The sequence below is a fragment of the Diabrotica undecimpunctata genome, chromosome 8 (assembly GCF_040954645.1).
Source record: "Diabrotica undecimpunctata isolate CICGRU chromosome 8, icDiaUnde3, whole genome shotgun sequence".
Classification (NCBI taxonomy): domain Eukaryota; kingdom Metazoa; phylum Arthropoda; class Insecta; order Coleoptera; family Chrysomelidae; genus Diabrotica; species Diabrotica undecimpunctata.
In genome coordinates this window covers 129,680,054-129,968,411 of record NC_092810.1, presented here as the reverse complement: position 1 = coordinate 129,968,411, position 288,358 = coordinate 129,680,054, and the positions used below count along the sequence as shown (strand labels likewise).

Genomic DNA, 288,358 nt, shown 5'->3' with positions numbered 1-288,358 from the left:
TTATGGCAACAAAACCGAAAAGGGTAAGTTAAAAGATAAGAAAAAGTAAATTTTGGTAAGCAAAGTATTCCCTGTTTCGCTTAGACTCTGCGAACAATTGCTTAACGTTATTCTGTCGCACTGCCTAAAAAAAACACAAAAAGGGAATAAGTAAGCTAAAAAGGTAAGTAAACAAAAAACTTACAATGATTTAATTTTCATCATTATCGTCATCTGTGCATTCCGTGCATGTATAACTTGTTCTCTGCGTGTGTTCTTTACAAATTGGGCTTGTGCAAATATTGCAACGATGTTGGGTAAAGCGGTTTTTTCTTACTGGGCAGTAAAGGCATCTTGGTTTTTCATTATTTACTGTTGACGGTGCCGGGAGGTTTGATTCCAGCTACGTTATGTATTTTTTGACGAAGACTTGTAGATAACCTTGGTATAGATGCTCGACGAGTTACATGGGGTAGTGCAAGTTGTTTTGCTAAATCAGTAATGAAAGCTCTTTGTTTTAAAATTACATTAGTATTGCTTCTAAAAATTATCTGGCTATTTACAGTGGCAATATTGAGCAGAGTACAAAAGACAGTAAGGGGCCAACGGTTAATTATTCTGCTCACAGAATACTCTGATTTTAGCCGATCAACGACATCTACACATCCCTTCGTACTGTTGTAAAAGGTAATGACCTCAGGTTTCAGATCTTGGGATGAAGGATCTATGGAATCATCGTCATGCAATGTTGATAACATTAGTACGTTTTTGTTCTTTTTTGGTACGTAAGAAGCTGATATACAATGGTTTTTCGTATTTCCTTCTTTGTCACCATACAAAAATATGGAACTTTTTATTGGCCGATTTTTAACATCCAGTAGCATTGGAGGAATTTGGGCTTTATTTTTTCGTATTGTACCTATTATAGTTAATCTGTGGTCTAATATAAGAAAATATCTCATCGGGGAAAAACAATTTCCAACAATCTAGAGCTGTTTTATATCGTTTCGCTACATTTTTTACGCCTGGCAACTTCGTAATTATATTTTGCCGGGAAGTTTTATTTCTGAGATCAGTTCTTTTGTGATGAAGCCACTCTGTTTTGTCTTTTCCTCTAGAGATTGGCACATCAATTGGCAAAATAGTTATATTTGAAGCACTTGTGGATGGAACCGGCTCACTTTCAATTATTTCCTCACTCTCACTCAACCCAGATTGTTCTGTATCGGAACAGTGTTCACTATGCCCAGATGGAGCATCTGAATCCGAGTTATTATCCATTTCCACATCACTCTCACACTCCTCGAACCATTTTATCAATTGTTCTTGTGTTTTCTCATCCATTTTAGATAATAAGTGGAAAAGACGAGCGTAAATAATCTCGACAGACTACACGAAATAAACAACAACCTTACTCGACAGCGAGTACGCGATCACTGTCGTGTTAGATTTTATCCAACGTGCACCGCGCAGTCCGCACCTCCCACTCCAACCCATTGTTTCGCTTTAAAATGAGATATATCCAAAGCATCACCAGGCATATCTAGAAGCTTTAAATCATAACTACCCGAAAATAAAAAATATAAGGGTAAATTCGAATTTGTTAGATTTTTTCTAACATCGACAGTGATCGCGGGTTAATATTTATAAAATTATGTTAACATGGCCAATCACTATAGCATGTCCAACGACTGTATCATTTACCCTATATTTACTTGAAAAAAAAATATCAACTTCAACAAATAATTTTTACGATTTTGCTTGTTAGTGTATTGAACTTATATGTTTGATATATTAGTTATGTTGTCACCGACTGATTAACACCTAGTCTATTCCATTAAAAAAAAACTTTGCCACCAATCACGTTCTTAATATCTTAATTTGTCTCAGAATACCAAATAGGGACAAAAGTCTTGTCAAATTAAAAAACAAAAGTTTCCATTATAAAAAATGCCAACTTGTAGTGCAGTGAATTGTATTATTTATAGTATTTGTCGCTTATTTATGTCAAAATAAATTTTTATAACTACTTAAATTGATTGTGTGATTTATATGAAACACCCTGTATGTGAAATAAAGTGCCAACTTGCAGTTGGCAACAAAATACGTAAATATTGTTTTCTACGAATTTCAACACCGATTAAAAATATATATAGAAACAACTAGAATTACAAAATTATTCGAACGGAGTGTGTGAAAATGTACCCAGAGTTTATTATTTGTTTTCCCGAAAAGTAATTAAAACTTGTTTTGTGTGTTATTTAACTGGCATTGTCTCCCATTTTTTATTTAATCTGCTTTCATGTCACGAAACGAGAAAACTTTAAATCCTTCATCATTTATAATGTGCCCTATAAAAATCCTACAGAAGCAGATGAAAAGCCTCTCTTGACGTTCCATGTTAAAGTTTTAATTTTGTTTTTAATGACGTAAGAAATTGTGACAAAGAAATAATCCGCAAGAGTTCTATTCTCTACTTACTTACCTTTTAATCTGTTTACGCTTATTAAATAAAATATATAATAGGCATAGTTCATAATTCTTTTAATAACAGAACAATTTAAAAATATTAAAATTATTACAAAAATTATTATTTATTACATTAACCACCTACATAGTAGGAAATAGTACAAAGAATAGATAAAAATTATTTGGTGTGGTAAGTACTGGTTTTATAAACAAATTTTTAGTATAATAATCTTATTATTAGACTATACAAAATATTTTACAAAATATGCATACAAATAAATAAAAAAATCGTAAAATAGTAACAATTTTATTTAAAAAAAAGTGTACATAACTAAATATTTCCTACTATTCATTAAGATTTACATTTATTTTAAGTAACTACATCATTTTTAAGTATGAATAAACTTATTTAGAATTATGGTAACAATAAAGGACCAAGTGGTGTTCAAAATTTTCTAACAAAAACTTGTGACTTCTGTCTGAGTACATATATTTATATATGGAAAAACTTCGTTCAACATCAACTGATGTAACGGGAGCATTTTTCAAACTAACCAAAACATTTGGTTCTAAATTAATTGTTTACGAATTATTTCCAGCTAGAACACTGACTACTTCAGAAAGAATATGGTAACCTTTATTTTTTTCCATAGTATCTTCAAATTTTTTTAAAATATCTTTTCCAATATTACCTCTAACGTTCCGACAACATGACGCAAATTCTTTTATTAATGCTGTACTTTCGAACAATGACAGTTTTGGTGATTCTAACTGAGTAATTGTTTTTTGAACAAAACTAAAATTTGATTTTATAAATGAAAGTTCTTGTTGAAGCAAGTTACTCTGAAAAGTTTGTTTAGAATCCAAAAGAGATTGGGAACTTTCATCTGTTAACGTATCAATTATGTTCTTTATTTTAACAAAATGATCTGCATAAAAATTAGCTGCTTCTAACCATGTTCCCCATCGCGTTAAAATAGGTTGTGGTGGAAGAGGAATGTTAGGTAGCATTTCTTTATAAAGTTGAATTCTTATAGGAGATTTAAGAAATACTTTTTTGACACTGGATATCATGGTATTTACAAGAGGAAACTTTTTTCGTATTTCCTCTGCAACTCTGTTTAATCCATGCGCTACACAAGTAACATGTATTAAATCTGGGAAAAATATTTTTAAATTTTGTCCTGCTTTCACCATATAAGGAGCAGCATCCGATAAAATAAGCAGTAATTTATTAGAAGGAATAGTTGTCGAAGAAAAAAAGTTGCTAATGTTTCTTGTATAAAACGCGAAATTGTTAAAGCATTTGTTTTCTCAAGTTGCTGGCATGAAATAAGATGAGATTTTGGTAAGGTATCTTCTTTAAGAACACCAATCAATAAATGAGCAATATACTTTCCTGAGGAATCAGTGGTTTCGTCTACAGATATGTAAAAATAATTATCTGCAATTTCTTCCTTAATATTAATTAACACCGACGAGTATAGCCCGTTCACATTATTTCTTCTTAGAGACCGATCACTTGGAACATTAAGTTTGCAATATTTTTTTAGAAACGAACTAAAATTTACATTTGCTAATTTTGAAAGCGGTATGTTTGCAGACACTAATGCGCGACACAAGTCTTCATTAAAAGTTTCTTGCTCATCTAATTTTTTTGAAGTAGATTGGAAACATTTAGCCATTGAAGTTTGATGTTTTCCTCTTATTTTTCCTTTTTTTGCAATGTGTGAAGCAGTTCTCACATGTTGGTCTATCTGAAATTTCTTCTCGCATTCTATCTATAAATAAAAATAAAAACCTTTATTTTAACCCAACCTTTAAAATATAACAATATACAAGGTGTTTTTGGTTAATCAAATAACTGGTTTGGAAAAAAAAAACACTCGCTAAGTGTTTTAAATGCAGTATTAATCCACAAATTAGTTTTTGTTACTAACCATTAGTACATCATATAACTTATTTTAAAATTCAACAAAAGTTTTTTTTTTGTTAATTCAATTACAATAAAAATAATTGTGTTTTAGAATAGCTGACTTCATAAAAAAAAGTAAAGGTGAAAAATTTTTCTAAATACACACCATTGTATTGTACCATGGACAATTTTTTCTCACTAAAGGAAGCTATTTTTCATTTAAAAACAACCTACGAGTACTCAATTTCAAGTAAATACGTTTATTGGTTTTAAAGTTATTGTTGTTATTAACTAAAAGAATTTAATTTTTTTTAATTTTAACACCCTGTATCTCGAAAAGTAAATAAGTTTGACCCCTCATTAACTATATCGTTTTGTTCGATTTTTCGAGAAGTATCTACAGTCAAACGTTGTAAGTGTCATTTGGAAACACCCTGTATGTATGAAATATTAGATATTTAATAGAAAATATTAGATACTTACAATTTTGCCACAGACTGAACAGTAGATTTTTCCCATATCCATAGACAGCTCTTTATAAGGTTTAATCCAAGTTGAAGCACTGGTTGTTTTAGGCATTATAAAATCACAATCTTCCTTTTTGTTACGCACAACGAGTGTTTACGCTTTGAATATCAAAACAAAAATGATTTACAAATCTGAGCATCAAATTAGAAATGTTTAGGTACCTAATTCAATAAACTGGGAGATTTTGGAAAATCCCTAAATTAGGAACAAAACTATTAGCCGTTTACCTCCTGTTAAGATACAATAAATTGTAGATAGATTTGGGGATTAGATCATAAAATGCAAATGAGCGAACCCTTAGCGATTATCCAATAACTGAATGCCTCAGTGACCGAGACTTTCTAAGAATGTTGAGGGCTACTTAAATTGATCTTCTTTGAAATTGTAAATGTTTTGTACCTGTAGAGATTACGTACTTAGATCATTTCTTGATTAAAATGACTACAAAATTTTATACAAGAATTGAAATAAATTGGTATGTTTAAAAATTTTCAAATACAGTATAAAAATCTGAACTTTTATGCACTTTATGCAAACTTTTATACAAATATGCCAAAATATGAAATATTTGCATAAAATATGTCTATCAAATCGAAGTCTACTTATTATACACTGACCGGCAAAAAAAGTGGCCACCCTATAAATTTCCGAAAATAAAAATTCATTGCAAGTTGTCTGCACTGGTTCATATTGTATACAGTCCATCTAATTTACTTACCGTTGCACGTCATTATTATTGACAGAGATCATAGTTGACATAGGAGCCAAAGTATAAAAAAATCCTGAATCCATTTTAAATCAAATAGGTCACATAATTATTGCAAAAGTGGATTATACAACAAAACAAATTAATATTTAATGTAAATAAATAGAATCAAAACAAGAGTTAAAAAATAATCTTGTTACAAACAATTTGAGTCGCTTGTATGCGTCGTACAAAGATGTAAAATGAAATACTTAAACAAAAACAACACTTTTTTCATTACTTATTTACTTTGAAATGTTTTGTTACAACTAAATTTTCAAGTACTTTTTGTTCTTCAGATTTATTTAAATTTCGGTTTTCTGATCGATAGTGATTAGCTAGACATCGATTATTCGATTTCGTTTCCTTCCAAACATGCGCGTTTGGTAGTTTTTGGTCTTGGTCTTGGTGTGTTTGTTTGTCTTTGTTCCATCACATGTACCGTAAGAAGTTGGAAATATTGTTATTTTAAATTGTTTGAAGAGTAAATAGGGCCCTTTGGTTATAAACATTTATTGTCTACAATTGTATGATTTGCTGTTCGTGCATTTTTGAGGTAAGAATAATGAGATTAAGATATTATTATATCTTTTTTTAATAATATACATCTCTTTACAACGACTATTTAAATTCTTACGCGACATTTTTGAAATAAAACACACTAATTTGGTTCTAAAGAGAACAGATTTTATTAAATAGGATTAAACTTTATTAAACAGATTTTATTAAACTCTAAGGTTGACGTTCTGGAAATTTTAAATATAAGTGACGCCACTTTATATAAATTGTGACGTGCACGCATTTTTATATGAAAAATACTATACTCAACATCTTTCATTTTTAAAACAAAAAATGGCCATTACTGCTAGATTCCTAAGCATAATTTTTTTTAGTTAGAAGGTTACAAAAGAAAATAGTGTAATATCGAAACGACCTACAAACAACAAAAATTACGAGTGAACTTGGACAAAATTGTCTAATAACGGGTATTATATCCTGAAACATATAATAACCATTTGCATACGATTTGAAAGGAACAAAAAACTAATTTTGAATAAAAACTTAAGGAATACGTTTATGTAGTTCCTAAAGCATGTTTTGAAGTTCTTCAAGACTTTCTGGCTGGCATGGTTGACTGCTAACGCTACGATGAAGTTCATCCCAAAGATGTTTGATGATATTCAGATCAGGGCTAGAGAGTGTGGCCATTCTAGAGTATATATGTATATACCGGTGATCATTCAGGGGGCCATTGATGAAAATAAATTTAGTTCGAGCTTTAGATGAGATTCCAGCCCAAGCCATGATACCAAAACCGCCAAACTTTCTTCCCTGAGACATAAAAGCTTGGGTATATCTTATATTTCTTTGTCTCTAAACCCTCTCTCGGCCATCGCCAGACTTTAAACAGTTATACAAAGTAGTAGGTACTTTACAACCATCATTTTCGCAGGTAGTCTAGAATGACTGCAGACACTTATTGCAAGATTAACAGAAGAAATTGGGTGATTTGGTTTAGATTTGAATGTTAAAAAAACTAGATATATGGTTATATCACAGTAAAATCAAAATTACAACCTGGGTAATTGTTAGTCAACTAATAACCAATAGAACGGTTTACCAATTACTGTTATCTGGGCACACTTTTGAATGTTTGTATGGGAACACTTACGAAGAAACAAGTAAAAACTGAAAAGGCAAGATCAGCGTTCATCACAAATATTTTATGTAGTCTATATTTAATAGTCCCAATTATTAAGGTCCGTTTGCTGAGATGTTGTTTTCTTCTTCCTTTGGAAAGGGGTAGAATCGTGGACCTTTCCCAATGCATTATGAAGCTCTTTGTGCAAAATGAAATGAAATGTGCAAAAATGTGTGCTTAATGCAAAAATCGGATGATAAAGAAAAAGAAAAAGTAGCTAATTTTACTGGAAAAAATGGATTAAGCACATATAATGACAGTGGTGATCGTTTGATACAGTTTTAAACCCCTGGTTTAAACTACCTCCTGGGCCAATATATCCATGGAAATCACCTCAAGACAATAATCAAAATATTGTAAGGAATTAAATTGATTTTGCTTTAAATAATCATAGATTTACATCAAGTATCCACAGCACAAACACTAACCTAGGAATGGGCATAGGATCGGACCACAATTCAGTCGTTATCAATCTCAAACAACTGAAAACAATACGCCAAAGCAAACCAAAGAGGTGAGCAATATTAAAATACTCGAAATGAAGCTAATAAAAAAAGTAGCAAACAAACCTAATGAAGACCTGAGAGAAAAACAATCATAACAGAAGACAAAGAAATGAAAAAAATATGAAAAACTTTTTCTCTTCTTCTTCTTCTTTGATGTAAAAATGACTTTGTCTATTTTTCAATGTGCCATCAGTAAGTTGTTGTGTCATCGTTTTCGTGGTCTTCCTACTGATTGTCTTCCTATTGGGGAACCATCTCTTGCCGTCTTTACTACTCTATTCATTGTCGTTCGGCTTATATGATCGTTCCATTCTGCTCTTCTATTTCTACCTCAGTTTTTATGTTCCCCACCTTGCATCTACGTGGTATATCTGTACTTCTAGCTCTGTCCCATAGTGTCTTATCATCAAGTTTTTAAGTATCTCTATCCCTGCTGTTTCTAACATCCTTTTTGTCCTCTCTGTGTCAGGTCGTGTTTATGCAGCGTATGTCATTATTGGTCTGATGATTGTTTTGTAAATTTAGTCTTTCATTTCTTTCCCGATATTTTTATTTCTCCATATTTTTTTATTCAAGCAGCCTGCGGCTCTGTTTGCTCTATTCACTGGATCTTCCACTTCAGTTTTGAGCTTTCCTTATCGATAAAATATGATGCCTAGATATTTCAACTCATCACTTGTTATATTATCTGATATAGTAAGTTGAGGAGTATAATTTTTATTCCACAGCTCCAAACCAATGATATCAATAACCTCATTGACCAGAAGGTTTGTAAATAGATTAATATCAAGAGAAATCATGATGTTTTCTGGTGACAATTCCACTTTTAGAATCTTATTACAAGAGCTACACTAATTTCTATTACATGTTCTAATTTATTATTGTAAATGGTTTTAAGAGAATCATTCAAATATTTGGCTAATTCGTAAGTGGGTGGTTTAATATAAGAAACCACTGGTCTTATAGGTACTTCTTTAAATATGTCTGTTTTATGTATTTTAAGTAAGCCATAAAGTTTATGGGTGAATATTCTTGTAGGAAGTACCTTATTTTTAGTTTTTTATTTGAAATAACTTTTGGATCTCTGAGAATTTTCTTCACTTTGTTTAATTTTTCACATGCGAAAAACCATGTCATATTTTTCGCTATATTAATTACTATCATTCTTTACCTTAAATTTAAAATCATTACCCGACTCCAACCTTTAGTATAGATTCCTACCCCCACTTCAACCCCACTCCTTCAGAAATACAGTCAGTTTTAAAATTCCAAACGAAAAAACCTATCTCTTGACTGTTGACTACCGCTAGCAACAGACGCACTCTCTTGACTGTTGACTACCGCTAGCAACATACGCACTCTTTCTCGACTGTTGACTGTCGCTACTAGCAGAAATCCTTTTTCTCTCTCTCTCTCTCTCTCTCTCTCTCTCTCTCTCTCTCTCTCTCTCTCTCTCTCTTCGAATCGTATAGACAACAGAAGCAAATGTGCTGTAGTTCTTGATCATAATGTAAGTACCGCGAGACACGTTTGTAGAAACCGTTGTAAAGACAACTCCCCCGTACGAGAAACAACCGCGAGCGAAAGTCTATAAATACCGTGAGTGTATGTAACAGTAATATTGGTAAGACCCTTTATAAACTTGATTTGGCTATTATCTGTATAACCCTTTACTACCTCTGCTAATTATTCTGAACCGTATAAACTGTAACTTTATTACAGTTCTCATACACTGAACATATGTACACCCTTTTGGAACACTTTGTAAAAGTGTTTACGTTAATTCTTTGTGTTATAGAACCATTATTGGATATAAAAGATAATACTTTTGATCTAAAATCTTCTGTTTTTGGGATTGTCACCGTACTGCCTTTATCTGCTATTGTACTGGTGATTAGCAAAACCGATAAAAAATTTTGCATTGGCCTAAATAACACTCAATTAGAGCAAGTCTACAAATGCAGATACTTAAAAATAGTACTAATTGACAAGTGGGATTTAGATATACAAATGAAAACAGGTATTGAACAGACTTGGAACATTTACGATAACTCGAAACAAATTACCTATAACCGAAAACTAAGCTTGAATATCCAAATTAGAGTTATTAATTGCTACTTTTGGTCAGTCCTTCTGTATGGAGATAAAGCCTGGATAATAAAATTAAATACCATGAGACAGCTAGAAGCCTTTGAAATGTGGCTTTATGGCAGAATGCTCAAAATATCATGGAGACAATACATTACGAACCAAACATTATTAAACACCATAGATAGAGAGTTAGAACTGATAATAACGATTAATAAAAAAGAATATAATATATAATGAGAAACGACAAAAGTATGACCTGCTATAATTAAAAATGCAAAGGAAGATAGAGGGCCGCAGAGGAGTATGCAGAAGAGCAATGTCATGGCTACGCAATATCAGAACTTGGAGATGCATGAACGTTCAACAATTACTAAGAGTAAGTGATCGCAAACCTCCAATAATCGAGTACACCACAAGAAGAAGATTTAATCAAGTTTCTCTTTGTTAATTAGGTATTATTGTATTAATTATAATATTTTTAATTTGATTTTTAATTTCTTTCCCCTCAAGAACCATTGCCTGCGTTTTTACACATGTTCAAATAAATGGAATATACAATATTTCAGTTCTTGGTTTTTGTTAAATATGAAATAAAATTTATAAAAGCTGCGTTATAAATATTTTTATTATTGTGTTGAAAACTCGTAAAAATTTATTAATATAAGGTAGGTTTATAGGAAATACTAAAATTAGTTCCACTAAGCACAAAAAGCTTTTTTATTATTTCGCTGTTGAGTTTTATAGTAAATCATAAATAACTGCAGCGTAAATGTTTTATATCTTCAAGAGAAATGATCGCAATGGTGACGATTGTATTTGTCTATTGTACGTGTAAGAGTTACGGTAAGTGAATTGGAAATACAAAAATCGTCTGTGAAAAGTCAAATTATAAAGAATTAAGGTTAAATAAAAGTGAATTATACTTAAATAAATTGAGCTAAATATTTATTTTTTTATATGCTACCATAATATATATATATATATATATATATATATATATATATATATTATATAATAAATACACTTATTACACTGGAAATGTAAAAGATAAGGTAAGATAAAGGTAAGGTAAAATTTTAAAAATAAGTTTATTATTGACTGTTGGCTTTATATAGGTTGAAAATTTTATAATTCTGATTCCTTTCCACTATTTACCAATCCCTTTTTAAGTTTTATCATATCCTCTTAATATTATTATAATAATATATGCTTGTTCAACTAAAAGCATCTTTGGTCAGATTGGCCTGTGAAACAATTGGAATCGCTCAACAGATTTTCTGCAATTTTAGTTATGTTTGTCCACGTCACACTCATTAGTTCCTATAATTTGTATTTGACTGGTATTTTAAGTATTATGACTTAAGAATGGTGTTTGTTTTTAAAAATCTTCTAAATACAATTAGCCTGCAATTATTTAAGTTTTGTGTGCTGAAGATTTGCCAATTCATACCCGAATTCAAGCAGTTTATGGAAACGCATGGTTTGTGTATGCAACTGTCAAGGAATGGTGTCCAAAATACAGACATGAATGTGGCATGTGTGGAAGCATTTTTTTTTTATTAACAATAGACCCGCTTCAACCTAATAATGTTTTTAAGCGGAACGGTATTAAAGTAAATTAAAGTTTTTTAAAAACAAAAAAATTAATATTTTATTTATCTTATTTGCATTTGAGTGTAGTATCGCTTGGTAAATTGCATAGAGTTCTCCGTTTAATATAGGTGCAGTATTTGGAATTCTATGTATGAGAATTTCTGTGCTATTAATTATTGCTACTCCAACTCCATTTTCAGTTTTAGACACGTCTGTATAGTATACTGTGTAATCAGAATGGGAATTAATTAGATCTCTGAAGAGTATGAGAAGATTGGGGTTGGTGCTAATGTTTTGGAATTGTAATAGAATGCAATTGGGTTTCCTCCATTCTGCTTATGTGGTTATTCCATTCTTTTTTTTTATTTTGTGTCCATTTATTTATACACTATACGTTACATTTTCTTCCAATGTCTTCACTTATCTTTCGATCTCTCAGCGTATTTTCTGTAATTCTTCTCAGTACTCTCGTCTCTGCCGTTTCCAGTAGCCTTTGCGTTGTGGCTGTGTCGGGTCTTGTTTCTGAGACGTATGTCATTACTGGTCTTAGACTGGCTTTATAATTTCTTGACGTCATCTCAGTGTCAATGTGTCTGTTTCGCCATAAAGTGTTATTAAGGCATCCTACCAGTCTATTTGTTTTTGTACTCTCACTTCTTTGTCCAGGTCTCCATAGCTAGACAGTGTAATTCCCAGGTATTTTATTTTCATTACTTGGTCAATACTGATGCCATCAATTTCTATTTTACATCTGGTTGGGTCTTTGCTGACTACTATTGTTTTAGTTTTCTGAGATGAGATTATCATATTAAATTCTTCTGCTCTTCAGTTAAATCTGTGGACCAGTCTTTGTAGACTATCTTCATCTTGGGCTATCAATATTGCGTCGTCTGCGTAACAGAGTATTTTAATTTTTTTGTTTCCTATTCTGTATCCTGTTCCTTTGTTAACGGTTTTGATGATTTCATCCATGATCAAATTGAAGAGCATGGGGCTCAATGAATCTCCTTATCTTATTCCGCTGCCTATTTCTATAGGTTCTGTAAGTTGTCCATCTATTCTAACTTCCATTTTGTTGTTTTGGTAGATGTTATCGACAGTTTTTATAATATTTAGGGGAACTTCTCTATTATACAGAAGATGGATTATATCTTTGAGTCTTACTCTGTCAAACGCTTTCTTTAGGTCCATCAGACACAGAAATGCTGGTCTATTATACTCTAGTGATTTCTCAATAATTTGCTTTGATTTATTAGCACTTGTCAAATTTTAGTTGTAAGTTTTAGCGTAGCATTTTACCTCTGTAGTTTTTTGGCTGTTTTTTATCTCCTTTTTTGAATAGTAAAATTAGTTCGCTCGTTCTCCATTTTTCCGGAAATATTCTTAGAGTTAAAAAATTGTTTATGTAGGCCAAAATATTTTCTTGATATCAAATTTTTTTTTAAATATTTAATATACGGTGTTTTCATACTGTATCAAATGCTTTAGTTATGTCAAAGCAAATTTTTGATTATTTTTAAAAGCTTCGTGAATAGCGTTTTCTAGATCTATAATGTTGTAGTTTGTAGATTTGCCTGGTCTAAATCCATCTTGTTCGATGGTAAGTTGATCATTATGTTCTAGGTTCCACATTAATCATTTGTTGGCCATTTTTTCAAGTTTGCATGAAGAACATGTTAATGATATAGGAAGATATGATTCTGGTTTTAATTTGATCTTTATTTGTTTTAATAATAGGAATAGTAATGACATTTTTCTAGATTTTTTTAAATGATTTTTGTGACCTAATAATATTAAAAATTTAGAGTAGAAATTCTTTTGCTTCTATGGGAAGTTTCTTAATAAATTATATTGGTTTGTTGTCTGGATCTACTAAAGTATCTTTCATGTTATTAAGTGCTTCTTAAAACTCCCCATAATTAAGATGTGTATTGATAGGATTAAATTCGTCGGAAATTGTAATAGGTACTACCTTCTCCTGTTGTTTGTAAGTTAAGAACTCGTTACTGTAATTTTGGCTGGATGAGAATTTTTGATAGTTATCAGCTAGTCATTTACTGTATCCTGTGGATCAGTTTGTAACGTCCCTTTTTTTAGACTTACGATTTGTTGTTAAGTATGCTGTCCTGTTATTTTTTTAACTTTTTTTCCAAACGGATGATATATTTGTGTTGCTGTTAATGCTAGATATGTATTTCTGCCAGGATTCTTGTTTGCTTTTTTTATGATTCTCAATGCATCAACTCTACGTTTTTTGTACTCTGTTAGTAAATTGTCGAATTTCAATCAAAGCAAATTCTAAAAATGCTAGTATGAGTGTAGGATCTGTCCATAATATTGTACATAAACTAGGTTACATCAAAGTTTGTGCATAATGGGATCCTTGCCTTTTGTCAGAGGACCAAAAAAGCTTGGGAATGACTTTATTTTGTCAATAATTACTAGCGACGTCAATATTTGTCATTTGACTAGTGACTGTATATATTTTTTTACCCTAAATAACCCTTGCTCTTAGAGTTTACAAAACCTAGAGTGCATATCCTCGCAAACTTGTATAATAAAACTTTGATAAAGCTCCATCAAGCAGTAAGACTATTTTCGGTATTTGTGAATTTTATAATAACGCCAAATTTTATATTTTTCTTTAACCTGATTATGGAAATTTTAACTTCAAAAACAAGTCTGAATTTATTGGAACGATTTAATTATTTTTTAAGGGACTTTACACGAAAATATATCAATGTTTATGATTAGTGTTGAAGATAACACTAGAAATAGTTTGTTGGTATCACATAAATGTTTAAAAATATTACTTGGAAAAAATAGTACATTGTGCGTCATTTTGTTATTATATCTGCATAGAAACTAAATAAATTTAATAATCATGGTTCCAACGAAACGTTTCCAATTAGCACAGCGCCATATTGTGCGAATTTTTATTTTGTTGATAAAATTTGTTCTTTTTTTTAGTATTCTTATTGACTTAATTTTGAGTACGGAACTAATCTACTAAATATACACTTTTGGTTAATTAACAAAAGAAATCATGTATTAAAATATTATACTATTACTGAAACCCAGTCTCGGTCTAAAAATAATATATACTTTTTAATTTTGGCAATAAGAATTTACTATTGTAAACAAAGCAAAAAAGAAAATAATGACAAAATAATACTAAATAAACTTATTAACAAAAAATAAATAGATATGTTATAACCGTAGATAATCAAACACAGGCATTAAATGGAATACCATCTGAACTCAATCTGGTACATAGGGTACGGTGGTACCCCAAGTAAAATCGGCCTAAAAATATTTATATATGTATATTTAGGAACGTATGACAAAACAATATTAAGATAACATGCGGTAACATAACAAGAGTTCATTTTATATTTTTGGGTGCTGCAAACAAATGAATTTTATACATATGGTAAAGCTAACTCTGGATTTTCGATCGCCGCTTCTGGGACAAAATGTGCATTGACCTGTGGTAGCAATCGGTCTTGTTGGTACTTCTACTGGATTGGATATTTTCAGTACATTGCAAATGTAAAAAAAAATAAAGATGAACATTCCAAACGACTTCCATTTGAGGTTCACTAAATCAAGTGCCAGTTTTTTTGGGTAAGCTCTTCTGTTGACAATAATTTCCTATTCCGGTGCATCAGAACCACGTAAAAGGATCATCGAGTTATATCTCACAATATTAAGCAGGTTATAATAAATGCAGAATGACCAACGACGCATCGTTCTATTTGTAGAATGTGTGTGACATAGTTGATTTAAGGTCTTCACTCCTCCCTGGTATTAAGGAATGTAAGCGGAATTTTAAAATCGAATGATCCCTGGTACATCAGTGGTATCTGATTCTTTACCTTTTTCATGCATTGTTGGAAGCATACGAAAACGTTCAATTTTACCAGTTCCTCTCCTACAAAGTGATCCATTGCCAATAAGCCTTCTTTTTAAAAGTTTTATGTCTGTTTTGTCCTTTTAATTGTGTTCTGTTTGTCCCTAATTGTCCTTAATAGTTTTATAATTTTAACATATATGACATTACAATTTTCTGCCAAAACAGAAATCAAATGCTTTTCATCAAAAATTTGATAATTACAAATCAAAGAAATTGCACACCCACAAAATAGTATACCTAATTTCATTCATAGTCATACATCTGTCCTCTTACTGTAAAAAATTTTAATAAATTAACACACATTTCTAAAATATGTCTCTTGAATAAATATAAATAATTTTTAATAATTTAAATAATATAAAACATCACTTTCATTTAACAAACAATCACATATGCCTTACTCCTATTTCATTTGTTAACATCTCTCCCCTCAAGAAACTTTCTCGTTAATTGTCAGACAGTTATAATATTAAACAAAGATCACCCATCATCAGCAATACAGGATAGTTTGAACTATGTGTCACGAATCATTAACTAAAAATTCTTGTACCGGCATCATTTAATTTACTTTGTACCGTTTGACCTGAGATGCTTTGCAAAGTGTAGAAAGCGAAACCGGTCGTCTTGGTAGTAAAATTAAATTGATTGTGAGTAAGTCTTATTTTATTTCTTTTACCTATATATATATATATATATATATATATATATATATATATATATATATATATATAATATGGGTCTATTGTATTCTAATGCTTTTTCTGTAATATTTTTTATAACAAATATTGCATATATACACCGCCTTCCTACTCAGACACCATCTGCAGATTTAAACAAAATCACGCTACAAAGGGAGACTTGGGGGTCGTCGGACAATTTTGCCTTAGAGAGTTAAACCAGACTTAGCTAAACACATAATTGACATGGAAACGAGATTCTTTCTATTTACTAATAAAGACTTACAGAAGCTAGTTTACGAAATAGCAGAAAAAATATCCCTAAACATAATTTATCCCACCAGTTTTTATTTTCTCCAGAAAGAGATCCAAGATTGAACTTATAGACAATGCACCACCTGTGAGCAAAGCATTTTGTCCAGAAAAGGGATGGATGACGTATGAATTATTTTTAAATTGGCTTGAGCACTTCGCACATTATACCAGACCGTCTCTTGAAAATCCAGTTTTGTTGCTATTAGATGGCCATGAGAGTCACAAAAGGTTTTGGAATTTACCACAATCGGGATTGTATTATTTTGTTTTTCCGATCGTTGTTTACATCGTGGACAACCATAAGACGTAGTGGTCTTTGGACTCCTACAAACATATTATATGCAAGAAATCCAGTTAAAGCTAAAGCAAAATCCAGGCAGAATCGTGACCGATTTTGAAATAGCTGGTCTTTTTAAGAATGCGTTTTTAAAAAGTGTTACACCATCTAATGCTATTAACTGGTTTGCCAGAACAGGAATAGTGCAGTACAATCCAGAGGTTTTCTCAGTGAATGTTTGCTCCATTATTAACCACAGAGAGAATTTTGGCTCAACAGAAACCTGATAAAAAGGTAAATGAAAATGCAGCAGAAATGCGCTAAGAAGCATCCATTATTTACTCCGAAAATACTAATGATGAAATCTCTTAGAAATCTGAAACTAAAATGCTAGAAGCTAATGTGCCTGGACCGTCATTTGTACAAAAATAAGGACCAGTATTGTAGCATTGTCTTTGCTTCCAATCGGCTCCTGTAAACTAAAAAATAAAAACAAACGGGTGTGGCAGTCCAGTGGGACTTCCGGTGTAAGTCACACTTCTATACACCCATTCGCCGTTACAAATTTATTTGGGAGTCAATCTGCACAATCATTACATATGTAATGCTATAGGTAAGACATAGCAGCAAGAGAAACGGAATTAATAACAACTTATTAACAATTAATAAACAACTTTTGACCTGTAATAAGGGTATAGTATATGAAGGATTGAATCAATATTTTGATGAAAATGTATATTTTTATTTTCATATATGTATGAAAGGAGTTGAGCGCAAAAAATTTTTTACACATACTCTGGAGTAAAATTCATTGTTTATTTTGTTATTAATATAATAATTCAATACAAATTAAAATGCAATATTCATAAGTATTTAAAAATGACAATAATACACATAAAAAAAATACACTACAATACAGTGCAGCATAATTCAATATAATAATACAATACAAATTAAAATGCAATATTCATAAGTATTTAAAAATGACAATAATATACATAACTTTTCTACTTACGCATATATGTTTAATTTACCATGTAAAGATATTAATAAAAAAGTCCTCCCCGTCTGGGAATCGAACCCCGGTCTCCCGCGTGGCAGTCGGGGATACTGACTACTATACTACCTAGGACATGACACAGACGGATATATATATATATATATATATATATATATATATATATATATATATATATATATATATATATATATATATAATAAACATTTTATTATATATATAATATTATATGTATATATATCTTTATATAATATATATAATATTAAATTATATTTACAAAAGGAACATTTTTATATTCGAGAGGGGAAGATACTCATTATCTTACATATGTAATGATTTCACATATTCACTTCCATACAAATTTCCAACGTGGAGCGCGCGTATAGAAGTATAACTTCAAAAAATCGGAAATGTGAGAAGACCGGTGTGCTCAATTCCAATACGGACCTTATGGGGCTCAGAGAGAAGAAAGAAGAAAAAGTAATTAACGAAAGAAAAAAACTGCCAAAACAGTCAAGAAGAAAGTTTTATTGTAAAAAAATAGCTGTGACGAAAAATAAGAAGAGGAATTCTGTAATTATCTTAAAGATAACAACGCGGATATTTTCATAATCTTGATAATTAAAAAACTAAATTAATTAACGTTTTCCAAGACATGTTGGTGCTATTGAATAAATAATAGCAGAATAACATTCCAAAATGGATAATATACACATAGTACCTAGGTTTTCAGATTCTTTTAATAATTATAAAATAGATATAAGGTTGAATTAAGGATTAAAAACATTTTAAACTCTATTGAAATTTTTAACTTTCCCCCAATAAATTTAGCAAAAGTAAACACGCCACGTCCGTGGTTAATACCTTTGCCTACTTTAAATTTATAACTATCATCATATCATAAATCTGATACTAATCCACAAATATTTATAAGCAATTATAATAGAATACTTTCTTCTTTCCCTGAATATATCCAAGTTTACACAAATGCAGCTAAAACAACTTCTGGTGTAGGATCATCATTTGTTATAAGAGACATAATAAAAGTTTAAAATTGCCCACAGAATTCAATGTGATAACTCTGCAATATACAGAGCTCCAAATCACATACAAACAGTCAAACCAGATAAATTCCTTATTATTACTGACTCAATCAATTCCCTCCATATACTGTCAAAAATGTACATCTGCAACCCGATTGCTAAGTTAATTAAAAACAAGATTCAGCAGCTGGAAAACAAAACATTAGTCTTCGTGTGGGTACTATCACATATAGGCATTAAATGAAACTAACTAGCTGATAGAAATGCTCGAGAAATAGCAAATTCCCCAAATATCAGACCGATAATAAAACCATTAGCAGAAGATCTCAAACCGTACTTTAAACAAAAGCTGATATGTAATTGAACCAAATGTTGGGAAGAAAAATCCTCAAAGTTAAAAGAAATTAAACAAAATTTTGGACGATGGAGTAACAACGTCCCTAGCCGTTTCCTTCAGGTTGTATTAACCAGACTCCGATTAGGGCACAGCAAACTCACACATGAATATCTCATGAAGAAGGAACCTCAACCAAAATGTACGAGTTGTGACGTATCGTTAACAAGTGAAACACGTATTAAGGGAGTGTCACAAATATAGTGCTGAAAGACTAACTAATAAAATTCCATCAGTTATAAGAGATATTTTTAGTGAGTGTACCGGTAAAACTATTGTGAAATTTTTAAGAGACTAACATATTGAACCACATATAAGTATGTTATTTATTTGTTATTTGCAATCATTATAGTTTACATTAAATCCATCCGCTAATAACCAATATGGTTGATGCGGCTGCCTTTAAAAAAAATTCTCCAAGAGTGACTTATTTGTTATGAAAGTTATTCAACAGACTAAAATATCATTTTGTTATTCATAAATAGAAGTAATTCAGAAAAAATTGGGTGGAGTGACTATAGATAGCAATTGATTGGATCCCCCATCGCATGATAACGACGGGCAAAATCACTAGCTTAGTATATTTCTCAGATTCAAAAACAGTAGCATACAGAAATCATATTTGAAATTATTTTTTTCACTCGAAGCATTCATCAAAATGCAATTTTATCTAGCTTTTTCTATTTTCTTATTTGTCGAAATGATGATTTTATAAATTTTTTTTTGTCCTTTGGTGGCTCTTCAAAGGAAATGACCATTTTGCTGCCATCTGTTGATGGTTTTCTTAAGTGGTATTATTATATTTATATAAAAGTGCAATCGATATGTAGATATGACTTGCTGCTTGATAAATAAATACGTTTAAAATATCTAACCATAAAAAAACTTGAAATTCATTAAGATGATTTGTATGAAAGATAAAATTTAATACAACAATTTTATTTTATGGAAAAACAAGAAATTACAAGTCAGACGAAACATAAAACCATGTTTTATTCTTTTATAGTATAAAGTTTATCTTTTTGTTAATCATCATAAACAATAATAGCAGTTTTAAACTCAATTCGCAAGACAAACTTAAAGGAAATATATCCAAAGTCTGGCAACGTTCGGTGCAGTGCCTTTTGTGAGATAACCGACGATAAATTTAAACCCATAAAATCCGTTATTTACATACTATTATGGGGAAGGCGACGGTATCACATTAGAGCGCAACTTGCGGGAAGTCTCTTCGAGAAGAGTTAACCAGATTAAGTCGTGCTGCTATCAAAATATAGCTTAATTGCGGCGAAATGCTATTTCATTTAAATTAGATAAGAAAGCTTACAACAGCTCTTCCTTGTTTACATATCACGGTCCATTTGGAAAAAGTTACTACTGTAGATTAAAAGTGCTTACTTTGTTCTTACAATACTGCAGTTAGTATTTGAAATTTTATTTATTTACACAATTTTATTCATTGTTTAAATAGCTATGAAATTATTTTTATTTATTTAATAAAAATATATTAATAATATAAGAAAGATATAAAATCTGTCATATAGGGAGTTAAAATATTACATGTATATTCAAAAAATAAACCAACAATTACTCTTTTTTCTAAACCTTTTAGTTCCTGTTCATTTATATACCTCGAACCAAATGTATAGTGTTGTGTGACTGTAAACCTAACATTGGTACTTGATCCTCCTCCTTCTCAGTCCTAATCCCTTTTGGGATGTGGTGACACCATCAGTCCTTTACAGTTTTTTCGCGATTTCAATCCATCCTTCTCTGTCCTGGGCTAGTTGTTCGGCTTCATGTAACCCTTGGTTAATCAATATTTTTGTTTGATCTACTCAACGGCTTGGAGATCTTCCTCTAGGTCTCTTTCCTTCAACTCTACCCTCGACTATCAGTTTTTCCATTGTACCTTCTAGCAATGTGTTTATTGTTGTTTATTGTGTTAATTTTTACTGTGCACTTATTATTTTCATATATACTTCTAATTAAATCTAAAAAATAATTTTTACATTACATATTTTACGATTTACGGCCACTTAAAACGTTTTATTTGTTAAAAAGTGATTAATAAAGGTCAATATGTTCCCTTCTAATTTGAGGGCATCAAGTTTTGCGAGAACTACTGATTTATAAATATTATCGAATGCACTTTCTATGTCTGTCTATGTCTTTCTATGTTTAAAAAAAATCTTCATATAGGGCATCAAAATCTCCAACAAATATGAATGGATCTGGGATTTGGTTAATGATATTAGAAACCCTAGCGCTGGAGTAATTACAATTAGGAAGGAGATAAATATTAAATTAAAAAGATTAACATGTTTTTAAGCACACTTATGATAAACAAAAGAATGGAGAAGATAAGTATTTTTAAACTGTGTATAGTATTTAATTCTTAGTTGACTGCTTTCGGCATACAACGCCATCTTTAGAGCTAAATGAAACTATTAGAGAGCTGTTAAAGACTCATTTTCCTATCTAGCTGGCATAGTCTAAAAGTGGTCTCAACAGATTCAGCAGGCATCTAACGGAAAAAAACTTGACAAAAAACAAAATCGAATCGGCTATTAGAAGTTTCAAACCTTTTAAATGTCAGAGTAAGGACATAATATTCCCTGCTTTATTCCAAACTACAAATATAGCTGAAACTACAGCGACTTTTTATAGCAAGCCTTGTGTTAGGTCACATTCCAAAACTTGGAGGGACGCAAATGTGGTATTTATACCAAAGACAAGGAAACGTCCTACGGACGAACCGAAGTCTTATCGCCCCCTTTGCCTTACCTCCTTTCCTTAAAAAAACAATAAAGAAACTAGTAGACTAAAATATAAAAAGCGAAACTCAAACGAAGAAACCACTTCACATACAACAATTTGCCTCAGGACAGGCAAATTCAATGTAAATACTTAGAACTCTGTAGTCAAAAGTATTGAAAAGACAAAAATGGCAACAGAAAAAGCATCAAAACCAAAATCATCACTGCTAGTGTTGGGGAAAAATATGTTGCTATGTCAGCAGTAAAGAAATACCCTCGCGGGTGAGTACTATCACGCCTACTGTGGTCTTTGGTCCTGGATGATCTTCTGACTAAGTTGCATGATTCTGGTTTCTGCGGTACTAAGGCAAAACCCGATATGTCAAAAATTATAGGTTTTTTGTTTTTAATGCCAATATATACATTGAGCGATAAAGAATATGATGGCAAAACCCTACATGGTCTAGACGCATCTACATACAAAGATTTAAACCTCTTTTATTTCTTGATTAGCACACAAATCCACTTCTAAATTATCATTTTTCCGGTTACATCTGTTGGAAGTCCGAATTAGAGAAGGTACACTCGCCTCGTTGCGAAATTTATTATTTAGTACCGCTTGCAGCTTATCTGTGGCATTGAGGTATACCCTGAATGCCATTAGAAAGACACCGTTATTTCTTTTCGAAAGTAATATTCTTAATGCAATACGGCAACATTGTGAAAACTCACCCACAAATAACAATTAAAATCAGGTGCCTGGTAGTATTTCATGAGCGTACCGTCGTCGGGTAACATCATGGCATCAAAACCAACGTGCAGTAAATCTGTTAATAAACAAAATAAAAAAAGGTGGTTATCTGCGAGAGAAAAGCAAGTGATAAAATCGGTTTATGAGGGATTGCGTAGAAGATATCAAGATATGCTTATAGAGGACGTCGCGGCATTATGTGAAGATTTAACGAAATTATCGGCTCGTACGGTTTTTCGAATAATTCAAGGTAACAAACCTTTCCAAAAACCAATCCATAAAGGACGTGCAAAAACTGTATTAGACGACAGTACGAAAAGTATAATCCGAAGAAAAGTTCATGGATTTTATTTTAGGAACGAACTGCCCACGTTAAAGGCTATTCAACAAGAAGTTAATACGGACGCAGATGATACTTTAAATAAAATATCCATGAGAGTATTGCAAAGAACTTTACATGAAATGGACTTTCGGTATGTGAAGAAAAATCGGAAAAGTTTGTTGATCGAGAGAGACGAATTAGTGATATGGCGGAGAAAATATTTGCAAAAAATTCGTGATTTTAGACGACTTGGTAAAAAAATTTATTATACGGTCGAAACGTGGTTGAATGAGGGTCATACGAAATCCAAAGTATGGCAAGACTTGAATATTGAAAGTGGCGACAGGCTTTTATTAAGGGACTTTCAACCGGCTTAAAAGCACCTTCGGGCAAAGGAAGACGTCTCCCTATAACACACATTGGAAGTAATTCAGGTTTTTTACAAGGTGGTTTAAATGTGTTTACCTCAATCAAAACGGACGATTATCATAAGGATATAAATTCGGATGTGTTTGAAAAGTGGTTTTCGACTATACTGACTCTTGTAGATCCTGGTTGGGTAATTATAATGGACAATGCACCTTATCACAGCCTTCGTATGGTAAAAATACCGACTTCTGCATCTCAAAAGGCAGATATAATAGATTGTTTAAGAAGTAAAAATATAGGTTTTGATGAATCCATGATAAATGTTCAATTAGTTGATATAGTGTGCGAACATAGGAGTTCATACATCAGATTTGCAGTAGACGAAATGGCACGTGAGCATGGCATCACCGTATTAAGAACTCCACCGTATCATTGCGAATTGAGTTCCATCGAGCTGATATGGGCACAAATAAAAAATGAGGTAGCGCAAAAGAATACCACCCTTTAAATTAAAAGTTTTCAAATTATTATTAGACCAAGCCATACAAAATATAACCGCTTCCAACTGGCAGTCATGTATTAAACATACACGGAAAGAAGAAGATAAAATGTGGGACGTAGACACGCGTGTTGATGTTCTTATCGAAGAACATTACTCCAGGAGAAGACAGTAGTAATAGTGAATTAACAACAGGAAGTGATTCAGGGTAAAAATATTTCTTTAAAATAATAACTAATAGGTACAATCCTAGAGATTTTTTGTTGCTACATTCGGAGACTACCTGTGAGATCTTTCGTCCTACCTGGTTATAGTTTTCTAAGTAGGTATGTACCTTATAACTTTATTATTATTATTATGGCAAGTTTTTTTTTTTCACAATTGCAGTTTACATTAGGTTGCTGGGTCTAGAGTTATTAGAAGTATAGACTAAGTTATTTCGAAACTACTACCTATTTACAAATTCATTCACATTTACTTAAAACTCTCATGTAGAAATTGATTGTAAATAAAAGTTCAAAAGGAAAAAACAAGGTTGTTTTGGGAATTCTATTATTTCCATTTTAATCGTATTTAATTGGAAATTCCCAGTTATTATATTTGTGTTCTTGGAAATTGCTCAATTTGAATGCTACGTCGTGTTTAATTTAAAACGCATATTATGACTAACGAGGGTTTTTCAAAAGGGTAATCTGACAATTCATCTAAAGTTTGATGTCTTAATGGTGGAAAATTTTATAAAAAGCAGTGTAAGATATTCTATTGGGGAAATGCAAGGCGATACAATAGTTATTAGATATTCTTACGTTTGTTACTAAAAGTTTCGTTCATATTTTTAAGTTATTTTCTTTCTTGTTTGTTATGAATTTAAGATATTTATAAATGATAGGTTTTGTTTATTACAAATTATTACGAACCAGAAGTATATTCATAACATTTCATTATTATAAGGGAAGACAGTTTTGGATTCAAAATATAATAAAATTTAGCAACTCGACAGAGTAAGGTACAAGAGGACGGCTTAAGTAAGTAGGTAAGTAAGTATAATTTAGCATTTGAGATGTTGTAAAATAAACATGTACATATTTCTTAAACTAAAAATAATATAAATGAATGAAAATATTTTGTGTACATCTGGCTTACACAATTAATTGTTAAGACGTAATATTTTGAATATAATAATAATTTATGTGCAAGTTCCCTATTATTGCCCTTATTTTAAAAATATACACGCCACCATTGAACTACACGCGTCTCTCATCTCGGACCCCTCGAGGGTCTATCATTTCTAAGCGATAACCTGACTATCCTATTGAATTGCGACTATAAGATCATTGTTAAAACTAGTCATGTTTTTAAACCGAGACGAGGTATTCACGTTTATACATACAGACAACTATCTTATAATATCATCGCGTTTAAAAAAAACTTCCTCTTCAGTTTCGCAAAATTTCCAAACCTGGGGAATCTTCTTAAAAAAAAACCTTCGTAGCCGCCATCTTGATGATAGACAACTTTAGTAACGTAGAGCCTGAAAGATTTCTTGATCTTGCCATACACTTTGACCACAAAGAAGTCTCCAGGGTTAACGCAAGTGTTCGTTTCTTCATCAGATGACAACACTAGCTCCTTGTCACTGTTTTGGAGAGAGTTTTCTGAAGCACTAGATTCTCGTTTTAGCTTTTTACTGCGACTGGAAATTTTTTTTGAGGGGTTCAGTTCTATGTTCTGAACTTCTAATGGTCCTGCTTCAGGTTCAAACCCTTCTTCTTCTAAATCTGTCGCCACAACACTTTTTCCCGGATAGACACTCACTTTTGTTTTCTTTTTCTTTTGTCTCTGAGTATCAGACTGTCTTAAGTTCTTTAAAAGTGTCATCAATCCCTTCCACGCGAACAGAACCTGACAAGGGCATTTGTGCTCCAAATTATCTGGTATTATCATTATCTGAGTTCGGCAGCATTATTAGAACTTTGGTGCGATCTAAATGCACGATGCCACATTTTTTTATCCCTGATTTTGCATTTTTCTCTTAAAGACTATCAAACAGTTTCTTTAATAGTCTAGGAAACTTGTCTTTAGCTACTGTGGATTCATTCCTGCCTGGTCCTGTTTTCTATTCCTCAACTATTTTGCGCCACATAATCTTCATGGGTCTGAAGAATGCCACATCCAGGGGCTGAGTAAGGTGAGTGGAATTACTTGGTAAAAATATAAACTTAATGTTTATTCTTGGCACAATTGGATTAAATCGATTGACAAGTGACAAGTTATCCCCAATCGAGTTTTTTTCCTTCTAGGTCGTTGACAAAGGAAATTGCAATGAACTGAACCCAGTCACTAAAACAAAAACTATCAAACCAACCTGACTTGGTAAGATTAAAACGAGAGTTTTTCGGACCTACCTCCTTCCAACTATCGTTTAAATTTTTTTAAGCCCTTTTCTCTATTCGGATTGCCGAATATAGGCCTGTCCTAATTCTCGCCATTCATCTCTGTTGTTTGTAAGATGTTTCCACATTGGCCCTGTAGTTCTTTTAATATCGTCGATCCATCGCATTTGCGGTCTTCCTCGTGGTCTTTTGGCTTGATATGGCCGCCAATTCCTGATTTCTTTATTCCATCGGCCATCTGTAAGACGTTCGTTTTGTCCAGCCCATTTCCATTTCAACGTTGTATAAATGTTGAGTCTTATATACAACATAAGGTAGTAATATTTTACCCTCTCCACTAGCTGCAAACATTACGGAATTAAACGCTTTTGATGAGTTGACAACTCGTTCTGGGTAATTGCAGCCAAGTCTAAAAATCATTTTACATTTTCCTAACGTCCTTAAGTTCTCTTTCTAACCCGTCGAAATACTTATTAATCTCAGGGGACACAGCTGCCTTCGACCTATTGATGTTCTGAAACATTCTGTTTGAGAGTGATTGTTTGTGCCGAGTAAGAAACGAATACACCCACACCCGACCAGGGGTGTTGTTCTTAAACTTGGAAACAACTGCCCTGGCGCTCCAAATATTCTCGTACAATTAACCGTAAGGTGAGAGAATCTATTGGGTATCCCCAGTCAGTACAAACTGCTAGTCTGTCAACGAGGACTAACTTTTCATCTTCATCAAGAGAGGTCCTTTTTGCTTTGTATTAACATTTTTTATATATCTGTGTAAGACCGTAGTAGGTATATTATACGAAAGGGAACACTGTCTGTAACTAATACCTTCTTTCATTTCATTCAGGGCTTCTTGTAGGTTTTGTCGTGTATAGCATCTTTTTTCACACTTGTCACAGCTTGATATTTTCGCGGCATATCTAATAAAACACTCATTATAATAAAAAAGTAAATTGAGCAGCCACTGAAAAAACAAATCTTACTCGATGGAGGTATTAGATAAAAAAAGTAATTTCTAATGTGTGGGGTGAATGGGAACACGGTAAATATTATGTTCCTATTCACCCCACATATATCAAATTCATGATGTAAACAATAAACAATGATTTTAACAAAAAACGTTAACATATAAATCAAAATACAATCATGTTAGATTGTTGTAAAGGTTAGAATACATAAAAAAAAAGAATGCTCGTAAATCTATTTTGACAGAGATTTTGTACTTACCGAGAAAGTCTTTATGGTGAGAAATAACCTCAAAATTAATGACTGTGTTTGCACACCGAAAACATAGGAACCAGTGACGCCAACAACATAAACCTAAATTTCCCAAAGCCATATCACATTAGCCAACCTGCAAAACTTAAATAGCCCAACGAAAATAATATATATGTTTGGGAAGATTATTGATATTATTCAGTGAAGTTTTGTTCCTATTCACCCCATTGTTCCTATTCACTCCAATTTACGGTATTTAAGTAATTTCACAACCTACCCAGATACCGATTTTCTGATGACTATAATATAAAAAATGGTATTTTATTCGTATTACCGTAAACTTTTTTAAAACATAAACCAGTTTATAACCCTCTTTGAAATCCAAAGTTAAATTTCACGCAATTTTGTTTAAGTTGTATTTTAACTTCTGTTTATCTTCTACAGTTAACGCCGGTTTTGTTTGTTGAAATATAATGAGATATTTTTTATTGTTAATATTTTTCAACTGTTCCATACCGACGCTACATAAACACACTGTATTTCTTTGTTTCTAGTCCGTATCTATTAAGGCAGTATTTTTTTAAAATGTGATAAATATACGGTTGGTCTAGGGTTTTAAATCGATTTTTATCTTATCCTATTTTTAAAATTGCCGTATTCACTAATTGGTACGTCGAAAAATATGATTTAAGTAAAACTTCGTTACATTGTTGCTGGTTTTAAGCGCCTGTGGGAATTATTTTTCCGCCAAGTAAATATATCTGAGGGATAGTATCAGTCGCATACTGGGAATTAATGATATCGGCTAGAACGTGATTTTACCAGGCACCACGGGGATTATAATAAATCGAACCTATACACTGGATATTTTATTTATCACATATTTATTTAGTAGAGATATTTCATTTCGAGTTTTTATATAGTAAAATATAATCCTGTTTATATTTTGCCCAAAATTTTTTGTAAATCATTCAAATATTATGATATTTTAAACTTTTACGTTTTAGATTTTATTATTGTGTTTTGTATTTTATAAGTAAAACTTAAATAAAAGAACAAGTTTCAAAAAAAGTTTCAAAATAAGAGTGATATAAGAGTTCAGTTTGAGTATTCTGTGAGCACTTTGGCAATGCAGTGGTTATGGAATTTTCCAATCGAGGATATGAATATTTTGTCTAGTTCTCTGAAGTATTTCAAGGCAATTTTTAAGCAGAAATGGGCGGCAGCCCGTAATACTGATGAACGATTTCTAAGATATAATGAAGAATGGCTTAAAACATCATTAGAACTTCCTTCGTGGTCATCACAGTTTAACAGTTCCACGAAGTAAGCGACGTAGAACTGAAGAAATACGGGCTTGCGTACCTGTCGAGGAGGTGACTTTCGCTGCTCGTGTAAGTCTGGATAGTTCCGGAAATAAACATGCTTCAAAGATGATTAAAGAAATAACTTTAACACCGACGAAAGCCAAGAAGATCAGAAAGATAATTTGGTCTAAAAAAGACGACGTGGAGATGAAATATACCCCACAGGAAGCGTTACCGTTATTTGTAGAAGGTAACTTCACAAGAAGCTAGTGGACCTTATTACAAGTCGGACGGAAGTACATCTAACCTTGTTACTCTTTGCTGCAAAAGGCAAAAAAGAGTGCTACCCAGATGAAGACAAAATAACTGTTACGGAGACTAGTTTTAGTGTTGAACTACAAGCTAATATTTAAAAGAAGTCTTAGATACATTAAATGATACTGAACAGCAACACCTACTTTTAATACCACCAAACTCAATTTAAGGAAAAATTTGAAAATGTCGCAGATGTTGATTCAAATATATTTATGAGCTCGATCGTTCCAGTGAGGTTGGTTGTTTCTTTTGATGGCAAAGCAATAAAAATTATTTGACAGAATCCTACTCCTTCTTCGGTGAGATTTTGCAGACGTATCAGAGCTCAATTTTTCCACGAAGCGAAAGATGCCACTAAAGAAGAAATAGAATACATCGAAAATCAGGCAAAATATTTTATAGAGACTAAAGACAGTGCAACATCAGTGAAAATCAGTCACAATATTTTGCTGACAATGGTAGACGGAAAGGTTGGTAACTCCGCAACGGACACTGCATCAACTATGCGATATTATATATGTGGTCAGACATCAAAAGATTTTAATAAATTAGAAAAATGTGCCATTAATAAAGAATCTCTACAGTTTGGGCTCTAGTTACTGAATGCCCGAATACGCTTTTTCGAATTGTTATTATATTTAGCATATAAATAACTCGTACAAAAGTGGCAGGTCCGTACACCAGAAGACAAAAAAATTATTAAGGAAACAAAAGAGAAAATTCAGAAATGTTTTAGAGCTGAAATGTGTCTTGTTAATATTCCTAAAGCAGACTATGGAAATAGTAATGATGGAAATACGTGTAGGAGGTTTTGTCAAAATACAAAATGCTGTTCTAGCATCACAGGCATCAACAGAGAATGAATTAAAAGGTTTAAAGTGATTCTTGAGGTAATATCAAGTGGTCATGAGATTGATCACCAAAAATTTAAAAATTATGCCCAAGATACTGCCAAACTCTATGTCAAATTGTACGGCTGGCATCCGATGTCCCCTACAGTCCATAAAACTCTAATACATGGACCGCAGGTGATCGAACAGGCAATTCTGCCAATAGGGCAATTGTCCGAGGAGGCCGCTGAAGCACGTAATAAGCATTTTCGAAAATATCGGGTAGACTTTTTATGAAAATTTTCAAGAATTGATTGTAACAGAGATGTTTTAAATAGATTACTTCTGACATCTGATTCTTTAATTAGTTGTAGTCGGTCAAAGAATAAGCAGAATGAAGCAAAGGCAATTTTAATTGCAGCAACACCCAATCCAAATAGTTTGGACGACAATACAGTCGAAGATGATGACGATGAAGAGGATTCTGATATTATCATTGAATCAGAGTGCACTGATTCCGAATAAACATTTGTGTGTTTAAATATCTTCATTATTTTCAACTTTAAAACAAATTACTTATTTTTGTAAAATGGTACTCATTATTGTAAAAATACTAAAAAGGTATTTTTTTATGTATTTTTAATAAAAATTGCAAAATGTCAAAGAAATATTGTTTTTAAATATATTTTCTGATAATATAGGCCCCTTAATATTTATGACCGGTTTTTGATTTCAAATACCCCTTAGTGCGACGAAGAAAATCCCTTAACCACTGCATTGTCAAAGTGCTCAAACTGAACCTTTAACGTTTAAAGTCAATTCCAGCTCACGTGGAAGTCCTAAGTTTTGGAAAAATTGGATAATATTTTAACAAAGAGTGATATAAACTATCTAGTCACAAAGACAATCAGTAGATTTATCAAAATAAACTCTTTAAGTTTCATCTTCTATCAAAGGTTGAAAATCATCATGGCTGTGGATCTTGTTGACAGCTACGCTAAATAGTTGTTGCGTCTAAAATTAATCTTTACAAAAAGGTATTACAAAACAAAAGGTTTTAACCGATAAAAATTTGCTGACGAGTAAATTTGACCTCACTATTTTCTAACTGCCATTACTCGTCGCTCCAAAAATGGACTAGTTAATCAGTAAGCGCCAGTGGTAGGTTTTTGAGTGACGCAATGGTATTAAAACTTGTGGATTTTGAAATAAAAGGTACGTAACCAAATTGTAAATGTAGTTTTGTGTCGATTAGGTTAACTAAGTAAGACAATTAAGACTGACCATTTGTGCTGTGAAATGCAACGGTACAGTATCAGAAGAATTCGAAGTAAAAAAAGGTGTTCGCCAATGAGACCCGTTGTCTACATTGCTATTCAATACAGTTCTAGAAAAAATTGTAAGGGTTAGTGGGATAAATAGGTCCGGAACTATTTTATATAAGGAGCACCAATGCTTAGCATACGCTGATAATGTGGTTCTCATCGCAAGAAATAGAAAAGAACTATCAAATACAGTAAATAGACTGATTAGGGTATGCTCTAAATTGGGACTGAAAGTTAATAGTAATAAATCTAAGTACGTGGAGATCCCAAAAAAAGGAATAAACACCAGGGGACCCTTTAAATTGGAGGTGAAGAATGGATTAGTTGTAGAATTCGAGAAGATGGATAAATATATGTACTTAGGTACTCTTATTAATAAGACATGTAAGGAAGACACTGAAATCAACCTGAGTCTGACCAAGAGCAACAGGTGTGCTGGAGCCATGAGCAAAATAATTAAGGCCAAAGATATATCTCGTAATACAAAAATGAGAGTATGTATACAAAGCTATAATTAGACCCACAATGTTATATGCTGCCGAGACATGGATTATGAAAAAAACCATACAGAACACATTGAAAGCATGGGAAAGAAAGATACTTCGCACAAACATTCTGTTTGGTTGAAAAGTAGTAGAGGGAGAATGGAGAAGACGAACTAATTCAGAAGTGTACCATTTGTATGCTAACCCTACAATAACAAAAGTGGTGAAGAAACGTAGACTAGAATGGCTCGGTCATCTAGAAAGAATGCAAGGTAATAGATTAGTCAAGAATATTGCTTGGAGAGTACCTTAGGGCAAAAAAAAGAGGAAGACCAAGAAAGAAATGGAGAGATGTAGTGATGGAAGATGTCAGAGAGATGGGAATCAGAGATTGGAAGCTGATAGCTAAGAACAGAAAACGATGAAAATTATCCATCCAGCAATGGGCCTAAAAGGCCTGTTAACGCTGTACATACATACATCGACCAGTATTTCATTATAATCCAGTATTCTAATAAAAATTATGAAATATATGAAATATATACTTTTGTTTTATAATTAAATGAAAAGTTTACATGTTGTATAACGGACTCTTCTTGTCTAGTAAATTAGCACTTTCAACTATTTCGTTTCGTGATGATCTGCTGTGCGTGTCGTGACGATCTGCATTTGACCATAGAGAAAAATCAATACAACGCCAGTATCAAAGCTTCGCTTCAAAAACAAAAACATATTTCCGTCCGTGTGGAAATGTTTTAACATACCAAGTATATTCGTACTTGCCTTATTAAAGAACAAAGTATTACTTTATTGTTTAATTGGGTTTAGTAGCCACAATAAGTTTCGCTTAGTTTAGAACAATTTAATTGCTCGCAATACTAGAGACTTTTAAGTATAAGTCATTCTAGTTGCTCATCGCAATGAAATGAGTTGAAAAGATGCGCCTGATACCTACTGTTTTGAAACAAACTTTAATAGTGTTTAGAGCAATTCCACATGAGTGTAACGTATAACTGGGATTATTCTCAGGAACTCGATGGCAATTTAACTCAGAAAATACGTTTCGGATGTTGGCACTGAATTGCTTTAAAGTTTATATCTGCACAGCATTCTGGTATATCGCCGATTATCCATAAGTGTACGACCATGCAAGAGTGCAGTTAGAGTGGTTTTATTTACATAGAATAACAGGTAGAGATTAAACAAATTGTTCGAGTTTTACGAAGCATACAAATAATAGCTAAGTTCACAGAAATGTCAAGAAAATTTGATATTAGTTCGTTGTGGTAGAGAGTTTCCGATTCTATGTAAAAAAGTCAGCCAGCTACCTACTAGATACTTTATAAAGTTATAAAATAATATTTAGAATGGTAGAGGTATTTAATATTTTATAAATTTCTAAAAATTTCTTCAGTATTTAGTCTCTGCCACAAAAAATATTTAAGAGTATATATATATATATATATATATATATATATATATATATATAAAAATATATAAGTATACATCGATCGTAACTAAAGTCTATTTGGTGAATTTACGCCGGTTTTAAAATAAGTAAATAAAACAACGAAGGAAGAAGGAAATATTAACCCTAGAAAGGCGGACTATCGTAAATTTGACGTCGCTCAGCGGTTTTCGTCGCAGTTCGGGTGCAATCGCGAACTTATGCTCATACACTCCTTAATAGCTGTTTCTTTAGTCTTTCGCAATAGTAGCGCAAGTGGAATAGGACGGGTGGGGAGAGTGACTTGCATGCATGGGCCCATGGGCCCATCCGTTCGTAATGGCACTACTAGTCACGTTAGGTAGGGGGTATGACATAGCAAAAGACTTATGACGTTGATGCAGGGCCGCCGCTACCATGTGTGCCAAGTGTGCACCGCACACGGGCGGCCAACAATAGGGGCGGCCAAAAGCAGTCCACTGATGATAATACTTTTTTAAAACGAAAATAATTAAATAGTAATGAATCAGATAATTCTGTGAACTCTAATATGCCAAACAATAATAATTATTCAGTACGTGATAATACTTAAATGCGTTTCATTTAATATGCATACTTCTTTTTTTCATCCTAATCTAAAAAAAATGTCAGAAAATATTATTTATTGTATGAACTGCCGCCCTTTTGCAGGTACAGTTATAAAGCAGTTTCGGGAATACTTTTTAATTCAAAGCGGCTGGCGGCTTTCGGACTTCAGTTATTTGAGATTTTACACGTAGATACTTTACAAGAATTTAGGCAAGTGGTTGTAAAGTTTCTTTTATAATATTGTTCCTATGGTTATGTTTATAGATGGGTTATTATGTCTTATGTTCAGTCTTAGTTGAGAATTAGATGAATTTAGATAAGCTTTTGATAAACGATTTTCGTATACGCGTTACGGCTACATATTATTTGGAGAAACATTATTTGGACAACTTATTTGCAGTGTTTTTGGATTTATTTTGTTAAATTCGCCCAGCTTCGTTCTTAAGTGATAATTTCAAAATGTCTGAATGAAAAAGAAAAGGACTCCCAGGTTTTTAATATAGAAAAATAAAAGAGGCAAAAACTGAGGAGAAAAAAAAAGCGGTGCACTGGAATCATTTTTTGATGAAAAACATACATGAAAATATAGAAGACTCGGATATAAATTTAGGACCTTCAACTTCAAGCGAAGTCCAAACCATAGAAAAAAGTACCAAACAATTGAATATTCCTGTGGATAGAGACGGATGATTTGATGACAATAATAGCGATAGTGCGAGTGGTGATGCTGAAACGCCTGAACCTAAAACCACCAACCAAGACAGAATAATTAATGTTCCAGTTAATCTGGATTGCAGTGTAGGAAGCTCCAGCATATACTTGGTTTCAGATGATCCCGGAAAATGGCCTGCAAATATGAATCCAAGTGAAATTCAATTTGTTGTTGAAAATTTTTCTCAGCAAATTACAAAAATTAACTTCCCCAGAGATACAAATAATAGCAAATTTTCAGAAACTTATTATTATCGCACATTACCTAATCAAGACCAAATTCATCGCCCGTGGTTACTTTACTCATTATCACTAAATATTGTTTTTTGTGCACCTTGTAAACTGTTTTGTTTTGATGAAGGCAGCCGACAATTACTTAGTGGAATTAATGGGGTAAGTGACTGGCAACATTTAGCTATTATTTTAAAAAGACATGAATCCGGTGCAGCTCATATAAAATATTCTCAAAAACTGTTTAAACTATCTACAACATTAAAAAAAGGATTAACAGTTGACTCTGCTCATCAAAAATTATATGAAATGGAGAAAAAACATTGGGGCGCCCGTAGAACAAATAACAATTGAAGTAAGATGTGTTTCTGCTTTCTGCAATGTTATCTATAGAACATGAAGTGTGTGTGACATTGGACATTAAAGATATTGTCAAAAAGTTTTCCGAGACGAAAGCCCGAAAAGTGCGTTTTTAGTTTTTTTATGAGTTTATGTTTCTATTCACGGTTTATTTTAATTAAATGGACGTTTAAATTAGGATATTAGGATATACATGTTCTGGACGTTGGATCATGGTTATTAAATTAGGATAATGGACGTTTAAATTAGGATATTAGGATATACATTAGGATAATATATGGACGTTGGATCATGGAGATTAGTCTAAATGTTCAAGTAAGTACTTATCTATTTACAAATTATTATTGTTATATTATGCATCTTCTGCACATTTCTTTAAATAATAGTATGTATGTCTAAAGTGTTGGAAGTGGGCGGCAAATATTAAGTTGCACACGGGCGGCCAATACCTTAGCGGCGGCCCTGCGTTGATGTAAGTACTGTTGCCATGGTTTTACTAGTTTTGCAAATTTTCCCAAATAATGATTATACTATACATTTTTCAAAAAAAAAATAATGTAGCAAATTCTACTAAAATCACCACTTAAATTTACAACAACGTATTTCTAAAGAATTATGACTATCCACCAAAAAAATGTGTTAGTGCCGTTAGTGGCAACATTGTAATCCACACCTTTGCAAGTTGCAAATGGCGTCATAAAACATCATATCCCAAATTTTAGAAAAAGGTGATAAAAACAGTATACATCAATTTTTATATATCTAATAAACACTGCTAAAAGAGAAGAAGGTACACTACCAAAATGGTATAGTATTCCCAATCAAAAGAATATTTTTTGTTGATGGGTGAAAGTTAAAGTTGGACAAATGGCTATTAAACATTCTGAGGATTAGGCGTTTATTTTTACAAGCACCAGGTAAGAACAGCACCTAATTATACCAAACTTTCGTTAGTAAATACAAACTCGATACTATTTTGTACATTTTGTTTTTGTACTTAAATTACCTTTAAATCTTAACCAACATTAATGTTATATTTATATACTATATATATTTTAAAATCATTAAAACTCTTAACTCTTATCATTGCATTCCAAAAATTGGCCTTATTTTATAAAAAAAATCATACATTCTTAATTTTAATAATACTTCATTATTTTAGATTTTCATGGATCTTCTACTTTTGAGCAATAGTTACATGGAGTTGCATGCTAATTTGTGATGGTCCTGAAGAGCAAGATCGCAGAAATACTAGAGTTTACACTTTATTATCTACAGATGGTACTTTAAGGCAGAGTATTTTAGAAGGTATGGAACTTACAACAAACCATTACTAATGAATATAGAGGTATCTATATTTTTATATCAAAAGAAAGATCTCCAACAAAATGGGAAGATTAAATGAAAATTGGTGGAAAAATCCCTTCATGAAGTTGTCCATCTGGTACAGAATTGCAGCCAATGGAGACAGCAAGCTAACAATATTTAGAGTGTCTTTACACACACCTTAACAAGGACTCAAGAAATGAGGAGGATAAGGATATTTGCAGCTAATACTTTACGAAAGAAAATAATACAAATAAACAAGTGTCAGGATATCTGTATTTTATTTTGTTGTTTTTGGGACTTTGGTTTGTTAATGTATTGAAAAACAGATATAATCATAAAATATTAAATAAAAACTGTCCTATACCATAATATATACCCTCTCTGTATCAGATATTATGATATTTGTACATTTATATATAAAAATGTGTATACTATATTTTTGGACAGAGAGAATATATTGTGTGGCATAGAATAAGTTTTTATGATATTATTTACTTTCCATTAAAAGCATACTTTTTGAATTTTGGCGCCTAAAATTCAGAACCTATGTTTTGAATTTGCCGCCAAATAAAATTAGTTTCGGCCCGCCCGTATTTGGCGCTAGAAACTCTCTCCCAAAACTTTCTATGGGAGTTACCTTACTTGGGGGGTATATACTCTGGTCTTGATTTAATAGGTGTGTGTGTTTCATGACTTTTGTAATTATGTATTGGATTTTTTAAGAGCAGTGTACAAAATACAGCGTATAATGAATGGTAAAGTTAATGTGCAGGAACCTTTTGAAAATAGTGGAGTGGAAGTGACTGGAAGTTAGAAGAAGATGCTGGAATCGGACGATTCAGGTGAAAAAGACGACTCTTAAAAATGTGGCAGTTTAGACATTTTTAGGCATCCAGTGTAACCAGTTTAGTAGTAGGAGCATACAGCACATGCTATAACTATAATATTTATAGTATCTTGCCTTCAGTCATGCCCAAATAATCCTTTCTGATACTGGTTCTCATTCTTCTAGAGCCTTTCTTCTCTTTTGGGCTAGCAGTATTGCCACTCTCTTTTCGTGTTTTTCGTGTACGTTTGTATTCCTAGAATATATCAATAGTTGTTTGTCTCCAACTCGGGTTGATCCACTGCCATTTTATTGTGTTTCACTAAGTAACTCAAGCTTCTTACATTCTATTTTCTATGACTATGATCTCTCTTGTGTCAATTTCGGATTTATCTTTCGTTCTCGCTCTTTTTCAATTAAACTTTAGTTTTTTTTATTTAATTTTTATATTTAATTTTTAGTTTTTAGTTTTTTGTGTTTTTCTGGATTTCTTCTAGCTGATTGCTGGATTTATTCCATTTGTTTGTTCTTTCATCTATTAATAAAGTAGTATATTTTATTTTAATGATTTTTCTATTATATATTTCGTCGTTGTCTAATTGTCTTTTTTTGCATTTGTAGATCTTCTTTTACGAGGTCATTATTTATGTACACTTTGTAGTCTTTAATGTGTTTAAATTTAGCTTCATTTTGGATGACCTTTTCTTTTTTAAACTTGTTCTGCAGTTTGACGAAACATGCTTTTTTCTCCCAGTTTAACTGCTTCTTCTATTTGAACATTGATCTTCATTTCTTTCTTAATGAAGTTTCTTATAGCTTCTTTCACTACATTTCTATCTCTTGTATCTACTGGAAACCCTTGTATTATTGCATTGTTGACTTTTCTATCTTTTTCTAGTCCTTCCAAGCGTAATTTCTTCTCGTTTAGCTCTTTTCTCTTTTTTTCCTCCTTCTTGTGTTTCGTTTTATTTTCATGTTTAACTTTCTCTAATACTTCGTTCAGGTCATATAGTTCCTCCCGGTATTCTCTCTGTTCCTTCTTTATCTGTTTTACTTCCGTTGTTAAATTGTTTGTTTCTTTGGTTAAGGCCTGCATTATTTTGATTATTTGGTCGAGCTTTGTATCATGATTTTGGGTTTTATTAGATCTAGCCGTTTTTTACTTTTTCCGAATCATTCCTCCTCTTTTTGTTTCTCTTCCTATTATCTTTTGATTTGTAGTTGTCAGAATCCATTTTGTATTTACAAATTTATTTTTTGTCTTATTTTACGGGACACAAGAAATTTGACAACTTACGTGGAGCAACCAGCGTTTATTATTCATTTCCGTTGCTTTTATAGTCCAACCGTTATTTTGTAACTGTTTGGATTGCGAAAAAATGCCAAGCCCGCCTCAACAGCTCAGATATAGGACACCTTATCAATCCTAATAATTGTACTTACAGAAATTCTACTTACAGATTATTATCCTGGTTTTTTTTTGGCTCACTTTAAGTGCAATTACACTTTCCCACTTTACGATCACTCTGGCTTTCGAAAAACTTTTTAATTAATCATAATGATCACAAAATTTTGATAAAAATTACGAGCACTTGTAGATACGTCTTAGAGTGGAGAAACTTAGGTCAGATATATGTTCATTAGTGAATGAATAAGAATAAAATACTGTTCAATATAAAAGATGCAGACAGGAAGAAAAAATTTAATACTGGGAAAATCAAATTCAATAATCCACAGGTATTAATTATTAAAATTGAAATATCTGATTACAGCCTCTGCACAAGGGAATTTAATATTACGTTAAGTATATGCAGCGCTACCTCCTCTGTAAATAACAACAAGAATCACTGATTTAATACATTGTTATTTAAATCCATCTTGCAAATGGCGGCGTATTATTCTCCAGCAAGGAAAATTATTATCAAAAACAATACCGTCTTATTGAACTGGAAGTGTGCCGGTGACAAATTACAATGAATAATTACGACGGTAAAGAGACGAAAACGTGTTTTTGTGGCGTCACGCTGGCAGACATCCATCCATCATATTTTACTTCTTAGGAGGGTTTACGCGTATATTAAATGAAGCGTTTCGTTATTTCCGTCTATGTTACAAGAATTTGTGAATTAATTTTTAGAAATTTGATCGATATACCTACCACTACCAGATTTGTAGTAAAAATATATCCCAAATACGAATTAGTAATTAATGAAATTATCACAAAATGTCCAAAAATGTTACTAAGTGTGTTTTAACACTCATGTGAGCGGGTGAATAATTTTGAGTAAGACAGCGATCCATGTGGTCAAAGTTTACTACAATTATTTGATTTAACAGGATGACTGCCACAAAAAATGTTTAAAAAAAGTCCATGGTTCCAAGTTGAAAAAAGTGCATCTGGCAACTAACTGAAATACTTTCATTACTAATATTTCACTAATTTCATTTATTAGTCTCAATTTTTGAAAAAATATGACAGCGACAGTGATCTATTTTTGGCATGCATTTACACATGCCAAAAATAGATCACTTGAGAAAGGCAATCAGCCGAAACAGCTGTAATGATAGGAGTTTAAAATAAATTTTGTGGAAGTTTTGAAAACAAAGGTTTCAGTGCTTTATTGTTACATAAAATAAATTTTCATGAAGTAACGGTCGAATCCATCAACTACGTCAAATATTTATAGTGCCTTTAAGAAGACCGGCATCTTCCCATACGATAGAAATATTATACCAACACACACTTTTACCAAGTGAAGTTAATAACAGGCCCAATACTGAAAATAATAAGAGTAACCCAGATGGGCAAATCTTGCAGAAAATCCACTGGTAGTCGGAGCAGAATATAGTAGAAACATGAGTTCTCCGTATTTCATAAACCTACCCATACTGGCGCGACTATACACAATGCATCATCCCATCCCACACAACATAAACCGGCAGCCTATCATAGTATTATACATAGAAATAACAGAAATTCCGATGTCAGAATACAACTTTGAGACAGAATTAAATATCATTAAGCAAACAGCAGTAAACAATGGATACGACAAACAAACAATTAATAAAATTTTAAAATGAAAAACTAGATAAGAATGCCCTGAAATTAGTATTTTCATTACCAGAGAAAAAACCCAGTACCTTCTGCTCGATTATATATACAGGCAAAATACCAACATAAATAGCCAAACACGTCAAAAAGAAAAGAGTAACACCTGCTTTTAGAATAAACAACAACTTAGGCAAATATTTTACAACAAGAGACGAAAAGCACTTACATAGTGGTGTGTATAAACTTAAATATGGCGACTGCTCAAAAACTTACATCGGACAAACTGGTAGAACTTTTAACAAACGTATAGCAGAACATAAATGGGCTTTCAATTATAGAAAAACAGATTCTACGTACGCACTTCACCTTCTAGACCATAATCATTTTTTTAATAACAAATTTCAAATTCTTTGCATCCAAAATAAAGGCCTTCGCATCCAAAATAAAGGCAATTAACAAATTAAAAAATACAGATATACATAATTCTGAAACTCTACCTTGAGGCAAATAGTTCTCCCCTGCTTAATCTATTCAGTTAACGACTATAAAGTGTAACGACATACCAATAGAGAAAGGCACTCTGTTGATACAGCTGGAGTGATAAAAAATGATAATAAATTTTGTGGAAGTTTTGAAAACAATAGTTTTCAGTGTTTTATTGTTATATAAAATGATGTTTCATCAAGTACCGCTCGAATCCATCACATTTATAAAGGTTGGTGTACATGTGTGCTCTTCCTGGTATACAATGTAAAACTCTGATAATCAGTGTTGATAAAAGTTATAATATAAAAGCAGTCTTTCTGGTAATTTTTTTACCACGTAGCACACAATAAATTCTTTGTTTATTTAGTTGTTTACCAATTTATCAGTTAAATAATGACTCTCTATCTTTCTGACTTGAATGAATCTCTGACTTTCTAAAAACTATCGTGTTTTTTAAAATATAATCTATAATTTCCACATTGTTGATTTATACATTCATATGTCAACCAAAAATATATATTATATCGTTACAAAGGAAGCAACGGGGTGTTGACGGCTGCGTGTTATATTTTATCCAAGGCTTATCCCGATTAATTAATGATTCAATCTAGGTGGCTTTGTGTTGTGTGTCTTCCTTGACATTTCATTCATTTGTTCCCGATCGGCTCCAAACTTCCGCAAACCCGATTGAATGTCAACTCTGGAATCTGCTTCGTTTCTAATTCTAATTGGGTTTTTTGTCGAAGGTTTGCGATGCGGAAAGCCGAGCAGGCTACCAGCCGATGCTGATATTGTTGGAAATTACGGAGATTGGAAGTTGTGAGTTTAAAGCAATAACTGCTTGTTTCGGGAATGTTTCCATTTAAGTTACAAAGGACTAGACACCGATAATACCGGGAAAGTCAGGAACCAATCTAAAGAAACTGCCGCTTACTGTTAAATAAAGTTCTTTATACCGCGACGTAAAACTGGTCTGATATAAACTGATTATATTCTTATTTAAACCTTATAATGTTTAGATTATAACTTTTTGATAAAAATATTGTTCATAGATCATATATATATATATATATATATATATATATATATATATATATATATATATATATATATATATATATATATATATATATATAACTTCAATATAATAAATCCTTACTATATTATGTGATGTCTGACATTTTTGGTCGATTATCTATCTGGGAAAAAATCATTAATTTCACGTAAAAATCCTATACATATATTTGAAAGTTCCAACAGTATATGATATATATGGGTATATGATGAAAAATCCATGAAGACCTAAAAATGATTTTGCTTTGTTTCAGATTGATTACACCCTTGTTTTAGATCAAGTGGTGGGCTAACAGTATTCACATCAACTATTTGTGCAATAAATTGTCTTCTATGGTCCCAGTCTGTCTGGATTTTCCAGAAACTGTTAAATATTTGCATTCTAACATTATAGTGTATATTAGTAGTACATTTAAACCTACATAATTTGCAGGAGGGACCTACTTCTTAAGCTTTTTTCAATTTATTTTTAAAACCTACATATTCCTCTCCTAATCATCTCTTCTCCTTTGTTACTTTACGTTTCAGAGTTAAAGGCTTCTGGTTTCTCTTTTTAGTTTTCTTAACAACTGTTTCTGTTTTATCTCCCTCGTTCACTTCAATACTGTTATCCATGATCAGTTTTTTGGAAAGCACCTTTCTCTAATCATATTCTCGAACACAGCTAATGGATGTATTTTCCTCACAATCATCAATAATGCTGTTAGTATCTGGTTCATATGTTATGTCATACACAGAGTTATCAGAATATCTACTTCAAGAAAGTTCATCAACTGTTTTCATTATTAATTTCTTCATCCACGGAGAAAAATTTCGTTGGCAACGTTAGAATATCTACTACATGAAGGTTTAGCAAATATGTTTTCACTCTCAGTTTCTTCATTCATGGAGAAAATTTTCATTGGCAACATCATTAAACATGACAAGCTTTAACTGACAGTAGGGTTTATGGTTCTCATGAACAGAAACATGGTTTTGTTCATTAGATGAATCAGATTCCGGCAAATAAGTAGATGTATAAAAAATAACAATGCTTCAGTTATTACGATACTCCTTTAATAGTATAATTAAAAATTAAGCTCTTGTTATTAATCATGGAAAAGTAAGGTGAACTCTGCAAGATATTACACTTCACAACAATTGAAGACACAAGTGGATAAAGGTGTCATGTACTAAAATCATTATTTCCAGAAAAATAAGTTTAAAGTTTATTAACTAGAACTCTCTTGCGCTGTTTCTGACTTAAAATTATATCAAAATGTTTTTGTATGTATGGTTGTAGTTTTTTGAAGTAACTATAAAATTTTAAAAAGGCATTATAATTTTGATGAAAATAGACTTTGAATGTACATAACACCTTTATCCAGCAAAAATCAAACGCTGGTAGTATAGGTGGGAAATGAAAAAAGAGGCTATGTACCAAAAAATATTGTATTTTTAAAACAGAACATTGTAAAAGAAAATTATATGCTACATTTACTAATTACTATTCTAATACGAAAATATCCTATAATATTTTCGTAAAACCACTTATATTCATCCTTAACAAATGCAAGCTGCTCGCGCAAGTTGTTTCTTTTTTCGGAACTAATACTGCCCCTTTTTTCTTCAATTCGTCTCAGTGTGACGTGATCTTCGTTTGTTACTATCCAGCTTTTTTTTAATAGGTCTACCTTTTGAAAAGGTGAAAATTCATCTACAGAAGTTTTGTACAGGTAGCTACCAATTTCGTCTACTCTTATCCACTTAATGTCGTCCCTAAAATGGACTTTGTCTGCTGTCAGGTTTGTTTTCCTGTTAAACAGATGTAACTTTGCTGGTAACTATTAAAAATTATAAAAGTAATTTTCCGTATTGACAACAATACTATTTTTAGTGCTCGAGGACTTGATAAGATCACTATATTGTTCAGGCACATAGATGTTTTCAACTTTCCGTATTTTTTTTCTATTTGCCCGAAATTTCGGTCTGAATCGAGGTATGAATGACCCACCTCAGGGAATTTATGGTCGATAACCCTAAACATACCCTTTAATACCAAAAACTGATAGAGACTGATAAGCGTAAAGTTTTTGTTTTGTCCTGCGCACGAGTCTGACCAGATAATAAGGTGATCAATATTTTTTTGGCTTTCTTTAAGCAATTGACAAAACCTAAGCAAGCAACTAGCCACTTCAAGACTGCCTCGATTGGCTATATTTTCCGTCCAATTAAAGAAAAATGGTTGTGCTTGCTCAGAAGTTATGCAGTGAATCCCAAAATTATAATACCACATTTGACGCAAATAAAACACCTTATTTGTTGTCAGTTTTGGAAGAGGCATTGTTTGCTGAAGATCCATAGTAATATAGCAGGTGTTAGGTTGGATAGCTGGTTTTCCTCTATCCAGTTTTTGAGAATCAAATGCCGATTTTTACTTCTCTCTGTGAATTACGGTATTTTGTCCCGAGTCACAGACACTACAAGTGTCACTTCTGGGTTGCCCAAAGGACAAGTTCAATTTAGTTGAAAATATTTTTACGTAAGACGAAATGGTTACTCTATATGCCTTATCCAGTTGATTTTGCTCACACTCTTTTAAGTACATCTGTGTAACATTCAAGAGAGGCGATAGATATTTTTTGTGTCCATTTTGTTACGCGAGTAATGGGACTGTTCTGCTGGAAATTTTTTAATGTGTTCTACAATAAACGTCACTAGTTCTTCCTTTAACTTATGAGGCCGATTTGTATGGCGACCCCTGCTATCAGGCGATGGAGCATTTAGTCCCTTTTTTAACGTTTGTTGAAGAAGTTCAATCTTTTTTCTGCCAATTTGGTAAAAGGAACACAATGCATCTCGACAAATTACTTCAGTTTTCTTATTGAAAGTTACTGAGTAAGTAAAAGAGTACGTCTTTGCTTTTTTAATGTTTGTCCTATGTCGCGCAACTGGTTTTATAACTAGGCTTTTAAATAACAAAGCATTTTTTGCATTGCAATCCAGTGAATAATATTTTTGTAAAATAACCTTCCTCGCTTCTGTATCAAATTTAACTTGACAGTTGAGTCGACATTTCTCTTTACATAATAGTCCTGTATTAGCTTCCTTCTTTGCCACAATCTTTCCCGTTTGAGAGCTATATTCTTCTCCCCTCTCTCTAGCAATTGCCGCTTTTTTATTTTTCCATCCGTCAGGATTTCTCGGACGGATTTTTGACGTTTTTCTTTTAATTCATATACTTTCCTTTTAACGATTTCTCTTTTTTGTTCAAAAATGTGGTCTGCAGTCCTTTGTTGAAACGAACTATCTGTAGTAATGTGAATGAAAGTTTCGTTATCTGATTCGTTTGATGATGAGGTTCCACTGCTTTCAGGTACTCACTACCAGAGTTTATGTCTCTATCATATAGAGAGTCGTCAAATACTGCATGCACGTCATCTAAAACAAAATGCAAACGTTTTATCTATGAGAAGAAACCCTATTCCTTATGAACTAGTTTGGAATATTAGTATAGTTTACTTACCGTTTTCGTCAGACGTAACCCCGCCAGTACCGTTTAGATTAGATGTATTTGACCATTCTGCTACAATTTCGTTGCTTGTTTCAGGCTGATCAGCAGTATCTACAAATGTATTTCTAACATTAATAAAATAGAGCAACAGTATCGAGCAGCGCAATAGTAGCCTAACTGCATTCATTTTAAAAGCTATTAAAGAAAATGTTGGTTTTAGCAACAACGTCACAATGTTTTGTTTAATTAGAATCTGCAATATTAAACACAAGTTAACTAGTTACTAGACTAATAATAGAGAAATTTAACTTACTTTAAAACTTAACACTTAAATGTACACTTGTTACTAGTTTTATTGATTTGATTTAATATTATTTCCTTTTTAGTACTGTTGCATAACCTCAACATTCTGCATTTAACTAAAAAACTAATAATATTACCTACCTACCCACCTACGTTTGTCTTGCTTTCTACACAAAGCAAGACAAACTCCTATCACTTTTGTGAAATAAAAATGTAACATAACCTCAAATTAAGGTGTCAAGTTGGGTTGCACCTAAATCAAAAGTAAATTTTTTCTCGTGGATGAAGGTGTCATGTTACCTTGTCACCTTTATTGACTACAGACGGCACCCTAGTATGACACATGACACCGTTATCTTTTAGAAATCTCATTAATTGTTTAAAATACATGCACAAAACCCTTACGGAATAAAAATACAGTATTTAGGGAACATTTTTGAGAAAAAACAATTTTTTCAAAAATTGTTACATGACACCTTTATCCAGTTGTGTCTTCAATTGTGTACCTACTTTAAGTTAGTAATATGTAAACGTGTAGAAAGGATAGGTACAAAATTTTGAAGATTTCACAGTACACAGAAAAAAGTTACGTTATCTTCATTGCTTTCTTGTAAACACATTTTTACTATGTTCATTGTTCTTGATTCAGACATTTCTGGTTGTTCTTTATCACATTAATCTCGATAAAGAAAAAAGTTACTTTTATCTGCAAACCATGCAAAAACATTAGCTTATAACCTCAATTTTTACACTGCTGACAGGCGGTTGTCTATATACGGTATTATTGGCTGTATATATACTACTTATATATATATATACTACTTATATATATATATATATATATATATATATATATATATATATAAATATATATATATATATATATATATATATATATATATATATATATATATATATCTGTCAAAAGTAGTTTGAATTTCGATTTGGAGACGGATGACCAGACACACAACTCAAGCAGATATTAAATTATATAGGATAGTAATGCAATTAATACCATAAAACTGTTCGAGAACAACCAAAACCATTATTTTATAATCGTATCATTTTATTTGCATTTTTATTCCGAGTGTGCTCCTCTTCACAAGCGGACCTTTCCTGAAAGTGTTACTAATTATTCGTTTCCAGAATTGAAATTACTTCATGAAAATATGCATTCCCATTCAACTCGAAGTTTTGAATTCGTACAATGAAATGTCGCGTGAAACAAAGAGGCAGAGAGGACCGTATTTAGGCAATTCAGCTCGCTTTCAACGAATGTTCATGAGTTTTGGACATGAAATGTGACATTTAAATGCATTGGCCGTTCGAACTCGAGTCAACTGCTGAAATTAGCAGACTCACGCGTTCTTAAAAATAGAGATGAACGCTGTTTTTCAGAGATGTACAGATCTTGTACATCTAAAAATGAACACACTTTACAAACATAATGTACCTATTTATTTGAAAATAAATTTAAATATGCCATATGCAATTATTTATATCCAGGTTTAAAATCTGTTTATTTTGCACTGTATTTTTTATTTAAAGTTTTGTCTTCAATATTCATTTTTCATATAACCGTTTATGAAAAAACTAAAAAATCGCATAATATAACATAACGTAAAACAAACATGAAGTCTAATTATCTGGCATAAAGTACATAGGTAAGTCCGTATTAGAATTTTTAAAAATTTTTTTTTATTGCGTTTGAAGATTTCGATTTTATAAATTAGGAAAAAAACTTTTATTTCAGAAATACCAGGGTACGTGAAAAGTTGGGGCAAGTGCTTTTTTTGCCAAACTCAACTTTTGTAATGTCAACAATTCTCTCAACTTGTCCATTTATTTAATACTAGCCTATTTAAAACCTTTATATGCTCTGTGGTAGAGAAGATCGCTAGCCATTAATTTACGGTTTGAATTTGAGGGAGGGGAGAGATTTTTGACAATTGTCTTCGCATGGTAAGTTGTAATACGTGTTTGTTGTCAGTGCATATAATTCCGAAGGGAATTCTAAAATTGTTTAAGTAAATACTCTGTAAGTAAGCACATAATAGAGAGTCGTCCTTTATATTATAAACGTATGGAAAATGCACATTAGTCCACATTAAGTAGGTACTCAGTGCATGGGTTACTATTGCCTTCAACAAAATGGTGGATAGGGCAACCTATTTTAAGTTCCACTTGCTCCAGTTTGTAATTGATAATTTATCTTATTTACTTTAGACAGGGTGCGTACAGACATTCGCAAAAAGTCGCTGCTCCAATACTTCAAAGGGACTCTAAAATTAACCTTTGAAGCTGTGAAAAATCAAGAATTGAATCCTTAACAATTTATAAGATTCCAAAAGCAACCTTATTACATGTTAAAGATCAAAAAGGTTTCAAAAACTCAACTATGGGTGGACCTACTGGTATACTTTACAAAGAAAAAAAAACATATAGCAAAATCTTTTTATTCTTGGCATCAACATGACAATCTGTATTTTGCAAACTGCTGCCCTGAAAAGATTTGTGGTTTTTGTGTTGAACCACAAACATAGACTTTTCATCCAGGAAATCCAGAAAGCTGAATACATCATGCAAATGAAAAAATGAAGGTTTGGCCTCTCCAAGAAAGAAGAATTGTTACTTATAAGTGGTTATTTGAACGAGAACAAGATCGAAACTCCATTCAATGATGGTATACCAGGTAATGATTATTTTATGCGATTTCACGAAGGATCAAAAATTACTATCGCATATTGTATTTAAAGGAAATAATGTGTGAGACTCCCAGCTCGCACAAAAGGGACGAGAAATATGCTGGCATAATATATTCTGCCACAAAAATAGCTAGATGGAAGCAGAAACGTTTTAAAATTATTTTAAAAACAATTCTTATCTTTTATTCTTATCTACGATGATCAAAGCTATTATGTTCGCGTCTCACTTGTTCAAATAGCGAGACAAGAAAACATACACATTTTTAAACTTCCCCTACATCAGTAACATACTTCACCGACAGACCTCAGTGTGTTCGGGCCTTAAAAAATAAAACAGGAGGATAAAATGGAAATAATTAAGTGGCAACGAAATAATTATGGATATAAACTTTCCAGAACCTTTTTTGCTGATATAATGTCCAAAATTTAAGAAAATATAGACGCAGTTATTATTAAACATGGATTTCAAAGGAATTTCTATTAAAACTAATCCAAAAAATAATTAGAACGAAACAGAATTCCTCAAGAATGGCGATCAAGCATCCTAATACCTCTCTTTAAAAAGGGAGACAAATCTGACCCGTAGAGTTAAAGAGGAATTAATTTATAAAATACAACACTAAAATTAACAACCAAAGTGATAACAAATAAATTGAATGAAAGTATAACACTAGCAAGAACAACAAGGTTTTAGGTCGGGAATATCATGCACTGACGCTATATTTATAATGAGACAAGTGCAAGAGAAATCATTAGAATACAATTAACTTGCACATCTAGATTTTATGAACCTTAGGAAGACATTTGATTAGGTCAAATTAAAGGACGTTATCCATTTCTTATACGTAAGAGATATACCTCTAGGAGTAATCAAAATGATCGAAAATATCTACCAAAACAACACAATAAAAGTAAAAGTAGGAGACGAACTAGAAAAATAATGACATATGCGGCAGAAACACGACCTGACACAGACAGGACAAAAAGAAGGCTGGAAAGTGGAGATGAAAACACTTGAAAAAGTATTTTTTCCACTTCCACTGTAAAAAAATAGAAGAGTAGAATGGAACGATCATATAAGCCGAATGGTATCAAATAGTGTAATAAAGACGACAAGAGGTGATTCCCCGATAGGAAGACGATCAGCAGGATAACCGTATAAACGATGGAACGACAACTTACTGGAGGCACATTGAAAAACAGACAGAGCTACATACATTATGTCTACCTAAAAAGAAGTAGAAGATTTTAAAGGACTGAATTTTTCCATTTTACAACGGCTGTTAAAAGTTGAAACACAATCATAAAAACATTGGTGAACTTTTCAAAAACGCCAGACATATATAATGCAGCAAATCAACCTCAAACAGTCGTAGTATCCACAACAACCACAATCGTATGTAAAAATGTGAGTTTGATATACTACATAATGAATGTAATGATCCTGAAGTCTGATCTTGTCCTATTGGTTCTCGTGCACAGTTATCCTGTGTGTGACCAAACATCTAACGCTATGGGATTAGCTTTGACTTTTTAATCGATTTTATTTTAACCTTATTTCCTAAACTAGTGATAACTTTTAGAATAATTTTAATTACACCTATTAGGGCAAATTTTATAAGTATTCATTATTTATTATTATCATATTATTAGACGTACCTCAACAGGATATCGTCAATTTCATTTTATCGATGAACGACAAATTTAGAACTGTAATAAACTAGGGTAGATGCCATACTTTGTATTTTCTTTTTTATTACTACCTAAATTTTTTTTGATTGTACTTAAAGGCATTCTCGTTATTTTTCACATTTCATCAAATTTTGTTTTATATTAAATACTACTAATCACTACAAATCGATTATTATTTATTCAAAACAATTAAACCAGAAATAACGTCTCTTTCTAAAAATATCCCTCCACTTTTTCGGTGTGTGTAAATAAATATAATATTTACTTATATAATGTTAGTATTTAACTGAGAACAGTTTTTCTAAATATTCCAACTCTACGTTCATCCAAAATTATCTGTACCAATTACTAAATGACTTTATATCGCTACTTTTTTCTTTGTGTTTTAGGTTGAATATTGCGAACTCATTTAGACCTTATTTAAATTTAAAGTAGATATCCGCGATGTCGTCTATGTACATCTTGAATATTTGATGTCGGATTTAAAACCCTATTTGCTTTTATGTCTTCGAGTGGTTTCTTATTTGTAACCGCTATGATAATCGTAAATTACATTGGGCTATATTTATTAGAAAAATTACTTTAATGTCAACGGTTATTTTGATTATATTTCTTTATTGTCAATATTTTCTATTCTTGTTTAAGTTTGACTTTGATTTGTAAGTAAGTTATTATTATAATGAAAAAACTTTTTAGCTGGTATCTTTCAGAGCAACTGAAAATGAGAATACTTACATAGGTATTATATTATGTTCTTAGCATTATTATATGTAATGGAAGAATCTTTAATATAGAGGGTGGTCCTTAAGTAACTGTACAAAAAGAAACAATAGATTCTATACTTAAAAATATTACGAGCTCAGCCAACTTGCTTTAATTAAATATTGATATTAAGGAAGATACAGAGTGTTTAAGTTGAAATTTAAAATTATATTTATCGCTATAACGGTATATTTATCTTTTAAGTATAAGAAATTAAAATTTGTTGTATACTTTGATATAGCTGATAGAGGGCACCACATATGTATCATAAATTTGCGCTTAACTTTTTTGCTCTTAAAGTTAGCGCCATTTGCGGCAAAAAATGTTAAAGATACATTATTGTAACAAAAAAAAACGATATACCTGTTAATAACTTTAAAAACTCAACAGTTTTCGAGATAATCGCATTTTACAGATCAACTGCATAATAATTCTTAATATTGTAATATTTTTGTGTGTCAAATCACTGAATACCTATTGATAAGCATAATTAATGGTTTATTCTTCTATAAACAACTCAAAGATAGTTATATATTACCTTCTTCTTCAAGTGCCATCTCCGCGGCGGAGGTCGGCAATCATCATAGGTATTCGGACTTTTGAGACGGCTGCTCTGAAAAGTTCATTTGATGTACATCCGTACCACTCTCTCAGGTTACGCAGCCATGACATCCTACGCCTCTCTATGCTTCTCTTTCCTTGGATCTTTCCCTGCATAATCAGTTGGAGCAAGGTGTATTTCTCTCCACGTGTAATATGTCCGAGATATTCTAATTTTCTTGTTTTTATTGTATTTAAAATTTCCATTTCTTTGTTCATCCTTCCCAGAACCTCTTTGTTTGTGACCTGTGCTGTCTATGATATTTTTAGAATTCTTCTGTACACCCACAGCTCGAATGATTCCAGTTTTTTCATTGATGTCGCATTCAAGGTCCAAAATTCCATTCCTTAAAAAAATAAAGTCGAAAAAACATAGCACCTCGCCAACCTAACTCTTAGTTCCAGTTTTAAATCCCTGGTACATAGCACTCTTCTCATTTTGTTGAAATTTGCTCTAGCCTTTTCTATTCTTTATAATACCACAACATGCTTTTTTACCTCTGCTAAATGTTTTGTTCAATTTTATTTGATGTCATAATTAGACAATTACTCCAGTCGTCAGAAAGGAAAATGCCACTGACCCTCTAAAAATCATACGAACAAGCTCAATTTTATCAATTTATCATATGTGACATAAATTTGCTCTTAACTTTTTTGTTACGAGCAAAGTTAGCGCTATTTGAATAAAAAAATATTAAAGATACATTATTTCACCAAAAAAATATATACCTGTTAATAACTTAACCATGTTCGGGATAATCACATTCGACAAATTAACTGCATAACGCTGATTTAACACAATTACTCCAGACAACCATGAAAAAATAGACATCAATATTTCTGAATTTTGGTATAAAATATCTTTAACTAATGTTAATAGTTTCCTATATATTAGAGAAAAAGTAGTATAAGCTAATATTTTTCTAACCTACTTCAGTAGGATAATTATTAAAGTGTTATAGAATTTGGCATCAAACAATTTACGTTTTATATTAAATTAAAGTCAAAATAAAATACATTTTATTTACAATTCAAATTAAGAAATAGTTAAACTGAGTAACATTAAACTTTTTGTCAAAGTAAGTGTTCGTTGTGTCTATTATTTTCTTCAATGCATTTATCAATACGTTCCATAAAAGATCGACTCATATTAACCCTTTAACAGTTAGTGGCAACAATAGAAGCCACTTACAGTATAGTGCATTAAGCCACGTAAATTCAAGTGATTATGATCTGTAATAGCATTTTATTGAAACAAGATATGCGCTAAGGAAATCCAGTGAATTTCTTAGACTAGTTGTCCTATTTTTGGTTATGTTTTGTGTTATGAGAATTTGTCGTGATTTTATTTTATTTTTGTTGCAGGAAATGACTTCAAATAGAGACAACATCACTATCGAGGAACTAGAATGTTTATCTGCTGATCAACTATATGAGTTTATCGATGGCATTACAGATGATATGGCTGAAATATCTGACATTGGGGGGATATCGACGCCGAAGACAATGTGTTAGTCTCTACATATAGCGGTTTTAGTACACCCCGTTCATCTAATGTTTTAATAGCTAATCCATCTACTTCTTTGACACCTGGCCCATCCCGTCCTTCCAGGCAGAGGGTAAGAAATAAAAGTTTATTAAGTTTTAAGAAATCGGGATCAGATATGGACTATGACTCGGACGACACAATTGGTTACAAAAACTATGTCCCTGAAAAGAAAACTTCAAAAAGACGTTTTGCTTCATCTTCATCTAGTTCGGACGATATCAGTCTCGAAGATTTCGGTTTGCCAGAACTCGAGATCCGACAGATGCACAGCCAAACCATATTTTGAGAAGATCAACCCGTGATTGAAGAAAGCACTACTAATTTAGCAAGTAATTTTTCGATGAAATGCATGAATAACCCACAATTTCAGGACAAATTCAAAAATTTTAATTTTTGTACAAAATTTTGGATAAAATTTTCCTAACATAGAAGAAGCAACATCTGTGAAAATATTTAAAAAATATTTTCAGATGAGTTACTAAACAATATTGTTGAGGAAACCAATATGTATGCAAGGCAAAATGGGCATAATTTTTTAATTGAGATAGACGAACTCCAAGCTTTTTTGGAATCCTAATAATTATGGGATTTCATCAACTTCCTGGGATAAAAATGTATTGGTCTTATGACCAAAATTTTCGGATGGATAGAATCGCAAACATTATGAGCGTAAAGCGTTTTTTAGCGATTATACGTTACATCCATTTGAACGACAATGAAAAATGCCCAAAAAAAGATGACAATAACTTCGATAAACTTTATAAATTGAGACCACTTATCGACCATCTAAATACAGAATTTAAACTTTTATTTTCACCAAGCAATACATGCCCATGAAGCCTATTAAACGAGGTTTCAAAATTTGGGTTATGATCTGTGTACGAACAGGTTATATACTTTCATTTAAAGTATATGAAGAAAAGGAAACCAGTCACATTGAGGGTACATTGGGTGAAAGAACTGTTCTGCATTTGAGCGAGCTATACCATTTCAAAGGTTATGCTTTATACTTTGATAATATTTTTCCAAAATTGACTTGCTGTCCAATTTACTACATAGGAATACATTTGCCTGCGGTACTTTCAAAATAAATAAAAAGCATTATCCCAAGAACCTTTTGCTAAATGATAATCAATTTTGAAACTGGGTGAATCTGATTTTGTAGGAGATGAGTACAGTGGAATATCAATTTGCAAATGGCATGACAGAGGCAAAAAGTGTGTGATCGTAATAAGTTCTCGTCATGATCCTTTATTGAAAGTTGATGTTGTTCGAACAAACAAAGAAGGAAAAAAAGAGAAAGTACCCTGTCCACAATCAATAGTTGAATACAACAAATTCATGGGAGGCGTTGATCTTTTTGATCAATACCTTTCTTCCTACTCCATCTCATGGAAAAGTCGTAAATGGTGGATGAAAATTTTCTTCTACCTTTTAGATTCTGCGATTGTGAACGCATATTTAATGTACAAAACATCAATGGCCGCTTAAAGTAAAAGAGCCATGTCTCATTTACAATTTCTATCGATACTAGTCAATGAACTAATTGGTAATTTTTCCGGCAGAAAACAAAGACGTGCGCCAACTACTACAAGCAAAAACAAAATGCGCTAAATTGGTGGAGGTTCTATTTCTACCAATAATGTTACTAGAAAAACGAATGTTGGGGTGCATTTACCAGTAAATGGGAAGTATAGGCGATGTGCACGATCCTCGATCAAATCAAATGTGAAGAGATCTCAAAAATAGCATGTAGTGAGTATAAGGTTGGTCTGTGTTTAGAATGTTTCGCAGAATTTCATAAAGCTGGGTATATTTTTATTTTCAACAGTCGCTATTTAGAATTTGTAGAAATGTTATGTTTGTGAATTTCCCGTTTTAATTTGTTTCATCTTTAAATAAATATATTTTGAAACATTTTTATGATTTATTTATATAAAAAATAAGTAGCTATATGGCTAGCCACCAAATTTTAGATGTTATTGGGTTTTCAGGACGGTTAGTGGCACATATAGAAGCCACCTCAAAAAATACTTTGTGATAAAAATTTGATTAAAATTTGTTATTTTTTATAAAATAACATTTCATTTAAACAAGATTTTATTTTAAATTCCGAAAAAAATAATTTGCGCGTTAAGGCTTAAATAGCATTAGTGGTTTAATAGAAACTGTTGCAGAATTTATTTCTTTCCAAAATTGGTTGGGAGTGTTTAAGGCAAACTTGTAGACACCCTCTTTTATTTCGTTCTATACACCAAAATCTTACGGACTAAAATCTGGGCTACGTGGTGACCGAGGAAAATGACTACCACGACCAATCCAGCAAAGGGGGGGGGGGGCAGAAAACATCGATTTACCAAGAATCTGTACGCGGTAGAAAAAAATGTTTTAAACAAAAAGTTTAAAACATTTTTTAGTTAATTTTGAACAAAAATTTTTATTAGCACTTTTTCTGTAAAATGAAGCGTTCTCTCGGAAACAATGTTTGAAGCGACCGGTGATATTGAATCTCAGTTACGCAGGAGAAAATTCTTAAATAAAATTTATATCAACTCGTCGGTAAAAATTCGATATCTTTTGATCAGAATGCCCTATCGACAAAAATTTAAATGGTTTTTAAAAGCAAAGAGTGCAGTTTTCGTATTTAAATTTTGCATTTTGCCGCAAATTAAGTCTGTTTCTATAAAGCTTGTAAATAAATAAGAGTTTGGCAACAACTCTCACATTACAAAAGATCTCATGTTACTAGAAAAGCTTCTACAAAGACGCCATTAAGAAAAACTTGTACCTGAAGTGCTTTTGTTTTAAAAAAAGAAGTTGTGAAATCAAAAAGTAGTTTTAAACATTTTAGATGGTTTGTAATGTAAAAGTTTAAATTCAGCGTTTTTAGGCATATTTGAAATTCCTGATATGTATTGCAAGTACTGAAAATCGAAATTTAATGTTATCGGTATTAAAAATAAGGCTCCAGCAATAAAAATTTCATAGTATCCGTCAATGAAAGTAATAAATTATATTGCCTCATAAGAATCGTAAAAAATGGCAAAAATCGCTCAACCTTCATTTATTTAACAGCTTATCTCTCTCTTCATCTCTAAAATGCATTTTGATTTTTGTCGATAGGGCACTGTGGCACTGTGTCGAGTTGATACAAATTTCATTTAAAAGCGTTTCATTTAAGCGTTATTTCCGTTGCTGTATAAACATTTTTGCTTAAAATTAACTTAGCTACATTTCTTTGAAATACATGTACATTTTTTTTCTAAGGTGTACTGATTCTTAGTAACTAAATATTTTACGTTCCCCCACCCCTACGAGGGAGGTTTTATGGGGAAGCCCAGGGGTAGGAATGCTAAACTTTTTTGCATCTTTTTTGGAACCCAAAATTGACATTCTCAACAAAATTCAGCTTGTTCGTTTGATTTTTAGAGGCTCAGTGGCATTTTGGTTTCTGACGACTGGAGTAATTATTTAATGATGACATCAAATAAAATCGAACAAAACATTTAGCAGCGATAAGAAAGCATGTTGTGTCAAATATTTTGGTACATTTTTAGTTAACTAATAGAAAATACAATAATTAAAAAGTAAAACTTCATAATAAAAAAACGTTGGCGGTGTTTTTTATTAAAAAAATGAAAATATCAGTGTTTAATCATTTTGTATACAAATAAAATTTTATATAAATTTACGGACAGTAAATCTAAGAGCCACAAATCTCTCCTAAATATCGAACTTCAATCTAAAAGCAGCAAAGAGGATCATCAGTGGTGTACAACAATGAAAGTTTGTGTCGAAACGACCCATTATACTTGAATCGATAGCCTGGAGACATGCACGCAATGCAGATAATCCCGCCGGCGGCTCTACTCATTCCGTACCATCAATCATGCAAATCTTTCTCCAAGAAATTTCTAAGCTCCTCTTTTCTTTCCGAAGTCCGCTCGCTTGCCTACACAGATAGTTTGAGAGCTTATCAAGAGCTGTAATTATAAGGCTCACTTTCAACGCGAACGGGGCTTCCGTAATCAATCAATCACAACGGCCATGATTGGATGTAATTAGGTAATTACGTTCATTCAGTTTCATACGGTTTATTTTATTTGCAATTGTAAAATTTTAACTTCAAATAATATTTTTACATAAACGTAAGTTTATTAGATATACAGTAGACTCCCTCTATAACGAGAACTGAAATTGCAGACTAATTACCTCGTTATAAGCCGATCTCGTTATATCAGACAACAATAATACTGTGCATACATATGAATAATGTAGTTTTCTAAAACATTAACTTCCTATAGTGAAACCATTTGGAGCAATATAAGATGCTAATAAATATTGTTCGAGTGGCGTTTTTGAAAAAAAGTTGTTTACTCTTATTGTCAATGAAATACATTAAAACAAAAAAAAATGTTTATTTTTATTGTCAATGAAATACAATAAAACAAAAAAGAGTTGTTTATTTTTATTGTCAATGATATACGTTAAAACAAAAAATCTGTACTTACATTTGTTTCCAACTACATAATGTATAAAGCGTATTTTTAAGGATAACATAAAATTGCTTCTGCAATTGGAAGAAGTCTGTCATTTTTGACTGCTTTAAATTGTCCAGTATCATTCTATCTATCATATTTTCTAAAGATGTGAAACAGTTGTATTTATTGTAAAGAAGTTTATTGCGAGCGGCAGTTAAGTTTATTGCTGGGCAGTTAAAAAGGGTATTTATTTATAACCACGGCCGGGTCAAAAGCGTAAAAAAACACGTTTTTCGATCTTATTTTCTCTCGTTATAACCAAATTTGCCTCGCTATAGAGGGTTATAGTTCAGTAGAAATTTCACGGGACATCTAATGTGCCTCGTTATAAGCGAAACCTTGTTACAACCGTGTTCGTTATAGAGAGAGTATACTGTATATTTTATCTTACATGCGATTTTACTAAGAGTATTAGTTTCCAATAACTTAAAATGCAGTGTTTAGTGTTGATGTGACACTAGTTGGCTTGCAGCAGTGAGATAAGATTTTCTAAATTTTTAGTAGTTTTTTTATATATAGGAAGTATCCCAACGTTCCTGCGTTAGAACTGGCTTTTTTAACATTTTGTAAAGTTAACATCTGTCACGGCATAAAGAAATCGTTAAAATGGTCGTTTTGGATGTCGATATGTTAATTTTTTTTTTAATAATTGCAAAGAAAGATCAAAATTCCAAAAAAATTAAGTTTGCAACTTTTATTAAATTGCTTTGACATTTCAACCGTACGTAAGGCTCATGGTACTAAGACAACCTATGGTAAAAATTTTAAGGCATCCACCGCATTTATGCCAGTGCAAAAGCCTATGAAAATTGTAAAAGTTTTTTTTTTATTTGAAAAACCACCTAAGCGGTGCCTTGGTTATTTACAACTAGTCACAAAAAATTAGTCAATTTTTTCTTAAATGGTTTAAGCAAGTACTTAAAACGCCCAAAATTTTTAGACATAACCTATTTGCACCAACTCAAAATATTTTACACTAACTCGAAAGGTTTAATTCTTTTGAGTCTTCTCGCTATTCCATTTTTATCCAGAAGTTAAATAGCATCTACGTTTGTTTGGGTATGAAGTATATTTTCATGCTTGTTTACAAATAGTTTAGTTACATCTGCGACCATTTCCACTCATAGGCCCCTGTGTAGGTCGCTACTTCTTATATACCAGGGAGCATTTACAATCTTCCTCAGTACTTTATTCTAAAAACATTGAATCATTTAGATGTTACTTGCACTGGCACATCCTTAGAGCTGTATACTCTATGACTATACCAGTTTCAGTACTTTTTGTTATATTACAAGCTTAAAATGTACAAACAGCTCAGATTTTCTTCTAAGGAGCTAGTACAGTTTTCTGTATTTCTGTATTTGATGTTAACTTCTATTTTTTTCCACAAGGAAACTGAATTCCTGTAGTTGGCTGTATACCATGAAAAACAAAATTTTTTCGCCAAAATTTAAGAGCCTAGGCGCGAAATTTCGGGCTAATGCTTTTTAAATGCATTAATTGTTTTTCGAATCCTGAGGAAACTAATAAATATTTTTGAAAAATTTAAACCCAGAATGAAAGATTACATTATTACCGAGAGCCGAAAGTCCGTTAGAATAAACCAAAAGTTTCTTTTGAATGAAATATTTAAAATTAAAAATCACACTTAATTTTCTCTTCTTTTTCACACCTGTATCTTACTAAAATAAACATTATATAAGTTTTCAGGGATTTTCGGCCCTCGGTAATAATGTAATCTTCCATTCTGCGTTTAAATTTTTCAAAAATACTTATTAGTTTTCTTAGGATTGGAAAAAAATGAATGCATTTAAAAAGCATTGGCCCGAAATTTTGCGCCTATGCTCTTAAGGTATTAGAGTGAGCTAAATCCACAGAAGGTACGTTAAAACCGTACTCAAAAACCACAAAAACTAAGTGTATGGTCGGGTGTAGTGGATAATCAGTTAATTGGGCCGTTTTTTATAAAAGAAAATTTAACAAGCGATATATATGAAATGCTACTTAGAAACCAAATTGTACCTGCCCTGGAAAACAAGTTTCCAGACAATTTCAATAAGATATGGATTAAGCAAGACAGTGAAGCTCCAGCACATTTTGGTGTAAAGGTTTGGCATTATTTAGGTCAGATATTTCCTGAACGATGGATTGGTAGACTAAGCAGTATTAAATAGACTCCTCGTTTATCCGATTTAAATTCTAAAGGTTATTTTTATTGGGGATACTTGGAAAGTAGAATATATAAAACTAAAGCAGCACGTATTGCAGAGCTAACACGAAGAATTATCGATGAATCCAAGTAAATTTTTATAGAAGCATGGAGAAATGTATTAGACATAGTTTGAGAAAAAAAAATATTGAGACGATTAGGCGTTTCTAGGCTTTTGTTTTATCTATTTAAGGTGTTCCTAACTACATAACATTGAAACTGATACATATACTGTTGAACTGGTATTGAAGTGCAAATTTCAATAAAAATACAATGTACATGGTGTTGTATTTAACCCTTGAGTAGTCTGGTTAGGCCTGTGAGACCAGCGACAATTTATGCTAATGCCTCACTGCTTATTTTATGTCGGAGTGCGCTGCGTTCGTCAGTACCTTTCCGTCCACATGTCGAACAACAGTGAACAACGAGGTTTGCATTAGTGTATAATAGTTCGCTATCTATTTGCACTTTTGGTCTGTCAGACTCTACCCAACTATTAGAGTAACTTTTGTGAGTTCGACCAGTAAATTTATTTTCCTATTTTTTGTGAAGTATAACCTACATAGAGTAAGTATTTTAGTTCCTATGGTTATTTATAAATATAGTAATGTTCCAGCCTTTAATTTTTTTCTCTTGTATTTCAGATTTTAGTGATGGATCCTTTTTCGAAAGAAATTCAAAGATTACAACAGCTCTATGATAAAGTAAAAGAAGAAAGTATTGATTTGGAAAGCCAGTCAAATTCATAAAGACGTGAAAAAAGTGACCTCAACGCAGACACAGAAGAAGAATGGGAGGAAGAATTGGAAATAGAAGTGGGAGGAGGATTGGGGGAAGAACTTGCAACTTCAAAATAATGTGAAACAAATACGGAAAACCGGCGGCTCTTTTATTCTGCAAAAAATAGGGTATCCTGGAGAAAAACAAAATGTTTAGACAAGAAGTTCTAATTTAATTTTAGAAAATAAGAAACAATTATGCAGATGAGAATGAAACCACACCTACAGATACTGTGAAAATAATGGCGTTAATTGGTCTATCACACCTGGCTGTGGTTTTTAAAGCAAGCTGCCGAAATTGCAAAAAATTTTGTGCTACTGGTGGAACAGGCGAAGCGGTGTTTCGAGCTACTATGCTCGCTTATAAGCGAGCAATTTGTATTCTTGCTACGGTGCTTGCGTTTTAATGACGTAAATGCTAGAGAAGAAAGAAGAACCATAGACAAACTCACATTAATAAGAAATGTTGTTGACCAATTTAATCAGAAATGCAAACTTAATTACGTTCCTGGATCTTATTTAACATTAGACGAGATGCTTTTTGCATTCTGCTGACGTTGCGGATTCCACGTGTACATCCCGAATAAGCCAGCCAAATATGGCATAAAATTATTTTCCTTAGTGGACGCCAAATGTTTTTATACGGTAAATATGGAAGTATACGTTGGAGCTCAGCTTCACCGATTGTTGGAAATAATATAAGAACCTGTGTTTGGATCGTCTAGAAATATAACCATGAATAATTGGTTTACAAATTACAAAATTGTAAAACGCATGCTGGAGCAGCACGAAATTACAATTGTTGGAACAATTTAAAAAAATAAAAGGGAGATTCCAAAGGAACTTCTTAATTCCAGCAGACGACAAAACTCGTCTATGTTTTCATTTTCTAAATCCATTACTTTGGCTCGTACATCCCAAAGAAAAAAAGTCGTGACGCTGTAATCATATTTTCACTATGATGTCTCGATTAATGAAGATTCTGGAGATGACTGTAAGCCCAATATTATTACTTTTTATAATATTACAAAATCGGGCGTTTTTTATAATTTACTCAACATTGCAGGCATAAACTCTCACATCATACAAAAATGTAATGCAAATGAAAACGAACTAATTTCGGAACGATTGTTTCTAAAATCAATTGGCTTAGCCTTGAACAATTGACAAGAGAGAACATGCTAACCAGAGCAAGAGACCCTAATTTACAGAAGGATATCAGAAATGTCGCCCAAAAATTAAGCGGAGTACATGCAGATCCAGCGCCTTCTCGTCCAAATATACGAGGTCGTTGCGCCTATACGCGTCCAAATCTTAAACCACGATATTTTGTGTCAAATGCAAAAAATGGTTATGCTTAGAGCATGTTAAACCGATTTGCGACGACTGCAATGAAAATTGAAATTAGGATTAGAATTTTGTTTGTTAAATGTAAGAGAAGTACATTTTTGTTAACTTTTTTTTGCATTTTCTTAAAGATGTTATTTATTTTATCATTGATCCATCAGACTCCACCCGATTGTTCATGTAATTTGCATGTACCCGATTACTCAGGGGTTAAAAAACCAAAGTGGCCAATGATATCAGAAAAAGGGTAAATCTGACAACGTTACAAACGCCAAACTTCAAATCTCTATATTTTAAAATAGGTGTATCTATGTTTTGTATAATCCGAACCATCCAATTAAGAGATAATTAGGTATTTCTAGTCTTCTGGTTCACTCTGTGTATGTAGACGAAATTCGACATAATAAATGCAAAAATTAAGTTCCGTTTTAACTGCCGCTTTGTAGAAACAGTATTCCAAAATATATCTTAGTTACTACATGGAACTACCAGATTGAACTATGGATAATTTAAAATAATCAACCTTCTTGTCTACCACTATATTACAATATGTTGTTTTCGTTTCATTACCTTGAGTAGTTGAATTTTCATTAAAAGCAAGTTGACTACAACTTCGCTGAACTGAATAGTAAACAATCAATAATTTTAAATTAAATTAGCATTGTAACAATGCCTTCGAGGTGTTTGAGCTAGATAAATGAAATTTGTGTAATGTGCGAAGTTTTGAACATTTGGTTCCCATGAGTAAATCTTGCAAGTGTTTAAAACAAAGTTAGAAACTCCCTTCTTATAAACCTTATTGGGTCGGTAATGCGACGATTATAATAGTACAACTGTTTTTATGCTGTTTCTTTTTTAAATTATACTTTGGGGAATACATAAGTGTTTTTAGAAACTAGTGAATAATTATTTTCTTTGAATTTAATTTTTAAAGCAAAGCTTCTATAACACAGACCACTAATAACTAGACGTTTCACGCAGATAGCTCAAGGTCAAACTAAACTAAATGTCACTTGTAGTACCGATACAAATCTTTTGATGTCACTGTACTCTGTAGTTTAGGTTTAGAACAAAACTAAAAATTATAATTGTCAATTGCCAACTGTCAGTAATTGATTAGCATGGTTATTATGCGTCTATAATTATTGTTTGATTTAATGGTTATTATTGCAAATTGCAAAGAAGTCAAATTAATCGTGGTTTAATATCTCTAGGTTATTGTTAGCATTAACCTCAAATCACTTTCTAAATTACAAATCACCTACCTCAGTAGTCTGTGTTTTAAATGTTCTTGGCGTTGAAATAGTGTTTTGCAGATTAATAATAATTACTTAAATATGGTTTTCACAATAAATGTTGTATCGTACAATGTACCAATTCTTCAACAGTTACACATGCCTTTTTAAATCCTGATAAAGATATTATACGATTTAAGAAGTGACTTAGTGTTATAAAAAATCCTAATTTACATATGATAAATTCCACTACAGTTTTTAAAACAAAACGAATATGCCACAGGCACTTTGATGATAGGTTTGCTTCTTCATGGAGTCATCGATTGTATCCAAATGAAGTTCCCGAGAATAAATAACTAACTGATTTTAGATTTCTCTTCTAATGTACATCCCAGAAGTATTTCAATGTTGTGTGCGGAAGCAAATGTAACAGAAAGCAAGTAACCCTGATATGTAATTGTGATCTTCTTCTTCTTAAAGTTCCATCTCCTATCGGAGGTTGGATATCATAACGGCTATGGTCACTTTGTTGGCTGCTGCTCTGAAAAGTTGTAGTGAACTACAGTTAAACCACTCTCTAAGGTTCTTCCTTAATTGTGATAGAGATGCATAATCTACACACATGTTTCAATCATTTGAGATACCCCATTGTAGTAAGTATTGGGAAAATAACAATTAATAATTTTCCAATTGGTTACTATTTTAAGAAACTTTTTAGTTGCAGAACACAATTATGCACAGTTACCAAACGAAGAGATTTTAATTGTACTAACTGATGAGAGTAAAGATTTAAAAGGTAATTGTAGTTAAAATTTTATATTTCGTATTGTCATCAGCAGATTTGTAAACATTCTCTAATATGATTTTTTTAAAAAGTAACAGTTTGATTAACCTTCGGATAGTGATGCTAGACTTTTTTATACGTTTATTTGTTATTATAGTACTACTAGTATAATTGCTGGTATAGTACTAGGATCCAGACTTTGTTCCCGAAAATGAAGATGCTCTGCCTTTTCAAGTATTTTACCAAAAAAACTACTTTAATTAAAACAGAATACATATGGAGCAAAAGTGCTAAACCAAAGAACAAGTACACATCAGCTATTTTTGATGAAGCCTTTGGACCAAATGTCGAAGTAAATGTTAATTCCCCAATGGAAATATTTCTGAAGTTATTTGATGAAAAATTCTATAATACCATTGTTGCAGATTCGACTGATGTTACCCAATGATTACTGATTACGCCCATCGAGCAACATCCATCCCTCGGGCCAAAGGCTTTCTGGCTGGATTATATTGCTCTCCGGGAGTAATCATCTTAATAACACACTTGGTGCATAAATAAATAGTAAACCTTTGTTTTTTAATTGTTAATGAAGCGCTTATTGCAAGGCGGACGCTCATTTGTACAAAGAAAATTTAAGGAAATGATAGAACAATGTTTGAACTTGAATTTAGATTCTTGAATTAGAATTCAAATGTTTTTTACTTGTATTTTTGAGCCTTGAAAATCGTAATTTTACGTTTTTCCCAGATTCACATTATTTATAACTTAAAACCGATCAAGTTTACAGAAAAACTACAAGAGACTTATTTTGTTCAAAATGTGTCAAAAAATTTAAATACTAAAAATTTTCCTGGCGGAAAAAATTGATTGTTACAATTTGTACAAAAAATTAAACAATTTTTTGCCTGAACGACCTCTTGAATCTTATTTTGGGAAATCTCATGAAAATGATTATGAAAAAAATCTCATGGGGATATTTTTCCAAACGAACCCGATCTTTTCGCCTTATCTATACCTGAAATGATTTAAAAATATACTGACTTCAGAACTAATTACTAAATCACTTAAATATTACGTTAAAAATACATTAAGATAACTATCTAATTTATCGCTTCTAAAATAAACGTACTTGTAGGTAAATTGTGATTTACTATGTTTTTATGGTAGGACAAAAAAACAAAAGTTTAGGTCGCAGTTTATTGCTCTCTAAAGATCTAATTTAATAACAATAACAGTTAAGCCAGTATTATTTTGCGAGCTAACGTTAGTAGTTTTAAACTCCACTAAAAACTTTCAGCAAAAGTTTGATAAGTTTTTAGACTAATTACTAAGAAGATATGCTATCTCGGTTGTAAATATAATTGTGCCGCTATCGTTAAATCTGTCAGGAAACTTAACTTTTTATTGCGTACATATTATATATTTATATATATATATATATATATATATATATATAATATGTATATATTTATATATTAATATATACATATTATATATATATTTATATATATATATATATATATATATATATATATATATATATATATATAATATGTATATATTTATATATTAATATATACATATTATATATATATTTATATATATATATATATATATATATATATATATATATATATATATATATATATATATATTGGATTTGGATATTTGGTACATTTAATGGAGGAGATCTGGATTTCCTTAGAAGAGGAAACCTCTTCTAAGAAAATTCATTGTTTTAAATGGTTCATCCTCCTTGTAACTATTTTCATATGAAAACAGTCCAAATTCTTTTTGATATCTAATTCATTATAGCGAGCACATTCGAGGAACTGCAAATTATAATGGGGGAACTAGCAGCCAGCTCCCAATACGTCGGCCTAAAAATGAATATGAAAAAAACAAAAATAATGACAAACTCAAATGACCCCAGATATAAACTATATAACTATAAATGGCAGTGAGATATAACAAATCCAGGAATATATCTACCTAGGACAAATCCTGAGACTTGACAAAGAGAACCAAAGTGCGGAAATTACTAGAAGAGCAAAACTACCATGGACAGGATTTGGAAAACTTAGTTGGATACTTAAGAACCGCAAAATACCCCAATACTTGAGGAGCAAAGTGTTCAACCAATGCATTCTTCCTATCATGACATATGGATGTCAAACCTGGACCCTAACCAAGGCAAACATGAATAAACTAGCCACAACAGAAAGAACAATGAAAAGAGCAATGTTAGGTATACGATAGTCAGATAAAAAGAGAAACGACTGGGTAATATCCAAAACAAAAGTCGAGGACATAACAACAAAAATTGCCGAACTTAAATGGAGCTTCGCGGGCCACACTGCTAGACAAAAAAAAACCAACGTTGGAATACTACAATACAACATTGGAGACCTTACGAAAGTAAACGACCAAGAGGAAGACCATAGATGAGATGGGTTGATGACATTAAAAGAATAGCCGGAACAAATTGGAAATATATTGCTCAGGATAGAGACTGATGGAAGGAGTTGGGAGAGACCCATGTCCAAACATGGACTACAGAAGGCTAAGAAGAAGAAGAAGAAGATCTAATTCATTTAACATCTTTCCGAATAAAGCGGTTACCGTCATTATCTACCTTTTTTACTTGTAATGGAGTCTTTAGTAAACTTGCAAAATCAATAAAATCATTTCTAGTCATTTCTTGAACCTTAAAGGGATATCTTTTACCACACAGTTGAACAAGTTGATACCAGTCTCTTGAATGTTCTTTTTTTTCAATTATCTAATGGTCGCTATCACACTCCATTCTTGTGTGTTCTGGAATTAAAAATTTATGACCCAATGTATCGAGACCAGAATTAACCATTAAGACCATAAACATTGCAATAAGATGCGAGTTTTTATTCCGTCCTCCACAAGTGTCCGAATACAATGTTACTTTTCTTACTTCTGGTGGGATTTCTAAGAGCTCTTTATAAAAACAAGAAGCTATTTGATTGGCTCCACGACCAGAAATGGTTTTATACCACATACAACAAGTAGTTTTGTTATTACCACAATCATGAATTGTAAGGTCGTACGTCCATAGTTGCCTTTTATAAAAAGCTATTGAAGTGTTTAGGCTGGACGTGGGTAAACAACGCTGCAAATCAAAAGCAAAAACTCTTGGATCTTGTCATCTTGACAAATTATTTTATCTTTTCTTTTTGCTGTATATGCAGCTTCTGCTTCTTCTTAATGCCGATTTAGTTATCTTCTTATTTTTTCCTTTTGTTTTTCTTTCTTTTCATTCACTATAGTGCTATGTAACTTGTCACAAGTTTGACATGTATCCTTACTATATTTTTTTATTGAAATGTTCATTGTATGAAAAATAGTCTCATATATCTTTCTACTTACGGAACTTTGAGATTGGATCCAAGCTTTATATTCATCATATATTCTAGTCAATGTATAAAAAGAAGGTAAAAAACGTCTATCTCCAATTTTTTCACGACAATAAAGACTTTTGTATGTAGGTATAAGACCTATATGTTGCTTTATCATGTCAATTCTGTCTGAACTTATTTTATTCGCAGGTATATGGCTTCCTCTTTTATCTTCTTTTGTTATACCGGGAAAGCTAGTTTTTGTAATAACATTTTCTATAAACTTATTCGACAAATCAAATGTTTTTTAAAAGCACTGTTTACAAACTTCAACGAGCTCACTAGCGATTTTGAAGTAATACTGCTACAGGCTCTTGTTTTTGATGAATTATCTTTCATTGTCTTTTTGTCCTGTCTCAAAATAAGACTTGAACAGTAAGCAACCCTTTTATTATAATCTCCTAACTCCCAAAATTCAGTAAATAACTGTTTACGTACGTCGTTATCAACTTTTTTACCGCATCCTTTTCTGCAATCTCCAAGTACCTTGCATTTTTTGCCTTTCATTAACTTATTTTTTAGAGTCACGTATTCTTTACCTGCATTTCTTTTCTTTTTTTTCTTCATTCCTCTAGTATCACCTTTTACCGATTTTCTTCCTCTTTTGTTTTTATTCAATTGATTTGGATCTATTGTATTTCTAAACGAAACCAATGGAATACTATTCGAGTCTTCTGATTTAGGAAGTTCATAATCTGGATCCTCGTCACTGTTGTCGATATCGCTTCCAAAGAACTCAGTAATCCTTTCACTAGGTGCATCTACAAAAATATTTAGAATAAATAATTAATATTTGCTATTTTCTAAATTGTAACAAAACTGACCTCTGCTACAACCAGCTTCAGAAATATCACCTGGTCAGTATTTACTTTGAGCTTGTAACGAAATATTTTGCCTACCACATAGGGTATAATTATGGGGGTTGAAAGTTGGGGACAGAAACTATTGAGGGTAAAGATAGGACAAGCAAAATAAACGAAACTGTGCAAACGGCACTCAGGGTTTGTTTGGAGAGCTGGGTCGTGGATAAGTTGATGGCAAGGGGTCGGATTGGGGCAACTACAAAAAAATGAAACAAAGGGGGTTCTTACATAAGTATCTTAGAATAAAAGGACAAAAAACAACAGGGAGGACCTCTAGCAATTTCTAAAATAAAAAGACAAAATGGTTCAGAGAAATAAATTAAACATGTATTACTGTCTCAACACAAATAGTTATAAAATATTAAATGGTACAAAATATATATGATATAATTAGTTACAAAAATTTATACTAAAAATAACAAAGAAAAACTTACATGTGTCCTATTCGTTTACAAGTGGGAATTGCTACATAACTTACAAATGTTATTGGGCTATAAACTGTGGCAAATAAAAAATTATTAGAAGTAACGAATTATCTTTTTAAATACAACTATTCATAAAGATCAACCTTTTTTAAAACAAAACAAGCAAATGTCACAAAAATATGAATCTACCTGTCAACATTCAATTTAAGAGAGAACAATTAAAATGACAGCATAGCCACACCCTAAGAAAAAAAAATGTCTGTCGTTACTTTAAAACGAACACACAAAAAGTTACCTGATTTCACCAAAAAAAAAAGGCACTAAAGTTTCTGGGGTTTCTGCTATACAAAAAAGGAGTGCTTCAACTGATCTGGAAAGACGACCAGAGACAAATAAAAATGAGGTTGGAACAAAATCACCGCCACATTGGACACACCCTATATGCAGCTTTTTACAACACTGGAAATATTTTCAATACTCTGGTACACGGCACAAATCTCTTATTCTCTTAATAAAATTGTGATTACTCTTTTTAAATCTGCCATATTACAGAGAGTAAATTTCCACTAAATTTCAACAAATTCGCCACTTTTGACCAGCTTAACTGCCACATGTCCGTTCAACACAGACTTGCTACTGACTACGGACTGCTACGGAACTGCACTATTACCTGCCACAATACTACTGAATTTCACTATCTCCGATGACAACAAAAAACTAAGGAAAAACCATTACAAATTAGAAGGAAAATTCGGACTCCAATAAAACTAAACACGCCTTAATTAGTGGCCGGCTTTACCGAGAGTAATCTCATAATCTTTTAAATTCATTTGCTTAACTTAGCATAAACAAAACATATAAACTGGAATATTTATTTGAAACGCAGAATATTTAGCGGTTTCAAAGAAAAATACCAAGGAAATATAAACAACTCTAAAAATGGTTTATTTTACTCGGTGACGCTAAGATGAATTGAAAGAATTCGGTGTTTTAATACGTACGAATGGGAAATGAAATACACTAAAATATTCTTCGATTGCTTTAACAAATACGAGGGGAGTTCAATACATATCCAAAGAATTTTTAAATGCTACAAGCTCAGCTGAAACAATAAGAAACATTGAAATATAATTTATTTTATAAATAAAAATTTCTAAAATTTTATTAACCTCCGACGAAATGAGCTCAACGCCTTATTAGATCTTCATAAATTATAGCTAAAAACCATCTAAATAATTTATTGTGCCGACTTCAAACAAAAAAAAAAACGTATCATAATTTGGTTCATTTATTGAGGAGCTACAATGCGATTACGTTAGCTTAAATCGGTACAATCGTTGAGGAGCTACGATGACATAGACACAGACACACACGCATACACATAAACATAAACATAAACATACACACGCACACATAATAAACGTATAACTGATAAGTGATAACACTTATGTTTTTGCGTCGGAGGTAAAAAATAGTCATTACTAATTATTCAACTTAAATTAGTTTACTTACCTTCTGAATTTAATGCCTGTTCTTTCAGAGCGGCAAGAAATTCTCGTCTTTCTGCAAACATTTTTACTTACGATATTATTCTCTAATAAGAATAGTAGGCAATAATCTCACAATATGTGCACGTCTCACCGGAAAGAACGCAAATGAAAACAAAATACCAATAATAAGCCACTCAATGTTATTCGGCTGCGAGTCGACAACACGTGATGCATCGTGTTTAGTGCAGATTTAGGCAAGCTCCGAAAAATTGGCGCATGGTAGATACAGACCACTCAAAATCAAATAGTCAGAGATGTCCTTAAGATACCAAAGTACGTACCTTTGAGATATGTATATAGAGACTCAGGACAAACAAGAATCCTACGCACGCTAGACGAGAGAGCATATGAAATTTTCAACGGACTAAGAAACCACCCAAGCAGAATGTTAAGAGAGCTGACTAACTACAATGAAAACATAAGGACGGTACACAGAAGACCAAAACAACAGATATCTCGATATAGGGAGAACCCGAACGAATAAATAAAGAATGAGATGGTTGCAAGAAGAACGAACAAAGAAATGCAGTCAATTAGAAAACACACCAAAAAAACTACACTTGGGAATGCACACCCCAACACACGCACACAAATAGGATTAAGGAAAAAAAGGAAAGAATTGATGCCCAGGCATTTTATAGTCCCGAAGCACCAAGGAAGCATCAAGGATGTCCAAAAAAATAGTGTTTTCTGATTAAATAACGTAAATCACATTGATATTTTCATACTTTCATTTAATCGTTTTAACATAAATTTACTTTATATAACCAAATATAGAAGTGGCCCGTCAGGCCTTCTATATACCGCTCTGCGGACTAGGCCCTTAAGGCAGATCGAGTGAAAGATCTACTCGCGAAATCCGAGCACTGAGGTCATGTGCGGCATACATGGGCTTGGTGGCCGGACCCCACTCGGGTACTCAGCCGGCAAGGAGAACAAAATTTATTTTGCCAAATCGGCGGCTGAGTGGCCGAGCACACACTCTTTTCCGAACATAGAGTCATCAGCTGGGGCTGGCGGTTCTGTGGTCGGAACACACGCTCTTTTTTCTTTTTTTTTAGGGACTCAAGTCCCGACATAAAGCTAGAGTAAAACCAACAGAGTCAGTAAAGTAAATAGGGAGAAAAGCCTAGATGTGGCTACCCCTACAGTTAGGTGGCATAACCACATTCACTAAAAACCGAGGGTGTCCTATTACTCAGGGCATCTTAAGTAAATTTCAGATCATAAGCCTCCTCACGTAAGTCACACGATGAGGAGGGGTGGTGGAAAAGCCTGGGGGTAAGATAGGTACCACTTCGACTAGCGAAGTGTCACCGGTTTGATCTTCGGACATGTGGATCCCATTCTTACATTGATATACACATGTTCCTAGGGGCAGGGTTGATCACTGCGTGTGTGTGTGTGTGTGTGTGTGTGTGTGTGTGTGTGTGTGTGTGTGTGTGTGTGTGTGTGGTGCATGGTAATACAAAAAGACTTAACTCCATTGGCACTGACCGACATTATAGTGTCAACAGAGTATCTTCGGTACCACTAATAAGTTTTTCTCGTAAACGAAAACAACAGAGATAAATCCTTTTGCACAATAAAATTTCTATCTAAAACGTGTTCATTTATGAAGTTATTTCCATTTGTATATTTTCAGACTTAACTCCGTTTTTACGCGCAAGAGCGAGTTGTTTTGTATTTGTTTAATTGGGGTTTTTGTGGTTTATAGTACTCAAAATGTGAAAAAAATATATCTGCTGTTAACTTTTATTTTCAAAGCATAAGTTTAAATACAAGTTGTAATAAAGTTGTGTGCAAATGTTTTTTTTGTCGAATCCACAAGTTCTCAGACAGTTTTTCAGAAAATATTTGTTTCTTGGACCTTTTATTTGCGGCCCTATTAGACCCTATATTTGCGGACTGCTAGTTCGTCGTTACATTACCTGCGAAATTCCAAAATCATGGAGGAAATCTAAAGTAATAGCCTTGTTAAAACCAGGAAAGGACCCAGAAAACCCTAGTAGCTACAGACCTATCTCGCTGTTGTGTCACTTTTTTAAACTATACGAGAGACTCATACTCGCCAGAATAGAAAAAAATGTCGACAAGCACCTCATACCACAACAAGGAGGATTCAGACCCGGCAAATCTTGCACCGGCCAAGTCCTCGCACTAACAGAACACATTGAAGAGGGCTTTGAAGAAAAACTTATAACAGGGGCTGCTTTCGTAGATTTGACAGCAGCCTATGACACAGTAAGGCACAAAACATTGCTCCACAAATTATACGACACTCTAAATGACCACCATCTGGGTAAGGTCGTATATTCCTTACTGAAAAAAACAGACGTTTTTTCGTTATACTGGAGGGTAAAGTAAGTAGGTGGAGAGTTCAAAAAAATGGCCTTCCACAGGGAAGTGTTTTAGCACCGATGCTCTTCAATATATATACAAACGACCAACCTACGCCGACCGAAACCAAGCACTTCCTCTATGCTGACGATCTTGCAATATGTGCTCAAGGAAATAGTTTTGAAGAAGTGGAGAAGAAACTCGAAACTGCAATAAAAACAATGACAGCGTACTACCTGCAGAATTCCCTGAGACCCAATCCCTCTAAAACCCAAGTCTGCGCTTTCCACCTTCGCGCAAAGAAAGCCAAGAGAAAACTCCAAATTGTGTGGAATGGTAATACATTAGAACACACAAGCCAACCTATATATCTTGGAGTAACTCTGGACCGGTCCCTCACCTACAGACAACATTGCATAAAAACGAAAGGGAAAGTAACAACTAGGAACAGCATACTCAGAAAGCTAACGGGAAGTAAATGGGGCGCACGTCCTGGCGTTTTAAGAACAACGGCACAGGCACTGTGTTTCTCAACTGCTGAATATGCGTGCCCCGTTTGGGGAAGATCTGCCCACACCAAACAAGTTGATACTGCGCTAAATGAGACATGCAGGATAGTAACGGGGTGCATGAAACCGACGCCACTCTCAAATCTATATAAAGCAGCGGGTTTTGCAGAACCCTCAACACTCAGAGGCGTTGCAGAGCACATAGAGAAAATTAAACAGATCGCGAACGAGCGGCATGCCCTATACAAAGCTCGAACACCACGAAAGCGACTAAAATCTAGGAAAAGCTTCCTTGGAACAGTGCAGGATGAACCGCCTGAGTATTTTCCTCTTCCCCAGGTTCAATGGACCGGCCAGTCCCTAGACTTTAAAACGTGGAAAACTATGAATCGGATAAGAACGGGGGTCGCTCCACTAAAATCAAACATGGCAAAATGGGGAAAAATCGACCAAGATGATGTGAACTGTGACTGTGGAGAAACACAGAATATGGAACATCTTCTTACATGCAGAAACTGTCCTCATCGATATACCCTCGAAGATTTGTGGCTCGCCAACAAAGATGGAACCGACGTAGCCCGATACTGGGCCGAAATTTTATGAATGACATGTCCGGACACGATAAAGTAAAGTAAAGTCGTTACATTTTGTGTACCATCGTCAAAAAGCGGTAAATAGGATAATCTGAATAAACAATAATTTTATGTTTCATCTGTATTGCAGAATTTCAAGTTAAATAAAATAATTTTGGGGTAGTTGATTGCCAATAGCAATAGAGTGAAATTATTTATTAAACTACTGCATTCTATGTAAATTCTATAGGGCCTCATGAATAGATTGTCCCAATACTTAGTAACGTAGTACACGTAGGCAAGTTTAAATGTATACATATATTCCACGCGTCAACCCACATGGTAATTGAAAACAGTGCCAAGTTAATACAATTATTATTTCTTTGTTTGAAGTATCAATAGAGAAAGCCGAGAACCTGTTGTTGGCATTTCCCAACAAACCATTTGACTGCAGCTTGTGGAAACTGAATAGAAAACAATCAATAGCTAATCCCAAGTTTAATTAGCAGGTAAACAAAGTTTCCGAGGCGTGAAAACTAGCATCATTGTTAAACGAAACTCATGTAAAGCTCTATTTTTATTTCTTCTTTATGGGTAGTGGAATTGAAATTGGTAATTTCTTAACAATTTGATTGTACATTGTTGCATAAAATCAAGTAGGTGACATATATTTATCAAAAGCGGAAATAATAAAAATCGATTTATTTAATTTAGTGACAAGAACTCAGTCTCTTAATTCAGAAATCAATCGAAAACAGAAACTAATTCGTGTTATTGTCGGCTCTGCCTTCTAAGACACAACATATAATGTACAATTTTTCATACATGAAAGAATTTTATACATACCTATATACATTATTATGGTAAGCAAAAATATGAATTTTGAATTCATCATCATCCAATGTTCATTTCGCGGGATAGGGTAAGGATATCGTTATTTCGAAAGGAGTACCCGTTTAGGATCCTCGATCATCTTCAGGCTTGAATTTGAATGTATTGAGAATAGCAGAACAAAAGCAAACAGCCCTAGAAACCACTGGGGCATTAGTGTTCGTCTTTTGGTGGAAAGTCTTGGAGGCTGTCGAGATGGAGTCACTATTTGAATCAGAGGTGAAAGGCTTGTCTGGATTATGATGTTCTTTCCAAAGTAAATGTGTGTGAGTTTTGAGCTAGATGCGACAGAGTCGGGTCTCTAGTGACTATTGTTCCTATGTCATTTTCGAGCTTGTACTCGATCCCAAAACCACTGTGTATTGGACTGTAATTTTGTGGTCGAGCGTGCTCGAAAATAAAGGCCCTCAGCTTTCGAGAGTCAACTTGTCGCATTTTGCCCAGTGTGAATGTGTATGTGTGTGTGTGTGTGTGTGTGTGTGTGTGTGTGTGTTGTGTGTGTGTGTGTGTGTGTGTGTGTGTGTGTGTGTGTGTTTAACTTAGCAGTGAAGGACGCTACCATTTCGATGTTACGTTTCCGTCGAATCACCTAGATTTTCCGTAGCAACGGAAGGATAGTAACGGAGGCTGCAGTCGGCCGGGGGTCTCGGTGAGGATGCTTCGGTAGCAGAAAGAGGACCCTATTAGTGTTGGATTAGTGTATCTGATTTGTGTGAATGTGTTATTAGTGTTGAATGTGTGTGAATTCGAACCGGCAGATGCTAAAACCGTGTTCTCTAGTGACCATTGTACCTGCAAGCAGTTTTTGCGATTGCGATCAACTTCAGAACTAGAACTAGAACTATTGCACTATAATTCTATTATTTATCGCTTTCGTTAACGGGCACGCCTCGTCGGTGTTCGATAGATGGTTCCAGCAACTGCCGTAACTCAGGTGAGAAAATAGTTGCGGCTATTTTCTCAGGGACGGACAGGTATCTTTAAGTAATGAGATTGGGAAACCACAAAAAACCAATCTCCCCCTGTCCGGGAGAAGAGGAATTGGAGATTAGAGGTGGGTTCTATAAGCTGGTGGAGTAGCTTCGAGGATGTCAGCGTATTCTCCCTGAAGTTCGTCAATGCATGCCTGCATTAGGATGCACGGGATGTGAAGATTTTTGTTTTTGGGCCTCCGGGATTTTACGTGACCACGGAAAGAGCAGGAGCTTTTTAGGGTGTCTTTGGTGTTGGAGGGGGGGGCGTTGATAGTTCTGAGTGTAAAATTTCTGTTGAGAGATTTTATTCTCTCGATAATTGGAGTGACATTGGCTGTTTGATGGATTTCACGGAATGGGAAATATTAACGTTTTCTGCAGGCACTACGCAGAATTAAGCGCTCCGTAGCGACTAGCTTTTTCTTTTGATCGGATATACTCTATAACGGGTCGAATGAATGTTGTATAAGTGTGGATGAGAGTTTTTCTGTGTGTTTTTCCGAATGTCCCTGTAAGTGGTACTATGAGTCGGGCTCGATTTCTGACCCTGTCTAAAGTTGCCTTTAAATCAGGTTCCCAGTTGAGTATCCTAGTGAATAGGACGCCCAAATAGGAAGCTGTTGGGCTGGTAGCGAGCCTTTGTCCCATCAGATACAGGACAAATTGATCATCGCCGCGGCGAATGACTCTGAACGATGTTTATGGACTGCGGAACACAATTGTTTGTGTTTTTGCAGCGTTTAGAGTAACTCTCCACTTATTGCACCAAATTTTAAATTATAATATATTACTTTAAAAACCTTACCTATAATTCAATGTACCTCAGGCTGTATTATTGTGGCTCAGTATCTCTGTTGTTGTGTTTGTAGGTAAGGAGTACCAAAGGGAATAATAAAAATGCACATAAGTATCAAATAAAATTTCATCAGGAGACGGCCCTGACAGTAGCATGATTATACCACGTTTTAAACCGCTCTGTTATTTTTTAATTTTTAAATGTAAAATACGGAACAAAAATTTGATATCCTTATACTATCAACATACAATAGTGCAGTGTTAATGCCAATCGATTCAACCCGACGTGAGTAACAAAAAACCTTATATATAATATATTACAATAGTAAATATAACCTATACAATTCGAATCAAGTTCAACCTACTGGTTTTATCAACTGGTTTTGGAACCGTTCGGAACTGATCCACGCCGGTTCTTTGGCCGGTGACAGGACCGGACCTGCGACAACAAGGGAAACAAAATAAAAATGACTTCAATTAACAACATGACTACTTCTACTTCAAATACACCAAAAAATACTTATTCCAATGTAGTAAATACGTTCAAGCACCCAACAGAGGACCAAGCATTAGTACTCTCCAGTATCGAAGGCACCAAAATCCACAATTACATCGTAGCAATTGGAGCACTGGTTGGTCCACGTAACGTCTTGTTTGCATCTAGAATTCCAAATAACAGAATATGTATCTACCTCTCTACCAAAAACATAGTCGATATGCTTCTTCATTCCTACAAATATATTAATATAAATGAGTCAGAAATAGAGATAAGAAGGTTAATCACACCAGCATAACGACTTGTAATTTCTAACGCATGTCCTTCAATTCCAAACAATATCATTGAAGCAGAATTACAAAAATTAGGCATCACTGCAGTTTCCAAGATGACTTTCCTAAGAGTTGGTATGGCAGAAACCGAATATAGCCACGTCCTAAGCTTCAGACGGCAAGTATTTATTTCGCCCCTGGATAACACCTCCATTCCTGACTCCTTTAATGTATTCCACAATAAAACTTATCGTTTATTCCTCTCTATTGATGGACTGAACTGCTCTAAGTGCAAGACTATTGGACATAACGATACTGATTGTCCCATCATAACAACTGCTAACTCCTCAACCATACCCTCAGAAACCTCTCCAAATACGACACCTGAAATTGATGATAGAGATCCTGAAACACAACAAAACATGGAAACGAACGCCAGCATAACTGAAACTATAGAAAACGCAAGTCAACCCTCCTTACCAAAAGAAACAATATCATCAAATCTAAATAATATTAATAATCCTGCTGAAACTGTAAGTCTGCAACCTTCAGTTAATATTAATAAACAACTTACTCAAGTATCTATTTAAGTTAAAAGACAAATCTCATCCTCACCTGACATCGAACAAAATAACCCAGAAACGGACTCACAAATCTTTACTCCTCCTATCACACATAAACTAAAAAAACCTAAACAACAAACTAAAAACTCTAACGACGACATTATTTGTTCTCTAGAATTGATAAAAGACAAAATTGAAAACCGATCACCCCCATTCATATTAAATTTTAATAAAATATGCTACTTTCTAGTTAATACTCTTCATGCTAAAGATCCTGAAACTATCTCAAAGAACTACTCAAATGAACCTTCCGAATTAACCAATATCCTTAACTTTATTCATTGTTACTTTCACAACTCTAAATTAAAAAACAAGATTACCAGATTAAAGAAAAAACTTAACCCCACTCACACATCTTCAACGGAAGAGACCGAAAAATCCGATGGATAAATCACTAATCCTTCAATGGAACCCAAATGGGTATTTCGCTCACCTCGAATCGCTCAAACTATTAATTCAACAATATTCTCCACTAATACTGTGTATACAAGAAACTCACTTCAAAGAGAATTCTATAATAAACCTAAAAAATTATACACCTGAACCTGAACAAATTAAAAGATGTCATAGAAATTGTCGGCACCACCTTACCACTCCCACTCAAACGTTGTGAACAAGTGATAATAACTCGACTACGATTAGGACATACTATACCAACCCATATTCAGTTAATAAATAAAGAAGCCATCCCTTTCTGCCACAACTGCAAGACACAAATCACTGTGAAACATATTCTGTTAGAATGCAAAACATACACCCAAGAAAGAAGAAAAAATAACCTCTCTACCAATATGAAGGATCTCCTAAGCTGCCAGTTCAACGAAGTGCTGAAATATTTGAAAGACATTAAATTTTACAATATTTAATAGAATAGATTTAAGTTATATATACATTGTAAGAAATTGAATACTTGTAATTTGTGTTTGTACCCCCTGCTAATAACTCTTAGCAGTTGATGCAGGGTCATTTTTGTTTAAATAAAAAAAAAAATTTCATCAATATATTGTATCCCAAATAAGAAAAAAAAAATAAATGTAAAATACAATAATATACTTTATCAATACAAAATTTATATACCTACCTGCTAAATAAAATGAATAAAATTTTCTCAAAACAGATTAAAATTATGACATCTAAACTGTAAAAATCCAAACATACAGATTATACTAATGTGTTCTTTAATTCTAGAAATACAATACGAATAACTGTTTCTATTCACAAAACCAATAACTTTTTAATACACCTCTATCTCCCGACAACTGTCTTTAAAAAATCTTTAAAATTTTTAAATCGAAATTTAATCTGCAAATTGAAAGGGCTTCCTCTTCTTAAAATTCTGCTTCTCCCAGTTCAAAGTACTCTCCTCCTAGATCGATCTTTGCCTAAAGGAATTCTCTGGTATCGAAATAAAATATTGACAATCAAATGCTGTTTACAACTCTCTAACTTTGGTGGCCTCTCACAAAGATATCGACAACCTACATAAACGTAATATAAACTTACAATTTTTTGAAAATATCTGATTTGCACTGCTTGGCTACTACCACAAAAACTTTACGACTTTTCCCAGTATTTACTTTTTATCCAACCGGCAAACACACCAAAATTTACTTTTTTTTCTAACAATTTTACAAAGAGAATCAAAACAACCGTTCTCTTTCAACAATCAGTCAAACTAGAAAGTATCCGGAAAAAAGAAAGCAGAATTATAGTTTTACGGTATTTGTTTCTATCACTTAAATGAAAATGAAATTTTAAACTGAAAATTTAAATTTCAACAAATAATTCATTTCATTTCCTTATGCAACCTCCATTTAAATCTAAAAACTTAACTTAAACTTCCAGGTACACCCGAAACTAGGCCAAGGCCATAATTTTTGGTAATTGTGCTCCAGGCCTGTAAAACTGACCGAATCAAACCTTGTTTATCTCATGGCGCTGCTCGTTCCACTTCAATCTTCATCAGTCCCCATATGTTTTCAATGGGGCTAAGATCTAGAGATGCTGCTGGCCACGGAATTGTTGCCAATTCGTGTTCTTGCATCCAAGCTTGAGTATAAGCAGAAGTATGGCATCTTGTATTATCTTGCTGAAAACGCCACCCCTCTGGATATAAAACATGAGCCGTTTCAAGAAGAAAACCAATTAGGATGTCACAATATTTCGCACTATCAACAGTACCATTAACTATACAGTGAGGTGTAGTGCCACGCTGAGATATTGCTTCCCCAACCATTATTTCAGTGGGAAATTAGGAAATTTAACGGTAACATTTTCTCTTAATAGGACTTTAAGATGATTTGCTCCAAGCTAGAAATAACGTTCATCGGATATAAAGACATTATAAAAATTATTTTCTCGAAAACGTTGACAAAAATCTATTCTTTTCTTCGTTGCGTTTGCAGAGATGTCATTGTAGCGACTTAAGTATATCTCTATATGTCTTATATCTATGCCATTTTTTATCCTCTTTATTGTCTCATACACTGCACTTTTTCCGAGTTCGGTCAATTGCACTAATTTTTTAACGTTTTGGACACCCTTTCTATACAAATATTCCACCACTTTTCTTTTTTCTACTTGCGACATTATTTCACAAATCTTAAGTCTGTTTACAAACAACAATATACATTTTCTTCGTTAATATATTTAATTTATTTTCTGAAGTCTTTATATATCATTATGATTTTAAATCTGAAGTTTAAAATATTTTCATGATCCCTGTTTTTTTTTATTTTTAGGTATAGTGTGGATTTTTTTTATCTCATAACTTCTTCAATTACGATACGTTTCTGACTCGATATGTGCAAGTGAAAGGTAAAATTTTCTTAATGTGTTCTTATTACTTTATGATGGCTTTGTATATACATTATTGAAAATAAAAACTAACAAATTTTACGATGTAATAACGAAATTTTTAAAGGAAATCAGTAATTTGCACATAAACCTTTTTTATCTTTGCTAAAATTTCTACAATGGTATCGAAAGATTTAAAAAAAGAAAATGGTCTTTAGGTGTAGCCTTTCAAAGTACTTTTTTGTATTTTATTTTTTCTGTCTCAACCTTCTTCCTATTTCTAGTAATCAATTTTATTTTTGTTGTATTTCCTTGGCTCCTATTACAAAGAAAATAATTGCGAGCCTGGAAAGTATGCAGAAATTACAAATCGAAAGCACGAAATCCGAGCTTAATTAAACCTCATTCCAATCTATAGCTGTTGACGCCACCTAATAATAAAATTATAAATGGCGGCATTTTATAATCAACTCTACATCCATTCAAATATTCAGATGATTAATAACCGGCACGTGAATTATTTGCAAATTATGATTTGTCAATAAATATCACATATTCTATTTAAATCAAACAATATTTATAGTATAAATTAAAGTGTCCGTGAGTTATACGTAAATATTTAAAATATACTAGAACATGTTATTTTATTAAAAAGCTGTGTAAAAAAATTTGTTTACTGGAAAACACTTTTCCAAATGTTTTCATCTCTGCTTTCCAACATCCTTTTTCTCCTCTCTGTTTCAGGTCTTGTTTCTGCCGCGTATGTCATTATTGGTCTGATACCTGTTTTGTAAATTCTGCTTTTCGTTTCTTTCTCGATATTTTTATTTTTCTATATCGTTTCATTTAGGCAGCCTGCGGCTCTGTTTGCTCTATTCACTTGATCTTCCACTTCAGTTTCGAGCGTTAGGTGGCTAGATAATGTGATGCCTAGATATTTAAACTCCGTCACTTGTTCTATTATCTGACCTTCCAGCTCCAATTTACATCTTAGTAAGTTTGCTGTTGTAACCATTCATTTTATCTTTTATGGAGAAATAAACATGTTGAATTTTCTGGCGGTTATATTAAATTGGTGCAGCATACGTTGTAAACCATCTTCACTTTGAGAGAGTAGTATTGCGTCGTCTACATAGCAGATTATTTTAAGTGTTTTTCTCCCATTTGGTATCCTTTTTTTCTTCAAATATTGATTGAGAGCCCCACATTTTAGTTGAAGTCTCTTGGAAGTATAAATGGCTGTGGAAGTTGAAATGTAAGGTCTAGGAGCTCTGCTTCTTTTAAAGGATAATTTGGAGAACTATATATGGAGCAGATAAGAAGCTTATTAGGGCAATATATAGTTATGGCAATTGCCTCAATATCTGTTGTTAAAGGTAGCATTGTTTAGAAAATGTCACTGAAAGCAAATATTGATGCACCTCCAGTACCTCTAAAGCAATTCGTGTGATATTAATTAAGTGATATCCTTTAAAGGATTTTGGATAAGAAATAACAGTCCTATTAAAATTAATTTGTTGTAGACAAAGAAAATCTGGATGGTTAATATATGTAAGATATTGTAAGTGTTCAGGGCGTGGATAATATCCGTCGCAGTTCCACTGCAAATAGTAAATTCAAAAACTTGATTAGTTTATAGAAAGAATATATCTTGTAAGAATGATGTAGATGTTTAGAAGAGATCGATAATATTGTTGTTAGAGTCACATGAATTGTTGAACGTAAGGCTGTCAAGTTCGTCAGCGACTGTGGAATTTAATGTGAGTTTTAGCATTTTTGTTATTCTTGTAATGCAATTTTTAAGCGATCTATCGGATACAGTTTCGAATATTTGTGTAAGTTTTTCAAAAACAAAGTTAATGTCATTGGTGAAATTATGAGCTTTTCTCTAAGAGGATATCACTACCACCAAAGAAATTTTCCAGAAAGACAATTATTGAAATATTGTTAACGGAAATTTGTCTGGATTAACAAAAATTAATTTTTTTAATACCTAATTAAGCAGAGGAATTAATTTGTATATATGAATAATTTACAGGAATTATAAAAATACTATAAAACTAGTATAATTTTTTTAGATATTTCTCTATATTAAGAAGAATATTTTTAATATATAAATGTTTTTCTTATAAAAAAATGTTTCCTTTTTTTCTATTATTTCTATGAACTTTATAAACAGCTCGTATATTAGCGCTAGTTTGAGGCTCAATAATTAATGTAATTATAATGTGCACTATGTTATTTACAACGCACGTGTTTAAAATTTTCATTTCAATTGGTTTAGATAAATACTAAATCTACATATTTACTTTTGGTCTAACGAACTGTTAAATAAAATAGATTTTGCTCCCAATGGATTGTAATTTGCACAAAAAAATAGATATACCTACTCCTAAATAAAATATGTTATTACCAAGCAATTCAATAATAAATTTAGAATGTTTGTCATTGCATAATTCTCAAGTGAATTATTGATGGATGTTAATAACAGTCTCAAAATAAATGGTATTTTAGTTCAACTTAGTCTTAAAAATTTGCATTTACTTTTTTGCATAATGTTTCTGTAACAACGAATTATCCCGCAGGCATTAGGAGCTAAAAATGTCCTAATTATGCCAAAATTAAGGAATCCGAACCTGTAAAGACATTAGTTATCTACAATTGACCTTTGATTACCGATTAGAAAAGAGAAGCCTTCATGCAGAGTAAAATTAAATTTTAGGATTAGACTTAATTTTCATTTCTATTGTAGCAGTTCTATTATATATATATATATATATATATATATATATATATATATATATATATACAAGGATTTCCACAGTTTTCACTGTATTCCTTCACTCAACCGTTTTCTCCAATTTTTCCTGTTTAGCCAGTCCCCTTCCTGTAGGTTTCTTCTACTCATTGCTGTACGTCATCAAACAGAAGAGGTTAACCTGGTACGGACATGTCAGAAGAGCAGACCAAAATCGGTGGATAAATAGAATAACAGAGTGGAGCCCGATAGGAAGAAGAAAGAGAGGCAGACCCCGAAGATCTTTCAGCAGTTCTATTATTTGTAAAAATAAATTTTTAAAAAGGTGATTTTTGAAACAAATTATTTAATTCCAATAAAAGAGATAATTGACCCGTTACTTTCAACATGGAGATCTTTCCTCATTCATAATTAAACATTGTTCGCTTTGTCCAATAATCTAGTTCCCGTCATCAAAAATCTTCACGTTAACTCCCACCCACCTGTCATATTACTGAACCACACCACCATTGACGGTTGAAATTAACCTTCACCGACTATAGCCATTACTGATAGTCGCTCTGCGTGCTTACGCTCATCTCGATTGTCCATAACAATTGATGGACACTTGATTCAAACATCTAAAAATCTCAGAGAAGCAGCAGTAAGCATACGGAATATGAAATCTAAATTCATTTTTACCTAGGTTCTTATGTTTTAAAATAAATTTACACTATTTTACACACTATATTAACCTAGAAACCTCATTAGCGCCCCTTTTGCGCTGCCCTTCCTGCCACATGAAGCAAAGGACCCTTAAGCTAGCGGGGACACATGAGCGGAATCCAATTTAACCTACGTAATATTTTTTCACCCATTTTTCACTAATTTATTACCACCCTAATAATTTTTCACCACCAAACCAACCTTAAGGGGAGCGATTCTGCTGGCTTAAGATTCAAGCTAGCAGAATTCAAAAAAGAAACTTTTTGTTGATGGCATATTTTTTCACCCATTTTTCACTAATTTATTACCACCCTAATAATTTTTCACCACCAAACCACCCTTAATGGGAGCGATTCTGCTGGCTTAAGGTTCAAGCTAGCAGAATAATAAAATAAAAAATCTTTTTGTTAATGGCATATTTTTTCACCAATTTTTCACTAATTTATTACCACCCTAATAATTTTTCACCACCAAACCAACCTTAAGGGGAGCGATTCTGCTGGCTTAAGGTTCAAGCTAGCAGAATTCAAAAAAAAAACTTTTTGTTCATGGCATATTTTTTCACCAATTTTTCACTAATTTATTACCATCCTAATAATTTTTCACCACCAAACCCCCCTTAATGGGAGCGATTCTGCTGGCTTAAGGTTCAAGCTAGCAGAATTCAAAAAAAAAACTTTTTGTTGATGACATATTTTTTCACCCATTTTTCACTAATTTATTACCACCCTAATAATTTTTCACCACCAAACCACCCTTAATGGGAGCGATTCTGCTGGCTTAAGGTTTAAGCTAGCAGAATTCAAAAAAAAACTTTTTGTTGATGGCATATTTTTTCACCAATTTTTCACTAATTTATTACCACCCTAATAATTTTTCACCACCAAACCCCCCTTAATGGGAGCGATTCTGCTGGCTTAAGGTTCAAGCTAGCAGAATTCAAAAAAAAAAAACTTTTTGTTGATGACATATAGTTTCACCCATTTTTCACTAATTTATTACCACCCTAATAATTTTTCACCACCAAACCCCCCTTAATGGGAGCGATTCTGCTGGCTTAAGGTTCAAGCTAGCAGAATTCAAAAAAAAAACTTTTTGTTGATGACATATTTTTTCACCCATTTTTCACTAATTTATTACGACCCTAATAATTTTTCACCACCAAACCACCCTTAATGGGAGCGATTCTGCTGGCTTAAGGTTTAAGCTAGCAGAATTAAAAAAAAAAACTGTTTGTTGATGGCATATTTTTTCACCAATTTTTCACTAATTTATTACCACCCTAATAATTTTTCACCACCAAACCCCCCTTAATGGGAGCGATTCTGCTGGCTTAAGGTTCAAGCTAGCAGAATTCAAAAAAAAAAACTTTTTGTTGATGACATATAGTTTCACCCATTTTTCACTAATTTATTACCACCCTAATAATTTTTCACCACCAAACCACCCTTAATGAGAGCGGTTCTTCTGGCTTAAGGTTCAAGATGGCAGAATTCAAAAAAAAAAAATTTTCACCCCTTAACTACCCCTTGTGAGAAGTCAATAATTGTGTTAGATTAAAATTTAAGGAGAAATTTTTTTTCAAATTTACTGTCCACTACTTATAACTGAAATAAAAAAGTGTTTTGTTAAGTTTATACTAAACTTTGACCATCCTGATAATTTTGCTCCCATAAACCTATTCGAAAACTTTTCTACTAGCTGAATATTTGAACCAGCAAAATAAGAAAAAAACGTATTTTTGAAATACATCAGTATTCTGCTAAGTTTTTACTCCCACCCACCTGTCATATTACTGAACCACACCACCATTGACGGTTGAAATTAACCTTCACCGACTATAGCCATTACTGATAGTCGCTCTGCGTGCTTACGCTCATCTCGATTGTCCATAACAATTGATGGACACTTGATTCAAACATCTAAAAATCTCAGAGAAGCAGCAGTAAGCATACGGAATATGAAATCTAAATTCATTTTTACCTAGGTTCTTATGTTTTAAAATAAATTTACACTATTTTACACACTATATTAACCTAGAAACCTCATTAGCGCCCCTTTTGCGCTGCCCTTCCTGCCACATGAAGCAAAGGACCCTTAAGCTAGCGGGGACACATGAGCGGAATCCAATTTAACCTACGTAATATTTTTTCACCCATTTTTCACTAATTTATTACCACCCTAATAATTTTTCACCACCAAACCAACCTTAAGGGGAGCGATTCTGCTGGCTTAAGATTCAAGCTAGCAGAATTCAAAAAAGAAACTTTTTGTTGATGGCATATTTTTTCACCCATTTTTCACTAATTTATTACCACCCTAATAATTTTTCACCACCAAACCACCCTTAATGGGAGCGATTCTGCTGGCTTAAGGTTCAAGCTAGCAGAATAATAAAATAAAAAATCTTTTTGTTAATGGCATATTTTTTCACCAATTTTTCACTAATTTATTACCACCCTAATAATTTTTCACCACCAAACCAACCTTAAGGGGAGCGATTCTGCTGGCTTAAGGTTCAAGCTAGCAGAATTCAAAAAAAAAACTTTTTGTTCATGGCATATTTTTTCACCAATTTTTCACTAATTTATTACCATCCTAATAATTTTTCACCACCAAACCCCCCTTAATGGGAGCGATTCTGCTGGCTTAAGGTTCAAGCTAGCAGAATTCAAAAAAAAAACTTTTTGTTGATGACATATTTTTTCACCCATTTTTCACTAATTTATTACCACCCTAATAATTTTTCACCACCAAACCACCCTTAATGGGAGCGATTCTGCTGGCTTAAGGTTTAAGCTAGCAGAATTCAAAAAAAAACTTTTTGTTGATGGCATATTTTTTCACCAATTTTTCACTAATTTATTACCACCCTAATAATTTTTCACCACCAAACCCCCCTTAATGGGAGCGATTCTGCTGGCTTAAGGTTCAAGCTAGCAGAATTCAAAAAAAAAAAACTTTTTGTTGATGACATATAGTTTCACCCATTTTTCACTAATTTATTACCACCCTAATAATTTTTCACCACCAAACCCCCCTTAATGGGAGCGATTCTGCTGGCTTAAGGTTCAAGCTAGCAGAATTCAAAAAAAAAACTTTTTGTTGATGACATATTTTTTCACCCATTTTTCACTAATTTATTACGACCCTAATAATTTTTCACCACCAAACCACCCTTAATGGGAGCGATTCTGCTGGCTTAAGGTTTAAGCTAGCAGAATTAAAAAAAAAAACTGTTTGTTGATGGCATATTTTTTCACCAATTTTTCACTAATTTATTACCACCCTAATAATTTTTCACCACCAAACCCCCCTTAATGGGAGCGATTCTGCTGGCTTAAGGTTCAAGCTAGCAGAATTCAAAAAAAAAAACTTTTTGTTGATGACATATAGTTTCACCCATTTTTCACTAATTTATTACCACCCTAATAATTTTTCACCACCAAACCACCCTTAATGAGAGCGGTTCTTCTGGCTTAAGGTTCAAGATGGCAGAATTCAAAAAAAAAAAATTTTCACCCCTTAACTACCCCTTGTGAGAAGTCAATAATTGTGTTAGATTAAAATTTAAGGAGAAATTTTTTTTCAAATTTACTGTCCACTACTTATAACTGAAATAAAAAAGTGTTTTGTTAAGTTTATACTAAACTTTGACCATCCTGATAATTTTGCTCCCATAAACCTATTCGAAAACTTTTCTACTAGCTGAATATTTGAACCAGCAAAATAAGAAAAAAACGTATTTTTGAAATACATCAGTATTCTGCTAAGTTTTTACTAATTTATTACCACCCTAGTAATTTTTCACACCTAAACTACCCCTTGTGATAAGTCAATAATTCTGTTAGGTTGAAATTTAACGTGAAAAAAATCTTTTTTTACAATTTCACTATCCTCTACTTATAACTGACATAAAAAAGTATTTTTACCCTGATAAGTTTCCATCTCTAAACCAATCTTATTTGGAAACATTCCTGCTAGCTTAATATTCGAGCCAGCGTAATTAAAAAAAATTATTTATGATATACCACAGTATTTTGCTGTGGTTTTTACGAATTTGTTACCAACTTAGTAATTTTTTATCCCTCGACTAACCCTTAGTAAAAGTCAATAGTTCTGCTATGTTTAAATTAAAGGTGAAAAAGTTTTGTTTTATAATTTTACTAAATACTATTTATAAGTAAAATAAGAAACTCTCTGGTTAGTTTTTACTAAATGTTAACGAACTTCACCAATTCCACCATCTACACATTTACTCTGGTTGAATGCAAAGCAAATCTTTTCGGAAATATGAGATACTACAGTACTATGCTAGATTTGTACTAATACATTACCATCCTAGTAATTTTTCACCCTTCAACTACCCTCTATGAGGAGTCAATAATTCTACTACCTTAAAATTTAAGGTGATAAAAAATCTATTTTTATAATTTTACTGTATTCTACTTGTAACTGAAAATATAAATTGCTTGCGTGGTTTTTACTAAATTTGATCCACCCTTATAATTTTTGACCCCCTAAGCTTCGGATCATGGGAAACATTCAACAAGATACACATTGACGCTAGGTGAATAAAAAATCTTTTTGAAAACACAAGAGTGCTCTGCTATAATTTTACTATATTTTTACCAGCCTAGTCATGTTTTTCTCAACTACCCTAATTGAAAAACATTTTCAAATGTTATTCTATACTAACTAATATTTATTTTTTCAATGTTTAAATATTAAAAATATGAAAACACTTTATTCCAAAAACTATAAATTTTACCCGTTTGAAAAAATTGACTCTGATTCGAGTCGTATTACATGGCTAAGCGAAATCGAATCGTTAGTCCTTTTTATGAATATAAAATAACTGAAATCAAGTTGAGTTTTAGTAAATACAATGGAATTTTTATATTTCACAGAATAAATTACCAGGTAAGAAATATTCAAATTGAAATAATTTTATTACGTCTATTACATTATTTATCTGATTGTAAAGGAGGGTCGTCGGGATCGTGCGCACCTATTGCACCCTATTGTTAAAAGATTTGCATTCATTAGGTAGATAAAAATTTGAAAAATAATTTAGGTATTTAATATTTTAATAATATTTAAATAAGAAGAGTATTAACGATTGGTCAAAACATAATTTTAAGATTAGGTGTATAACATAAAGAATTTATATTGCAAAACATTTTAAGTAGGTATATTCAAATGAGACCGAAATTACCGGTTGGTCAGAACAGCTGATATAGATTATTTGCGTAGTAAAATAAATTTATATTAGCAGCATTTTAAAAATTTAAAGATATTTGTATTTTAATTCTTTGTCGATTTTTCATTCATTGTCAGTTGAATATAGGTAAAAATTAAAGGTTATTACAAAAAAATATTAACTTATTTATTTTGTTTATGAAAATGTTTGAAAGAATCGCCCACGGAGAGATCTGGTTTCTCGGCACAATCCACACACTCATAAATTGGGTTTTTTCTTATTTTTAGGATAGGACATACTCTGCATCTTTTCGTTTTCGTTTCGCGTTTGTCCGATTTATTAGCAATTATTTATAGGTAAATGTTCGCGTGCGATATTCCGTCTTTCGTTGCTTTTTTATAAATTAATTTACGAATTAATTCTAACCTTAATATCATCTTTTATGTCTTTTGTTTAGTATATTGTTTAAAACTAAGTCTAACTTTCCACGGTACCATCGATTCATCTAGCGATAATTATTTTACTGGATAACGCAGAGCACTCATTTTATTATTAAAAAGTCTATAACTGTTCTTATTCTATAAAACCGATCTTCAGGAATAACATTCGGTCCCATTGGATTATGGATGAAGATTAAGCACCTTAAAATTATAAGAAAAAGATCTCTTCCGATGTTCTGCAAAAAAGATTTTAAGCTGAATAGTGGATCTGTTTTCCAATAACCCTCCAATCTTGAAATCCGTATGTGTCAGTGTGGAAGATAATTCCCATAAATACTAGAAATTCAAATAAGGAAAGTAGTTTACATCTTTAAATGCTAGAATTTACACAAACACCAACTTCACCAACTTTTTTATATGCTAAACATTGCAATATTGTTGTTTTGTACACTACCTATTTTTTAACAAAATTTTACAACAAAAAGGGATCATTCCCGTGAGTTGGCTGTATATCATATAGTTAAAAAACTCGAACATTGAAGTAAAACACTGTTGTGATTGGTATATTTAATTAAATTTTAAAAATCCTAAAGGATTAAGTTCAAAACGTTTTCGGACTTATCAGTCCAGTGAAATTTGTAGTACTTTTAGTAAGTAATTAATAAGTAATAGGTAAGTAGTAATTTTTAATTAAATATACCAATTATTACAACAGAAGTGTTTTTCACACACACACACACACACACACTCGCACACACACACACACCGTGTAAATGTATTCAAGTATTTTTGAAAAAACAAATTTATTTAATTTTTGTTAAAGGGGTAGTAAGGGGTGAAAAATTACTAAAGTGTAATAAATTCGTAAAAACCTAGCAGAACACTGTGGTAGATCATAAATATTTTTTTTAATTCTGCTAGCTTGAACCGTAAGCCAGCAGAATCGCTTCCCTTAAGGGTGGTTTGATGGTGAAAAAATATTAGGGTGGTAATAAATTAGTGAAAAATGGGTGAAAAAATATGCCATCAACAAAAAGTTTTTTTTTTAATTCTGCTAGCTTAAACCTTAAGCTAGCAGAATCGCTCCCATTAAGGGTGGTTTGGTGGTGAAAAATTATTAGGGTGGTAATAAATTAGTGAAAAATTAGTGAAAAAATATGCCACCAACAAAAAGTTTTTTTTCTGAATTCTGCTAGCTTGAACCTTAAGCCAGCAGAATCGTTCCCATTAAGGGTGGTTTGGTGGTGAAAAAATATTAGGGTGGTAATAAATTAGTGAAAAATGGGTGAAAAAATATGCCATCAACAAAAAGTTTTTTTTTTGAATTCTGCTAGCTTGAACCTTAAGCCAGCAGAATCGCTCCCATTGAGGGGAGTTTGGTGGTGAAAAATTATTAGGGAGGTAATAAATTAGTGAAAAATTGGTGAAAAAATATGCCATCAACAAAAAGTTTTTTTTTTGAATTCTGCTAGCTTGAACCTTAAGCCAGCAGAATCGCTCCCCTTAAGGTTGGTTTGGTGGTGAAAAATTATTAGGGTGGTAATTAATTAGTGAAAAATTGGTGAAAAAATATTACGTAGGTTAAATTGGATTCCGCTCATGTGTCCCCGCTAGCTTAAGGGACCTATGAAGCAAGTACCTTTTTTATTCACGACAATCAAAACAGTGAAGTTGAATATTGATAGCTTACGTTTATAATAGAGATAATTACCGTGTGGATCATTAAGTATTTTCTGAAAATCGAATGTAGCCGTTAATATTTTTCCCTTGCAATGTTGGTTTAGATTTGTTTTTTTTTTAATGTGATATTTATCACATTCCCTTTTTGGGAACGTAAAAACTCAATTTAAAATGTTAAAATAAGTGGTAAAATAAGTAATCTATAACTTATACATCATTAGGATAATACATTTATTTGTTTTTACTATGTAATTTTATTATTAAACGGCAAAATCAAGTCGCAAAGACCATACTTCAATATTATCACAAAGCTTGTATATTATCTTCCGTTTTGTGTCGGTGGCCTCTTACCAATTATATATCCTATAAGCTAGGTCTTGAGCATTTACCAAAATTAGCCGCCACTTAAAAGTTCTAGTTCCAAGTAGCACTTGGTTTTATCTGTTGTACTCGAACTTTTGTCGTTTCGTTGTTGCTTTGCAAATGAAAACCCGTTTTGTCGACAGAATAACATTTGAGTAGATATTAAAGAAAGATTTTGTCATATACACTCAAAAAACAAAACTCTCATATGTGTATAAACTGTTTCACCAACACTTGCCAATTTAAATTTACATTTATTATAGTACATATTATCTATACATTATATATATATATATATATATATATATATATATATTATATATATATATATATATATATATATATATATATATATATATATATATAAATATAAATATAAAAATTAAGGATCACTCAGAAGAGTGGTGGGTTTTTTCGGTCAAAAGGTGGAGAAAAAAGACAAAGTTGATGGCTACTTCATCTATTTATTGAAGACGTTTCGCTTTCTTAATAAGAAAGCATCATCAGTTCATCTTAAAAAGATATGTATCAGTCAGTGATATTAAAGTTGTACAGACGCTTAAGTAAATGGACATTATACGATTACGATGTATAAACAATAAATTGAACTAAATAAAGTTAACAATTTGTTTAAACTAAGCACAGCAAAAAGAACATGTGGTTTTTTTATATAAGCATGTATAAGTAAAAAAACATTGAAAAAGAGAATGAGAAAGAATTTTTTACTTATACATGTTTATATAAAAAAAACCACATGTTCTTTTTGCTGTGCTTAGTTTGAACTAATTGTTAACTTTATTTAGTTCAATTTATTGTTTATACATCGTAATCGTATAACGTAATTATTTATTTTATGTTTTCATTTTTAGTATGTTTTGAGAAAGAGATGCACACTTTGATGTAGCTGATAGAGGGCGCCCCATATGCCACATATGTGGCATACATTTGCACTTAACTTTTTTGCTATTTGAGTTACCTGTATTTTTGATAAAAATATTAAAGATACATTATTTCAACAAAAAAAAAGGTATACTTCTTAATAACTTCAAAACTTAACAGTTTTCGTGATAATCGCATTTTACAAATCAGCTGCATAATTCTGATTTAAAGCAATTACTCCAGGCAAGGAAGGAAAAATAGACAAAAACATTATTAAATCTAAATTCAATCTAGTCAATAGTATTTGTTCCAATATTTAGTTTATTCTTAATATAGAAGACAATAATTTGACTTTGAATTACTGATGAAATGAAGTGAACTTTTTTCTGTGTATATTTGTTTGGAGTATATTTAATATATATTTTAATAGTGACATCACAACTGTGCATGTGTTGGTATTACGTTAGAATATTAAAAATTTGGAATGTAAAAGCACACTTTTATAATTTTAATAAAACAGGTAATAAACGCCGATGTAAAAATATACTTTATAAAAGAAAGAAAACATTAATGTAATATTAAAAAAAATCATATTTCATTTCATATATCATACTAAGACGACCAATAGTCAGAAATACGTATACACGGTTGCCTTCCATCGATATACCTTTTTTGGTTTTCTGTTTTGCGAGACATGCCGTTACATTTTACTTTCATTATTTACTCGCATTATCGTTTTACATTTGGTTTAAACGTTTCAACGTTTGCATCATCGGTGTGCTACAATAAAGACGAATCTAAAGAAAGAAATAGGAGAATTTTCCTTTTAAAATGTAAGAAATCTGGAATGCTTCCGAAACATTCACATTGTGCTGTCATAAATTTAAAATCTACTATGTTAAACAACTAACTCATTACTCAGGACCCTTGCATAAAAAATATCTTCCAAGTTAAAATTCCGTAAAACGTTATTAAGTTTTTCTCGTTAGGTCCTATGTTTAGCATTGAACCACGGTTATGTATTAATTCTCCTATTAAACCGCTTTTATCAGATGTTGATTTTATATCATCATTTATTCCGGATCCTAATTCTAGGAATATTGCAATTGCCAAATCGATTAACATAATCACTAATAACTCGTTTAAACGTAGTAGTTCCCTTTCTCTCCTCCAAAGTATCTTTGAAAAAACTAAACGTTTTCTTAAATCCAGAGTTAGTAGTGACTAAATCTGATAAAGGTAATGTTACCGTAGTAATGTTGAAAGATGATTACTTTAAACATTCTCAAGAGATTCTTGATCAGGATTCATCCTACATAACCCTCCCGAGTGATCCAACTAGTAATATTCAAAATAAATCTAATGCCCTAATAAACACTTAAAAGAGACTCTCATCCTATAATAGTCCCTAAAGTCCTTCTACACATTCCCTAAAATTCATAAACCTACCTTAACTATGAGACCTATTATAGTTTCCTCCATATAGGCTCACCTACTGAACATTTGCAGGCTTTCTCACTAATATGTTGACTGAAGTTTCTCTCTCTAATGAGAGAGACTCTCTCTCTTGACTAATCTCAATTAGTGTAAGATACAAAATAATAACTCTGCCTGTATTGGTGTGGGGTGAATTGAGTAGCTCTATAACCGATGCAGCTGTTCCCAAGCCCGGAAAAAAGAGGAGAAATAGATAAGTAACACCTCTAAAAGAAACCAGGGTTCAACTGCCCGGCTAATAGTACCCTGTAAGGGCTCCTTGTCTAGGATTACAAACGTAAGGTAGATGATGCTCTTAAGCTGCAATGAAAGCAAATTGTCTAGGAGAAGGAAAACTTCAAAATTAAACCATAGCACTCCAAGTCGGGGGTTGAGGCATCGGGCTAACTCCTGTTACTCAGAAAATAATAAAATGTTAAAAACGCCAGCAAAACGTCTCGGAATGAATCGATCAACAAACGACGACGTACGCTACGAAAAAAGGGTATGAATTTCGGAACTTGGAACGTGCAAGGTTTTAGAGCTAAAATAAATGAAATAATGTATGAAATTAGTAAGCTGAAATTGGACATCACAGTAATCACCGAAACAAAACGAAAATGCCAAGGATCAGAAAACATCGGAGAATATGATCACTTCTATAGTAGGGTACCAAAGGAGAAAAGAGCTCAACAAGGTGTTGCCATATTAATACGTAAGAAGCTAAGGAAATACATAACTACTTGGGAGGCCCTAAAAGAGAGAATGATAAAAATGAACCTTACGATTAGAGGACACAAATGCACAAACTTGGGTGTATATGCAGTAAATTATGAAGCACCAGTAAACATTAAAAACGATTTTTTTGAGTAATTTAATTTAGAGGTTGCCAAATTCGGCACATCTCGAGAAATTATCATCTTGAGAGACTTAAACAGCAGAACTGGAAAAAAAACCCATAACGCAGTTATAGGTCAATTCTGAGATGACAATGATAATGGTACCAGACTAATATCATTATGCGAACAAAATGAAATAAAAATTGCAAATGGATTTTTTCAATACAGAGAGATACACAAATACACATGGACGCAAAATACGAGAGAGTTAAAATCAAATATAGACTACACAATTATAACGACAAAAGACAAATATGATTGTACAAGATGTAAGAGTATTACTTATTAAAAGCTAAGATCACATTTGGACTAAATAAACCTAAAGAAGAAAAAGAAGGAAATGAAAGGGAGAAAGAAATACAGAAGAGGTATAACCTAACCAGCTTAGAACAAGAAAGCGTGAGAAAATTATACAGAAATAGATTAAATCAAAAGTTGGAAAATAAACAATTTAATAGTAATGAAGAACATTACACTCACATAAAAAGGTGTCTCCAGGAGGCAGCAACAGAAGCCATTGGATACCAAATCCAGAATCAAAGAAAACTTCCATGTTGGTTTGACGAAGAAATAGAACAAGAAATAAAGAAGAAAAGCGACCAATATAAAAAAGTCTTAAATACAAAGAATATAACGGATAACATAATCTACAAGGAGTCTAAAGCTAAAGTACGAAAAATGATATGTCGGAAAAAAAATGAAGCATGGTAACAAAAGTGTAACATGATAAATTCACATCTAGGAGTACGAAGAAGCACAGAAAGTTGGAAAGTCTTAAAATCTTTACGACAAGATAAGAAGAGAGACATAATGTCAACCATAACAATGGAAGACTGGGACCAATATTTTGAGAAACTCCTAAGGGAAGATAGAAGATAAAAAGTAGAAAATATTGTAACTTCACCCATACGAATAACAACGAAAGAAGTGAAAGATGTATGTAGATCTCTAAAAAATAACAAAGCACTGGGTCCAGGTAACATCCCTGCAGAGTTAATTAAACACGGTACAACCAAACTATATACAAGTTTAGCCAAACTGTTCCAAAACTGCATTAATGGAATGACAACCCTAAAGGAGTGGAGGACATCATTTATATCCACTATACACAAAAAAGGCAAAAGGGATAAATGTGACAATTACAGAGGCATTGCCGTGACAAACTCGATCAGTAGAGTAGAATATACGGAAATGTGATTAAAAACAGAATAGAAACCGAATATATAGAATATAAAGACGTAGAGGCTGAGGAACAGGCAGGATTTAGGGCAGGTAGATCTACTGTTGACCATTTGTTTTGCATTACACAGATTATTGAAAAGAAAATAGCCGTTAATCAAGAAGTACATTTATTGTATGTAGAACTACGAAAGGCGTACCACATTATACATTATGGGAGGCATTAGAGAAAACAAACATAAGCATAAATTTAATAAATGCCATGAAAGAACTGTACGCTAATGCTAACTCAAAGGTAAAGGTTGGAAATAATCTGTCAAGTGGATTCCAAATGACCGACATTATTTAAAATTTATCTAGAACAAGCTCTAAAACTGTGGAAGCACAAATGTAGAAATATGGGAATGCCGATTAACAACAATAGCATATACACTTTGTCATTTGCAGATGATCAACTAGTGATAGCACAAGATTATGAAGATATTGAGTATAAAAGGAGTATAAAAAATAAGGACTTGAAATCAATATCCAAAAAACCGTGTATATGTGTATCGGCGGGAAACAACAGGACCTCATATTGGAAGATGGAAAAGTTATCAAACATTGCAACACATATAAATATTTAGGTATGATCATCACAAAAGAAGGCAACGTAGACGACACAATTGAGGAGAAAAACAACCAAGCAAGAAAAGCCATTTCCCTTCTCAATAGTATCCTTTGGGTTCAATCAATCTCTAATAATAACAATCACAAGATATATAATACAATCATTCAAAGTATAATTACCTACAGTAGTAAAGTATGGCAAATAAAGGAAAGATACAAGAGAAAACTTGAGGCAACGGAAATGGATTTCTGCAGACGTTCAGCTGGAAAATCTAGACTAGAAAGAGTAACGAACAAGAGAATAAGAGAAATTATGAAAGTAAAACATACAATAGTAGACGATATTGGTACCCAACAACTCAGATGGTACGGTCATATATATAGAATGTCTGAAGAACGTCTCCCAAAACAAGTCTAAAGTGGACCCCTCACGGTAAAAAAAAGAGGAAGACCCCGTCTTAGTTGGAGAGAAGGCATCAATAGAGAAATGAAAGACAGAGACATAGAAGAAGACTTATGGATGAATCGAGAAAAGTGGCAACTCGGTATCGGAAGACGTAGGGGAACGTTTTATAATATATATATATATATATATATATATATATATATATATATATATATATATATATATATATATATATATATATATATGTGTGTGTGTAAAAGATATAATCTTTTAGCGAAAGCCGCTATCGGTTTATTAAATTAAATGGCCAAATATATGGCCTAGGAGGACAAATTCGTTAAACTTCCCGTGCTCGAATCGGTATCAATAAAGTGTTATGATCATTTCGGCCTAGCCCAGCCTCATCAGACACTTTGGGCTGATACAAATTCAAACTCGGAAAGTCCAACGAATGTCTCCCAAAACTTCACTACAACAGTAGTTAGCTACAAAGGCGCCACCTGCTTTGGCGGCCGTGAACGAAAACGATATGATAATATCGTTTTCTGTATCCTCTGCGCTATGCGAAATGTGTAAAAGATATAATCTTTTAGCGAAAGCCGCTATCGCTTTATTAAATTAAAGGGCCAAATATATGGCCTAGGAGGACAAATTCGTTCAACTTCCCGTGCTCGAATCGGTATCAATAAAGTGTTATGATCATTTCGGCCTAGCCCAGCCTCATCAGACAATTTGGGCTGATACAAATTCAAACTCGGAAAGTCCAACGAATGTCTCCCAAAACTTCACTACAACAGTAGTTAGCTACAAAGGCGCCACCTGCTTTGGCGGCCGTGAACGAAAACGATATGATAATATCGTTTTCTGTATCCTCTGCGCTATGCGAAATGTGTAAAAGATATAATCTTTTAGCGAAAGCCGCTATCGCTTTATTAAATTAAATGGCCAAATATATGGCCTAGGATATATTTGATATTGATATATAGGATATATTGATTAGATATTATCATATCGTTTTCGTTCACGGCCGCCAAAGCAGGTGGCGCTTTTGTAGCTAACTACTGTTGTAGTGAAGTTTTGGGAGACATTCGTTGGACTTTCCGAGTTTGAATTTGTATCAGCCCAAAGTGTCTGATGAGGCTGGGCTAGGCCGAAATAATCATAACACTTTATTGATACCGATTCGAGCACGGGAAGTTTAACGAATTTGTCCTCCTAGGCCAATATATATATATATATATATATATATATATATATATATATATATATATATATATATATATAGTATATAAGTATAAAAGTATATAACAGTTATATAGCATTTAAAAGTGTTATATTTTTAGTTCATGTTTTATTTTTTATTGCAGGACAAAATCCTACGCCGCGTCTATGGAATCCGAGAATATAATAGAATATTGTGGCATGTTTTATAAGCTATTGTATCGCTTATTCAATATACTGGTGGTGATTTAGTTTAACTTCTTAATGTGGTTGTATAACTAAACACCTAACTTAACCTCTCTTAACGTCTGTATTGATTATAACACTGTGACTCAATTAATTCCAGTTTGTTGAAAGGCGGGTCGCGTTATGTAAACTTGCACCAACCCTAATAACTTATACGACTGTTTATAGTCGGTAGTTTGTTATTGTTATTATGTCGCAACTCACTGCTGAGAGTTACAGCATCCATAGAATGGCGCCAGGGAAGTAGATGACCGGAAAGTACTGGGTTGTATGTTTCATGTATAGTTGTTTGTGAATGTTGGTTTCTTGCTTAGTTAACTTTGTCAATAAAAAGCGATGTGTTGTATACATGGGCTATTTCAACTATTTTTTAAATATATCCGGTGGCGGTCGGTTTTCGTGCTATATCACTGTGGGACCCAAGAAAAACGTGAGGATTTAGAGATGTATTCACAATCTATTTGGTCAAATATGATTCTAACTTGTAGAAGTTTTAGACATATTTCAGTAAATGAAGAGAGGACAAATGACGAAATGGGAAGCAATATAAAATAAGTTTAAGAAGTATAAAATAATGGTTATTAATAAAGACAGAAATAGATAAAAGTCTAATATCTACCAGATATAAAAGGAAGCAATGGATGACGGAAGAAATTTTAGATTTAATGGAAGAAAGACGTCAATATAAAAACAAAGATAATTAGAAGTACAAAAAAGTGGATAAACAAATAAAATACAGAATTAAGAAAGCGAAAGAAAAATGGTTTAAAGAACAATGCGTAGAAATTGAAGAATACCAGAAAAGACATGATAGTTTTTAACACACATAAAAAAATTAAAGAATTAACTCACAACAATAGAACAAGAAAACCGGGAATACTGAAAGATGCAAATGGGAAAGTTGTGTTGAATACTAACGCCAAATTAAAAAGATGGACAGAATACATCAATGAACTATTCAAAGACAATAGAACAGAACAGATGGAGATACAAGTAGAAGCGGATATGGTTTTAAAGATATTAAAAGAGGAAATTAAAACGGCATTAAAAACAGCAAAAATGGTAAAGCAGTACATACCGAAACAATGGATACTCTCCACCTTTTGTGCTATCCCTAAAAATACAAACGCTTAAGATTGCAGTGAATACAGAACAATATCACTAGTAAGTCACATTCTCAAATTATTCCTGAAAATAATACATGGTCGTAAAAAACTGGAAGAAGGAATATATAATAGTCAGTTTGGGTTCAGAAACGAACTAGGAACCAGAGAAGCGTTATTTGCTTTTAATGTGTTAGCTCAAAGATGCATGGATATGAATGTTGATGTGCATGTTTGTTACGTTGATTTTGAAAAAGCATTTGACAAAGTAAGACATGAAAAATTAGTCCAAATTCTAAAAACAAAAAACATAGACCATAGGGACTTACGAATAATAACAAACCTCTACTGTTATCAAAGAGCCCAAATCGTAATATATAACGAACCCAGTCCAGAAATTGAAATCAGGAGAGGAGTTAGGCAGGGATGTATCATGTCCCCATTACTATTTAATGTATATAGTGAAGCCATTTTTGAAGAAGCATTACTATCTCAAAGTGAAGGAATAATAACGGAAGATCTATTAACAACATAAGATATGCAGATGACACCGTAATTATGGCAAGCTCTGCTGAACAACTCCAATTACTGATAAACAAAACAAACAGTTTCTGTGAAAAATATGGACTAAAAATGAATATAAAAAAGACCAAATACATGATAATAACAAAGAAAACAAATATATCAACAAACATACATTTGAGAAATGTACCGATAGAAAGGGTTGATAAAAGACATTAGATTAGAACTGAGAGTAAGAGCACTGAGATGCTACGTGTTTTCGATACTGCAATATGGGCTTGAAAGCTGGACATTAAAACAAGAACACATAAATAAGTTACAGTCCTTTGAAACGTGGTGTTACAGGAGGATGCTTAGAATAGCATGGACACAGAAGAAAACTAACACAATAGTAAACACAATAAACATAAGAAAGTTACAATATCTGGGACACGTAATGAGGGGAAAGCGATATGAACTGCTAAGGCTGATAATACAGGGAAAGATAAGAGGAGAAAGGAGTATAGAAAGAAGGAGAGTGTCATGGTTGAAGAATTTAAGGGACTGGTTTAAATGCAGTTCTATAGAACTCTTCAGAGCAGCAGTAGATAGAGTAAAGATAGTGATGATGATATCCAACCTCCGATCGGGAGACGTCACTTAAAGAAGAGAAGAAGAAAATTCCTTCAAGAAAATTGACGCTTTCGAAATGTGGTTTTATCTTCCAATCCTGAAGGTATCCTATTCTTACCACGTTACTAACCAGGACGTTTGATTAAGAATGCAGAATGGAAAAGAGATGTTAACCACAATAAAAACATCCAAAATCGAATACCTCGTTCACATAATGAGCAACAGCGGAAGATATGAGTTGCTGCAATTAATTCTACAAGGAAAAGTAAAAGGATAACGAGGACCAGGAAGCCAAAGTACGTGATTTAACACAACAACAACAAATCTTTTCAGAGCAGCAGTTTGCAAAATACAGATTGCCATGATGGTCGCCAACATCCGAAACGGATAGGCAATACAAGAAGAAGATCTTAATGTTGTATGTGTCCAAGTCATATGTAGGTAATAGGGAGATTTTATCTCCACTTATGAATTATGTTCGTAGTTGTTGCCTTTGTCAAGTGTAGTTATTGGAGTAAAGAATTTTGATTATTTAAAAATTAGGACACGACAAAATATACAAAATTCTCCGTGCAATTCCCTGTAAACCAGTAGCACGCCTAATAGATAGCATGCTCAACGACCGAATGTTTCAAGTAGTGATGGGCACAGATATCAGCCTACCAAAGAAACTTAAGAATGGCCTACCACAGGGGTCAGTGCTCTCTCCACTACTATTTAGCTTATACCTAGCAGATATGCCGGAAACACAGTCAAGAAAGTTCGGATACGCCGATGACTGGACCCTTGCTACACGATGCAGAATACTAGAAACGTCTGAAGAAGTTCTGACGGCAGACTTATATACATGGGGCAAATATTTTTGCAAGTGGCGACTTCAACCAAATGCATCCAAAACAGAAGTTAGTTGCTTTCACCTGAACAATAAATTTGCTGGAAAGGAACTCAACATACGGTTTGAAAATACCACACTTACCCACAACAAAACACCGAAGTACCTGGGCGTAACACTAGATAGAACGCTATCATTTAAAGAGCATTTAACAAAAACTGCCCAAAAGTTGAGTACAAGAAATAACATTATACAGAAGCTCTGCGGTACCACCTGGGGAGCATCGGTTTCCACTCTCCGCTCTACTGCCTTAGCCCTTGTTTTCTTGACCGCTGAATATTGTGCTCCAGTCTGGCTACACAGTCCACACGTAAAAAAGGTCGACAATCAGCTGCACAGCACTATGAGGATGATAGCTGGTACAATTAAATCAACTCCTACCCAATGGCTTCCAGTATTAAGTCACATCCCACCTCCACATTTACGACGAGTCGACGCACTTACACGTGAATACAAAAAGATCATGAACAATATAAACCTGCCGATCCACCAAGATACCGAGGATGCACGAAATACCCGTCTCCGTTTTAGAAAACCACCAATGAAAATGGCAAGAATGATACATGAGGAGTTCAACATCATGAATGCATGGTCCCAAGAATGGAACGAATGGCAAAATAACATGCCCTGCATTACCCACAAACCACCAGGTTTTGATCTTCCACGCAAAACATGGTCCACTCTAAATAGGATCCGAACCAGACATGGCAGATGTGCATACATGCTACATAAATGGGGAAAGAACCCGTCTCCTCAATGTGACTGTGGGGAGAACCAAACCATCGACCACATTATTCAAGAGTGTCCCTCAAGATCCTACAATGGTAGCCCTGAAGACTTCCTGTTTGCAACTTCAGAGTCAATTGATTATATAAATACACTTGATGTTTGTTTGTAACTATTTAAAGTTTGTCAAATACCTATATTACTAGTGTTTATGTATTTGTTCTAAATGTGTTGTAATTGCCATACGATAAATAAATAAATAGGACACGACATAAATTGAATAAACAAACTCAATTTTAAAATATCATTTTATCACAAGGAAGTTCTTATGTTACTGTCATTTTTGGAGGTTATGTGGTTAGTTCTCCAGCTATACTATTCTAATGATTAGTATAATAATTGGACGGATTAGTAATGGATGGAGAGGTTTGATGAAGAAGACTAGTGGTCGAATTGGACTGTAGAGACATAGGGTGGATAAATAAATAAAAAAGAAAGATGTTATAAGTAAATTTTAAATTTTCTTCGGCTTTTATAACATTAAAAGTACGCTGTCACTGGTAAGATTTGCATGTCGAATTCAAACGTTTACCCTTCGCATATTCCCCAAGATTAGGCAACAAACAAATTAGTAACCGTTTATCCCTCTTACTCTTAGACCAAAAAGCACACATTGTGTAACAATGTGAACGGCCTCTTTTGTAAGAAACTTGGAGAGGAGATTTCTTACCTTTTCTTAGGATTACTGCTTTCGAGAATATTTTATCTTTGTAAAAGGTAGACTAAATAATCCTTTTATTTAACATTTTCAGAGTTCTTAACATTAAAAGGTAAAATCATAATTAGGTATATTTTAAAAAAGTTTTATTGTTCCTCTAAGATTGCTTCCTAGTGGTATCAACTTTATCAATTAACTTTATAATTATAAGTTAAACAGATAGTAAGTTCTACTACAACTTGAAGGAATATTACTAGTTTTATTATAGACACTGCTATTGAAATATTTAAGCTCAGAAAAGAAGAGACCTGGTGGTTTTTTAATACAGTTGAAGAAATAAAAATACCTGGTGATAATTAATGAAGTTCAAGTAGCAATACTTTTTTTCGGCTTACAAAGAGGCAACTCTCTTATTTTGTTTTATTTGACGTAACTCGAATAGAGCCATCTAAAAAACGTACTACCAACTGTCTTAGAAGCTTTAATTTTGTTATAAATAAATTAATTTATTTATAATCCAGTCGTCAGAGACGAAAATGCCACTGACCTCTAAAAATCATACGAACAAGCTGGGACAATTTTGGGACCTCACAAAATATGCAAAAAAGTTTACTATTCCTACCTCCCAGCTTTCCTCTAAAAGCACCCTCACTTGTAAGGAAAAAAAAGGGGAAAAATTGTTTCTACCAAGAATCTGTGCGTCGTAGAAAAAAATATTTTAAATAAGACATGTAGCTCAGACAATTTTAAACAACAACAATTATTAGTTTTTTTTGTGTAAAATAAACCGTTCTCTCAAAAATATCGCTTTAGGCGAAACAACTATGCGCGTGAAGTCAATTATAAATAATATTTGTATCAATTTGGCGGTAAAAATTTGATATCTTGTGATCAGAGTGTCGTATCAACTAAAATCATAAAGGATTTTAAAGGTGAAGAGTGCAAGTTTCTTAAGCAATTTTGCAATTTGCAGCAATTAAAAGCAGTTTCTATAAAAGTGTTAAATAAATAAACGTCGCGCAATTTTTTGCCATTTTTCACGATTTTCATGAGATTATTATGATGTATCACCTTTCCATTAACCGGTCATTACGGAATTTCCAGTTTTAAATCCCAATCGTCAAAACCTATGGCATGCATTTTCGGTTTTGATTGTTGGCAACAAATGTGAGGCACTTCAAATATGTCTAAAAGACGCTGATTGTAAACTTTTACATCCTTTTGTCAGGAACGTCTTGCCTTAATTTAATTTAAGCTAATATTTACCAAGATATTCTATTTGTTTATAAGCCAAATAATTGTTTATAATTTTCAAACATTCCTGAGACTGTCCATTTCAATTCTATAAAGTACGTTATATAGGTTAAGTATGTGTTTAAGTAAAAAAATTGTCAAACATCTACATGGTCTAGTTTTTGTTGTGCAAGATTTTAAAAAAATTCAACTTAAAGAAAAATTAGATTGCAAAATTATTATGCAAAATATATAAAATCGATGTAAATGAAAATTGGGTGGATTTGGTGGTCGTATCAGTACCTCCCCGTACTGATACGACTATACACAATTCATCATCCCATTCTACACAACATAAACTGGCAGCCTACCATAGCATGTTACACAGATTAATAGAAATTTCCTTGTCAAAAAACACTTTAGAGATAGAATTAAATTTCATTAAGCAAATAGCAGTAATCAATGGGTATAACAAATAAACAATAAATAAAATTTTAAATCGAAAAACAACATAAGAAAGCCCTGAAATTAGTATTTTCACCACCAGAGAAAAATTGCAGTACTTTCTGCTCGATTACATATACAGGCAAAATATCAACAAAAATAGCCAACACATGAAAAAGGAATAACACTACATTTTAGAACGAACAATAACTCAGGCAAAATTATTAACAACAGGAGCAAAAAAAAGCACTTACACAGTGATGTATACATACTGAAATGTGGCGACTGTCCAAAAACTTACATAGGTCAAACTGGTAGAATTTGTAACAAATGGATAATAGAACATAAAAGGGCTTTCAATAATAGAAAAATAGATTCTACGTACGCACTTCACCTTATGATCCCATGATCATTCTTAAAATGACAAATTTCAAATTCATCGCTTTTAAAATAAAGGCCTTAAAATTTCTTTATTAAAATCTATGGAAATTAATAGATTTAAAAATACAGACATAATTTTGAATGATAAACTTGAGACAAAGAGTTCTCCCCTCCTTAACTTATTCAATTAAAGACTATAAAGTGTGAACGAACGCATACCAAAAATAGATCACTTGAGAAAGGCACTATGTTAAAACAACTGTAGTAATAAAAATTATAATAAATTTTTTGGAAATTTTGCAAACAAAAAGTTTTGCGTGTTTAATTGTTAGATATAATGTGGGTCTTCTTGTCAATGTTCGATAGACCTCTTTTTTGGTCCTGGTAAACCGAGGGTTCGTGTATCACAGTTACATCGAATTTAAGTTTCTCATAGTTTTTTTTTTATTTCATCGAAGCTTGAAGATTTAATAAGCTGGAGATTCTTCTGTATAATTCTAAACGAATTTAAAATAGGATGCAAAATATTGATGATGATCATTATAATAAATAAAGGAACAGCATAAAAATCTTCTTTTCCGCTTATTCCCTAAGACTGACGTTGTAATTAGAGCGGTGTAGATTGTCAGCTATCTCTGAGAGGACTTTTTAATGGTCGACGAGCTGTCTGATGTAATGACCCGCTCTAATCCATATATTCTTTGATTATGGTTATAATAAAAAAAATAAAAAAAATTAACAAATATATTAGGTAATCAATATTTTTGTAAGATCAACTAACATAAATATTAAATTTTGATCAAAAGTAAATCTATTTGGCAAAAATAAGAGGTTCTTTAATTTGTGACAGTGATATATTTATTTTTATTTTTTTAAACCTCTTTCATACAAAACCATACCTGTTGCTGTAAAAAACTAAAATAACAACAGTTTTATGATCTAGGAGGTATAGTAAACCTGCAATTTTTGGAGTAGGTTGTCTACGGCAATCCAGCTTTTCACACAATCTTTTCACGTTTCTTGTCTTTTTCGTTATTCATGTGGCGTTACTATATAGTCAACGAAAATAAAATGGCACTTCGTGTGTAAACGTTGCCGTATGGAAATAAATGAGCTAACATATCGCAAATATCTATATTTCCTTCGAAATTTAACCTTTTTATATTTTTACTACCATCTAATAAAATCTATAAGCGATAAGTTATTGTATAATATTATTTGGGGGTAGTAAATTATTATATAAAAAAAATAAACTACAATATTTTCGTATTCACTTGTTGTTTAATACTGGTTCAAATCATGCAATTGTGAACATTTACACTAGACCACGGCGGATCTGTAAAAAATGTGATAGATGACATTCGGATTTTTACAGAAATAGTTAGGTGATATCTTCAAAAATAATAATTAACCTATTCTTGCTCTCAAATAGGTCGGGTACCATTAACAAAAAAATTAAAATATTAAAAAATTACTAAAAACATCGATTTTTTCTTCTTTCCTTGCTCATAACTTTAAAACAATTCATTTTGAAGCCAAGTCGCAATAAAATAAAATAGTGACAATTGAATTTTCTATAAGAGCTTTCGGCTTTAAGAATGATCAATAATTTATACAAATAGACTGTAATCATTGGCTGTAATGCGAAATACTGTACAACAGTAAATGTACGAAACAAACTAACTTTCGTAACTCCAGAATAGAAAAAGGGAATTATATAACAGTGACTACCACTCACTTGGCTAGAGCTAATATGCTAAAAAATGGTATATGTTACATGAGGTGCCTTGTTCAGACCATCAACATATCTGTTTTGAAATAAAAGATAAATAGTTTTTCGAGGAAACTTAACGTAACTCTCTTCAACAGACTAAGATGTATAATATGCAGAAGTATGATAAACAGATAATATTTTTTAAGCAGGAAAAAGACAATTGCCCAGAAATAGTAAGAAATTTCATTAAGGTAGTGTCCTTGTTCGCCAAAACATCAAGTAATTGGGGAGAATATTGCAGAGCTATGACTGAATATAATAAATAACTTAAAAGAGCCAAACTAGTACCATGAAAAAGGCATTTAGAAGAGATAGAACAGACTAAAAAAATTTTAGGGATCTATAAGTTTCTCCCAAAGTACCCTTAGATAAGTATTTTCTGTCTTCTAAAAAAATCAGGAATATAAATTTAGAAAAGTAAAGTAAAGATAAAAAACCTTTTATTTTGTACTTTCCTTAGTCTAAAATAAGAATAATATCGCTAGATTCATGGAATGGATTAGGTTGGAGACTATAACTTATGGTTCTAAGAAAACTCATCATCGTTATTCTGGCTTCACAACCCTACGTCGGTCCTAGCGTCCTTAAAAATGTCTCTCCAGTCGTCCTTTTTCATCGCCTTCCTCGGTTAAGCACGTATTCTTATACTTCTCATGTCTTCATCGATGTTACCAAGGAACCTTGTTCTGGCCTTTATCTTCTTCTCTGACCAATGGGTCTATTAAGGAGCATTTTTCTAACTGGGTCATTTTGTTCCATCCGCATTACATGCCCTATCCACCTCAGGCGTCCTTTCTAGAACCAGAAGTTTAGAGAATAATAGTAAAGGGAACAAATATTATTTTTCAGTCGCCTACATCTTCCGCTCCAAAAACACATACTGGAGATCGAAAATCAGGGTTTACAAAACTATTATCATACCAGTAGTATGTTATGGATGCGAGAAATGCAGAAAGTACAAAGAGAAAGCTGGAAGTTTTGGAAAAAAAAGTCCTAAGGAATATATTTGGACAATTAACGAAAACTATTCAAACTATTCATGGCTGTACCTGAAGATCCAGGTACAACCATGAACTTTACCAACTGTTTACCGATTTCAGAATTCGTTAAACTTAAGAGAACTCGATGGGCTGGTCATGTAGTGAGAATGGAGACCAATAGATTGCCAAAAAGAGTCCTAGGCAGTAAAATGCAAGGTGTAAGACCAAAAGGAAGAGCACGGAAGCCACGGTGCCATTGAAGAGAGGAGAGAGATTACTATTGATGATCAGTTTGGTTTCTGAAGCGGTATATGTACTTGAAAAGCACTTTTGTGTATGTAAATACTTTTACAAAAAAGCACTGAGTTCAGTGTTTGAAATGACTTTTCAAAATTGCAGCGAAGGTGTTAAAATCGGTGGAGATATTATTAATATCATCAGATACGCCGATGATATCACCAGAATAGCAGAAAGTCTAAACTCAATTGACTACAGTATAGAATGGATGTAATGAAAAGGGCTTATACATCAACGCACAGAAAATGAACTGGATGGTGATTAGAAAAACTACTATTAAAAACTAGACAAAACGGTACTAAAACTAGATAACCAGTGTAGCATTTTTAAAATTCCTCAGTATGTATTGAAATCCCCTCGTATTTGCTAAAACAACGAAGAATAATTTTAGTGTATTTCATTCCCTATTCGTACGTATTAAAACACCGAATTCTTTCAGTTCATCTTAGCGTCACCGAGGTCGAAATAAACCATTTTAGAGTTTGTTTATTATTTCATAGATAGTTATTTCCTCGGTATTCTTTGATCATTTAACCGCTCAATAGCGGCTTTGATCATTTCTAATAGGTAATTATTTTAATAGTTACAACTAGTTGTTGTAATCGTTATAATTTGGCACCTCGAAGCGGCGTGCATTTTAAATTGCTAGAGGTCCTTCCTGTTGTTTTGTCTGTCTATTTGTTCCAGGGGATTCATGTAAATATCATTTTGTTTCATTTTTTGTAGTTGCCCCAATCCAATCCTCTTGCCATTCACTTATCCACGACCCAGCTACTCCAAATAAACCCTGAGTGCCGTTCGCATAAGTTTCGTTTATTTTGCTTGCCCTATCTTTACCCCAATAGTTTCTGCCCCCAATTTTCAACGCCCATAGTAATACCCTACGTGGTAGGCAAAATATTTCATTACACCAGACCCTAGAAACCATACGCAAAGAACAGTAATTAATTAACACCTTCAAAGTATAAAGGTCTAATATTTCGGTCATATAATGAGGGGATCTAAATATCGCTTACTCCGTTTGATCATTCAGGGCAAAATATAAGGAAAACGCTGAGTCGAAAAAAAACAGCTCTCCTAGTTGCGTAACATAAGACCATGGACAGGTAGAACAGTCGAGCAACAGTTTCATGTAGCTACCGAAGTGTGCATGGCACACAAAGAAGAAAAAGATAGTTAAACAATTTTCTAAATATTGTTAGATTTAAGAAAATTTACCAAATTAATAATCTGTGTGTACTTGCGTTACTTTTTTTAAAGAATATCTCGACTATACTTTAATCTCTTAGAATATTTCATCGTAAAATTACTAGCCCCAAGTACTTAAATCCAAGTAGATAAAACTCAGATTGAAATATTTGCGTAGCGCCATTTAAGTCATAAATTCATTGTGTATTGCGAGAATATGATAATAGTTAAATTAAAGTCAACACTTCTCTTCAACTCAGGTACAAGTTTAATTTGATATCTTCCGAGTAATTCAACTGTGGCAAAGCGCCTTGTTTCAACTAAATTACGAAATTTTCTCAAATGAGTTTCCTTAAAAATATTCGAGCGCGATGCGTTTTTTTGCAAGCGCTCGTTTCTAACCAACTCTAATAACGCTGATAGCTATGTAGAGATGGGAAAGAGACGCGAAATTGTAACCTACCTTTTATCATGTTGTCATGAATTGAAGTAAATCTAACCAGTGAACATACCTTTTTTATTCATCAATAAAATATGGCTTGAATAGAAAGTAAACTATACCTAAATTAATTCAATAGGATAGGGCAAAGTCCAAGTATTCAGTGCGATTCATGAAGGTAGTGGCGCAACTGTCGTATTTAAATTAGATCTATTAGTGTAACTGTTTGTGGTCAAGAACATTGATAATAATACTATTTTTTGTAGAAATTTATTTTGTACAGAGATTGTAAAGAGATTATAAAATAAGTATATTGTAAATGTTATGCATGCGAGACATGGGTGATGACAGAAGAGACAAAAAGAAAACTGGAAGTTTTTGAAAGAAAAGTCCTAAGAAAGATATTTGGACCTATTAACGAAAACGGAATATGGAGATCCAGGTATAACCATGAACTCTACCAACTGTTCAAAGAGACACCGATCTCAGAATTCGTTAAACTTCAGAGACTTCTCTGGGCTGGTCATGTAGTAAGAATGGAGACAGAAAGATTGCCGAAAAGAGCCCTAGATAGTAAAATGCAGGGCGCAAGACCAAAAGGAAGGCCACGGAAAAGATGGGAGAATGAAGTGGCAGCGGACGCGCAAAATTTGCTAAACGTGAGAACCTGGAGAAGATCGGCGCGGGACCGACAAGTTTGGAGGCCAAGGCCCGATTTGGGCTGTAGCGCCATTGGAGAGAGAGAGATATTGTAAATTACTCATCCAGTGGAAAGGAAAACGCTGACCACAGTATATGGGAGAGCGACTCTTATCTCTAAGTAAAGGACAGACTACTTTAGGGCTTGGCAATCCTGCCTCTATGCCAGCTACTGGTTCTCTCATAAGCTCCCTTTGAGAAAACAGGTTCCAATACTGTACTTCATATAATCCCCATATATCCTTCACTTCCCACACCTCGACCGAAAAGGTCGTTAAATATTCCTCATGGAGGGCAGCAGTGCTCAGCAGTACCAAGATAAGTCGCATAGGAAATGATCCTGGACCAACTTATCATTGTATTTTCACATGCAGAAATGTATCAGCAGAATGGTTGTAATACTACAATGCAATAGGCCAGGAGAATCTATTAGATTATCATTACTAAAAAAGTTATGCGTTAGAGCAGACACAGAAAACATGGAAAGACTTATTATCAAAAAGAAGGAGAAAGGCCGAAAACCACGAGGAACATCCTTAACAAGATATATCAACCAACAGAAATATGCAAAAGACGTATGCATGAGTTAAAAAAACTGACCAGGGACAGAGATCTTTGGAGAAGGACAATTCACAATCACTATGACCACTACTTTCTCTAAGGGGGGGAGGATCAAGACTGAAGAGAGAGACCACAGTATGTTATGAACGTATCAGGATGTGATGTGGGATCAGACAAAATAGCAAGAACAAAAGTAAAAGTTAAGCAAGAGATAAAGGTGCAAAGTTGATATTAAAAAAACACTCAATTGATAGAGACACTAATAATAGTGATCAGCAACGAACCTTAAAAAAAACTGTGGGGGAAATATATTTTTTTGTATAGCTTTTAGTGCTTAGTGTTTGTATAGTGTTTGTAGGCTGCTATCTGGTCACAAATGACCAATTATCAGTTATTTGCTGACCTAACTTAATATACAGCAAATATTTAAATCTAAGGGCTTACCCTATGACTTACTCTTATTTTATATATCAACTAATGCTCTTACAACTGACATGCAATAACATTACAGTACTATACTCTGCTTTTTACACTAAACTGTTACACATTTACACTAACTCAAATGGTTTTGTCCTTATGAGTCTTCTCTTTAGTTCAGTGTTGTCAAGAAGCTGGATTGGCTCGACATTCACATGACTTTGGTCACAGTTTCCATACCCAGGTCCTGGTGAAGGTTTCTGTTATGGATATAGTAAGGAGCATCAACAATGTTCCTCAGTACTTTGTTTTGAAATCTCTAGATAATATTTACATTACTAGCTTTGGTACAGCCCCAGAGTTAGCACCCATATACCCTTACTGGACTCAGTACTTGCTTGTAAATGTATAATTTACTATTAATGGGTAATGTTGATTTTTTCCAATCAGCCAATACAATTTCTTATATCTAATATCAAGCTCCCCGTTTTTCTTTTTGGCATGGACTTTACAGCGCAGCCTCGCGTCTAGGGTGATGCCCAAGTATGTTGCTGATGTTGCATAAGGAACTTGGGTTTTATTTATTCTAACTGGGAAATTTTTTATTTTTTTATTCGTAAAGTTAATGGGTGCAAATTTAGTCTCATTTAATTTTATTCGTCATTTTCTGGTCCAGATATGTATTATATTTACTGATAGTTGCAACTATCGTCGCTTCTTCACTAGTGTCTCCTATCGCTAATATGGCTGTATTATCCGCGAAGATGGCAATAGTATTGTGTTCCAGCTCTGGAATGTCACACGTATACACTATGTATAGGTCCGGTCCTAATACAGTCCCTTGTGGCACGCCAGTTTTGATCTCCCTTAAATCGGTGTACACTTCTTCTTGTTTTACTTTGAAATATCTATTCGCAATGTATGATTCTAAGATTTCTGTATACTCTTCAGGTATGAACGTTCTTAGTTTATAGTTTAAACCCTCATGCCAGACTTTATCAAACGCCTGTGCTACGTCCAAGAAGAAGTAGAGCAGATTTCTTTTCGTCTAATGTCTTTTCTATTATATTCGTTATTTTGTGTACTTGATCTATAGTGGAATGTTTATTTCTGAAACCAAATTGATGATTTGGTATAATATTTTTTCTTTCTACTATTGGTTTTAATCTTTTTAATAGAAGCTTTTCAAATAGTTTTGACATCACAGGAAGGAGTGATATTGGTCGATAGGATGTCACTTCATTGGAAGGTTTACCTGGTTTGGCGATCAAATGACTTCGGCTACATTCCAGAGTCTGGGAACATATCTCAATCTAAAAGCAGCATTTATTAGGTGTGTCAGCTTAACTATGGCTTTTCTTGTTAGATTTTTTAATAGTTCTCCTGTTATGAAATCATATCCTGAAGCTTTCTTAGGATTTATAGTCTCTTTTATTTGTGTTGATACTTCCTCTAAATGATGTCAAAGTTATTCTCTCTTGTTTCTTTCTTAGTAGTTATTCTTTCTAAATGATCTACAAATCGTTCTGCTTATGTTCGTTACTTCTAGCCCAGTTGCCGTTCTGGTCATTCTCTTCACTCTTCTTCTTGCCTTTCATAACGAATAATCTGTATTCTGGTCAGCTGTTAAATTACTTTAAAAGGAATGAATTGTTTAATTTTTTATATTCTGTATCTCCCTTTTTAGTTTTTGTGTAGGATTATTTGGACTAGTTTTGTTTTTGGAGCTCTGTATTACTGCAATTTTTTTCATAACTTTCTTTTTTCTATTATGAGTTCTCTGATTTCTTTTGGATAGTTGTTACCTTTTGTTCTAGAAGAAGGAAAGGTCTCCCCTCTGTGAAGAAGATGTAAAAAAAAAACTTTAAGGACAAAATAACCGAAACTGTAAGCGAAATAATTAAGATAAAAGAAAGAACAATGAGAAAATGGATACCCGATATACATTACAGCAGACAGAAGAAAGGAAAAAAAGCAAAATTTTACAGATGAAATTGGTTTTTATATTGAAAAATACGCTATTTGCAACATATATAAACTTTAATATATAAATATGTGAGTTATATCTTAACAAATAATACTAGAAAAAAAAACACGTAATAAAAGATGTTAAAACATAAAAATTTTATGTTAAAATGGCATTTATGTTAAAAGATTTAGTTTAAATAGTTTCAAAATATCAGTTAACTTTTGAGAGTGAAATTTTTCCCACCCATCTCGTTACATAGCGCAGTTGCACAGCTATGCATAAATTTTATACGATATCCCGGTCTCTTTTCCTGAAGGCTTCCCTCGATCACCGCGACAGACAGACTTAAAAACAGGACTCACATTTTCCGACGACGTTATCATAATCTGACATTTATAGTCGTATGAGCTTTGCTTCTAGATTGCAGTTAACTTGCATTCCGCCACATTCAAGAAACTGCAGGAACAGTAACATCCTAGTAGCTAACATGGGCGTACAAAACCCAAAATGGGACGATTAGGTTTTATAAGAATGGCGTTTGTTATACCGCGTGATTCGAAAGTTAACTTTAAATTTAAATTAAAAGGGTATATAGTTAAAAAAAATAATTTTGGAGTTTTTATCCGATATTGGACAATCTTTTAAAATATAAACATTACTTATAAAATAGCTGCTCGATTAAGGAAAAGAAATTAAAAAAGTTTATAAAAAATATTATTAAAAAACAAAAGATATACGACGTAGATACACGGTGGGGAACATCAAGAACTAGATAAGAAATAGAAGAGCAGAATGGAACGATCGTATAAGCCGAATGACAACAAATAGAGTAGTAAAGACGCAAGGGACGGTTCCCCAATAGGAAGACGATCAGTAGGAGGACCACAAAAACGATGGAACGATAACTTACTGGAGGCACATTGAAAAACAGACAGAGTTATGCCCACATAAAAACAAGAAAAAAATTTTATTATGTAAGAAATAGCCCTGCCACGATATTCTCGATTTAAAAAGGAATCAGACTAAAGAAAACTTGTCTTTACTAACTTTTAGGTTCCTTATATCAGTACATTTTAAGAAAAGCAATTGTTGCAAGAATAGAAAGAATCTAAGCGCAGATATTCAGCTCGTACTCCGCATGTGATGTGTTGACATCTTAGTAAACTGCGGTAACATTTCTACTTCAGATTATGACTGCGAGTAAAAAAGTCAAACCATGAAACACATTGCATCTGAATGTTCTCAGGACCCAGTAAATCGAAGAAGTAGTGCAGTTGTTCAAAATCCCGAACAGATATGATTTTTTTATTTGCATGAAATTTCGTATTCGGGGGTTTTTGAGGTAATTTAGTATGAACCCGAGGTCGAAATTGCCAGATGGCGGATGTAATATGGCACATACTTCTTCTTCTAGTGCCGTCTCCACTAATGAAGGTTGACTATAACCATTGCAAATTCGTCTCAATCTTCTGCTTTTCTTAAGAGCGTCTGTGTGTTTAACCCGGTCCAGTCGCGAATATTTTTCAGCCAGGATATTTGTCGTATGGCAGATACATATATTGAAAATATATTTATTTAAGTCTACATTTGATATCCTGGGATCTTTTAAGATGTGAATAAAGAAAAGAAATAAAATATATATTTCGCCTATAATATACATTTTTATATATGCCTTATAGTAATTTAAATGATTTCAAGAACTGTTAATCCTCAATGGACATTAAAAATAAAAATGCGGTTTCAGGATTTTCCTAATACTAAAATTTACAGTTTCGGCTCTTTGCTAATATTAAAATTTATTTGTAAGCGAGTGTACCCAGAGATAAGTAGTAAAACTTACGATGTTAGTAAAGAATATTTGCATAAATTGTTTAGAATGAGAAAGTGGGTAAATTGTATTTTTAGACTGTCAATAACAATAGATTTCGATATGGATTATTCCAAATGGGTTAGGATGACGTAGATTTTGTGACAACAAGAAACAGGTAGATATTGTATGTATAATAGAACAAAATAAGGATAGAGAAAAATACAAAGAAGGGGCAAGAAATGTAGTTTCTTGGGTTATTGTAATTGGTCAAGGAGGAGATTTTGAGGAATGGGTAGTAGAGAAAAGTAAGTAGGGATTTTCAAAAAAAAAAAGTTTGGTACGAGATTTGAAAGAGCAAAGGAGTTTTTAGTTTTTTCGTAAAATTATAAAAAAAATAAATATTGTTGTTTGCCGGTGAATAGTCGAATTTTAGGTAAGGTTTTTGGTTTATACATATTTATAAACGAATATGGAGATTTATAAGAAACCAACGGAACGAAATAAGAATTGAAGAAATACAATAATATACCAGCAAACGAATTGGAAAGATACCTGACGGAACTGTTTAAAGGAAAAGAAATTAATAATCAACACAATATAGTGCCTGAATTAAGACAGAAAATAGAAATCAGTTTTCAGGAAGTAGAGATAGCCACAAATTCATTCAAAAATAGAAAGTCACCAGGACCAGACAAAATAACCAATGAGCTTCTAAAACACGGAGGAGAAAGTATAACGCTAGAGATGACAAAACTTATACAAAAACTAATATTGCACTTCAAGATGCCAGACGCATGGAGAAACAGTATAATGAGGTTAAAGTAAGTTTATTCACGTTTCAATTTCCAGTTCGTAAATCGTTCTCAAAATACCAACTTTATTACTTTAAAATGACACAAGTAAATAGCTTCAGAACTTCTTCTTCTTCTTATGGTGCCTATCCGTTACGGATGTTGGACACTAACATGGCTATTCTGACTTTGTTGACTGCTGCCCTAAAAAGTCCGGTAGTGGTTAAGATAAACCATTTTTGCAGGTTATGCAGCCAGGATATTCTTCTTCATCCTGGACCTCTTCTCCCATGCACTTTTCCTTGAAGTATGGTCCGAAGTACATTGCGGTTGAATCGTTGTTCATTGCGCATTATATGGTCCATATATTCTAGTTTGCGACGTTTTATGGTTATGACCAATTCGCGCTCTTTACCCATTCTATGTAGTACTTTTTCGTTGGTAACTCTGTCTATCCAGGAAATCCTCAACATGCGTCTATAGCACCACATCTCAAATGCTTCGAGTCTCTTCAGTGATGCTTCAGTTAAGGTCCATACTCCACGCCATATAAAAGAACGAAGAATATGTAGCATTTTAGTAAACGAACTTTTATTTCCAATTTTATATCGTGGCTGTTAAAGATTTTTTTCATTTTGACGAAAGCTGATCTTGCCTTCTCGATCCTTATCTTAATTTCCTTCGATTGGTCCCACTGTTCATTTAAGTTTGCACCCAGATAACAAAAGTTGGTGATTTGTGTTATAGGTTGTTGGTTAACTAGTAATTGACCAGGTGGTATTCTATTTTTGCTTATAACCATGTATTTGGTTTTTTGATGTTAAAATCAAGCCCAAACCTGCTACTTACTTCTGCCACCCTGGAGACAAGTGTCTGCAGACCTTCAAGACTGTCTTCATCAAAATGACATCAAAATGACAGTATCATCAGCGTATCTTATGTTGTTTAATCGTTCTCCGTTTATAAGTATTCCCTCGTCTACGTCCGTTAGCGCTAGGTTCATAATGTGCTCTGAATATGCATTGAACAATAATGGGGACAATATACATCCCTGTCGCACACCTCTTTTTATCTTTATGTCGTCTGTTAACTGATCCCCAACTCTAACAGCTGCAGTTACAGAACAATATGATAATATCGGCAGAAAAAAACAAATGTGTGACTACGATAAAAAATCGAAATTAATGGAAAAATAATAAAGCCGGAAACAAGGTTTAGATATCTGGGAATATATATAATTAGTTACGGAGATGTTAAAGAAGAAGTACGACAACAAAGCTTAAAAGCAAGTAAAGCGGCGGAATCTCTTAATGACACAATCTGGAAGAACAAACACCTAAGACAAGACACAAAATCAAGAATGTATAAAGCAGCAATTAGACCTATATTAAAATACACGGCGAAGACAAGATCTGACACATCTAAAACGAGACGACTACTGGAAATAACAGTGATGTAAATACTCCGACGAATACCAGGGAAAAGTCTATTGGATAGGGAGAGAAGCGAAAACGTAAGAGCATGCAATATAGGAGACATAAATGGATGGGTGACAAAACGGAAACAGGAGTGAAACAAACACATTAGTAGAATGTCAGTAATAAGTAGTAAGTCACCAAATGGACGAAGAAGTGTATAAGAAAGCCTACATACAAGAAGCAAGAAGAAGAAGAAGTCTTTGACTTAAGATATTATAAATTAAAATGTATATATTTACTTGCCATAATAATATATATAGTTCATGTTGTTTAGTGCGAATGCTATTTATCAATATTGATATAATTTAATAAAATATATTTTATTAAATGATTTTTTTGTAATTTTGGTTTCATATGTAACCTGTATGCTAAAATTGTTCACCTTTTTACAAACTTGGTTGCGTTATTTTTTGCTCTAACAATATTTTGCTAGTTACCTTTAGGGGTTTCTTTCAAACAAATTTACTATTCAAGAATATTCATATCTTTTCTGCAGCTCCGGGGTACCTGATAATTGGATTCATGCCACTTGGAATAATTTTATATTTTTCATTCCGTTCACAATAATCTCAATATTTGTAAAACACGAATAACTGCAGTTTTACGAGCCATATAAGTCGAGGCATAAAAGGCTAAATGTTCAATATTTTTAAGATGTTTAAAAGATGTTATCGTAGCTGCAAAAGCGTATCATAACTTGCAGAGCTTATATAGAAATATCATAAACGCTATCGGCAGAATACAAATAGACAGGATATAACGTTGCATAGACGTCGGTTCTCGCCTTCTTTACAATTTGATAGTAAATGTATTATAGTGTCATGCTCTCATAAATTAAATTTTATTTTAGCTGAGGAGTGATCAGATTGGAAAGAGGCAGACTCCTTCCCAGGTATATCTTTTATAATGTATTTCAAGGATGATACTAAAAAGAAAAATTTGCCCATCACGTGAAATGGGATTATCTATAAAATTTTATATTTTGTTCTCGGTATAAGTAGGTATACTGTGACTGGTATAATTAATACCGGATTAATTTACCTGTATTAGCATAAAACGTAAGTGTTTTTAAAGATAAAGGAAAATCGTATTTACACAAGGCAATAATTAGACGAATACATATAGAACATCAAAATGACAAAGTATAATAATGGCAAAGAAAAGGCATTAAATTGGTATGTGAAATGTGAAAGTTTAAATTTAGCGTTTTTTATGCATATTTCAAATGCCTCATATTTGTTGCCAAAACTCAAAAACAGAATTTTATGCTATATGTTTTAAATATTAGGCTCCAACAATGGAAATTCCATAATGACCGGTCAATAAAAGTGATAAGTTTATATATTTCACAGCTTTATAGAAACTGAGTTCATTTTCGGCAAAATACAAAAATTACATACTAAAGCTACACTGTTCACCTTTAAAATTCATTTTGATTTTTATCCATACGACACTCTGATTAAAATATATCGAGTATTTTTACCGTTGAGATAATACAAATTTTATTTAAAGAATTGATTTCACGCACGTGACTAATATTCAGAATCGCCGGTCCCTTCAAGCGTTGTTTCTGAGAGAACGGTTCATTCTACAAAAAAAGTACTAATAAACAATTTTGTTCAAACTTACCTACAATTTATTGTTAAAAACATATTTTCTACGGTGTACAAATTCTTGGTAAATCTAATTTTCCGTTTTTCCCCTGTACGAGCGGGAGTTTTAGGAGGAAGCCCGAGGATAGGAATGGCAAACTTTTTTGCATCTTTTTTTAGCATTAAAAAATTGACATTCTTGGCAAAATTCAGCTTGTTCTTATGATTTTCAAAGGGTCCTACCTTAAAACCAAATAAAACCAAATTCACAAGAAACTAAATTCCTGTAGTTGGCTGTATACCATGTATCACAAAAATTTTTATTAAAAAAATTTCCTTTATAAAAGGTATATTATTGAAAAACCCTATCGGGCTACATCGCGACGTTTTCGGAATAACTATTACATCAGCAGTGCTATCTGGATGTACATGTTTACATTTACACTAAATATATGGGTAAAAGCCCTTTAAATTTAATTAGATTAATTTTGAATTACATCTTTGATATTTCCACTCCACTGGGGTTGCTAGTCCTTAGACGAAGTGTCTGTGAGGACTTGTTGATAGCTTATCAGCGCAGAGTGGAAGCACATGCTTCCCAAGTCATGCCGCATCGTTTTTGAATGATGTTCCTTGTTTTTAATTGTTTGCACCTTTTGTTGAATGTGAAGAATTGAAGTAAGAAGTCAATTCTTACTTCACTCCTCTTTAACTTGTCCACTTTAGACATGCCAGAAACAAGATAAGGAATATTTGGCTACACAGACGACTATGTGCTTGCAATAAGTCATAGGAAATCTTAAGAGAAGAAAAAATGGGGTTATTTACCTGGTTTTAGGATAGCAATTATTTTTGAACGCTTGAATTCCTGTGGGACCTTACCATGAGAGCATTTGAAATATCTTGGTATGTAAAGAGGCTGGAGCTATTTTGTTTCCGTGGCTCTAGCTTTAAGGGATTCAAGATCTCGTTTGATGTTAACCGTATGAGCTTTTCCATTTGGAGCTCTAGATTTTATTACTATTTGTGAAGCGATGGCTATACTACGGCATGGTATAAGCGAATACTACGTTTTCGTAGTAATGTCAAAGCTTTTCTTCTTTTGGCAGGTTCTCCAGAAAAGCTTGGTACACTTTTAGATAGTCTGTGTCCATTCAAAAATATATTTCTTGCACTAGCCTCTTGATATGTATGTCCGTATTTAGCAAAAAAAAACGACTGCAAAAATTAAAACTGGATAAAGGATATCTGGGATTTAAGGTCACGAAAGGACTAAAGCAGGGTTGCTATATTTCGCCTACCCTTTTCAAAATTTATCTAGAACAAGCACTTAAGCTGTGGAAAAGAAAATGTAATGGCATGGGAATCCCTCTCAATGACGAGACTACACTGTACACCTTATGTTTTGCTGATGACCAAATACTGATTGCTCAGGATCTTGATGACTTGAGTTACATGACTCGGAAGCTAATAGAAGAATATAACAAATGGGGTCTCGAAGTCAACATTAAGAAAACTGAAACCATGTGTATTGGAGGGACAAAGCAGTCCATTATGTTAGACGATGGGGTAGAAATTAGACACTGTGATGAATACAAGTACCTGAGTATGAAGATAACTCAAGATGGAACACTCGATGCTCCTATAAAAGACAGAAACATACAGGGTAGAAAAGCCATATCCATGATGAACGGCATTCTGTGGGACCAAACAATATCTAAAGCGAACAAACAACTCATATACAACACCATACTTAAAAGTGTAATCACATATGGCAGTGAAGTTTGGCCAATAAAACAAAGAACAGAGAAACTATTACTAGCAACAGAAATGGACTTCTGGAGAAGAGCACCAGGCAAATCAAGAAGAGATCGGATAACAAATGAGAAATAATCGGAGTCAAGCATACAATAGTTGATGACATAAAAACAAAACAGTTAATATGGTACGGCCATGTACAGAGAATGCCAGATGACAGGATTCCGAAACAGATTTTGACGTGGACACCACAAGGAAGAAGAAAGAGAGGAAGGCCGAGAAGAAACTGGAGAGAGGAAATTGAAAAAAAAACTAGAGGAAAGAGAAATCCCTCCAGGCCTATGGTTAAATAGAGAAGAATGGCGGTTAGGAGTCGGAAGGCGTCGGAGAACGCTGTAAACCGATAGTAGTAGTAGCAAATCTTTTGTAGTTTTTGCTAGTGGTGAGGTATCTGCCCTAAGGAATTATCTAGTTCTATGGAAAATTTGATCCAATTGGCTCTTTTGAGATAGATTCCATCTTGCTCATGAAATGGAAGTAATTAGAGGTATACCTACTTTAAGTATAACTGCACGATACTGACTGTATGGAAAGTAAGAAAGGACTTTTCATGAAACTGTAAATTAGGATTGTACTCCTGTTTTCAAGCTGCTGATTTAAATGGAAAACGATCCTTAGCGTCAAAAACAAGTGAGAGGTTTTCGTCCTCTATCCATTTAACTAGCGTATTTCCAACCATATAATGTTAACCATATACTGCAGGGTGGTGTATATACGGATGCCATGGGCTGGCCAGAGTGTAGCTGGTACCTACTTTGAAAATGTTACCTATCGTGATGATTCCAATTTTTATGATGACGCAATGAATTGACAGACATAAAGGAGTTGTTTTCTAGTCTTTATTTAACATATGTTGCTACTCAATAAGATCGGTGGTAGGTTGCTCCGTATAGAGACCAGATCTGTGTCGTTGACTTTTAAAAGTTTTGATAGGTATTGTCTTTTTTGGAATAGCTTATGCTTTCTATGTTTATATATTAAATTCGGATTACAGGTTCGACATTTCTTGTCAGCTGGTCCTAACAAGGACTGTTAATACTCTGTGGTAGCATGTTTAGTTTAGATTTCGTATAATGTTTCTTACTGTCAGGAGATCTCAAGATTGTCTGACTGCCAATCTACAAATCTGCTGGCTCATGATACACCACGTGGAGGCGAACTAGCTTTACACCCCAGTATCACTGATAATAACCTACAAGGTTGATGCGGTAAATAAAATGAAAATAAATTGTTTGTTGGATAGCAGTATCTTTTTTAACAGTTTCATTCCAGTTTTGCTTCATAATTTACAATGGATTTAAATGATTATTTTACATAGATAGATATGATGGGTCATGTGTATTATTAAAGATCAATAGGATTTTATTATTATTTGTCTGGCAAGGATTTTTAAGTCAAAGTTGATTTCATGTAATCAAATTAACTAATCCTCAAAGTTGTCCCAGGAGGGTAGAACGGATAAAACAATATTGTTTGTTTATTGGCAGAGTATCAATTTGACAAAAATTTAAAATTGTACCTACGAATATTGGGATAATTTATGTAGCATGCTGTCAGAAAACAGGTGGGTTATAGAAATAAGACATATTAAATCTAAATCGCAGTTTTAAATAGGATTATCATTCGGTTTTTTATTTCAAAAACAAATTTAAAGTTAAATTATCTTAGAAATTTTCTTAAAACTAATTATATACAAAAATGTAACAAACAACAAAATACACAACAAGTATTTCAATAATAAAGTATCTCCCTTGTGTTGCTAATATTTACAAAAATTTCGATAAGTAGATTTTATGATATCAGCCACCTAGATCTAATAAAAATAATATTTAGGTCATGATTGCGCTATTAATGTTTTTATCTTCAGATCTGACTTTCTTGTCATCCAACTTTTCACTTGCATTTTCGACTTTGACATACTCCTCGATAGAGTTTGCTAAATTTTTTTCGAACTCAACCAGCGAAGGGGTAAGTGAAGACTCATTACTATCAATATGTCTTGGTACAGTATTTTCGTTCTTGTCTTTGATTTGTTTATCGGCCATGCTGAATTTTTCTAAGATTTTTATTAAACTAGAGTGTTCAACTTTACTGTCTTCTTCTTTTGGTAAATTGCTGACAGCTTTTCTCATCACAGGTTCTTGTATAGGAGATGAAGGAGGTGTGATACTGTGCGGCTGAATATTTGGAGTATTTGTAGAATTAAGCAATTCGTTATTTCTCTTACATGCTTCTTCTGCAGCTTCTCTGTTAATCTTTTTAACGAGAGACTCAGCTTTTCTAGGCTTGGGTTTAGGTGTTAATTTTTCTATTTCTTCTTCTGTTACTATCATGCCTTCTAGGCCTGCTAATACGGCATCATCATTAACAACTGGTTTCCTTGGTCTTGGTAAACTAGCATCTTTTGGATTATAATGTTCAATTAGACCTAAGTCCCAGTCCTCCAAACCACCAAACGAATCATCGCTTTCGATATCAGTCGGTGCTTTTCGCGGACGTAATTTCTTCAACTGTTGCGGAAATATGGATCCAAAACTTCGACATCTTGTTATGTATGTATCCAACTTTCCTGTAGAGCCTGTTGCAGTCTTTTTGTGGTCTACTGGTAGAGATATTTCTGAAGGATGACCTTTTTTATTCGTCTTTAGAGAGGATGGCCCTAAAACAAAAGAAGAAATTAATAATAGTTTACGGATGATTAGATATATGAAAACGATTTATTAGAAAGGACAATATTCATTTGTATACCTAGAATTAGATGTTAAATTATGACATTTCTCATTTATTTTACATTATAATTAAGTCCAAATTTAAGCCTAGATTTCACTAGATTTAAGAAGAAAATTTACTTATTTATCTCAGATATCTACGGTATAAAAAAAAGGTTCGATCTCTAGGGGGAATATTTTTATGTTATCAAGCACTTGGTGACCTAGTATACAGAAATTTATCCCAAAAACTTCATAGGAAATCAAGAGCAGTAATGTGTTTCGCATGGTCTTATGAGATTTTTAACAAAACCAAGCTGTTTGATGTCTATAAGGTTTTTCGGAATGAGACCAGTATTAGAGAGAATAGTTTGTATCATCATCTGGCTTGTATCATCTTAAATTCTTTATTTTCTCCTTATTTATATCTCAAGACAAGACATCTCTGTACTTGGTGATCTTTTCGTTGTATTTAACACGTACTTTTTACGCATCGTCACACTGTTATTTTCTAGTTAGTTTATTAATTAGTATGAGATCTGGTATTGGTCTGTAAATACAGTAAGGTCCTAGTATAGATTGCAATCATAATTCTCAATCATACTATCAGAAGATGGTTGGTTTGGACAAGTTTTAGTTGTTTAACCATGCCTTATCGGAATATTTTTTCTACTGAGTCATGCAGTTTCTTTACTTTCATACTGTATGCTGGTACCATCTAAAAGGTGATTCAATCGCCTGTCAATACATTGATTGCTACTTGACTATCGGTACAAATATATAGTGCCTGTCTATACGCTACAGTCACGATGGCAAATGTCTTTACTTGCATACCTGTATCTCTCGCAAATGAAAAACGGAAAACACAAAAAGTGAAACGAAAAAAAGCTCTCTAAAAGTCTCTTCAATAATTGGTAGCATATTTATCCACATGCCACCTTCACTATACCTCTGTTATCTACCGTGCTGAGGTTGTCTTTTAAAGTCTCTTGAATATGTTTATTATTTGCCAAGTTCCCCCAAGTCTTTGGGGAGTATTTTTTGTTTTATTATTTGCCCAGTACTTTTTTTCAATTGATTTTATCTTTTTATCTTTCAAAACTGTTGTTTAACTTTTAAGATGTTATGCCTCTCCCAATATATGTATAAATATATATTTCCTTATTTCACTTAATAATTACACTTAATTTCATTTATGTTATTAGTTTGCACACGATGGATAATTTAAACTTGCACATGCAATTAGATTTGTTTGAAAAAAATTGTCATGTTAAATATCTTTGACATATAATTAAAATGCCATCTCAGTACTCATTACCTTGTCCAACTGTAAGTACCGCATAATCTTCATAGAAAAAATTAATTATCTTTCAATAGTCTACTATATATCATATCTTTAGTTTTTGCAATTTTTTAACAAAAAAACTTACAAATAAAGTAAAAACTTCTTTTGTAAAATGGTATACATTTTTATAAATTTTTTAAAATGGATTTTTGTCCAAAATTGATTTTTAAATTTTCAGCACGTCATCCTTCAAATTCCGTCGCTTTTATTTTTTATCGTATGACAATTACAATACATTTAGAACAAATACACAAACACTAGTAATATAGGTATTTGACAAACTTTAAATAGTTACAAACAAACATCAAGTGTATTTATATAATCAATTGACTCTGAAGTTGCAAACAGGAAGTCTTCAGGGCTACCATTGTAGGATCTTGAGGGACACTCTTCAATAATGTGGTCGATGGTTTGGTTCTCCCCACAGTCACATTGGGGAGGTGTTCTTTCCCCATTTATGTAGCATGTATGCACATCTGCCATATCTGGTTCGGATCCTATTTAGAGTGGACCATGTTTTGCGTGGAAGATCATAACCTGGTGGCTTGTGGGTAATGCAGGACATCTTATTTTGCCATTCGTTCCATTATTGGGACCATGCATTCGTGATGTTGAACTCCTCATGTATCATTCTTGCCGTTTTCATTGGTGGTTTTCTAGAACGGAGACGGGTATTTAGTGCATCCTTGGTATTTTGGTGAATCGGCAGGTTTATATTGTTCATGATCTTTTTGTATTCACGTGTAAGTGCGTCGACTCGTCGTAAATGTGGAGGTGGGATGTGACTTAATACTGGAAGCCATTGGGTGGGAGTTGATTTAATTGTACCAGCTATCATCCTCATAGTGCTGTGCAGCTAATTGTCGACCTTTTTTACGTGTGAACTGTGTAGCCAGACTGGAGCACAATATTCAGCGGTCGAGAAAACAAGGGCTAAGGCAGTAGAGCGGAGAGTGGAAACCGATGCTCCCCAGGTGGTACCGCAGAGCTTCTGTATAATGTTATTTCGACGCTAAAAATGATGGAAAGAAAATCAAGGGTATAGAAGAGATACGTTAAAATATAACAAATTACAAATCAGCAATTCTCAAGCGCATTAACGCAGGCACAACAAAATTTGAAACTGAATGATATCCACAGTCTTACTCAACATGTCTACCAACCTCCTCGGTTGGATGTAAAAGTGTTCGGTAATAACAGCGATAGTGAGGAGCTAGCATCAAAAGACAAAGTATGGATTTATGCCGCAAAGTATAAGCAATCTTATAGTACAGAAAAATTGGAAATCTATCTACAAAGTTCTCCAGATATGAGTTCTCGTGCACTTTGTACGAGAACAAGGTAAATGGATCTAATTCCTTCAGAATTACGGCAGATGCAGGATTGAAAGATATTCTTTTTCAACCACAGACGTGGCCAAAGGGCATAGAGTTGAGTGAATATTTTTTTTTGCAGAAAACATTTCGTCGATAAATCTTCTAGGCAAACTAGATACATTAACCGAAAAGACAGAAGTAAAAGTGTTATTTCATTCTATATATAACTATATATAAAGTGAACTATGAGTGAAGTATAACTATATAAACTCTGACCAGATTAGTCTAGTTAATATTTTTTATGTAAACACACAAAGTTTATTTAAACAAAATAGATCAGCTTAATATTTTTTTTTAAATAAGAGATACAATATATTATGTTTTTCTGAACACTAGCTCAGAGAAAACGAATTAACAGCATTAAAGCTTGATAGAAAGGTATTTTTTGTCGACTTTTTATTGTCGGAAGGTAAAGGAAACATGGAGGTGTAATTTTTAGCGATAATAAAATCTCTACACAACCAGTTTGCTTAAATGATATATCTTGTGATATCTTGTGAATATGAGGGTGAATTTTGTGCATTAGAAATTATAGATAATAAAACTATTTTAGTAATAGTGTATAGAACCGAAAATGGAAATTTTAAATTTTTTCTAGACCTTTTTGAAAAGTTATTGTGTAATAAAACAGCCATGGATTTTTTAAAAGATATACCGGGTGGTCCAATAAGCCGATCTCTCGGCTATATATCAGAAACTATTCAAGTTATAATTTTGGGAGAAAAAATTTCTTAGTAAATGTGGTCAAGAGAAATCGCTGGAAATAACTTTCAAGTTTCTGAGTTAACCGCTAGGGGGCATAACCTATGAAGAAAACTTTGAAAACCAGTTTTTTGGGAAATATGTCCAATTATACCAAGTGTTAAATAAGTAAACTAGCAAGAGGCCTTATTTTTTCAAATAAAGGGTGGGGGAGAGTGGGAAAATATTTGTGGATAAATAGCTATAACTTTGGTTTGGATCAACCGATTTTAACGAAATTAGTGTCATTAGAAATAGTGTGGATGAGTTAATTTACATCTACTATCTAGTCTTAATTGTCATAGGTAGAGGGTACTTTCGAATAGAAAAAATTAAAATTTGTTTGTCTTCAAAATGTTTAATGGAAACACCTATTTATTGTAAATTATAATGGAAGTGGATTAAATTCGTAACAAAATGGCGTAAACCGCATGTTAATAGCTTTTGTCGAACTCGAGATATGAATAAAAACCAAAGTTATCCAAATAAATGGATTTGAAGGGGAAGTATATTTTCATGGCCAGCTAGATCTCCAGACTTAACATGTCTGGACTTTTATCTGTGGGGAAGATTGAAGGACTTAGTGTACCAAACTCGACCAACCACGCAAGACGACATGAAACAGCGCATTATAAACGCAATAAATAGTATATCAACAGCTGAGATTGAAGCAGCTGTTATGTCTACGCGCGAAAGATTACTTCTGTGTGTGGACAACGATGGAAAAGAATTTGAACATTTAATTGGAAATTAAATAAATCCTACAATCCATTTAAGACGACAAGAGGACTTCTACAAGGCTGTGCTACGTCCCCTACTCTGTTTAAAATATTCTTGGAAAAGACACTCAAACCATGGAGGAGAAAGTGCGAAGGAATGGGCATACCAGTAAGAGACGAATACCTATACACCTTAAGTTTTGCCGACGATCAAGTAGTCATCGCACAAGATGAAGAAGATCTCAGCTTTATGCTCAGAAAACTAGAAGAAGAATATAAAAACAACGGAATGGAAATAAACTTAGAGAAAACTGAATACCTAACAACAGAAAACAAGGATATGAGAAACCTAGAGATAGACGAGGGAAGACAAATAAATGGAACAGATAAATTCAAGTATTTAGGAACCATAATATCGAACCAGGGAACAACAGAAGAAGATATAAACAACAGACTGAGACAAACAAGAAACTGTATAAGACAACTAAACTCAGTGTTGTGGGATAAGAACATTACGATAAAGACAAAAAAGAGAATATATAACACCCTGACAAGAAGTATCCTGACATATGGGTCCGAAAACTGGACAATAAACAAGAGAAATAGAGGTAGAATAAGAACAGTAGAAATGGAGTTCCTGAGGAGAAGCTGTAGACTTACAAAAAGAGACAGAATTGAAAACGCAGAGATTAAGCGGAGAATGGGAGTGCAATCAGACATAATCGACTATATAGAGGAGAAGAGACTATCCTGGTACGGCCACGTCAGAAGAGCGGACAGAGCACGCTGGATAAACAAAATCACAGAATGGAGCCCGATTGGAAGAAGAAAGAGAGGAAGACCCCGAAGGTCATTCAGAGATGAAATCGACGAGGCTATGGAGAAAAGAACCCTGCGAGATGGAGACTGGAATGACAGGGAAAATTGGAGAAAACGGTTGAGTGAAGGAAGACAGTGAAAACTGTGGAAATCCTTAGTAGTGGTAGTATAAAGGGTGAGTCAATACTATACTTACTTATGTTTATGCGTTTTTATTCATATCTCGACTTCAACAAAAGCTATCAATATGCGGTTTGCGCCATTTTGTTACGAATTTAAGCCAGTTTCATTATAATTTAAAATAAATAGGTGTTTCCATTAAACATTTTAAAGAAAAAAAAATTTTAATTTTTTCTATTCGAAAGTACCCTCTACCCATGACAATTAAAGTAGATGTAAATTAAATCATCCACAATCTTTCTAATAACACTAATTTTTTTTTTAATTCGGTTGATCCAAACCAAAGTTATAGGTATTTATCCACAAATACTTTCTCACTCTCCCCCACTCTTTATTTGAAAAAATAAAAAAAAGTACTTGAACAACTTTGTGCGGAATTTAGGACTCTTTCTAGTTTACTTATTTAACACTTGGTATAATTGGACATATTTCACAAAAAACTGGTTTTCAAATTTTTCTTCACAGGTTACGCCCCCTAGCGGTTAATCCAGAAACTTGAAAGTTTCAGCGATTTCTCTTGACCACTTTTACTAAGGAATTTTTTCTCCTAAAGTTATAACATGAATAGTTTCTGATAAATAGCCGAGAGATCGGCTTATTGGACCACCCAGTACACTCTGCTTGCCACTCTTTATTTTTATTACCTACCTATTAATTATAATGAAATCAAGAATGTTTTGCATAGATTGAAAAATTCACACTGCACGGATTTTTATTTCTTAAACAAAAAAATAATTGTGGAAACAATCGATATAATTATTGACAAATTGATTAGACTTTATAATAATTGTCTTACTAAGGGATTTTCCTAGATGTATCAAAAGAAAAAAGAGTGCTATCAGTGTTCAAAAAGGGAGCTTTAGATGAAATTCGAAATTATCGTCCCATCTTATCATTAGTTGATGGCTTGAAGGAAGGTCATTTTGTGTCTTTGACATTGAGTGACTTAACCAAAGCTTTTGACTGTATTTCGCATGAATTACTGTTTAAAAAATGTATAAATACGGTCTTAGGGAAAACATTCTTATTCTATTTAGATCATACTTAACAAATAGAAAACATACATTTTTGCTTAATAACAGCTATTCTGAGTTTAACACTGTCGAATACGGAGTTACTAGTAAAAACTTAAGTTTGGCATTGATGGCAATTATAGTATGCACAACTATTACTCATTTTCACAATAACCAGTATCTTTTAGAACTAATAATAATAACACTTCTATTTTTTGTAATAGGATAAATAAAATTATTTCAACACTTTTAAGCTATCGTAAAGATAAAGAACATAATAGTAAATACTATTAAGAACGAAGAACGATATACCCTACACTGTCGTTTTGAATTAATAATACCGTTCATTAACCATACAACCATAACAAGGGTTTATAACGGGATTATTCATATTTCTGTTGACGAATATTTCCACGGACGCCTTAACCTTTAGAACTGGCAACGCTGCCGATGAAAAGCCGATAAATTATTTTATTTAAATAGCAAGTTCAGAATTCTTGATCGATTTCACGGTAAGAGATTCACATGGATGACGATCTGCCCACTAGGTGGCTTTGGCCTGCCATCAATTAGGCTAGTATAGCAACGGTCTTATTATTTGCCGTAAGGTTGGGCATCTATCCAATATTTCAATCAACGATTTAACATAATGTTCGCAATTTTAAGATTAATAAACATACAGGATTTATCAAACAACTCTTTCATACTAAAATTGGTCATATTTCGTAAACCTTCATTATAAAGTAGAATTACCTTACATTGAGATAATTTTCAAGGGTTGTTCTATTGAAATGCGTAATAAAATACAGATTGTATTTAAAATAAGGAAGTTTTGGTAAAAAAAATCGGTTGCCTGTAAAGTCGGTTTTACGGGCGAAGATTTTACGTGACAACGTCTTTTTCTCGGTAGAATATTTATTGATATGAATATTATTAAATTGCACAATAGGAACAAGGAATTGAATGAAAATAAGAATTGCACAAATTTTAACTATAGAAATATATTTTGTTTACTAAAACATTGTACATGTAAACTTAAACTTAACTAATTTCTATTTGAGTGATTTTGTTGAGGATAGGATGATGATAGGAAAAATATGAAATGAAAGGAAGTGTTTCTGCTGTAATGTGTCTTGAACGCCAAGAACGCTCGAGAAAGACAGAGACACAAGCACGGAAGCACGCACCGATTCAACGCGCCTAATTCTCTAGTGCTGCGCGAGCAGCGGACCGATCATGTTTGAGTGGGAGAGAGACGCAAGGGCCTCTCTCTCGTTCGGTGACTCACTGTAACAGACGTGAGCGGGCGTTACACTTTTTCATGAATGACTCCGAGCCACAACCTAATTTAAGACGTTGTCACGTCAAAAATCACCCTGTATAATACTTTTATCTTACCTTTAGTGTCATCTTTAAATTCGGAAACAGTCAACTTTAATTCATCGTAATTGGGAAGTGAATACACGGATAAAGTCTTTTTCCTTTTCAAGTTCTCCTTTTCGTCTCTTAAATTAATAAACTTGTCCGTTTTGTTATCATTTTTGTCGTTTAGATGATTATGTTCGTGATGGTGGTGATGATGATGGTCCCTATTAAAATTGGCTTCATCAGCATCGCAAAGTGGACATCTGTAGTCGATCGTCTTTTTGACAAACAGTGGTTCTTCTACTTCTAGAGGTGGTTTAGGAGGAGTAGCTTCTACCTGCTAAATAAAGATAAACGTTTAAAACAACTATCATTTATGTAATTAATAATTTTCATTAAAACAATATTAAAGTATAGGTGGGAAGTCTGGATCATAGAAAAAAATATGACAAAACGTTTTTAACTAAAAAAATGTTCTGGAGAAGATGCTTTACTTTAGCTTTACTGAACCATATAAGAAATGTAATTATAAAAGAAATAATTAAAGTTACAAACATTATAATGGATAATATTGGTTATCCCGGGACTACACCCGAGTTATGGGAGCCGGACCTGTTCTAGTCATTCACCTAAGATAGATGATCCAGGATTTGTGTTGTAATGAACTTTGTAATTAGATTAGTTTGCATTTTTATATTTACTTAATTATCATTTTACCATAGCATTTTTAACTAGATATTTTTCAGTCTGTTCGTAAACTTGAAGGAAGGAACATTATAGCTTTATATAAAAATTGTCCGATCTTTTTCGATTTTTTGTAATTTTTTAATAAAGTAATTATTTTTAAAATAGTTTTGCCTACGGGAAAACTATAAGTGGCGCAGTTAGTACAGATTTTCGGGAAAATCCATCGCGGAAAGTTCTTTGGATTTCAACCGTTCGCGAAAATCGAGAACCAATATCCCAGTTTTGCCAGTGAACTTCATCGAGGAAGACAGTGTGCAGCACGGATGTGGTAAGTAATTTTTATTTATGTCAGACTCATCTTCTGAAAACGAATCCTTTAGCGAAATCGATACTAACGAAGAGTTAGGCTTAATTAATAATTTTTGTAAACTAGAATTAAAAGATAAAATGGTAACACCTATTCTAGATATAAAAACTTTCTCAAATATTCCAAATTTTGATGGAAATATTAATAAACTTCACAGATTTGTAAATGCAACTGAATCCATTTTAAATCATTATTTTGATAGGAATAATCTAGCCAGTTTTCAAAATGTTTTATTGTTAAATGGTATTCTTAATAAATTAGAAGGCAAAGTAGAAGAAATAGTAGCCATAAGCGGCGCTAAAACTTGGCCAGATATAAAAAATACTTTGATTCAGAATTTTGGTGATCATCGTGATGAAACTTGCTTGAATCAAGATTTAATAAATATCAAACAGAAACCTAATGAATCTCCATATTTTTTTTTTATGAAAGACTTTTAACTCTATTAAATGCTAGTTGTAATTATATAGATTTACACTATATTAATCAGGAACGTGAATCCAAAAGAGCTTTCTTTACGAAGCAGGCATTAAAATCATTTTTAGCTGGTCTTAGGGAGCCTTTAGGGCCCATTATTCGTGCAATGCGACCTACTTCGTTAGAACAAGCGATTCAGTTTATGAGAGAGTAGGATAATATTAAGTATTATCAGAAAAATCAAACTTTTAATCACAACAATTCTAATAATAGTAATAATTTAATTCGACAATCAATTCGACAGCTAAATATACAATATTCTCAGCCAAGAATGAGCCAACTTTCTACATCTAACTTTCAACCAGATATAACTCAGAAAATTGACTACCGATCTCAATTTCCCAGAGGTCCTGTACAACTTCCCAGACATCCAAATCCACCCCAAACCAAATATTTTACAAATTCTCAAGTTTTTGGTAAACCAAAGAATGTTTGGAAGCCCAATCCAAATAATAATTAGGCCAAACCTACTCCTATGAGTATTTCTACACGAAATACAGCACCACACTTCCGGTAAAATTTTATTCATTTTAAAAGCACAGGCCAAAATCCAAATTTCTGTCATGAAGAGTTATTTAACACAGAGTTTTACAACTATCAATATGTAGATAAATACGATTCTCAAAATTTTCACGAAACCGACCTGACCAACGACACCCCTTGATAGAACTTAACATTTCGTCTGATAAAAAAGAATTACCCTATCTCAAAATTTCTAATCCACCCATTATTTTATTGATTGATACTGGAGCGACAAAATCCTTTTTAAAGCCTGAAATTGCCCAAAAATTCTATAAAAATAAAATATTTAGGGAACTTTTCACTGTACCGGCAGCATTTCAGCCATCAACTCAACAAAATTGTGCTATGATTCCCATATTTGATGAATTTAATAAATCTGGTTATTTTAAATTCCACCTTTTTGCTTTCCATGATATCTTTGATGGTCTTTTAGGCATAGATACCTTAAAAATCTTACAAGCTTATTTGGATCTTACAGATTCTAAATTAATTACACCTGAGACAACTTTGCCAATACATTATTTGGAAAGTAATCCAGCTATTTTTAAAAGGAAAATCGATCCCCATAGTCGTATTCTAACCAATATTGCCGTCTGTCAAAAATCCGGCGATATCTTAACTGCCAGACAATTCATAAAAAATTGCGAAATTCCTTCTATACTTTCTGAAGCTCATCATGGCAATGCTATAGTTGAAATACGTAATAATACTGCTGACGAAATTATTTTTCTCTCTGTCTGAATCACTCCAAACTGTACCTTTTGAATATAATTCTTATGACCTATTTTATGCCGACATTATACCAGACGAAAACACCGACAAAGTAGCTTAAGTCTAGTATTTTTGTAAAAAATATAGTCACATGGATGGTGATTTGTAATAGTATTTTTTTATTTGTAGGTTATGTGATTTTACGAGAAAGAAGTAAAGCATATCTTAGCCATATGGGCTGAAATTGAGAGAGACAATGAGATAGGTGGACCTCCTGACGACCAAGATGACGTTTTTGAGAACAATGATCACGACTCTAATTCAGAGCAATCAGAAGGAGAAAAGCTACCAGATTTTATCGAAACTCAAGATCTTAATACTCGTCTGTGTTTTGTGGGAGAGAACAAAAAGACGTTGTGGAATAAATTTCCCGTAGCTGTTTCAAAAGACCTGGAGCAGAAACATAGTGACTCATTTTTCAGGAGTAATTGGAAAAGACAGCGAAGCAAAAATTGCTGCATGGCCATTGTTTTTTTCAGACTCCTTCATTAGCGAAATAGTTGAACACACAAACAAATATATTCTAAAGCTTTTGACAAATTACAGTAGAGAAAGAGATGCCACCAGTACAAATATGGAAGAAATTAAAGCACTTAGTGGTATTCTATATTTTGCTGGAGTCCTGCGTTCATCACACATACATTTGAGAGATCTGTGGGCACAGGACGGAACCGGCGTAGAGATTTTTCGTCTTACAATGGGAATTAATCGATTTCAATTTTTGTTGCGAGCGCTTTACTTTGACGATCTTGATGATAGAGAAGAACGGAAATAGTACAATAAGTTATCTTCTCTAAGAGAATTTTTTAATGGATTTGTTGAGTAATGCAAAGCCAATTATGCTCTAAGTGAATTTGTGACAATTTATAGCACAATGATTCTCATTACACCGCAACTTAAACGTCGTCAAAAAATGGTTATGTTACCAGTAACTATGAGAAGTCATATAAAAGAAATATTGGATATCCCGGAGGTATTTACGCAACATAGCCAGTAGGAGGCTATGACGTTCCAGGCAGATGTCATTTTTGCTCTCCGAAAAAGAACAAAAAACGAAGACCCTATGCATACAGTATCAAAAGTATATATCCCAAGAACATACTTCCCAGCTTTGTACTGAATGCTATAAAATCCAACAATAAATGAAAAACTGTAACGTAAGTTTAAAATAAAAGATTTTTGGTTTACATTTAAGTTCTACTTGTTTTTTTTATTAATTTAAACCAAAACTATGTATACGGTCAATTTGGCCGTGCGCGTGTTACAACGTAAGTTTTTTGGCGCGTGTTATGCCGGGTTAAAACAGTTAAAACCATAGAAATATAATAGATTGAATGCTGCAATACACTCGCGTTCCCCCAGTGCGACAGATAAAACTGAAGCACAGCATTCCCTGCATATCGGTCTAATGCGTCGGGTTTATCGACCACGTGACTTTTTCATTGGTCGTTTAGGTCACCTGGTCGATAAACCTGGCAAATTGCAACAATCAGTTTATCTTGTATTATGTATACGGTTAAAACAGTTTTAAGGTTATGTCGGCGTTGGTGTAGCAGGTGTATCAAGCTCGAACTTGAAAAAAGAAACGCACAGTTTAACATTTTATTATATTTACCTATAAACATTTATTTAGTCATATAAATTAATTCGCTTTAAATCGACAGCGACTTAAAAACCTCTAATGTTATACAGTAAAATCTAAAAACAATAAATTCTACATTTAATATTTTATGAAAATGTTGGATACTGAAAAAAACACAAAAGGGTCAAATATATCTGTGGTTTAGTTAACGAAACTTTACAAAATTCATGCGCTGGATTCAACAGCACCAAAATTAAACATTTTTTTAAAACACAATGACGGTATTAGATTTTTGTTTCGATACAGGGCAGCGACAAGCCGCTTATACGTATTTCGACCTCTTTAGGTCTCTTCAAAGCGGTATAGCCACTGCTCTGAATCCAAACAAAAATCTTTCCCGTCCTAGACAATAGTTATCAAAATAACTATATACGGACGTAACTACGCCATCTAAAAACAAAAAGAGAAATCATACGATTTCTACCTGGCGAAAGCGAATTCAAATTTTTACCACTGTGCCTTCTAAAACTTGCAAAGCAAATAGCTTGATAAATTACTCGGCAAGGGAATCTAAAAATTGCATTCCACATGTCGTTCATCATGGTCAAAATTCGTAGTGAATTCAGTTTCTGGTACTCCAAACGGAGTAAAGTAATAAAACATAATGACGGTATTAGATTTTTGTTTCGATACAGGGGGCAGCGACAAGCCGATTATACGTATTTCGACCGCTTTAGGTCTCTTCAAAGCGGTATAGCCACTGCTCTGAATCCAAACAAAAATCTTTCCCGTCCTAGACAATAGTTATCAATTAAACCAAACCAAAAATCAAATCAAATAAACATTTTTTCCTGAAAAATCCCTGCCTCTATCAAATATCTCGTTGCAAATAAATCAGAAATTATATAATAAACTAAATTTTTATAATTTAAGTTCTAGGTCGAAAATGTTTTCAAAATACAATTTTCAATTAATAAAATTAAATTGTTTTGAAACGATATAAATAAAACTAATAATAAAACTAAATAAACTAATTATACGTATAATTTATCTTATCTGATATATTAAAGTTATGATAATATTGATTGGTCTTTATTATTAAACATAAATGCCATTATAATCAGTCAACAAAATTCTTGTATGAGTAATTGCATTACAAATAATTTTATTCTATGTTTAGCAAAAAACTATGGAATTAGTCATCCAAAATCACGCGCCGCAAGTGATCAATATTTTAGCTGAAATCACGTGTGAATAATAAATTCTCGGAAATTTTTAATTCGATTATTGGCCGCGCGTGTCGGATAAGCGAGAGTCAACTGTATACCTAAAGATGGAAAAATCTTCATTAAGTATATTCTTTTTATTTCATTTATCAATAGAAGGAGTACTAGCAACCACAGATACTTGTTTGATCTGTATGTATACAATGTATTCTAAAAATGTGTTATTTGGAAGAAGTTACATCGAGTCATGCATTACATGAACCATACTGTTACAAATACAGTCCTCCTCGCAATTGAGAAAAATTTAATTCACTTAACTGTCAAAATAACCGAGTTAGTCTATTTAATAGCGAAATTAACCAATGTCCTGACATTATGTCGAAATGTGTTTACACAACAGGCGTATCAACAGCTGAATCAGAAACTAAATCAACGATTGCTGAAACTACGCAAAGAAACAAATACTTTTATGTTACAAGTGTCAATAAAGAAACTGAAAATTCCGCCAAACTGTAATACAAAGTAAACGTATAACTTGTATGGTATAGAAGAGAAATGATAACAGAGCCCAGCAAAATAAAAAAAAAATTGGTACTTGAGAAATAACACATTTTAAATATTTTTGATGCTCTGATTTTAAAAATGTCTTGTTTTTTATAGTTTTTTTGTAATCAATTGTATAATTTTAATCACCAGACGGACTTACAGTAAATATGATAGATAATGCTATTGTAGACTTAAGGCACCAATCGAATATAATAAATATCCGCACCAGGAGAGGAGCAAATGCGGATTCTGATCACTACTGAGTCGAAAGTAGGGTAAGGGTAAGAATTTTAAACATAAGAAAAGGAAATAAATTCTACTCACAACCAACATGTTTTTTCAAGTAGCCAGTGTAATCCCTAACGCTTATGCAAGCTTCAATTTGTGGGGGTATACTCCTAAACATATTGTCAATATTTTGTTGTGACAGGTTGTTCCATTCTTCAAGAGCAGCTGATACTAGCTGGGCAATGTTTTGTGGATTCTGCCGGTGAGCTCTAATTCTTCTTTCAAGCATATCCCACAATTGCTCTATAGGATTGAGGTCGGGTGAGCAAGCAGGTCACTTCAAAACAGTGATATCTTCTGCTTCAGGGAAGTCTATAATCGCTCTGAAGAGTGACTGAGAAAATTAAATTTGCTCCCATTGCACCTCTCCAGAGCCTAACAACAGTTTCTAGAACCAAATCAAAATACATACGAGCTATCAAAGTTGGTTGAATAAAAATTAAAGAAGTTTTTTTACTGATCAGAATGCCTTCTCAGAACATAAGACTTTCTCCTTTATATCTATGTACATATCGGGTAATTTCCGTTTTTGCTTGTCTTCTTCGCTCTCTAAGTACACGAATTTGTTGATCATCTGATTTTTCACAAATCCTAGTTTCGACTGAGAATAGCACATTTTGCCAATTTGTAATGTACGAAGTTTTTTTCTTATAATTTTAACTGAAACACTTACACCGGTAGCTTCCAAAAGTTGCCTTTAGAGCTGTGGGTGAGAAATTAATGGGTCTCTTCTAGCTAACTGGCCAATGAAACGATTGTGGCGAGCTGTTGTTACCTTTTGGTCACTTTGTCTTAGTTTATTCTTAAGCGTTACTAATTCCTGATACCTAGCATAAATTTTTGACACAACGCCCTACCACTGCCGCTGTGTTCCTCGGAGACATTCCTTATTCCACAAGACCAATAATTTTTCGCCTTTACGCCTGCGTTAACCCCATATAAGGCATATTTTCGTTTTTGGGCGCAAAAAAAAGTTTATTAATTTCGTTTAATGAACACTAAAGCAAATAATATATAAAGTATCGAGCTGTGTTATCTGATTGTTTTATCGGTTTGTTAATTTTCAATAAAAACTTTTATTTTTCGGAACAATAACAAGTTTGTTTAAAAAAAATACATATTGGTTTGAGATACATGGTGATTCCATATAAGTTTGGTTTTGTGTAAACATGAACGATACAATGTAGAAGGATAAGAGAGAAAACATGAACAAAGAACTTCAAGAAGTACAAGATCTAAGTAAGCCAACAGAGATAAAAAAAGTTTACCAGAAACTGAACAAAAGCAGAAAAGAATCCAAACAAAAGATGTGAAGAGATAAGGGGGGTAATACATTGACAGAACAGTAAGGAAAACTATGAAGATAAACTTCAATTATTTGTTCTTATTGTATGTCATACGTTAAATAAAAAAAAATTTCTGCTACTGACACGCTTCCTGATAAAAGTAATAACGACAGCTAAATGATACGATAAACTTAACGATCACGCGTATGACTCATTTCATTTTTTATTAGCTGGAGTATAGAAATGATGCATTTCTGTAGTACTGATATATCTCCCATGTGGTGTTTTCATGTGCTAACCTGTCAAACTAGGTTTGAGTTTGTGTTTTCACAGCTTCTGTCAATGGACGTATTCAATTTTTTTACATTCTATTGAAAAACTTTTAACACAAAATACTTATTCTAAATACTAAAATGATTTCAGTTTCTTTACTTTTTCTATCTTCACTTCCCTCTTCTTTAAAAACTGTTGATGAATATTCCAGTTAACACTGTTTGTTCCTTTTTTCATACAGGTTAGAATATACAGGGTGTTAAAGATTCATTCAAATATATCCAAAGTTCAAATGGTATTGGAGTGTCCTATTGATAAAAATAAAAATGCATTTTAAAGGCAAAGAGAGCAGCTTTCGTGTGCAATTTTTCTAATTTCTTGAAAATGAAGTCAGTTTTTATAAGGCTGTTAAATAATCTATCATGTTATCACTTCTATTGACCAACGATTATGAAATTTCATTGCTGGAGCTTAATATTTAAAACCTATAGCATGAAATTTCAATTTTAAATTTAGGCAACAAACTTAAGACATTTAAAATATGCCAAAAAAACGTAGAATGTAGAAACTCTACAACTCTATGTGAGTCTTGGCCACGTTTACTATTTCCCTCCATTGTTTTCGGTCCTGAGCAGCTATTTCCCATTGCTGTATTCCCATTTTGCATAGATCACTGTCTACTGCGTCGTTCCATCTCTTTCTTGGGCGACCAACTGACCTTCTGCCATCGGCCCTTTCCCAGAATGTGGCGTTCAGGAGTCTTTCGTCACTCGATCTTAGTACGTGGACCGGTTTTGAAGACTAGGCTCTAACAATAAAAATTCCACAGCGACCAGTTAATGGAAGTGATAAATTTTATTGGTCTCATGAGGATCGTAAAAAATAGCAAAAATCGCGAAACGTTTATTTATTTAACATTTTTTATAGAAACTGAATTTATTTGCGCCAAAATGCAAAAATCGCTCACGAAAGCTGTGTTCTTCATCTTTAAAATACATTTTGATTTTTGTGATTAAAACACTCTGATCAAAAGGTATAGAATTTTTACCGTCGAGTTGATACAAATTTTATTTAAAAAATTGATTTAAAGCGCGTAACTGACATTCAAAATCGCTGGTCGCTTCAGCGTTATTTCTGAGAAAACGGTTCATTCTACAGAAAAAAAGCTAATAAACATTTTTGTTCAAAATCATCTCATCTACATTTCTCGTTTGAAACGAAAACAAAAAAACCAAAAAACAAAAAGTTATAAATTTATTCTTACCGGTTTTTTCGACTGAAAGGCTTGCAATCCAGTCTTCGCTACTGCTTCGATTTTCTCTCTTAAATTCTTCTTGTGTTTTCTCGGAGGAGGCGTGGGTGTTCCTTTATCATTATTAAAAATAAGATTAAGTTTTGGATTGTGAAGGTGAATAGGATGGTCCTCGTTATCAGGTACTTCCAGATCAACTTCAGTCCAGTCGGAAGATTTCGAAAGTGGTTTAGTGGTTATTACATTGTTTTGTTTTTCGTTTGGAATCTTCTCCAATCTGTAAGAAATAATAAAATTTAAAATTAGTTTATTTGTTTAATAGCAGGATGCCCCCATTATAAAATAGGGTATTTTAAATCAACCTAACCTAATCAACATATATTTAATCGTAGACAGAGAAATAAATATAATACACTTTTTCATAAAATTAAAACAATACAAAGTTTATTAAATTAAAAATAGAAGCTTTTGATCAGATACAATTTCAAGAAAAATGGTTAAGAATCTAACTTCCAGTGATTTTACTTTGGAATTAAAAAAAAATTTAGCATTGGTACCTAATTTCCCTGTATACCCTTTTAAATCAGATGTTAGAGTTCCGCTTTTGCTTCCTGATATTCAGTCAATAAACAGATCACTTAATGATGGTCAAAAGGATTTTGTTAGATCCAAATGTGCAAATGTTATTACCAACTTTCTGAGCTACCTGAGGAAAGCCTGCCTTTCCTCAGGTAGCAAAATTGCAATCAGAAATTTTTATTTAAATAAGAATACATTAAAAATGGATTTAAACCACGATGTTTATATACATATAACAGAAAAAATTGTCATTCCAGTTCGATCACATGAGAGATTTCTTCCTTGATTTTTCTTTGGCACAATCATCTATAATGTGGTCATAATTTGTCGCCTTTGTTACGTCACTTTCTTTGAACAAAATCGACAAATTGTTAAGAAGTTCTTGCTTCATAATTAATCGGAAATTATTTTTAATTCTTGACATTTTCTAAAATGACCTTTCAGCGGATACGTTGGCAACTGAGATGCACAAATAAATGCGCAAAGCGATGTCAAAATTAGGGAAAATATCTTTCAACCCACTCTTCTTTGAATATTTAGAAATTCCAATTGGTGATTTTATTGTGGTATCCAAATGACCGTTTAAGTGAATGCATTCATGTATGAATGGTGCATCTAGGTCGTCTTTATAAATTTGTATCAGATTTTCAGCTTATTTAATAATTTCGTCATTATTTAATTTTGACAAATTTGTTATAACACGAATAACATGATTATAATATAGAATGTGTGGATTTTCACCTCATCACTAGCTGAAAAGTTATTATTTCATCATCATTCGTTCAACATCGGCCTCCTGGTCAAATTGAATTTTTCTTTTTCTCTTTCTTATTTCTTTATATGTTTTATTTCGGCACAATTTTTTGGCTTCCTCTTCATAAATGGCAAAATTATTTCTGATTAGGGTAAAGTAATTTGAAAGAGCTTCATACTCTTTAACGACGGAAACGAGATCCATTACAGGACTCTGGACATACTTATTGGATAGGTTCACTCTTTCTAAAATATGTTGCCAAATGAAAACAATTTACAGCCATTTCAAAAGTGTCCATTTTTTTCAAATATACAAAGTTCTTTATGTTTTACAGCTGCAGTTTGACATTCGTCGTTAGAGATATTTAAAAGTGCATTTTTTATTTCGCTGAAGCCAGTGTCTAACGCTTTAGTTACGTCCGCCCTTGCGGACCACCTGGTTTCACTAAGAGATTCCACAGGTGATTGTTGTCAGTCAAAATTTTCCATCTATATGTGAAACCGAGAAAAATGTATATAATTCTTGTAAAAAAAATGAAAAAGGAAGTGAAGTTTAGACAAGATTCTACTGCCAAAGATCCTACCACATTGAAAAAATGTCCAGAGCAAGGTACGTACTCAGGAAGTTTATTGTGATTTTTTATTCTGGTCCGCAGAATCAACTATTATAAAATAGTATTTTTCTTGCTTTAATTCGCCAACAATCGTTCCTTACTTTTCTTCCCATCAAAATTATTAGTTGCTCGTATAGTGTATGACAGATAATTACAGTTCCCTTGACAAATATTTCCAAATTTAGTAAAGTGCTCGCGTAAAAAAGGATCAAATTCTGCTATGAGTTCTAAACAACCTAGAAAGTTGCCGTTTTAAACTGATCCTATAACTGAATTACCTCCTCTATCAGCAAGTCTTCTTGTGGTCAGTGCAATTATTGGTGCGACAACACGTTGCAAAACGTTGCGCCAGTATTGTACTTTGCTTCTGAACGTACTTGTTATGGAACAGTCTATTCTGGTTTTTAATTTACCTCGATTAAAGAAACTCAAGACATTTGCCGTGTGGTCCTTTGATTCTTCATGTTGTTTTAATTTGACCCCAGCATTCTTCCAGTCATTACAACCTGTAGTAAAAGAAGTCGGTGGCGCCTGAAATAGACGACAAGGAATACAAATGGTACTTCCAAGTGTCAGTACCAAGTCTTTAGTTCCTGCTTAATGTGCAAAATACATTTACATTGAAGTGTTTAATGGCTCGCCGTCGTTGCGCTGCTACCGGCGGCCCAATAATTCCTAAATTTACTACTTCCGTTCTTTTTGAATGAATAGTGTTAGTGTTAAATATTATTCGATTTTAATTTTTATATACAAATATTTTTTTGTGCATTATTTTTGGCGCCCTAGGCAACTGCCTATATTGCCTAATGGATAAAACGGACCTGATTGCTCCTGTAGTGATCCTTTCCCAAGTTAAAATGCTCATTTTATAACTTGGTTGCAACCATACTGATGACGACCAAATAGTCAGAAATACGTATTTACGGTTACCTTCCATCGATATACCTATTTTGTTGTTTGTTTTCCTGTTATCGAGACATGCCTTTATGAGACATACCAATTACATTTTACCTGCATTATTCACTCGCATTAACCATTTATATATATATATATATATATATATATATATATATATATATATATATATATATATATATATATATATATATATATATATATTATGTGATATATTATGGTATATATGTTTGGGGTATACATAACAGAACAAATTCGCTTAGCGCTTCTCAGGCGCCATGCGATTATTTAAGGGTTAATGAAAACAGCCTAAACAATAATAATCCTATATTTTACCATTAATAATAGATGTAAAAATTTCATCAATTTGCTGAAATTTTGAAATTTTACATCCCGACATAACAATTACCGGACTACAAACAAACCACGATTTATCAGCATTTTTTTAATTTGCAACTCTACACAATTTCATTGCAGCTGGTAACCGAATATGCTGAAATTTGAATATGAAAAAACCAAGGTGATCAATTCCGTTTATGATGATGATTGAAACTTAACACGGGAGCAATTACAAGGCAGAATAATTCAGGAGCACTGTTAGTGATTGGAAAAATATCCACTGTATTAAAAATGTACAAAAAAAAAATAAAAAGAAATGATTTACCTATTAACAAAAAAAGACTGAACTCTCTTTTAATTCGATAAATTCGTTTTAAAAAAAAGCCAATGTACTTATTTTAGATAACCTTTGAAATAAACTGTATAAAACTTTTTGGTATTTGAGATGAACACTTGATTAGATGCTAAAAGTCGAAAAATATTTAATCAAATTATTTTTTAAATACTTTAAAATTAATATCATTTAATATTTAGGTGAAAATCCTAAACAATAGTAGGCAAAGCAAGAAGAGACAGGGTGAGAAATACATACGTCAGAGAGCAGTGCAAAATTCAAGATATTAGATGGGGAAGGCAGCGTAAGAGGATGTGGTACAATTGTGATGAGAATAGACTCCCAAAAATTGCCCTAGAAAATAACCCGCCCGGTTCAAGACCTCCTGGAAGACCACCTAAAAGATGGAGGGATAGTTGGCAATCTATCTCAAACCAGGAAATTAACTAGAGAGAAATTTAAAAAAGGCAACAATGTCTCAATAAAAGAGATGACGGCATACGGTTATCTTCGACATGAAGACCTTTCATAAACAAAATATCACTCCAAGCTCCACTCGCGAGCTCCACTCGTCAATCAAAATCCTACTTTTAGAAATGTTCGCGCCAAGTCCCGCGATAATCCATGCGGTAATCCTCACGCTAACCCCCACGTCAACCTCCACCCAAACCACGTCACCATCTACGGTATAAATGAACCGTTCTCTGTTTCCAGTAGCAGTAATGCATTGGTTAGTGATCAGTGTAGTAGTGTCTGGGGACTCGGGGGACTGGGACCTCGGAAGCCCTGATGAAGGCATCAATGAGGATGTCGAAAGCTCGTTGCAATGATAATCGACGCGAATACCAGAGAGGTTTTAGATCAGAAAAAACAACTACTGATCAAATAAATATGTTAAAATTAATGCAAAATAATAGTTACGAACAATACTTAGGATACTGTTATGAAGCTATTTTCTTGTGGCATTTTAAAGTAATTTTATCGATTTAATTTATAATAATAAATAAATTAATTAATAGGAATAAATTTAATAATATCGATTTTAAACAAGCATATAACTCCCTAAATCGAACGATGCTATATGAGGCCATGAGAACATTATAAATACCAGAAAAGCTTATAAAGCTAGTGAGAATGACGCTTAGTAACCCGATGAATAGGGTAACAATGGAAGAAAGCTTTTCAAGACAGTTCACAGTGAATAGAGGTTTAAAACAAGGGGAACCGCTATCAACGAATTTATTCAACCTAGTATTAGAACAAATCGTAAGAAGGTCAAATATAAGCACAAACAGGACTATTCTCAATAGCCGGGAACAGTTCATAGCGTACGCGGATGATGTGGTGATACTAGCGAGAACAAAAAAACATTTATCAAAAGTTTTCCAGAAATTTTAAGAATAAGCAAAAAGATACGGATTAATAATAAACCAAACAAAAACGCAATATATGGAAATGAAAGGAGACATAACAAATAATAACAAATATATCAAAATGAAAGGAGCAGAGACTGCCTATAGTTTTAAAAAAGTGTCAGAATTTGAATACTTAGAAGTAACGATAACGAACATGGGAAAAGAAGAAAAAGAGATAGACAAAAGATTAATGAAGGCAAGCAGAGCGATAGGATCACTAAATTCATTACTGAAAGCAAAAAATGTGTCAAGAACAGTGATGTGTGCCAGTGAAATGTGGATTATGAACCAGCAGGAAGAAAAGAAAGTAGATATCTGGGAAAGAAAGGTGATCAGAGAAATCTTCGGAGGAATAAAGACGGCAGAGAATATTTGGAGAAGACGAACGAATAAAGAAATAATGAGGATGTATGGGAATATGAGGGAAAATAAAACATGTATGCCCATTTTCTTTGAAGAATTTTTATGTAGTAGATGGTTTATGATATAGCTGTAAAATAATTAAATTTAGGGAGAAATTTGCTAATTTCTCCGTAGCATCTTTATTACTTCACAAATGACCCGACAGAATAATGACTTTAATATTAATATACTTTTAATTACCTTTTCTATGTCATAAGGATTTTTCGCACGGATATCAAAAACAAAGAAACCGAAAAAAGAAATGCTGCTTCTTCCAAAAGTATTTTGTAACAGCATATTAATATACAGTAACATATTCTAATTAGCTAACAACTATTTTATATAATTAGATAATAATCCATTCGGCCACGAAAACCAACAAAACAAAATGTGAAAGTGCTTTTGAATTATACATTACAATGGAATATATTTGACATCCGAATTTACCGGAAGCATCATTTCCACATCAAATACCAGTGGCTTTATGAAAAACAGGCATCAGCTTTAAATACCATACAACTAGTTTTATAAAATATAGATTTTCGTACTTCTGCTATGAAATGTGTATTTCAAAGTAAAACAAACTTTAAACGTGTATGCAAAACTGGTTAAGTTAGGTTAAATAAGTTTATATATTCCTTTAAGGATAAAATTTCCGTCAATATTTCTTATCTGTGCTTTCTTTGCAGTAGGGTATATTTCCTTAAATATATTATGCTGAACAATACAAATTGGACACAAATTGGACAGAAAATATCTAAGAGTAAATTGCTAGCTTTTGCCGATAACCAAACTAATAATGTCAATAAAGCTAAAGTTCAATTTGAAGACTTGAAATAAATAATGTGGTAAGTGCCAAAATCATTATTTCGAAATAATCGATTTTTTTTTCTTCCACAATGAATGTATTAGAAATAACTTTCTCAAAATTAAACATAGGTTTCGGATTTTAAAATCCATTTAAAAGATGTCATCTTCCAATCAGCTACCACAAAATGCATCATACTCAAAAGCAGTTAGTCAACCACGTAGTATATTAATTCCAAGCAGAGATCAAGCTATTTTGTTTAACACTCTAGAGAATTGTACAATTAATTACTATCTTGAAGGATTGAGTCAGCATATAGAACCGAAAAATATAATTTTCATCCCGTATATCAAACGGTAGAATATGCATATATGTATCATCCAAAAACCTAGTAGATAAATTCATAGCAGAAACAAAGAAAATAATAGTAAATGGAAATATACTAGAAGCGAGAAGATTAATAACTCCATCAGTCCGCTTAATTCTGTCCAATGTATGCCCAAGCATACCTTCTAACATAATAATGGACGAATTAATAAAAATAGGTTTAAATCCTCTCTCAGACATATCATATCTACGGATAGGAGCAACCAATCCTGCCTTTAGTCATATTCTAAGCTTCCGAAGACAAATTTTCGTTTCACCTTTTCCAGACAACTTTGTACTACCTGAATCTTTTATTATCGAGTTGGAACAAACATCATACCGCATATTTATAGCCCAAAACGAAAATTGTTTCAAATGCAAATTAACTGGACACCAGGCAGCTAATTGTCCAAATATTTCACCTTCTAACCATCCTCACAATGATAGTGCAATGCAAACAGAAATAAGACAAAATTCATCAATAAATCATACTCAACAAGATAATCTACAAAATACTCCCGCAATCCCAAATACCACTCCCTTCACACTTACTACGTCTTATCAAACCACATTACAAAGAGTAGCAATCCCAAATTTATCAATAAACCAAACCCAACAGTGCTCACTACAAAATACATCCATACATTTGACCACTTCTTCAGTTAACACTACAATCGCAACACCTACATCGTCTGAGTCATCCTCTAATACCCAAAAACATAAATCAACCTTACCCGAAACAAGTCAACACTTACCTCCAAATAAAAATACACATTTGAATTCTTACGAACCCCAAGTAACTTCGAACAAAGCAACCGGAAAAAGAACCCTAGAAGATGCAATCACGCCACCCTCCGAAGAAAACTTTGAAAAACCTAAGCTTCAATTAAAGAAAAAAACCAAAACTGATGACAAAAACGTAAGAAATGATATACCAAATCTCCAAACATTATTGGAACCAGTTAGAGAATATTTAGAAAGGGAAAAGCAATTGTTAAGCTTCGATCAAGTAGTGGATCTATTCGAAAATATACAAGGATCAAAAGACATAATCAGCGTAACAAAATTGTACTCAGAAGACTCTTATGTACTTATAAAGTTTCTAACGGAATTACATTCATACTACATCGACAAAAGAATGAAAACCATAAGCACCAAATTAATACGAAAACTTGGCAAACACATAGGTTTACTCTCTACAGTGAAAACTTCATTATCGGAAAAAGATTCCGACTCATCGGTAAATAATTCCTCTAAAGAATAATAATATCACTGTTGACCATGTCTGTTCCATCACAAGTCTTAGGAAAAAACATGAATATTAAAAAACACAATAAGTTATCTTAAAGACTCAGAACTGTATCAATTATTGTAATTTTTTCTATCTACCTTTACCTGTATTATATTTTTTAGGTCGCTAATAACCCTTGTGGTTGCAGCGTAAAAAAAAAAAAAAAAAAAAAAAAAAAAAAAAAACATACGTTTATTCAAGTGAATAATGTTTTTGTGCATTAAATAATTTTGCGAACTTTTTGTAAAATAATTGTAAAAAAAATAAAACAGCTATAAAATCTTAGAATGTACTAAGTGCCATCACAAAAGTATGAAATATTGGGGTAAATAATAATGAAAAACACAAAACATGCAAGTTCTAAGGAGTATTGGGATTAAATAGGTCTTCATAAAATTTTCTATTTTCTTTCTTCAAATAGGGAACCATTGCCAACAAGTTTGGTTTTTTTTCTTCAGAAATTCTACTCTGACAGATCAAGTGAGGAAGAGTCATTTCTGCAATAGTTTTAATTGTAACATTTCTCTTTAAAACTTCTGTTGATTTCTAAGTTTCCAATTCATTCAGAGTATTTTAACTTATCCCGGATTTTGTCGGTTCATGTTGATCCATTGAGCTTTTGAAATTTGAAGCTTGGATGTACTGATTGAACTTTCAAAAGCAAATTTAAAATCAAAGAAGTCCTCACGGTTCATTAATGTAACAAGAAATAGTGTTTTCTGTACAGCAGTTGTGATCATTCTTACCAAATCCATAGGTACCTCACACTTGTCTTGATTTTTCGCTTTTCAATTTTGGCGAAATCCCTGTCGCAACTCATAAATGAATGACCCGATACTAGATACTTGTGATTTATCTCATCGAAATACCCCTTGGAAACTAAATAAATCCATAAAAACAATAACATTTTATTTTTATTTTGTCCGGCAGAGTTGTCGCTCCAAATTGTTACTTTTCGTTTCTGTGTCCGTATATTAGTAAATGCTTTCAACACACACGACGCAATTTCATTCCCTCTACGTCCTGTTATACCCTCATGCCACAAAAACATGAAGCCAGTGTTATTGTCCCCTAGGTGAACCCAAAGGTTGTAGTTGGAAAGCTGTCGCATATAATACATTTGACTATGAGTTAGAGTTGGCAATGATAAGACCTGCTGTAGATCTATAGAAACTGTCATGGTGTCACTCGTGGGTTGCTGACAATTCTGATGGTCTTTTCTCATTGCTTCTACAGCTGCATCAGCTTTTCGGTGGTGAAGTTCTAACTTAAATTGAGCATCTTTCTGTGTGGGATCTTTTGTTTGCATGTGCAGTAAATCACAGGTAGCACAGGTATCCGTTCTAGGCTTACGAAAGCTTACATTGGGAAAATTCTTTTTGAAAGTTTGAAAGTAAAAACAATAGCTCACTGCTGAATCATGATGAGCTTCCTTAAACGCCAAGTACAGCCTATTTATATTGAGATCGGAGCTCAGATACTGTTTCTCGCTTTTGAAACGGTTGTAATGTCCCAAGTCTCTGGGAAATTTGTTTATGTGCTCGATAACCAATGCTCTATTGTACTTCAATTTCATGACTTGGCTTGATTAGATGTTGACTGTTTGCTTCTCGTATTTTACGCCAAATTTATTTTTGTACACTTTTATAAAGTTTTTCGTTTTCTGTCATTTAAGCCTTCTTTTTTTAGCTCTGAGCTGCCTTTTAAATTCCTTTCGCAGATTTCCTTTACTACTGTTATAATTTTATGTAAGCCCTTATTGACATTCTCACCGATATTTTCCCGAACTAATTTTTTTTGGTTGTCTTTGAATCCTTTCCTTTCTGATCTTGTAGTTAGGTTATATCAATATTCTTTACATTCTTTAGTTCAAAGGAGGGCATGAACTTAGAACTAAAATACACCAATTAATGAAAGAAGCCTGAGAACAAGAAATCATGCCAAAAGAATGGAGTGGCTGTATTATCGTGCCAATACATAAAAAAGGCAGAAAGGATACATGTGGCAACTACAGGGGAATCTCATTAATCGGTACTACATATAAGATATTAGCTTCAGTTGTACTAAAACGATTACTGCCATATACAGAGGAAATTATTGGCGATTACCAATGCGGCTTTAGGCCTGGAAGATCAACAATCGGCCAAATATTTACTATCAGACAAATGCTAGAAAAGTATTGGGAATATAATAAAGAAGTACACCAGATCTTCATAGATTTCAAACAAGCATATGATTCCATAGATCGCTTAAAACTGTGGAGTGCAATGATGGAGTTAGGCGTACCAAAGAAGCTGACCATGATTGCGCGAATGTGTGTCAACAATTCCTTTGCACAAATTAGAATAGGAGGCAAAACTTCAAAGGCTTTCGGCATAAGCACCGGACTCAGACAGGGAGACCCGCTGTCCCCATTACTATTTAACCTAGCATTGGAATATGCAATGCGAAAAATCTATACCAGAGTCAAATCAGACATAACTGCCAGAGGAGCAAAGATTATTCTCGCATTTGCAGATGATGTAGATGCAGTAATACAGACAACACTGGAAGTTAAGGATATAGTATCGAACTTTGAAGAAGCAACACTAAGCATAGGCCTGAAAATAAACGAAGAAAAAACTAAATACATGGTCGTATCAAAAAAGGAACGACAGCGAATAAGACAAAACATTACCATAAACGATCATAATTTTGAGGTGGTCAAAGAATTCAAATACCTAGGAGCAACAATTACCCGTGAAAACACAGGAAAACGGGAGGTTGAAATACGAATACTGACGGGGAATAAATCATTCTTTGCCATCAACATCTAATGAGGTCAAAGCTTTTCTCAAGGCGTGCCAAAATCCAAATGTACAAAACCATAATACGACCAGCAGTGACATATGGAAGTGAAACATGGACATTGAGAAAGAAAGAAATCAATAAGCTATTAGTATGGGAACGCAAAATCCTGCGAATTATATATGGTCCTTGCAGGGACAGCGTGACAAATGAATGGAGGAGCAGATACAACAATGAAATAGAGACTCTCTTCGGGAAAGGAAACATCGTAAGATACATAAAAGCCAATAGATTAAGATGGGCAGGCCACGTGGTACGGAGTGATGACGACAGACTGATTAGCAATGTGTTTTGGGAAAGACCAGATGGTAGAAGATAAATAGGAAGGCCTAGAAAAAGGTAGAAAGACGCAGTCAGGGAAGACCTGGAGAAGATGGAAGTAAGACCATGGGAAATAATAGCACAGGATCGGAATCAATGGAAGGCAATAGTAAACGCGGCAAAAACTCACGAAGAGTTGTAAAAGCCAATGATGACGATGATGATGAATATTCTTTACATCAAAGAATTTTGGAAATTGGATACTATAAGACCATCAGTACCTTCGAATTATGTCGTAGAATGGAGGATTTGTCTGTTTGTAATGTAAGTTTCTTTGAAACGCTCCGCGATGGAATGATAAAGACAGGGATGCGACTTTATCGCTTGAATTGTTGAAGCGCAACTTAAGAAAAGATTCATTCTTTTAAATTTTAAAGATGGTTCACCCGTTAAACATTGTAATGCTGTATTCTGTATAATTTCGAGTTAAGAAAGTAGTTTTCTTTGAAGAAGAGTAAACAATTAACCCGTAATCAAGTTTTGATTTTATTAGTGAATTGTAAATGTGAATAGGGTTTTTAAAATCTGATCCTCAATTTGTAACATAAAGTTCGCATTCAATTACATAAGGTCAGTTTGGCATGATTTGTCAATGTGCATAGTGTGTATTTTCTAAGATAGTTTTTAATCAATAAACATTCCTATCCTTATTTTAAAATAACAAATCTTTTACATTATAGTTTAGTACTTATTATAGCTTTTAACATTATTATAAAAGAAAATGAACTAGTTGATAATTCTCATAATTAAATATTATGTGGTTCTTCTTCAACGAACACGCAATTTATTAACATTTACCGATTTAAAATTACAAAGCTTATGAATATTTACTCTCCAAATTTATAGGCGCTTTTAAAATCCACACCATTCTTTTAAATTAAAGCCAAATTAAAAGCGTATTAGAGGTTCGTGCCTATTCATAATAAATTCTAAAATAAAATTTACATTCTAAAATATAGGATAAGTTTTTAGATTTTCAAAGTTCATTTAGTTTTTTGTATATAATAGGGAGGATAGTCCAGTCGTCAGAGACGAAAATGTCAATATACCTTTAACCCTTTCATTACTGTGGGCACATATATGTCCCAGCGGATTTTTAAAAATCTGCTGGCATCTGTTTGTCCCCAAAGCCAATATTATTTAAACGCATCCGTATTTTTAGACATTCCTTACTCATTACCTAGTATTATGCAACCTACATATCACGTCTGTAACCTTTAAATTGATGTTAACTAAACAAGTCCATCAACAACTCGTAAATAATACAATGTTAGCAACCTCTCAAATAATTCTGAAAATGAATCCGAAGAAGAACCTTATGCTGCCTCAGAGTCTGATTATATACCTGGTGACGATTTCGCCTGAGATTCTGATGAAGTACCTGAAAATACTCCTGACCGTGTAGATGTAAATATCACTGCTTTCGACGAAGAAAGTTCTGATAACGCGGAAACATCCGAAGATGAGTCTAAAAGGAATGCATTGACTGCACAATGGAATATACCAAATACAAACTTTCGTCCGAAAAAAGAAATTCCTACCAAAAGAAATAGGAAAAAAATTCTAAATATTGATAAAAGTTCTCGTCCTGTTAATATTTTTCTAAAATTATTTCCGCGTAGTTTATTTTTACATATTGCTTTCTGTACAAATCAAAGAATGCAACACTTCCAAAAAACAAAAATATAAAATTAAACAAACAGATATGTACGAAATGATGACAGTGATTAGTTGTACTATGTACTTTGGTTATGTGTTACAATAAAGTACCATCTATCTCACACTACTGGTCACAAAACGACTCACTTCCGAATTCCCTTATAAAAAAAGCTATTTCAAGAAATCGTTTATTCCTGCTATTTAAGTCTTAATATGATAATCCTAAAATAAATGTTAATACATCAAAAACATACTACATCGATGAAGTGGTTTCTTGTTTGAAACAAACTTTTGTAAAGGCGAGGACTGAGAGTTCCCATCAGTCCATCGAAGGATCAATGACTAAGTTCAAAAGAAGATCTGCACTGAAGCAATATCTTCCTATGAAGCCAGTAAAAATAGATATAAAAATATGACAACGAAGTAATTCTTTCACAGGATATAAGATTTCAATATTTACTCGGGAAAAGAATCCATGCCAACGACTGAAACTCTAGGAGAACGAGTTGTTGAAAGTCTAGCAAACACCATACGGTCACCAGATGTGTGTCTATGCCTTGATAGATTTTTCACTTCATTCAACCTACTAAACACCCTAAATTTTCCATATTCAGGAATCTACATGACCAATCGGGTAGGCATAGACAAATTTGAAAATAACAAAATTTTAAAGGTGATATGGAGTTTTTATTTTCATCCGAAAAAATTTTAGCGACTAAATAGAAAGATACGAAACAAGTGATTTTGATGTCCAATTATCACAGTACAATTGGACTGAGTTCACTGAGTCCAAAAGCAATTATTTTTTACAATAATTTTATGGGAGAAGTAGATCTCGCCGATCAAAACGTTAGCACATAATATGATATAGACCGAAAATCTACGAAATGGTGGAGAAGTTTTTTATAGATTAGTTATGTAGGGTTATAGCTATGAACTTTTTTATAGATTAGTTATGTAGACTATTGTAAATTCTTGAAATATTTACAAGGATTTGCATAAAAGAAAGATAAATACGATATTAATAAACTGCTAGAGGAAAGTTAATCTGCAACCAAGTTATCCAATGAGTACAAAGTTGGTAAATCTATCATTATTCTTTATGTGCCGTCTTCTACCTTCTAAGGTTGGCGACCATCAAACGATAGGTTTCTCTGTTTTGTGCCGCATGTATTATGTTCGCAGCTTCTGGTATTTGAAACCATTCTCTCAAGTTTCTCAGTCAGGATTTCTTCCTTCTGTCTAACGTAAGTTACTTTTTGAAAAAGAAGAGGAGGGAAAAGAAAGCCTGATAAGAAATCATGTGGTTTTCACCTCATATTAAGGGTTTGCATGATCAATTGTGTCAGATGAATGGATTAAGAAAACAACTCAATAACCCACAGTATTCGGAGCGATACAAGAAATTTAAACAGGAATATCAAAAAATTGTTAAAAAAGATAAAAAGGAACAATATGATAATAAATTTAGAAATAGCAATAATGTAATGAAGGAAAGTTAGAAAATAATTAATAAAAATGGAGGTAAAAACTGTCAATCAAATCAAAATTTAATAACTTTTAGTAACAACGGTGACTTACAAAATTATCATAAAGCTGATCAAATCAACAATTATTTTATTAATGCTGTAAAAAATAATAAACTATCAGTTGCTAACCGTACCATACAAATTGATCAATTCAATTCAAGTTTCTTTTTATCAACAACCACTGAAAAAGAAGTTATATCTATTGTATTAAAAACTGCTTCTAAAACAGCTGCAGGGGTGGACGAAATTGATGGAAAAGCTTTGAAACATGTTGCCACTCATATAGCTTTACCAGTATCTTATCTCATGCGGAATATTTCCAGATATAAAGGAATCGAAAGGAATCCTTATTTTTAAAAATAAAGAATCTGCAACGGATATTGCAAACTCAAGGTTGATTTGTATGTCAAGTCAGTTCTCTAAAATATTTGAAGCAGCCTATTCAAATAGATTAACAGATTATTTAGAACATTTTAAAATTCTTCCTGTTATTTAAAACGGGTTTAGAAAAAAGAAATCTACAAATACTGCTATTTCTGACTGTCTTCAATTTATTTATAAAGCATTAAATGATAAATTAAATGTGTTGGGTCTTTTTTATGACTTTAGTCGTGCATTTGATACGGTTGATCGTGAACTCTTATTATAAAAATTGCAGGGTATTGGAATGCGTGGTATACCGTACAATTGGGCCCTATCTTATCTAAGTAATAGAACTCAAGTAGTCACAGTGGAAAATGTAACGTCGAGGCCACTTCAATGTACGATGGGTGTACCTTAAGGCTCAATACCGGGGCCTTTGGCCCAATATTTGTAAGTGACCTAAACATATTTTGTTCAATGCCAGATAAAATTGTTCAGTATGCTGATGATGCCAATATTCTCATGTCTCACAGTGAACCCATACAACTGGTGGAAAGTACCAATGTTGAGTCTGCTGAATTTAGCACAATAGCATATTGTAAAAATAATGGACTGAAGCTCAACGTAACAAAAACACATTTTATGCGTTTCTTACCAAAAAACTTAACTCCAAATTCTGACTTTTATTTACATGTAAATGGCAAATCAGTAGAAAGTTATACTACAACGAAATTTTTGGGGGTAACCCTAGATCACAAACTTACATGGAAAACTCACGTAAATCATGTAGTAGCAAAGATAAGTACATGTAGCTATATAACGCGTAATTTAAGAGAAACTGCCTCATTTAATATATTGCGAATGATTTACTTTAGTTTAGTCCAGTCTGTACTTCAATATGGCTTAATATGGGAGCTTTGGGGTTGCTCATCTCTTCTTGAATGGGCAATATTTTAACACTACCTAGCCTTTTAATTTTCCAATTAATATAGCACATTGAAGAAAACAAGCTCAAGTTTGACAGAAATGAGGACATTCACTCACATGATAATAAAGGTAAATCAAATTTTCGACAACCTTTCTCTAGATAAGGTGTATCTTAGCATGCACCTGAATATATGGGAATAACATGTTATAATAAAATAGTCAATATATTAACTCCCAGTAATTCTTCAGATAAAGGTTTTAGCAACTGTGTATTCATTTTTAATGGACAACACATTCTACAGTGTTGATGGATTTTTAAATTTTTAACATTTTTGCAACAATAGTTCTAAATTTGTATTTGTAACTTTTATTTCTTATTTATTTTATTGTAATCACTCTTTTATTTTAATCATGTGTACTTTTACTATATATTGTACTTACTCTTTTGTACTAAATTTTTGACTAGTCCGATAAGATTTATACATTTTTTTTTTTGTAAGAATTATGTAAACTTTGTGGATGAATAAATTCTATCTATCTAACTCAATTGCGACGGATGTGATGAAGAAGAAGTTCAACAATGGATGAATTGATGATAATGATCCCGGGTACCAAAATCCACGTAAACGGGTAGGCTTGCTTCGGCATACGAAAATTGAAGATTTTTTTAAGCGTTAGTAATTCACGCTTAAAATATTTTTTGTTTAATTCTTATTTGTCATTAGATATATAAATAAATATATATGTATATAAATTTAGCTTTTATTCACTCGTGGATGAATATGTATGACTATAAACAATATAGTTCGATTATTCGAACAAATCGGTTTTCCGAACACCTATGTCCCCCAATTAGTTCGAATAATCGGAGCTCTACTGAGCTATATACGTCGTATAGTTCTATATTTTATATTAGTTAATAGTTTGTAGATGCAAATGCACTCCCCTGAAAATAATCCTGGCAGCGCCCATGATAGCTTTGAAACCTTAAGATGCATAATATATAAAATAAATCTCCGGACTAAGCAACATACTGAGTATAATAATGATATCTATTAAAACTTACGTAGCGATAACACAAGCCGCTTAACAGTTAAAACTAGAACTAGTTACCTTTTGACTTGTTTCTGGTTCAGCTGCGGATCCGATTTCCAGGAATTAGGTCGAATCTACAACAAAGAGAACACTGTTATTTCTCACATGCAGAATTGCAATCAGCGCTGATTTTAATAAATGTTCATTTCTAACAGATAAGTGATACTTTTCGAGTTAAATAACGAGTTCTTGTGGGAGTCGAGCTGGAGGCGGAGGTGCCTATTTTTCTTGGTTAAAGGATTGTTTCTATAAATAACAAGTTGAAGAAAATTACTGTTTTAATTATAAACATAAAGATGATTGTATAATTTGTATAATATTGTTTCAATATATGAGAAGAAACGTTTTCTTGGAGGTCTGTTATATTAGCTTAGCTTAGCTACAAGCAATTAAATTTTAAGGTATAAAATTATAAAACTCCCAAATACGATTTGAACAATTAAGAAGTCCAGTATATAAACCAGTAATATCTAATTTTCAGCTAAAATTAGTTGGGTAAATCTTCTTGCACAGTTAAAAAATATATGGACAGTACGACTATAAAAATATGGAAACTGAAGCTTATTATTAGTTGCCTATATTTAAATATTTTGCAAAAACCAGCCAAGTCCTGGACTTGACTTCTTTATGCAGAGTATAGTTAGTGTCGATGACCAATTAATACTTGCAGAAGATCAAGATGATATCCAACAACGTTTTGCAACAAATAGATGAAAAATATACTAAGTGTTTATCATTTAATCTGTCAAAAACAGAGTACCTATATATAAGAGGTACACAAATCGAAAATACCGATAGATATAAATATCTCGGTGTAAGGATTATAAACAATGGTCAAAATACAAAAGAAATAGCTACTTGAATTGGTCAAGGTAATTCAGCAATACGTCAACTGAATAGTATACTCTGGAATAACCACATCACCCGAAACACAAAAATTAGGATATACAAAAGGATCATAGAAAGTATTGCTACATACGGTTCAGAGCTTTAGGCAATAAATAAAAAAATAAAAGCGATGTAAATAAATTATTGGCGTAGATTATGCGAAATCACTAGAATAGATAGAGTAAGAAATACTAAGGAATACGTAAATATCGATATCCTGAAAAATATAGAATGCAGAAGCCTCAAATGGTATGGCCAGGTCGAAAGGATGAATAATCAAAGATAGAATATATATGTCATAAATTAAATTGCGCATTCTGGGGCCAAAAATAGTTCGATTGAACCTAACTTACCGTAGTACAAATGTGTACATAAAAAAGTTACAGCCATTTGAAGTTAGATTCTAATATATAGAAAACTGTTAAATTAACATTTCGCATCCTTTCCCTCCCCCCCACCAAATCGTTCCAGTTAAATTAAGATTGTAGTACCATTAGTTAAACACAATATTTTTAAAACTTTTTTTTTTATTGAGATGCCGCTTCTTTCTGCAACAATTTCTGAGTAGGGGAACATGCTCTACCTAGGGACGGTTGTACCTAGGGACAGGCTAAATTAACGCCAAACAAAATATCAGACAAACCTTAGATTTACAAAACATATCGGCAACAGTGATCCTCTCTATTGTATTCAGTTGTGCACATGTTCGTGAAGTGTTAACACAAGCTGTGGCCATTTTGTAATTTTTGACGTCCAAAGTAAGTATTTTTACCGGTTGTTTCGTTTTATTGCAAATTATCAATCTGACTGTAGTAAATAATCATGTTAGGGTGATATTAATCGTAATTTAGACTACCTAATCCACTAATCAAACCGTTGTATTTGTTGTGGCTAACGACTTATTTTACTGCTTTTATACATGGAGTCCCCCTGTTGTATCTAGGGACATGGGGCCGTCCCCAGGTACATTATTAAAAGTATTAGTACCAAACAATGTTTTATTTCAGAAACTCATTATGATAAAAAGCAAAGAAAAGGAGAGAAGACCGGGACCTTTAAAAGTCAATGTAGAGAATGTTGTTCGGGAAGTTTTTTAAATTCAAGTGTTTCAATTCGTGCCGCAGCGAGCCATTTGGAAGTCTGCATTAGCAAGACACATTAAAAATTTTAAAACATCAGATCAAAACAATTCTATATACAGTCCGAATTATAAAGTCAAGCAAGCAAACGGAGCTGGTAAACTATTTAAAAACAGCTGCTAGAATGCATTATGGCCTAAGTTTGATAAACGCTAAAAAACTGGCATATGAATATGCAAAGCAAAATAAAAAAAATATCCTGCTTGCTGGGACGATACAAAAGAAGCAGGAAATAATTGGCTTAGAGGTTTTCGAAATAGAATTCTGCATCTCTGTCACTTAGAAAACCCGAGGGTACAAGTTTGGCCAGAGCAACTGCATTCAATAAAGAAATAGTTGCTATTTTCTTTCAATCGTATAAAAATGCGTTGAGTAAAGGAAACTTTGAACCATCACAAATTTTTAACGTCGATGAGACGGGTATTACTAATATGCAGCAACCTCCTAAAATTTTAGCACCAAAAGGACAAAGGCAAATAGGAGGAATGACATCTGGAGAAAGAGGTGTGATATGTTGTATTAATGCTGCTGAAAATACTGTGCCGCCTTTATTTGTGTTTCCGAGAGTGAATTTTAAAAGTCACATGTTGAAAGGGGCACCACCTGGAGCAATAGAAGCTGCAAATCCGAGTGGATGGTCCAATGAAGATGTATTTTTTAAATTCCTAAAACATTTTATATCACATGTTAAACCTACTTTGCAGGATAAGGTTATTTTATTGTTAGATAACTACGAAAGCCATGTTTCCATACCCACTATTAACTTGGCAAAACGTTCGGGAGTCATTTTAGTTACTCTTCATCCCCGTATATCACACCGATTGCAACCTCTCGATTTATCTGTTTTTGGACCCTTTAAGTCTTTCTAAAATAATGCAATGACTAATTGGATGAGTTCTCCTGGTAACGCAGGGAAACCAGTTACCATTTATGATCTAAGAGAGTTGGCAAATACGGCATACTTGAAGGCATTTAGTCCAAACAATATAACCAAGGGCTTTCAAGTATCAGGTCTATACCCCTTCAACAGTGATATTTTTACTGAACAAGACTTTTTGCCATCTAACATAACCGATCTAGAGGATCCATATTTACACAACCCTTCATCAATCCTTCCTGTTTATTCTGACCCCGATCCACCGCATTGTGATGCTTCCGAAACAGACCCTGAGCCTTCATGTTCTGGTTTAACGTCAACTTTCACACCAGAAGCTAAGTTGGATTTTCAAGAACGAATTCCTGTTATGTTAAGTTTTATTTCACCATATGAGGTTCGTGCCATTCCAAAAGCTTTGCCGCGCAAAGGGAACGTTTCAGAGGGGCGCAAAAAAGGAAGGTCTCGCATTCTTACCGACACCCCAGAATTTAATGAAATAAAAGAAAGTAAGAAAGACAGTAAAAAAAGTAAAATGTAAGTTAAATATTGAAGACACGTCGTCAGAGGAAGATCAAATTGATTTTGAGATTAGAAGTGACAGCAGTAATTGTAATGATAATTATTTGTCAGATTTAAGAATTGATTCCATTCAATTTACTCCAGACGATCTTCAGAAAAGTGATTTCATTTTGGTGCACTTAAAAGAGAAAAAGTATTCAGGATATTTTGTAGCCGCAATATCAGGAAACGTGGACGAAACAGAGTTCCAAATAAAATATTTAAAGAAAGCTCATCCCTTGCACATGGCTATACATTTACGGTTGAAGATAAAAAGAAATATACAACTAACATCAGCGATATTATACAAAAACTTCCTCAACCACGTACAGAAGGTTCATCCTCTCGACAATCAAACACATTTATCCTTCCAATATCTTTTGATAAAATTAATTTAGGGTAGTCTGTGTATTATTAGCAGTTTATATTTTCGATAAAATTTTCACGAATATTAGGAAGTATTTCTGTTTTACACTTTAAATTCTGGTTGTATAGGTACTTCAACTCGTGTCCCTAGGTACAACTCTTCGTGTCCGTAGGTACAACAGACCGGTTGTTGCTAGGGACACGTACATACATACAAAAAAAGTGATAAAATGGGTAGAAATATATAAGTTGGAAAATTGTCCTTTTTGAATTAGCTTTACAAAGGTATGATCAACTGTCCAGATTTTATTATTTATTAATATCTTTATTTGTCTAATTTATAAAAATCAAATTGTAAAAATTGTCCCTAGGTACAACATGTTCCATACCTAACAAAATTTAAAATATAAATAATTTTTTATATTATTACCAGGTCTCTATAATCTTACTTAAACAATTACAAATACGTGGTGGATTTTACAAACGTTCAAAATAACTCCCATTTTCCTGAGTACACATTCGACATCGTTGTAAAAAGAAAAATCGAATATTTTGAAAAATTATGGACTTCTAACGAAATCGATTTGCAGCTTTCATAATTCTATTCCTTAGTTGTAGTTCGTTCATAATTGGTACGGAATATACGTACCCCTTTATAAAATTACACAAGCAAAAGTCAATTGGGTTAATATCTGCATCTCTGGGTGGCCAAGAAATAGGCGCATCAGGGCCCCTTTCAATGCAACGTTCTGGATACTGATCGAAAAGATGTTCTCTTATTTCATTTTGGTAATGCGCTGGAGCGCCATCCTGTAAAATACACATATTTTTCGTGACTGCGAGATTGACCTCGTCTAAGTACTCTGATAAGACGTTTTGTAGAAAGTGTAAATGATTTTCACCGTTTAAATTTTTTGGAGGAAATACTGGCCCTATTAGGTTATTATCCACAATTCCTGTCCAAACATTGACTTTAAAATTTCTTTGGTGATGAGAGACCTTTTTTTGGGTAGGAGATTTCTTCGGCCAGATGTGCGTGTTAAGATGGTTTGTAATGCCATTTCTGTTAAAGGTAGTTTCGTCGGTAAACAAAACATTTTCTTCTTGTTCTTCCTTCTTGTATGTAGGCTTTAAAGACGGTTTTTTTTTTCAATATAAGCCTCCTAAATTGTTTAAATTATTGCATCATTTTTTTCTTGGTCTGTCAATACTTCTTCGCCCATTTGGTGACTTATCTCGTGCTATTCGTACTATCCTATCCTCTGCCATTCTACTTATGTGTTCGTTTCACTCCTGTTTCCGTTTTGTCACCCATCCATTTATGTCTTCTATATTGCATGCTTCTCTTATGTTTTCGCTTCTCTTCCTATCCAACAGACTTTTCCCTGATATTCGTCGGAGTAATTTCATGTCTGTTGTTTCTAGCAGTCGTCTCATTTTAGATGTTTGAATTGTTAATATAAATGAGTCAGATAAAATTAAATTATTAGAATTTTTAACAAAGTAACAAAAAACAAAATTTATCTAATTTATTAATATTTGTATTTTAACACTAGAAAGTCGGAGGGACCAATTTGGCCCCTGTTGCGATTTGAAGTTATTGTAGTTCTTTTATTTGACACAATAATAATTTCATATTTTATGACTTTTAATATTTTGATACAAAGTCTTATTTAACGCAAAAAAAGATTGTTTACTAAATTTATTAAATGGATTTTCTAACAAACCTACCATAGAAGTCTGAAGGGGCCAAACTGGCCCTGTATTAATTATTATCGTTTTCTCGGAAATTTGACGATTTCTTTTAACTTTCTGTAGGATAGATAAAATTATGTTTATGTACGTTTATTCCTAGAAGATATTTTGTTACATACTGTTTGTTCCTTGAAAGTATTTTGTTTATTGAGCGGTTTATTAGGTTCTGCTGACTCTTGTTTCTAGAATATTGAAACATTCGTTCAATTGTGAAAATTCAAGACGACTGTAAAGATGTCTCGTCGTGGACTATCAGAGCTTGAACTTCTTGAAGAAATACGAAAAATACAAGAAGATGTTTCGGTAGGTAAATCTGAATTTGCAGAAAATAATGAGTCAGACGATGAACAATACGTACCACCACAAAATAATGATTCAAGTGACTCGGATGCTTCAGATCAGTTAGAAAGTTTTATTGTACAAGGCTCACCAATTTATGTAAACACTGCTTCTACAACTCAACAGCACGAGTCAGCTAATTTTATCGTGAATCCAAGTGAATCTAAGCCAAGTCACAAGAGAAAAAGAGGTCAACAAGGAAAAACTATTTCAATCGGAGACACCGAACAATCGAAAGACGTAACAACGTGGAAAGTTATTGATTCTGAATCAGTACCTGGTAAGATTATGATTTTTAGTATCTTCATATTCATTGAATGTTTGCTCATTACAGGACGCCGCGCTCAGCACAACATTTATCGAGAGGAATCAGGTCCTACGTCGTATGCAAAAAGGAACGTGAGGAACAATTGTGTGGTAAGTGCTTGGCATCTAATAATCAACGACAGCCTGTTACGTCATATAAAAGAATGCACTATTGCAGAAGCACATCGATGTTTGAAAAATGACACATGGACTATAACTTTGGAAGAACTGGAGGCTGCCCTTGCTATTATGTACGCAAGAGGAGTCTACGACGCCAAAAATTTCCCAACCAACAGCTTGTGGTCAACAGTATGGGGTCCTCAGTTTTTTAGGTAAACTATGCCACGAGACAGATTTAAGGATATTATAAAATATCTCAGATTTGACATAAATCAAACGAGATCTGAACGATTGAAAACCGACAAATTTGCTCTAACCTCTGCGGTTTGGAATGGATTTATAGAAAATAGTGGTGCATGTTACAAACCGGGAATAAACCTTACTGTGAACGAACAACTACTGCCTTCTAAAGCCAGGTGCCCGTTCACACAGTACATATCAAATAAGTCGGATAAGTTTGGCATAAAATTTTGGCTTTTGACATGCGTGGAATCAAAATATATTGTAAATGGTTACCCTTATACTGGCACTGATCATCTACGCAAGAAAGATAGAAGTGTTGGTGAACATGTTGTTTTGCGGTTAATGGAAAATCAACTGGGAAAGGGCAAAAATGTTACGACAGATAACTACTTTACATCGTTAAAATTGGCCAAGGCATTGCAACAAAAATAAACAAGTCTTGTGGGTACTTTGAATCGCAACAGAAAGGAAGTTCCTCTAAGCGTAAAGAGTAAAAATGGAGAATTATATGTTACCCATATATTCCAGAGCGACGAAAAGATAACACTTACTGCATACCAAGGAAAGAGTCACAAAAATGTGCTTTTGTTGAGCTCATTACATCAATCAGTGGATGTTGCTGTCGATGGAAAAAAACTTCCTCAAACAGTAAGTTTTTATAATAAAACAAAATACGGGGTTGATGTAGTGGACCAAATGGCGCGTCTTTATACTACAAAAGTTGCTTCAAGACGATGGCCAATGCACGTGTTTTATAACATTCTTGACTTAGGAGCAATAAATGCATGGATTATTTATAAAGAAGTTACTGGAAGTAAAATCAGTCGTCGTAAGTTTATTCTTCAGCTGTGTGAAGAATTACGGGCTCCATACCTTGCCTCCCGAAATCTGGTACTATACCCAGCACCACCGGATTTACCAACCACCAGCACTGTTACTAGCCAAAAAAGAAAAAAATGTCAGTTAAAAATGTTTTGTACACGAAATCATACTTCCAATGAGTGCCACGGCTGTAACAAGGCAATGTGTGGCAAATACCAAAAACTGCAAACTGTATCAAATTCTATCGTCAAGAGTTTATATAATTTCTTAAAACTGTTTATTTTTATTTTTTGTTTATTCCCAAATAAATAGTTAATTCTAAACTTGGTTTTTATTCATTTAGGAACTTGGGGGCAAAATGATCCCTTCGGGCTTTCTAGGTAGGTATGCTAAGCCCGACTTTCTAGTGTTAATAACAATTTCCAAAGTGGAAACTGAAACGTCAATCAATTTATTTTAAAGTTCAATCGTGGCTTACTCTCACTAAAATAGTAATTACTTTAAGATGCGACAAGAAAATAGCTTCAGTACTATACAATAATACTATGGTGTCATCTAAATCGCAAATTTTGTATAAAAAATTTAATTTTGTAACATCTGTTAGACTCAACATTATATAACTGAAGATTCCACCGTAAATAAGCGAGTCTAATGAATTGTCAAGTTAAAAAAGATAAATTGCTTTACAGAAAATGTTAAGACTTTCTACCAACCATTGTTCTGTTTGATAGCACAGATAATAATTCACTCTTACATAGTTTTAAATGTAGACAACAGAATTATTTTCAAATTTATTAAATAATTAAAACAAGAAGCAATATAATTTTAGTAAATAACTACTATATTTAGTACCTTTAACTGGTACATAGGTTCATTAAGAGTGCTGCAATTCTGTTTATTGTATTTTTTATGAAATATTTTTTAGGAAAATACCACAGAGAAATTAAAACAATTATTATAGTGTTGGTTTCGAATTTAAGTTTCTTTTAAAAGAGGTACAGAAACAAACTAAAATTAAAAATCAAGTACAGGATATAAATCAAGATAATGAATCTCTAAGAAGGAATCTCAAAATTAGATGGAAGAATCTACGAGGAAGTTATACGAAACATTTAAAGAAATATGTATCATCTGGATCTAGAGCATCAGAAAACGCTCCTACTATCTATCAGAATATATAAGTTCCGTTTTACCACTCACAAAGTCACGCCACGCTAAAGGAAACATTTGTGGAAAAAATTTTATATAATACTTTTAATTTTTCTGGTCATTTAGTTTGGGGTTTGTCAGTAGAATATTCTGTATAGATTTCGAAGAAATCTATTATTTGTTCATAGTTTAAAGGATATCTGGAATTTTCGTCGCTAAATAATTCTTGTATTGGTTTCAGCATTTCCTCTATTTTTTGGTTTCTTGTTTGGTTTAATTTAGTCTTTTCTTTTTCGTTTTTTGATAATGCAAAAATATGTTCTGGTAAAGGAGTCGGGGACGGTGTAGAACGCTCAGAATCTGTGCGTTTTTGTGATACTGGATCTGTTTTTATTTAGCTAGTTGGGTCATGTTGCACAGCTTGTCCGTTCATTTGAATTTGCTTCTGTTGGATGTCATTAGTTACTTCTTTAGTCATCTGACTGTTACTGTTTTCAATAGAGTTCTCAACTTCCTCTGCATTGTTAGGTATTGAAGTTGTGTAATCTTCAATTTTGGTATAGTCAAATGCATTAAATATGATTGCTTGATTTCTTGATGAAAAAATATTAGCGGTTGGTTGTCTGGTTATGGAGGAGTAACTTTTAGGTTATAGAGATTGTTGGCCTGGCGTAGAGCTATGTTGAATTAACCTAGACGAGGAGGCCATAATCTGGTTATTAATATTTTGTATGCCGAAATATTAATTAATTGGGGCCAGAAAGTACTGACCTATTTATTTAGTTGTCGATATTATTTATTCAAGTAAAATCTGCTTACCAATGTTTATCGTTGAAATACAATACATTCAAATGATTATAACGTACAAAACGCGTTTTTAACTTTTGCAAAAACAGAAAACGAGTAATTAGGATTTAACATGCTTACTCGTTGGTTCTTCATACAAGAGTCTAAAAAATTTTTTGAAATAACGTTTATTTCTTAAATTTAGCACGTACAGAAATTCATTATAATATCTAACTGTTTCTAATATTTATTTCTGCAATATATTTCTGTTTTTTTTTTATATTATTATGGTATTATTAATTACACCTATTATAGTGTTAAGAAGAGCGTATTATTTCTGGGCCATACACTTTTTAACTACAATGATAACTTTATTCGTGATTTAAGATTTTCAACAGGCATAATAAATTACTATTATGGTTGATGAACGCCTAAATTACTATACTATATAATGAATTAACTATACTTATGTCTAGACTGCCAGATTTTCTGAAATTAAAACATCACAGAGGTTTATATTATTTATATGAAAAATTCCACAGATAATATACCCTTTTTTGGATGCCAAAAGCATTAACTTTGAAATTTGAGAGCACACTCTTCGGACCAATTTTTTTAGTGTTTATAACTCAAAACTAAAAAAAAATAGTGCCGCCACCCGACACGAGGGTAATTATGTCTTTTTCGCTAAATTTCTAAAATTGAATAGGCGAAATAATATTGATTTGAGTGTAAAAATGTGGCGACTTAAGATCACTGTAGAATCTATTCACAATCACCTAAAAACCTTTTTAAAAACAAAAATGAAGGGTTTTTTTATACTTTGAACGTAATGATTTTATTTTTCTCTTTATTCGCAATCTACGATGGCAATGAAACGGCTTGCACGATGTTTACAGATTTTGGTGTGTAATAAAGAGTCTTGTAAAAAGAGGGTAATTATGTCTTTTTTGCAGAATTATAAATATTGAATGAGCCAAATAATAGTAATTTGAGTTTAAAAATGTCGCAACTTAAAATCACTCTAGAATCTGTTCAAAAGTACCTAGAAACCTTTTTAAAAAACCAAAATTACGAACTTTTTTATACCTTTACAATAATGCTTTTATTTTTCTCTTTATTTGCAATTCACAGGAAGTGTTTTAAGTACGGAACGCCTCAATTATCTCGGAAACGGCTTGAACGAGTTTTATAGATTTTGGTGTCTGAAAAAGAGTTTCGTGATTAAAACTGAAGGAAAATTGGGTTACAAATAGATAAGGTTGATAGTATCAAAGCTTTGCTTAAAGTCTATAAAAATCAAAATTTCGAAAATTTATGAAGGCCCAGAAAAATATTTTCAAGTATTTTATATGGTCGCCTGAGTGCATATTCAGAGGAGCTCCTTGGCGAATATCAAAGTGGTTTTAGGCCTGGTCGATCAACAACAGACCAGATCTTTGTGCTAAGGCAAATACTTAAAAAAACCAATGAATTCAATATCGATACATACCATCTTTTCGTAGATTTTAAATCGGCCTATGATAGTGTCCTAAGAAATAAATTGTATGAAGCCATGGATGAATTCCACATCCCGATAAACTGATAAGATTGGTTAAGGCTACAATACGCAAAGTTGTTTGCAAAGTCGAAATACAGGGCGAACAATCACAGGCATTTGAAACGCATGTTGGGCTGTGACAGTGAGATGCGCTGGAGTATCTCCTTTTCAACATAGCTCTGGAAAAGGCGGTCAGGGATGCCCAAATAGACAACAGAAAAAACATTTTTAATTAGTCATCCCAAATTTTGGCATATGCAGATGATGTTGACCTAGTTGCTCACACAACACGCAAACTAGAAGAAAATTATACCACCTTGTCAAATGCCTCAAAAAATATGGGCCTGCAAGTAAATAAGGAGAAAACGAAGATAATGGCGTCAACACCCAACAATAGAGCCAGAAACATCGGCCACCAATTCACGGTTGATAACTCTACTTTTGAAGTGGTGGACAAATTCACATACCTAGGCTCCCTGATCACCAAGAAGAACGTCATGACGAAAGAAATCAAGCGAAGAATAATCCTAGCAAAAAATACTATTTTGGACTGATTAGACATATTAGAAGCAGAAACTTAAGCCAAAAAACAAAAATTACCATATACAAAACCCTTATGCAACCAGTGTTGACATATGGGTCGGAGACATGGACCATTTCCAAGGCAGATCCAAGGTAGAATATTCGGTGGCATCTGTGAAAATGGTGTTTGGAGAAGCAGGTATAACTACTAGATATATCACAGATATAAACATATATTTGGTGGTAAAGACGTAGTATCCCTTATAAAAATAGGAAGACTAAGATGGGCAGGACATCTGGCAAGATCACAGCAGAACAACCCTCCTAGAAGAATCCTTATGTCACAACCTGTGGGAAGTAGAAGTAGGGGTAGGACAAAACTCAGATGAAGGGATGGTGTAGATGAGTATGGTAGAAAAATAGGCGCAGCAAACTGGCAAAAGTTGGCAATGGATAGAACTGACTGGCGTAATAGACTTGAGAAGGTCTATGCTCTTTTATAGGACTGTAGCAATAATGATGATGATGATGACATAGCCCAGTCTAATGAAATTTTAATATACGTAAAGCATTGGGTTTTAAATTATGACCTCTTCCAAATCAAAATTTAGGCGGATAGAAATTATTTTTTCATAAAATTATTATAATTTTCATGATACTATAAAAATTAGTAAATACTATCCAGAGAATTCTTCCAACTTTAAAAGGGCCAAAGTTACAAATTTTTCAAAAAATGGTCTATTTTAGCCGTTTTTTCGACTTTTTTTTGCGAAAAATACACCTATAAGGTTACATTAAGATTTCTTACTCTACAAGAAAAATCACAATTTTTTTTTTAATTTTTCCATATAGGACTAGTGTTAAACGTGTACGAACCGCTTCTTATCACATCTTGCAATATATAATGAACTAATAAAAACGTAACTTGAATTTTGTTGATAGTAAGTTTTTTATCATAAAGTAAAAGGAGACTATCCCTGTAGTTGGCTGTATACCATAGTTGAAAAAAACTTGTATAGAAGTAGGAACTTTTTGTGTATAATGATATAAGGTCAATGTACCTAACTTGGGCAGCCTTGGCTTGCCCATCATCCAAATTCCGCCCTCAGTTTGACTGCGAATTGTACCGTGTGGTTTATTGTAAACGTTTGTAAAATCCCGCGACAAACTAACCTCAAATTAGTGGATTTATTAAGAAGTAGGTGTGTTTGTTTAATATTTATTTTTTATTAAGTTTATTTATAGATAAATTTCAAAAGTATATATCTTTTGGTTTTGAATATGGCTGCCCCAACTTGGAACGGGAATTTTATCTATGAACCAGTAATGCACAGTGTGCCTAACTTGAGAAATGTGGTATAAGGTGACGTGACATTGTGCTTGTGTGTGAAAGCCCGCTGGATATAAAATAAAGTCGGTTCGCTATATTTACGCGGGTTTCGGATTAAAAATTTTATGTACCCAGTTTTAATTACCTGCTCTTTGGGGAAATATCAACTGGTCAAAGGAAATGAAAAATAATCCATAACTCTTTTTAATTAAATAATAATGGAAAATCTTTTATATAATTGACAGTATAATAAGGAGAATTACTTCATTAATGGAGTCTAATGTGGCTAATATAAACGTAATAATAATTTTATATTACACTTCACACAGAAAATATGGTCTATGTATATTTGTTCCATGGAGAGAATTTCTAATGAAAAATACAAAAATGAAAATCAGTCATTATCATCAAAAATATCATAATCGTCATCATCATCACTGTCATCTGTCACTAGATGTCACTGTCATTAATTGTTATTATGATTGGACTTATTTCGTATATTTTATTTTCACGAGTCCACCAATCTTCTATTAGTTTCTCGCACTTGAATATACAGTTGCACCACACTTCTGGAGTTACAATTGTAAGTGCCTTTCGCCAAGTTTCCCGAACTGCGTCGTCGCTATAACCGTTAGGCCCAATATGGTTGTCATTATATTGTTTTGCTATTCCCCATATATATTCGATGGGATTAAACTGGCAATGATACGGTGGCAGACGTAAAACTTGATGACCGTAACTTTCAATAATCTGATCCACAACAAAGATTTTTGGTTTTGCGTGGATATTTGCCAAGCGTAATAATTCTGATTTTAAAATCTGTTGTGTAAATGGTATATGTTCCTTTGTCAACCATTCTTTAATTTTATTAACAGTCCAAGAATTCGTTGGACTTTTGTTTAATACTTCAGAATGGTAAGGTGCATTGTCTAAAATAATTACGCTGGGCTCACTTAAACCTGGGAGACGTTTTTCATGTAACCATTTTACAAACATTTCTGTGTTCATATTATCGTGATAGTCACTTGATTTTGATTTAGATGCAAATATTAAATCAGCACCTTCTATAAAACCCGATTTCCCTCCTGCATGTAAAATTATGTGTCGCTTCCCTTCTCCATCAGTATGTTTGATAGACTTTACGTTATCATCTTGCCATATTCTCTTGGTTGCACCCCTAGAAAATATCCATGTTTCGTCTAAATATATAAAATTTGCCCCTTCTTCTTTTAATTTAGAATATTTTCTTAGAAAGTTAATTCTTTTATGCACAACAGAACTTCTTTCACAAAGGGCTTTTCTGTTATCCTCCTTTTGAAATTTGAAACCCAAATTATGTATCACTTGCCATAGACTTGTTCTGCCAATTTCGTCAAATTTTCTATCTTTTAATTCCGAGAGAATTGTATTTAAGGTCACATGTTCCTTGTTGGCTCGCATTCGATAAATGGTATCACGAATTTCAAATTTTTTTCCATCTGGAATATCTTTCGTTTTCAATGATAGGCGAGTTTTTCGGTGATCTTCTTTCGGCCGTTCATTATTGCGATTTTGTAATACTCCTCTTAGTTTGGTTTCACTAATTCCTAGAGCATCACATACGCGTTGTTGAACAAACATTACCGATTTTAAAGGACCGCCATTTTCTTTTTCATCCGTAAAATACTTATGTACACTACAAATTAGACTATCTACATCTAACACACGTCTAGGCATTTTTAAATATTTCCACCAAACATACAATGTCAACACTGGCAAAGAATCAATTCAACTGCAATATTGTAACAAATTTATACCTACCCTAATGTTATTTTAATGTATTTTAAAATATGACCATTAATGCAGTTTTTACCTAATTTTCTGGGAAGTCGTTTACTGCAACTAGTTATCAATGAGTCATTAGCATAATTTTGTTAATCCGAAACCCGCGTAAATATAGCGAACCGACTATACATAGGTACGGTCGGCAGTGTCATAGAAAAACTGGTTCCAATAATGGGCACCCATGCCCAATATAGGGTCATTGCCAGTGCTCATCATAGGAACTCCAAATCACATTTTTATTTTGTCTTGCGATATCCAATGAACTTTTTTCTATTTTGTTTTAGCATCACTATGTCATACAAGAAGTACTCAGAAGATGTTATTAAATTAGCCATACAAGAAGTAAGAGAAGAAAGTTCAATAAAATCAATGGCCAAGAAGAATAACACCGTCTCACACTTCGACAAACATTAAATTCATAAATTTTTTTGGCATTGCGCATGGGTCCTCCCACTGTTTTTTCATTCGATCAGGAGCTAGTTTTACAAGGGTTCCCAGTGACATTGATGTTTAGATTTTTTTTAAATATGTCAGACAATATTATACCACTACAGACAATATAATAAAAATAAATAAAAAAATATAATAAATAAAAAAAACCAAGACCTCAACATTAACTAGAGGCGTGAAAAACAAGTTTGTTTGCTTAAGGTGGACCAGGTGTGTCCAGGCGGACCATCATCAGTGAAAAAACCTGAAAGTATATTTCCACTTTTCATGTTTTCATATTTTCATGTTTTTTCACTGATTATGGTACGACTGAACCGAACAAGTTTTGAAGATTTTCAATTCTTTTGAAAAAATTTTTAAAATATTTTTAACAAATAATAACTATTAGACACAAGAAGTTCTATGTAAGTTTTTTATCATGTTCTTTAACATGTGAACAACGATTAAAATAAACTGCTACATTCTTTTTCTTTATCCATGTTTTACATATTCTCATCGTTTGCGAAAGCATATAAGGTTCCGTTTTCCTTCTCTTTATTAAAATAAATTAACTATACTGACCCTTTATTTAAAACGATATTTTAAATATACAGCTTCACATAAAATAGCAATAAATCTGTATGATTCATGAGAGTTTTATTACATTAACACTTACTTATATTTGATTTTATCTCAAAGTGCAACGGGATCTTCTCCGCAAATGCTGCTAGAAAGCGGCAGGTTAGGAATTATCATAAAATTGTGATTAAAAAAAAGTTTATTAACGATGGTCCAATTAATTAAAGTAATAATTTTACTACCATATCATGATTGCACATAGAAGACGTACCGTAATTGGATATAAAATTATAATACAGTCAATAAAATGTTTGTCTTCATTCGCTTAATAAAGACGACTGATTTTCTTGTTATTTACAAACTACAATAATTAAATATGTTATTAAATATGTATTAACTATGTTGTCTACTAGGGGCTATCATTTTATAGTTATTATCGTCCGAAGTAAATAGTTTATGCAGATTTAAATTAACATATTAAAAAGATTTTTCTCGATTTAATATCTCTCTCAAGCATAATTAGTTTCACGATATTATTGCTAAAGCCTGCTTATAACATGGAACAAAATATTCGCGAGGTACATCATGAACTGAATTTTATTCGCTATATGTTTTTACCATAATTAGTCCCTAGGACTATTAGTTAATAATTAAGTATATTAAAACAAAACGAAATATGTAATACATGTTAACACGCTACATTTAACACTGATTTAATAACTAAACTAAACATAAAACACTTATGGTATCGAAAAATGTTAATTCATTTCCTTGTTCTCGTAGGCGAGCTATTTACCCCTAAAAAAGACGCTTAGAATCGGAATATACCAACTAATTTTTTTCTGTAGTTCTACTGCACCAAACCTACTTATAGTGGGCTGGAAATTGTTATTTAAAAATAACAAAACAAAACAATTTCCCGAATCGCTTTGTTTACAATACAATATACGTATCTCATAAAAAAAATGCCTTAATTAGTGATTTTTTGGATTTTTTTTTCTAAAAAACTACCAAATGAATTACAATTATACAAAAAGCTTTAAAATCTTTAAACCGTCACGTATAAGTAAGAATACTTTGATAAGGATAAGTGGTTTATATCTTGCCAAAAATACAGTTTTAAATTTAAACAAAGATTTCTAAGCGCCGGCGCCGCGCTCCTGTATCGCCGCGATCGTACACGCTTATTGCCATTATACAGCGATAGATTGCTCAAAATGCATATATATATATATATATATTTCTTTGTAGTACCAATTGACTTCTGGACGAAAAGTATTCCCATTTGGCATCCGTGAATATTCACGGGCCACAATATACAGCGAATTCTGTTGCGGTACCAATTGGCATCAATCGCTGTTGCGGTTTCTTTGGCATCGATTGGCTTTGGACCTTTAGCATCCATTGGTTTATGACTCAAGTCGACAATAATACCTAAAGGTTTCGGTGGAATTCTACCTGAGTCAATTCATCTGTTTAGTCATTGTAATATTTTGTTGTCGAAACGGATGTTTAAAAATTTAACTTGTTAGAGTATATAACTCTTTATCTATAAATTGTAGGCAGGTAGTTATTGCTTTTTTCGAGATTGAATATTTTTCTTTTAAAATTATGACAGCTTCAAATTTGATTTAATTTGCTAAATACTTTTATTTTACATTTTTTAAGCTCAGTAATTTAAAAATGTTTTATCGTCTTTTAACAACTTCTAGTCTGATTATTCCCTGAGTAAAAGAGCTCTGTTGTAATGAATTATTTGGTATTACTAAAGAAATTCTGGTATAGTAGGATTAAATGTTAAAATTAAATGTTACAATGATTGTAACTTCATGTCTTGGGCTGTTACGTCGCATTATGGGCTATATGGGCTGTATTTTCTCGTTCTTGTTCGTATTTCTCTTCGATTTGCATTTTCGATGACACTTTCCAATATTTTAGCAAATTCAAAGTCCATGAAAAATACTTAGAAAGCAAACAAAAGTACTTATAAGAGTATACGACCATTTGATAACACTCACTGTGAAAATTTTTGCAAGTGAAGATGTTTAAGACAACAGGCACATTATTGCCGAACGCAAAGTGCACATAACTTTCTCCTTTATTTTTTGGTATCTGACTTCTTACAACTGTGGTTGTAAGGTTGTAAAAAAAGGTATAATTGTTAATAACTTTAAAACTTAACAGTTTACGAAATAATCCCATTTTACAAATCAGCTGCACAACTCTGATTTAATGCAATTACTCATAGCCACGAAGGAGAAATAGGCTAAACCATGAATACTTCTTAATTTCGGTATGAAATACCTTTAACAAAAGTTAAGAATGTACTATAAAGTATGAATAATTAATAACATGCTACATGTTTTGACATTGCATTATTTTATGTTTCATGAATTTGGCCAAATCTTATCATACGTTAATTCAATCCATAGTAATATTAAATTTACAAGAGAAATAAAACAAAACCAGTCAATAAATTTTCTAGACTTAAAAATTATAAGAATTGAAAACAAACACGAGTTCTCTGTATTTCATAAACTTATACATACTGACACAACCATACACAGTACTTCATCCCATCCTGCACAACATAAATTAGCAGCCTACTATAGTATGTTTCACAGATTGACAGAAATCCCAATGTCAAATAATAACTTCGAAGTAGAATTGAATATCATTAAACTTATAGCAATAAATATTGGATACAACGAACACATAATAAACAAAATGTTACAGCAAAAACTACTCAAGAAAGCCCTTAAATCAATCTTCCCACCACAAGAGAAAAAGCCCAATACAATATATTGCTCGATCACGTCATATACAGGTAATATATTAACCAAAATAGCCAGACAGATCAAAAGAAAAGAATAACACCAGCATTTAAATATATTAAGAACAACAAGAGCCAAACGAAAAACATGCACTTACACACTGGGGTTTATAAACTCACCTGTGGAGACTGTCCAAAAGCTTACATCGGTCAAACCGGTAGAGCCTTCAACAAACGTATAACAGAACATAAAAGGGCTTTCAATAATAGGAAAACAGAATCCACATATGCACTTCACCTTCTAGATCATAATCATTCTTTTAATGACCAATTTCAAATTCTTCACGTCCAAAATAAAAGCCTTAAGCTATCTTTATTAGAATCTATGAAAATTAAAAGACACCAATTCTGAATGACGAACTTGAGACTAACAACTCCCCCCCTCCTCAACCTGTTCAGTGAAACTATATAACCTGAACGCACAGTAGGTTAACCATCACTTAAGAAAGGCAAGTTGCCGAAACAGCTGTAGTGACAATTACTAAATAAATTTTGTGGAAGTACAGAAAACAAAAGTTTTCAGTTGTTTTATTCTAGAAATTTTACATTTCATCATAAATTGTTAAGTTTCACACTCGTTTTTCAAAATGAGAGATGACAGAATGATATACAAATAAGCAAGAAATCGTTCTTGTTGTTACTAATGAAAATGGTACCAGTATTCGACAGGTGGCAAGGAATTTTATCGTCAGTTCTTCCGTCATCCGTCATGCTTGGAATCGATATGTAGAAACCGGTCGATATAAAAGACGCATTGGACAGGGTCGTAAAAGGAAATCAAACCCAAGAACTTCCTTCAGCAGCACGGGATTCAAACCATGGATTGGCCACCCCTGAGTCTCGATCTAAATCTAATTGAACATAGCTTAAATTTTTGGATCAATAGCAACAACTACTCCGATGGCTAATGCCTCTCCCGGTGTTGAATTACACTATTGATCCAAATGGTTGCAGAACAACACAACTCACCAAGTGTGAAACACTAGACAGCTGTTTCGGTCCACCCAGACTATCATTAGTGACGTTTGGGTTCACCATTGGAAAGTTGTCCGTTCTGCTTTGGGGACTGTGTCCTCTGACTATAAAATATAAGCGAAAAATTGCAATACACTCTTAACTGCTCAACATATCAAGGTGTTATAGCAGGTGTTCCGCATGCAATGCTGCCATGTTCACATGTACAGCGTGGAAAACAAGAGTCATTTGCTGTCGGTTAAGGTTACCGAAAACCCAAGCAAAGCTTAACTTTTTGGATCAATAGCAACAACTACTCCAGTGACTCCAATAGTGAACATGGCAGCATTGCACACGGAACACCTGCTATAACACCTTGATGTGTTGAGCAGTTAAGAGTGTATTGCATTTATTCGCTTATACTAATTGAACATCTTTGGGATATGTTAGATAGATGTGTCCCGAGGCGCCCACATCCACCTCAAATCCTTCAACAACTAAAAGAAACTCTAATCGAAGAATGGGAAAATATAGGTACCTCAACAAGATATCGACAGGCTTATACGCAGCATGCCACGTAGATTTCAAGCACTAATTCGCGCTGGTGAAAAATACACACGATATTAAGAATCAATTTTTCTTCATATCCTTACGTTAGAGATGTGGAACAACTGCTTATTCCATTTCATTTGTTGTAGTATTTTCAAGTTGTTATGATTATCTTCAAAATGGTATGTAGAAATGGTTTTAATTTATTAAATTTATTTGAACAAAACATGATTCCTTTATTCAGGTAATAAGATTTCTATATTATTAAAATTATTAAGACGCAAATATGTGTGAGGCAAAATTAATAACAAACTATGAACGAATAAATAAACGAAACACAAATATAGAGATATCAGCAGGAGTGGTGAGAAAAGCAAAGAATAGTAGAAGGCAGGAGAGTAATAATATCCCAGTTAAAGACAAAAAATGATCCAGAAATTGAAATTTCATAAGACACTTTAATAAAATATAGGTAGAAGAGCGAGCACTAAATCCTACATATCTGATCTACCCGAAAATGTATTACTTTGCTATACTATAAAATACTAGTTATGTTTGGATCAACAGAAACAACTACTCCGAGGGCTAATACCCCTACCGGCATTGAATTATACTATTGATCCTATAGTCGCAGAACAACACAACCCATCAAGTGTGAAACGCCAAACAGCTGTTTCGGTCCGCCAGACCTCATCAGTGACGCTTGGCTTCTCCATTGGAAAGTTGTTCGTTCTGCTTAAGGGTACAAGTTCCTCTGAATCTCAAATGTAGATGAGAATGCAATCCACTCTTAACTGATCAACATTTAATATGTCATCACAGGTGTTCCGTGTGCAATGCTGCTAGGTCACCTATGTGATCAGTTAAGAGTGGATTGCATTCTCATTTACATTTGAGATTCAGAGGACCTTGTCCCCTTAAGCAGAACGGGCAACTTTCCAATGGAGAAGCCAAGCGTCACTGATGAGGTCTGGCGGACCGAAACTGCTGTTTGGCGTTTCACACTTGATGGGTTGTGTTGATCTGCGACCATTGGATCAATAGTATAATTCAATGCCAGTAGGTGTATTACCCCTCGGAGTAGTGGTTTTTGTTGATCCAAACATAATTGGTTGGGTTTCGGTGACCTAAACCGATCAGCAAAGGGCTCTTGTTGTTCCAAGTTGTACATGGGTGACCTGGCAGCATTGCACACGGAACACCGGTGATGACATATTAAATGTTGATCAGTTAAGAATGAATTGCATTCTCATTTACATTTGAGATGCAGAGGACCTTGTCCCCTTAAGCAGAACGGACAACTTTCCAATGGAGAAGCCAAGCGTCACTGATGAGGTCTGGCGGACCGCAACAACTGTTTGGCGTTTCACACTTGATGGGTTGTGTTGTGCTGCGACCATTGGATCAATAGTATAATTCAATGCCGGTAGGGGTATTAGCCCTCGGAGTAGTTGTTTCTGTTGATCTAAACATAATTAATTGGGTTTCGGCGGCCTAAACCGATCAGCAAATGGCTCTTGTTGTTCCAAGCTGTACATGGGTGACCTGGCAGCATTGCACACGGAACACCTGTGATGACATATTAAATGTTGATCAGTTAAGAGTGGATTGCATTCTCATTTACATTTGAGATTCAGAGGACCTTGTCCCCTTAAGCAGAACGGACAACTTTCCAATGGAGAAGCCAAGCGTCACTGATAAGGTCTGGCGGACCGAAACAGCTGTTTGGCGTTTCACACTTGATGGGTTGTGTTGTTCTGCGACCATTGGATCAATAGTATAATTCAATGCCGGTAGGGGTATTAGCCCACGGAGTAGTTGTTTCTGTTGATCCAATCATAATTGGTTGGGTTTCGGTGACCTAAACCGATCAGCAAATGGCTCTTGTTGTTCCAAGCTGTACATGGGTGACCTGGCAGCATTGCACACGGAACACCTGTGATGACATATTAAATGTTGATCAGTTAAGAGTGGATTGCATTCTCATTTACATATAAAATACTAGCTTTTATCCTCGATTCGATTGTGATGGCGTCTTCTGCCGAGAAGTATCCCTTGAAAATACAACTTTTTTTAATAAAATGTATCATCTGTGCTTATTTGTGTCCCTGTCAAAATTGCAAAAATAATCAATATGATCGGTTAAAAAGTTAAATAGGGAATGCGAAAAAAAAACAAGCCGACAAACACCTTACACTCACATTTATAATATTAGTTAATATTTTCACAGAAAAAAAGACAAAGCATAACCAGAGATAGATAAAAACTAAGCATCTTAACGAAAGAATCTTATTAACACAGCGCCAAACCACATTTTCAAAATTCAAACATTTTTAATGCATTTACAACCCCTAACATTAAATGCTTTTTAATACACAACGTTTTAGCAATGTGCTTCAAAAAATTATACACATGGCGCTGAGAAATAAGGTTATAAAACCTTTCAAAAAGAATAAAAGACTGCAGATAACAAGAAAGTAAGATAAAACCAATAATATATTGTAAATCCAAAAACTAAACAAAAAATATCCATTCTAAGAATTAAACTCAAACGCGAATCGACCAGATGTTACTCGAACCTTTATAAACCTGGAATCTAAGACAATCTAAGTGACTAACTGGCTTCCAAAATCGTATCACATCCTGTAGATGCCAATTGAACCGCTAAGCTGTAACGACATGAATATCGCTTCAACTCAATATACACAAATCGATGGTGGCGCTGCTTATTTTTTGCCTCGAACTACGATTTATTTACGAATCAAAAAACGGTCCAATTGGATTCCGGGTTCATATCGCGTAAAGAGCCTTATAATATCATCCACTATGCGTTTCTGATATTATTTTGAAGAGGTCAATTGGCATCCGAATACCGGATGCCAATTGACCAGCGGAAGCCAATTGAACCTACAACTTTACATGTGGGAAGTCAATTGTTACCGTAAATAAATATATATATATATATATATATATATATATATATATATATATATATATATGTATATATATATATATATATATATATATATATATATATATATATATATATTCGAAATATTTGGTTCTATGATTTGAGTAAAATAGAATCCATTTATCCTTATCGAGATATTTATACTTGTGCTTAAAGGTTTATAAGATTATAAAGCTTTTTACAGAATTGACATTCATTTAGTAGTTTTTTAGAAAAAAAAAATCCAAATATCACTAATTAAGGCATTTTTTTTAACAAAAAATTGCAAATAACTCGAAAATATTATTTCGATGAGATAAACACATTTTTAAGGGTGAAAAAAACAGATATTTAATTTTTTATTTCGCTCTGCAAAATTGTTTTTCTGTTCTTTAATAAAGTAACTCTACAATAAACAATTATTTCTAAAAGTTTTAAATTGCTGTCCTGGGCTGAAAATATTGCAATTCAATGTTCTTTTCTAGACTCCCTACCCGTCTTATCGCGTAGATTATTTGCAATATCTGGGTTAATGTACTGCTTGTTTACCATTTGACATTTGCGTTTATTTGCTTACATTTGAAATATAAAACAGGATATTATTACATTATAATAAAAAGCGCTAACGTCAATACAGACTTTGTAATTTAAACATTATTACAACTACCTTTTATATTGAAGGCGAAAATTATTTTTAATTCTACTTAAGAAACTTACACTCGGCTGAATATGTTTTATATTACCGGTAGTATGATTATCGTTTATATTACGTATATATATATATATATATATATATACATTATATAAAATCTCCTTTAAATGACTGACTGTCAGGGATGAATGGCCCTGAAATGAGTAGTATTGGGCTAGCCAGAAGGGCAGAGGGTGCTAAGAATCTGCGGAGTCTAAATCGCTACCCAAATAAAATAACAACGCTTTATATAGCGACTTATAACTGCCGCTCTCTATCAAATCAATCCAGACTTGTAGAACGGGAAAAAGAAACTAAAAATATAAAATATGACGTCATAGGAATCAGCGAAGTAAGACGGAAAGATGAAGAGTTATTGAAATTAGCGTGAGAAAACACATACTACTACCTAGGAACATTAATTGGCAGAACAGGCGGTATTGTATTTTTAATCAACAAGAAATGAAACAAAAGTAGTAGAAATAACGAGTATCGCGGATACAGTAGCTAACTTAACCTTACAACGAAAATATGGAGTCGGTGAGAGAAATGAAAGGGGAGAAAGACTGGTTCAGTTTGCACACTAAGAGTGTAATACGTTTTTAAGAAAAAATCAAACAAAAAATGGACTCAAGTAGCACCATGTGGAACCACTAAGAACGAAACTACCTTTATTCTAACCAACAAGATTGCTATAATAAAAGATGTCAGTGTAATAAATAAATTTCAAACAGGCAGTGACCATAGACTAGTCAGAGCAAAAATTGTTCTTGATCTGAAACTAGAAAGAATAAAATTAATCACAAATCCCACAGTAGCCGGTATAAATATTAACGTTCTTAAAGAAAACTCAGATCACTATCAAATCGACAGCTCTCAATGAATGGAAATCATCCTTGATAGTGCCAAAGAAATCGAAGTAAGCAGCAACATACAGAGAATACAATACACAGAACTGTGCAAGACAATAGGAAAAAGTAATAAGAAAGAGAAAAGAAAATAAAATGAAAGACATACATGAAAAAGCAAATTGTTGTCCTAACCAACAAAAAAATCAGAATTTCAGACAGAAATGACATAATACAAGTGACTAAATTCAACAGCAAATCATACAAAGCCCCTGAAACACTTAACGAAGCAGTTAGTAACCAAGAATATGTCTTTTTGGAAGAAGTAGAATCGACAAGTGCAAAAATGAAAAGCGGTAAAGTAGCTGGAATAGATGGCATAATAGCGAAACTGCTTAAATACGCTGTCAAAAAATCTGAAAAATCGTATTAAAAAAAAAATCGTATTTTAGGCATATTTACGAACTGCCTAAGATCAAGATACATACCAGATCAATAGAATACAGTAAACATAATTCTCATTCATAAGAAAGGTAGCAAATAAGATATCAAAAACTGTAGACCTATAAGTCGACTACCAATCATACACAAGATATGCATTACATTCACAGCCAAGAGAGCAAGGTGGATTCAGAAGTCGATTTAGTACCCTGGATAATATCCTTACGCTTCTATAACTAATAAATAGAGCTAAAGAATATGAAATACCGCTAGCATGCCCTTTAAAGATTTCGAGAAGGCTTTCGATTCTATATATTCCAAGGCAGTACTATAAACTTTGACCAACCAAGGCATTGACAAAACGTACATAGAGATTTTAGTAATTATATACAGACAAGCAGCAGATAACTTTAAAATTTATGAAAACACTCCATTTTCCACTACCAGAGGTGTCCGACAAGGAGACGCAACATCACTAAAGCTCTTCACTGCAACTCTAGAATTATATTTAGCAAAATGAACTGTCAAAACAAAGGCCTATCCATTGATAGGGATTCCTCTCTCAACGGATGGGCCTTTCTAGGCCTTTCTCGGTCATCTAAGATTTGCAGACGACATCGTTTTGATTGCTAATCAAGAACTTATAAGCGATGAAGTTGGCCTAAAAATGAACTTGACAAAAACAAAAACCATGTACAACGAGCTAGTGGACGTCCAAGATGTAATAATAAACAACACTGCAGTTGAAATAATAGACGAGTATGTATACATGGGAAAATTAATACATAAATCTGGCACCTTACTCACAGAAATCAACTGAAGAATGAAACTGACTTGGGTATCTTTTGATAGAAATGCGATTAGATTCAAATCGGAATATGCGACTCTACAGAAACAACTGTAAAAAAGTTATAAAGTACTATTTTTTAGTAGTAAAGTAGTAGTAAAGTAAGTTTTATAGTAGAAAATATTATTTTTTTAGGTACATATCATGAAAGTTTTACTAAAGTTTTCCCATTATCATGGCAAAATTCGAGTTATTTTGTAGTTTCTTCCTTTTCATTGCTTCAATTGGAAATTCTTCACCAACAGACAACAGTAAATCAATCAACAGCATTGCTGTTGGCCATCTCCCATTGTAGCCTCTTCCAATGTGCAATATATCCTGGTAAAACTTTTCACCGTGCTCATCTTATACGGCACACAGATTTTCAGAAAAAAAGTGCAAATCCAAAAACTAAATCTTAATTGATATATTCCATCTTAGATCTTTATAAATACAAGGAAGTTCTTAAATGATTTCTTGGTAGTTGTCAGCTTTTGTATTGCCAAGTAAATTATGACACACGTCTATTACAGCTGCACAAGTTCTTTTTTCTGCTCTGTTTAACATCAAATTAAATGCTACATCTGCCATAAGATCTCGTATTTGCGGATCAACAAAAATTCCGTTTTTCAACTTCGCGTCACTGATGCCGAGAAATTTAATTTTAGGATACTCAACTTTTATCAAATTTTTCATGAATCCCAGCGTTATGTGAAGTGGTGGCAAGAAAACTTCTAGACTAGTATCACTAGAGGTTTTTGACATACATTTATAACTCCAGGTGTTTTTTTCTTTTTGGCCAATTTTTCACTACGTAATGTTTATCTCTTGCATAACTGTCCAATTTACACAAAACCAGCAAAACAATATATCCTCCCTATAAGCCAGTAAGTATAGCTACGACTTTCAGATCAGCACATAATACTCCACAGGTATTGAAAATATTTCATTCTCACCAAGTAATACCTACAAATTTGTATAATTGTCTTTCATATGTGTTGCATACGCAAGGGGCCCTGGAGGGAATTTATTTCCATTGTGAAGTAAGGTGGCTTTTAAACTAATCTTAAAAGCATCAATAAAAAGTCTCCATTTTTTATATTCTTCTGGAAAATTCAATTCTTGAAGAAATCCTGCTGCATCATTACAATACACCAAATCATCCTCTTTGGAAAAGTTACTAACAAATTGTACTGTTTTAAGTTGAGCCTGTAGATCAGAAATATTTTTACTATCCATCTTCTCCTTATTTTTGGAGGTACTAGAAGTAAAGTGCCTTTATCACGAGAAACTGGTCTTTTTGCAGATGTGTTGTTCGAATATATAATTTAGCTTTATTTATCTCGACAATTCTGGTCTTGATATCAGACAAAAGTAGCAATCATTTTCATGATTATGAGATTAACTTCAAATTATTGGTGTTGCAAACGACATAGATTTGTGACTTTCTTTAAGCCAACCCCTTAACGTTCTTGAGTAACTGGCATGGCATAATTTTGGCTACCAATTTTTATCGCTTTCATCGATAGGAAGTAGAAAATAAATCTTATCTTCTTTGACCAGATCCAGTGTTATCCAAAACTGTTTTTTTTATATATATATTGTTGATACAAACTATAAATATATTAATATGAATCAGAGCTTATAAAGAATCTAAATCTGAATGAATATATTTAGGGTCACCACGTATATTTGTTGATAAAAGTAACCAAGTTTGAATTAAAATATAATATTGGAGATTTATGTATGTTTTAGCATTTTTGTTTACATGGAATATGAAAGAATTCTATAAGTAATCAAACAATATCTAAAATTAGACATTGCAGAATATTATCTATTTTGGTCTTTGTCCTTGTTAAATTATCGATTCTCGCATAATTTACTTAAAGCTTGCCAAGAAAATTTCAAGTTTATCTTTACACGATCAATGTAATATGTAAAGTGTTACAAATTTTAAATTTAACACTAAAAAAAAATTATATATCTGATGTGCGATATAAACGCAAAAAAAAGACGTATTGTAAACTGGTTTTGCTAAAATATACATATAAGAAAGAATATTATTACTACTAGATCTTGATAACCCTATCGATCGGCTATTTATATTAATGTTGGCACGACTTTAGGCGTTACCTGATTGTCAAATTAGTAGAAGGAAATTTCCAAGTTAAATTTCCTGCACTTTCAGTAAGATTCCATAGATAAATGAATGGTAAAATTTTATTGGTTAAGAAGCCATAATAGCTACATTTTAAATGTTAAAATTTGTCTAGGTATAACAGACATCATAACGAACCTGATAATGGAAAAATAAGCGAATTGTTCTGTCAATAACAAGATATCGTTTAATACTTATTATTATTAGCAATAATTATTGCATAAATAGATATTGAAAAAGAAAATCAAAATCATATTTATTTATAAATTCTGTTTTTATATTAGTTTTCATGCCATATTCTCGAGATTGTCATAGCATTGACTGATAACGTTAAGTTCGATGTCATTTGCAGGGATTCGCAATCCACTGTATTTTATTTCCCCAATTTTTTATTACTGTCTCTAGGTATACCTTGAAAAAGTGTGGAGAAGAGGTAGCACCCCTTTTTTAAGTCTTCAGTAACTGTGAAACCTTGCGTCATTCCATCTCTAATTTTTATTGAAATAACTATGGTTTGGGGAAAAGTTTTTTATTGTTTTAATGGTCTTAATATTGAAATTTGTTTCCTTCAATACTTTCACACAGCTTTTGGTGATGTACGCTTTTTTAGGTCCACACAAAACAAGTGAACTTCTTGATTAAACGCTGTATTCTTTTCAACCTTTTAAGATACACAAAAAAGCGATTGTTCTTAGAGTTATAGATTGAAGTCTTTGTATTTTCATAACATTAGATTTGCTAGCTGATCCCCAGAGCTACGAACCATATGACCAAACGGGTTTTATTATAACTTTGTATATCAGCAGCTTGTAGTCGATCGATCGGTGTGAGTTTTTTCCCAGCATCCAGTGAAGTTTCTATATAAAATTCCTAGTTGTAGTCTTTTCGTATATAAAATTTCGTATAAAATTTCGTATATAAAAATATTTATATGTTTGGCTCATGTTAATCTTTTCTCCAGATGAATGCCTAGATAATTTACGTCATCCTTTTGGAGTAAAGGATATCCATCAAGGTTAGCTTCTAGACATATACCTCTTTGTACAGTAAATGTAATGTGTGTGGACTTTAAAGGATTTACTTTAATTCACCAGAATTTAAACCATTTGTTAGTTTTGTTTAGATGTAGTTGCAGTATCTCTGATGCTATTATTGGATTACTATGAGATGTTAGGAAAGCAGTATCATCTGCAAATGTTGCAAGCGTAAGGTTATTGCTATCATGTTTTATTGTGTAGCATAGTGAATCATTCCATACTATTGGCAGTATATTGCAGGTGTACCATGGTAAGGAGGAAGAAAAAAAGATCAAGAGCCAAATACAAGTGGCCGCAACAGTCACAGAGGTTAAAAAAAATGAAACTGAACTTTGCGTTGCGGCAGATAAGTATGGCATAAATTTTAGCACATTAATGCGATATGTTCTAAAAGAAAAAAATTATCCAAATGCCAAAATGAAGCCAAATCATGCTGTTAAATTAGTATTTAAGACAGAGCATGAGAGGTCGATGTGTGATTATATCAAGAACTGTAACAAAATGACTTTTGGGATGAATACTCTAAAAGTTAGAGAATTGGCATATGAAATGGCTGCTAAAAACAATATTATTATGCCAGAATCTTGGAAGGCCAACAAATGTGCGAGCAAAGGTTGATTTCGGGCATTTATAAAAAGAAATTCATCACTAAGCCTCAAGGCTTTATTAATTTACGAAACCAAATGTTGACCAATATTTCTTAAATTTGGAGCGAATATACGTAAAATATCCATCAATTTTTGAAGATATTCGCATCTACAATTCAGACGAAATTGCTACTATGACTGTCCAACGACCACATAAAGTAGTGACACAAAAGGTGTTAAGCAGTTGAATTAGTGTACAAGTGCCGCAAGTGGATTACTCGCTGCTACTTATGCAATAGTTCGAGCAAATGGAACATTTCTACCTCCGGTCATTGTTTTGCCTGGTAAAAAGTTTAATACGATTATGCTAAATGGTGCTCCGCCAGGAACATTAGGACTAACTAATCCAAGTGAATGGATGACCACCGAACTATTCACGATCATTACTACTTTTATTAGATCATTTTATTAAGCATACTATATGGTCACGTGATGAGAATGGAGGAGGAGCGGTGGCCAAAGAAAGCCTTAATGTATGTTCCGCCAGAAAGAAGGAAAAGGGGAAGACCACCAAATTCCTGGAGAAGAGAAATTACAAAAACAATGCAATCTAGAGGCTTAGAAGAGGGAGATTGGAGAGATAGGAAAAGATGGAGGCTGAAATGCGGGAAGCGGCAATCGCGGTAGGACCCCCGTTATATGATGATGATTAAGCATCTGGTGGTAGAAAAGAAAACCCGTGTTTAATAATATATAACAATCACGAATCCCATATGTCTCTGGAAATAGCAGAAAAAGCAAAAGCTTAAGGCATAATAATTTTAACCTTTTCCCCACATTTAAGCAATAAGATACAGCCTTTGGAGAAATCAGTTTTTTTCAAAAACTCTTACAATAGTGCGATTGATTTATGTCGTCTTAACCACCCCGGCGTTCCTATGACACTGAACCAAATAGCAGAATGTGCTTTTATTGCCCACTGAAAATCAATGACACCTAAAAATATTATGAACGCATTCAAATCTACAGATATCTACCCTTTTAAAAAACACATTTTTAGTGAAACTGATTTTCTATTATCGTCGGTTACTGACAAACAGGTTGATGATTTTGAAAACTATGACGGACAAAAACTATGGTTGTACTAAGAGATTCTACCAATTACGAAGAAAATGCATCTGTATCTTCATCTTTTGTTAATATAGCTTCTACTTCATCTAATACAACCCAAGAGTCTAAACCGAACTCAACTCTTGAAATACCTTCGACATCAAAAATTCCTTTTATTACCCCATTCGACATACGGGGTTTTCCTAAGGCCGCACCTAGAAAAAATTCAAATCGTAGACGGAAATCAAGGAAAAGTGTTATTTTAACTAGTACACCAGAAATAAAAGACCTTTCATTTCTGGTGTAAAATAATTTCAAAATGAAGGTAACAGTTGACAGCAGCAGTCAAGAAAGTGAAGCGAAACATTTGTAAAGCTTTAAGCACAAAAGGCTATAAAAAGGGAACTGCCAGAAAAAAGACCAAGCCAGGTGAAAGTGATTCAGAAACGGATTTTGGAAGTTTAGAGTTGGCAGACTTTTCAGATGATGAATTAAGTTCTATGACGCAGGTACAAAAGAATGACTCAGAATCTTATGGAAATGCTGAAAATACTTACATTTTAAAAGACTCTTTTGTGTTAGTGAAATTTGAGAAGAACATCCATTATGTAGCCAAAATTTTGGAAATTGTGAACTCTCATGAATTTAAAACTTCATATTTGAGAAGAAGTACGAAAGTTTCCAATTCATTTTACTTTCCAGATGTTCCTGGTATTCATATGGTTTTGAAATCTGATTTTGTTATGTTATTTCCAGAACATGTATACAGAAAACAAACGACTATCTTGCTATTATAGTGATTTGGTTTTGAGTTTAAGAATTTGATTATACGGTAACTTGAAGAAATAATAAATATCTTTTGTATTTAATTATTGTTTTTAACACGATTCATTGTATTTAACACCTACCTGTAGCACTGGTGGTACACATTAAAACAAATTCAGTATTGCATATTTCTGAAAATTTCTAAGTTACTGTTTTTACCTTACACCTAATAACTATCAAATTTTTTAGACAAATGTACATAGATAACAGCCTCTAAATGGAGATTTTTTCGAAGATTGCTTTCCGATGTTAGATAAGAGTGTATTTCTTAAAAAATGTGTCATATGTACCAATCTCCACTATGACTACAACCTTAACAACGAACAACAAGCCGCAGGGCTAATGTAAGAAGTATTTTTTGTAGTTTTTTTTTGTTTTCTCTTTTTAATTTTAAATAGTTTCAAGTGTTTCTCTTTTTATAGTTTTTTGTTTGTATTTCCATTATTTATGGCCTTGTTGGGCCTTAATTTTATGAGCTATTTTTGTTGTATAATTATCTACATATGCAATTATTTGTGAATCGGAAACTATGTAACGTTAAATATGTAAAGGGATAGTTAAATATGTACAGGTTAAACAATGGTAATTTTATACTAATTATTTAATTAATCAATTTACAGATAATTTATTTTTCAAATAACTACATTGAAATAATTAAATTAAAGGGAGGTTCTTTTTGTCCCATAAGCCTACCTCTTCGATGTACAACAGACAGAAAATAAGTTCAGTAACACCTACGATTTTCGATGTTTTCATTTTTTTAATGCTGGTTAGTGAAACTCATTTTCATACTAATTGTCCGAGTTTATTATATCATAAATAAAGGTTGAGATCATTCTCTTTAAATACGCCCAACCTTGACTTTTGATTACTCTACCTAGCCTAGAATGCTAATCATTACTGTGTATTACAAACCGCAGAAAATGTAGTTATGTTTTGTTGTGTTAGGAATAATTCGAATTTTATATTTTATTTAGCAGTTTAAATTTATTTAAACTATTGAACATGAATTATTTTGAATCGCATACAGCCTAGAACAACTACACCACATCCTACAATATTTAACACAAGTAGTAAAGCAAAAAATGGATTTAAGAAATCTAGGCTAAACATTATTCACTATAAATTACGCAATAGAAATATGCGTATTGTCACTGAAAATTGTACAATTTTATGGACAAAGCTTACAAAAAGTCAAACAAATAACAATAACAGTTACTTTACTTTAGTTAACTTTCTGAAATTACATAAATGATCAATATCACAAAATAAAAGAAATTAAAATAAACAATCCGTTTAAAATTAAGTTACTGTAAAGATACTGTAATTTGTTAGTTATTCGTTAAGAAACTATTCTACTGCATAATATACAGTGTGGCGCACCGAAAACGAAACAGAGGCATTTACTGGCAGATGATTCCTTTTTTAAAAAAACGCTCGGACCCGTCGATTTTGTTTTCGAGGGGGACACAAAATTGGCATAAAATCACTTTAACATTTGCAGCCCCTTAAACGGGGGTGGCATCATCCCTAAAATCTTAAATGAACAGGGGGGTCGAATGATCCATTATTTGAAAGGTCTTTCAACTCCCTTTATAATGATGTAAAATTCATGTATTCAATTCAGTAGTTTTGGAGATTTATTGATTTAAAGTTTAAAGTAGACTTTAATAGGTACATCAAATTAGTTTGTACTTCTTTTAGAAGAAATTTGAGTAAAAGCATTTTCTTGATAAGTAAACTACGCCCATGGTTTATTAATAATAAAAATAGCAATTGAAGTGTCCTTTGTGACAAAAAAAGTTGTTTCTTGAAGAAAGATAAGTAGAGAATGCCACGTACTTATTTTAAATAGGAAATAGTACATTAGTTTGCGATTGATTTGACCAATCTTTGTTGTTAAAATATCATTTATTGCTTTATACATAAATTAACCATGGTATATTCCACGGCAGAAAGGGTTGAAATTATTGAAATATTTTTCGGAAATAATCAGTGCGCTAATAGAACAGCACAAATTTTTAATAAGCGACATGAGAACAATAATGTGCACCGAAAATATGTTCTAGAACTTGTAGCTAAATTTCGGGAAACTGGATCAGTCGCCAATAAAAAACGTAATATCGAAAATCCTATAAGGAACGAAGCAACAGAAGTGGGGGTTTTAGGGCAAGTTATTGTAGATCCTACATTAAGTACCCGCAAATTGCAAACTTCATGTGGTGTTAGTCGACGTACTATCCAACGGATTCTAAAGGCCCATAATTTTCATCCGTATAAAATTCACCTTGTACAAGAACTTAATGAAGACGATTTTGATAAGCGATTAGAATTTTGTGAAGTTATGAGTGAACGAATTACAAACGATGAATAATTTTGACGTGACAACGTCTTAAATTAGGTTGTGGCTCGGAGTCATTCATGAAAAAGTGTAACGCCCGCTCACGTCTGTTCACGCTCACACAGTGAGTCACCGAACGAGAGAGAGGCCCGCCGGACCGGTGAATGCCTTGCGTCTCTCTCCTACTTAAACATGATCGATCCGCTGCGCGCGCAGCACTGGAGAATTAGGCGCGTTGAATCGGTGCGTGCTTCCGTGCTTGTGTCTCTGTCTTTCTCGAGCGTTCTTGGCGTTCAAGACACATTACAGCAGAAACACTTCCTTTCATTTCATATTTCTCCTATCATCGTCCTATCCTCAACAAAATCACTCAAATAGAAATTAGTTAAGTTTAAGTTTACATGTACAATGTTTTAGTAAACAAAATATATTTCTATAGTTAAAATTTGTGCAATTCTTATTTTCATTCAATTCCTTGTTCCTATTGTGCAATTTAATAATATTCATATCAATAAATATTCTACCGAGAAAAAGACGTTGTCACGTAAAATTTTCGCCCGTAAAACCGACTTTACAGGCAACCGATTTTTTTTTATTTAACATTTGCTTTTCCGACGAATGTTCCTTTTTTTTAAATGGCGAAGTAAATCGTCATAATTGTCGATATTGGTCGGACTCTAATCCCAGAATTTACCATGAGGTACACACACAGCAGCCACAAAAATTAAATGTTTGGGCTGGCATTTTTGGCGATCATTTGGTTGGTCCTTTTTTCTTACCTGGAAATTTGGCTGGTGAAATGTATTTGGAATTACTGCAAAATGCCATAGATCCTGCGCTAACAGATATAATTGAAAATCAGAATGATGGTCGATACGTTGAGAATATGTTGATGTTCCAACAGGATGGTGCCCCACCACATTACGCATTAAGAGTTCGGCATTATTCAGATCAGACCTTTCCAGGTCAATGGATTGGTAGAAGAGGTGCCGTTGAATGGCCCCCAAGATCGCCAGATTTATCACCTTTGGATTTCTTTTTGTGGGGTTACTTAAAAAGCAAAATCTATGCTACTCAGCCAACATCCTTAGAAGATTTACGACAAAGAATTGTGAATGAGTGCCATCAAATTACTCCTCAAATATTGCAAAATGTCCGGCAACGTTTTCAGCAAAATCTTTATTATTGCATGGAAAGTAATGGTGGTCATTTTCAACATTTACTCGGCTGACAGGTCAGTTCATTCTTTATTTTATAACAACTTTGCTGCTATGTATTGATCTCCTCTTACGATGATGTATTTAAACTTTAAATCAATAAATCTCCAAAACTACTTAATTGAAGTACATGAATTTTACATCATTGTAAAGGGAGTTGAAAGACCTTTTAAATGATGGATCATTCGACCCCCCTTTCCATTTAAGATTTTAGGGATGGTGCCACCCCCGCTTAGGGGGCTGCAAATGTTAATGTGATTTTATGCCAATTTTGTTTCCCCCTCGATAACAAAATCGACGGGTCCAAGCGTGTTTTTTAAAAAGGAATCATCTGCCAGTAAATGCATCTGTTTCGTTTTCGGTGCGCCACCCTGTATTTAGCCCAGTCTGGTTAAAAAAAAGGTCGAAAAATGTTTCGCAGATATCTGAAGCTTTTAAGATATAGGTGGGGGTTACTAGATGACAAATATATGAAAAGGTATTCGTATTTTTACCTTGCGTTTTATTAAACAATAATTTATGGTTATAATTTGATTTTTTGTCCTATGAAATTTGCTAAATGTGTCTAGCATCATTAATAGAGCAAGTTCAATAGTTTAAATATTGAGCCTCAGGGATAAACAAATTAAATAACTTTTAAACTATTTGACATATCGGGGGGAAATTTCGCAAAAATTTAAAAGACGATAATTCCTCGATGTTCAAATGTATTAATAACATTTTATTTTGTTAATAAAAAAATTAATTAAAAAAACTGCTTTTTTGCAAATATCTCCGTAAATTATTTATCAATTTTAATTTAAAAACGGGAAAATAAAGATATAGTCTAGGCGGGATCTGTTTTGGATTGGACATTTTCCATAGGAAGCTATTTTTTTGCTGGAATCCCTTCAGGATGTGCCCAATATCGATAATCACGATATGCGCCAGTCGCAAACCCTGTGCTAAATTTTTTATTTAACAAAATCTGAAAACAATTGAAAATTTCTCATTTTTTTGCTCCTATTTTCGTTTTTAATTCGGAAAATATTGATCCTAGAGAAAAAATTATAAGAAGGTAAAAGTTTCTTTATTCCATTTTACACAATATTTCGTTAGCTAGAAATTGAAAATTTAATGTTTATTGTTGAAAAAATAGCAATAATTGAAAAAAAAAGTACAAAAAAATGAAGTTAATCCTTTAAATGTTTTCGACTTTCTAAACTTGACTTACAAGCTCCATATTCCGCCTAGAAAAACTTTTTAATATGTTTAAGACGTGTGCTAAATTTTGTTAAGATCGGTTGGATAGGTTTTGCATAATAATTTTGCAATCCAGCCTACTGGAAAAAAATCGCAAATTTTCAAATTTATAGTAGGCCCTAAATAAGGCTCTCAGATAGTTGCAAATTTTTTTACACTTAAAGGAAGGCTCAAACGTTCAAAGGCTTTTTGTAAAATTCAAATCGGTTCACTAGGAGAGCCTAGAAATTGTTTTAAAGTTTTAAACATTTTTTATATATATTAGGCTTATAAACATATTGAATAACTTTACGAGCTTTAAATATTTCAATTTCAAAATTTATACACTTAAAGAACATTAAAAGATGCTTCTTTAAAAAAAAAAAAGATTGAAGCTCAAAGTTGGCATACATTTGCCGTGTAACCGTAAGTGATAGAGGGCTCGTTTTTAAACAAATACCCTCGTCTTGTGAAGTACTTTTTATATCAAAAGTTTTACGTAATGCGCTTTATGGCAACATCCATAAAAAAGACAAATAAAAAACCGTTTTCGCGTAAAATGTCGCTCGGAATGCGTGAGAGGTGGTGGTGGGGGACATTCACTCGAAATGTGCGCAAAATCATAGCGCGCGCTAAAAATTGCATTATTTCGGCTTCTTGTTAACCAATTTGGCTCTTTTTTTTTAAAATCGCTGTCTCGGACGACAAGGATTATAAATATCATATTTTCAACTACCATTTTTAATTGCAAATTGGGAAATTTGCAATAAACAATTGTATGTTAAACAAGTATTTGCATTTTTTCTTCATGCATTTTTTTTGAGCTTGCAATTTATACATTGAAGTAAATTGTTACTTTTAGTAAACAAAAATGTATTTATAAATTGTTAATAAATAATTTAAATTGTTAAAACAAAGGCGAACGAAAAAAACTTTTTTTTTCATAAATAAACTTTATTTTGACTCAATCTTCAATAATTTTTTTTAAAGTGTTTTTCTTTTTTTGGAAGGATATGTTTAAAGCTCGTAAAGTTATTCAATTTGTTTATAAGCCTAAAAAATGTTTAAAACTTTAAAAAAAATTTCTAGGCTCTCCTAGTGAACCGATTTAAATTTTATAAAAAGCGTTTGAAAGTTTGAGCCTTCCTTTATATGTAAAAAAATTGCAACTATCTGAAAGACTTATTTAGGGCCTACTAAAAATTTGAAAATTTGCGATTTTTTTCCAGTACGCTGGATTGCAAAATTATTATGCAAAACCTATCCGACCGATCTTAATAAAATTTAGCTCACGTTTTAAACATATTAAAAAGTTTTTCTAGGCGGAATATGGAGCTTGTAAGTCAAGTTTAGAAAGTCGAAAACATTTAAAGGATTAACTTCATTTTTTTGTACTTTTTTTTCCAATTATTGCTATTTTTTCAACAATAAACATTAAATTTTCAATGTCTAGCTAACGAAATATTGTGTAAAATTGAATAACGAAACTTTTAACTTGTTATAATTTTTTCTCTAGGATCCATATTTTCCGAATTATAAACGAAAATAGGAGCAAAAAAATGAGAAATTTTCAATTGTTTTCAGATTTTGTTAAATAAAAAATTTAGCACAGGGTTTGCAACTGGCGCATATCGTGATTATCGATATTGGGCACATCCTGAAGGGATTCTAGCAAAAAAACAGCTTCCTATGGAAAATGTCCATTATGGTCTGAATTTCTACAGATCCCGCCTAGTCTAATATTCTTGATATAAAAAAATGATATAAATATTGTTTATGTAAAATATACGGGAAAAGAATTATAGACAAAAAATCAAATTGTGACAAAATTATTGTTTAAAAAAACGCACGGTAAAAAATACGAGTACTTTTTCATATATTTGTCATCTAGTAATCCCCACATATGTCTTAAAAGCTTCAGATATCTGCTAAAAAATTTTCGACCATTTTTTTAACCAGACTGGGCTATAAATGGTCATTATCACAAAATAAAAGAAATTAAAATAAACAATCCATTGTAAAATTAAGTTACTGTTAAGATACTGTAATTTCTTAGTTACTCGGGAAGAAACTATTCTATTACATAATATGGTCTTTCAGATAGATGTGATTTTATGAAACTCGGGGAAAGGTGTTGCAGATTTAAATTGGAAAGGACATGGTTGTATAGTTGTTCTGCCGAATATAACATATTATATTTCTTTAGTAAGTGGACGGGATCGGAAAATACACATTAAAGCTTAAATTTCTGGTGGAGTAGTCATGATTAGGTCTTGCTGGAAAAACATGTAGGTATTTACGAATTAAGCAAATATTTCTAAAATATATAAAGAGGGAAAAGTTAAAATCCCGTGATTTTTAAAGTAGTTTCTGCAATGCGTTGCCCTTCTGAGGCCAAACATATACCGTATCGCTCTTTTTTGTTGTTTAAAAATAACATCAGATTAGGTAGCTTTATATATTTGTATATGATTTGTATAATAATCCTATTGTCGTATCCACGTTAAAGAGAATAAATTAGAGTCGGACCAGGTTTTTATTTTAAGTAGATCAGAAGTTATAGTTGCATGAAGAGTTGCAATATTACAGTTTCTCCAGGTGGTACTGGTATCAACAGAAAAAAGAAAAAATTGTCCATCGATTTTTAAATTAGTGATGTCACTTATAAAAATGTCATACGAAATGTAGGTGACCCAATACTGAACCTTGTGGTACTGCACATACAATGCTTGTGTGACTAGAGTCAGTATCATTTGCTCTAACTATTTGTTTCCTATTCCCAGTGGCGGACTAAGGCTAAATCGGGCCCTAGGCAACACTGTAATTCCGGGCCTACTTTTCAGTCATGACACATATTTTGTTTTTGGTAGTTTGGTTTCAAAGCATATAGAATGTAGTTCTATTTAATTATCGGATTCCAAGTGAAGTATTGTTGTGAACAATTCTTAGTATTGTTTATAGTTTGTTTATGTTTTATAGCAGAAAATTGTTTTAAATTTAATGTTAATCACAGTCAGTAAAGTTTCCATGTTTTGACAATTTTTTATGTATATTTTTCAAATCATTCGTCCGTTTTGTCATAGCGTTGTTTGCTTGAAAAATAATTTACAGACCTAATAATACAGTTATTGATTTCAATATAATCCAAACAATCTCATTTAACTTTTTCCCCGCTATTCATTGTTCAGAAGAAGGATGCAATAGTTAATTTATTTGTTATTTGTTTTGACCCTTCGTTACATCGAATAGAAGATGATTCCAAAGATTCATTTATTGATTTTAGTGGATTTTTAATATAATACTCTCTCATGGCGTCTGTTAAGTATCTGGTTATAATGCAATGTCGTTTACAAAACTCTTAGTTTCATCATTACTTTGTGATGATTTTAAATGTATATTTTCTTCTATTACTTCATCTTCACAATCGGAATTGCTTGCTTCACAAATGATGTTTCTGGAGTTAAACAGATGAAATTTGTGAAAATGATGACGATTGTTGTAATTGTTCTCCATCTCCAGTTTAAAAATTTTCCAACGTTCTTTTCATTTGTTTTGCAACTTTATCTTGATCTGCTTTTCGATTTATTTTTTAACACCCTCTTAAATAAAGACTAAGTACTAAAAAGAAAGAAGAAAATGATCTTCAATTAAATTTATTTTACTCAATATCACAATCACAATTTATGGTATATATTATTTTATTTAAATAATGTAATACTTTTATAAAAACTTATATTTGTTTCAATAACTCGAAGATATTAATTAGTAAAATTACTTTTTCTTTGAAGCAGCAGCTTTTCTAGCGTTTTGGTGAACTTGCGGTAGCCTTGGCGCTTTTTTGGTTAAAAACCTTTGGTTCTTCCGTAGTACTGCCTTTATTCGATTTCTTCGCTTTGGTTGGTGTTTTTATTTTGGCCTCTGCGGAAGTCGGAACTGGGGATAAAGATGACGCAGTTTTAGAAGCTGACTTCTTTTCAACTTTCTTCGCCTTGGCCAGTTTTTCTCTGTCTTTGATGGTGCTTCTTTAGCCTTAGTCACTTTCTTCACAGATTTTACCTTTTCGCTGGTTGCAGAACGTTTGGCGGCGGTGGCAGTTTTTTTCGGTTTAGTTATTCCTCCAGCTTTCATTTATCTCCTGAACTAGGTTTTGTAGATCCAGAACACGATGAGTGTTAACTTGAAGATCCTGACGCTATTTTTCTCTTTGTTTACACCATCGATCCAGTAGCAACTGCAGTTTTTAAATATTTTTTGATGAACGGTGCAACTTTTTCCGCATCTACTTTGTATTTTACAGCGATATATTTCTTGATATCTTGAAGATAAGAACCACCTCTTTTTGGACTTTTTGCCTTCTTTTCATTTTTGAATATTAAAGTTGTTTGTGGGGTTCCAGATTCCGACGTAGCCAAAACAATCCAAAACAATCTATTTGCAATCAAGTGTAGGACTTAAGTCTTAATTGCACAATTTTCAATCAAAACTCATATAAGATACAATACGTAACGTTCAGGAGACTCATTTAAATAGCTACATTTCACATTTTAAACTCGATAGGCGCGAGACTTGTAACCGTTCCAAAAGATTTAAAAGAAAATCATTATAAATTTCAATAATTTTTTTTTTAAATAAAACTTCTAACCCCATCTATCTGTCAAGTACCTACCTGTAGCCGACTCAAGGATTCTTCTGTAATTCCCAAATATATCCGGTAGATGAGCATATTTTTCAACTTGTCACTCACGCCCAATTTCCAGAATCAGGCGCCATGATAGCGCTTCGCTCTTTTCTGTTAAGACCGTCCAACCGTTAAGACGTGTTTCCAAAGTGGGTCTCAATTCAGAGGTGAGCTAATAAATCCTTTTCTTGTCCATATTTCAGATAGATATTTATTTTTTTAGACCCTTATTGGAGAGGCTATAATGCTGATATTATATTTCTAATACTCGTCGCAAGATAGTATTGCTATGGAGTTATTCCAGATCATGGCCCAGTAGCAGTATCTTTTTATGGAATCCCTAACCCCTCTTATCTAGTATGGTGGTGATTTGATATAGTACGTAGCTGAATCAATGGTTTATTTGGTGACTGATTAAATAAGAAGAGAAACAGAGCAGATTAAGGTTGTACCAATTTTTATTATACCTACTTTCAAGACAACAGAAATGATTATGAACTCGAAAAAAAAAAATGAAAATATAGTGAAGTGTTCTAATTTAATTTAAAGGTTTATTTTCTTCATTGTTCCTAGTTGATAAATAACTATATTATTTTCAATGTAAACAAATTTCGAAATTTGGGGTTAATATATATATACATTCATTTTCTTTATAACCAATTCTTAATTTAATACGATACAAAGATTTTTTGTTTATGATAATGTTTTGAACATAAAATAATATTTTGGAATCCCTTTGGGATAACGCAACTTTTAATGTTTTCTTTTTGTTCATTACTAAGAAATAATAAAGAATAGTTTTCTTGTAAACTTTCAATAAATCTTAATTTTTTTTTGCTCTTCCCCTTCGAGGATAAACCAGGGGTGGCGTCCAATAATAAATTATAATTTCATATTATCTAATTGTGCTTGAATTTAAGATACGATATAGTTTCTATATGTTTAAGAAAACCCCGCCCAACTCTCTTCGACAGTGAGCGATTCAGGCCTTGTGTATATTAATGTAGCACGGTAGAGTTACAGACTCTATAAAAACCTAATTTTCGGGCTCTAACAATTACGGGCCCTAGGGACGTGCCTAGGTTGCCTGGGCCTTAGTCCGCCCCTGCCTATTCCCCAAGTAAGATCGTATCCAATTCAAAGAAATATCCTGAATTCCGTAGAAATTTTGTATTTTTCTAAATATGATTTACACAATCAAAAGCTTTGGCATAGTCAAAAAAACTGGCAGTGTAAAGATTATGACGCAGTGCTTAGTAAACCTCATAGCGATAGCAAAGCATCATTGGTACATTAATTAGATAAAAAGTCGAACTGATTTTGTAATACGATGTTGTTTTCAACTAGAAAGGATATAAGTCGGGTTTTTATAAGCCTCTCAATAACTTTGGATAGTACCGGTAGTACGACAATACATCTATCATTGCAGACATTCGATTTTTCTCCACCCTTACGAAGAGAAATAGTAATGGTACTCTGAAAATATACCTTTTTCAAAGGAATCATTAGTTAATTAGACCAGGACTTTAAACATTTTTATAAATAATCCATCAGTACTACATGAAAATTTGCTTTTGGAATACTAATTAATTGTTTGGAACAGCATATTTATCAATTGATCTTATAAAGAATGAATTCAAGATCTTTTTTGAATTGGGTAGATAGGAAATGGGATCTTATTGTGGCAAAATATTTTTATTGACATCAACGATGTATTTATTTAAATTTTCAGGGTTTGAAAGGGAAAAGGTTTGAACTGTGTTTGTTTTATTTCGAAGTTTGTTTATTATGGACCAAGTTTCTTTTGCAACACTTCCCAGAGGATTTTGATAGTACGATCTTTTAGCTGTTTTGCTAAGTTTTAGATAGGTTTCTCTGTACCTAGTGATATATTCAGTGACAGACACGTTGGTAGTCAATTGCTTGATGTACAGCTAGAGTGGTGAACGTATATTTTTAGTTGATATGCGGATACCTTTGGTAGTCCAGGGCTTGTGATGTTTTGGCTTAATTGTATTTGAAGGAAATGCCTTATTGAAAATACAGACAAGCCGATCTAAAAAATAACTAAAATTATGGTCCACGTCCAAAGAAGAAAAGTGCAGCCCAGAAGTCGGGCATAAATTTTGGAATTTACGAAAGTTCTGAGCGGAAAAAATTCTGTCTGGTCTTCAAAAAAACGTCTGGTTTTCGAGGAGGGTTTGTTGGGAGTGTTAAACTTGGTATATACTGCTTCACGATCAGATAATTTCTGCAATAATAATTGTAGAGCGAACATCAGGAGGTAAGAAATCTAAGACAATTTAATCAATTATGATAGATGTTGTTTTAGTAATTCGTGTAAGAGAATAGACGTGCACTGTGAGGCCATACGATTCAAATATATTTACCAAGGACAATCGGGTAGCACAAGCAGCAGCATAATTAATATTAAAAGTCACCGCATAGAATTTTTCTGTTTTTATTGGGCAGGTCATCTAACAAATTTAGCTGGTTCTAAAAAAAATAGTTCCGTGGAAGAGTCAGATGATCTATAAATGCAAAGAATGCAAGATTCTTAATATAAACTAGAAAAAACTCAAAAAAGGCTTCATTCGACAGAAAGTCAAATTTTAATATTTGAGAGAAATCATTATTTGTAGAAAGAATTGGGATACCACCAGAAGCTGAACTTGAACGATTATACCTAGAAATTTTGGCAATATAAATCGCCTTATATTTTATGAAATATTTACAAGGCAGTGTCCAGCTTTTTTGGAGACGGGAAGAACTATAACAAACAAAGTCTTAAATACAGTAACATTTTTTTGATTGAGATTTCTATCGCAGATAGAGGGCTGATTTACAATTTAAAAGTATTACTATTTTATTGGGAATAAGCCACAATTGAAGGTTAAAATAAGTTTATTTAGGTTTTAATTTCCACTTCGGAAATCGTTTCCAAAACACAAACATTAATAAATTAAACAAAATTTGTTTTTTGTTACTTGGTGAAAAATTCTTCTAATCATTTAATTTTATCTGACTCATTTATATTGACAAGTCAGACATATATTATACATTTTAAAGTAGACGACTTTAAAATCATATTGCCAATATTAACAACTTAGAAAGAGATCCTACAGCATACAAAAGGGATAATACGAAGAAAATTATAATGCCATACATAAAAGGATCATCAGAAAAACTTAAAAAGATAGGAAATAAGTTCAACATTATGTAGATGTATGATGATGTAGTGATGTAGATGAATTATGTAGATAAAGATGCCACGAAGATCAATGTTACCAACTGGTATCAAGCTGCAAACAATAGGACCAAATGAAGGAACAAGGAAAATCGAAGCTCAACTTGAATCTTAGCATCAATGATGATGATGATTTGTAGTAAACTCAATACTTTATGTGTTCTAATGGATTTTTTAATTTAGGAATTAAAATTGTTTGGACCACTTTCACTTTCCATAATAAAAAGGAAATCCGCTCCCTATATAGTATTATCTAACTGACAGACTAGACTAACACCTTTTTGTGGTCCTTTCAAAATTTTAACTGTAATGAATGGTGTACAGGGGATTTTTGTAGAATAAATTTGGTGTGAATTATATTAATGACTTTACTGACTGAAATATTTTTTGGTGATCTGACAAAACTGAAATATAAGCAAGAATACCATTATTTAATATTTACATTTCTAAATGCAATTTATTATTTTATTACTGATAATGATAAGTTTAAAAAGCATTCATTACATGCAACTATTACAGCAGATGTACCCATTTACAGAAACAGATGGTATATTGAAGAAATTGTTCTGATTTTCTATAAGTTAGTTCCGCTTCTATCTATTATTGTATCTGGTCATTACCAATGTTTGTTAAACATTCTTATTATAAAGTTGGTTGTATGCAATATTATAAATAATAATTGATATACAATGGAATTAAATCAAACCAAACGTTTAAATCTATAAAGCCAAAATATTTTTATGAAAACTAATTATGACGAAAACCGAGTTTAAGAAAAACGAGGTCATTATTAAAAGATTTTAATTAAAATTGGCTTAACAATTAGGGACTGTATTGAAGTTATGCTGAACGTTAAAAATTTACATACAATGTGTCAATCAATTTACATAAAAATTGTAATTTTTTTGTTGCACATTTATTTTTTTTATCTTAGATTTGTCGAAGTTATGATGTCATCGACTTTTTTTAATGTGATACCTTTGAGGAACAGGATTTAGCTATCCCTTTCTAATTAGTTTATAAAATATTCGGGGAGATCTGTTATATTAAACTAGGACGAAAATTGTAAAAAATAAAAGACAAATGACATTTGAACGACATTTTATTAAATCAAATATTCAGAATTACGACCATTAACTATATGACAGTGGCCAATGCAATGTTCGAATCCATCAGTGGCATTCTAAATGACAATCGAGTGATGTTTAAAATTTCTTCTCTAATGCGTTTTTTAGCTGTTTGATTGTTTGGAAAAGTATTTTGTGCTTACTTAACTATTTTATTTTTAATATTCTTAATATTTTATTATAATATGACCTTATTTATTGATATATTTTAATTATTTATTTCATTATTCTGGCTTGATATCTTCATTATCTGCATCTATCATATTTTCCACATTGCTGTTTGGTATGGAGAGCTAGACCCTTATAGAGACATTAATGAAAAAATTTTGGGGCCTTTGAGATGTGGATTTATCGACGAGTATTGCGGATAAGTTGGGTTGATCGAATAAGAAATGAAATAGTTTTACATCGAATGAAAAAGAGGACAGAAATAACAAAAACGATAAAAATTCGAAAGGGACAATATTTCGGTCATGTAATGAGGCATCCAGAGAGATATAACCTTCTGCACCTCATAATACAGACTAAGGCCGAAGAAGAACATCCTGGCTCCGAAATCTCTGAGATGGTATCAAGAGACCACCACTAATTTATTTAGAACCGCCGTAAACAAAGCAATTATTGCCAAGATGATCGCCAACGTTCGATAATGGGACAGGGTACTGAAAGAAGAAGAACAAGCTATGGAGACCTGGACAAAGAAGTGAGAGATCAAGTACAAAAAGCAAATAGACTGGCAGGATGTCTTAATAACACTATATGGCGATACAGACACATTAACACTGAGATGAAGTCAAGAATTTATAAAGCCAGTGTAAGACCAATAATGACATATGCCTCAGAAACAAGACCCGACACAGCTACAACGCAAAGGCTACTGAAAACGGCAGAGATGAGAGTACTGAGAAAAAACGCTCTGAGAGATCGAAAGAGAAGTGAAGACATTAGAAGAAGATGTAACGTAGTGTATAAATGAATGAACACAAAATAGAAAAAAAAGAATGTAATTACCACATAACCAGAATGGAGTAGACCCGTGTCGTCAAAATAGCATTGCAAAAGCTTTGTGCCCTCCAAATATAAAACTTGGCAGGACCCCGGTCTTCCTACCTTGCGGCATACGACCATTACTAATACCACTGCCCCTATGAGTCAGACACCAAAATGAAGGTGGCACGCCACGTACACAAAGCACGTGCCTTTGATTGACAATCAAGTAAATCCTATCGTTACTATTTTAGTAAATAATTAATGTAGAACTTTGGGAAGAAATATTATGAACATGGGCAATAGTTTTTATCTCTGATTTATCGCTTTTATGTATAGAATAGTTTATATAGTAATTTAAGTTGTTGGGTATTTTCTTTTCTTCCATTGCTTAATTCCATATAAAGTTTAAAATTTTAAGCATTCTTTTCTCTATTTTATGCATTCCTACCTTTATAACATCTTGTCCAGGCGCCTTGACACGTTAGATCTCAGAGTTCGTGTTTTTTTTATTTTAATTTGTAGCCTTCTTCCTTATGTCTTCCGTTGATGCTACTTTTGTTTGGTACGTATTATACAGAGTTTGATGTCTTAATGTTAATACATGATTGTGATTGGTTGAGGATTTAGTGCAAGGCTTATTTAATTTAACGTTTGTTAAAGTTACACACTCATAATTGTTTCGATATCATGACTCTGTTCATATTTTGGCATTTTCTCCTTACAGACTCCCACTGTATCTAAATTTCTTAAGAAAAGATTTTTTAAATATTTTAATAATAATGAATACATGTTTATAGTAATTTTAGCGTATTTTCTCTCGTATTTGAACATACATCATTACTGATGCCACCCACCCAAACCTGTAGCCTTTCTGTTTTGAGTCTACTCATCGTAAAATTAAAAAAATTAAATCACTAATTATAAGTATTGCCGATCGAAAGTTATTGCGTAAACAAAACGTGTAGGAGTAGTAGGTTCATAAGTTCGAGCAAGAACATGTAATCGTGTTACCCAAGCCAAGCGTATGTAAATCTGATGTTGACGACGTTATTGATATCGTGCCGATTACAACTGCATTTAAAGGTAAATTGGGGTTAATAGTGCTATTATGAAAAAGTTCGTGTGGAAAATTGAATGTTTTATTTTTACATAACGAAGTGTAGAAATGATATGTGTTCTTATCAAGTGTGTTGTTAACATTAGAAAGGTATTTGTTCTGACAGATTTAAATTTGATCATTGATGTGACATTAAATTGGATCATTGCGTGACAATGATCAGATATTAAATTGTATGCTGTCATAATGGTACATAGTTGTCAAATATTCCTAAAAGTAGAGGATGTAGGTGAAATTAAAATTGATGAAAATTTATATCGGATTTACGTATTAAAAAATAAATTTTAATAATTATCTTGTTTAATTATATTGAAAAATCTGATGGCTGGAAGCTACGAAATGTCCAATTTTTTATGACTCTGGAGCATAAATCAGGTTGAATTTGACCGATGGCATGCGTTATGTAGGCTTTGACGACTACTGTGATTTGTCTCTTATTCGCATAGACGAAAATTCCAGAAGAAAGAGTCTAATGGGATCAAATCTCACGATCTCGGTGGTCAATTCACATCACCTCCGCGTGAGATTAAATTTACCTCCACCTTAAATTTCTCATGCGGAGTGTCCAATGAGACATGAGCTGTGTGTCACTAATCGCCGTTCTGTTTAAATCATACGTTGTTGGTGTCAAATTAACTAGGATAGAACTATCGTGGATTTGATAGTATTCCTTCGTCAAAACGTGTCATCTTTAAGCGTTATCTTTAAACGTTATCCGGCTATTGGAGATTTCGTATTTTGACACATTCTTCTTCTTCTTCCTTCTTGTATGTAGGCTTTAAAGCCTGTTTCTTCTTCAATATTAGCCTACTAAATTTTTTAAATTATCGCACCATCTTTTTCTTGGTCTGCCAATACTTCTTCGTCCATTTGGTGACTTCCATGGTGACATTAGTAGACTGCCATTCTACTAATGTGTTTATTCCACTCCTATTTCCGTTTTGTCACCCATCCATTTATGTCTTGCAAATTGGATGCTCTACTTATGTTTTCGCTTCTCTCCCTATCCAACGGACTTTTCCCTGATATTCGTCGATCTCTGTTATTTCTAGTAGTCGTCTCGTTTTGGATGTATCAGGTCTTATCTCCACCGTGTATGTAATATAGGTCTAATTGCTGCTTTAGAGATTCTTGTTTTTTGTCTTGTCTTAGGTATTTGTTCTTCCAGATTGTGTCATTAAGCGAACCCGCCGCTTTACTTGCGTTTAAGCTTTGTTGTCGTACTTCTTCTTCAACATCTTCGCAACTAGTTATATCTATAAAAACATCAAATACTCCAGAATCCCGAGACACCTATAGAAGAACACAAAATAAAACGCAGTTGGTAAGAAGAACAAAAAATTAACACTGGAAACAGTTTACAAAAAGGATGGAAAGCGACTTCTACGGTACACAAAAACAAATATGGAGATTCATAAAAAACCAACGCAAAGAAATGGCAGAATTTAAGGAATACAGTAACATACCAGCAAACGAATGGGAAAGATACCTGACGGAACTGTTTAAAGAAAGGAAAATAATAATCAACACAATAGCATACCTGAATTAGGACACGAAATAGAAATCTGTTTTCAGGAAGTAGAAATAGCTATAAATTTACAAAAAATAGAAAGTTACCGGGACCAGACAGAATAACCAACGAGCTTTTAAAACACCGAGGAGAAAGTATAACCCTAGAGATGACAAAACTTATACAAAAACTAATATTGCACTGCAAGATACCAGACGCATGGAGAAACAGCATAATGATACCAATGTTCAAGAAAGAAAATAAAGAAGACCCCAACAATTATAGAGGTATACATCTAATGAACACCGCAATTAAGCTTACCACAAAAGTCCCAACGAACAAAATCGATAAACTAACAACTGTATCAGATGAACAACAATGATTCAGATCCGGAATATCCTGCGTAGACGCCGTATCTGTACTAAGATAAATCACAGAAAGGGCCGTCGAGTACATTAAATCAGCATATCTATGTTTTATAGACCCGACAAAGGCTTTCAGTCGCATCCAAGTCGAAGACGTCTTACACCTACTGTATAAAAAAAACATACCAATCAATATTATACAAACCATCGAAAACATATACTCCCATACTCGAATACAGGCAAAGATAGCGGAGTCAGATAGGGTGACTCGTTAAGCCCACTTCTCTTTAATATAATAATGGACAAAATAATACAAGCAGTACGTAAAGGTCCTGGTTACAGAATGGGGAACAAAGAAATTTTGACATATATTGCAATATTTACTTTGCTCTTTTAATCATCTTTTTCTTCCCATTTACATGTTATGTAAGTACGTTGCTTTATATTAAGAGTTAATTATAAAAAAATGATAAAATAGAAGATGGGTGAGAAGAACAATAGGTGATGGAGCAAAAAATGTTTGTAGGCATGGGGCCTAGTAAGGAAGACATAAAAAATTGTAAAATTAGTAGTAAAAGTCGTTATAGTCGTAAGTTAAAGTTAAAAATCTCTTGTTCTATTAATTATTAGCGCAAATGATAAAAAACAATAACAAAGGTACTTTATCGAGTTTCCGGTACTTTTTGCAACATAAGTGTTACTTTTAGCTAGAAGTGCTCACTTGGGTGTTACGTAATGTTTAATTCGTGAGAGTGAGGTACAGAAAAATGTTAGATGCGTTACATAGTAGGAAAGGCAAGGGGGGTCGAGAATCTTTAAAAGTTCCGTTACGTAATACTTAAATGCTCCTTTTAATATATCTAAGTCGTAATACCAACTATAACTTTGGCAGTAATAATTAAAAACTCATCATCATCATCATTCTGGCTTTACAACCCTGCGTGGATCCTAGCCTCCTCAAGAATTTCTCTCCAGTCGTCCCTATCCATCGCCTTCCTCCGCCAAGCACGCATTCCCATATTTATCATGTCTTCATCGATGTTATCAAGGAACCTTGTTCTGGGTCTTCCTCTTCTTCTCTGACAAATGGGTCTATCAAGGAGCGTTTTTCTATCATTTTGTTCCATCTGCATTATATGCCCTACCCACCTCAGACGTTGTATCTTAATATGTTTTATGATATCTGGTTCCTGGTATATTCTATAAAGTTCGAAGTTCTCCACACTACATTGTCAGTAACTGTTCCATAAATTCGCCTTAATACTTTTCTTCCGAAATATCCTAACATGTTTTCATTACTTTTTGTTAGAGTCCAGGTCTCTGACCAATATGTTAGGACTGGGCGTATTATTGTTTTGTACAGTTTTGTTTTTTATTTCTCGATATAATTGTAGATTTAAGGAGAAGATTGAGCCCAAAAATAGCATCTGTTAGCCGTGCAAATTCTACGGTTTATCTCTGCGGTAGTATTATTTTCAGTATTAAGTAGCGCTCGCAGGTATACAAATTCTGTTTTCTATAACAAGTGGTCATATAATTTGTGGTTACGTGCTTATTTTCATATACTTCGTTTTGTTGGTATTTATTATTAAACATTATTTTGTAACTGGTTCTTTTAATTCTACATACGTTCTACAGCGTTTTCAGGTCTCCCAACAATATTGATATCATCAGCATAGGCAAGGATTTGCACTGATTAATTATATATTGAACCAATAGTTGTGATTCGTGGTGTACGTATTAATTTTCCTATGGCCCGATTAAACAGTATACAGAAGAGTGGGTCTCACTGGCGCAGTCCATTATTTATTTTAAAAGGTTTAGACAGTTCCCCCTGAATTCGTACTCTACATTCAACGTCTTTAAGAGTTAGTTGTGTTAATTAAAAATTCACTTTAGAAGTTTTTATGACGCTTATTAGCATTATATTTTCGATATTGCAAGTAAATTATGTGCAATGTTTCTTCTTCGTACCGTTAGAAAACCGTCCTTATAATAGATACTACGTTCTATTCCCAAGCATTAATAAACGACTTATTTGCATTTTCAATGTTTCCTTTACACAATAGATAAAAAAGTGAGATATATATTTTCCTATTATTTACTTCGTGCAATTTAAATATTTATGTACGTAATGTATTTACGGTGAGAATGCCAATTGCCTGTGCAAATAAATACGTAACTTTTGTTGACCAGAGAAGTAGAACATTTTTAGAGTTTAACACTTTTAACACTTAGACAAACCGAAGGTCATATATACTTTACGGTGAAAATTAATACTGTCAATAAAATTCAATAATAAGAATAATAGAAGAAGAACTACAAACTTTACTAGATGCAATAAATAGTGAATGCATTCAAATGGGACTTGACATCAACACAGATAAGACCAAATTTATGATAGTATCAAGGACTCCAATTAATAATGAACAACTAACTCTTGGTGGACAGCAAATAGAGAGAGTGACAAAATATAAATATCTGGGAGCTTACATCAACACAAAATTAGATCCAGACCAAGAGATCCGGGTACGAATAGAAATGGCAAGGGCAGCGTTCTTAAAATTCAAGCAATTGTTCTGTGACAAAAATCTGAATACTGTGCTGAGACTGAGGTTTGTTGAATGTTACGTCTGGTAGCAACTATTGTACGGGGTAGAAACATGGACACTAAAAGCGCAAATAGTTAAGAAGATTGAAGCCTTTGAACTTTGGATATACCGGAGAATGTTGAGAATTCCATGGACTGCCAGGGTCACCAATAAGGAAGTGCTGAGAAGGATGGGTCGAGATAAAAAATTGTTGAGAACGATAAAAGTACGCAAGACTGCATACCTTGGACACATACTGAGAAATATTAAATACAGTCTTCTGCAGGTCATCATGCAGGGTAGAGTCGATGGCAAAAAGGGAATAGGTAGCAAGAGGAAGTCATGGCTGCGAAATATTCGAGACTGGACAAACATGACTGTAGACGAATTATTCCACGTTGCAAAAGACAGAGAAGCTTTTAAAAATGTGGTCGCCAACCTCCGTTAATGGGGACGGCATAGGAAGAAAAAGAATAAAATTCATTAAGTAACTGGATAGCTCGGCTGAACAAAGTTGCAAGCGATAATTTTTGGAAAGTTGAGATTTTTGTAAAACAGCGTTGCAAACGAGATTCTCTACCACGTGCTCTATTTCGTGTATTAAAATTTTTGGGTTGGCAGTACTTAATCCATTCAATGCTCATGTCACTTTTGCGTGCCATGCCAATACTTGGCGCAGCGCGTGATAAGTGACATTATTCATACTAATTTGGCCGGTTTTTTGTTAATGCTGGTAGGAAGCAGTTGGAAGATACCATGAACAGACAAAGTCACCAATGAAGAAGTACTGCGGAGGATGAACACAACTGCGGATTTGGTCAACATCGTGAAGAGCCGTAAGCTGCAGTATTTGGGACATATGATGAGAAATAAAGGCATATACGAGCTACTTCAATGCATTTTGCCAGGTAAAATTGAAGGAAAAAGAGCCCCAGGACGAAGAAGAATATCCTGAGATAATGGTATAGAAAGACCTCAATACAGCTATTTAGTATAGCAACCAACAGTCATCATAGCCAGAATGATCGCCAATGTTCGGAACGGACAGGCACCCTAAAAAGAAGAAGAAAGCAGTTGTGACTTCGTGGGCGTGTTATAAAGTAAAAGTAACTGAATTTTGTAATATTATCATCCGTTTTCTATGTCATTGTTTATATTTTACTTGCGATGGAATATAATATACCATAAATGGAAATCACAATGTTTCTGCTGAACTGCTACTATTAGTTAGTATTAGTATTTATTTTTGTATTTTTATGTATATATTCTTTTTTTATTTTATTGTATAAAAAAATTTATATATTTTACAATATGTGTAAACTGTATGTAATAAAAATGTCACGTTCCAGCCGTCACACCTGAGTAACAGTGCGCACTGCATGATACATTTTTGGCTGGATGCTCATGGCACTCAAGTGTGACATGAAAACAAGATTTAAAAAAACATTTTGTATGGACTTATTAACGATAAGAACAGTTCAAAAGATCCGTGTGTGTCAAAGGGCGATGGAGCGTGCTATGTTGGGCGTTTCACTACGAGACAAGATCCCAAATCGCCAGCTACGACAAAGAACAGGAGTGGCTGATGTAGTAGAGAGAGTAGCAACACTGAAATGGAACTGGGCAGGTCACGTGGCTCGAATGACAGATAATAGATGTACAAAGCGGATACTGGAATGGAGACCAAGAGATGATGCCTACCGAAGCAGAGGTCGTCCACCAACACGTTGGACTGGATTGGATGCAAGAGGCACAAGATCGAAATAGATGGAAAATTATGAGGGAGATCTATGTCCAGCAGTGGATAAGCGAAGATTGAATGATGATGATTAACGATAAATATTGCATATCAAAACAATAGTTTTTTTAAAATGGCTCCGCTTCTGGCGAACGTTTAACAAATAGTGCAGAAGTGAATGGGTTAAAGACAGTAGAAGATAAGATACTTAAGCGCAGTTTGACCTTTGATGGGATTTAGGTCGTATCTGATGTTGTTCAGTACATATCTATTTATATGTTTTGAACACCATCAAAGACAATCAGAACAACAAATTGGTCTACATGTTCAACTAACTTAGTTGCCAGCTGAAGTCCGTTTGAAGAGGTCTACCCTCCGGACGCTGGTACTCACGTGAGGCATGGTTATATGTTGCCTGAAGTTAAATCTAATGAAATCTTAAATATCCTTTATTTTTAACAACAATATGTACATTTTTTGGTAACTTCAAATTCTGTAAAGGGTTTTACCCTAATATTTTGGTGGCTCAGGCATGTTAACCTGCTTTTAACCTGATGATGCAATTATTATTCCGAAAACAATTGTTATTTTAATGTAGCCCTTCTAAGGGTTTTTTTAAATATACCTACTTACAAAGAATTAAACCTCTTTTTTGTGATGCATGGTATACAGCTGACTGCAGGAATTTATTTTCCTTGTGAATTTTATATTATATTATATTAATATATTATATTAAGATTACCAAGGTAAGAAGACCAAATCTGCAAACGACACATTTATTTTAATTTCTTATGATAAAAAATACTTTTCTGCATCTATAGGTATATTAAACATCCGAAATTTCAGCAAGCCTGTTTTATAGTAGGATACTATCTTTCCTTTACGCTTATTTTAACTCTTCTGTTCTTCTTCAAAAAATATACTATATATGATATAATATATTTTACGTTGTTTGGTTTGCAGGGTAAAATTTGCAACTGCAACCATATATGTCGAATTGTGACCTATGAAGAAGAGCTCAAGCTTTTCAAGGATTTTCATTACATGGACTATAATGGACAGACGTCGTTTCTTGCTTCCAGCATCAAGGTTATAGATCGAATAAGTGAAGATTTCTACCAGACATTGTACAGTAGGATATTATTTTGTTAAGAAAGATATAAATCTTTGCATTTGTCAAAAACATTGTGCAAGATACTAAATATTATACGACGACGGCTTCTGATTCTTGTCGATAAAATCAAATTCAGGAAGCCCTAGACTGACAGTAGGGGACTGTATGGCAATCAATTTAAACTTCCGGATGAAACAAAAAAGCAGATTAAGGCTCACATTTATTATTTTCATCGTCCGGAAAATCACTATTTAATTAATATAAGCAAAAAGGAATCCTTTAGTACCGATCTGTCACGTATGAAAGTGGAACATGGACACTAAAAAAATAAATTACTAAATTTGTAGTGTGGGAACGCAAAATCCTTCGAATTAATGTGGCCCTTGTAGAAATATAATGACAAACTGATAAAGAAACAGAATTAGAGAGAGAAAGATACATAACGACCAATAGACTAAGATTTGCAAAACATATGATTCTAAGTAAAAAGAGTCGACTTATAAACAATGTGTTTTGGAAAAAGCAGACAAGACGAGAGATCTAGGGACTGCCTAAAAAAAGGAGGAGGGTGTAGTCAGAGCAGATCTAGAAAAAGCGGAGGTGAGAGAGTGTGAAATACTGCCAGTAGACCTACAAGAGTGCAATAGTGAACGCGGCAAAGGTTCGCGAAGAGTTATAACGGCATTGATGATGACGACAATGAAATTTATTGAAAATGTTTCTTTGTAGAATTAATTTTGGTCATAACTAATGCCAACATTATTTTGTCTCTGTCTTTCTGTGTGATAACTCTTGAAAAAATATTAAGTCGTAAAACTTAACAAAAGTTGAAAGAAAACCGACATTACAAATAACTGTAAATAGAGATGAGTTAAATAGTTTTTTTTTTAATTGTTGTCTTATGGACAAAAATATCGAATGTTTTGGAATTTTCTAATTGATTTTAATAAATTCTGGTCAATCAAGTTTATTGTGGAAAAGAGTTTATTTGAACAATGTTTAATGAACTATTTTAAATTTTTACGCGGAGAAATTTGCGAAAAAAACAATAATGCTTAATGCTAGAAAAATAAGATTTTTTTACTCTAAACTTAAATGTTAACTTAAATTGCTTAAACAATTCTTTTTAATTGAAACAAGTGCATGTTCAGTAACGAGTATTCCCCCTTCTAGCTTTTATAACTGCTTGCATTCTTCTAGGCATGCTTGCAAGTAAATTTTGGACATACCCTTGGGAAATAGCATTCCATTTATCCTGTGCAGCAAGCCGAAGCTGCTCTATCGTATTTGGAACGGGATTTTTTTGTCCTATGCGGCGTTTTATCTGATACCACATATGCTCTATTGGATTTAAATCCGGACTAAATGGTGGCCAATCCAATCTTTGAATTTGGATCTCATCAAGATATTTACTTACTATGGCAGCAGCATGTGGTCGAGCATTATCGTGCATTAACATGAATCTGTCATATCCAATGTAACCAACATATGGCAAAACATGATCTTGCAGAATGTTTTGAACGTAAGTCTCACCAGTTATTCGTCCAATCACTTCCACAAGTGCGGTGCGTCCCTCCCAACTAATACCTTCCCAAAGCATTATGCCATCACCTCCAAAACTAACGGTCTGGGTAAGATTGCAGGTGGCGAATCGTTCTCCAACTCTTCTGTGAAAACGTGGTTTTGACCATCTGGCTTATATAATAGGATTCTGGTCTCATCAGTGAAAAAAAAAACATTTTTCCAGTTGTCGATATTCCAATGAATATGTCTTCTTGCAAATTCTAAACGATGAGCTTTATGATTTTGGAAAAGACGTGGAACTTTTAGAGGACGTCTAGGCTTTAAGTCTGCTCCTTTTAACTTTCGTCTAACTGGTTTTGAGCTCACATTAACTTGTCTGACATTTAGTAGCTCATTTCTGAGGTTCATCGATGTCAATGGGCGATTTCTTGTAGAATTAAGAACCAAAAAATGGTCATCAATTGCGGTTGTGCACCTTGGACGTCCTTGACCAGGCCTTCGCACAAAATTGCCTGTCTCATGGTACCTTTTTAAAATATTCAAAACTGTAGATTGACTTCTCCTGAGATGCCGTGCGATATTTTTTTGTGTATATCCTTCCTCGTACAAAATTACAATCTGTGCTGCTTGGGCTACATCGCAGTGTCGGATTGATGGCATATTTGTTTTACATTTACTTGAATCAAAACAATATTTAATGAAACTTAATAGATTCAACTAAAAATAACGGAATTACTATGATTTTTTGCCTTTTTTTTCCTTTACGTGTAGAAGGTTTTGACGTGACAACGTCTTAAATTAGGTTGTGGCTCGGAGTCATTCATGAAAAAGTGTAACGCCCGCTCACGTCTGTTACGATGAGTCACCGAACGAGAGAGAGGCCCGCCGGACCGGCGAATGCCTTGCGTCTCTCTCCCACTCAAACATGATCGGTCCGCTGCGCGCGCAGCACTAGAGAATTAGGCGCGTTGAATCGGTGAAAATCACTCAAATAGAAATTAGTTCAGTTTAAGTTTACATGTACAATGTTTTAGTAAACAAAATATATTTCTATAGTTAAAATTTGTGCAATTCTTATTTTTATTCAATTCCTTGTTCCTATTGTGCAATTTAATAATATTCATATCAATAAATATTCTACCGAGAAAAAGACGTTGTCACGTAAAATCTTCGCCCGTAAAACCGACTTTACAGGCAACCGATTTTTTTATGATAAAATGCACGAATGACACTAAACGCTGAATAAGCGACAAAATATTTCAAACCAATATCAGTCTACTATATGAGTAAAATCAGTAATCTAAAATTATTTTGAAATAATAATGACTACCTACACAAAAAGAAATGAAAAATTCCAAAATATTCGATATTTTTGTCCATGAGTTTATTTCATTTAGGAGGAAATAGCAGGAATGTGATGGATTCGACCGTTACTTGATGAAAGTTCATGTTATGAACAAAACAAAATAAACAAAACTTTTGCAGTTTTCTGGCCTTTTCATTGTTTTTAGAATAGAGGTGAACAATTTCAGTTCTTTTGGCAGTGATGTAGATGATTATGATGTAGAAAAAAAAATAGTTGATACAAATCATCGAATTTTACAATTTTAGATAAAGGTAAACCTACCAGTTATTGACACTTATCTAGTTAATGACACTTCAAAGATTTCTTTAAATATTAAGGAAGCCAAAAATCCTCGATTTAAATTTACTTCACTACAATGTTTAAAGATGGATATGACAACATTACACAAAGTTTGACTACCATAAATAAAGCCTTTGTGCTTTGTTAAGCGATTGAGTACGGTTGTGTATTATTTTGTGGTGTAGAGTTCAAAATTTATTTAAGGTAGCCGTGAAAAAAAAAAATATTTTATAGCTGTACTAACGTAAATATTTTCCTGATATTCTTGTGTCAAAAAATGTTGAGTAAAATAATTAAAATAGGAAATGTTGAATTTGATACAAGAGTTGAATGGAGGCCTGTTAATTACTGGATTGTATACATCTTTGTCTATCCAGTTACTGACACCTCAGTCAGTGACTGGATTAACTATGAATTTGACATGGGGTGTCATTGACAGGGGGTGTCAATCATAGGATACTACATGTATCTTTACATAGTATTCTATATAAACCCTCTGACAAAGTTATAAAAATAATTATTAAATTCATCAAAATTTTTCAAATCGATCTTAAAAAAAAAATTATACTTGTCAAAATAACAAAATAAATCTAGAAAATACTGTAAATATCCTAACATACAAAAATGTACGTCCTTAAAATCCTTAATCCTAACCGAAGGTGGCATTACCCATAAACCTAATGTGACAATGTTTGGAAGCTACCCCCAAACGAGAAAAGTCTAATCTAACCTTAAATGAAGAAGATAAACAAATGGAAAAGCTGATCTTTCAGTATCACCCAGTTGTCAATTAGCAGTAAACAGTAACCTTAAATGAAGAAGATAAACAAATGGAAAAGCTTATCTTTCAGTATCACCCAGTTGTCAATTAGCAGTAAAGTAAACAGAAATAGAAATTTATCCCTGGTTGTGCATTGCCTAGAGCAAGACGAGCATAACCTTACATGTACTGGGTAAATGATTAAATAATCGAAACCCAAAAACAAACGAAGAAGAAGAAGGATACTACATGTTCATAACTAATTTCTTTTCATTACAGTATTTACGAACTGACAACAGTTCCGACAAAAAAATACTCCGGATCAAATTGCTGCAGCGCTTCTAGTCGTTCGAAGAGGAAGCTCAGTTGCTGTTGCTTTAAAAGAATTTAAAGAACCTCGTACTTATAACTTTGCTATAAAAAGTAAAATGAAAATATCCTGAGGTTTGTGCTATGGATCCTTCTCCAACCTTAACAAGTATGGAAAAAATATTTTGTAACAGTGTATGCTAGAGCTTTCTAGAATTCATTCACGAAACCCTATAATCTAGGAGACTCTAAACATAGTAAGTCAAGCAGATGAAATAACAGGAACAGTTTGTGACTCACTCAAACCAGGAACTTCAAGAAATCCTGATTAATAGTTTTGTAGTCCCAAAAAACTAATAACTACTGAAATTAATGCTACAGTAACTGTTTCAATCAGTATTTTCCCTTTAGATGTGTCAGCGCCCTTTCTTCTTTGTCAACAATTTTCTATCCACTCCTGAATGTAGGTCTTTCAGAATTGCTTCCATCTTTCTCTATCTTGCGCCAATCTAATCCACTGTTTGCCTGCCACTGCTCTTATGTCATCTATCCATCTTTTTTGAGGTCTTCCCATGCTTCTTGTTGTCGTCCTTGGTCTTCATTCTAGAATTCTCCGTGTCCACCTGTTGTCATTATATCGAGCTACGTGACCTGCCCAGCGCCATTTTATTTTTGTAATTTCTACCACAATATCCCTAATCTTCGTTCTACGTCTTATCTCGGTGTTTCTTATCTTATCTCTCAGTCATATTCCAAGCATGATTCGTTCCATTGCTCTTTGCGTTGTTTCTAATTTTTTAGCAGATTTTTTTGTAAGGGTTACTGTCTCCAAGCCGTAGGTACAAACTGGTAGTATGCATGTGTTATACACCTTTTTCTTTAAGTTTACAGGAATGGAGGTGTTTTTCAAGATATACGCTAGTTTGCCAAAAGCGCACCATGCCAGTTGTGTTCTTCTTTTAATTTCAGCATCTTGATTTGGTTTTCCTAGTTTGATGACATGACTTAGATATACATAATGTTCAACATGTTCTATGGTTCTATGGATTTTGTATTGTTATATTTATCTGGTCTCGGCTCAGTATTTTTGTTCATTTTTAAGCCTACCGCTCCTGATACTGCATTTAATTAGCGCCCTTTAAAAGAGCATTATTCTGGCCAAATCCGACCACTAGAGGAAAGAAAAAAATGCCATGAGTTGTTAATTCATAAGTGTGGCAAAACTATTATAAGGCAAAAGAAGAGGAGAATACCAGAAAACTTGAAGAAATAGAAAAGAGTGCTTTTCTAAGAGTGCAAAAGAACTTAAATCAAAGAAAAGAAAAAAAAACCTATGATTATGAAGACTGGATAGATAGTGGAGATAACTTAGATGACATAGAAATCAATAAGCAAGAAGAAACTGAATTTTTGGAAGTAGATACTGTTAGTGCAGTTGCTGTAGGAGACAGCACATAGTTTTGTGGGGGAAAAAGAAAAACTGTAACATACATATTATGCTTGTGTTGCTCTAAACATATTACCCGAAGAAAGCGAGGTAGAGGTAATATGCTTAAAGCCAAGAGTGATAAAAAAACTAAATTCAAAACTGACGAAAATGACGTTTCAACTATAATTTTTTTAGATATAATCGGTAAATTACATACTCCTGAGATTGTAACTTTAGGAGATACGCTAAAATATAACTTTTTCAAAGCCTATCGATGTATTTGAAATGCCTTAAATACATACCATTAAGAGTATTTTTTATCGTAAATCGTATTTATAAGTAGTTAAAATATCATAATTACTTTTTTGAAATTTTATCACGTCAATAACTGAAATGTCAAAAAATGGACTTTTTCAAAATTAATATGTCAATTCCTTCATTCATTAAGCTTTACAATCTCAAGGGATTAAAGCATCATGGCGTTCAAAATCCTATTCTTGAGTGAGGTGGATTATTCCTCTATATCATTTTTATAGCTTACTGTGTCTCTGTGCTGTTGTCGTGACTATTTTCCATTTCTTTCTGTCCTTGCACTGAACTTTCCAGTCTTTAACATTCATTGTTCTTATATTTTCTTCTACCTTATGTACTGGAGCCTGATGATGGGGCATATATTGTAAGCCTTGAAACCGGTAGCCAAAATTTAACACCAATAAAAAACTACTTAAAATCGTGAGTACCTGTCCCATCGACATTATGACAATAATCATTCTTTTTTCTTATTATACTAATATTTATTTTAAGTAAGTTGATTACCACATTTCCTTCTAATATTCGGAAAGAGGTTTTCATCACGTTTAGAGTAATAACCGTGCAGCCATTAATTTACTACAAAAAAGTGTCCCAATTGAAAGCAAAATCGACACATTTATATCCTAAAGGTGTAGACATAATTTATTAGGTAATAAAGTGTTGAACATATTTTCCTGGCAACAAAATGTAAACAAAACAGTGACAAATTAGTTAATAGTAATTTTACTTGTATGTGTGAAACGCTTAAAATAAGTATTCAGTAATTTGTAATGTATTATGCTTATAATAAAAATGACAAACCAGTTATTAGCTTTGCTCTGTAATGCATACCTCTCTCCTTGCGAACCTAACCTTATAAAGTAAATTCAAAACGATGACTAACCCCCGAACGATTTTCTTATTCATCATTGAAATCACCGAAGAAACTGGTTTTATGTTTACAAAAATATTCGCGCAACTCTAACTTAATAAAATCATCTTAGTTAGTTTTTTTTTAACTCACGTGCAGTCTGTTGATAATCCTGTCGAACTGAGAGGGTGATTTGCTAGCATTATCCACAGCATCCTGCGATTTCTTTTTGCACAATTTATTTCCCATTTCGGACACAAGTAACTAGCACAGAACAAAACAAAACGAAAATCACGGTCGGCCGCGGTATTGCGTAGATACCAAAACAAAACAGTCGGCTATGAATTCGGCCTCGCACACTGGCTATCGAGTGGACCCGTTCTCGACCTTAGCTGAGCCCAACAACAACAACTACTGACTCTGTATTTCCTGTGAATGGACAGGTGAGACTGAGTCGCTCACGTGTGTTTAGTGCACGATGTACGAGGGGGAGATTCTTGTTGCAATATATCTAATATATCATAAACTAATAACAGTAACAAAAAATTTAAACCGCTACTTTTGAGCGCATTTAATTTAATACGCGGACAATTGATAACCATAACCAACTAATAGTGTATGAATAGCGACAGTCTCCGCTGGTCGTAAACCTGCCTAAATATCTCAAATTTTCTGTAGCCTCTGATTAGTTGTACTTGTGGACAGTTTTCCCAATCGTATTATTTAGTGATCATCCTTGATGGGGATGAACTCTTCCCAAATGTGGATAAACTCTCCTAAGGAACAAGTAAGAGAAAAGTTACCACGATTTCTGTTTCATAATTTGGAATTTTGTGTTTTCATTTGTGGACTAATAGCTCTATGGAAAGTTTTCGCTCCATCTTTTGCGCGGTAGGCCGATACTTCTTCCACCTTTGGTAATTAATGTCTTACTATTTTGACGACCGGTCTTCTTTATTCTACTTATACAATTATGCCATTGTTCTTTCTATTTAGTTTCCACTCATTTATGATTTGTATGTTACATTATCTTCTGATGATTCTACTCCCCTTTCGGTCTCGCAGAGTATTTGCTCTAATCCTTCTCAATATTCTCGTCTCCGCCATTTTCAATAGCCTTTGTGTTGTGACTGTGTCAGGTCTTGTTTTTAATGGCTTTAGAGCAAATAGATCAATAATAGACCAAATTTTTACAATTAAACAGATCCATATGAACTCAATCTCTCAATAAACATATTGTTCATTGATTTTCGACAAGCATACGACACAATAAACAGACATAAATTAATCGTAATATTTTGACTTTTCAGATAAAATAATACGATTAACTTAATCCCTTCGGAATGAAACCAAAAATAAACTTATGATAGAAGGTCATGTCTCTGACAGCTTTAATATTACTAGAGGCCTGCGACAATTCCATGGTTGCGTATATTTTAATCTAATACTGGAAAGAATTCTAAGGTAAAGCCATATATACACTAAAGGCTCCATCTACTACTACATACATCAATGCGTAGCATACACGGACGACGTTACCCTGATAACAAGAAGACTAACAGAATTAAGAGAAATTTTTAAAAGACTCGGAGGAATAGCCAGGGAGTATGGGCTGGAAGTAAATAAAGAGAAAACAAAGTATATGGAGACGAGAGGAAATAATGAACATTTAGGACAGTTTTGGAAAGTATATACCCCATATAGGGAATATAACTTTGAGATCGTTGGACAGTTCGATTATTTGGGAGTAACGTTAACAAATAGAACTGAAGAGACTCAAGAAATCGAAAAAAGAATGGCTAAGGGTAGTAAAAGTGCTGGAAATTTAAATAAGATGCTGAGATCAAAGCAGTGGCGCACCCAGAATTTACCTGTGGGGAGGGTTTTGGTTGGGCACCGAAGTTTTTTTTATTGCTTCTATTTTGAGTCCTTAAAATTTGTGAGTAAAAGTGTCGGAATGGTGCACTGGGGGGGTCTAAACCCCCAAAACTCCTTCTGAGTGCGCCACTGGATCAAAGAAAATATTCAGAGAAGTAAAAAGAAGAATATATACAACGGTTATCCGACCAACAGTACTTTATGCTAGCGAGACCTGGATCTTAAGCAAAAAAATAGAACTGAGTCTTGATAGATGGGAGCGAAAGATCTTCTTCTTCTTCTTGTGCCACTCCTACCTTCTTCTTAACATGCCATACACCAAAGTGCGTAGGCGACTATCTCATCACTAGAATTCTGTTCTTGGCGGCGTGACACAGCTCGCCTGTATTGTGTATTCCTGTCCATTCTTTAATATTCCTTAACCAGGATAATTGTTTGCGGCCGGCCCTCTCCTACCTTCGATCTTCCCTTGTAGAATTAACTGTGGTATTTCATATTTTGCTCCTCTCAAAATGTGCCCAAGGTAACCAATCTTGTGTTTTTTAATTAATTCAAAGAGTTCTCTTTCCACGCCGGCTCTCTTAAGGACGTCATCGTTTCGAACTCTATCCACCCAAGGTATGCGCATCATTCTTCTCAATGACCACATTTCAAATGCTTCAAGTTTGTTGATAGATGTTTTTTTCAAAGTCCACGTTTCCATGCCATAAAGCAAGATGGACCATATGTAGCACTTGACCATTCTGTAGCGTATTTCGAAATTTAGGTTTTGATTACATAGAAGCGGTCTGAATTTCACAAAAGCTTGTCTTGCCATTTGTATTCGGGTTTTTATTTCTTGTTGTGGATCCGATTGGTCATTGATTGTGGTGCCAAGATATTTAAAAGTTTTCACGCGTTTTATACGATCGTCACCTATGCATATTATCGGGTTTTTTGGAGGGTTTCTGCCAATGACCATATATTTCGTTTTCAAAATGTTGATTTTGAGGCCATATTTTTTACCTATGCTATTTACCCTATCAAGTAATAACTGCTGATCTTCCAAATTATCAGTTATAATCACTGTGTCGTCCGCATAGCGTATGTTGCTATTTGCTATTTGCTATTTGCTATTTGCTGTATGCCGTTCACTTTAATGCCTAATTCCGTGTCTTCTAATGCTTCCGCAAATATATGTTCAACATATAAATTAAAAAGCATCGGAGAGAGTATGCAGCCTTGGCGGACACCTTTCCGGATTTCAAATTCATCCGTATATTGGTCTTGATCAATCCTCACCTTTGCCATTTGGTTCCAGTATAGATTCTGAATAATTCTGATCTCCTTCTGGTCAATGTTGGCCCTATGTAGTAGTTCCATCATGATATCATGTTTAACATTGTCAAATGCCTTCTCGTAGTCGATGAAGGTGAGGTAGACATCTTTTCGTTGATCTAAACAGTTTTGTATTAAGGTGTTCAAACATAAAATTGCCTCTCTTGTTCCTAGTCCTCCCTTAAAACCGAATTGTGTTGACCCGCTAAGTTCTTCTAGTATCTTGTACATTCTTGAGTGTAATATCCTGAGGAAGAGTTTCAGCAAGTGACTCATTAAACTGATTAAGCGGTGTTCATTGCATTTTGTGGCATTAGCTGTTTTTGGGATCATCACAAAGGATGACTGCAGCCATTCTCGCGGAATGTAACCAGTATCATAAATTCTATTGAACAGCTTTACCAAGATTTCAATATTATCCTCGTCTAGTAGTTTTATTGCTTCTATATTAATTTCATCTGGGCCTGTTGCTTTATGCATATTTATGGTTCTAACTGCATATTCTATTTCACTTCGCATTATTGATGGCCCTGATAAGTTTTCGGAAGGAAGTTTGCGCATTGGTTGTGTTGGTCTTTAGTCATTAAAAAGTCTTTCTGCGTATTCTTTCCACGCCATTGCTATCTCCTCTTCTATGTATTCGTTTCTGTCGTTGCGTATTCTTGATCTGTGGTGGCTTTTGTGTATATTCGATATTTCTTTGATCTTCTTATGTAGTCCAAAACTATCTCCTTTTTCCTGCAATTGTTCTATTTCGTTGCACCTTTCCACCATCCAACGTTCTTTTGCTTTCTTAATTTTCTGGGGAATTTCTTTGTGTATCTGTTTGTATTTGTCTTGATTACGTTGTTGTTTATGTTGCCTTCGCTTTTCCATTAGATCCATAATTTCGTCCGTCATCCATTCGTTATGCCTTCTCTTTCTGATCTGTGTTTTAACTTCCCTGTTTACTGCCAGAATCGTTCCTTTAATATCATTGACCATCTCTTCGATATCATCATTTTGTTCTATTATTCGCATTTTTTCATTAATTTGATTTGCATAACTCTTCTTCAGATTTTCGTCTCTCATCAGTTCTCTTGTATTTATAGGCGTGCTGGTGTTTGTATTTGTTCTCTTAATTTTTGCTAGTTTTAACCTCACATCTGCTATTAGCGGATTATGATCGGATGCAATATCAGCACCTGGATATGCTGCGATTCTTTTGATAGCGTTACGAAATCTTCTGTTTATTAAAACGTAGTCAATTTGGTTTCTAATTATTCGATTTGGACGGTCTCCTGGTGATTTCCAAGTATATAACTTACGAGGTGGGAGCTGAAACCATGTGTTCATGACGACAAAACCGTTCTCCTGGCAGAATTCACACAGCAGGTCGTCTCTTTTATTTCTAACTCCAAGGCCGTACTCAAGGATCGTGCATCTCGTTTTGTTGGAAAAATCGTTATGCCTAAGCATTATTTGATAAATAACAATTTTTCTGATTAATTACTTAATTGTTAAAAATGGTATACTACTTTAACACGTGCTCTTAGTATTATCAAATAATATTAACGGCAAGTTTTATTGATACACAAACTGTCCAAAACTATTAAAGTCTATAGTCATCTTAAAAGTCTATCTACTTATAAGATGCACATTGGAGATGATTCACATAAAAAAGATCCAAATTTCATCAATAATAACACTGACATCAAAGATCTTTCCAATATGTATCATAATTTAATAAGTTGAATTGTTTTTTAAATGCACTATGGCAGATATTTAAAATACGACCCTGAACCACTCCTATTTTAAGATACCTGCCAGATGTCAACTGTCAATACCAGATACCAATTTTTTAATCCATATTAAACTTTTTAAAAAAAGTGTAAACATGAAATTTAATTGTAAAATGTAATGTTTATAAAATAAAGTGCTTATTGAGAATGGTAAATTTGTCCGACAGACCGACAAACCCAGGAAATAAAAAAGTTTTTATTTATATATATATATATATATATATATATATATATATATATATATATATATATATATACCTATTTAAAATATTAAATATTTATAAAACTTTATATATTATATATATATATATATATATATATATATATATATATATATATATATATATATATATATATATATATATATATATATATAATAGGTAAATATGGTATATTGTTTGCTTTCATTTATTAAACTCTACTAATTTTTAGTCCCGCTGTGGACCATTAATTCTCTCTCGTATGATAACTTTAATATCTGTTTAACTTTAATTACATATATGAGATCCAGATTTCACGTACTGATAATTACATTATGATGCAGCAGTAAATCAAATTAGTCCAATTTGCGCAAACACTTCGTTTGGAATTGAATGTAAAACTAAATTACTTTGCACACATGAAAAAACATTTAAGGTAAACACTTAAATCTAACCCAAATTCTAGAAAAAATACTTAAATATGTGTGTATTTAAGATAATTTAATGCAATACTTTTTTAGTAGAAATACATATACTACTTGTCTTACAAATTTCTATAAGGTGACAAATCACCTGTTCAATTTTGGGGTAGTAGGTGTGCGCAGAAATTTATAACTTACTCGTTCTCTATTGGTTGTTGCGCGAAATAGTACTTCTAGAGTGGAACCACACCATTACCTAATATTACGCAGCTAAAGTTCATTCGTTTACCAAATTCCCATCAGTAAACATGAGCACGTGTTGATATTCGCCGTCTCATTCGTCAAGAGGCTATTAAATATAATTTAATACCTTAAGCGAGACAGATTCTCATGTTACAGATCCCAACTTGCCAGCATTTTAAATTCAAATTGTATCGTGTTGATTTTTAAGTTAAAATACTGTGTTATATTTATGTTATAGTTATTGTTAAGTTATTTACTGGTCGTGTTATTTTTTAGAGATTAGTTTAATTGTGATATAATGATTAAATTTCAAGAAATTCTTACACTAACAGTTTCAAAAGTAAATATTTTTAAAAATCATATGATACGTAGGTCGTACATCAGTACGACCCTATTTGGCTTACACGTGGTTCTATTGACGATTGGGAATTTGTAAAATGAATACGGTTTATAAAAGTTTCTATCGACCAATCCATCTCTTTTCCACCAATGTTTCTTGTATTGTAAGGCGCAGTAGATAGTATTTAGAAACTATTATTATATAAATGTTTTTCTCCTCTTTATGATGTTTACAAGTATGAGGGGACGTTTTGAATTCATCATTTTAAGAACATCTTCATTGGAAGTATGCAAAAACTACGATATTTTTAGGAGCCGTCAATAGTACCACAATTCGAATGCTTTAAATTTGTTTAGCATTGTGGTTTTTAACTTTTATGTCTCAAAACTATATAATAATATAGACGAAACATTTGGAATATGCATCGACAGGTTTCTGTTACATAAAGTCTGTTACATTCCGAGTCATAAAAGCCTTACGTGATATTTCGATGCTGGTTATTATCTCTTCATCAGAGTCACAATTTACATTTTACCATCTACCAAGGTATTTAAAAAGGTTTACACGTTTTATCTCCTTTCCATTAAGGGGAAACAGCCTCTTCGATAATTTGCTTCACTGTCTAGATTTAGTAATGCCTGGAGATCTTATAAATTTTCTGCAATAACGGCTGTATCGTCAGCGTATCTGATATTGTCGATTACTTCTATGTCTTGTCTTACCCCTTCTTATCTGTCATCCAAAGCATCCCTAAAGATATATTTAGAGTTAAGATTTAAAAAAAAACTCTATGACAAAACAGAACCCTGTCGTACTTCACATTTGATGGGTATTTTTTCAGTACGACTATCTATAATTTGGATGTAGGCTACCCAATTGTAACATAAGTATTTTGACAGTTTTGATTGCTTGCAGACAATAGAAACGTGTATCGTGTTGTACTCGGTCGAATGCCTTCTCGAAGTCAATGAAACAAACATAAATGTTATTTAGGAACTCACAACCTTTTTGTAAGAGAACTCGCATACAAAATAGTGCCCCTCCAGTTCCTAGACCATTTCTAAATCAAAATTGCGTATTAACCATTCTACTTTGGCCGAGAAGGAATACTCGGTTTTGTATAATTTATAAAATTATCTCAAGTGTGTGGTTCATCAAACTAATTAGTCTGAAGTATCTGTATTTGGTGGCCTGTTTCTCTTTAGTAATGTTATAAACAGTAATTTCAACAATCAACTGGTATTTTTCCTTTGTTGTAAATTTTATTAAAGAAAGTGGATAAGTAGGTAATATTTTCCTCGCCCAAGAATTTAAGTAGCTCAGCAGTAATTTGATCTGGTGCAGGTGTTTTTTTTTATTTTTGGCTTGTTGTATTGCTTTTTTACTTCTTATTTCAATATACTGGGACCTCTCACTATCTGGTTGTCACAAGTAGTATACATATGTGTAGCATTTTCTCAAGAAGCATCGTCAAAAAGATCAATAATGTATCTCTACGATTCTTTGCATTGTTGTTCGTGATCACAAATTTCTCGGTCTGCGTTTTTAAGTACCTACGTGAGCCTTTTTCAGTTTTCTAATTCCTGGGGCATATCTTTCTTGTGGAGGTTAAAACTGTCTTTTTTTATCAATTATTTCTTTACATGAGTTCTTGAGCCAAAATTCTTTGGCATGCTTAATTTTTCTCTTTACGAGTTTGTTGATTTCGCGGTATTTGTTATTTCTATTTTTATGTTTTCGTCAGGTCCATCACGTCTAGGATTTCTTGTGTCATCCATTCATGTGTGTTGCCAATATTAGATTAATAGGTATTTTCAAAGACTCTCTTACTTCTTCTAAAATCGAGTTTTTTATATCGTATTAACATTATTTGTTGGTTCTATTTTTGTTTGGTATATATTTATTTTGTGTTATTTTCTATTTATCCGCTGTGATATGTGTTCACGTATTTGAAGGTTTCTAAGATGTCAAGATACATCCTACTAGGCTTAGTTGGCTTTATAATCTATTTAATTTCGTACTATTCTACCTTCTTATCTATTTTGAGAAGATTTCCACGTGTACAGATGCCTTTCTGGAAATTAAAACCAGGTATTTGTAATGATGAAGTCATTTTCTTGGCAAAATTAGATTAGACAATCACCTCTTTTCTCTCTCCTAAACCAATGTTTTGCATTATCTTCTGTCCAACTTTAGTTTTAAAGTCCCCCATAACTACTGTTGTTTCATGTTTCTTTGTTATTTTTAGCGCCTCTATTTGATGGTAGAATTCTTCAATTTTGACCCTTCTTCGTCAGCAGTGGGAACATAAACATATTTATATTTACAGGTGTAGCATTCAGTCGTATTAAAATTACTCTGTCTGATATTGGAATAAAGTTAGTGACATACTAATATGCTGTTTCATAATTATTGATACTCCGTGTCGTAGCATTATGGTCTTGTTTTCCAGAAAAATAAATGTTGCGTATCCGTTTGTTATGAAATTTCCTGTATTTGGCTATCTTGTTTTACTCACCCACACAGAGTGTAGATTTCTCAGCTTAACAGCTTCATATAAAGTTGTTACATTCCATGTAGCTATTCTATACGAGTTTTTCATTTTCAAATCTTAAAAATCAATAACCGAAAACAAATCTGAAACTGACTACAGTTAGCAAATAAAATGTTAACGAAAATTTTAAATATAATGATCTGGTCCCTTGACAACTTAAACTAAATTCTACGACAGTAGTTATCATAGTTTCTTTTATTTTAAATATTGTTTCGATTCGTGACATGTCCAATTGTTCCGACTTAATTAGTATGATAAAATTTACAAAATCTTGTATGTCACACGTATGCAATAAGAAAAACAATACATACTTTTCAAATTTCTCGCTTCTCCGTTGTTCGACCTTTAATAGTTATTTAACCAACAAGTGCATTAATAAGGGCGATTAACAATTGAGATATATTAACGCGCGAGTGAAGCGAGTGCGTTAATGTTCGAGATTGTTAATCGCCATTTTAATTCACGAGTTCGTTACAAAACTTTTCCGTCGACCGTACTTTTCAGAAATAGAGATATCTTAGTTTAAATATTTATTTACTTAACGATAAACAACAAGGAAGATATTGATAAATGATTATCTGCTGTATAGCATTTTGACAAATTTATATTTAAGTCTTCTTGGACCTCTGTGATAGAAGAAGTTAAATTCTGGTGGAGTTAAATTAAACTCTTTGTCAATATCCATCCTTTGATTTTTCAAATACACAGAATTTTAAACAATAAAGTAAATAATGACATACAATGACAGATAGTACTAACAGCGGCTACTTCATTTTAAATTAATTTTTAAGTGGGAATATAAATAGGTATATGTTTGGTTGCCTACACCATAGGTCACTGCCAATCACAGAGTATTTAATTAATTTATCCAAGCAATGTATGTTGTGTTGCCTATAATAAAATCGTTCATTAATAGAAAATCATTCATTAATAGGGGTCATTAATCAATGATTTTGAGGGTGTTAAAATTGATCATAAATGGACGATCGACGGAAAATGAGCTTTAAATGATGCTATTCAATTTGTGCATCCCTTGTATGTAAAAAACTACTGTATTGTTTTTTGTTTTGTTACTATTTTTTTAATTTGCACTAAATTTGTATATTCTTATATAAAAGGGTGCCAAATTTTGTTTTGCCCGAGGTGCTCATACTCCTAGAGCCGGCACTGCTTGACCGGAACTGCAATATATTATTTCTAATAGTAATGCCATCATCAAACACTAGGTATTATGTTATTATCTTACTTTGTCCTAGTTTAAAACCTTTTTTGCTTTAATAATATGCATCCATTACTCCATTGTTTGTTCTCTATTTTAGTATTTTCTCCTAATACCACATCGTCAGCATACATTACACACCAAGCAATGTCACCTCGAAACTTCCTTATTATCTATGTTTTATACTAATATAAACAAATTTTATAACATAAACAAATGGATAATAATTTTGACAGAAGATCCATGTATTGAAAGTATAGAGATTAGATAATAAAAACATATTGTTAAGAAAATTAAAAAATATTACCTTTTATAATTTAATAAGCGGAATGAATACAATTTTATTCTCAGTGTAGGTGTGAATTGTCACATTTTATAATCGTAAACATTAATCAGTGAGGCGCACATCTGATTGGCAGTGAACATGTGTTTATTATTGAATTGTTGATTTTTCGTTTAATATACCGTGTTAAATTAATACTTCAATTGATGTTTTGCTAATGAGTCGTATAAGGTACACGACTAGAGGTCGCAAAGTCGTATAACATACTTGAGGAGAGGCTTTCAATGTTAAAGTGACTTTGACACAATTTTGTTCCGTATAAGGAATAATAATTTATTATTTGCGATTTTTTTAACTAGTTTTTTTTATGCAACACGATGATCGCCAAAGATATTTTTTGAACCAAATTTAATTATACAGTACAAATTCTTAATACAAGAAAAATATTTTAGGTTAGGTATTTTTTCGGATTTTTGATTTAAATAATTAAATATAAATATTTTATCTTTTAAGATAACGCCTTCAAAATGGCGTATTCTAAATTATTTTAATTTAATTTGTTTTTCCAATAATAGCAAAAAAAGACAAAATCGTTAATTGTTTATAACTTTTGTAAAAATTAACATAAACTTTTGTGACTAATCCCTAAGTGGATCTGATATTGTTTAAAAAACTCTGTTATAATTTCAGTTCGACCCATTAATTAATTTAAAAGTTATTCAAATTGTTTATCCCAGAGTTCTTTTTGTAACCTTCGTCTTCCCGGGAAGGGTACAGCTGTACCCCAGATACACATTTTTTGTAATATTTTTGAAATTAGCGCCTGTTTCGTTTGGCTAATTTTATTTTGTGTCCATAAGGGTATTGCAAATAATATCCTATTCATAAAATCAGTAACGATGTTTCAAATTAAAAACAAATGAATTATGATCGGCTTGGGCTACATTCATACCCCGCGTGGGAATCTGTGTCATCTGTATTATCGGTGGCTTTGAAAATTACTAAACGCATGTCGCAACTCTAAGAACAGAACATCGAACGAAATAGATACCACAGATAAGATGGTAAAGCAATACTCTGCTCGTAGGATATGCAACCGATGGCCAATGGCAGTGTTTGGCCAAATATTAAATATTTCTGGCCTGAACGCTTACATCTTATGGTGTATCAAGTAGCCGGATTCATCTAGAGAAAAAGATGATAGACGTAATTTTTTACTAAATCTAGGAGAAGCTTTAGTAAAAGAAAATATTACCAGGCGATATAATGAGGGAGTACGATTGAGTAAAACGTTAAAGCAGTACATGCAAGATCCAGTACAGTCGTTCCAGAGTTGGCGCTGGTGAAGATGCAAATGGAAGCAGCCTGTGAACGATCTTCAAGTGGATGTTGCTACTTATGTAGTCGAAATAAAGATCGTAAATCAAGGCAATTTTGTAAGCAGTGTAAAAATTTTGTATGTGCAGAACACCATATCAAGGAACTAATTTGCACCCGATGCCAAGAAACTTCAGACTAGTTTTCGGTCCTAAGATTTATTTTTTATTCCTACAATTAATTTAATTAAATGATGAAAATTATTTTTTTGTTCGATATACGCTTTGATGTAATAAAAATGTGTTAATTTAAGATTTTATTTGATTTTCTTATAATAAAAATTAAATATACGCATTTTTTTCTCTGGGGTACAAATGGAACCCACATGGGACTCCACGTAATTTTACCGACGTGGGAAGACGAAGGTTAATAATGTAAGACAAAATAATGAAGATATGGTAATTCTGCTGGTACCGTGTGAAAGAGACTTTTTCCTTTAATATGCTCTAAAAAAAAGTTCAAAAAAATCAATTTTATAGCCGTTTTGGATAGTTGCTGTTAAAAAAAGTGTAAAAAGTAGAGAAACTTTTTTTAAATTCACAGCTAATTTCTTTATATTTAAGTCGTAAGTTAATTCTCTAAAAATTATTTAGTTAATCTTGTTGCTTTTGTTTTAAACCATTTGTATAACTTCCTCCTCTCCGTGACCTAGTGTTGTTGTGTCTTATATAAATCAATGCCTTGATAGCCCCTAGGCGAGAAGAGTGTGTCCCTGTTCTCCTAATATCGATGTAAACTTTTATTTTGATAGGGCATTTAGGTAAATTATAATGATGGATACTGGCTTATTCCTTTTGTGTCTGGCTGTATGACGATAAGTCTAAGCCAAAAAAGAAGTCGTAAGTTAAGACACTCGTCAATTACCTGGCTAGGTTATGGTGGGTTAACCTAGTATGTCCTATTTTGATGCGGCGTTTTATAACTTGGTCTGGTCGTTGTTCTGGCATTATTATTAGTCGGAGCCAGGGGGATTGAGTATCAACTTTAATGTCCCCCCTGTTCCTTAAAGTTTTTTATGTTTTTTTGGTGCCTAGATTCGATTTTTCGAGGGTACCAGACTGAAAACCTGTCAGATAATTTGTTATTAACAATTTAATTGTTTTTTTTTTATTTAATTAATGGCTTTGGATAACTTGATCCATTCAGACACGATATTATATTTGACTACTTGAATTTGTTAATGTATTGACCTATTGCATTTGGTAACAAAATAGTACTTCGCTTAGAGGTAAATTAAAAATTTAATGTAAACATTAGTATCACAAAAATTAGTAGATTGACACCATACTTGAAACATTATTCGTTACATTCAAGGCCCTAACCAACTTGAAGTGAATATTTATTACCAGCAAGCGATTACATAATATAGGGATACTTTCCACGCTAAGGTGTCTTTCATAGCAACTTTATTGCAACACAAGACAGGCAATGGTAAGGAGGTAAATATATAACATAAGGATAGACAGAGGAAACAAAGCTAGATATATAAATTCACATTACACATTTCATCCTAATTTTTTCTTCTAGTCATTTTTAAATATCCCAAAAATTTTGGTTAAGTATAATATTATGACGAGAGATATATAAAATGGAAGATTGACACTGAGGAAGCGACATTTGTTTTTTTATCAGATTTTCCAATAGATACTGAACCGATACAACAAATATCGAACATCCAATGATTGATATCGTCAGTGTTACCATTACAATCGCAAAGTTCTGTTTCACTTAAATTAAGTCTATGAAGATAGGCTTTCACAGTAGCATCATTAACAAGACATCTAACAAACATTGAATATACTCTTCTATTGGGACGACTTCTTGCAGCAAAAGGCGCAGTAGGTAAAACAGAGTGAATTACAGGTTGTTACTTCTGTTACAGAAAGCATTCCGTTGAATTTCACAGTTTTCTTTTAATTTTTATTTACGCAGGGAGACCAAATCACCTTATTGAGCCATCTAATTTCTAATCCTTTTGAAGCCGCTTCTTTAGCAAAATAATCTGCTTTGGTGTTATTCGAAATACCAGCATATCCCTTTACCCAAATGACAGAGACTCAATTATTTCTTTTGAGTAGCTTTGGTTGATTTTCTAAAGTTTTGACGATAATACTGTTTTTGTATATATGCTTATACGAATTACCTAAAGCAGACAACGCAGATTTTGAATCCGACAGGATTGCTATTTGTTGATCAGACATTTTTTTCTCAATAGTCCATTCCAGAACTTGATATATTGCAAACAGTTCTGCGGAATAAATGGAACATTGTTGGTTTAATTTAAACATATCAACATAATGTGTTCTTGATTGTTTTGGATATATACCGCACAACCAATTCCCAAAATGGATTTTGACCAATTTGTGAAAATCCTATATGGCTTATTAAATTTGGCAAGTTGTTTCTGAAGTTAAATGTCGTTGTTATCATCAAATGTAGGGAAATAAACTTTGGTTTGAGAATAAATAATTTTAAAATTGGATTGAAAGAAATTAGTTTCAGTTATGATTTGTAAATAGGGAGAAACATTAGGAAATGCTATAGCTAAAGTTGGAGAATTTTTGTTATGCCACCAACTAAATTAGCCACAGATATGTCTGATATTTTTTGCAATAGGTAGATTTGGTTATTACCTTGACATTGAAGGATAAACTTTTCAGCTAAAAAATACGTCTTAAATGTAATGGAGGTTACATACATTCGGATAATAGATTTTCAGTAGGTGTAGATTTAAATCCACCTAAACCCAAACGCAGAGCTTTATACTGGATTCGGTCTAATTTTTAAGCCTATAGTAGAAACCCTCAATTTAGAAGAGTGATATCATAGTTTAAACGCCGAATATCCTCAAATTTAAATGTACACAGCGGCCCTCGAAAACTGCCTGTTTTCTCGATTGCAATTTGCGTTTCCTCATAAGAAATTACAGAATATATAAAGTACTATATTTATTTGTGCTTCTCTATAGTAGACTTGACCTGAAGTTGTCGAACAGTGTAGCCAATTCTTGTTCACAAGTAGTAATTATGGTCATACAAAACCTGTATTCTTCCACGCAGCGATTATTACTGTCATAAAATACAAAAAAAACCTGATTTTTTCAATAGTAAAAATTAAGCACAAAATTGTAATGAAATAAATTTTATTTATATGTTCCGTTTTGTTACATATTTAAATTTATAAAATAAAAATCGATATTTTAAAACAATATTTTTCAATCGTTTGGCAACTTTGGAATTAGCGACGGAACCCCGTTTCAATTCAGATCCACAGAAACCCGTAAAACTAGTTTTTGTCGAGCGAGTGCCCATCAACAATAGGTTATTTACATTGGTGTTTCTGAGGGTAGGCTACTTTATGCGATAAGTTTGTGTTATTGATAAAACGTGTTATTGATAATACGAGTGTTATAGTTTGTCGTTTTATAGTAAATTTTTAGTTATATTCTGTGATTATTTGGTTTGAGTTTTATTGGAGTTGGACGAAAAACCGAGTTGTTCCAAGAGAAGACTGCAAAATTCTGATGTTGATTCCAAAAATGAAATGCCGCAAAAGAGACGGAAAATGTTAACGTCCGAAGAGAAGGTAATAATACGAAACGTTTATGAAGGAATTGTCGCAGAAAAATGGAATTAAATGTTAGCCAAGCGGTCGACATTTGTAGCAGTTTAACAAAATTATCCGTTAGCTGTATTTATCGTGTACTTAAAAATACATCGGAAAATAAAAAGCAAGAAAAAGGTAAAACTAGAGGTAGGAAAAGCATTGTTTTGGATGACGAGACAAGAAATATTATACGTCGGAAAATTCATCACTTTATTTTCGGAGTGAAATTCCAACACTGAAAAATATTTCTCAAGAGCTCGAAAACGATGACTCCTTACTCAAGATATCTCGTAGAGTCTTAACCAGGAACATGCGTGAAATGAACTTTCGATAAGTAAAACTCAACAGAAAAAGTATGCTATTAGAAAAAAATAAAATTATTGTGCGGAGAAGAAAATATTTAGAAGAAATACGCAAAATTCGCAGCACTGGACGCAAAATATGTTATTTGGATGAAACCTGGATTAGCCAAGGTTGGAAAAGGTCATACAGTTGGAAAAGTTTGGCAAGATTTAGATGCCAAAAGTAAACGCGAAGCATTTATAGAAGGCTGATATACAGGATTAAAAGCTCCATCAGGAAAGGGACGGCGTTTAATCGTCACCCATATAGGAAGTGATACAGGGTTTCTTGATGATGGTTTTCTTCAATTTGAGTCGAAAAAAACGGGTGATTATTAAAGAAATTGAAAGGGAGGATTCAAGAATGGCTTACAGAAAAGGGGATTGCATACGAAGAATCAATGCTCAAAATTTAGCTACTTGACATTGCACGGTTAAGGAAAATTGAATATCTTAAATATGCTGTAGATGAAACTGCAAAAGATTATGGTGTCAAAGTTCTGCGTCTACCACCTTATCATTGCGAACTTAATCCCATTGAACTTATCTGGGAGCAAGTGAAAGGAGAGGTAGCACGAAATAACAAAACGTTCAAATTAAACGAAATTAAGAAACTTTTGATTCAAGCAATCCTCCATGTAACTCCAGAGAAATGGGCTAAATGTATAGGCCACATAATCAAAGAAGAACATCGTATGTGGGAACTTGACACTCATATCAAAGTTTTACTAGAGCCAATTATAATTACACCAGGTGGTGAAGATAATGACAGCGATAGCAGCACTGCATCTTCAGGTTTAGACAGCGAATAATATTTTCTAATAGTTTAATAAGAACATCAGCATAAAAAAAACCAAAAACAAAAAAAACGAGAAGAACATAGTAAGTGTGTATAGTGTTTGTGTTTAAACACATCAAACATTATTTTTATTTTGTTTTTATAGAATTTTATTTTGTTTTATAGGATTTTATTTTGTTTTGTTTTATACTGTTTAAGTGTTTTGTTTATTTTATTTAATAAGACAATATGGCTCTTGGCGAACACCCATTTAAAAAAAGTATCGCGCCACAAGACATACCTCTGGAGTAGTGTGGAAACTGTCTTAAAATTTGTTTTAAAAAAATTTCATTGTGTAACTCTTTAAGGACGGGTCACGTCAAAAGACGTTTTAGCGTAACTTCCGCGACAGCCGGTTGGTATCAGTAAACTTTCTGCAAAATTACTTCTTTTTTATAGCTTTTTGTTTGTGGCATTCTGTATTTTTAGGGGAATGTAGGGAATGAGCCACAAAATATTTATTCATATGTTTATTTATTGACGTTTCGATCTCTATATCCAGAGACCGTTTTCAATTATACAAATGATAGTACTATTTATTTTTTAAGGCTTTTCGCTTGTCGTTCTGTATTTTTAGAAATAATGTTGGGAATAAGCCACAATATATTTATTCAAATGTTTAATTTACGGACGTTCCGATCTCTATAAAGAGACCGTTTTCAAACATACAAATGACAGATATATTTATTTTTCTATAGCTGCTTGTTTGTGGCATTCTGTATTTTTAGGGAGAAGGTTGGACATAAGCCACAATATATCTATTTACATGTTTAATACATTGACGTTTCGATCTCTATTCCGTTTTTAAAGATAGAAAAAAAAAGAAAATAAACAATATAAGATTATAAAAATATATAATAATAAACAAATAAAATAAATATAACTATCATTTATATCTTTGAAAGCGGTCTTTGGATATAGAGATTGAAACGTCAGTAAAAACTTGTAAATAAATATATTGTGGCCTATTTCGAACATTAATATTTGAAAAATAAAATATAATTAACGTTAAAATAAAAGTAAGTGTACGTCACTGGATTTCCAAACAGCTTTCCGCATTTCGGGGCCTTTAAACGATGACTCACTCTCTCAAATAGTGAAATTATACTTTAGTATTTGTAGCAGACCCATATAAAAAGCAACCATAGTCAAGAACTTACTTGGTATATGCCCTATAAAATATTAGATTAACCTTAGGATCAGCGCCCCATTGGTGACGGTTAACTTCCTTTAAATCATTTAGGCTTTTTTCGCATTTAATAAAACAGTTATTCTTCCCATGTTAATTTAGTATCAAGTGAGACGCCGAGATAAGTATAGTGTTTTTGGACTGGTACACTTAGATTATTAATTCTTACACTGGATATATTCGGTAATCGATAACCAGTAAACAACACCGCAGCGGATTTATTCAAAGTAAGTTCCAACCCTTGGTTAAGAAAGTATTCTCTTGCACAGTACATAATCCGTTTTATTGAATCAATACATTCCTGATAAGAATTTTTAGAAGTGTAGAAATAGGGAAGATAGAAAGAAGATAGAAATCATCGGTGTATTGTAAAATATTACAATTAATACCCATAACATGTAGATCCATAGTATGTATATAGATTAAACAACAGAGGGATCCCTGCGACAAACCTTGATAAACTAACCTTAGACCAATCAATTTATTATTGCACCGAATGAAAACTTGTCTATTAACAAATAGATTAACCAATACCTATGCAAATCTAGTTGGGACTCCTATATGTGTTAGTTTCTCGAAAAGTAAGTTTAAAATAACGTTATGATATGCACCCGAAATATCTAGAAAAAGTGCTGCTAAATAATTATTATTTGAGTAGGATAATTGGATATCAGTAGTTAATTGGGACAGACAGTCGATGGTTCCGTTATTTCTCCGAAAGCCTAACTGAGCTACCGGGAATATGCCTTTGTTTTCACACCACTACTTTAATCTAGTTTTCAGGATCCGTTCAAGTATTTTTAGTAGACATGACATCAAAGAAATAGGTCTTAAAGAAGTATGATCGTTTATTTTAGGTAAGTGAATGATCAGACATTGCTTAAGACAATCACAACTATCTTATTTTAGTAAAATGTTGTTAAATATATTGCATAGATAACTATAGCAATTTCGGTAAGGTTTTTTTTTAATTTTAATGTTTACTGTAAGTATAGCTCGGATTAAAAGGGGTTAGTGAAAAGTGGACGTCGATATAGTTATCCGGTATATTTATTGGTAGATGAACAGAGTCGGAAGCAATTTCAGATAAAAGTTGTTTTACAACTGATTTATCGTTAGAGACTGAATTTTATTTACCCTTTTCCAAATGTCTGATGAAAGGGTTTGCCTATTAAGAGAAGTGCAATACTGTACCCAGCCAGATTTAGCTTTTAAGCGAAAAGTACGTTTACACATAGATTCGTATCTTTTATATTCATTAAAATTCAAAAGAGTTTAGATTAGATTTAAACTTTTTAAAAGAATTTTTCCTTAGAATTGAAGCAGCTAGGTACTCCCCATCCCACCACAGTGAAACTTTTACAGGTTTTGTTGACTGTTTAATAGGTGTGCCAGATTTGTTCGCTGCATTTGCAATAGAACCTAATGAGAATAAAATCATCGCGTTAGTATTATTAATAACTTGCTTCAATGTGAACGCTTCCTCTATGGTAAGCCCGAATTGCTCCCAATTTAATTGTTTAAATAATTGTATCTCCTAAACTATTAGAGATATTTAATTTCACTAAAACAAAAATTGTCCCTTTTGAAAAATTTAACAAGGGTGTTTGGTTAATTTTGATCCGATTGTTAGAACCGGAGTTATTCGGAGGCATTCAATGCGACTTTTCCAAGTATCCACAAGGAAAATAATTGCCAGCCGTAGTCCGTTTGAAGAGGTTTACTCTCCGGACACTGGAACTCACTTAAGCATGGGTGTATGTTACCTGAAGTAAAATCTAATTAAAATATTAAACATCATATAATATTATCAACAACATGTACAATCTTTGGTAACACATTACATTTTAAAGGGTTTTTACCCAAATATTTTGGTGGCTCAGGCATGGTAACCTGTATTTTAACCTGATGATGGAACAGTTATTCCGAAAACGTTCGTGCTTGTAATGTTGCCCTTTTAAGGGTTTTTATAAAATAAAATATACCCACATACAAAGACTAACCTCTTTTTTTTTCCAAGTATATCTCAGCTTTAAATACTATATTAATCCAATATTTCTCATGTTTGATTTGAAAACTGATTTATCCCAAAATTGGAGCCAAATAGTGTAATAGTGCTTGACAACGCTTCCTATCATTCCCGATAGCTTACTAAGATACCAAATACATGTTCAAAAAACGCTGAACTGCAAAGCATCATCGTCTCGTTTTAAAAAAGTTGTGATATTTTTAGGTTCTGTATTTTTGAAATACATAAAAAAAGAGCGGGGACATGCTTGCATTTGTTGCTGAATTTTGCAACATTTTGAACTGTATACATACAATAATTTTAGGTTTAACTCTGTTTACATAATGTTCTTTTAGTATCAATAATTCTAACAATAATAAGAGTAATTACGAAAGCTATTCGACATCAGTTATCAATGGAAACATGCGATAAGAGGGAGGGTCCTTGTAAGGTGAAATGTAAATAAAAAATGGTCGAAGTTAATAATAGCACATACGACATGTCCTGCTCGTTATACAGCTCAGTAAAAAATATTTTTAATTACATATCTAATTACCATGAGAATCAGCCGCTGCACCATATTTTAAAGAAGAACTATCAAAACATAGAAATTTGAGCATTCTACTATTTTTCTTATCGTAAGTATACATCTTTTTTTTTTCCTAAATTCGCTTTTTTGTATATTAAATTATTTGATTCCAAGCTTTTTTAATGAGTGCGTTATCAGACTTATAACTATATCAGCCACAATCCTACATCTGTAAAACTTTTAAATGTGTTTACTTTTTAAATAAAAATTTTTTAGTCTGATTGGAAAATGCTCCAACATTTCCCTAGAAATATAATTCCAACCTATATTTTTATTACAGAGTCTATTTTGATTGTCATGTTTAAAAACACTTTAAATTGTGAACTTTTAAATGTATATAAATAGATTTAAACTATTGTTAGACAGCCAAAACATTAGTAAGTGCGTTTTTAAAATTTTTTAGATATTTTAGGACTATCAGTGTAGGCCTGACACAGTTTCCTAATTATCTGGTTTTTAAGAAAGCAATTATGCGGAAGTATGTTAATGATACAAAGTAAACTTAAAAGATAAAAGTTTGAAGGGATTATGTGAAACAACAGTAAATAATTCATTCAAACGAAAAAAATGTCAAAACTCATTATGCTTAATTTAAGATATTATCAGACCCACTTATCTAAATACAGAAGGTAGTAGAATAAATCATGGGATTACAAACATTACGGTATAATTTTTTAGTAATTTTTCGTTACATATTGTTTTATTTTAGTCAACTTTGTATGGCATCACTTAATTATTTAATATTGAATGTTTCGTATGTAAAAAATTATTTTTTCTATTACTATTTTAAAACTTGTCAGCATCAATTCTGAGTAGTAAATGTAGTACATAGCCATCGAAAAAATCGTAATTAGAATTTTTTATGAAATTACGTAAAAATAAGGCATGTGGGAAGTGTAGTTACCACTAATTTTCGCTCAAGAATATAACATTTATAGCTTGATATTGTCAATGTCGTAGGAAAGATGTAAATCTTGCACAGTAAGACAAGCGGAAAGAAGGAAGATAGACTCCATTGAAATCTTCTGTTGGAGAAAAATGTTACGAATTATGTGGACCGATTACCGTAAAAATAATTCAATTTCAATTAAACTAAAGGTCAACAAACGGCTCTCAGCAAAAGTCCATCTCTAACAATTAAAATACTTTGAACATATTATGAGAGAAGACACAGAAAATATGGAAACACTTACTATCCAAGGAAAGGTAGAAGGTAGAAGATCTCGAAGAAGATTCCCAACAAGATGGATAGATCAAATTATGGAAATATGCAAAAGACCTATGCATGAGTTAAAAGAATTGACCAGAGATAGAGATCTTTGGAGACGGACAATTAATACACGACATCAAAATGACCGCAACATTCCCCCCGGGGGTCAAGACTGAAGAGAGAGAGATTGTTAATATAAAGTTTGGGTACAGAGAGATACTTTTAACGAATGTTTTGAGAAACTTACAACAAAAAAACAAAGTCTTACAACTCTAAGAAATGCCCACTGGTTCCTAACGAATGAGTTAGGTGTCCTTAATATGTAGCATGATCTTTTTTCATAATAATGATTGATTCGACCGTTACTTGATGGAAATTCATTTTATGTAACAATAAAACACTGAAAACTTTTTTTTTTCAAAAACTTCAACAAAATTTATTGTAAACTCTTATCACTACAGCTGTTTTGGCTGATTGCCTTTCTCAAGTGATCTATTTTTGGCATGCGTTTACACTTTATAGTCTTTAATGAAATAGGTTGAGGAGGGTAGAACTGTTTGTCTCAAGTTGGTCATTCAGATTTATATTTATGTTTTTTAATTTGTTAATTTCCATAGATTCTAACAAAGATAGCTTAAGGCTTTTATTTTGAATGTGAAGAATTTTTAATTCTTCATTAAAAGAATGTTTATGATCTAGAAGGTGAACTGCGTATGTAGAATCTGTTTTTCTATTATTTAAAGCCCATTTATGTTCTGCTATTCGTTTATTAAAATTTCTACCAGTTTGACCAATGTAAGTTTTTGGGCAGTCGCCACATTTAAGTTTTTATACACCACTGTGTAAGTGCTTTTGATTTTGGCTCTTGTTGTTTTTAATATATTTGCCTAAGTTGTTATTTGTTCTGAAAGCTGGTGTTATTCCTTTCTTTTTATGTGTTTAACTATTTTTGTTGATATTTTGCCTGTATATGTAATCGAGCAGAAGGTACTGGGTTTTTTCTCTGGTAGTGGAAATACTAATTTCAGGGCTTTCTTGTGTAGTTTTTGATTTAAAATTTTATTAAATGTTTGTTCGTTGTGTCAAATTTCTGTTCATCTATGTAACATACTTATGATAGGCTGCCAGTTTATACTATGTAGGATGGGATGATGAATTGTGTATAGTCGTGTCAGTATGGGTAGGTTTATGAAATATGAAGAAGTCATGTTTGTTTTTATGTCTGTTAATTTTTAAATCTAAAAAATTTATGGATTGATTTTGTTCTGTTTCTATTGTAAATTCAATATGACTATGGAGTGAATTAATTATACGATAAACTCCCACAGAAACTTTTATTCTAGTAAAAAACCTTTTAGACCAAAATAGTACAAATCCAATCATTACATCTGAAATTTTACATCTTCTTGAAATTTGCATAAACCAGGACTACTTTGAATTTAATAATCAAATATATACAAATAACAGTGTAGGACTTATAATCGGCAATCCTCTAAGCCCATTACTATCAGATATTTTTATGGATCATCTAGAGACAAAGATTTCAAAACATCCCATATTCAAACAGTTTTTATATTGGTGGAGATACGTAGACGACGTACTGGTATGTTTCACAGGAACTAACAGGCAACTCGACCAATTTTATATAGTAAGTAATAACTCCAGAACGCTTCTATTTAGAAAAATAAAAAATGGTACGATTATTTATCCCCCAGAGTTGGCTCTAAAAATGGTTAGCAACACATCGAACTGAATATAATTATACGAGTCTTTTTTATATATTAGAATTTTGTTGTAAGAGAGAAGTTTGAAGTTTTGTTGTAAATAATAAAAAAAATTATTTTAACAAACACAACGGACATAATAGTTCAGGTAATACTAATTGTGTATTTGTTGGACACTTGATACTTAAGCTAGAATCTAGCTTTAAAAAATTTTCTCACCCTTAGTTTACTTAAAAACCACAGGGTCGTAAAAAATTAGATATTGTTTTTAGTAGTGTACTCTTTTCATAGTCCAACAAACCAGATATATTCACATTTTGTACTAGGCATTGTCTTATATAATTATTCTACAGATTAAATAAAAGCAATATCTAAATTGGAATGTTGGAATTCTCACGACCTTCAGATAAATTACAAGGTTTGAGTATAATTTTCTTGCAGAGTCGCATATGATCTGTGTTAATGAATTTATACCATTGTTTATACATACAGTACCTACGTTTTACTCTTATTGTGGAAATTTATTATGTGTTTTAGTTAGAAAACTCTAGAAAATAATATTGAATATGTAGACATTCTACTGTAAATCATATGAATATAACGACATATGAAAGGAAATAATAGAGTAAAAGATGTTTTAAGATGGCAAACTTTTCCCTAAGACACAGAATGAGACAGTAAATGGAAGATATTGAGCGATCCAGTAGAGCACCTAGAATTTGCCTGAGGGGGGGGGGGGTTTTGGTTGGTCACCAAATTTTTTTTTTATGATGTTACCTCCATTTTGAGTCCTTAAAATGTGTAAGTAACGGTGTCGGAATAATAGGGTCCTGGAAGGGGTTTTAACCCTCAAAACAACCCCCCCCCCTTGGTGTGCCACTGGAGAGATCAAAATAATCGTAATTTAGATAGGCCATGGAATCATATATTTGTAGAGTTCACCTAGTCCATTATAAATTTATTCAATGCTTCTGGTGGACATCAGTATTCTAAATTTCTGATAAAAATGGACGGTAAAGAAGAATGGATCAAATTTAACATGTAAAAAGATAGCAAAAACTCAAAATATTTTTGACATTTTTAAAATATCATATTCTTCTCAAAATAAGATACGTAAAATTTGCGTAACAGTATTTCTTATTAACATATCTTCGATAGTTTTGTACTATTATTTTGAAAAAAAAATACTATTTTTAAAAATGTAAAAATATTGTCTTCACTATTCGCTCCGTGCGTGACTGACGCGACACCTACCGCCTTCATCTGACAGTTTTGGACCTACCAATTTTCAGGTTAAACATAGACATGACATTGTTAAATACATGCGAAATTGACAATTATTAATAATTAACTTTTTAATTATATTTTTTCAGTTTATGTACAAAATAAATGTAGTATTAAAAACTGGGTTTCTCAAAATTCATCATAATATATCTTTTTAGTCCCAAACGGAAAAGAAAGGGAAAAATCTAGTACTGGCAAATCAAGTTTTTCACGTGAAAGAGCATATATTTAAAAACAGTAATAGTAAAAGTTATAATATAAAAACTAAAGTCATCAGGCACTCTGCAGTTAGCTTGAAGCCTTATAAAATATCATTTAAGGTAAATTATTTAAATTTTTCCTATTTCAATTGCATAAAAATGAAGTTATGTGATATTAACTTTTTCATATTAATAGCATCCATCTTTTTCTTTTCTCTAATTTATATGTAATCTTTGGGAACCTATAAAAACTACACTTACTATTTTTGCTATTATTAGCACAATTAAATACGCAATATATATTTGCACACATTTTTGATAAAATTTATGCGTAAAAAGGTAGGTGTGTGTCATATTGCCGATTGTGCCGATTGTGTCATATTTCGCCGCTACGCACGCTGGCATCGTTTCAAAGTACCCCTACCATGGTCACGCACGGAGCGAATAACCATAATTTTTTTTTTCAAAGGTATTTATTTTAAATTAGCTGATCCGGCAAACTTCGTACCGCCTAAGAATTAATTATGTCTAAAAAGTTAACAAAAAATACTCTAATTTCTATGCTTTTTCAGTAAAATTGTGCCACTTTTCCTTATAATTTACCGTTCTTCACCTTTAGTATTTACAATCAAATAGCGATCTTACATTGTTTATATATTGTTTATAAGTACAAATGAAGTGGTTAGAAGCATAAGGATACAAGTGCATATTTGCCATAAAATCAATTACCTATGTGCAGATTTGAGTAGTTAAAATGCCAAATTACATAGTGGCATAAGGATCATACATCTTGGCTAGTGAAAATTACATAGAATTAAACATTAACAATGTACATCTAACTGGGACAGATAATGAAAGTTAACAAAGAAAATCAAACTGCCGAAATTAAAAGAAGAATAAGGTTAGCGTGGGCAGGATTTGGAAAACTGAGTTGGATCTTGAAAAGCACTAAAATAGAACAATATTTGAAAACCAGAATTTACGATCAGTGTATCCTCCCTATACTCACGTATGGTTCACAGACGTGGACACTCACCAAGTCTAATATGGATAAAATAGTAAAAGCACAAAGAGCGATGGAAAGAGCAATGTTCGGGGTGAGACTTATAGACAAAAAAAAACACATAAATAGATTAGAATCAAACTAAAGTAAAAGACGCAGGAGAACATGCTGCCAAATTAAAATGAAGCTTCGCAGTACACAATGCCCGACTGAAGGATAAGAGATGGAACCACGAAATACAACAATAGAGACCATGGTTAGGAAAGAGAAGCAGAGGAAGACCACAAATGAGATGTGCTGATGACATTAAGAAGATCGAAGGACACAACTGGAAGCAAGTGGCGCAAAATAGAAGACACTGAATTTGGGGGAGGCCTATGTCCAAAGTTGGATTACTTAAAGCTGAAGAAGAATGAATACTTTATCGCAGATTTAATACGGTATGTAATAAACTATACAAGGAAGGATTTCTGCAAGCCGATCAACGTAGCAAACATCCACCATGAAACAAAATAAGTAGAGACGTGATGACGTCATATGATACATTAAAATGGATATAAGAGCCATTATCCTGGATAACAAAATTCTGCCTCTAGATATCTCGCAACTGATCTAAATATCAAAAAGATGAACACCCTCTATCTTGAATGGTACTCAGAACTGAACAAAGTACCAGTAAAAGAAACATACTATAAGCCATTTTTTTTTGTTCAGATACATGCGATACATGCGATCACAATCTCACAAAGTAAAACAGAGCTGGAGGTAGATCATAGAGTTGTAGAAAGTGTCGTAGCTGCCAAGAAAAAAGACATCGAGTATTGCTCAGAACACTCTCTCTTAACTTGCTTAATATCCTTCGACTTAGAAAACACGCTAGCCTCAGCTATTACCTCAGACAGCTGTGGACATATAATTTTTGCATACATGAAGTAATTTCTGGTCATTCTTACATGTATACTTGGAATGAAACAACTGCTGCACGAGGCTCTCAAGAAGTTGGTTCTTGTCTGGTGAAGGTAAATTTTAAACTCCTATATTTGTCTGAAAATTTAATGCTAACTTTTTTATTCAATTTTTAGTACGTTAAGCAGCTGCCCCCAGATGTTAAGCATCTAATTGCCTATTCTGATTCCTGTGGAGGACAAAATAAGAATAAAAACATAGCTAAGCTATTCATGTATCTGGTTCAATGTACTAGTATTTAAAGAATAGACCACACATTTTATGAAAGTGGGCATTCATACATGGAATGAGATAGATCTTTTAGCCAAATTAAAAAAAGGAAGAAGAAATACCCTTATGTATTTGTACCTAATGATTGGGTTGACATTATTAGAAAGACAATCAAAAATTCCATTGTCACATGCATGAGTAATGACGACTTTCTCTAATATCTTTATGACAACATAAAATATCCAAAAAAAGACGGGGAAAACTGGATATGTAGATGGCGTGAAAATGTCTGGTTTATTTATACAAAAAATGACTTTTTAAAGTTTTCTTTTAGAATGTACAGAAATGAAAGCTGAACTCCAATTTACACCGAAAGTTGCTCTAAGCTAACAAGGAGAAGACCAACCTTCACATTGGAAAACTATTTTAATTTGCCTTATGAAGATAAAAATGGAAAGAAAGCAAAAAACAACAGCTAATCTAAGCCAGTTAGATATTACCGCCAACTCCTGATGTAGATGTAAATATCTTACCAACTCAGGCATTAGAAATCGAAGGTGATATAGACAACGATGTTCCAGACCTATTGGACTAAGATTATGATGATTAATTAATTAATGGTAAACACATAATAACTTTAACATTGAATAACTCTATTTCTATTTTTTATCACTTGTACCCTTTTGCTTCTAACCCCTTCAAATTGACGTTTAATTTTTTTGAATATTTTGTTTATTACACACTATTATCACCAAATGTATCAAATTTATTTGCTAATTTCTCTGGTCTAATGGTAAAATACAAACTTAACATACCATATTATACTAAAGAAATATAAATAAGATAGTCGACTTGGCATAGAGATAAAGACAAAGTTGAATAAAGACAGACTAACATTCATCGTAAGATAAGAATTTTTATTGAATCAATCTCGCGTAAGTATTTTGTAAATGTTTTTATACGAAAAAGATAAACAGAGAAGAAAAATGCTTCTATTTCCAGTCTAAAAAGTAACTGTTTACTTTCCTACACTGAACCAATCGAAGAAACATATAAAGATATCAAAGAAAATGTTCAGTGTTTTAATGTAGCGGATACTTTTCACCATGAACTTAATAAGCTACTTACAAAGTTTTAAATGTTAGGGTAGGTATTAGGATGTCAATATATATGTTACCAAGAAATATCTTGTGCACAAACTTTTCAAAGGGGTTATTTTATGTTTGGTTTATTATCCAATATATAAAATGTATCAGTTATATTATTGTAGCATGTATGTCCATACGTCAATATATCCAATAATATATATTACGACACTATGAAATGAATTCAATGAAATCTATTTAGGACAGTTGCTATTTTTGTCTATTATCGATTAAAAAAGCAATGCAACTCACCTCGCCCTCGCCTACTTGATCTTTTAACGACACGTCCATAATTTTTGACAGTATGTTGTTGCTATGTCGTCTCACCTGAACGTACAACGATTTTAATTTACCTATAAAATTATGTACCAACGACAACAAACAAACAATACACTACTGAATAAGGTAGAATTTCATTAGGTAATGTCAGCAGTAAATAGCTACCACGAAAATATCAATGACTTCACCGGCCAGTTGAATGCTAGCGGCACGAAATTCTAGGATTTATCAAAAATGTGATCACTAGAGAAAAGATTCGCACGCGTGAAGGTTTTGATGCGACGTAAAAAGTGGCTAGCTATATATATTTTTTATTAAGTATATCAAAATAGGTTTGTATACCTTGTAAGAATTATTAAAAATAGTTCAAATAGATACACGGCGAAAAATTCCCGCAGTTTTTTTCTAATAGACTGTATATAGTGTGTCTCAGTAAGTTGGAACGATATGGAAACTGTTTTCTTGTGGCATGTTAAATTAAATATTATTTTATATTGAATTAAACCACAATTGATCGTAATGAGAATTACATTTTATAGTCAAGTAAATGAATAACTGCGCTATCGATTTCCCGTGAAGTAAGTTAGATTTGAATGCGGTTTTAGGTATTTAATTCGAACTAATCTATAACTGCTCTCTTTCTGACTATATCTGATTATGAATAACTGAAAAAATGGATTCTAAAAGAGCATTTGTAAATATTCACAGTTAAAATATTTATATCTCTGCTTAGCGTAAATATATATATATATATATATATATATATATATATATATATATATATATATATATATATATATATATATATATATATATATATATATATATATATATATATATTATCAGTTATTTTCTGACCTAACTTAATAAACAGCAAATACTTAAATCTAAGGGCTTACCCTATGGCTTACTCTTATTTTATCTATCAACTAATGCACTACAACTAACATGTAATAAATTCACAGCACTATACTTTGCTCTTTACACTAAACTGTTACACATTTACACTAACTCAAATGGTTTTGTCCTTCTGAATCTTCTCTTTAGTTCAGTGTTGTCAAGAAACTGGATTGCCTCGACATTCACATGACTATGCAGCCTCTGCTCGTGACTTGCTGCTGTTCTCTTGATTATTTCGGTCACAGTTTCCATACCCATGTTCTGGTGATGGTTGTTGTTACGGATATACTAAGGAGCATCAATAATGTTTCTCAGTACTTTGTTTTGAAATCTCTGGATAATATGTAGATTACTGGCTTTGGTACAGCCCTAGAATTGTCACCCATATACCCATACTGGCCTCAGTACTTGCTTGTAGATGGATAATTTATTATGAATTGATAATATTAATTTTTTGTCAATCAGCCAATACAATTTCTTATATCTAATATCAAGCTCTTTTCTTTTTGACATGGACTTTCCAGCGCAGCTTCACATCTAGGGTGATGCCTAAGTATTTTGCTGATGTTGCATAAGGAAATTGGGTATCATTTATTCTAACTGGGAAATTTTCTATTTTTTATTTGTAAAGGTTATGTGTGCAGATTTAGTCTCATTAAATTCTATTCGCCATTTTCTGGTCCAGTTATGTATTTTATTTACTGATAGTTGCAACTTATCAGTCGCTTTTTCACTAGTGTCTCCTATCGCTAGTATGGCTGTATCATCCACGAAGGTGGCAATAGTGTTTTGTTCCAGCTCTGGAGTGTCACACGTATACAATAGGTACAGGACCGGACCTAAGACACTCCCTTGTGGCACGCCAGCTTTGATCTCCCTTAAGTCGGTGTACACTTCTTCTGAAATATCTATTCGCAATGTATGATTTCAATATTGTTCTGAAGCTATTTTCTTGTGGCATTTTAACTTAATTACTATATAAATGGGAATAAGCCACAATTAAAGGTTAAAATACGTTTATTAACAAAAAACAAAATTTGTTTAATTTACTAATGTTTGTATTTTGAGAACGATTTCCGAAGTGGAAATTGAAACGTTAAACAAAATATAGTAATTAGTATGATTTCAAGATTTCGGAGTACTGTTTAGGCATGAACGTTCTTAGTTTATAGTTTAAACCCTCATGCCAGACTTTATCAAACGCCTTTGCTACGTCCAAGAAGATTGTAGAGCAGACTTTCTTTTCCTCTAATATTTTTTCTATTATATTCGTTATTCTGTGAACTTGATCTATGGTGAAATGTTGATTTCTGAAACCAAATTGATGATTTGGTATAACATTTTTTCTTTCTAATATTCGTTTTAATCTTTTCAATAGAAGTTTTTCAAATAGTTTTGACATCACCGGAAGGAGTGATATTGGTCGATAGGATGTCACTTCATTAGGAGACTTACCTGGTTTGGAGATCATAATGACTTCGGCTACTTTCCAGAGTCTGGGAACATATCTCAATCTAAAAGCAGCATTTATTAGGTGTGTCAGCTTAACTATGGCTTTTCCTGGTAGATTTTTTAATAGTTCTCCTGTTATGAGATCATATCCTGGAGCTTTCTTAGGAATTATGTTCTCTTTTACGCTGTTGATACTTCTCTAAATGATGTCAACGTTATTCTTTCTTCAGTTTAGAGTGGTTTTTCCCATCTCAGTTATTCACCATCATTGTTGTTGGGTTTGATCTAAATGGGTTTGATCTTAAGCTTTCTAAATGATCTGCACATCGTTTTGCTTTCTGTTTGTTACTTCTAGCCAAGTTGCCGTTTTCTAACTTGATAGGAGGAGAATGAATAATTGATCTCTTCATTCTTTTTGTTGCCTTTCATAACGAATAATCTGTGTTCTGGTCAGCTGGTAAATTACTTAAAAAAGAATTAATTGTTGAATTTTTTATATTTTGTATCTCCCTTTTTAGTTTTTGTGTAGCATTATTTAGATTCATTTTTTCTCGTGAAGCTCTGTATTGCTGCCATTTTTTCTTAACTTCCTTTTTTCTACTATGAGTTCTCTGATTTCTTTTTGATAGTTGTTCCCTTTTGTTCTAGAAGTTATTATGTAAGTATTTTCTCAAGCTACCTGTTGGATATCTTCTAATTCGTCATCAAGTTGCCTCGTGTTTCTCAATGGCACAGCAAGATTAATTTTGTGTTCAAGGTTTATTTTAAAGCTCTCCCAGTCAGTTTTTTTATTAGTCAATATTGGATTGAACTCTTTTTTAATCACTTATGACTCATAGTTGAAATTATCGGTGAGCGATCAGAGTTCATGTCCCAGCCGTCATTGATATCCAGATAGTTAGCTGAGATATTTTTGTAAATAAATAAATTTATCAGGTCTGGAATTTTGTTCCTATCGGTAGGCCAGTATGTTGGTCTATCAGTAGAGATTAAATATATGATGAGTAGAAACGAATTGGAAAACGAATGGAAATCGGACTTAGTACGAAAAATCAAGTGATAACAAAGATACTCGTTTGGCAGGACAAGATAGAAAAGTCAAATTTTTTTTTTATAATATAAATCTGATTAAAAACGAAAGTTGGAAAATTGCTTAAGTTCTCGTTGAAAAAATCTCATTTTTCCATAGATAGAAAGCCATATTTTTTTTTCTCTTCGTAACAGTTGAGATCTTTCTGTCAAAAACAGTTTGTTTTTTTAATTGCTTTGGTGCCTTCCTTTTTTTATAAAAAAATTATTTTAATTGTTTACTAAGCTCTAATTAAAACTAGCTACTTTTTCTCCTGGCTTCATGTTTCGATATATGGTACATCAGCGATAGAATAGAAGGATTGTGTTATATTATATTGTTTTCCTGTAACATACTGTGGCAATTGTGGCACTTTTTTTAAGTTTGTATACAATCTAAAAAAAATGTTAATGTGTTTTTTGCTGTAATTTTATTGTAGTTATTAAATGTATTTTTTAACACCTAAACCTATAGATTTGACATTGTTTGACATCTTTATATGACTTTACAATCATTAGAATTGAAGAAGTGCAGAAATTACTGCACGAAACGTTTTCTATTAAAAGATTGAAATAGTTTTTTCATAGTTTTTTTCTCCTTGACCTTCACCATTTACAGTGAGATTTTAATCTCACTCACATTGTGTATTTAAATTTAGACGGTCGTACTCCTTTCAATATATATATATATATATATATATATATATATATATATATATATATATATATATATATATATATATATATATGTATATATATATATATATATATATATATTGTGATGATGTATTATTTGTGAATGATGAGCAATGAGTGTTTTTTAATAATATATATATATATAGGGTTTTTATCGCGGTTCTCAAAGAATTAGTTTGTAAGCACTTTTTGAAATTATCTTTATTATATCTAATATGAAACACACATATATATCTAACATAACCAATGTAAAGTTTAAAATAAACTATCTTTAAATTAAAATTCTTATGAAACTAATTAAATTATATAGATAATGTAAATTTTAAACAAACTATCTTTAAAATTGAAATTCTTATGATACTAACTAAATTATATTAACAAAATTTTGTACCTTTCTTTCACTGAATGCCTAAATAAAATGTACTCAAAAATAAAGATTTTAATCACCACTCAATGTCTTCGTTCTCAGCCTCGGTTATCCTTGTTTCTGTGAAATTACTTTTTCCAATTATCAGCTTCCACCAATTTAAAATATTTTTCTTCTTAACAGCATTTATATATATTCTTCTTTTCAATATACCAATATCCAATCACCAAATATATTATATAATTTTATTTTTAAATTAATACTTCCTTCCATTATCGTATTACCATTTTTACATGCCATAATTTTTAATCTTCAATAATATTATCTTTATACTGTTTCTTAATCTTCATTGAACTTATTATATTGAACATCTGGACCTTCTGACTGACTATCTTGAACTTACTGAACAATTGACTTCACTAACTAAATGTGTCTATCTTCTAACTAACTTTCTTACTAACTGACTGGCCATCTGACTGAACTCTGAATCCAAATCACCGGGTATTTATATCTTTTTCCATGTTCCAGAATCATCTGGCAAGAAATCATATTCGAATTGTTCTATATGATTGTTCTCGAAAAAGTATATGTTCTGGTTATGTCCATTTCACAGACATAACCATATTCGAGAACGTTCTACCGTAAACAAAGGTTAAATTCTGTATTCTAGAGAATTCTTTACTATTCTATCGAGAATTTTATCGACATTTAGGCTTTTCAGATCAGAATATAAACTTAATTCAGTAACTTAAACACTCTAATTTAATAAACTACACATTTTAAACAACACATAACCCTATTTCACATTCGCAAATTCTTATTCAACTGTCATTTAAATGTATAGTTGGTTGCCTATGTACATGGCTCATTTAAATATATTTACAATATTATAATTATTAAAAAAAAAATTTTTACACTTATTATATACTAATTTCTTAAGAATACCCTCATATAAATAATTTTTATAACATTCTCTAGTATATAACTTATAAATTATTTTCTTTAAACACCAATCATCTCAATATATATATATATATATATATATATATATATATATATATATATATATATATATATATATATATAAAGCATTCAATTCACAAACTCTGAATCCAGCAAGAATTACTATGTTCTGTAACCCAACTGCTAGAAAAATAACACTCACGAATTGGAACCGTTTTGATCAGACTCGGTCACTGGTAAACTTTGTTCATTGTTGAGGATAGTATTTCCCCGGATAGAATTACTCTTTTTCGACGTAAGTGTTTGCTGTGGGATAAATACACCCGCCGTGTGTATGGTTCAGTGCCTTTTCAACGTATGTACTCTGAAAATTCGAAGGATTTCAAGTCCAGACTGAATTACACGCTGTGGTTGGCAATCTATTCTCTAAAAACAATAAGATTGGAAGTTGTACATCCGAGTAAAGTTTTTCAACTTAATGAGTACGTACGTAATTGTGAACAAAGGAGGACTGAATTAAAGTTTTTATTATCTTGAAAAGTGCAAAAATGTATTGCAAAATTAGTTATAATTATCTTTCTACTATGTTTATATCATAGTTTAAAACCCTGCTTTATCTCTTTAAGTTTACTCTCGCTTAAGATTAATTCTTGCTTTTTGCATTGTAAAACTTTTTGTTAGCTTTTAGTTCTGATATTCAGATATAGCCTTTTTCTATCTTTATTTTTCTACATGTTTATTTAGTTTTAATTTTTTTTTAATACTACCCACTGTTCTAATGTACAGTTGGTACAGTATAAATCCGGACGCATATCATTATCTAAATCAGAGATCTAAGTTGACATTGTTGCCAAATTACAAAATAAATCCTGAATTCATTTTAAATCAAATATGTAACATAATTATTGCAAAAGTGGATTTTACAACAAAACAAAATAATGTTCAATGTAAATAAATAAAAAATTATACATAGAAAACAAGAATTAAGTAATAATCTAACAATTTGAGCCGCTAGTATAGTATAAAGATGTAAAATACGAGTAGATTAAAAAAACAACACTTTTTTAAGATTACATGTTTAATTACCAAGAAAAAATATATAGCATTTGCTTCAGGAACTAAGCCATAAATGTCAATTGCTAGTGGTTTTGAGAGACAGAAACGAGCAAAAGAAGAACATTCCACTTCATAAATTGGATCATCCAGCTTTGCGTGAATATATTGCTAAATATGTGACGGGGTCGGGTGCTTTTCCATGTGCAGACACTTTAAGGAGAAAGGTAGTGCCACAGTGTGGGCTGTCTAAAAAAGCCAATACAAAACAACAGCTAAAAGACAAGCCCATTGTAATAGTAGCAGACGAAACCTCGGATGGACAAGGAAGATGTATTATTGCTAGTCTCTTCAGATCTATAGATTCTGTACTACATCAAGAATGTTTTTTAGCAAGTGTTAACTTCCTTGATACTGCCAATGCATCAACGTGTTCATAGGCAATTATAAATACATTAAAAGACTTTGAAATTGATTATTTACAAGTTAAAGGCCTGGTATCAGATTCAGCAAGATACATGTCTGCTTGCTTTAACCTATTAAAAATTTTAATATGGTCACATATCTTACATTATACAGTGTTGGGCTCATAAAGTTAATCTTGTTGGTTATGTTTTTGTAGGAGAGTTCAAGGAGTTAAACATGTTTACAGCAAAAGTCAAGTCAATCTTTTGTCTTTCAAGAAAAATGAAGAACTTTTACTTGAATTATTTGAAAGAAAACGTTCCCAATATCCCAGCAAAACTTTATCCAGCACCAGTTGTAACTAGATGGAACTCTTTGTTCTCAGTGTCGTATGTAAGTGAATATCTTAATCACATACTCAATTTTTTTAATGTGTGGGAGAATGAAAATTTCAGTATTAAATTTCTCAAAGACAATTACGCCGATGAAACTTTCAGACGTAAACTAGAAATTCAAATGACCTTCACCACCGAGTTCTGTCCAAAATTAATGAAATTAATAGACGATTTGGAAGGAGCCAGTTATCCATTCGCCCATCTTTTATGGAACAAATTAGAGGACTTAAAATCGTCACTTGAACACCATCGCCAAAGTTATTTTGATGTAAAAACATCTCAATTGCTCACTGAAAACGAAGAAATTGACGCTACACTGAAGGAAATGCTTATGAAAGCAAACGACAAAACCTAATAAACTAACTTACCATATGACTTTAAAAGACACAAACGAGGCTTTTTTACACATTAGGCATTCATTTATCCCATGTATAGCTGCAAGTTTACTGTGAACCCGAGTGTACTCTCAGAAAGCTTTCCTAGAATTCCTTTTTTTAGAATAATGACACAATTTGAGTACGTAGATGGATATACTCACTTTCATATATTAATCCTTCAATCGATAGGCAGGAACGAAGTTCCTAATGTGAAGGATATCTTGCTTGCTACACATTGCAGTTTTCCGTCATTTGCTAAAGCAGCATTACAGAGCATCTAGAGTCCAACTGACAGCGTAGACGCAGAACGATTCTTCAGCAAATATAATATAATATACAGATCGAAGAGCAGCTCTTAAATAGTCGAATGTCGAAATTACAACGATGTTAGCTTTTCATTAATGTTTTTGTTGTTTTACTCGTAGTTAAAAATAAATGCGAAATTCATGTTGTTTATTTGCGAAAATTCCGTACCCTTAGTCATTATCTTTAATTTCCGAATAAGATAACGTGGAGTGCTTTTTCATCGTTCATGATTAAAAGTTTATTGGCTGTGAAGTGATGTTTTCCTAACGCACGATAACATATTGGGATTCTATGCAAATTTTCTTCAATTTATTTTGGACATTACGTAGTTTGGCTTACATAATATGTCAACTGTTTGTTTTAATATTTCCTCTATTTTTTATTCCATACAATGCCATTAGTCAGTGGCGGCTTTTGGGGGTAGGCAGGATAGGCCGGGCCTACCCAATAATTTTAAGAGCTTTAAAATTGAAAAACATATATTCAAAAATTATGTTAATGCATCTAAATAACTTTTAAATGTACTAAATCACTCAATACATTAGCGTCCGTTAAAACAACTATGTTATTATATTACCGCAGAAAGCATCGGATCGTATTCAGGCATTTTAAATATCATTAATAGGCCCGATCGGAACTGGCCGACCCAGCTTACATAAGATCCCCGTACACCGTACAAAAAGCGTTTGAAGTTAAGCAGCTTGCCGGACAACTATTTATATTGTCGTGTTTATGCTTGCTGTTTAGGCACCAGACGATCGGGCCTACGACGACCATCGTTGTCACTTGTAGGTAATTATCGAATTGTAATATAAATTTTCTTTTAAATTATGATAAAAAATATGTAACATAATCTATAATTGTAACATATTTTTAAACAAACATCACCATTGCAAACAAGTGCATGGTTGCCCAAATAAATTTTTAAAAATTCGTAAAATTTGAAGAAAAAAAATCACATTTGCATGATTTCTATATCGCCTGATGTATCGCCTGATGTAGCCTTTACCAGGTTGCAGTAATAGTAATGTAAAACTTTTAATTGCTCTTGGTATGATGTCTACAAATGGTTGTCTGGAAGTATTACGAAAATCAGACTATATTGTTGGCCGTGTATGGTATTTTCTAAAAAGAAATGTGTATGGAATTGTGAAGGATACTTTGATTTAAAAAATATGTCTGCCTCCTTAAAAAACATTCCAGTTGCAAGGAACATTTAAGTAATTTCCTGTCCTTTCAGGATGTACAGAAGAGGCCATTTTCTCTTCGCGATTTGCTAGATGAAAAATCAAAAATCGCAAAAATTAGATACAACGCAGAAGTTAAAATGAACAGAAAAATCATTAAAAAATTAGTTAGGGGAGGGTCATGACCCCGTGACCCCTCCCTCTGAATCCGTCACTGATTACACATAGCTATTAATATGTAATTTGCTGGCTTGGCCTATCCAAAATTTTACCACACCAGCCGCCACTGCCATTAGTATGATTGATTAAATAAGTGAAATAAAGAGTTAGATAAAATAAATTAATATAGTAACTACTATATTCAATTCTCTTTTTAAGAGTGTAGTAGTGTAGGCGCAAAATTTCGGGCCAATGCTTTTTAAATGCATTCATTTTTTTCGAATTCTGAGAAAACTAATAAATATTTTTGAAAAATTTAAATGCAGAATGAAAGATTGCTTTATTACTGAGGGCAGAAAGTTCCTTAGAATAAACAAAAAGTTTTTTTGAATGAGATATTTGAAATTAAAAATTACACTAAATTTTATCTTCTTTTTCACCCCTGTAACTTATTAAAATAAACATTCTAGAAGTTTTCAGGGACTTTCGGCCCTCAGTATTAATGTATCAATCTTTCATTCTGCGTTTAAATTTTTCCAAAATACTTATTAATTTTCTCAGGATTCGAAAAAAATGAATGCTTTTAAAAAGCATTGGCCCGAAATTTTGCGCCTACGCTCTTAATAAACATATTAATAAAACATTTAAAAGTGTTGTAAATTATGATATTTAAAATATTAGTCGATTTACGAATTTTCATTAGAATTTCAAAAACGGATTTTACTTTCTATTTCTTTCTGACATCTGTGATATTTAGAATATACTAACTAGGATTTAATGTAGAACTACTGTGAAATATCGACATTTCCATTCAACGTTGAGCACTTGGTTAAGAGATGGCGCGTAAAACCCAGAATTATTAGTAAAAATAGTTTTAAATAATATTTATTCGCAACTAACCATGTTGTTATAATAGACAAAAAAACGAATACTTAACTTTATAAGAAAAGCTATCAGTCACTATTAAATATGTACCAGTTGAACATTTTTATATAAAATATTTGAAAAAGCAAAATAGGTAATAACTGTATTGATTGACACCTAACATAATTGAATACTTTAAAATGATGTAAGAATCAAAAAGGTAATTTTACAAGAGACAATAAAAACGATTTTAACAAAAATGGTTTTAATTTTACCTACACAATGTTATTTAAACGCTTATTAAACGGGTTTCGAAACTTTCCTAGTGCTCATATTTTTGTTTAATAGTATTTATATTCTTCTTCTTCTAGTTCCATGAACGTTATCGATCGTTGGATATTATATTCGCTATCGTGACTTTATTGACAGCAGCTCTGAATAACGGTGTAATAGTTTTTCCATACCATTGACTTGAATTTTTCAGCCATTATGTTCTTCTTCTACCATGACCACGTTTACCTTGGCTTTTTCCCTGAAAGACCATATTTTTCACGGTGTCTCATAATGTGACCAAAGTATTTCAGATTGTGTCTCTTTATTATATTAACCAGTTATGTTGTTTGGTTCATTATTGTATTAGAAAAAAACAATAAATAAAAGACGGATATACCTAGTTCTCATTCTATATTTACAAAACATCAAGTTATTACATTAAAGTTGCACTAAATTTTGTTTATCTGGATAATATTTATACTGTCGATACTGTTTATTGTGTCGGATAAGTCGGTTTCACTTTTCTCCTGCTGTGGATCTTGTGATTCAAAAGAATCATAAAATCCTTGATATATCGCAGGGATGAAATGCTCATGTTCCCCTTTTGGAGTTTTTTGGATTTACTGGAATATTCCCAGTGTAGAATTGGTTACATGCCATTCATTTAACGCAACTAAATCTGCGATAGGTTGAAAGGAAAAGAAAGTTTCGTTTATAGTTTTAATATTGTGGAATACGGAAACTGCGATTATTTTATCCTCATAAAACTTTTGTAGTTTAAGACTGTAAAACATTTAGTGGTTTTTTTAAAGAATGGTTGGAAATATGAACGAAAATTCCCTATCATCCTTTGAATGACATTAAAAACAGAAAACGTTTTTGATGCTCTCTCCCCTTTTAAATACCACTCATCCGACAAGTAAAGGTATCCATGTGACTTTGCGTTTTTCCTTTTCAATCAGAGCAAATTTAACGATCACATGCCATAAATAAATGGCCCCTTTCAGGAAAACGATGGTAGATTTGGATTTTGGATTCAAACATGACAAACTCATAGAACTATTACATCTTACAGGACTTGACACTAAAGACATCCAAATTATAAAAAATCTATATTGGAATCAAACAGCCCACATGAAGAATGGACATATGGTGAGTGAAAACGTAACCATTTTGAGAGGGGTTAGACAGGGCTATATTCTTTCGCCACTGCTTTTCAACCTGTACACGGAACAAATATTTCTAGAGGCACTGGAAGATTACAACGAGGGCATCAAGATTAATGGCGTACCAATAAGTAATTTTCGATGTGCAGATGATGCTGTTATACTGGCCGATATCAAAGATTTACAGATGATGTTAAATAGAGTAAATACAATTGGCAACCAATTTGGACTGAAGATCAATAGAAAGAAAACTAAATTTATGGTGATCAGTAAAAAGAACATTCAACATATCGACCTGAATATTGAAGCCGAACGTATTGAAAGAGTACACCGATTTAAATATCTGGGATTTACAGTAAATGATAAGTGGACCCAGATGTAGAGATTAAAATCCGAATTAAAATAGCAAGATCCAAATTCATCAAAATGAGAAAGCTCTTAAGCAACCGCCACCTAAGCGTTAACCTCCGATGGCGCGCCACGAAATGCTACGTACTCTCTACGCTACTTTACGGAGTTGAAGGGTGGATGTTAACAGCAGCAACTATAAAGAAGTTAGCGGCTCTAGAAATGTGGCTGTATCGACGCATACTGAGAATACCTTGGACAGACAGAGTGACCAACACAGAGGTATTAAGACGAATGGGTAAAGAGATGGAATTGTTAACAACTATTAAAAGGAGGAAAGCGTCATACCTGGGCCATGTGTTCCGTAATGATAAGTACAGTCTGCTACAGCTTATCGTGGAAGGCAAGATTGAAGGTAGAAGAGGTTTGGGTAGAAAGAAGAAATCCTACCTGAGAAATTTGAGAGAATGGTTTCAAATACCAGAAGCCGCGAACATAATACATGCGGCACAATACAGAGAAACCTATCGTTTGATGGTCGCCAACCTTCGGTAGAAGACGGCACATAAAGAAGGTGATAGATTACTTTAAACCTTCTAGTTGTGACCAAAGAAGACCACATCTGAACTACAACCATGTTCTTATTCTACCCAACACAGTTATCGCTGAAAGAGTATAGTGTTTCAAGAGAAGGATGAAGAACATCTTTACCATAGTCTTTTATAGAAGACTCTCACTCGCACCTTTTTTCCTTCGACTTCATTGTACATGTACATATAGGACCTACCCGATTTTGCTGAGTAAAACTCTGGTTATAAACCCACAACTGTCTTTCATAAAAAATGTCATCTATTGGTAGTACTGGTACTGGCAAGTTTTGTTAATAGTCAAAGCTAATAACATCCAATTTTTCGTCCGTTTTAGTTTCTTCACTAAACCTTCAAGTCGTCATAAAACTTCTGTGCTTTGTATAGATGTAGAGAGAGAGAGTATTCTTAATTCAATTGGGATTTTTCTTCTGGATTTTCTGCGGCATCTATTTAATTTTTGAATCTGTCACATACATTGCAGACGTCCGTTTTAGTTTTTCCTATTTTTTTTCTTATCAGTTTCCCACTGTCTGTATTTCTTAGGTTCATACTTTTCAACATATAGCTGATGCATTTTTATTACACTCAAATAGGGCTTTCTTTGATTCCTGTTGCTGGTGTAGTGGAAGGTGCGAATTAGAAATGAATTTATATGTGATTCAATTTTTTAGTACCCTGAATCCGTCAAATAAACCTCTTTTGTCGGTCGGAGGAGCAGAATTACTTTTTTAGATTCACAAGGAAACTAAATTTCTGTAGTTGGATGTATACCATGTATCACAAAAATTTTATTTAAAAAATTCCTTTATAAAAGCTATAATAATAAAAACTTTATCAAGCTACATTACAGAAAGTTTTCGGAATAACTATTTCATCATGAGTGCTATCTGGATTAACATGTTTGAAGCTGCTAAATATATGGGTAAACACCCTTTAAATGTTCTTTGATTCTTCTTCTTCATGTACCATGTCCTTTCAGAACGCTGGTTACCATCATAGCTATCTTAATTTTATTCACTGCCACCCTAAATAACATGCTTGTATCAACACCATACCAATCTCGCAAGTTCTTCAACCATGAGGTTCTTCTTCGTCCTGGACTGCGTTTGCCTGCTATTTTTCCTTGCATGATATTTTGTAGCAACCTATATTTGGGACCTCTTATTACATGTCCGAAATACTCCAGCTTTCTCTGCTTGATGCTTTTTATGATCTCAATAGTCTTGCTGAGACGTTTTAGTATTGTGGAGTTTCGAATCTTCTTCACCCAAGAAACTTTTAAAATTCTTCTATAGCACCACATTTCGAAAGCTTCAAGGCGATTTAGACCGATTTTATTCACAGTCCAGGACTCGACACCATAAAGTAAGACCGAGAACACGTAGCAGCGAAGTAGGCGGATCCTCAATTCCAATTTTAGGTCTTTGTTACATAACACCTTGGACATCCTTCTAAAAGCCGCTCTAGCCTGCTCTATCCTAGATCTAATTTTGCCCTGACTTTCTGCGTTACAATTTAATTGCTGTCCAAGGTAAACGATTTTATCAACTTGCTCAAGTTTGATTTATTTACATATATTGACGGTTTTATATGCTATTGTTTACTTATTACGAGTATTTTGGTTTTTCGTAAGTTCAGATCCAGACCTGCCTCCCTACAACTCTCAACGACACTATCAAGTAGTGTTTGCAGATCTTCTTGACTAGAAGCTAGGAGTACTGTATCGTCCGCATATCGCAAATTATTGATGACTTCACTGTTCACAAGTATTCCTTCTTGTTTTTCAGAAAGTGCTTTTCCGAAAATTCTTTCGGAGTAAACGTTGAAAAGCAGGGGTGACAAGAGGCATCCCTGCTCCTCTTTTAATATTAAGAGCCTGTGATTCCAATATAAATTTGCAATTATTCGAACATCTCTGCAGTCCAAGCCAATGTCTTTTAGAGCTTCGATAAATATAGAGTGCTTAACACGATCAAATGCCTTTTGGAAGTCAATAAAACAATAGTATACGTCTACAGATATATCTCGACATCTTTGAACAAGTACGTTCATTCCAAACAGTGCCTCTCTCGTTCCAAATCCGTTACGGAAACCAAACTGTGTGTCATCCAGGTATTCCTCGCATTTATTGTAGATACGACCATGTATTACCTTCAGAAAAATTTTCAATAAGTGGTTTGACAAACTGATGGTTCTATAATCAGCACATGTTTTTGCTGTTGTCTTCTTAGGTAGAGCTATAAACAGTGAATTAGACCAACCATTAGGTAGTTGTCCGCTGGTATAAATGGTATTGAAAAACGAAGTTATAGCCTCTAAAACATTGCTATCATTTATAAGCTTATATATTTCAGTTTGAATTTCATCAGGACCAGTCGCTATGCCATCTTTTGATGATTGTATGGCTTTTATAACCTCAGAGCGTGTTATTAGGGGTCCGTCGCTGTTAGTAATATCGGGAGGTGAACTGCTCCTATCGTCTTCGAATAGGTTCGTGACGTAATTTTCCCATTCTTTAAGTTTGTCCTCTACTTCAAATATTACTTTACCATGTTCATCCTCTAGCAATGCAGTTTGTTTCTTATTGAAGATACCAGCTGCTTCTTTCACTTTTTTATACATGTTAAACGTGTCGTATCTGTTTTCAAGTTCTTCAATGTCATGACACTGTTTGGCTAGATGTTGACTCTTTGCTTCTCGTATTTTACATCGAATTTCTTTTTGTATGCTGTTATAAAGTGTTTCGTTGTTTTTTGCTAGTGGCCGTTGTTCCATCAAATAGTTGTTTGATTAATCAAAGTTAATCAAACCTACGTATTATCAAAAATTTGTATTGGCATCGATGAGCAAACATAAAAATTGGTCATAATACGACGGAAGTAATGAAAATACGACGTGGAGTGAGGCAAGGGTGTATTTTATCGCTTCTACTTTTTATTATCTACTTAACATTTATTTTCAAAGAAGCCTTATAAGAACATACTGACATTAAAATCAACGCGATTAATATCAACAATCTCAGACACACAGATGACACAGATGGGTGGTCTAAAATATGGAGAAGATCTGATGAACGTTATCAGCAATGTTGTTTTACTCCGAGAGTTCAATTTGGTGGAGGTGGACTAATGGTGTGGGCAGGCATTTCCCTAGAGGCTCATACAGAACTTGTTACAATTTAAGGGGGCAATTTGAACGCTGAACGGTATATTCAGCAATGTTTGGAAGATCATGTAGTGCCATTTGCCCTATTTGTTTCAGAAAACTTTCGTCTGATGCAAGATATTGCTCGTCCGCACATCGCAAGAATAACACGGGATTACTTGGATGAAATTGGGATTCGTTTATTACCATGGCCCACAAAGAGTGCAGACTTAAATCCAATAGAGCATACATGGGATATTCTGAGACGACGTAACCATGGTGAGTTTGAAACTATGAATTTGGAGTAAGCAGTTCGTGACGAATGGGAGCAAATCCCTCAAGCTGACTTTGCTACCTTAATCCGAAGTATGCCTGATCGAATGAGAGCCGTAATTAGGCTTCGTGGAGGTAATACGCTGTACTAAATATCAATTTGACTTTTAATTTTGTTTAATATTAAATACTCAATTAGGAACATCCCAAACTTTTTCAAACGCCAGTTTTTAGGAAAAATTTAAGTTTCCGGTTAATTTTGCACCTCAGAGGAAAGACCAAAATTTACATACTTTGCTATTAGAATTCTACTCTTTACTGAAAATGTATTAGGCGCTATCAGGCATCAGAAAACGGAGTATAGTTTGATTTTATTATTAATATGTATTTATTTTACGCATAAAGAAAAACTGGAATACCGTGGTAATGTAATGAGGAAACCATAAACATTATAATGCTAAGACAACTAAGACTAATAATAAAAGGAAAGGTATATGCGAACCAGCCAGTTATTTGGGACATGTGTAAATAATGTAAGAATTGATATAATTATTTTCAACCTCCGATAGAAGGAACTTTAAGAAGAAAAATAAAATTTAAACTAATTATATCCAATCTAAGCCAATAACGGTTTTTTAGTAAAAACTCGTAATATCTCCTTAAACGGAAAGAAGTAAACATACACATGTTTTCAACACTATGAGAATGTCGTTATAAAGTTAATTAAAAATATACAGGATAGTAAATCAAAAACGCAACTGAATATCTAATCTTCCAACATTTTTAGTAACGGTAGAAAGCATAAATACCAGAAAAATTATAAAATACATAAAATTTTTTCTTGAGGGAGAAAACTTTTTATCCCAGAATTAGCTACAGTTTTACGTTACCAAGCCTAGGTGTCATTCTCCAAAATTTTCCGGATGCTATACTAAAACTACTAGCGTAACCTAACATAAAGAATTTAATTTATTTATACAATTTCCTTTTTTTTTCTTAAAAATTGTTTCAACTTGTTTGTTTATAAAATATTATCTACACTCTACACTGTAGGGATGGGAAAAACCTACCGGTTTTAACCGAAAACCGGTTTTTTTACTTCGCAATAACCGGTTTTATCGGTTGTTTTTTTGTCCCGGTTATAACCGGTTTTTTATTTTTAAAGTAAAAACCGGTTATTAGGTTTTTACGGTGATTAGGATTAGGTTAGGTATTATTTTGGATCCCAATCATAATTATTATTTTCAAGTAATTATTCCAAACAAAACCATAATTCAAATTTTATTTTATTTTATAAATACAGAAGCAAACTGAAAGTGCAAACTCTCATCAGCCAGAAACAATTAAGTTTTATTATAATATTTCGTTGAAAAGGTATTTGTAATCATAATATTTACATAAGAAGTGATCTGGTACATCATCTATTTTTCACACTTGACTCTTGACAGTGAAAATGGGTGAATGGCTGTTTCTGATTACCAAAAATAATGTTCTGACTATAAATATAATAAATATCAAATTACCGATTACGAATACGAATCTCCAAGGATTTCCCTACGTTTTCAAAACGATACACCCATACAGGAAGTATTAAATGAGTTAAAATGTACCTATTATACAAATATACAAACGTGTTAAAAGTAATACATGATAATTTTTTTTCTGATGGTAGTAAAAATAAAAGATGAATTGCATTATTCAATTTATTTTTAAGTAAAATATTTATGTTGATATTATTTTTTTTAAATCCCGTTTGAAAGAGTCTGGGAAATTTTTTATAAGTTGAAACGGTTGGGGTGGGGAATTTTTTGGGTTTGGGAGGAGAGGAAAATTGGTCGGTATTTTAGAGGATTATATTTTTTAATGGTAAATTAAATTTGCATCATTAACTGAATACAATAATTGCATATTATATTCTACTCTCATTATATTCATTGACAATAGAACCTGAATTATTTTAGCGCTCTCTGTTGAGCAGTATTATAATAATTTTGGTTTTGGTAGTAATGGTTTATTGCTCTCTGCATCTGACTACAACCAGATGGAATTCTGTCTACCATATGCTTAAAAGATTCACACTAATGTCCCCATATATAGCTGCAATATTCTCAGATCCCTCGATTAAAAAAGCACCAAGGATGAATTCTGGTTCAGATATAAAACTAATCACTGAAATTGTAAGCATTTTATCGCCTTTCGATGAGGCCACAAAGGAGATCTCGGGTTCCCAGTACATTACTGCTAGCCTTGTTATCCCCCTTGTGTCTATTATCGAAAGATTTTTAAAAAAGAGAAGAAGAAAAAGAACCCAAAGTGAGTTTAAAATCAAACCCTCTTTGGTCTTCACACGATCTGGAGTTAGTGAACAGTGGTTTCAGTTCAAGTTCTCAGGACACACAGATTCAAAGTTCTTTTTCAAATGAACTGACCCTATATCTGCAGCGGCCTTTGCTGCCAAGTGATCCGTTTTCATTCTGGGATCAGAACAGAACCCGTATACCAGGCTTGGCTTTTAAAGCTAAAAAAATACATGTCGTTGGTCGGAAGTTCGGTGGCATCAGAGAGACTGGTGTCATCATTGAATGATATTGTGTCAGATAAGAGAAGCCGCTTAACCGACCAACATATATATGAACGAGTTTTTCTCAATAGGCTTCATAAAAAATACTGGCCACCATAATGCTAAATCCATTTCATATAATATAACCTATTTGTAACCTTCTAACCTATACTTCTTTACTTAAAATATTACTTCATATTCTTTTATTGTATATTATTTCAATATGTATATATTAATCTTACGCTAAATTATATTTAATAATAATCACTAAATATATATTAATAATAAAATAATAAATAAATATAATAATTATTAGAATAAAATGGTTTTATTAAAAATTGTGTTTTATTTATATTGATATTGATGTTCTTTCGATAGTACTAATTTTGATCATATTGATATCGAGTCAATAGATTGAGAACAGGTCAATAGATTTAAGTACCTGGGATGTTGGATCGATAGCAGCCTAAATCCTGATCTAGAAATAAGATCGAGAATAGAACAGGCCAGAAAATCTTTCGAAAAAATAAAAAAACTGCTTTGTGATTCTCGAATAAAACTCGAAATTCGACTACGTTTATCAAAATGCTACGTCTGGTCGACTCTTCTATATGCAGTTGAAACGTGGACCCTAAAAACATCAACCGTAAATAAATTGGAGGCCTTTGAAATGTGGATCTACCGGAGAATGCTCAAAATTTCATGGACATCGCATACCTCAAACGAAGAAGTGCTGCATAGAATAGGCAAGGAAAGAGAACTTTTTAACACAGTAAAAGTTAGAAAAACATCATACCTAGGCCACATACTGAGAAATAATAAGTACCAATATGCCCAACTTATAGTGAAAGGAAAAATCGAGGGAAAGAGAGGCCTAAGAAGGAAAAGACTATCGTGGCTCAGAAACATCCGACAATGGACGGGGCTAAATTTTGAACAGCTAATAAGAACAGCTGAAGATAGAGAAGATTTTAAAATTGTAGTAGCCAACCTCCATTGAGGAGAGGGCACTTTAAGAAGAAGATATCGAATCGAATGAAGTATTGCAAACTAAAGTGCATTGTAAATGTAACTTTGTGACTATTGGATTAAAAAATCCGAAAACCGGTTTTTGGAAAAACCGGTTTTTTTGGCCGGTTATAACCGCCAGGTTAAACCGTAAGCAAAAAAAAACCGGTATAACCGAAAACCGGTGTTTTGTCAAAAACCGCCATCCCTACTACACTGTATATGTCTCTTCTATTTTTGTTAGATATATTTTGAAGTTAGTTTAACATAAACCAGAAGAATAGAACTCATACCAAAACAAAAAGAAAACAAAAGAGCACCCTACTTTGACCTGTCTGTCGCACCTTCATCGCACACTATGGCATATAAGCGAGAGGGCTGTTCTGTTTAGGAAAAGGAACTCAATTCCCAAATCATAAGCAAAAATTTTAAATGATTAAATAATAAAACTATAACAATATAAGAATAAAGTTTATTTATAAATCTTCATTAACTTATATACAATAACAAAAATTACAGTTAAACAATAACAATGCTTAATTCTAATATCTGATTAGTGATAAGATAAGTAAGAGTGAACACTATATTTTAGATTTTAAAAGTTAGTTGCATAATAATTGCAAACTGACTTAATGAAGTCTAATTTAGTAATGTTTTGATTAACGTAATATTTATTTAGCCGTTTTTGCCGTTTTTATTCTTTTTGCCGTTTTATCAAGTTTTTTTTTTCGAATCTATGTGCAGTTCTAATTTTCACATATACTTCTGCTTGAAAATTTAACAAAATGCCTGTAAATTTAAATATGTCAGGATGTGATTTACAAAAACATTCGTTAAATTTCGAGGGAAATGATTCACACGCGTTTGTAGTCAATCTAAGAGATGATAAATTTGAAGCCCACATCTAAGTTGGAAATGTTGAATCTTCCGTTAAATAATTATCAACTAGGTAATCACAAAATTGCAAAACTCTGTCATCTTCTGGCATAATATTAAAAAGTTCATCAAAAAGAAAGTCACCAACATCATTTGGATCTAAATAAGGAATTCCGAAAAACAATTTTAAATATTTTCCAATAAAAGTTTGATTTTTATATTCCGAGGATAAACCTAAAATTTTTCGGAACCAATTTTGTGTTAAATGAAATTTGCAACAAAAAATAATAATGTCGGGCCACAATAACTCGGCTGCATTTTGAATTGCTATTTCAAATTTGATCTTTTTGAAACTTTATTCGTTTGTTCGAAAATCGTTTTAAATTTAAATTCAAATCTGTACATAGGTATTGTTATTAATGTATCAAAAGTACTTTTGTACGATTACTATGATTTATTTGTTAACAAACAAAATAATAGAGGAACATAAAAACCATTTTTGTAGCCATGTATAGTAAACATCTGACAAAAATATTTAGAACAGTATTGAAAAGTTCCATATACATACAAAGAATCTACATTACATAAAAAGTAAAGATTTGTGAAACAACTAAAAATTGGGGAATTATTTTTCGTAGATAATAAAAAGTTTTCACCTGTATTTGTTTTTAAATTTCAGTTCACTAACACTTGTAGAACTTCTTTCTGTGACTTGAGCAATGATGGTGTGGATTTTCGTCTTGCAGCATAGATATTTCTTCGAACGCAAGAAATGTCTTTCGTCGTCAGCGGTAAATTTCTGAAATTTTCCTTCCTCAGTTCCTTGTGGACAATCTTTAAAGGTCTTTCACATATATCTTCAACAGCTTTCCTCTTTGTAGAATTAATAAAAATTTGCCGGTCAACGTGGATATCTCGAGCATGATTATGCTCCACCGATGCTTTTTCAAGAATAACGTAATTTTCATCACCTTCCTTTGTGTACACTTTTTGTTGACACCCTTTTTTTATGCATCGCCATCTAACCTTTCCATCTTTGGAGACATGGGCCTTTGAATATTTATATTCATTAATTATTAATAAAAGTTCTCCCCTTTGACTAAACATAGTAGTTGGATTCGTCATTTAAAACTTAAACACTAACGGAAAAAATTATACCGTAATACTTGCAACTGAAGTGAATAACTGAAAATATTTATATTCTTACTTTCAACTATAATCAAATTTGGAATTTCCGGTCATTAAGACTTAATCCCCAACTTTCTCGGCGATGAGGCAGCAGGTATTTGGGATTAATGGGCGCAGGTAGTTCGTGGGGCAGTTAGATAACGCCGTCTGTATGATATAATTCTTCTGGACATATTCCTGGATTTTTGTCCATTATAAACTTTGTTGTAATTATCACACGGTAGAGAGTACACAACATTGGAGCTTTCTTTAATGTTTAAGGATGTCTTTAGTTTAGTGTGTGACTTAGATACCGTTTTTATATTTATAGTCCCAATTTTTATGCTCGGTACTTCTCTAAATGTATTTAAAAGTCCATTTGTTAAGTCTGAAATATATGGTAGAGAGTGGTACACCATTCGTTGGTTGTCAGATGAGAGCTCTGCTTGATCTGTCGTTTTGATTTTTTAAACACCAAAAATAAGTATGTTCAGAAGTTTCACTGAGAATGAATTCTCAACACGGTCAATTTTAATTTTGTGATATCAGATATTCTATAGTTAGGATGTGATATATTATAACTCTCCTTTTCAATTTTAATACTAAGTTGGTCTTCATCGTAGGGGGATGTGCTGAATAGTTATTAAAAAATCTGTTACTACACATGGGATTTCTGTACCATTCTGTTTTTAGAACGTTGTTTGTATCACGGTGCACCATCATGCTCAGAAATGGTATGCTGTTATTATTTTCTAATTTCAATGTAAATTGCCAATCTTAGCAATGACTGTTAAAAATGTGTAGTGTGTCCATGATCCTGTCTTTTGGGAGTACAAAAGACAGGATCATGGACACATGAAATCTCAAACAGACCTTAAAGAGTTTTAGTTAAAACCCAATCCTTGTCTACAAAACACAATACATCTATATGATTAATGCTATAAAAAAATATGTATGTATATACGCGGTTAGTACAATTAAACCTAGAGCTAAAATACTATTACAGGAATTATTATTAAACTCAACAGTCTTCCGGGTTAAACCGGATCATAAACATTATCAATGCGCTTAGCTTTTGGCATTCTCTTCGATGTCTTCTTTAGGGCTTCCGAGGTCTCAGTCTCATAAAGTCCCCAGACACTACTACACTGATCATAATCAATGTATTACTGGTGCTGGGAATAGAGGACGGGTCATGGGGTCATTTATACCGTCGATGGTACTGTGGCTTGGGTGGAGGTTGGCGTGGTGGCTAGCGTGGAGATTGGCGCGGGGATTGGCGCGGCGGTTGACAGTAGGATTTTGACCACCAGTCAATCAAATTTTCATTCTATATTTATTTTCTTTTAAATAAAAATAGATTTTCTCATTTTCATATTGAGAAAGTAGAAGCTTTTTATGATTTTCAGGACTTACTATTTTAAATACTGTACTCTTTATAATTAGAACAATAAAACTCAAATTATGTAAGGAAAAATATTGGTGCAATTAATTTTCGTCATTAATATATCTAATCAATAATCAATACAATCTAATCTAATCAATCTAATCAATAAGATTGAGAACACTAAAGTGTTATGTGTGGTCTCCATTAGTATATGGCTGTGAGACCTGGACATTAAAACAGTATGACGTCAACAAAATAAATTCATTTGAAATGTGGATGTACCGCCGAATGTTAAGAATAAGCTGCAACAGCAGAACTACGAATGAATAAGTACTGAGAGTAATGAACACATGCTCTCATCTGGTCAATACTATCAAAATTAGAAAGACGTCATATCTAGGACACATAATGCGCCATAGGCAATTTGAGCAGCTCCAGGTAATATTAGAAGGCAAGTTTGAAAGTAAAAGAGGCATAGGACGAAAGAAAAAATCTTGGCTACGAAACATTAGAGATTGGACCCACACAAAAGGAAATGAATTAATTCATCAAGCCCAGAACAGAGAGAAATTTGCCATATTGATCGCCAACCTCAACAGAGAAGGCACTTAGGAGGAGGAGGATTAATATATCTATAGGTAAAAGTATTCAGAGTAAATGAGATAAAAAATTGGCCCTATAACCATTAATTTAAATTATTTACTTTTCCTATATTATCAAAACTAAAGTACACATTTGCGGCCAACGCGTGAGTCATTTAGGGCGATTTTATTAGGAATTTTTTTAAAATGATATTATGCAATCATAGAGTTTTTAGTCTATTCATTAAAAATAACAAAAGATCATTTGACATAACGGGAATTCCATAATTAATAATCTATAAAAGTGCTCCGGTTTGAGCTTTATAAAAAAGAGGCGGGTCAATTATATGTTTAAGAAACTGAAAACTTCAGCTTTATAGACTAAAACGTTCGACAATTGTCTATAAAGCTGGATTTTTCAGCTTTATAGAAAATAGGGCCGAGACATTAGATATTATTTATTTTATTTATAACTAAAGCGAATATATTTTGCTTCTTTTAAAATTTTTATGTGTTTATTAAAGATTGTATTTTTTTGCCATAATAGGGTATTCATATCATTCGTTTTCAATGTTTAACAATGATTTTTATGCTATATAAGCCTTGTTTATTAGTTTGTATAAGATAACTAACCATGAACTTGCCTTATTTTATTGTATCACTACTATCTTTTCACTTTCCCCATGACCCCCCATAACTTCTTTGATCTGCAGCCGGAGATTATAAATAAGTTACTTTTTATCGTCCAGTTAGTATAACACAATTCTAGTACGCGTATCTCAATGCAATTATGCATCTCTCGATTGTGTTGGTAACGGTATTCGCCGTTAGAACTCGCGCAAATTTATTTCAAGAGTGCGCCAAATTGTACAATCCCGGAAACTATATGGGACACTTGCCGTCTCTCAAATTACCCTATTTAGGGGATGTGCCGATTCCCAATAATGTACCCCCGATAAAACCATCTGCGGTTGCCAAAACGAAGGCAATAAAGGTGGTAACTACGTATGTTTACAAAAACCCGGTGTGCGTTAAATACTCTAAGAAAAAGGGAATGTGCAAGAAAGACAATTCTGTTAAACATAAAGGTGTATATGAACAATTGGTGACTAAGGAATATTTTGTGAGGGATCGTAAACTAAATCATTTTGACAAGAATCGGCATCGGAGGTATTTTGATGAACAGAATAATGAATATGCCAATGAGAATTATGATACCAGGTAAATTTAATTTATTTAATAACTATGTACGGTAGAATGTTAGTGTTTTGTATAAATTTTAAATACAACAATATTTAATTTAATCTTTATTTTCAAAAAAGAATTTATATTTTAAAAAATTATTTCTAAAGCTACAATCACAGAGTTGTGTTGCATTGAATTGATTTTTTTTTTTATTTAAAACCGCTTCAACCACAAGGGTTATTAGCAATGGTCGATTTTACAGATAACATAAATATAAAAAAAAAACAAAGAATACAATTAGATTTTCTTGATTAGTCCTGAGAAAACCAAAATAAGTATGGTACGATTGTGGTCACTATGTTCACTTAGAATGTCTTTTATTGTTGTAGGTAACACAAAGGTTTGGGTTGCTTCTGTAGTAGGAAATCATGAGTGATCTTGGTGTATCCTAATCTTAGTCTGGAGATGATAACTTGATCTCTTCTTTTCATAGGTAGCCTCCATGGTAGGACAGTTTGTTTTATGGATCTAAGGTTAGAATTTAAGGCATCACATGTTTTTTGCCATTTGTTCAATATTTTCTTTTTAAAATATTGTTTGACATCAAGGTGGTGACAAGTAGACATTGTCAATGAAATTGGTTTCTCAATTGCTTGTTTTGCAACATTGTCAGCTCTTTTATTTCCTTTTATACCACAATGTGAAGGGTTCCAAAAAAACTCAACAATTCGACGATTAATTTGGCATATCATGAGTTCCGACTTAGTTAAACTTAAAATAGGGTGTTTAATAAAAAGTTTGTTTAATGAGGATAATGAACTCAATGAATCACTAATTATTAGGCTATTAACAATGTTATTTTATTCGGATCTACTCTGTATGAGTACGAGAAACAAATTCGTTAGGATTTCTGCCTAGATGAATAGACATGTCGTGGAATGCAAATTTTAGATTATTCATGTCTCTTTTAACATCTTTATCATCGTCTGGCCATGTCTTGCAATTTTTAGAAGGCTCCAGATTAAAGCAGAAATCTGAATTTGTTTCGAAAATATCTTACCGACTTTGACGTGACAACGTCTTAAATTAGGTTGTGGCTCGGAGTCACTCATGAAAAAGTGTAACGCCCGCTCACGTCTGTTACGATGAGTCACCGAACGAGAGAGAGGCCCGCCGGACCGGCGAATGCTTTGCGTCTCTCTCCCACTCAAACATGATCGGTCCGCTGGTGCGATGCTATTTCTCCTATCATCGTCCTATCCTCAACAAAATCACTCAAATAGAAATTAGTTAACTTTAAGTTTACATGTACAATTTTTAGTAAACAAAATATATTTCTATAGTTAAAATTTGTGCAATTCTTATTTTCATTCAATTCCTTGTTCCTATTGTGCAATTTAATAATATTCATATCAATAAATATTCTACCGAGAAAAAGACGTTGTCACGTAAAATCTTCGCCCGTAAAACCGACTTTACAGGCAACCGATTTTTTTCTATCAGATGTCGCTATTGCGTCCATAACGAAGCCATGTTATTTTTGCTTCTAATAAGACAGAGAAGATTATTTTTCACGTTAAGAACGGCTATGAATACCTATTCTGATGAGACTTTTTAAGTCGAAATACGTATCAATAGATACATAGACGCTTTGAACGTGAAATCAAATCTTTTCTGTCTTTTTCAATGTTATTTTCATTGACGAATTTTATTGCCTGAAGAATGGCAAATAGTTCAGCAGAGAATATAGTAAATTACTTAGGGAGTTGAAATGATCGTTCTTCGCTGATTGTTACAAATGCAGCACCCACTCCATTTTCCGATTTTGACGCATCAATATAAATGTGGATGGACTTGTGATGTGTATTTAACTTCTCTAAGGCGTTGGTTTTAAAGAGCTACGATGAAGTATCAGATTTTTTAAATGATGTAAGACTGATATCGCACATTAGGAGAGATATTGTCCATGGTGGAGAATTATCAGAATTTGTAAGTGTGTATATAGGAGATACAGTGATGTCTAGGTTATTTCGAATTGTGCTGATACGATAATAGAATGGTGAATCTAGTCTTCTTCTTGACTGAAACGTCGAGAAAAATCTGTCAACAAAAGTGTTTCTAAAAACAGGAAATTTGCCGCCACCTTGTAGCATATGAAAGACTTCCCTTCTAAGCTGAACCGAAGGCTCCCCAGATTCAGAGTACATGCTCTTAATAGGGCTTGTATAATGCGCCCCCAATGCTATCCTAGTTGCGGAATTATGAACTGGATCGAGAATTTTTAGTATTGAAGTTTTTGCCGAGTTGTATGCAACTGCTCCATAATCAAGTTTTGAGTGAATTGGGGATCTGTATAAAGCCATTAATGTTTGAAAGTCTGCGCCCTATTGCTTGTGAGCTATACTTCTTAATAAATTTAGTCCATTTTGTGTAGATTGTCGAAGAAAGTGCACATGTTCTTTCCAAGTTAAACGATTATCTAATTTCATGCCAAGAAAATAAATAGATTTTACATATTCAATAGAATTGTATTTAATACTAGGTTTGGAGGAATTAAATAGCTCTAAAGCGTTTGCTGAAAAGCAGTACCAGTAGTATTAGACCAGTTTTCTAGTTTGCTAATGGCTCCTTGAATATGATGTGATATTGATGATAAATTTTTCTCTCCTAAGTAGATGACCAGGTCGTCCACAAATAGGCAGTCTATGACTAGAGGTGAAAGTGAGTTGGCAATATTATTAATTGCAGTAGGAAATAAAGTAACACTAAGAGTGGACCCTTGAGGAATACCGTTTTATTGGGTTTAATATCAGAATAAGTGCTGTCTATTCGAATTTGAGAATGTCGCTTCAGGAGAAAGTTTCTCCTGAAGTTTTTTGAATTGGCCAGCTTGACAAGGTACTTAAAATTGTGCAGATTGACTCCCACGTAAATTTGTAAAGACGAACGCGTGTATAGAAGTATAACTTCTACTGCCCACAACCGTTTTTTTTGTCACCTGCTTCACCCAAATATTTGAATCATATTTTTGTCTAAAATGTATAACAAACGTTTTATAAACAAAAAAGCATTTTCTCACTTTTTATGATTGTTTAAAAAAACAAAGCAAAATCAGCGTACGTCTTCAAGGATTTGTCATCAACTGTCCTTCATGTGCCTCTTAGAAATTTCAAAAATATGTATAAGATTTTTACATGAAATCGTTGATTTTTTCACAGATTGACTGGGGTAAAAGGAAAACTGTTTTTCTGGTCGATGTCGATATATGACAAGCAATGGATAAATCAAATCTAATCTGCAGGATAACTGCTCAAATTGATAAGAACTTTATAAAATTCCAACTAAAGTCTAAAAAATGCATTATCCATTTCTTACGTATTTGAAAAAAAGGTTTAAACTAATTTTATTGCCTTTATTATGAATTAATAATTTAAATTGCTGTTTTCACACTTTATCTAAATAATTGTTAGGTTATACGGTCTATTAAACAATCATCTTCAACGAAATCGGTTGTACGGTTTCAAACTGACTCCGTTAAATTCAATCTTGATGCACCAATATTTTCTCGTATTTTATTTCGTAACAAAAGTGTAGATTCAGCGTTAAAGTAGTTAATATTATAAATTGCGATAATAATGGTGCAGTAATTACTTTATATCATGCTTTGCAAAGTTAATAGCTGCAATTAAAAACTTTAACAACGGTATGTGTAATACTACTTTTTGGATTTTAGCGTCGAAATTACTGTTTATTTATATAGTCTTCATGTTTCCATCTTAGACACAATTAATTAAGGAAAACTTTATAAAGATCTATTCTTATTGGTATACCCAATAATTACTTATTTAATAAAATAAAAATTAGTTAATTTGTGACACTGTGATACAATTTTTCTATTCTAGATTCATCGTTCTGCAGTCGCAAAATTTTTGTCTAGTATTTATTAATGTATCAATCCATCCGTTTTGTGATTACACTATACAATTTTTTCCATTTGATTTCCCTTCGACCACTCTTGTTCATCTTCCTCCTCAGCTTTTTCTTTTTCAGGGGTCTGAAATGTTTACATTTTAGCTACCTGTATCTTCTTTACTTTAGATATCTGGGTAGCTGGATTGACTGCAGGGTTGAAAGTGACGAGGAAATTTCGACCAGAATAGAACTCGCACGTAAAAACTTTATTAACTGGCGTTCTGTATTATGCAGTAGAAGTCTGTCGTTGACCACACGTCTAGAGTATTGAAGTGCTACGTCTGGTCCACTTTGTTCTATGGATGTGAAACCTGGACAACAAAAATAAAAAATCTCAACAAATTAGAAGCATTTGAGTTATGGTGTTACCGTCGCATGCTCAGAATCCCGTGGACAGCACACATATCTAACGATCGCGTGCTAGAGACCGTGCACAAAGAGCGAGAATTGATCAACATCATCAAAATGAGAAAGGTCCAATACTTCGGTCATATAATGAGAGGACCTAAATATCGCTTACTCCGGTTAATCATTCAGGGCAAAATCGAAGGAAAACGTTGGGTTGGAAGAAAACAACTGTCCTGGCTGCGTAACATTAGACAATGGACAGGTCGAACGGTCGAGGAACTGTTTCATCTAGCTGCTGACCGAGAATCATTTCATCAGCTTGTCGATATGACGATAGCCAACGCTTGAATACAAGCACAACACACAAAGAAGAAGAAGATCTTCTTTACAGGCCACACTTCACCGCCGTACACTAAGGCAAGCCCCAGCACACGTTTGTGACTCTAAACGACTCCTTTAAAATCTGTATTCTACAATCTATAAATACGAAGCTAAAGAAATGTCGTGGGTTTTATACCTTTTTAAAAACTGATATATTTATCCTTCTGGTTATCATTCTAATAAACAGTATTCCGGATTTTTCTTACTATTCTGCGTAGAAGATATATTCATGTGTGTTGCCTCCAGTATTCGTATGGTTCTAAATATTTTGAGTTTTATTTCCACTGTGTATATCATTACTGTCGAATAATTTATCGAATCGTTCGTTTATAAATCCTAAATTTGACCTCTTTCTTTATATAATTATTCTTACAGAATGTACTATAAGCACAGTACTGCTTCTGTGGCTTTTGAAGGTTGGTTTTTAAGTTCCCTTTAAATATTGGCACAGCTGGATAATTCAATACTTACTCAAGTATCTAAATGTCAATTCAAGGAACATTACAAGATAGTAAAAAAGTATTACTTGATATCATAAAGGTTAAAATAGGTTCTATAATAAAAAACAAGATTGTGATAGAAATAAAAAAAGTATCAAAGACAATATAACATGTCAAACCATAATTGGACAAGAACTTTATTATTCTCTTTATAGGAAACTTAATAATCGATAAAGTTATCAAAATAAACTTGCGTGCATAGAAATCGGTTCACTTTAAACTTTAAACTATCTTTTTTTCAGAAACTATTACTTGAATCAAAAAAGGGATATACTGTTTGAAAGATAATTAATAGTATGCTTACATTTATAAAAATTTATGTCGACTCATTATGCTTAACATTGTAAAACTAATGCATCAAGCTAAATTAACTTTTTTTATTGCTAGCACAAAAAGGAAATTTAACAAATGCAAATTTAATAATGAATGTTTTAATAATGGGTATGACCTCTTCTTGCATTAATAACTTCTCTCGTACGATTAGGCATAGATCTAATCAAGTTCGCTTTTGTTTCTTGTGGGATGTTAAGCCACTCTTTTTCTACTGCGACAATAAGCTCTGGGATCGAGTCTGGGGTATAAAATCTAGCCCGAATTCTTTGTTTTAGCTTATCCCATAAATATTCTGTAATATTTAGGACTGGACTGCACGCTGGCCATTCCATGATCCGAAAACCAACTTTGGTAATGTAATCTTAAACGAATCTTAAGGTATGCGGCCTTGCATTGTCCTGCATAAAAATAAATTCGTCTCCAATGTACTCAACGTAAGGTAACACATGCATTGCTAAAATCTACTCGATGTATCTAGCACCCGTTAAACCTCCTCGCTCGTGAAGTCGGTTCATGGAAGATCATGCAGGAACCACTTTCATAAGGACTACACTTTTCAATCATTATGCATATCGCTCTCCTCGTCTTTGGTACACTTTCCTTCTTCGGTCGCTACCATAGAGGTATATTCTGATCTCATCTGAGAACATAACAAATCCCCAGTATATGGGGATATATCCTCATAACAGAGTTGGGTCAGATTATTTTCCTCAAGTCTTCGCCTTACTATCCACTGACTAATAACCACTCCTCTTACTTCACGGAGTTATTGTCGCACTTAAACGGCATTTAAGTGGTGATTTCCTAACCTTGTCGACACAATAAAGCGATCGTCACGAGCAGTTGTAAATCGCTTTCTACCTGTTCCAGGACGTCTACGAAGAAATTCAGTCTCGTCATAATGTTCGAACAGTCTTTGAACCGCTGCGCGTGTGATATCCAGTTGTACAACAGCAGCTCGCTGGCTAAGTCCATTTTCTATTATTGCAATAACTATTGCTTTCTCTGCTGTAGTATCCATTAGACTTACACACACTTAAACACTTATTAATTATAAAAAACCGAACAATTTTTTGTTGCAAATGCAATAATTAAAAATTTTGATAAATTTCTTATTATCGTTATAAACAACAAATAACCACCTTTCTATGTTTATCGGTTGCTACGCATATAAATGATAACCAATCCATGACAAATTTATACTCATATTAAAGAGTATTAAATTATGTTTCAAACTTGAATATCCCTTTTTTTATCCGATTAATTAGTTTCAGAAAAAAATATAGTTCACGTCAAAAGTGTTTTAAAGAAGACTTTTAAAGAAACGAAAAAGTGGAAGTATTACAGAAGCACCTAAAATGGCAACAGGAAGAAAACCCATTCATATAGACAATACTGTGAAATAATCGATTTGAAGAAAAGTTCATTTATTTTATTTACAACAGATTTACAAAGATTTCTACTTTGGATAAACTTTGAGTACAAATTAATGAAGACAAATCATTGTCAAACATTAAAAGAGATAAATTGTGGAAAACTTTACGTAAATTAGGTTTCGTTAATGAGAATAACAATAGAAAATCTGCGCTCATAGAGAAAAAAAAACGTTGTTTGTTGGAGGAGGCAATATTTAAGGGAAATTTGAAAATTCAGAAGAGAAGGCAAAAATATTTTTTATTTAGATGAAATATTGATAAATGAAGGGCATTTTGTAGAAAAAGTTTGACCAGATAAACTGGTTACAAATACTTGTCAGTGATTTATAGAAAGTTTGTCTACTGGCTTAAAATTTCCAATTGTAAAGGTCGCCGTTTAATTATCACTCATATCGGAGGAGATAAAAGTTTTGTTGGTGGCGGCTTGCTAGATTTTATTTTAAATTCTACCAACTACCACCATAAATAAATGACTGCTGATGTTTTTGAGAAATATTTCAGTCAAATGATAGATTTATTACCGACCAATTCTGTAATAGTCATTGACAATGCCAGTTACCATTCAACATTAAAGAAACCGTTACCAAACAGAAACACTCTTAAGGAAAGCAAGAACTCTTGGATTAGCTAATAACCAAAGAAATAGTAGTGTCAGCATAAGGTTTATTCAAAAGAAAGTTATTGCAGCTATGCAAACAATATACACCAACATTGAAGAAGTATAGTGTAGATAAAATAGCACAATAACATGGAGTTAAAGTGTCATTTTAAAGAGTGATTACCATCTTATTACTGTGAACCTAACCCCATAGATCTAATCTTTGCTCAAATGAAGGGATATATCGCGAGAGATAATACAACATTTAAATCTCAAGATGTTCGTCAACTATCATCTGACTCCATATCAAAATGAAACTAATTATGATGATGATGATGATGCCCCCTTATCAGAAGAAGACAACTTATGTATTTAGGTATATAATTATATATTTATATTACTAATTATAAGTTTATATTACGCTAGTAACCGATATATATTTATTATTTAATTGTAAGGAAATGTCCTGAATCAATATTTAGAATTTTTATAAAAATTAATGTGGATACGTAACATTGACATTTTAGTTTTTTTTATATTAAAGTAATTTTGTGTTCTCAGTCATCGAGGCGTTTAGTTATTGCCTAGTCCCTTAGGGTTTGCTCATTTGCTCACTGACCAATCCTGTATTTAGACCTTTCCTATAAAATTTGTGCTATCGATCATTTTCAAATGTACTATAAATACTTATTGAGTTATGCTAATCTAATACTCTATCCTGATGACCGGAAAGAAATTCCATGTCTTTATCCAATCTAACCAACCAGTTTAAAGAATATAATACAATGATTCTTATTAGAATTTATCAGTTAAACCTGTCTGCAAACAATCCCCATTTCCATTGTTTTCAGCTTATATTTATTGTATAGTCAGTTTGTAAAAATAACGATAATAATCCATTGTTTTGGAATTTAGTTTATTGTTGTATTTTCCGTTAGTATCTGTAATCAGGTTTAAGATATTCCCGAATCAAGCGTTTTAGTATTGGTAAGTATAAAATAACTAAGGCACTATTTTATAGTATTTAAAATTTGAAAACTAATTATTTCAAAAGTTGCACAAAATTTATTAAATAAGTGAAATATCTCAACGAATATACCAATATTTATGGTGGTTGATAAACGCCAGATTAAGGAAGTAATTTGTTTGAAAAACCCTCTACATTTTTTAAGACTTAAAATTTTCAAATACTGTTGTGTACATCCTTTTTTATCTAATTCAAACTCTTCTCCGTTTACTTACATCCGACAAAGTAAAGTCTTTACACATATCTTCTTCTTCTTCTTAATTCACGGGAGACACACTTATCTCTGACACTTAATCTTAAGACGTTTGTCTCATACTTCGTTTCTTTTTTTAATTTAACTCCAATAAGTCCTGTGACCTCAATTAAGGCCAACAGTCTCTTCATTTGGTAATTTTAGGATCTCCTCTGGTGTAATCCTCAGTTGACCAGAGAATTCCTGTCTCATATCACTTAGCACGTTACAATTACATAGGATGTGTGTGGCAGTCTCTTCTATTCCGCATTTTCTGCACCAGGATTCACTCACCCTACCTATTTTGTTTAGGTTATTTCTTAAACTAAAATGTCCATTCACCATTTCGGTAACGGTTTTAAACCCACGTTTATTCATCAAATTCATCAAATTATCCGAGAATTTTTTATCAATATTCTTGAATTTTTTTTAGTCTGGATTTGCCTTAAATTGCTCTCTAGTTCTTTTAATGATTCCTTATTAGCCGCTTTTAAAGCTAGTTTATTGCAACATTTGTTGATGCTGCACAATGCTTATGGGCCTACAAAGATTTTTCCCAAACCTCGTTCTGCCAACAAATCTGCTCGTTCATTCTCATGCACCCCTTTATGACCCGACATTCGTATTAAAGACACTTTGTTGTCTTTTGCCAGGTTGTTGAGGAAATTTTTGGAGTTCCTCACCAATTGCGTTTTGGCCAGAACATCCGCTTGGCTATCTGTGTAAATGTTGATTCTCTTTGCTTTGGGGTTTTCATTCAGGATTTCCCCAATGCAGGTCACCACAGCAAAAACTTCAACCTGAAACACAGTTGTATATTGACCTAGGATATGTAAAATTTGTTATAATTACACGTTTTCCTAAAGACTTCTGAATCAGTATCCACGCATGAATAATATTAAGTCCCCATTAATGTTTGGGACTTTCTGCTCTAGATTATAAAATTGTGTTAGTGTTTGCATTGAAGATTAATTCTGGTGTCGTCATATCTGAGTTCATCTGAAAGATAAATTCCTCAAGTATAGTCAGAGTTATTTTTGTATCTATTCAATACACAATTCAGTCTCCAAGTATTGTTTGCTTTAAGCTCAGGATGGTCATAAAGGCTACTGCCAAAATATATAATTCTAGCGAGAGCAGAGTAGTGATAGCCTCTAAAGATGCCGTTCCTGTACTATTTCAAGCCTCTTGTCGTGTTTAGAAGCGCTTGTCTTTGTAGAGTATTGATAGAGATCACACAAGATTGCAAAGTCGGCTTTTTTCACCATATCTAATTATCGGTCGTAATACCGATTACCTTTGATTTTAGTAATTAGGTTTGTACCTACAACTCGTCTGCAAAAGAGTCGCGTTGGTCATGTTGTTAATATGAGTGTTCCAATTAAGTTTGGTATCCACTTGAATTCATTGGTTTTTATAAGATTATAATTAAATTATATTAAATAATTTTAGCTCAATCAATCAAGTAATCTTCCTCTTATTAGTAAAGGCTACTAGTTTAGTTTTGGAAAGGTCCACATATTGATTCTCTTTCAGACCCCAATTCTCTATTTAACGAGGGTCATATTGTATCTGATCCGCAACAGTAGAAAATTTTCCTGTAATCACTATTACAATATAGGATACTATTACAATTGAGGGTACACCTTAGTTACCTTTAGGTTTATGGTACCTTCATACGTATCTGTGGATATAATTCTTCTGTGAAGTGTCTGAATAATTTAATTGCTTATTGTTTTGTGGAGTTTCTTCCTTGTCAGTGCACTATGTAGTGAGTCAATAGAGATATTATCAAATGCATCTTTGATATCTAAAAACGCAGGGTGATTGTGCAGGGCCACTTCACCTGATTTCACTGCTTGATATGCCCATTGTCGCTGGTGTAGTAGATTTTTATTAACATTGTTTTTCTTGATGTATTTATTCATGATTTTTTCCATAGTTTTCAACGTTAATGAAGTCAGACTTATTAGCATGTATGATTTTGCTAAGGTGTAATATTCTTTTTTTCGTGATTGAGGATTTTAGGTTTAGGTTTAAGGAATAAACCGCACCTTTGCCCTTCCAAGCTGTGGGAATGTACCCCAAAATATGTCTAGCTCTAAATATTTGAATCAGGGAACCCATAATAATTCCCAGTTCCTCTTGGAGTAACCTGGGAAATATACCATCTGGTACCGCAATCATATAAGGTTCAAAAGTCTCGTTAGCTTATCTTACCTTGTGAGAACGAAAGATCTCTTTAGAGGTCAGCCAGTCAATTCTGGTTGGACTATAGCTTGTTTGTTGATTATTTCCACTAGTCAACTAAGTCGACCCTGAGAAGTAGGTACTCTACAGCCTCCTTCTCAGTGACCGTATACTTCCCATTGGGCAATTTAACTAACTTAAGTTGATTAAATTATCTCATTTAAGAAATCTGTTAACCCTGGTCCTGTGAGGTACACTTTTAATGTTTTCACATTAATTCTTTCCAGGATCTTTCCTTAGAGGATGTGATTTTCTTATTATAGGTTTTAGTTTAGCCTTATATGCTTCTCAATCAGCTGACTTCTTTGCATTATTAAAAAACCGTCCTGTTTTTCTTCTAAAATTAAACAATTCCTTATTCCACCAAGCCGGCTAAGCGGACGACTTTCTTTTAATGGGCAGTTTTCCTCATATGACAAGCGAAAATTTAAATATTAAATAAAAAAAATAATAAATATTTAATAAAATTACTTTATTCCATTTTAAAAATATTATTTCAATTTAAAAATACAGAAAACATGGTATGAAGCTTCGCACTAGACTACAGTACCGCCTACTGTATCACTTTTTTATTGTTATTTGTAGTATTCGTACTAAAAATTTATTTATACTTGAACAATAAAAAAATATTTTTCGCCAACATTTCCTTTACTTCTAAACTAATAAAAATTTAAGGAAAAAGACAGTTAAGATTTTATTTCACGTACAGTGCGTCTGTGTATCCGCTTATATGTATTTCGCCCTAAAAGGGCTCTTCAGAACGGCTATTCACAGTCGCTCTGAAAGTGAAAGGATAAGAATAAAGGATAACGTATAAGCGGATACACAGACGTGCCGTACGTAAAATAAAATCTTAACTGTATTTTTCCTTTTATTCCCATATACTCTGTACGAGTACTAGAAACCAAATTCGCTAAGGACTTTTGCTTAGTAGAGGAGACATGTTGTGAAATGCAATTTTTAGATTCCCCATGTCTCTATTAATATCTTTGTCAATGTCTGCTTTGCCTTGCAATTCTTAGAAGGCACAGATTAAAGCAAAAATCTGAATTTGGTTTAATAAAAATTTATTGAAACTGCCATTACTGTATTCAAATACAAGTTTTCTTTTTACTGCTTTAAAAATATAAAGGCTAAGCTAGGTTTAAAAGACGTCCTTACTTAATGGTAGTTTACCCGGTACATTTTATTGTCTTCTTCTTCTGTAAGTGCCATCTTCGCGACGGAGGTTGGCAATCATCATGGCTATTCTGATCTTATATGCGGCCGCTCTGAACAGTTCGATTGATGTGCATCCGTATGATTCCCTCAAGTTAGGCCAACATGAGATTCTTCTCCTTCCTACACTTCTCTTGCCCTGGATTTTCCCTTGTATAATTAATTGAAGTATGTTGTATCTTTCATTACGCATAACATGCTCCAGGTATTGCAGCTTTCGTGTCTTGATGGTTTCCAACATTTCCATTCTTTTTGTTGACTCTTCTCATGACTTTGTTGTTTGTTACATACTCGGTCCATCATATCATCAGGATTTTTTTATACATCCACAGTTCAAATGCTTCCAACTTTTTAGTAGTCGACGCGTTAAGTGTCCAAGCTTCTATTCCGTAAAGCAGAGTTGAGAAAATATAACACCTTGCCAGCCGAACTCTTAAGTATAATTTTAGGTCTCTTGCACAAAGTACATTTCTATTCGAACTTTGATTTCTTTGGAGTAATCGTTTGTGTGATTAATTATTGTGCCAAGATAATTGTAGTTTTCAACTTGTTCTAAAGTTTTACCGTTAATTTTCAGACTTTCCTCATTATGTTGGGTTTTTGATATCCTCATAAATTTAGTTTTCTTGATGTTTACTGTCTCCATATTCTTCTTCATACTCAACTATCTTGTTCATTAGCTGTTGGAGGTTGTCTGCTATTATAATAGTATCGTCCGCATATCTAATGTTGTTAATTGGTGTTCCATTGAACTTTATTCCTGCTGTTTCTTCCTCAATAGCTTTTTTCATAATTTCTTTAAAGCGTGCATTGAATAGTAGTGGTGGCAATACACACCCCTGCCGCATTCCTCTTTTAATTTCGAACTCTTCTGATGTGTGTTCATTAATGCGTTTGTGTGCCGGCTGTTAATAATATTCACTTTTTTGTAGAAAAATTTAAATTGAAATTAAAAATCGACTTGTCCGAGTAATTTTTCACAAGTAGCCTGTTTCTCTGTTATTGAGAATATTCCAGACTTTTGCTGCTCCCTGTATACTGATAGTAATAAATTCTTTCAAACCTATATTATTTACTAGTAATAGGTAACGAATATCACTTTAAACTATTTCTTCGATAAGTGTTTGAAGAATTTAAAATAATTTTGTTTTTCTCGTTGTTACAGATACAAGAATCCCCACTTTAAAAAAACGGAAGACGATGATTACGAGAATTATCTCAACAATTTAGAAAGCAGCGAAACTGTTACGTTATCTAAGGAAAACAGGAAGACCCCTGAATTGTCATCAAAAAACGTATATAACATGCTGATAGAAGACAGATTAGACCAATTAGAAACCATTTTACCACATTACACGAGAAGGCGAACATACGAGACGTCAACAATTACGGTGACAAAAGTGCTGACCAATCAAAGGACTATGGCGACGTTGATGGTGAAAAATTGCATCCCTTACGGATTCGATTTGTGTGAGGTGACGACAGCGAGGAAAAGGCGGTCGAAAGTTGCTAGACTGACAAATAATACGAATGAGAGTTACTTTTTTGGTTAAATTAGAATAAGAGATTTTTAGGGATTTTTAGATTCTTTTATCGTTACTGATGTTTCACGAAATGTCTATTATAAGGTAGAAAAATATTGAATAATGTAAGGTATGTGCAGGTAATATGGAACATTTGTCTGTATTTGTGGCCAAATATAAGTCTTTTAAAAAGTAACTGTTATTACAGTTATATGGGTTATAATATATATATATATATATATATATATATATATATATATATATATTATATATTATATATACAGGGATGAGTGCCTTAAGAACCGACAAAATAACGCAAAAGATAGAAAACATAATACGTTGTGAAATAAAAAGAGATGAAAGTAGTAGAGGTGAGAAATTATCGATATTAAGCTATAATTGACTTTACAATGCATTAGAATTATCGAAAATGTCCCACCTTTAGACGTTAGCTTATGAGCTGGTTGACTTCTGTCATAGTAATACGTACCACGTAATGTAAGTAAAAACAGTTTAAGTAGGAGTATTTTTTTATCCAAAATTAAAGTATTGATCAATAATAAACTATGATTTGAGACGTCGCATACACTCTTCTCAATACAGAATTATCATAGCTTGTTATTCTGTATTCGTCAACACAGAATTAATTATCAAATTACTACTAATTAAACTGTTTACTTACATTTGCTTTATTGCCTTCAATCAGTTTTTACTTTATGCGAAATTTAAAAAATGTAAATATTCGACGTCATACTTGTAATATTATGACTGAAGTCAACTAGCTCATAAGCTAACGTCTAAAGGTGGGAAACTATCGATAGTCCTAATGTAATTTATTGTAAATTAGAGGTTTCTATCGATAATTTCCCACCTCTACTACTTTCATCTCTTTTTATTTCACAACGTGGTATGTTTTCTATCTTTTGCGTTATTTTGCCGGTTCTTAAGGCACTCATCACTGTATATATTATAACCCATATAAATATATAATTCTTATATATAAGAAATAATATCTATTATCTAAATAGATAGGGTCTAAATATATATTTCTTTTATAATATTTCAAGAATTGATAAAAATACGATATTTATGACGTAAGTAAAAAAATACTGCTATTATGGCCACTCTACAATAAGTAAATTTTTATCTCTAACTATGAAACTTAACACATAAAACAATAAAATAGTTTCAGAATTTTTAACAGTTTTATTAAATGTTAAGAAAATATAGTACACCAATATACACCAATGTGAATTTAACCATAAATAATCAGCCAGATTAGGTTTTAATATAGGTTTAAAAATTAAAATCACCTAAGATGGACCTCTAGTATTTCTTAAAAATAAATATAATATTAAGTACACCTTATTACTTTTTAATCATGGGGTTTTTTCTTTTTGTTCTCTATGTGTCAGAGTTAAAACACACCAGTAAAAGATGACAAACTAAGTTTTACTATCTGTACCTAAATTTTAAAAATTTTAGAATGTATTTTGTCCTTTATTTTATATTTTATATGTGTGTTATTAATGTTGAGTGTCTATGCTTTTACAAATAATTTCAACGACTATATAGTAAGTTGCACTGAAGAATTGTGATATTTTATAAATATTTACATATTTCTCTTATTCCAGTCCCGGCCAATTTTCTGACTGCAACCCTAAGAAACTGTGTTGTTTATATATATATATATATATATATATATATATATATATATATATATATATATATATATATATATATATATATTATATATATATATATATATATATATATATATATATATATATAAGGGTTTTTAGGTCAATTTAAGCAAAAAACTGTTTTTATATGCTTCACACCCAAAAATGGATATTTTAAACAGATACCGTCTGGACTAGAAATATTAATTAGATATTGAGGCCATAAAACTCAAAAAACTTATCACATAACTGGCCGGGTCAAATTCCTGGGAATAACTTATTTCTCTTAACTAAAAGGCACTATTACTTGCTTATTTTCTAAAGTAGTTTTGTTAAACAACTATTATTTTGTGTAAAATTACTTTCCAAGTGAAAAGTGCATATCATTATATTTAACTAAATTACTCTACATTATATGCTCCAACAGTTGAAAAAGAAAAATTGAAAGTCTTTAAACAAACACAAATTGTATAGACATTTTTTCTACTAGCTTTATGTAAAAAAATTAGTACTTAAGTTGAATTTCGTGATTCGTGATAGAAAGTAAAAATTAGGTGCATTTTTATTTATTTTTGTTAGGTTTACTGTTTAAATAAATAATTTATATTAGACAATGGAATATTATTTTGAAGAGTGTGAGCCATGCATGTAATTCAAATAGCCTACGCATTAAACAATTAGACTAAAGAAATTTATAAGATAATTAAAAAATAACTTAAAGCAAGTCACTAAAACAGTAAAATAAATGACAGAAATTTTGAGTAAAATGTAATTCAGTTTTAAAACAGTTGTAGCTTAAGGATTCGACTTCGAGCGTTCAACGAAGCAACACCTAATTACCTTAATCGCACCTAGTTTTTGTGGTTTTGTTTAAAAACATTGAAAGCTAAAAGTGTAGTAAAGTGTAAATTATTGACAATAATTATTTGTTGTTGATATTTTTGGTCATTAACTGTAAGTAATTTAATTTATTTAATTACATCGAGTTATTATCAATGATTTCGTATTGGTGCGAGGACCGTACTCAGGTTCCGTAGATCAACATGAACCAAGCTTCATCATCAAATGATTTTTCACAACAAGAAATCCCCAAAAATGATACTACTGCACAAAAGTTATATTCAACAGTTTTAAATGAACCTACCAACATATTTCCTTCCAAAAAACAAGCAATTGTAGTAAATACAGTTCCAAATTCAAAAATCGAGGATTACCTGAATGCTGTAGCCAACTTAGTTGACCCCAAAAATATACTTGCAATATCCAGAATTGTTAATGATCGTATATGCATCTACTTCACTTCGGAAAATGTTGTTCAAAAATTTTTGGAAACAGACAATGGGATAATAATAGTAAACCAACATCGTATCCAAGCTAGAAAACTAATTACTCCAAACAAAAAACTAATTATTTCTAATGTATCTCCTTCTATACCACATAACGTAAT

The 288,358-nt window shown here is 32.8% G+C and overlaps 2 protein-coding genes across 3 annotated transcripts; one reads left to right on the top strand and one right to left on the bottom strand.

The window, feature by feature from the left end:
• Nucleotides 1-122,481: 122,481 nt before the first annotated feature.
• Nucleotides 122,482-246,917, bottom strand: LOC140448012 (uncharacterized). 2 transcript variants are annotated; one of them, XM_072541051.1, is made up of 5 exons: nucleotides 246,635-246,917; nucleotides 157,008-157,063; nucleotides 140,445-140,709; nucleotides 131,189-131,495; nucleotides 122,482-123,548 (listed from the first exon to the last, which is right to left on the bottom strand). In XM_072541051.1, exons 1-5 carry the CDS (start codon nucleotides 246,671-246,673, stop codon nucleotides 122,719-122,721), a joined length of 1,497 nt encoding a protein of 498 aa, XP_072397152.1. In that variant the 5' UTR covers nucleotides 246,674-246,917; the 3' UTR covers nucleotides 122,482-122,718. The 2 variants fall into 2 exon arrangements, with proteins under 2 accessions (XP_072397152.1, XP_072397151.1); XM_072541050.1 differs by lacking the exon at nucleotides 246,635-246,917 and adding an exon at nucleotides 218,609-218,888.
• Nucleotides 246,918-271,007: 24,090 nt separating this feature from the next.
• LOC140448567 (uncharacterized) lies at nucleotides 271,008-286,888 on the top strand. The gene is made up of 2 exons (XM_072541651.1): nucleotides 271,008-271,447; nucleotides 284,872-286,888. The coding sequence occupies exons 1-2, from the start codon at nucleotides 271,017-271,019 to the stop codon at nucleotides 285,257-285,259; spliced, it is 819 nt and encodes a 272-aa protein (XP_072397752.1). The 5' UTR covers nucleotides 271,008-271,016; the 3' UTR covers nucleotides 285,260-286,888.
• The last annotated feature ends 1,470 nt before the right edge of the window (nucleotides 286,889-288,358 follow it).

Coding starts and splice junctions, on each gene's coding strand:
- LOC140448012 (XM_072541050.1), bottom strand. CDS start 218,704: ATGGGAAATAAATTGTGCAAAAAGAAATCGCAGGATGCTGTGGATAAT. Junction 140,710..157,007: donor AACCAGAAACAAGTCAAAAG/GTAACTAGTTCT, acceptor TATTTCTTACAG/ATTGGAGAAGATTCCAAACG. Junction 131,496..140,444: donor CCTTTCAGTCGAAAAAACCG/GTAAGAATAAAT, acceptor ATCTTTATTTAG/CAGGTAGAAGCTACTCCTCC.
- LOC140448567 (XM_072541651.1), top strand. CDS start 271,017: ATGCATCTCTCGATTGTGTTGGTAACGGTATTCGCCGTTAGAACTCGC. Junction 271,448..284,871: donor AATGAGAATTATGATACCAG/GTAAATTTAATT, acceptor TCGTTGTTACAG/ATACAAGAATCCCCACTTTA.